General features: G+C 44.7%; 8 protein-coding genes across 18 annotated transcripts; 5 read left to right on the forward strand and 3 right to left on the reverse strand.

The window, feature by feature from the left end:
• The first annotated feature begins 712 nt into the window (after positions 1–712).
• dpy19l1l (dpy-19-like 1, like (H. sapiens)) lies at positions 713–21,294 on the forward strand. Its single transcript, XM_070967014.1, has 22 exons — positions 713–1,103; positions 1,546–1,570; positions 1,668–1,755; positions 2,979–3,116; positions 3,686–3,806; positions 6,189–6,282; positions 6,385–6,442; positions 7,894–7,985; positions 8,422–8,521; positions 10,209–10,286; positions 11,984–12,070; positions 12,330–12,389; positions 12,633–12,713; positions 12,803–12,904; positions 13,238–13,309; positions 15,058–15,125; positions 15,359–15,383; positions 16,235–16,354; positions 16,514–16,688; positions 17,363–17,462; positions 17,578–17,703; positions 17,890–21,294. The coding sequence occupies exons 1-22, from the start codon at positions 881–883 to the stop codon at positions 18,059–18,061; spliced, it is 2,205 nt and encodes a 734-aa protein (XP_070823115.1). The 5' UTR covers positions 713–880; the 3' UTR covers positions 18,062–21,294.
• A 1,005-nt stretch (positions 21,295–22,299) lies between these two features.
• Positions 22,300–29,707, reverse strand: LOC139334208 (uncharacterized). The gene is given in 10 exon segments (XM_070966967.1): positions 22,300–22,608; positions 23,070–23,343; positions 23,533–23,604; positions 23,607–23,653; positions 23,759–24,052; positions 27,572–27,712; positions 27,863–28,142; positions 28,271–28,422; positions 29,144–29,438; positions 29,650–29,707. Coding segments are annotated over 10 exon segments (1,764 nt in total). The 3' UTR covers positions 22,300–22,457.
• Positions 29,708–32,469: 2,762 nt separating this feature from the next.
• Positions 32,470–51,729, forward strand: smarcc1a (SWI/SNF related BAF chromatin remodeling complex subunit C1a). 2 transcript variants are annotated; one of them, XM_070966272.1, is made up of 28 exons: positions 32,470–32,725; positions 34,102–34,221; positions 34,323–34,408; positions 34,575–34,656; positions 34,851–34,943; positions 35,061–35,130; positions 35,321–35,390; positions 35,491–35,566; positions 35,970–36,095; positions 37,009–37,127; positions 37,845–37,975; positions 39,293–39,346; positions 39,462–39,499; positions 40,422–40,543; positions 40,877–40,948; positions 41,100–41,213; positions 41,355–41,508; positions 41,668–41,778; positions 41,923–41,982; positions 42,335–42,593; positions 43,143–43,304; positions 44,598–44,653; positions 45,352–45,508; positions 45,820–45,998; positions 46,334–46,468; positions 48,567–48,909; positions 49,057–49,182; positions 50,274–51,729. In XM_070966272.1, exons 1-28 carry the CDS (start codon positions 32,540–32,542, stop codon positions 50,363–50,365), a joined length of 3,393 nt encoding a protein of 1,130 aa, XP_070822373.1. In that variant the 5' UTR covers positions 32,470–32,539; the 3' UTR covers positions 50,366–51,729. The 2 variants fall into 2 exon arrangements, with proteins under 2 accessions (XP_070822373.1, XP_070822374.1); XM_070966273.1 differs by having other exon boundaries at positions 37,033–37,127.
• A 16,378-nt stretch (positions 51,730–68,107) lies between these two features.
• On the forward strand, positions 68,108–121,417 carry cspg5a (chondroitin sulfate proteoglycan 5a). 8 transcript variants are annotated; one of them, XM_070965780.1, is made up of 7 exons: positions 69,039–69,590; positions 87,628–88,612; positions 104,303–104,491; positions 111,322–111,397; positions 115,318–115,374; positions 118,223–118,324; positions 120,392–121,417. In XM_070965780.1, exons 1-6 carry the CDS (start codon positions 69,494–69,496, stop codon positions 118,307–118,309), a joined length of 1,491 nt encoding a protein of 496 aa, XP_070821881.1. In that variant the 5' UTR covers positions 69,039–69,493; the 3' UTR covers positions 118,310–118,324; positions 120,392–121,417. The 8 variants fall into 8 exon arrangements, with proteins under 8 accessions (XP_070821875.1, XP_070821874.1, XP_070821878.1 ...); XM_070965779.1 differs by having other exon boundaries at positions 111,319–111,397; positions 120,392–121,179; XM_070965774.1 differs by lacking the exon at positions 118,223–118,324 and having other exon boundaries at positions 68,108–69,590; positions 111,319–111,397.
• Positions 121,418–131,688: 10,271 nt separating this feature from the next.
• Positions 131,689–134,648, forward strand: elp6 (elongator acetyltransferase complex subunit 6). The gene is made up of 7 exons (XM_070966506.1): positions 131,689–131,972; positions 132,187–132,265; positions 132,355–132,425; positions 132,797–132,921; positions 133,196–133,412; positions 133,609–133,770; positions 134,028–134,648. Exons 1-7 carry the CDS (start codon positions 131,919–131,921, stop codon positions 134,151–134,153), a joined length of 834 nt encoding a protein of 277 aa, XP_070822607.1. The 5' UTR covers positions 131,689–131,918; the 3' UTR covers positions 134,154–134,648.
• A 104-nt stretch (positions 134,649–134,752) lies between these two features.
• Positions 134,753–166,906, forward strand: scap (SREBF chaperone). 2 transcript variants are annotated; one of them, XM_070965542.1, is made up of 23 exons: positions 134,753–134,911; positions 139,857–140,057; positions 143,204–143,324; positions 143,781–143,938; positions 144,746–144,966; positions 146,221–146,326; positions 146,704–146,876; positions 147,804–147,930; positions 150,566–150,678; positions 150,869–150,963; positions 151,613–151,711; positions 152,315–152,527; positions 153,826–154,211; positions 154,380–154,529; positions 158,392–158,593; positions 158,726–158,841; positions 158,999–159,545; positions 159,854–159,939; positions 160,058–160,140; positions 160,738–160,904; positions 161,257–161,337; positions 164,868–165,074; positions 165,549–166,906. In XM_070965542.1, exons 2-23 carry the CDS (start codon positions 139,936–139,938, stop codon positions 165,792–165,794), a joined length of 3,819 nt encoding a protein of 1,272 aa, XP_070821643.1. In that variant the 5' UTR covers positions 134,753–134,911; positions 139,857–139,935; the 3' UTR covers positions 165,795–166,906. The 2 variants fall into 2 exon arrangements, with proteins under 2 accessions (XP_070821643.1, XP_070821641.1); XM_070965540.1 differs by lacking the exon at positions 134,753–134,911 and adding an exon at positions 137,823–138,238 and having other exon boundaries at positions 139,854–140,057.
• Positions 166,907–169,368: 2,462 nt separating this feature from the next.
• ptpn23a (protein tyrosine phosphatase, non-receptor type 23, a) lies at positions 169,369–186,431 on the reverse strand. 2 transcript variants are annotated; one of them, XM_070965538.1, is made up of 25 exons: positions 186,232–186,431; positions 184,246–184,320; positions 183,091–183,218; positions 182,398–182,474; positions 181,388–181,437; positions 181,181–181,312; positions 181,021–181,101; positions 180,805–180,936; positions 180,646–180,693; positions 180,148–180,204; positions 179,986–180,044; positions 179,808–179,887; positions 179,163–179,277; positions 179,002–179,067; positions 178,507–178,652; positions 177,539–177,856; positions 177,069–177,223; positions 176,630–176,961; positions 173,692–176,236; positions 173,044–173,228; positions 172,821–172,925; positions 172,372–172,510; positions 171,736–171,849; positions 170,776–170,802; positions 169,369–170,674 (listed from the first exon to the last, which is right to left on the reverse strand). In XM_070965538.1, the coding sequence occupies exons 1-25, from the start codon at positions 186,313–186,315 to the stop codon at positions 170,081–170,083; spliced, it is 5,844 nt and encodes a 1,947-aa protein (XP_070821639.1). In that variant the 5' UTR covers positions 186,316–186,431; the 3' UTR covers positions 169,369–170,080. The 2 variants fall into 2 exon arrangements, with proteins under 2 accessions (XP_070821639.1, XP_070821640.1); XM_070965539.1 differs by lacking the exon at positions 170,776–170,802.
• A 16,266-nt stretch (positions 186,432–202,697) lies between these two features.
• Positions 202,698–210,421, reverse strand: LOC139334389 (cortexin-3). Its single transcript, XM_070967232.1, has 2 exons — positions 209,757–210,421; positions 202,698–204,725 (listed from the first exon to the last, which is right to left on the reverse strand). The coding sequence occupies exon 2, from the start codon at positions 204,646–204,648 to the stop codon at positions 204,397–204,399; it is 252 nt and encodes an 83-aa protein (XP_070823333.1). The 5' UTR covers positions 204,649–204,725; positions 209,757–210,421; the 3' UTR covers positions 202,698–204,396.
• Between the last annotated feature and the right edge of the window lie 33,156 nt (positions 210,422–243,577).

Below are 243,577 nucleotides of genomic sequence, written 5' to 3' on the forward strand. Positions count from 1 at the left end.
TGTGAGGACTTTTATTGATCATCTAAGCCCTCATTTGTTTATTTATTAATCAAGTTTCTAACTCATAGAAAATGTTGACTCAGCACCAAAAATAAGGTCTTTTTTCATTTCATTTGGATTTATTTTAATTTAACTGTGTGTTTACTATTTTTTAACAGAAAAACCTTCGATAGTGTCACTCTGCTTTCCACCTCAGGGAGACAGGGTTGACTCGTATGTTGTATTTCTATATCTCTAGATTTTCTACACAAGTATGTGGAGTGGATATGTATAGTTTTGTGCTGCATTGCTGGAAGTTTTACCATGTGCGCCTGTAATCGCTCTATGCAAAAATGGCAAAAAACAAACAAACAAAAAAACAAAACAAAACAAACCCTACTGAAATATATTGCAACGTCTGTTACATATACTGCATACAGTACATGCTGCACAATCCAGAAATATTTAAATCAATAAAAAAAATAGGAATAAAAGAGATTCAGAAATACAATAAAAAAAATAAAAATGAAAATTAACTATATATCTGTACATTATATACAACAGAATTAGAATACTATTGTCATAGAAATAGTACTGCCATAGTGCAGTGCACGTGAGTCAGTACTATGTTAAATAATGCAATACTCTGTGGTACCGGCTGTCTGTTGTCGCCATGGTTACCACCAGAAGCTCTTTGCAGTGGCGCCACACGTCCAGCAGGGGGCGAGGTCTCATCAGATTTCAAAGAGCGTGGAGCGAGAAAGCAGCGAAAGCATCACTCAGGTAGTAAAGGGGCAGATCCGAGAAGCAGATACGAAGCAACCGTGGGGCTGCCTAGCTCACACACCCTCGTCTTCTTCGACGGCGACTCGCTGCCGACGGTCGCCTCTTCCTGGACACAATGGTGGCTAAAAACAGAAAACAGACCGCGAAGAGTCCAGCGACCCAGACTGACCGCGACAAGAGCCCGCTTGTTTCGCCCCCTGGCAAAAGTAACGCCAGGCGACCAGGCAGGGAAGGCAAAGCTTTCAACAGCTCCCATCCAAACGGGCTCTCCGGCATCAGACACAAGCTCGGGCTAACTCCCGCTGCCGCCGTGAAGCTGGGAATTACTCTTCTCCTCGGTAAGTTATGAGCGTTAGCCTGCTAGCTTCCTCTAGCTAACGGCTGCTAACACCGTGTATTCTAACCTAGCAGCATTAGCGGGTCCGCTAAATTAAGTTATCTCCGCCACTGATCAGTTGGCTAACGTTAGCTCACCTAAACGCTAGCTCACCAGCGTTAGCTACCTATTGTTGCTGTCCATTAAAATCGCGTTAAAGTAGTCTGTGTTCTCCTCTGCTTATGTGGCACGTCAGTTCTACACGTGTTAACAGGTTTTCTGGCAAAGTTGAAGCTAACCACCCGTGATTTCTCCTCAAAATGCACCTCAGTAGCCACCCATGCCATTGATCCGAGTCTTCTCCCTGTAGTTTATCTGGTGTTTGTAGCTTCTTTCTGGGCGTCATTGCAGTTTGTCAGTAGCATTTTGAACAGCAGTTAAAGTGAATTCTCTTCTGTCCACAGCTGCTCTGTCTGGGTATCTCCACTGGTAAGTTGCTCTGTCAGCATGTTAGTACTCATCCATTACAGCTGTGTTTACTGCTGGAAGCAGCTCTCGCCTCACATATTTCTCCTCCTGTGATCAGGCATCATCTCTCACAGCTGTTTGAGAATGACAGACACTTTTCACACTTGTCCAACCTGGAGAAGGAAATGGCTTTTCGGACAGAGATGGTAAATACTTCATTGTTTGTATGAGGGATGCTGTAATAACACTGTGATGAAGCTGATGCTGCTCTCGCCTGTCAGCCAGTGCTGATTCATGTTTGAGCTTTAGTGCAAACAGGTGAAGCTGAAGGTTAAATCTTATAAAACAAAAGAACTGACAGTGTCTCTTAATTGAGAAGTTGGAACCAGGAAATGTTGGGCATTTTTCCTCAATAAGTGGCTTAAATGATTAATTAATTATAAAAAAAAAACTGCATATAGATTGCAGATAGGAAAAATATATATACTGAACACAAATGCCTTTCATCTTACAGACCAAATGATTAATCCTCGTCATACAGATAATAACAGTCAGATGAATAATGTTTCTAACAAATGTTAGTGGCAGCCTTTGTCACCATAAAGCTGCTTCTGTTCATCAAAAATGCTTCACGCTCTTCACAAACTGAAGAGTCTGTGTGAGCGACACTGCGGTTTGGATCCTGGTATTTTGTTATTATGCAAATAAGGTCATGACACTGCAGTAGAATAATGACTTTGACATTTCCAAAAACTGTGCGTCAGTGTTTGATAACTGAACGAAAGTGCAAGGCAGAGGTGAGCAAAGGTGAACTCTGACCGGCACGGCATTCGGTCAAAGCTGCACTTTCACAACAAGAAATGCAGGCTTCAGTTTGTTTGGCTTCAGGGGAAGTCAGTGTTTGTATGGCAGAAGTATAACGTAACCTTGGCTTAGCCTGTAACAATGATTCGAACAAAATGCAGAATACTTATCTGATTTCTGCGGCGTCTGTTGTCCATCTCTGCCTCTGCAGCAGGAACTGTACAGACGAGAACTCAGCAAAGGTGTGCGTCATTTAACGGAGCGTATGTTTCCCCATCTCCATCTCTAAAAGTTGATGATATTTAACATGCAGCGCCGGCTTCGTGCCCCTTTGAGAGATGACGCTGAAGGTGACACTTTAATCTTAGGCAGACAGACAGTATTTTTTCCTCCCTCGCCCCTGCTGCGTGCTGCCAAATGGGCTGCGAGCTGTTGCCATCTGCCGGGCCCGTGCAGCTCGTATGTGTTTCACCGGCTTGAGTTCGACGTTGTCGAGTTAAATTTGGTGTCTGTCTGCTGCCTCTTTCTCTCTGGATCATCTGTTCTTTGTCTCTCTTTCTGCTTCTCTTCTGTCTCATTTCAAGGTTTTCTGTCATTAAGTGCATGCATCTTCTTTTGGTTCCAGGGTTTGTACTATTCCTACTACAAGACCATTATTGAGGCTCCCTCTTTCCTGGACGGCCTCCACATGATCATGAATGATCGGCTGACAGAGCACCCGCTGGTTATTAACACCCTGAAGAGATTCAACCTCTATCCAGAGGTAATGTTGTGAAAATATTCCACCATAAAAGCTCAAATTTCACAGCGCACAGTCTTGAAGAACCTCTGTTATCTCTGGCAAACATGAGCAGCAGCTTTAATCATGATGAAGTTTTTCAGCTTTGCAGGAATAAATGAAATGATAGTGAGCAGTGATAGTCGTATAAGGCCCGAAGCTCGACCTGGAGCAGCCCAAACATCTGCACGCACTGTGTTTTGGGCTTTTCGCTCCTCATTGAATTTGTGGAATTTAAAGAAGAGTCATGCTGGCAGGAAATATCATGGAATTTGCATTGCGTTGCATTATGATTTAACTCACTCATTAGCTGTTGTTCATTCTCTGTAGCTGGTTCAGTTGTATTCAGGGCCACACTGTTCAAACAAAACTCCAGGAAGGATCAACATTTCTGCTCAGGGAAGCAGTCCAACACTTCTGGAGAAGTAATGGAATTCTACAGGACCACAGTGAGACCCCTGCGTGTCTCCACACCTCAGAGAAAGCAGGACACAAAGGCCTTTCAGACACAGAATAGGCTTTTCACTGATTATCTCTGTTGTTCTGCCCCCCAGGTGGTCCTGGCCAGCTGGTACCGGGTGTACACAGGCGTTATGGGGTACTTTGGGGTTCCCACGAAGATGTGCTGGTCCATTAACAGAGGAGAGGGGCTCACTCCCGTGGACAGCTGTGAAGGTACCGACTGTCGCCTTGGAGCTCCAGTGTGATCTGCAAACACACACACAGACACACACGAGCAGCAGCTTGAATGACGACTGCATTACACACGCATAGTTTCACTGTAGTGACCTGGAGCTACGCTAACGTTTAAGATACTCACACCAGCTCACGCTGAATTCGCTGGATGACTAATTTCTTCACAGACTTTGATGATTTCCTTCCCTCGTGAACAGCTGTCAAGCAGCCTCATGAGGAGTTCAGAGAAAATACAGAAATTCAACAGAAGGAAATCCGTCTCGGTCCCCGTTTTTTTAACGTCAGCTGAAAATAATGATGAAAAATGACTGACAAATCAGTGTTTTTACCTCCAATCCTCAGGTGTGACTCTTACATGCACAGATTAAAAGCAGTAAAACATAAAGGTTAATCTTTTCAATTAGGATCATAATGAAGGATCATTTAATTTTCTGATGAATCCGTCAGTACATTTGTTTATTAGTAAAGGAATCATTCAGTCATGTGAAAATCATGACAAAAATAAAAGTTCCCTTACGACCAACAGTACAAAACTCACAGAAAATGTTAATTCACAAACAAGCAGCCAGTTAGCTTAGCTTAACTTAGCATAGCCCAGCTAAGAACAAGAGCATTTTGTTCACACCCCAGAAGCTGAACTGAGGTCATGTCTGTGTTTTTGCTTGAAAAAATGCCTGGCAAAGAATTACGAAATGATTGAATGAATTGATTTTCTGTCGGTCAGCTCATCACTTAATCAGCACTATTATCAATAAAAGAAAAAAGAGGTGCAAGCATCTGAAAGCTGTGACAGTCAGGATCTAAACAGCAGCGTGTTCAGCACAGTGAGGGAAACGTGATCGTTATCATGGCGCCCAGAGGGAAAGAAAAATGCCTTTAAGTTCTTACACACAAACAAATATCTGATATTTGTTTGCAGGAACGTTTCCTAGACAGGAAAATCTGCTGACAGTGAACAAGCGAGAACCGTCGTCAGCTTTCCTTTGTGGGGCTGTAATCTGCGTGTTCCTGTCAGTCTCATTAGCGAAGCGATGCACCCCGGGGTCGATGCACGCCGGCTGCTTTCACAGTGTTTACATAAACCTGACGCAAGCTGCCTTGCGTAAACAGCTACCAGAGAGTGGGAACATTTCCTGTAACTGTCAGCGATTAGCAGCGTGTCAGCAGCATTATATTTTTCGGGAGATGCAGAATGGCACAGAGGAGAGCAGGGAGCTTATATTCCATGCTGGCACTGATCTGCTGTTGGAACAAGCTCCTTTTTCTGTTTGTCCTGTGATTTATTGTCACGTCGCTGCGATGAAAGCTGCTGATTTAGTCAGGTGAAACAGTCCGTTCGTGTCTGCCGCCTGCATCTCTGCGCGCTCAGTGTCAAAATTAAACTTTAATTAGGTCAGCACATTAGCTGGTGTCTCCAGATGTTCCTCAGAGCTCAAAGAGGCTCATGTTCTCACACTAATTCAGCTCAGATCTGACATTTCTGTAGATCTTCTCTTGCAAACAGACATTTTGCCCTCTTTACTGTCCAGCCCTGCAGAAACATCCTGTAGTCTGATCCAACCTGATGTCACAGACTCTCTGATGGATGCCATGTTACTCATAAGAACACACAAAATGCATTTGTTGTGCTTATGTGCACCTTTGTACTTGGATGTCAAACAACACATAAGAACTGCGTCTGCAGTGGTGTTTTTCAGATAACACGAAATCACAAATGTTGTAACGTAAAAACAGGTCACAGGAAGCCTGCAGCAAGGGATTAGCTTGTGTAGCATCGTCATCGGAGCGCCGTGAATTTATCACCTGGCCAGGAGCCCTGCAGAGATGCCACCTGTACCTGTGCGAGTGTACAGTTTGGGCTTGTGCATGCCACTTCTAGACTAAGACGCTGTTCATAGAAGTCTTATGGATGTAAACTTAGAATATTTATGGATTTTAGTTTGGCCCAATCTGAAGGCTCCTTTCATTATTGATGATATGTATTGTGTAGTCTTTTAAATATCAGAATTTAGAGAAATGTGGCTGTGTCACACTTGAACCTGGGATGATTGCGTGGACAGTGTCTCACATTTGCAGTCAGGTCAGGTCAGACGAGTCGACATGCTAATCTTTGCTTTGCAGTGTCAGTGGGCGTCCCAAACGCCACATGACAGGCCGTTTAGCGTGTCACAGTCGGGCTTGAATCGTGTATTCTGAACCAGGCATAATCGACCGATCAGTGGTTGTAGCAGCGCTCATCTCTGTTTGAAACCCTGACCACTGAAACAGCTCACTGTCTGTCTGTCTGTCTGTCTGTCTGTCTGTCTGTCTGTCTGTCTGTCTGTCTGTCTGTCTGTCCATCCGGTGTGCTGTGGACGTCAGGGATGGGCGACCCGGCGTATTTCTACGTGACCTTTGTGTTCCTGCTGAACGGTGCGATGATGAGCCTGTTCTTCATTTACGGCGCCTACCTGAGGTGAGTCCCCTCCCGTGCTGTCGTCCTCAGAGACGAGTCCTCTGTCAAATGATGACCTTTCTGAATCTGTCCTTTGCTCTCTGCCTCTCTCACCTCGCGTAGCGGCAGTCGACTGGGCGGTGTTGTGACCGCCACGTGTTTCTTCTTCAACCACGGCGAGGTGAGTGTGTAGCTATCAGTTTCAGCGAGTCGGGGAAGTTGAACGCACGTACTATAATTCTGTGCGAGCCTCTCCGGGTGTAAGCTTCTGAAATGTGTAAAACTCCAAATGAAAAGCTCTCAGAAAAGCAGAGGACGGTCAATAGGGACTCATTTCAGCCCTCAAAGGAGCTTAGAGTTGGTTTTGGCTGGCTCTCAGAGCTTAGCGCCTCCACCCACCTCCGTCTCTCCAGTTTCCTTGAGAACAAATAGAAAGTCTCTATTTTCCAGATCAATACGGCAATATTTCAATCACTCTCTCTCACACACATGCGCACGCGCACACACACACACACACAGTGTTTCTCAGTACTTTCAAACACCCTGTTCTCCAGTTTCCCCTGAGTGCACTGATTTTGCCTTCCTCTTTTCTGTCTCTCTGTGCCTCCTCGCCGGTGACAGCTGTGACAGAGGCACAACATCTTCAAGTTGTCCGTCCATCTGTCCGTCTGTCTGTCCCATTCTCCTGAACGCGATATTTCAGGGACACCTCGAGGGCGTTACTTCAGATTTGGACCAAATTTTCACTCGGATGCAGAGATGAACTGATCACACGTTTTTAGCCATAACTCAAGAATTCATACGCTAATTAGAACAAGATTTCAAACGTCTCATTGGATAAAAAGATGAAGATTTTTTTATTCAAAAAGTCAACTTCAGATTGGGATTGTGACCGTGTTACTCATTTGGTCGGATGCTGAATTGATGACGCTCATCTCGGGTGTCCAGTGATAACTTCCTTTTCACCAAAGAACACACTTAAAGTTACATGAGTTCCCTTCAATGTCGTCACTGCATACATTATATGAGGCTGGACGTGGATGTAAACTGCTGCTTGGGTGGTTGGCGGAGGCGTACAACCACAAAGCGCTAACTCTGGTTGGAGTGAGCAGCGGGTCGATAGCATTGTTCTGAGGTGACAAACACATGTGAGATTGTAGTGTGTTAGTGTTGGCAGCCAGGGAACCGAAACTCAGGACGTCCCGATGTTTTTGACCCTGATCTCCAACACCGATATATAAAGCAACTGACACAACTTACAGCTGGCAGTTGGTTGTTACTAACAGCTTATCTCTAAGAAGTCGTTTGTTTGTTTTGTCATAAATAAAACCACCAGTGTTAAAAAAAAAACACTAGTTACAGCGAGGCTAATTCTGAGCTCATGAACAGCTGCTGCTGCCGGCTCTGCTGAGCGCGGAGGCTCCCTCTGCTGCAGCGTACAGCATGAATGAAGTCTTCCCATTAGACATTTGCCAGATGTCTGCGGTGTATCAGCACAGCATGTCAAATGTCTGCAATCATAAGCACGAGCAGCGTTTCATTGATATGTTTAAATACAGGCTTTAATGACTGTTTCACAGGATCAAAACGCTGTTTGTGACGTGTTTCCTGCGTGTGTGTGTGTGTTGTCAGAGCACACGTGTGATGTGGACTCCACCCCTGAGGGAGAGCTTTGCCTACCCCTTCTTAGTCCTGCAGATGCTCCTTCTCACCTACATCCTACGGTAAGCTGAGCATCCGCCCATCACAGTGGTCCACATCATCCCGCTACGTCTCATCACCCCGTCAGCAGATTCTCCATATTCCAACAGAGAAACACAGAAATAATGTAGAACTCATTTTCTTGCTTTAATGCACCCGTCATACAGACTAGTAATCTTGTCACTGCCCATCCAGTAGTGGACGCCACCTTGTGTTGTGAGAGCAGCCAGTAAACGGAGACTTTAAAAGCAGCCAGTAAACGGAGACTTTAAAAAAAAGCTTTAAAAAAATGAGCTCCCTGTCGTATTTCTGAGGCCGGCTCGCTGCATCTTTGTGTGCTTGTGTATGTGTCTTCTCAGCCGTCTTAATGCATCTTCTCTTATCTCCTCTACACTCACACTTTCCCACCGCTCTGTTTCTCCCCCCCCGCCTCCTCCTCCGTCTCCTCTCTCTCCCCAGGACACGGAACCCGAGCAGGACGGCCATGGTCGCCCTGGGGGTCTCCAATTTGTGCTTCATGCTCCCTTGGCAGTTCGCCCAGTTTGTGCTGCTCACTCAGGTAAACAGAGAGAGAGAGAGCGTGGGATGGAAGGAGAAGGGCAGAGAGATTAGGGAGCAAATAGAGACCTGAAGGGAGCGGGATTCTGGCGTGGAAGGTGCAAAGAGAGCAAGACTGAACGCAGGGAAAGAGATACTCAAATAACATAACATGCATCCTGTGAAACTATGCATAGAGAAACCCAGCAATGGCTGAGAGCGTCAGCAGGATGGATCCTTTCACAGGTGCAAGTTAAAGAGTGAACGCTGGCAGACCAGAGAGCCGGAGTTTGAACCGGGACTAAAGAACAAACAGGTCACAGGTTTAATTTTTTAGCCCACGCTGCCGGCGCCTCCCTCAGGACGCTGTTGCTCTCTGTACAAGGATTGTTCCTTTGTTTTGTATTTGTAAGCTGCCTCAGCCTCTGCATGTGTGACCTAACGTGAGGCTAAACACTGCATATCTGCTCACTCCTCAGTCTGGAGCCATCTGTCTGAAGTCTTAAAAGTTTCTGCAATCAGAGAATTGACTTTATTACAGCTGATTATATGCTGGTTTTAATCTCTATAGTATTACAATTCCTTATAAATACTACATGTAGTACAGGTACGTAGCTGTGGAGCCTGGAGTGTGCAACCAGAATAACTTTAGAAAAGTTATCACAGTTATATCAAATTTGCATTTAAATTATGTATTTAAAGACTCAAAGTAGAGAAAAAGATTAAAAAAGCATCTAAAAAGTTGGAAATTAATAAGTTCATTTCCATGTGTTGTCTTGTGTGATGAGACTGCTTTTTTACGCACCTGTAAGTTAAAGCAATCACAGAAAGAAAACTGTGAACGTTAAAGCAGGAAACTCTGATGACATTTGTGAACTGATAGAGAAGCAAATGAAATAAGAAAAAGCCTTTAATTATTAATTCATCATTTAGGCTGAAGATGGAACGAGAGCAATTAATTGGCAAATTAAATGTTTTTGTTATTACCTGACTTTCGTAACGCGTCATTTAAATGCAAATGTGCCTCATCAGGTTACACTGTAATGGCTTTTTTAACGATTTCTTCTGGGGCAGTTTAAGTCAGACGGAGAGACGACAACAACGAACGATGAGGACAGAGAGGCAGACATGTCTTAACGTCTGCGGCATGGCGCTGTCACATACTGGCCCTTTAAATCCACTAATGTATTAATTGATCACAATCAAACAGGGCAAAGGTGTGTAGTTGCTCCAGTGGTTCCCTCCAGTCTCCATTCACACATGTTAATCTATGCAGCTTTTACATTATTTTGGATGTATTTCAATGTATTTTGTTCCATACCTCCATATATTTAATAAATAAAAACACAGCACTGTCTGTATTTTATCTCTTTGGATCAGTATTTTAAGCAGATTTGGAACTTGAAAGCCACAAAGATTTAAATTTCCCTCAGCTGTCGGATGATAAGAAACAGCTGTTGGACGTTAAAGTCCAACTTCTCTGAGACGTGCTTCATATTTTGCAGCCACAGCTGCTTTCAGGTCCCTTTAAGAAGTCGAGGTGTGCTCATATTTGGATTTTCAAATTGTTGGCGTGGACGTGAAACTGGCTGCAACGTCTGTGCCTGAACTCCAGATGTTCAAGCTTTACAGCTGTTGCTTCTGTGTTATTTAGAAATGTAGTTTCCTGGAGTAAATTAATAAGGTCGCTGGTTTTTGTTCTTTTCCAGGTGGCTTCTCTGTTTGCCTCCTACATCCTGGGATACCTCGGCGCCGCCAAGATGCAGTCCATCCTGGTCACTCACATGGTACAGTGGGAATCCTACATCAGTCCGTCAGAGCGTTGAAAGTGTTTCTGTCTCCTCGCTTCACTTGTGTCTCGGCCACTGCGTCGTGTGTTGTGAAAGTGAAGTCACTCCGGCTTCTGTCCTCTGAGCTGTAATGTGCTCCGCCTCGGCTCTCTTTATCTCGCTCGGCTCCTCAGGCCTTCATGAGCCGTGAGGACGACGCCAGCGCAGACGGGATGACTTTTTTTTCTTTAGCATTAAGGATGCGACTGAGAGTGCCTTTTTAGCATGAAAGAGGGAGAATATGTGGGAAACTTAGTTCATCCTGCCAAGGACGAAAGTACATCAGTGCTTATGTGAGAGTTGCTGAAGATGTTTGTGTTATTCCGGCCGTTCGTCCCTTTCCTTCACAGTCCCTCCCCCCTAATCCCCTCGGCGTGCCCGGGACTGTGCGCTCCACAGATAAGGAGGAGGCCCTTTGTGGTGAGATGGTGGAGATTTGTGTCAGAGAAGGCCTATGGCTCTGCATAATTTAGAGAGCTTGGCGACGATGACTTTGGCTTTGTGCGAGAGGAGAGATCCAGAAACACGAGCAGGCGTGCGTGTCCTCCGTGACCTGCAGCGCTGCTCACGAGCCTGAGCAGCGGCAATGCTCATCATCAATTCAACTGTCCGTCATTCCTGCGATGAGTCTTCATGTGTTGAAATACAGTGAAGACTGGACATTAGAGTCAGGTCAGATCTCCAAAATAATCAATTAAGCAGCGAGTCGTCTCATTGAACACTGAATATTTGGTTGTGTCCAGAGTCCTCTGTCATAGTAAACTGGATGTCTTTTGGTTTTTTAAAGACAAGTGATATGAACAGGAGCTTTAAGTGGAATCATTGATCATGCAAATAGTTTATTCATCAGGATTATTCACTGTTTGTTCTGTTGGCTAATGGACCGATTGGATTGTTTCATACTCTTTGCCAGTTTTAGCTTCAACTCTTAATCCATCACTTCTAAGCATTTAATCTCTTTGTTCATTATGTGCAAACCTGTTTATCTGGCACGTTGAGGTGTTTTAACTATCGATTTGTTGCCTGCAGTGAAATATTTTAACGCTCTTGTCATTACTCTCAGCCAGCTGTCTGCACGCCTCTGCTGATTGTTTTAATGCGTGAAACTTCTGCATTTTCAAATTGGTCGAGCTCCTTTACAATCTTTTCACGTCCCCCCCGCTGAAGGAGCGACTGCCCCGCTGTCTGCATAATGCAGAGTGGTGCATTCTTTCACTTTTCACTGTGGGATTAAGCGTCAAGAGTCCATTGAATAGGATTATATTGTGCCAGCGGCAGTGTATTTAGAGTTTATTGCATTAATTTAAATCTCTGGAGAGCTTTCAACAACGCTGTCACACAGAAGGACTTACTGACATTTAATACAGTCTATCCCAGACCACCCTCCTGCTGCACAGACGCAGAGATGATGCTTTCTGCAGGCAGCAGTGAATACGAGGCCGCTGGAAACCCTCAGACACTGGCTTTCCCTCTGAGCTCGCATGTTTGGCATCATCGCTAATTACACTGACGGGTCGTGCACATCAAGCTGCTGGAAAAGAGCGGTTAATGTAGCTGGATGGGTGGATGGATGTAGCTGCTGAGTCCACAGCTGCGTGAATGGTGTGAGATTGTGATGAATGACACCTCCTCGCCTTCCTGTTCCCTCCGCACAGAACACTCTCTTCGTCTGCTTCATCCTGATGTTTGGCAACTCCATGCTGCTCACGTCCTTCTACGCCTCCTCGCTCGTCTCCATCTGGGTGAGTTACAGTCCACTACAGTACGCTGAGAGCGCCCTCATTGAATGCTCTGAGATTTATTGAGTCGGTGGAGATAAGTTCAGCTTGATCAATGCGTCCAGCTGGTCTGAAATAACAAACACGCTAGTCGGAGTAAACGTTGCTGCAGAGGCAAACGCACTGAGATGATGTATGCGTTTGTGTGTTAGCATCTCAGGTGGAAATGGATTGTTTGGTTGGTTTGTGGGTTTGAACTCTGCTCTGATTGTTTCTCTACCAGGCAATCATTGCGTTGAGGGATCGATTCGCTCAAGTCTTCAAACCAGGCATCGTCACATGGGTAAATACAATCCACTTCTCCTTCTCCATGAGTCAGTTTGCCTGTAACCAGCCGTCACTCAGAAGAACAGTGAAGCTAAAGCTAGAAGAGCTAAGATAAAGGGTTTGTTTGGCCAGTATGAGCAACAACAACAACAACCCCATCGCCTCCAGGCTTTGATTACAGGTTCCTCTCTCAGTTGTGTGTGTGTGTACTTGTGTGTACTTGTCAGCCTGCCAGTGTGCGTCTCTTCTGTCTCCTCAGGTCATGCAGTGTTTGGCTTGGGTCGGCTCCACAGTTCTGCTCAAGTTCATGCTGTCCACAGTCCTCTGTGCCTCAGATGACGTGAGATACTCAAACTGTGCCTTCAGAAATTCATGAAGCTGCTAGTTTTCAGTTTGAGTTATGGTTACAGAAATTATCGTCTGTTCTAGGCTCACATCAGTGCGCTGATCAAGTCCAAGTTCACGAGCTACAAAGACTTCCACACTCTGATGTACACGTGTGCTGCTGAATTTGACTTCATTGAGTTGGAGGTTAGTTCTGTGTTGATCTGGCTCTCCAATCACAGTTTGCATTTATCATCCTCATGGGTTTGTGTGCAGAGTTTCACTGGTAAAAAACAAGTTTCAGGCGGTTTTGAATCAAAGTGGTCAGGGTTTAGGGAACCAGGTCTGTGCTCTGACTCTCACAGGAAGTGGAAAGCTGATGGCAGAACCTGGCGCCTCTTTCTGAGTCGCGACCTCAGCCTGTTTGTTTGCACACCATGATGTGCATCCAGCAGAGTGGACATTAGTACATGTCGATAGCTCTGTCCGTCTCATGTCTCACCTCACCTCCCTCCGTCCCTGTGTCTCCCTCTCCCTCAGACTCCTGTTCGTTACCTCAAAACGCTGCTGCTGCCCATCAACGTGCTGGTTGTCGCTCTCATCGCTGGGAGGGTGAGTCTTCTGTACCTCACTGTACCGACACTTTGGCTTGTTTTCAAAGCAGCAGAACAAACCTGACCAAAAAAAAAACACGTTAGCTCCACCGAGCCTGGCTGCAGAGCACGAAGAGGACATTAAAGAGAGTGAAGATCTGCATCAGTAGCTTCATTAGCTCGAGTATGTGTCTGAAGGCCTGCCGTGTCTGGTTCTGTTGCTAAGCTGTGATTGTACACTTGGACTGTGGCACGCTGTCAGCAAAAAGTAGATCAACACAGCAGCTAAGTTTCATTCAGACTTTTGTCAGACATTCTAGAAATATTTCAAGAAACTGCAAATAATCAACTCATGGTCCACTTCCTGGCCTCTTGGAGGGCTTCCAACCCCCCCTCCATTGTGCCACGCTGAGCTATCATCACTGCAAACTGCAAACACCCGAGTCAGTAACATCCAGTAATTAATGTACATGCACGGATTCATCAAGCATTTCATCTCTGCTCATTCTTTTTAAATCCAGTGTTCCTGCACAGCTGCAGATAAACATGAGGCTACACTAACACCAGTACTATTAGTAGAATTAGATTCCAGTCCTGGCTGCTTTGGATTGTGTCCAACTCATGTGATCCAATTTCCAATAACTCCAGAGCGTTGTAGAGTCCAAAAGTCAAAATTTATCTTAGCATTCTTCTCGTCTAGTCAAATAGCTCCAGTCCATTTTGTTGCCTTTCAAAAGCAAGATTTTCACTGCAGAAAAAATCTGTTTGCAGTCCTCGCTGCACATGAAGGGAGGCGGCCTGGCATCAGTCTACCTGCACCATAAATTACATTTATATCACCACCACAATACAAGATCACTTTCAGCAAAGTAAATTGCGCAAGTCATTACAAAGAAAAAGTTCACATCACGTATCTGCAGTCGCTCCTTCAGCACATCCTCACTTTATTACGACCTGTTTGTTGATTGTTGAGCATGACCGTAGAAAGTGCAGCGACAGGTATGCAAATGTCTTTATGCTGATGAAACTGAAGGGTTATATTCCGTAAAGAAAGTGGATTTGGGACGAGGGATTGTCATAACGTCATAAAATATGGCGACACACATTCGAAAACCTCAATAAAAGTAAACATCTGTAGTAAATAGGATGCAATGAAAGCCTGAGAGGGGAAAATGCTGCTCAGTATTCTGTGTTTGAGCGTCTAATAACAGGAAGTGTTGGGATGTGAGTGTCAGGCTGGCAGCGTGAAGCCTCCCATCTCAGCTTCAGAACAATACAACGGCAGCCAGACATGAAGTTCAAATCACTTTAGAGCCTTGAGACGCAGCTCACAGCAGCAGGAAGACAAAGCTGGGACTCTGTCTGTCCCTCTGTCTGTCTGTCCCTGAGTAGAACTGCTTGAATGCAGGAGACTTTTTTCAGGTCGTGCTCTCTCAGTTTCAGAGTCGCGGTTGTCTCATTCGCTCTGCACGGGGAGCCTTTTTTACATGTGTGTGTTTAATCTTTGCGAAAGGAACAACGGGCAGATAAATTCCTGATTCCTGAAATATTTTAGGGGGGAAACATCAGAGAAAATAACTATTTAAGGAACTGCTCTTTACATAGTCTAATCTCATTATGCCTTGCCCACGCTAAGCTAAGAATACATAAGTCGATTTGACAAAGCCTGCTGCGCAGTACAAGCTGAGCGAGCCGTTAGGAAGATCTTCTCATGCACTGCACTGTGACGTCTGAAGGAAAACCCTCAACACCATTTGTCCTTTTCAGACCATCCAGGATGTAGTCCGGTTCCTGAGAGACGGAGGGAAGACGGACGATGTTGATGAGGCTGCAGGGTGAGCGTCCTCAGGCCTCCTCACTGTCCCTGAATTCACCTGTTCACTCAGTCCTTTACAACAGATTTAAAAAAGAAAATAGCGATTATATTGCACTAATACAATATCATAATAAACTGTAAAAAATACACTGATGAGTTATTAACCTACTTTCCTTATTTCAAGCATTTGGACATTCGTCTGTCCCCAGCAGACAGCTGAGTTTATATATTTCTGTCTGTTCTGTGTTGCAGGTCTGAAGTAGTCGGAAAAGGAGAGGTGAGAAAAAATACTTTTCACATGCTTTGTGTGTAATGTCGTGCACAGACATTATGAAGATATGATATAACCTAAATGTCAACTCAAAGGCTTTTTACAGCGGCGTTCCATTTTTCCAGACCCGTTTTATTTGATTAGATTCCTCCAGTGCAGCAGTGTCTGCTCGGTTACCGTGTCCCCGAGTGGTTTTCATCCCTTCTCTCATTACTGAGAAATGAAAGGCAGCTTCGCTTCTGCTCTGAAACCACGCTGCGCCTCCTTTTGTCAGCTTTGTCCGAGCTGCTTCATGTTATTTTCTGTAATATCCTTCCCGGGGCAGGGAAGCGTTCAGATGTCCGTCCACCAGCCGCACAGTGGACATTCCCAGATAACTGCTTTAATGTTTCTGTGCGGCTCAGTGAGACACACAGCAGAGACCCAGGGGGGCTGTCGGTCCTCACGTGGAAAGCCGCCTTTAAAAAGATCAAAGCACCGTCGTCAGCACACAGATGTCATTATGCACATGTCTGTCCAGAAAGTCTGGCTTTTCCTCAGAGTCCAGATCAGCTGGAACTGGACTTTGTGCCATCACAAGTTCTCCAAGCCAAAGGTGTCGCCCTCAAATCGTCAGACCAACAATCCAAAACCCAAAGATATTTAATGTATAAGCACAGAAGATGAGCAGAGTTACCTTGTGGAGTTTTTCGACAGCCAGCAGGTAAAATTCTGCAGCATGAATCCACACAAAGCCGTTTGAACTTCTCTAAAATGTGAACGCGGTCGAGCTCAAACAGGTTTTGGTTACAGAGTTTTATGTTGGTCCATGTTGGTGGAAGATGATCTTTCACGTCCTCTGCACCCGTCCTCTGCAGCTGGTGTACCACAGCCTGCAGCTGGTGGCGTTTGCCGTCCTCGCTGTCCTCATCATGCGTCTGAAGCTCTTCCTGACGCCCCACATGTGCATCATGGCCTCGCTCATCTGCTCCAGACAGGTCTGCCTCATTCACAGAAACGCCATATCCATATCCTCACTGTTTCACGTGTTCCTTCTAAGTTCCTTCTAAGCTTTTGTTTCTGTATGGAGCATTACCAAAGAGACGTTTAAGCACGCCTCGTGTCCTCCAGTAAGGCTGTCTCTGTCTCGCCGTCAGTTGTTCGGCTGGATTGGGGAGAAGGTCAAACACCAGATCGTGGTGTTTGCAGTCTTGGCCGTCATGGCCGTACAGGGAGTGGCCAACCTGCAGGCCCAGTGGGCGATCATTGGAGAGTTCAGCAACCTGCCGCAGGAGGAGCTGCTGGACTGGATCCAGGACAACACGCGGCCTGGTGAGTGAGGACACCTGCGTCCATGGCTGCAGTCAAAATGACTTGATTACTGTCTTTGTCCTCATTGAGCTGGATGTCCTTTTTTTCCCTATAAAAGTCCACTGAGTGCAGTTTTTCCACAGGAGTCAAGTCTTTGTATGTGCACACATACTTGGTCAATAAAGCCAGCAGAGGTATTCAAGGTTACAGGTTGATGCTGAACAGTAGCAGCACCAGGAGAGCTTCTGGTCACTCTTTATGTGCCATGATGGTTCTTCCAAGCTCAGACACGTCCTCTCAGTATATGGACACTTCCAACAGGCTGAACAAAAATAATATTTCCTTCCAAAGGTCGAGGAGCTAAAGGTCAGCATGCAACATGTGGGTGACATTTGGGTTATCGCTGTGCCCAGTAAGCAATTTTTTGGTGAATTTGAAGGTCAAAAGGTGTCCAGACATCGAGGATTAAACCAGGGTGAAATGCTAACGGCCGTTTTGTTGTCAGCATTGTTGAATTTTCACTCAGTTTTAAGTTTATTTCATGTGAACAACAAGCTTAAACTAATGCAGACTCATACAACCTGCAGCGAATGAAACGGTGCTGATTTAACTGTATGTAGTTTGTGCTGTTGAATTTTATTGTGATACTGATGTTAAAGTATTGATGCGTTTTTTTGTGTGTGTGACTGATGCAGATTCTGTGTTTGCCGGGGCGATGCCCACCATGGCCAGCGTGAAGCTTTCCACAGGGCGGCCCATCGTCAACCACCCCCACTACGAAGACGCTGGTCTGAGGTCAGTGGAAGTCACGTCTGTGCTCAGATCAGAAAGAGTTTGTTCTCCAAGCATCCATGTTTGGCAGTACGTCCACTGCGTGCCTCCTCACGCTGCTGCTCTGTGTTCCTCGCAGGGAGAGAACCAAGCTGGTGTACTCCATGTACAGCCGCATGTCCGGAGACACGGTGAAGAGGAACCTGATGAAGCTGGGAGTGGACTTCTTCGTCCTGGAGGACTCTTGGTGCACCAGGCGAACCAGGTACCTCAACACCATGAGCGCAGGTTGATTTGGGGTGTTTAGCTGGTGCTTTGACCCAGAGACAATCACGAAAAGGCTGACTAGGTGATTTTAATTTGGTTTAACTGTTTGATAAACAGCTTCTGTTTCTGATCAACCTCGTTTTCCTCTCTCTTCGTCTTTTCTCCTCCCGCCCTCCTCCCTCAGGCCCGGCTGCAGCATGCCAGAGATCTGGGACATTGAGGATCCCCAAAACGTCGGTAAAACTCCCCTCTGCACCCACATGTCCAGAAACTCACGACCCCACTTCACCACCGTCTTTTCCAATGACATTTACAAAGTTCTCAAAGTCCCCAAAGCTGCCAAAGATCTCAGATAACATCGTGGGATGCGCTGGTCCAGCACGACACGCGTCCCCTGCCGCTGTTCTTTCCTCGCTTTGGTCGGTCGCTGCCGTTGCTGCTTTTCACTTTTTAATCCCTCAAACCCCCCACAGCTCCTCAGATTCTGTTCTGTTAAGTAGAATCCTGATTTGAAGGAACACGTCAGTTGTGTTTTTACCGTGCAGAATGACTTTTCTTTGACTTGCGCTGAAGAAGTACACTTTGTCTGGCGGGACCAATCGATGATGTCCACATACTGTGAAGCAATACTCTTTGCAAACTCGACAAAAGCTGACATCCTCTGTTGTTATGCACAGTGTTGATCTCTGGAAAGATTTTTCAGTAGGACACTATTTTTATAATTTATTTATGTGAGCGTTTTTATGCAAACTCCAAGGTGTTACGACATTTTCTTTAGAAGCAAACAGTGTTTGAAGAATCAGGGGGAACGTTCGGTTCTTCTGTTGGGAAGCTTTTCAGATCTTTATAATACATATCGTTTAGCTTTGTGTGCAGGTGGAATTTACTCAAAGAGGATTTTAGCAAAGTTTCACAGTGTAGAAAATCTCTTTATTTGGTTAGAAACTGGTGGAAAGAAGTTTTTACGGTGAACAAACGAGTAACTGTGCCCTGTAACAACATTTTTGTAAATACCGTGCAGTTGTTTTGTAAGATACAGATGTACAGCCTTTAAAAGGTACTTTTTCTTTCTCCACTGATTGTTTATTGCCAAAGTAAGTGTTGTTATTAAAGCTGCATATGTGGAGTACTGTAGCACATGAAAGGTGTGTTTTTAGTGGGCGGGAGCCATCAGTTTGTGACTTCTGTAACAGCCAATCCCAACTCTTTGTCGCTGATTTCATTTAGATCTTCTTGGGGCCTCGTTAGTGACTGTTGGCGTTTTAGGTGATTTTTCGCTTCTTCGTTAACTTGCCGAGAGTTAGGTGAGGAGATTGAAAGCAGTCTGGTGTCTGTACAGGAAATATGAAGCTGCGGTCAGGGAGCTCGCCTGGCTCGGTTAAAAAAGAAGAATCTGTTTCGAACAGGACAGTTTAGCTCTTTGCGTTCACAGCTTGTACTGTCAACAAGTGTCCTTTGCACCCACTGTACGTTCAGTCAGCGGTGGCACCGTCGCTGTATGTCGTGTTGATGGTTTCACCTCATAAATCAGACTCAGCAGACTGTTTCAGTGGCGGCCATTTCTTTTATCAGCCCACTTTCCTTTGTCCCTGAAGCTCGGTGCCATCTTTCACAGCGAGGACGGGAGCTGCTGAGCTTTTCAGCTCACGCACTCTGAGTCCACTCACAGCAGGTTCGTCTCAGCGTCCTCGATGGAATAGTTCAACATTTTGTAAAAGTAAAAAATATTCGCTTTTCTGCCCAGAATCAGATGAGAAGACCTCTAAACCAGCTGTGGCCACATGGGACTGTTTCCTGGCTGAGCTCACGAGTTTCCACTGGTCAGAAAGTAGAATACTTTTAGAGTATTAGTTCAAGAAAAGCATCACTGCAAGTGCACTTTTATTGTCTGTCCTTAATTTAAAGCATGTTTGACACATGCTTTTAATGTGAATCTGCTTATTCCACAGTACTTAAAGTAGTATTTCAAAGAACCATTAAAGTGTACTTTATTGTAAGTGTATTATAACTTGTACTTCAGTGTACTATATTACAAATACTTCTAATAGTAGCAAAGTGTGCTTATGAAAAGTATACTTATTTTAAGATACGACTTTGCAGTCAGCAAGTATTACAAAAAGCAAAGACAGCAAAATCTGGCACAGAAGGGTCAAGATAAAAGAGAGCACAGGATATAGAATAGAAAAACACTCACTGTTCATTATGTACAGATTATAAGAATATTAAATGCCATAAAAATACTGCTGCCCATAAAAGTAATATTGCCAATATCCTTATGAGAAAAATATGTTGTATTGCACTTGAGAAATAGTGTCGCATAACAAGGACATTGAATTTCACGAGTCTGTGTTTATGCACAATGTTTACAATTCAGAAAAATAATGTTGCCAATATGAATAAAAAAATCATGTTTTGCACAGCTGAGAAAAAATATACAGCTTGAAAAATGGCACCAGATGAAATGGATAATGTCAGCGTGTATTATTGTTGATAAGAGTCGTGCAAAAGAAAAGTAGGTTTATGATGTGTAGACACTTAATTAAAGTCTACTTTAATGTCACTTCATTTTAAACATAATTACGGTACTGCAGGTGTGTTTTGAATACTCATGAATCCTGATTTTCACTGGTGTGCTTCAGTTTATCAAACGTTGTGCCAATTTAGCATATTTACACTTCAAGTATACTCAAGTATTTCTCAAGTGGTACTCAAAAACTACTTGAGTACTCTTAAGTATACATTATGGTGAAAAAAACAGCAAAATGTACTTCAAAAACATTCTTCAAAAAGTAGAATTTAAGTATAATACTGTTTCACCTGAAACTCTAGTTCCTGACCAAGAAACAGTCCAGCTCATGAGCTCCTGTGAAAACCACAGTTTCTTCTTTTTTTACTCGTTTTTATGGATTAAATCGATGAGAAATAATCTGTCAACAACACGTTCACCTTTGTAGAGAGCCGGGCTCTCCGGTCCAAACTAACCGGCCCGCTCGCTTCACATTTAATAGACAGTGTTATTGATCTTCTCATCCAAAGAAAGTGAGTGTTTCCCAACATGTTGAACTGTTCCTTTGAGACAAGCGATGCCGCCGACATGCTCCCTCTTCCTCCCTCAGCAGCGTGAATTTAAGCCACGGCCGCTCAGACATTTGGCCGCTGGTGTTTGTTTTTCTGTCGCATGTTTACTCCTCCAACATGACCACGCATCGTTCGCTCAGCTTTATGCATTTTACCTGTGTGGAATCATTCTGGTGCAGTTCACCTTGGTGCAGGTGATTCACTGATAAGCAATCATACTTTGACAGTTGAGATGAAATGAGCCGGAGCCAATCAGACTGCACGCCTTTAATCTGCGACGTGCTCGTCTGACCTCGGAGAGCTGTGTATTCATGTCGTATTCAGACAAAGACTGACGTTTGTGATCGTGGAGTCAAGTGCCCGTTTTTAAGCAGTGGGGCCGATGTCACACTTCTTGAAACACTTCGACGTAAATAGTTTCTTCCTGTCGCAGCGTTTGGTGTGTTTGAGATGTCTTTTATAATATTTGTCTATTTTGTCTGTATTTTAAAAAATAAAGTATTTGCCATCAACACCGCTGCTTTTTGTGTCCTAAATGTTTGTTTGAAACAGAAAAGTCAGGCAGATATTTAGCTCATTATTTTGAATGTTTTGCTTCTTTTCTCCTGCTGCCATCACACGGGCGCACGTCAACTTAGTTCATTTCCTGAGCGACGTGTTTCCACACATCTTTTTCAAGCCGCTCGTTGGCGTTCTTTCACACTGAAAGGGGAAGCCAGGCAGTCGCACTTTCCACATTCGAACGCTGCTGAGTTTGAGCTAACAGCTCAGCTGCTAACAGCTGTGCTTCTCTTTAGCGGGTTTTATTTGCAGGTTCACAATGAATGACAGCCTGCGGGGAAGCTAGTTTTTGAGTCTTTCTGTGTTTAGAATTGGATCAACCCAAAGAAAAAAAACTTCAAACCAAGCTGATGCAACATCACAAATGCCCATCTGAACAAACTGGCCAACATGTTAGCAGCTGCCTTTTTGTGTGTTAAGCAGACAAATGCTGGGTGGATGTGGACTCCTACTTCTTTATTCTTCCAGCAATATTTAGCATTGACATTCAGATCTCTGATCTGAGTCAGATGCAAAAGTGTTGAAACTAAATATAGTGCAATACACTCTTGAAATTCAGCAAACATAACTTAGGTATGGTTAAAAAGACCAGCCAGCACAGTTCATACTGGTCAACCAGCAGTAAAGATGCTAGCAGGTTAGCTGACTAGAAGCGGTGCTAGCACAGGTGTTAAAAAGATTTCGTGTAAGCTGAACTGAACTAAACAAGACATATTCATCATTCAGTTGTGGAAGATTAAGTTCAACATGTAAAAAAAAAAGTTTTGATCCAGACCAATGACGATGAAATGAAAAGGACAATAAGCTTTTTCTTGTTTTGTTTTAATTGTCTTTCTCTGTAGATGACAGACAGTTTTATCCTGCAAAAAGTTTAGAACTTTAAAAGACAACAACAACATTAGAAATTAAAATATGCACAAACAATTGTTTTTGCTAAAAATCCCATCAAACAATCACTGTCATGCTTGGAGAAGATAATTTCATGATTTTCAAGATTTTGGACACGTCTTATTGTTTCTTCTGGCGATACTGAAGCTAAAGCTGTGATTCCAGTTATTGTGAATATATTCAAAAGCAGAATGTTATCGTCGTCCATTGTGAGCGTCGTTAGACCTAATCCAGGCACGAGCCGTAGATCTCCACCTCGCACAGCGTCAGGAACTCTTCGTTTCCTGGGATGACAATGTTAACGTAGCGACCATCCATCCCATAACACTGGAACTCAGCAGTCGCACCTGCTTGGTTACCTGTGATCACAGCGCACCTGCACAGGAAGCAGACATCACTTTATTCACTCTAAAAACAAATACAGGGGGTTTACTAGAGGCTTTTTGGGGGACTGATTGAGACTGCCTGCTGCAGCTGGAAACACTGCTATGAGAGCCGGGAGACTCAACCAGATAACTAAAGTCGTGACCGACGTGAAAAAGCAGTGTAGTGTTAACAGTCACTTTAAACATAGTATTTCATCCATTTTTAGTGTAATAAGACCAAGAGTACAACCATGCTAGCAGCTCTGTGAGGCTACACTTAGACGTGTTACTTTGAGCTAAATGCTAATGCATGCTACAACCCTGGCCTTCGTCATGCTTTGTTTAACATGTTAACCTGCTGCTAGCGTGGCAAAATATCTAGATAACCGCAGCTATAAAGGATGTTGATCAGATGTATCTGAAGATGTAAATGAGGAAACCAGCAGCTTTAAATCAACAGTCGGTCAGCTACCTGGTGTTGTTGTTGCGGTCAAGGGAATCTCCAATTCGGATCTCAGCTTCATTGAGGCGTTCCGGGTCAGTGTCCGTGTTGGTCACCTTAACAGAAAACACTTTATGGGTTTTGCGCAGATCCAACCGCCACCAGGGGCCGATTTCATTGCTCGTGTGACTGCAGGAGCCGTCTTCCCATTTGCTGCCACGATTCCCATCGATGGCATTGTATGCGAAGCCGTGCTCAAATAATGACGACTGTGTGGCTTTTCCTTGGAGGGCCAGATTCTCTCCTGCAAGACATCACAATCACAACAGTTAGCATTGAGAGCTGGACCTCTTAGCGCTTTTCATTAAATAAAATCATGACAAATTCATGCTTTATTAAACACACGACATGTATGACCTCTGATGATTTTGTTTTTGGTGTATAGATCAGATGAGAATCAATGCATACTCTTCACATTTATATAAATTCTCACCAGTTGGGGCAGGGTACCCATAGACCTCCACTTCACAGAGCGTAAGGATCCTTAATGAACCAGGCAGAACCTGTTCTGAGTGATCGAATTGTCCGAACCGATTTCAGGAATTGTATCAACCCTAACAGAAAGAGATTGAGAGAACACGGCGCATTGATCACGTCATACTCGCAGTCCTGAAGGGCTCGGTGGTATCTTCTATCTCATCTTCCTCATATTCACTCACATTGGGTTTTTCAAACCTTCGTTTTCTAAAGAGTTGCCGATGTGGATCTGCAGCCCGTTGATCCTGTGTTGACAGCAGTCCCCTCTGTTGACAATGGTGATGGAGGTGACGATGTAGGACTCCAGCAGGTCCACTCTCCACCAGGGGTTGCTCATTTCAGTGGTGTGGCTGCATGATCCAGAACTGAAGGTTGAATCTCCGTTTCCATCAATAGCATTGTAGGCAGCTCCAAATGTGTGAAAATAACGGGCCAACTGGGTCGCTTTTCCTCGCAAGGCCACATTTTCTGTGAATGAGACAGTTGATGTAGTGGGAGATCGTTTATCAATTGTTTAGTTTGTACCAGTATTTCGAGTCAAAATTGTTCTGTGGTCCTGAGGGGGGAAAAAAGCGCAAGCAAATAAACCACAAAGTGCAGAAAACTATCACAGAAATGATTCAGGAAAAAATAAAGTTTCCAGGGGCGACTAAAAACTGATGGGCTCATATGTGACATAGGCCACATGTATGAACACAGAACACTCTATGCACATGCTTTAGACAAGAGGTAGAACAAACATGTGCAATCACATCTGTATTTGGTTGTTTGTCTGTATGTGGTTGTTTGTATTTGGTTATGTGTGTCTGGTTGTGTTTGCTGCAGTCCTCTCAGCGCCTCTGTCTGATTAAACCATAAAACTAAACTTTTTACTCAGCACAGCGCAGTTGTTCCAGACAAGTTTTGCAGAAAGAGGAAGTTGATCTGCTTGGACAGTTTAATACAGCAGCAGCAAAACACAACACATGCAGCTCGTAGTGTGAGCAGTGAATTTAAGCCACGGCCGCTCAGACATTTGGCCGCTGGTGTTTGTTTTTCTGTCGCATGTTTACTCCTCCAACATGACCACGCATCGTTCGCTCAGCTTTATGCATTTTACCTGTGTGGAATCATTCTGGTGCAGTTCACCTTGGTGCAGGTGATTCACTGATAAGCAATCATACTTTGACAGTTGAGATGAAATGAGCCGGAGCCAATCAGACTGCACGCCTTTAATCTGCGACGTGCTCGTCTGACCTCGGAGAGCTGTGTATTCATGTCGTATTCAGACAAAGACTGACGTTTGTGATCGTGGAGTCAAGTGCCCGTTTTTAAGCAGTGGGGCCGATGTCACACTTCTTGAAACACTTCGACGTAAATAGTTTCTTCCTGTCGCAGCGTTTGGTGTGTTTGAGATGTCTTTTATAATATTTGTCTATTTTGTCTGTATTTTGGTTATGTGTGTCTGGTTGTGTTTGCTGCAGTCCTCTCAGCGCCTCTGTCTGATTAAACCATAAAACTAAACTTTTTACTCAGCACAGCGCAGTTGTTCCAGACAAGTTTTGCAGAAAGATCAGATCAGAAAGTTGATCTGCTTGGACAGTTTAATACAGCAGCAGCAAAACACAACACATGCAGCTCGTAGTGTGAGCAGTGAAATGTTCTTTTTGTGCAGAACACAAAAAAACAAACTACGTAACTACTGGACAACCTTCAGACAGCAGACCTGCTGCACTTCAACAAAGTGGAGAGCAGCGAGTGGCTGAAGATTTTGCGTTTCATTAACTGTTAAACTCATAACTTAGTATAATACAAAGTATAGAAATACTTTGGTTTTTTTTGCAGCATCCTGATGCTCATCACTCAAGATGCAACTGCACAAAGTCAAACAGACGAGTATCATATGTTTAAGGTGTTTTCTGTTGCAGTAGCCAAAATGTGATGTACATGTACATGAAAAAAAGCAGAAAGCAGTGTTGCAGTAGTTGGTTTAAAGTGCAGGCGTGTGTCCTTTATTCCATGGAAAATCATGAAAACTACACTTACTGTTAATGCTGAAAATGCTTAGTCGCAGATTTTTACTCTCTGTTTCTCTGTCAGCTTCACTTCAGTGTTTCGACATGTCTGAGGCTCTGTTACTTCTCTGTTTTGCCCTCTGAAAACACACAAACTCATCCAGTTCTCTACAATTCACTTGTATCTCTAACTGTGAATATGAAGATGTTCAGTCTTATTCTGGTTGTGGACTCACAGGATTCTTGTTGTGCAGACGGTCACAAAGTTTAAGTGATTTCCATGTATCTGTCATTATGGGACAGTGTCAGAGACCTCAGTGCTGTTCCAGAGTATAATGTTAAAATCTGCTGTAGGTGCAGCTGTCACTTAAGAACCGAGCGGTACAATAAATATATCAGCTTACGAACTGACATGATTGCCAGTTTTCTGCTGGCATTCCTCTCTGGCTTTATTTACGGTTTGCTCTAATATTTGATCACCACCATCATGATTCGCATCACCTCTGGCTGGGGTTTTAGGTTTTCACAGTCTGGCTGTGTCGATCTGGTTTCATTATACGAAGTCCTGGCCCGTCTTCTATGACAGCTGGACTTTCACAAACGTAACTGCTTTAGAACCAGCCTCTGAAGGCGGCCCTCAGACATTTCGGTAAGTACGCTTTTATTGCTTAATCTGTACCAAAACGCAACAGCAAAAACACCAATTTGTAGATTTACGGGGAGTTTTAAAACCACAAGTGGACAATTATCCATTTCTGCTTGTGGACTATTTCAACAAACAAAATACAACATTTATTTGAGAGCTCTAGAGGTGTAGTCAGGCTAGCTGTTACCCCCTGCTTCCAGTGTTTCTGCTAAGCTAAGCTAATCACCTCCTGGCATTAGCTCCATAACTAAACCACAGATAAGAGAGTGGTATCGAAGTTAGCATTTAACTTTCCGCAAAGGAAAAGAGCAAATATGTTGCTCAGAAATGTCAAACTTTTAATGATTAGCAAGAAGTGACAGTTGGAAGCACTGTTGCTATGGAAACCTGAGTTTAATATATACTGAGCGGTGGTTAAATTGTTGGCCAGAACTGTATTTAAGGGTGTCTTTTGCATAGTTTTAACAAGACGTGTCTTCATAAGTTGACTTGATGCAGAGGTTTATGTGATGGGGACAACCATGAGTTTGATCTTAAACAGTAAACTTCAGTCAGACGTGTTGATTCACCGGCAGCAGAGTCCGCTGACGAGGTGATCCAGTTTACAAACTGCTCCAAAAGAGTTTTGTAAGTTCAGATTTATTTCAGCAAAGATGATACTAGAAAACGTTAACTCAGCAAAAAAAAAAAAAAAAAGAGAGAACCAGACAAATACCAAAGTATAAACAAGTTTATATAAAACCACATGTATGTATGTGTGTGAAGTGTCTCATGAGCGTCTCCTGGATGATTTATCTTCACAGCCGTCAGTCCTGAGCCTTTTTATTACAAGATAATTTGACACATCACAGTAAGAAAAGCAGTTCTGTGTCTCTGTTCATGTGATCAGCCAAGTGCAGCAGTGAAAGTGAAAATGTTCCATCTTTAAATGATATGTGATGACGATGTTTGCCTCCCTGTCTACGATGACCCTGCATTCAGGCGTAGTCGTTAATATGAAATCTTTTGTCTCTACAATCATCTGAACATCCAGCAGCGAAGGAAACAGATTTTCTTCTCGCAACAAAACAGAAACTAAACAAACCAAATCTGAAAGGAGAGAGAATATTTGCTTTCATCAGGTGGACACAAAACGACTCCAAATGTCAGCTCTTTTTGGAGTTCTTCTGCCCCCTTGTGGTAGAAAATATATTAATGCAGCTTTAAACTATGTGCACGTGTGCAGTCCAGGAAGTCATCGTTACAATAGCACTCAGAACAAAGTATGTACAAAAAAAGTGGTTCATAAGAGCTGCACCACGTAGGACCGGCCCTTCAGACGAGCCTGTGCAGAATCCAGTCAGGCCTAATCCAGCCTGGAGCCGTAAACCTCCACCTCACACAGGAGCAGGTGCTCGGTCTTTCCAGGACTGACTATGTTAACGTAGCGACCGTCCATGCCATTACACTGCAAGTCTCCGGTTAAGCCTCCTGTGAGGCCTGAGATCACAGCACACCTGGCGAAGAAGAAATAACGTTGTTTAGTCACCCAGTGGTCAGTTGAATAAATTGAATCTCGGCTAAATTATGCCACACAGACCCAAAGACAGATATACATTACACAAATCTTTATTTATACCGTAGTAGTGTTTTAATGAGTAACCCACGTGGGATTGTTGTTTCCATTGTTTTCAAGAGAGTCTCCGATTCGGATCTCAGCTCCATCAAGTCGTGAGTAAGCCTCTCTGTAGCTGGTTACATTAACAGAAAACACTCTATGGGTCTTGCCCAGGTCCAGCCTCCACCAGGGGTTGAAGTCGTTGCCTGTGTGAGTACAAGAACCCTGGTTCCAGTCGCTGGCACGATTCCCATCGATGGCATTATAGGCAACACCTGTAGAATGCAGCGACGACTGTGTGGCTTTCCCTTGCATTGCCAGATTCTCTCCTGCGTAAAGAACACATTTCCAGACATCAGCTCATGTGATTGCAGCTGTGTAGAAAACAAGTTCTAGAAAAGCACATCTTGTCTGGTTTCAGTGGCACATTTAATTATATGTAAGTGGAAATTCTCACCAGTTGGGGCGCGGTACCCATAGACCTCCACTTCGCAGAGTGTAAGGTAAGATAGACCAGATAGAGCCACAATCACGTAACGTCCCTCCACAAGTCGGGTTAAAGTTATTTTTAAAGACCCGCCTGCTGGGATGTGATGAATTACACCCACCCTAGAAGAGGAAGAGAGGAAACAGTGTAAGGTTTAGAACTGCAGTACTTAAAAGGTAATGTAATGTGAAGAAATAAGAAATAATACCAACAGCTGGCCAGTCTGCTGACAAGCTAACATATGTCACAGTCAATCACAGGTTTTTAAATTATGATTTTGAAGCTTTGTTTGATCACATACAAAGACCATCTGCATCACTGGTGTCCAGTTCCACTGTCAGGAAATCAAAGGGCACATGCCAATCAGATATAATTGATACTCAGTGGCCATATAAACATGAAAACCAGGTTTGACTCTTTGGATTCTTCAAACTGTGAAAACATGAGGAGGGATTTTAAATGAGGAACATCCTCTCCACCCCAATGTCTTTCAATGGACTTTTGAATACGGCATTAGCAACAAACTTATGAATATGTATTATAAATGAGCACATGCTCAGTGAAAACTACCCCCCCACCACCAAAAAAGGAAAAAAAAAAAAAAGTTCTGAAATTGCTGATATGTTGCTGTTACCTGGAGGTTGACCCCATCGCCTGATATAAGGATCACCTTATAGTGGTCATAAAAAACTAATATAACCTGGCAGAAAAAGAGTAGAGCCACTGCTTAAAAGAGCAAATGCTACATGTTCAATGAGTGTAACCAGAGTTTAGTCCGTCATCTACAAGCTAATCGACCCTAAGATGAGAAGCATCAGGAACTGAGTCCTTCCGTTCACTTACACTCGGTTTGCAAGACCGTTGTCTTGTAAAGAGTTGCCGATGTGAATGTTTGCCCCGTTGATCCTCTCTGGATAGCCGTCTCCTCTGTTGGTGACGATGACGGAGGTTATGATGTAGTAGTCCAGCAGGTCCACTCTCCACCAGGGGTTGGCCTGTTCGGCCGTGTGGGAGCACGATCCAAGGCGGTAGTTAGATTCACGGTTTCCATCGATAGCATTGCCGGCAGCCCCAAAAGCAGCTCTCTCTCCAGGGTAGTGGCTTGATTGAGTTGCTTTGCCACGCAAGGCCACATTTTCTATTGATGAGACATGAAATACACATTCAAATAAAATGTCATTTTGTGTGAGCTACTAAACCTGCAGCAACTGATTCATTTCCATGCCATGAGAATACACTACATTCGTGAATTATTTTCTTGAATTTTTCTCCCATGGACTTTACCACCCAGTGGTTTGACGCTTGCCAGTAACGTGGAGGAATCACAGACGTAGCCAGATCGAACTTACGTAAGGTATAAGCCGAGCACGTCCCCAGAAGCAAAAGCAGGACTGCACTGTGTTTCATGGCTCTAGTTGAGACAGAAAACAGAAGAAGAAATGAATGTTGGCGACATGAATACAATGTGAAATTTATCAACAACAACCTACGTTCCAGAAGTTACAGTAGATGTACAGAGTGCAAATAAAAGCTACCTGTGTGTAGCCTCGTCAGTTCACGGTGAACACACCAACTGAAATAACATCCACACACCTTCACTTGCAAAACGAACTCAGAAGAAGACGAGGAGTTGATGCTGTGTTGATGAAGATGACCTGATTTGGACCACACACGGATATTTATGTCTTCTTCTTATCACAGCACGTGCTTTTGATTCCTGATGATTCACCACACATGACTTTGTCTTTTTCCTTGGATGTAGATAAGGCTCATTTCAGCTTGATAGTTCCTGAGAAGTCATGGGCGTGTGGTCATTTAAAGATAAAGACATGCAGCCATAAAAACAGGGCACAGGACAAAAAAACAGAAAGCAGCTTTTGTCCCTTTGCCTGATATTGAATTAGCCATTAACTGTAAAACAGACAATATTTAACGAGCAGGAGATAGGAAAGCTAAGAGGAACGAAGCAGCATCGAGCCAGGGAGGACATGCAAACTGCCGGCAGTTAGTGCAAAACAATGCTGACCAGACAGTCAGCTGAAATATGACAACATGAAATCATCTTAAATTAGAGACAACAGAGAGGTAAAACCAGACACAAACTGGTAAAACACAAACAAAAACCAATCAAATGGAGCAGACAAGGCCAGCGTGCAGTGACTGATGGCTGGTTGCAAATGAGATTGAGATTATATGCAAAATACAGAGTCACTATATGTCCTGTATTTAAAGGAAGGACGTTATGAAAATGGAAATGCAAATGGAATGCAAATAAGTCTGAGCAGCTTCAGGTGTCACATCTGAAATTATTTAGGTTCAATTTTGTTTTGGCAACAACTTACTTAACTTTTGACAGTCGAATCTAAGATGACATCTGAAACATATGGAAACATATCACTGAGGCATCCCCATCTCTGAAACCTAAACTTCTTGGTTTGACTCAAGACATAAATTGTCTGTTGTTCCTCTTTGATGACGGTGGAGATGGAGATGGCGCTGTCCACTTCAGAGACGAGCAGCTGGTGTAAACCTGCTCCACCTCCTGGCCTTGGATGGACAGAGGTGCAGACTGTCTCCTGCCAGGAGGAGTCTGCTTTCAGCTGACAGACGAGAGAGCTGCACAGATGTTCAATCTGTTCTCATCTGGACGAGCAGACAGCACGAGAAACAGACACCACCAAAGAAAGCAGCGTGATCACAGACAGACGCATGCAGTAGATGTAACATGCTTTTATTCTGGCACGTTCAGTAAATCAGAGGAGATCTCTCCTTTCACTTTGCATTGTAACATTGCTTTAATCAACATTGCAACAATGTAAACATGCACTTTTATTATGTCTTTTCCTTTTCTAGGTTACATTTTGTTACTTAGTTAGGAGTCCACATAAACAGACATAGAACAGTAAAATTAGAGAATATTAATATCGCCGATATGCTGCCAGACGGATCATATAAGGCACAATGTCCGGGTTTGTTTAGGCAATGTGTGCACTCATTCTCAGGAATCTCATATCAGCGCTGAGAAGGAAACCAGACGATAAAACCACACGAGTGTTGAACAGCGTGGTTTTATTACTTTGTCTTGTGTGTTATCGAGTGTTCCTGTACTGAGAAGCGTTTACTCCATTAGAAGTTTGTTTGTTTATCCCCAGCTTGCTTTTCTACTTTTTGGTTTGTTTCCTAGTTTTGTGTGTTTTCCTACCCACTTGCCACGGCGTGGTTGAGTGCTTGTTCAAGGGATGTTTTTTGTGTTTTTGTTTGTTGTTATTTAAACTATTGTATAGGTTTTTTTGTTGTTGTTGTTGTTGTTGTTATTAATAACAACAACAACAAAATAAAAAAAAACACAGTTAAATAAACAGTTTTTGTTTTTGTTCCGTGCCTTGTTTCTGCCCCTTGGGTCCCATTCAGAAAAAGAAAACTCTAAATCTAACAATGAGGACAAAGAGATAATATGTCCATGATCAAAATAAAACTAGAGACACACTGAAGATGTGTTTGATTTATGTACGTATCGATGAAGACCAACATGGATGAATATAATCATATGAAAACTGACTGACCTTGACGTATTGGCTGAATTAAAGATGAGTGGGAGTGTATGCATTAGGCGTGTTTTACTGGAATATGATATATAACTCATGAACTGAATGTCATTATAATGAGCTTATTTACAGTTAATCCCTCTACAATATAAAGCGCTGAAACACTGAAATATGAATGCAGTTAATACTGTGTACAGGTGGACTGGGTGATCAGCATTGGTATACAGGCACTGTGCTCCGTGTTGAACTCGCATCAACTGAAGACAAAAAGATTAATTTGCAAATATTATGGCAGTGAAAACTTGTGTAAACAGACAAGGCTAATAAGATTAGAGAGAGAAATAAAAAAGGATGGTAAAGAAATGTAAGCAAACAAACTACAAAACAGTATCCTAAAAAACAAATTAAACAAATGACTCAAGACTAAATAAATAAAAGGGAAAGGGTCCTTATGAGGGATAAGGAGAGAATTTACATGTTTTCTCTCATCACTCTTGTAAAGGACAAAAAAAATGTAACGTGAAAGTAGAAAAGGACAACCTCATTACTTGCCTATATTTCCCATAATTCCTTGGAGCTAGAGACTCGCGAGACTTAAATTTGAATACCTTTGCGGCTGCGCAATATCATTCGAAAACTTGCACGGTGAGCGACGCCGTGGAGGAGAAAGACAACGCAGCGAACAAAACACACAATGGCGACGGCGGCGACAACGGCAGGCGGAACGGGCTCAGGCGGACCGGCCACCGGCCCGGTTGGCGGCGGGACCGTAGTGGGACGAAAGAAGGATGGCGGTCCGTCCACGAAATTCTGGGAAAGTTCAGAGACCATATCACAGTTGGAGACGGTGCGGCTGTGGATCGGAAAGCACTACAAGAAGGTAAGCTAGCTGCTGGTTCTCCATTGATTTCTATGGTGGCCCGCGTCCAGCGTCCACAATGGAGCCCTGCTATCTAGCTAGCTGCTGTTGCACAAAACTAGATATTGCTAAGGTTTAGGCTGTTTATACCGACGTTTACTTTCCTTTGTGACTTATATGTGATTCGCAGTTAGTACATGTTCGTCTCAACATGCCACAAAACACACAAGCTGCAGTTTCGCTTGAACGAAGCTGCTTATCAGTTAGCTAGCTAACCGTTAGCGAGCTAACTGTTCATTCAATGTTAGCAGTAACACGCTCGGGGGAAAAAACGTTACCAAACGAGCAACAGATGGGCGTTACTGTTATTGTAGCTGTGAAACTCGCATTTACAATTTATTATAAAAGCGAAACGAATGTTACTTTGTCGTCTTATCACGTTTTCAGGCCGAGGCGCTAACCAAATGTTGGTCACGGGATACCGTGCGACCAGACAACTTAGAATATCAGCCAAATAGAGCCCATCTTGACTTTCATTCCCGCTCAAATTAAATTCTAGTCGGGGAACAATCATCAGATCGCATTTTGCAGGCGCAGTCGTATTTGGTGCTGAAGAGTAAGCCTTGTTGAGTTTTGTCAACACAGCAGCATACCAGCCCGTGCAGGCTCCACTCGCCCACTAACTTAGCCAAACAAAGAATGGTCCCCCTGTCTCTTCCTGCTCCCAGTCAAACCCACTGACTCGCTTTAGTCGATCATGTTGAAGAAATCAGGCAAAGATCACATTACACCAATCTCGATGAGGAGTCGTGGATGCAGTTTTGGAGACTGGGTTACTTTTTAAAACGTCTGGAATTTAACATTTAAACTCTGCTTTTGAATAAAATGTAAACCCAGATGTTTGTTTACAGTTTGCCACTGTACCCAAAACATCTAAGTTACGTGTGTTTTTAAGGCTCCAAGTGGGTCTCCTTGACATTGTTCTTGTTATAAATAGACCTTGCGTGAGCTTTTTCCCCTTTTGAGTTTAGCTTGTCCTATTTTTCCACTTGCCAGGCTTTGTATCCTAGCAGTATTGAAACTCTATGCCAGAGCAGGAGTAAAATCTGTGACGAGGCCAGAAAGATAATTTATATACAACATTTTGTGAATGGGAAGGACGGTGACAGCAACCTTGCTGAAATGTCCTTGAGCAAGTGTCTCCTGCAAGGTCCTGGTGTTATTGATGCTGACCTTTGACCTCCTCTGTGGAGGGCAGCAGGTGAAAACAGACGTTTCACTGCCAACAGAATTGTGACTCTGTGTAGTGTGGGACACTTTGTGCAGCCCAAGATGTTTGTGTATGTCAGTGTCACTGGTGTGTGTTAATGTTTCCCTTAATCTCTGTCCGGTCCCAGCATGTCCAGAACGACTCCCCCTCCAGCAAATCCTTGGCGGGTCTGGTGGTCCAGCTGCTGCAGTTCCAGGAAGACGCATTTGGACGCAGGGTCAACAATCCTGCTCTTACCAAGCTACCTGTAAGCACAACACACACATTTTGTATTTCAGTGAAAACCACATACTGAAATGTGAAAAGCTCTGAAAAGTCATATTCTCATTGTTACTCCTCTACATGCAGGCCAAGTGTTTCCTGGATTTCAAGGCAGGAGGTGCTCTCTGTCACATCCTCGGATCGGTCTACAAGTTCAAGAGTGAGCAGGGCTGGTGAGTTGACTCGTTTGAACATCCATAGAAGAGCTCACGTTGTCCTGACATGTAAACCAGTTGGTTGGCAATATTTGTTTCCTCTAAAACAATAACCTTTACTGTGCTCGAAGGCTGCACCCACATCTCATTACATGTGTCGCTGTTCTTTGTCAAATATTCCCAGGCGCAGATTTGACTTGCAGAATCCTTCCCGAATGGACAGGAACGTGGAAATGTTCTTAAATGTGGAGAAGAACTTGGTCCAGGTATGACCCATACAGTCTATGCACAAGCCACTTCTTGATGAGGAGCTCAGTGTCCTACTGATGTTTTTTGTGACTTCGATGCAGTTTTACCGAACCAAGCTGCACGGGTAGATCAAGCAGTCATTGTCTTTTATGTTAATTTTTGGGATGAAAACAGTGTTTCTGATTCTAGCTTAACGTTTCTGTACCTCTAGAATAACTGCTTGACTCGACCCACTGTGTACCTGTCGCCGGACATCGAGCAGAAACAAGCCAGTAAGCTCAAGGACATCATCAAAAGGCACCAGGTGAGCCCAAACCTACCATGTTGAACTATCAAAGTATGTGTCAGTGAAGTAGCGAATGGTTGTTTCTGATGCCAGCCTCTGTTGTATTTGTCGTTTATTTTCCTTTTTATTCTCCAGGGCTCCATTACTGATGACAAGTCGAAGGCTACCCACCACATTTACCCTTCTCCATCCCAACAAGAAGAAGGTGTGGTAGAACTGTCTGTATCTATCAAGAGTCAATTGTTCACAGTATTTTTTGCATATCCTATGACAAATGACATGAAATTGTGAGAAAATATTCAGTCAGTTATTTTCTGATAGCCAACATGTTCTTGTTTATGTAGCACTCAGCGTTTTATACACAGTTTATTGGTTATGGTTTGTGTGTGTTACAGATGAGTGGCTTCGTCCTGTCATGAGGAAAGACAAGCAGGTGCTGGTGCACTGGGGCCTCTTCCCAGACAGGTGAGCAGAGAGGAGGCTCACAAACACACCGTTTGGGTTCCTGTTTTAGAAAACAGCAACGTACTTATCACTGACCCATGGGCGTTTTTCATTCTGTTAGTTATGATACCTGGGTGTCAGCCAGCGAGGTGGATGGGGATGTGGAGGACCCACCCAGCGCTGACCGACCATGGAAGGTGAGCAATGAGGAGTCGAAGCAGAGAAGGAACTTTCAGCAAGTTCAGCATCTTTACACCGAAATGGAGCCGGGTGTTTGAGACAGAAAGCAGCTCTGAACAAATGTTCAGGTGACTCTGTGGTTGTAGTTCACGATGCCTTGAAAAGTACAGTTCATGTCTGTTGAAAGGTAAATAGTTAAAAAAAACCAGCTTAACTCTTGTTGCTATTGTCACAAAACCCCGTCTCATTTTCTGGTTTTAACATGCAACAGTGAGTCCGTTCTGTTGGGAATTGATGAAGGAAAATGAGGGCAGCGGTGTAAAAAGGGTGATTAGATTCTCGTAGCACAATCAGCACGCTGACACTCGATCTTGGTGAACTACTTGGCTCAACCTCTGCCTCCTTCCCTCTCCCCCTCAGGTCCACGCCAAGTGGGTTTTAGACACTGACGCCTTCAATGAGTGGATGAATGAAGAAGACTACGAGGTGGACGAGAACAAGAAGCCAGTCAACTTCCGCCAGAGGATCTTCCCCAAGGAGGAGGAGGTAGATATTTGTGCTGTGTGTGTTTATCAGTCCCAAATATTATTTCCAGAGTGTGACAGCTGCTGCTGTTGTAAAACTGTTCCAAAACAAATGCTGGTTTGTGTATAAGTGTGTTTTTGCTGCCAGTGTGTGTTCTGTTGCATGTGGCTATGGCTTGTGGATCGTGGCTCGTCGTCTGTGTTGCGCCTCTGTCTGTTTGTTGCGCATCCTTTCCAAATCTTTCCTCACTCTTTGTCTCCTTCTGATGTATTTCAGGGTTTCTGTCCAGGTTTGGAAAATGATTTCGAATCATTTTCAGAATTTAAAAATCGGAAAAAAGTTGATAAACTTGAGTAGGTTTACTAGGGAAGGTTTCAGTGACGGGGAAGACATTGAAGACTATTACACTGTATCTCTTTCTGTTATGTAGTCACTGTCACCTCATGGGAGTACCCTCACAGTTTCTGCTAGCGTTAAGCTGAGAGGCCATGCAAATGTCTCAGAGCCCCCTCTTAGTTTAAGACCAGCTGAACGGGCAGCTAATCAGAAACCTGTGTGATTCAGAGGTGTTGTTTAACTTGCATTTGATTCAACCAAAAACGAAAAGATGTGAACAAAAGATGTTAAAACATAACAAAAGTTAAGTCCTGATTCGTCTGCGTGAGATAATTTAAAGCAGATGAGTTTTTCACCGCAGTGCACAAATCAAGAAGTGAAGGTTTGGGTGAAAGAGAAGCTATTTTGAGCAAGGACAGCATACAGGAACCCTGGTCGTCTCCTCCACCACCACAGCATCCTCCCTCCCCCTCCCTGTCGTCGTTCTCCCACCGCTTCCCCTCCTTGTGTGTGCAACCGTTCCATCCTCTCATTCTGCTGCTCTTTCTCTCATCCTCCATCCCTCGCTCCCTGCGCTGCACGGGGTTTGTCTGATCAGTCTTCCCGTACACCTGATCGCAAGGAGCGCAAGGCCAACTCCGCCGGGAAGAAGAGGAGGCGCTCGCCCTCGCCGCCCAGCACTCCTGCCGAATCCCGCAAGAAGGGAGGGAAGAAGGGGTAAGAGAGATGATTTTTAACATTTCCTGTTATAGCCAGAGGTAGAGCAAAGAATTGAAGTTGGAAAAATGCTGCAGCCTAAGCTTTGAATGATGCTGCGGCTGTCATTTTAGATTTTTCTTATAGTCAACAAATCCCACAAAAAGACACAAAAATCTGTCATTTGCCTTCTCAACATCCTCTCCTGTCTGTGGCACTCAGACCCAAGCCCATTGGTTCCTCCTGAAAATGTATGAAAAAGATTGTGATCATTTTCAGCAAAGGCTCAGAAGTTTCCTAAAACAGCCGAACACTGTCGTCATGAGCAGATGTTGCTCAAACTGGTGTGATTAGTGCATTTATTTGGGACTATTTTAAGCAGCGGATTATTACACATTTGGTACTGTAGTGAATATTTACAGCAGCAGGAAGGCGTTAGTGGGAGTGACTCACACTAAACTGCAGCTGCAATGTTCATGGTAATGAAGGAACGTGTTACCAAATGCATCAGTTGTTCACTGATGCATTTTAGTAGTTTTTGGTTTTAATTGTTGGATTTTATGACAAGAAGAAAAAGGCTAATGCTTTCTGGTGTGTGCACAGCTAAAGAAGACATCAGAGGCTCTCTGAAACACCTTTACACGTGATCTTAAGATATGTTCTGGATTGCTAAATGAGATTTGTGTCGAGGGTTTTCAACGGCTTCTCACTGACGTATGACTCCCTCTTTGATGTCAGGAACCCGGGGCCTCACTGGAAGCGACGGGGCCACCGAGGCGAAGAGGAGGACACGGAGGAGGACATGACCAAGGACATGGACGACTCCTCGGCCGGCGCCAGCATGGAGGAGGGCAGCATGTCCAAGAATGGTATGAGCTGAGGGCGGGGCTACGCTGGACGCTCCCTTTGATCGAACGCGTATTCAGTCGGATGGCTGGGCTGAGGCAGCAGATTGTGTTGGCAGTCACAGTGATGATGTGCAGGACATGGCTAAGGAAGGAACGATTGCTCATAGCTTTTTATTATTGATCTTCTCAAAGCATCGATAAGACAACAGAGAAACGCAGTGAATGATTTAGTGATCAAAACTGTCGATTATCTGTTTTCCGTCAGTCAACCATTAGGCTGTTTCAGCACTGCTCGGTGGAAGCTGGCAGAAGTATTTTCTAAGTTTAGATAAGAGTCTGTGTGAGCCTGGAGGAAGACTTGATGTCCAGCAGCTTGTCATTAGCTGTAGCTGCTGAAAACATGGGCGTAGCTGCTGGATGGGAACACTGATCATTGCAGACGTGGTGCTCCAGAGGAAGGAAAGAGGTTGTGTGCTCTGAAATGTGCGATGTGCAAGCTCCTAAGAACTGAAAGTGATTTATTATGATTGAAATTTTGGGATTTTGGGACAACCTCATCTTTTCTTTACCACCTGTAAGCTTTGTAGCTGGGCAGTCTGTGTCATAATTGTAAGATTATCTTTACTGTTGTAAGCTTTTTGTGTTTCTGTTTTGGCAGAGAAGCTTCTTTAGTGCGCTAACATGCTTTTCAATCAACACCATCAACTAATTTGATTACAGATTTAAGTCATATCAGCAGATACGTAACAACACGTTAGAGAGAATCCAATCAATCTGATGATGTCTGAGATAACGTCTGAAATCCGTCGTGGGGTTTCTGTGATTCTCTGGGCGGTTATCGTACGCCGGGGCGCAATGATGACGAGAAGATCCACTGGGCTCGAGAGAAATCCTCCACAGACGCACAGAACACGTCCCAGTCAGAACAGAAGGAAAACAACCTGAGGACGTCTTTTCTTACCGATCAGAGGCGAATGGAGCGAGATCTGTATTCTCCTTAAAAATTCCCTTTAAAACCAAACACACAATCCTTACTAAAAATGCTCTTTTTAGACCAAGTCCCATCTGAGATGTCCCACTTTAACAAAAATCCCTCAACACACACACACACACACACACACACACACACACACACACACACACACACACACACACACACACACACACACACACACACACATCTTCAGACTATTTTAGTGTCCTCTTTTGCGAACCAGCGTGCCGGTTAATGCCTACAAGCCTGCAGCTGAATTAAACGCTTTTTTAATTTTTAAAAATTCTTTTTCCACCTTTTTAGCAGCTCACTTTTTCCTCTTTCCTTTTTTCTTCCACGCACAGCAAAGAAAGACAGCGAAAATACTCCGGTGAAAGGAGGGAATGTGGCCGACTTGGGTCCGTATCTTCTACTGAATTGACCTGTTTAGACGTGAATGAATGACATCAGAAGAATAATCAGTTTGCGGCCGTGTGGTGCATCTCAACTGAAGTCTGTTTGTATGTTTTCCAGATGACATGGAGGACGACTCTGTGCTGTCTGGTGGAAAGGTAAGATGATTCCCCTGAACCAAACTCTGCAGGTGTGTGTATGTGGGGGGGGGTCATGCGTGCAGGGCTGCAGCTGCAAACCGTTATCGTCATTATAAATAAAGTTTTACTGAGATGAATAATAATTTTGGCTGAAAAATAAGTATTAAATGGCCAGCAGATTTTATCAGAGCTCAAAGTCATTGTTGACTGATGGTCTAAGACACACCCCCCGTGCACGCCATGCCCCCCCCTCTGTAGGAATTCAGTTAGATGAACCATAAAAGTTCATCAATTAATCATTTTTTATTACTTTCTTGTAAAAAATATATTCTTGAACAAAGAAATGCAGCATTATAAGACAAGAGTAGACTTTTTCTGGACAAAAGTTGAATCTTGTCTTTTCAGCTTTTGGTGTCTTTGCTCTCTGCTCTTTGTCTTGTCTGATGGAGGTCAAATATTGTCCCTTTCAGTCAAATAACTCTTCATCGACTGTACAAACAATCTGCTTTTGTCCTTGGTTGAGTCTGTTCATTATTTGGGATTTGGAGTTGGACGTGCAGATAGTAACCTCTCTCAGTGTTTTTATTGGTTGGAAAAGATTTATTATTCACAGAAATTGCTGCCAATTTATTTTTTGTCGGTGGGTTAATTAACCAAACCTCCTCCTTCACTCTCACTGGTCTGCTCTCAGAAACTCTTTAATTTTCCTCTTCGCCCCGGGCCCTGCATAATAAAATGAAAATTCTTTTCCCACTGTGAAATATTACAGCACGATCGCTGTTTGCCCTTCCAGGCGAAAAGATTTTTGATGTCGAGAAACTTTTGAGAGATTGGACTTCTAAAGTTTTTTATTGGCATCAGCCGGTGCGTCCTCACGCTACTCAGACAGAACCCGTCTTCATCACGCCGCCCCGTCTGACTCTTTGTCTTCCTTGTGCAGGATGACGAGGAACAGAGCAAAGCTGAAATCAACCGACTGATAGATGCCAGCGAGGACAACGTGACTGAACAGACTCACCACATCATCATCCCCAGCTACAGCGCCTGGTTTGACTACAACTGGTACGGGCTGGAGGAGGAGGAGGGTTAACACTGTGCGCTCTAAAGCTGCACATCCATTTCATTTGAAGCGTGCCAAGATTTTGAGGACGTTATATTAGCTGGAATCTTTTTGCTTAAATCCCCAAATTGATCTTACTTAACAGTTAAAGATGCACTGAGATTAAAAGCCTGTGGGTCACTCTTATAAATACTTAGACTTGTAGGTTTGAGGGGATCGAACCTTTTGAACAGCAGTTGAACGGGTTGCAATACAGCAGATAACGAGCCGCAGTCGATTTTATTCACCATTTAAAATCACAGAAACTTCAAAGATTTTTTTCCCTTTCCTGCTAGCATCCATGAGATTGAGAGAAGAGCCCTGCCCGAGTTCTTCAACGGAAAGAACAAGTCCAAAACTCCCGAAATGTGAGTTTATACACGCATAAGCACGGAGTTACATTCAAGCACCAGACGAGTTTCATCTGTGGAATTCTCGTTTGATGTGTTGCTGCAGATCCAAAGTGATATATTTCCTGTCGCACTGATCTCTTTGTGGTTCTTCTCGGCTGCTCTACAGATACCTGGCCTACCGCAACTTCATGATCGACACCTATCGGCTGAACCCTCAGGAGTACCTCACCTCCACCTCGTGTCGCAGGAACCTTACCGGGGATGTCTGTGCCATCATGAGGTGAGCCGACTCCCACAAGTGTATGCCGCTGTGTGTGTGTGTGGGGGGGGGGGTAATTCTAGTTCACAAATTAATTGAAATTAAATGCTGAACAGGTAAGAAAATAAAAACATTTAAAATTTAATCGCTGTCTCTCTCCAGGGTTCATGCGTTCTTGGAGCAGTGGGGTTTGGTGAACTACCAGGTCGACGCTGATAGTCGGCCATTGCCCATGGGCCCCCCGCCCACACCCCACTTCACTGTCCTGGCTGACACGCCATCTGGCCTCATGCCACTCAACCACCGACCCCCACCGGTAAGGCCCACTAAAATGTACTAGACAGAGCGAGCGATGGGAGTGTGTGAAACGCACGAAGGGGAACGAGGAAGACGAGTGAAAATCACAGCTGCACTGTGTCGTAGCATCTTGTCTTCTGCAGAACGTGTGATCATGTGTTGTGTTTCGTCCCTCTAGATACCCCCTCCCCAGCAAATGCACAGTATGGTAGACAAAGGCAAAGACAAGGCCATCGACCTGCAGAACTTTGGCCTTCGCACCGACTTCTACAACAGGAAGAACCCCAAGGTCAGCACACGACTCGCCGAACATCCTGTGATGTGTTTTCCATTTAAAGAAAGATAAATAGAATTCTATGGGAGGCAAAAACGGTCGACCTTTCCGACTGTCTGTCTGATCTGCATTCATGTGGTTGGTTTTGGTTTCTTTCAGGCTAAAGCTGTCACCTCCACCAGGGAATGGACCGAGCAGGAGACTCTGCTGCTGCTGGAGGTGAGTCTCACAGGACACCAGAGAGGAAGAGTGCTGTTAAAAAACTCTTCTGTTCTTCCTGTTTATGTCTCTCTCCGTCTTCCCCACTTCCTCTCCTCACCTCTTTTGTCAGCCCCTCTTCGTGCCCTTCTTGCTTTATAAATCTTTACTCTCTTTCTCTCCTGCCCGTCTCATTTTTAGTCCTCCTCCACTCTCCCTGCAGACTGTCATCTTGTGCCTTACAGCCCTTTAATCTGTACTTCTGTCCTCCTCCTCCTCCTCCTCCTCAGTTTCTTTTATGGCCCTGCGTACCTCTATGAATATTGCGCACAAGATATTATGAATATATATTCATTCTCCTCACCTCTTCCAGGCTCTGGAGATGTTCAAAGATGACTGGAACAAAGTGTCTGAGCACATCGGTTCACGCACCCAGGACGAGTGTATCCTGCACTTCCTGCGGCTGCCCATTGAGGACCCATACCTGGAGAGCACTGAGGCCTCCCTGGGCCCCCTGGCCTACCAGCCCATCCCCTTCAGCCAGTCAGGAAACCCTGTCATGAGCACAGTCGCCTTCCTGGCCTCTGTGGTCGACCCCAGAGTGGCATCTGCTGCCGCCAAAGCAGCCCTAGGTGAGAAGTGACGGGCGGAAGATAAAACTGCAGCATCGCTTCTTTGAAATCTGTTTGAGTTTTGTGATTTTGGATCACATCGGCTGAAGTTTTAATATGATAAAAACATATTTATAATAAACTTCAGGGCTATAGTTCTCTGCATTTGTAGCAATGCCAGAGAATCCACAACAGCATCCCTTCACGTCCTGCACTGATAGATAGTGAATGTATTTTTAGAAATACTTTGATGGTGTTCACAATCATGACTTTTCCTGAATTCTTTGTGAAGCAAAACTAGCCAACTGTACGCTGCAGCTTGACACCCACATAACAGATGCACACACAATAAACAGGAGAAGAATTTAAAAAGACAAAACAGTTAACCATTTAATGGAAAACTATCAGTGGTTAGATGTGTAGTTGGTAATGAATAAATGAGTAAATGACGTGTAAATATCTGAAAACGAAAGAATCAAAGCCAGATTGACTGTTTCAGTTATGAACCCATGTCAGCATTGCCTGTTAATGTACTTCAGTTAATACAATAAACGTCCTCTCTGTCTGCAGAGGAGTTCTCTCGTGTTCGTGAGGAGGTGCCGGCTGAGTTGGTGGAGGCTCACGTGAAAAAGGTGCAGGAGGCCGCCCGCAGCACAGGGAAGGTGGACCCCGCCTTTGGCCTGGAGAGCAGCGGTATCGCTGGCACCGCCCCCGAGGAACCCGAAAAGACCGGTGAGTAGAGCGTGACGAGGGGCAGAAACAGGAGCTGAGGTCGCCGTGAAGGTCTCCTGGCCAGGCAGGGGACATCAGTAACACTATAGAAGGGCTAAAGTGTGGAAAACTAGAAGCAGGGAAAGAAATGTTGCTGTGAGTGTTGCATGTTGTCATTGAAGCGATCAACACTGCGTCCTGTGCAGCCACTGGGGGGCAGCAGACAGCAGCAGTATAACTGCAGGCTTTCAGGCAGGGAGAGGCGTGTTTGATGTAGATGACTGTGGGTGTCTACGAGAGGATATGTTGAGGCTAATGGAGGACTGGACAGCGTCTCTTTGTCCTTTAATCACATCCTTGTTGTTTTTCCTCCTTATTTGAATAAAATAATGGTCTTTATTCATGTAAATATCAGGCAGAGATGATCAGTTTTTGTATATTAAGAAGATACACATGTCAGTTTTTACCAGCAGGGGGTGAGCGGTACAGAAATATTAGTGTGTGTGTGTGTGTGTGTGTGTATGTGTGTGTGCATACTGCCGTGGTAACCAGTGGATTAAAACAACAGTGGCAGATGGGGCAGGGGAGTGGGAGGAGGGGGAGTAGAAAACTGGGTCATCACACTCTATCATATGTTCATCTCTTTCTCTCTATTTTGCTCTTTGCTTTCTGGAAACATTTCTCTGCCTTTCACTTTTGCACACCACTTCCTCTCCCACACACACACACACACACACACACACACACACACATGCACACACACTTTCCCACATATTACCAGTCATTTGTTATACCTGAATTAATGCCCTCTAGAGCCACAGTTGCAGTCAATAAACTTAAATGCATGCAGCGCCTCGCCCAGCCCGAAGCGCTCGACCACACACCCCACAATCAATATTCAAACCCTTAACACACGCTCAAGTGCACCCGTGACACGGTTTAACACCCAGGTGCACACACGTATTCACCCGCTCACATGTGCGTTTGGTCATTTGTTAGCCTGCTCATTTAAAATGCTTTTGGCTTTAATTTCCTGTCCTCTAACGTTATTTGTTGAAGGTGTTTACCTCGGAGAATCCAGTTTATGTCAGACGGGATGAACCTCATTCTGTTTGTTGTGTCACAAGCGTCGAGCATATTGGATCAGTTGTGTCATTTCTGCGTCCAGTTATGCGTGAACACGGTCTCCCCCTGCTTTGTGATCTTGGTTTTTGGCAGCATAAACAATTTATTAAAGGGAATGAACAGCCGCAGTGAAAAATCAGTCTCAGCCAGTGACACGATTCTAACGTCTCTGCCATGCGTCTCTTTCAGAAACCACAGAGGCCGAGAAGATGGACACGGACGCAGACTCCCAGCAGGCCGATAAGGTAAGACCGCCTGTTGAACGCGTCTTCTCCTGCGTGTCGAGTGGTGGATTAATACACTGGTGTTTCAGGCAGCGGGATCAAAATAAACTTCAGTGGAAGATCACACGATCACTCATCACGTGAAACACCAGAAAGTGACCTGTGTGTCCAGGCGTCCCTTTAATATTCACTGTGTCTGAATCCTGTTTTCTTCTCTCCCGCTTGGTGTTTAAAGTTCATTTTTCCACTCATCTATATCTGACGTCTCTCGGCTTGGAAAGGCCCATCGGCTGAATGCGATCATGTTCACATTGTCCTCGCTTTGCTGTGGATCGTATAGGTTGATGGCTTCCTCATTAGCGTCCATTAACCAGTGTAGGACACTTTGTCCAAATCGGTACCCATTATTCCATTAGTCCTGAGCGTCAGCGTTTACCAGCTAATACAAATAGACTTTGAGTAGTCACACCTTAAAATGTTGGTTGATCTGTTACAAGCAGCTAATTTACCTGTTGTGCTTGTTTACTTGTTGCACTTCAATGTTGTAATCTGTCATATTTCTGCCATTTTGTCTCCATTTATGTAACGTTGTTCTTTCTTAGTTGTGTTTTACAATGAATGCAACCCAGAGTCAGGCTTGTACTGCTGGCCTTCGAGTTGCTTCCTGCGGCACTGACACGGGCCACTTATCGTTGTGTGTCTGCGTCCTCACCCTTCAGGCGGAGTTGAAGGACGAGGCGGAGAAGCCCAGCGAGTCTGCAGAGAAGAGCGGCGATAAGACCGAGGCCACCGAGAAGGTGAAGAAGGAGGGAGCGGAGCCGTCGGAGCGCGAGGAGGAGAACGAAGAGGGAGGGGAGGCCAAATCGACTCCAGCAGGTCAACACTGAGATTCATGATAAAAAACAAAGAAATGTCCAACACACTTCTCCTTTGAAGCTCCAAGCTAGAGCTTTTCTTCAGCAGTTGGCTCCTAATTGTGGCTGCAACTAATTATTATTTTCATTATTCATTATCAGTGAATCTGCTCTTAATCTTAATTGATAAATCAACCATTCTGTCAAATTTCCTAAAGCCCTTTTTAGGAGACAGTATGCAGAAACATTTTCTTTATTTTTCAACAAACCTTGATGCTGAGTTTTCATCAAAGCCTCCACAGTTGTTAAAAGTCTGTCTCCCGTCCCCATCAGACAAAGACAAGGAGGAAGCCATGGAGACGTCGTCCTCGGAGCAGGAGAAGGATAAGGAGGAGAAAACGGTTACAGAGGAGGGAGAGGACAAGAGGAAGAAGCTGGAGCTTGACATTGAAGAGGGGAACATTGCCACAGCAGCCGCCGCTGCCCTGGCATCCGCTGCCACCAAGGCCAAGGTGAGACTGCAGGGGTGCTGAATCAGCAGAAACACACTTTAACAAGTCTGAAAACTCACACAGCTCTAAGTCACGTTTGATCCTGTTAAGTTTTACTAGAAACTTGTGTATTAAAGCCTCAGTCGACAGAAAGTAGAAGACACAAAGATCTTGCCTGGAAATCTCTCATTCTCCTGACATTAAAGTTATAGCTCACTTTAAGTGTATCGCACAGCTGAACACACGTGGAATACTGATTGTTGTGAAATCTGAAAAGAGCTGCATCAATTGAGTACATTCAGACATGATGTAACCGTTCATGCTTGTCCGCCTCCCCTCTGTCTTCATCCTCTCAGCATTTGGCGGCGGTGGAGGAGAGGAAGATCAAGTCGCTGGTGGCTCTGCTGGTGGAGACCCAGATGAAGAAGCTGGAGATCAAGCTGAGGCACTTCGAGGAGCTCGAGACCATCATGGACCGAGAGAAAGAGGCCGTAAGTCCAAAATAAGCCGACGTCCTTTAGAGATTAAAAGTAGATGTTACGGGCCAGCAGGGACCCAGTACAGCTGCATTAGCTCCAACATGAACACTTCACTTACCTCCAGGCACTCAGTGAGGACGCTCAGCTGGGTTATTAATAATGAAGGACATCTGGCAAGTTGAGGTCACACCCACTCACTAAAGTGTAAATGTGAAAAAAGATCTGTATACTGAAGTATACACTGTGTATTTGTTGGAGTTTGGTGGCATTTTATTGAATCTGAATCCTTTCAGATCCTTTACATCACGTTTAGCTTCCAGCATGTGCAAATACATCTTTTTCTAAAGTGTTTGGGTGTCGGTTTAGTTAATGTTGGCCTTCATCTGCAACTTGGAAAAGAGATGAGCGGCATTAGATGTGAAATGCTAATTGAATATGTATGCAGCACATTAGATTAACAGGTGTAGGCTTCTTACTGTGACATCTTTTCTTCTTACGCTACTCGCTCTGAATACCAGAGGTCACGATGCACAGATACAAGCTGATGGGGTGAAGTTATTGATATGATATGCATGAAAGAAGACCCAGGAGGGTCTCCAGAAATGGAGTGACGCAGTCAGACACTTAACAGTCAGTGGATTAACTGGAATTGCTGTCAAGGTTCAAGTTGCTGTCATTTTTTCAGTGCTGTGAGCACCACAAATGAATTAATTCAGCTCTCATGTTTTATGGTACTCAAAAGTGGTGGGTCGTTTATAAGGTTGAAGGTCTGATCATCACCACAACAGCATGGGTACCGTTTTTTTAGTTGTACAAATAACAAGATGTTGTGAAAAAACTAAGAATTGTTAATTAACAGGTATTAGTGGATTGAATTTCAATAAAATTCAGGTTTTGTTAACATCCAAAACTAACTCTGCGCCCTCGCCCAAGTCCTCCTCCTGTGGTTTCTAAATTGAAATAAGTAGCCAGTAAATATTTGCAGTTCATTGGCCAAAGCTGGCCAATGCACAAGTTGCTTCCCATTTGGTCCAAATCCTCCACAGAGACTGAAGAGGAGACGGAGTTACTTCTTTGTGAGGGGCTGAATCGCAAATAAAACATTTTCCAGAGCAAAGCGACTGTCAGGCAAGTGAAACTGTTACCTGCCTACAGGCCAAATGAAAAGCCCTCAGCTCTGTGCGTGTGTGTGTCCTGCCGCTGGACAATCCCCGGAGACGCCAGCGAGAGCGTAAAACTGTGCTCTGGCGGCGGAGCGTCGGGAGCGTAGCCCAGTTTCACAGCTGTAAATAGTGCATGAAAAGGACTCTGGTTTACATAAGCCCTCTAAAGACTGGAGGGAAATCAAACCTCTGCTGCTGCCATCGGCTGTAAAACACTGAGCGTCTTAAAAAACACAAACAAAAACAAGAGTCCACACAGTCCAGCGAGGAGACACAGGACAGTTTTACACTGAGGCTTCACAGGCCTGAGCTGTCTCCTCTGCAGTGGACACGTGCGAGTGTAAAGATCTGTTTCTGGTGTCAGTTCAGTTACTAAAAGACATATTTTTCTACTTAGTCCTAGTTGAATGTAGCCGTGCAGACATTCTGCTTTTATATGTCCACTTTCAGAGCGACGTAGCCCAATTACAGAACAGTGAACACCGTTAACAGCAAGCTCTGTGGTTTGTCCACAGCGACTGAGGCCCTAAAAGTTTTTTTTAAATGTCTTTTTCCAAAGCTGTGAGCACCACTAATTAAAATTAATTCAGCTCCATAGTGTTTTGGTGTTTCGTAGGCGTATCAGATACTTAGAACATAAAACCAAAACTGTCTGTGCTGATAAATATTTGGGTCAGCCGACCCTTTTAGTATTGACAAAGAAAGTAAAGTGAGCACAGAGGAAGGCAAACCTCTGAAACCTTCTGCCTTCTCTCAGGCTTTTAAAGGGTGAAGTAATGGTGATAGTCAAATTAAAGGACCCTCAGTGACCCTCTCATGAACTCTGAGGGGTCCCCACATCCACTGTTCTCCAACACCACGCGCTCAGCCACCAGCCCTCATTGGGTAGCTGTCTGTCATTCTCGGATCTCTTCGTTTACTCATCTTTCACTCGTCTCTCTGTGCAGTTGGAGCTTCAGCGGCAGCAGCTGCTCACCGAGCGTCAGGCGTTCCACATGGAGCAGCTCAAATACGCCGAGATGAAGGCGAGGCAGCAGATGGAGCAGCAGGCCGCCGCCGCCGCCGCTGCAGCAGCCGCCGCTGCCGCCCAGGCTCAAGGACAGGGGCAGGCTCCTGGATCTGGACCGCACTCCGGACCCCCTCCACCGGGCATGCACCCTGGAGGGCCCCAGCCACACCACGGAGCACCCGTGCCCCACCACGGAGGGCCCCCACCCGGTGGCGCCATGCACCCCGGCTACCCCCCGATGGGTCACCACCCCATGGCTCCTCACCACCCAGGACAGACAGGTGAGACACAGGAGGCGCACGGAGGACGAAATAGAAACCCCATCCACCACATCTTCAACAGACTGAACTCCTCCCAGCATCGAGCTGCCTCACCCCGTCCTCGCCACTAAATCTCCGTATGTCCCTGCTCTCCTTCCCGCTCCACAGGACCGATGGTACCAGGCCAGCCGATGCCTGGACGTATGATGCCCGGTCCGCCCTCTGCTGGCCCCCCTCCTGGCGGCATGCCTCCCATGATGCCCCCACGCCACCCTGGAGCTCCCAATGGCATGTGTGAGTAAAAATGTCCTTCTGCCACACATTTCCATAATGTGTGTGTGTGTACATCAGCTTTACAGGCTGTATTTTTGCTGTTGTGTACACCGTTTAATTCACCCAAACCAGGATGCTTTAAAATGTGGTGATGTTTTTAGAGTCCAGTATTTGTACCACAAACAACTTGCGGGGAGGTTTCTGGGAATCCATATTTACTCTGAGCCAACAGCTGGCGGCTGGCATTTACTCAGAACGTCAGCTGCAGCTAAAAGTTTGGGTCATCACTGCTCATTAGCATCACATCACACACCGAGGCTGGAGATTGGATTGATTTCTCAGACAGCAGCGGGATAAAGGCTCAGGAAAAACTTCAGTCCCCACCCTCAAAGATCCCTTTTGACAGACGTGTTCGTGCTTCCATCTGTACTGTACTTGCGATTTGCTCACACACGCTTTGAAGTTGCACTTCAGGCTTCAATTAAACCCCAAAAACTCATCTCTGTTTATCACCATTACATATTTTGAATTGTTTTTTCCATGAAAACATCCCTTCATGCCTCACATTGGCTGAGATATCACTCCACACCTTTCCTTCATGCAGTATATACGCTCCACCCCTCCACCGCTCACCTACACCTTCCACATCTTCACGAGCTGACAGACTGTTTTGAGTAACGTTTGCATTATAAAACGTCCTGTCAGCATTCGACATGAATCATCATTTAACTCGACAGACTGACGTACGCCAACGTTATAAACTCACCGATGCGTTGGCTCGTACTCGCCGTGTTCCCAAGTTAGCGTCGGGCTTCAGCTTAAGTTTAGTAGCACAATGCTCTGAAAAACGCCACATTTCTCCTTTGCAGCTTTGCACATGAAGACAGAACAATTCACTGAGCATTACAGACATGTGTATAGATACATATTTTACATATTACGTACATATTTTGCGTAGCAGAAAGGTTTTGTGTTTGCATGCTGAGATTTACCCAGCAGACCTTTGGGTGGGTCCAGACTCCAGACCTCCAGGTTGGAAAGCACCATCAGACCAGCATGGAGTCTGAAACTCTTCTTTCTTGCTCTAAAACCAGCATCTTTCCTCTTCCCAGACCCCGGCCCACCACCTGCACAGCCTGAAGCAGTACCTCCAGTTCCTGTGGGTCCTCCAGTGCCCCCGAGTGCTCGAGCGGCCGACAACTAAGACCTACACACACACAAAAACACACAAAAGCACACACACACGCAACTAACTCTATCTCTGAACCTCAGCCCCCTTTTTGATGGCCTTTGCTACTGGCTCGGTATTTTCCCCCCAGCACTCAAAACTATTGGAAAGTTTATCACAGGACACACACACGCACACACACTCAGGGTTCAGTGGCAAGGGTAACCCAATTTCACACATGCGCGCGCACACACACGCACACGCATCCAGACTTCCTCTCAGGGCACAGCGGCGAGGGTCGTGTAGTAATAAACACTGTTTTCTGCTCTGTTGGGCCAGACGGAGGCTGGAGAGAATGAGACTGTACAGAAAATGAACTGAGGAGACAGAACGTATGAAAAGCTTCACCTGTCTCACCTTTTTTGCTCTTTCCGATGCTGTTTTAAACGACACTGTAACCCCCCCGTCTATATCCTATAACACACACACATGCACACACACTTCTTGTCCGGTGCCTCTTTGTCCAAGCCAAACACTAGGGGGAGCTAGTGAGACCAGAGTGCCGGTCAGACACGCAGGGGTGTTTGTGTGTGTGTGTGTGTGTGCGCTGAGTAACCTGAGCTGTCACACACACACACACACACACACACACACACACACACGAGACAAGCAGATTATTCAGATGACGATATGGATAACACACACGCCCTCGCTCTTGTCTTGTCGAGTATCTACCTCTCGCTCCTCTTTAAATGATACACTGTAGTTGTGTGTGTGCGTGCGTGCGTGTGTGAAAACGTGCGTGTATTTGAACAGAGGGCGGTCCGATGGCTCGCTCGTCTGCCTCCTCTGACCACAGTTTGTTTACCTGATTGTCGCGTTTCCATTTGAGACTCTCGCATTAATGACTGAAGTTCGGAGAATTAAGACACAAACTGGAGAAACAAAACACAAATGTGTTTTTCCTCACATCTTAATGATTGAAGACGACCGACCAAAACCATCCAGCTTTGTCTTGTTTTTTGACTTAAACTGACTTTTTCTAAACTGAATTTAAAGAATAAGAGCAGATTTATGATATTATTGTCAACAAATCCCATGAAAACAGCTCAAACTAACAATGTGTGAGTCCATCTCTGATTGCTGTCTGACTGACCTGCTCTGGTTCTCTGCCCCGAGCCCATTGGCTCCCACTGAAACCATTGATCTCCAGTAACAAATATTCAGTTTCACACAGACTTAGAGATTTCCCAAACAGCTGATCACTGCAGTTTACATCAGATGTCACTCAAACAGGAGCAAAATGCATGTTTTGGGAACTATTTTTAGCAGCGGATTAATACACACTCGCACTCTCCCGAGTATTTCAGGCAGAGTGTGTGTCAGTGGGACAGAGCCAACGTGAAGAGCAGTGTGTGTCACACTGCGTGAGTGGATGTCAACAGTCACTGATGTGTTTTAACAAGGTTTTTTTCATGCTAAGGAAAATATAAGACATCACCACACTTGTATCGTTAATGCAAAAGTGTCAGATCTGATTACATGAGAGGAATAAAAATGGACACACACACACGAACACACACACCATCCGCTTCTGACCCACACCAACCACAACACTGAAACACACACACAGAAATGTAAGCTAAGCTGAGGCTCACACTGGAGGCTGCGTGCACACGATGACCCCGCCACAAAGCACTGGACAGCCACACACACACACACTCACACACACACACTCTCCTGCTGACCTTCACATAGCCTTTAAAGAGGGAGAGACGCCGTGATGCCGCTGGACTGAAACATCAGGACGTGAATGATGCTCTTTCTCAGCGCGGTGGGCTTCTAGATGTTTTTAGGTGCTGATACTGTAGCGGATAACCCCCCCACCCCCGACTGACTCTCACCTGCTCACGGTTTCCTAACGCTTAGTGCTGCCTACCTCGCTAACCCCACCTCTCTCACACACACACACACACACACACACACACACTGACGCTTTTTTCGCCACTAGCCACGGGAAAACTAAGCAATATCCTCATTCCTGTGTATCAACCTGTTTGTGGTCAGTACACTGAAAAATACTGCAGAAGCAATGTTTTCTCAGTTCAGTCACAAATCCTGTGTCCTGTGATGTTGCAGTAAATTTGAAGGTGCGCAACCAAGGAGGCAAATATCGAACGCTTATTCACAGAAACGATCAGCAATCCATTAGACTGAGAGTTAATCGGGAGCTGTTTTGATAGATCATTTTCGTCATTTTTCAGGCAGAAATGACAAAATATTCTCTGCTTCCAGCTTCTCAGATGTGAACGTTAGCTGGTTTTCTTTGTCTTAAGCGATAGTAAACTTGTTTTGGACTGTTGGACGGACAAAACGAGACATTTGAAGGTGTTGACGTGCGCTTCAGGAGTTCGTCTGAGGCAGTTTTCTCCATCCTCTGATGATTTAGTGACTGAAATATTTGTCTAGTTGAAAAATAATCTGCCCTGTTTAATGTCACTGCTGTGGTGCGTCAGAAAATACTGAGAAGTGCTCGTCCGATGTCTTCAGAGTGCTTGTTCGGTCCGGTCAGCAGCGATGGAGCATTGAAAACTGGAAGCAGCAGATCTTTCGTTATCTCGATTTTCTGTTGACGAATGGGCTGAAAGTTCATTCTTATCCCCCAAAAAGCAGTTGGCTAAACAGTCTCACTACAACCACCATCAGCAGCTGTTCTGGAGCGGTTGTAGTTCACAGATTTCCAATTTTTTCGGACTCTTTCGTGACTTTTCATCCATTTTTGTGTCCAACTTGAGACTAAAAGTTGGAAACAGTCTCACCAAACCTCCGTCAGCAGGTATTCTGGGTTGGAAATGAACCCTGAAGCCAACATGGAGCAGAAATGCTGAATGTTCAGACAAAGACAGATTGAACAGCTTCAGTTTGAGAGACAGCTGCTGAGGAATACCCTGCGATTCGGTCAAAAGCTCCAGAGCGGCTGCTTCAGCACCGTGACCATTGTTTCGCCAACGCAAATCTAACTGAAACCTTTTAAGTTACATCACGCATAATTTCCCATCAACATGTTCCATCAATGAGCTCATTCGCAACGAATTTTAGAGCATGTTGTCTTAAATTAAAGGCGAATTTAAAAGACCGAGACCCTCCTCACTCCCTCCCTCCACTCATTCCCCGGACACTGAACCGTCTGCAGTCGACTCACAGGTTAGAAAAGTTCTCGTTCGCGTCGTTTTTAAATGTGAAGTCTTAACTCAAACGACTCTTCTCCCCCTTCGCTAGCACTGTTAGTATCTCTGCTACCTCTTCCTCGTTCATCTGCTAGCTACCTCTTCTAGAAATCTTCCTCTCGCTACCTGCTACCTCTACGCGCACCCCTTCGCTACCTCTCGTTCCCGTTTCCTTTCTTTGATCTTTTCGGTTTCCTGCCCACGTGACTGCTGCATCACTGACTGTTGCCCTCTTCTCCCAGACTGCCGGGAGGAGCGGACTCGAACTCACGCACGGTCGTTCGCTCTCGCTCTCGCTCATCGCGCCCTCTTTTCCCATCAGCATCTTTCCAGGCTCGTTCTGTAATATCACTTAAATATGACAGGAATCCCCTCACATATATTATCTTTAATTGCTAATTTTTGTGTTAATGGTAATGTATTTTTAAGAAGTTTTGTGTAGATGGAAGTTATCTTTGTTCTTTGGAGGTTTGTAGCATTTGTTTTCTTTCTTTTTTTTTTTTTATTTTGTATGGGGTCTGTTGGTACTTGGACCTAGACACTGTCAAATAAACTGTGTTTTGTATGAGGCTGACGTCCTGATCGTTCTTTCCAAGTTCATCTTGATCTTTCAAAAGCTTTCAGCCAAATGAGGAGTCGACCAAGCAGAAGCCAGACCGGTCGAATAAGTCATTTTAAAACAAACACAGCGCTTCTACACTGCAGAAAGCTAAAGTTCACGACGTCAGCTCCACTAACCGCTGCTGTTTGATCATCAGCTGGGCGAAACACCTGCCGCCTGCACGCAGTTTAACCAGGTGTCCTGCCGGCTGCTCGCACAGGGCAGCCTTGATCCTGAAACCAGTGCTTCATCGTCCTTCTCTGAGCGGTGAAGCGAAACTGTGGCCACAGCCAACACGTAAAGGTTTGCATATTAAGTCAAATAAGAAGTGGTTTATTGTAATTCTGGTAGCTGCAAAGCACTACATAGTAATCTTCATTTAAAAGGTACATTTTGCTAATAATACTAATACTTTTACTGTAGTAGGATTTTGGATGGAAGTGTTTTTGCATTGTTCTGGTACTAAAGATATGTGTACGTCCACCGCTGGTCCTCAACATTAGAGCAGGGTTACATAAGACATTTTACATGAGGAGCAAAAATAGAAAGAAAGAAAGTTCATTTAATAAACATTTAAACATCACATTTGATAAATAACCCCATCTGTTCACAGCCATCTCAAAAAACTGAAGATGTGCGTTGCAGTAATTCTTTGTAATACGTCTGTTTTCAGGCGAGCTGCATCTTCAGGAACACAAACTGGATTACGTGTGTTTCCCTCTTTGTGTTGGGATTAGAGATGTCGCTACAAAACATCTGCACATAATGTGTCGCAGCTTATCGAGCCGTTGTGACGCGGACGCGGCCTTCTGTCATCCCTCTTGAGTCTTTTGTTTTACGGAGATAAAGCGATTTTCCACCTGAGCGTTCCTTTCTGGTCACACTGGGTTTGGAATGCGTCCAATAAATTCTATCATCTCACATCGAGCGGAGCAACGACTGCTGTGACCAGCGAGACGGACGCAGCCAGTGTAGTTCAGAAATGTAATAAATAAACCACAAAATCTTTGAAAATGAAAACTTTTAGACAAATAAGATTTGAGAATTGGTTGAAAATGGCAAAAAAAAAAAGTCACTGAATATCTCATTATTAACTGTTTCTAAATCTAAATATATATATTTAGTATGACTGAATACTACAGTAAAAATGTTGTAGAGGTACAGTTTAATGCTATGCAGTGACTGGACTGCGCATACAAATTTCATTTTAGGCCATTGGATTATTTTCTGTATATCTGCATCCAATTTGTGACAAAAAGCCCTAAAACACGGCTTTTTCCTGGCCTGGGGGGCACGAGAGGAGCTGTCCTTGGTGTGGGTGCTCAGTGTGTGAAGTGGAAATGATGTCGCTGTTGAAAACCTAATCCCAGTCAGACAGAGCTGTAATCTGGCAGTGGGGGGGGTTTCAATGTCCAGCAGATTGACCACAAGGATGTTATCGAGAGGGATGAGGGGCGATTACTCCCTCTGTGGGATGGGAAGAGGGGGATGAGAAAGGAGCGAGGCGAGAGGCCATGATCATCAGACACTGTGGGATCGATGACGGTGCATCGTTGCACATTAAAAGTGAGACGATCAGTCAAGCAGGTCCACCTCAACCAACTACAACAATGAAGTCCTGCTTCTATTCTGATGCATGATCACAGTAGATATAATAAATATATCTAATATGATAATCTGTCGCACTTCTCTGCTTTTGTTTTCAGCACTTTTTGTCCAGTTTTCTGAGGTAACATTTTCAGTGCAGGACTCCTACACGTCAGAGTATTTTCACAGCAGTATTTTATTATATCTTTACACATCCTTTATTTTGATAGCTCTTGCTAAACGGTACCAGATCTTTCAGACTGGGTCCAGAAACTTTGCATCCATGAAGAATTCTAGTGTTGCTGCTCCTCAACAAACAGCAACATCAAGCCAGAGTTTCTTCTGCCTGAACAATCCTAAAAAAACAGACTAGTTTTCATCCTCTGCTGGTTTCACTTTTAGTGCCTAACACATAAACCCCCCGACGGCGATGTGCAGGATCCTGCTGCTTTATTAAACCTCCATCAACAGCCCCTCATAATTTCTTGTGTTCATAAATTCCTGATCTCGTGATTCTGTATTCAGTCATATTTATGAGCAGAATCTGACAATTTTACTGTCTTTCAGTGCAACATGCTTCTGTGTAGCAAAGCTCAGTGCTGAGCTTTAATAATGCTTCACTGCTGACACCTACTTTCTATTTTTCCATGATTATTACCTTACATCACAGTTAGCATCGTCATTATCATTATCAGCATCACTCAGATGTTAGATTTCAGAAAATAAATCGATGATGAGCGTCACGGCTGAGACTGTGCCGTCAGCCGTCAGGGGCAGGTTGTGCTTTTAGACAGCAGGGTAGTTTTTGGTCCTTGTCGCTCACTGTACCTTTGAAGGAGTCAGACAAAGGACAATGAAGAAACAATAGCTCAGGGAAGGAGGGAGAGGACAGGAGAGGAAGGATGGAAGAAGGAGGCAGAGGAGGACAAAGAGGAAGGCAGAGCAGGAGGGAAGGGAGATGTCTTTGCACCACACAAGCCAACATCTGGCCTACTTTAGCTCTCTCTATTTTTCATGACACACACTTACTATTCATAAGCATATTAACGCTAGAACGATTGCAAACCCACAAACAGCTATGCAGTATTGACTGATTGTAACCTGACACACACACACACACACACACACACACACACACACACAGAGTTGTGTTTCCATCATTTTTGGGGACATTACACAGAGATGTACCCTCACCCTAATCCAAATCTTCACTCTAAAATTTAATGATTTACATTACAGGGACTCACATTTTGTCCCCGCAGTGTGACGGCATAAACAGATTTTTGTCCCCACAACATGAGCAATACATGACCACACACACACACACACACACACACACACACACACACACACACACACACACACACACACACACACACACACACACACTAAAACAACACTGATGACCTCACAAGCCTGCAGAATGAAATGTCAACTCTGAAAACATGCATGACCACACATGACCTGGAAAATAGAAAATGACAATATTTGCCATATTGAGTGTCTACAAAACAAAAATGTCTGCAAAGCCGCCGGCACATAAATCAAATATCAACACTGACGCAGTCGATTCAGCCGCTTAAAAAGGAGTTTGAACTTTAACAAACTACTGGAAATATGTAACATATTAATGAGGATTATCAATGCTGGAATAACGGATGAATGTTGCTAAATTGGAGAAATGTGCAGGTTTTCCCATTGTTGTTGTTGTTGTTGTTCTTCTTCTTCTAAAACATCCTCAAGCAGCTCCATGGCCGCCATATTCACATGTCATGTGCCACGAGCCACATGGGCTTTGTTTATAGTGACCATTTTCTGTTTGAAGCATTTAAATACAGCATCTGAAGCTATGAAATACACACTGAATGAGTTGAGCCCAGCTGTGTCCCCCACCCCCCCACCCCCAGTGTTTGTGCTAAGCTAATCACAGCACGTCACAGAACTCATCGTGTTCAACAAATTCTCCCAAAATGCACAAAGCCAGACAGGAAGCATCAGCTTGAATGAGCCACACCGCTAACTTTTCTGCACATGTGAGCAGCCTGATGTAGATCGTCTTCAGGTACATACGAAGGAACATCAGGTGTACATTAAACCAGCCAATCAGCTCCTGGATGTTGAGCCTGTTAGCGGCTTCATTTTACTGCCCCTTCACATGAGATTGGGCCACAGAGCGGAAACTGCTGGTGTGATGTCATTGCTATAATTCCTCGAGACAAAACCTTGGCATCACTGGCTGACTCAGAGTACCAGAAAGAGCAGAAACATTAAATAAGTTCATTTTTCTGTCCTGATGTCAGGTTTGGAAACAGCTGGCAGACTGCAAACTTGGATCCGAGCTGTTTCCTCCCGACACAATTCTTGATAAATTGTCTATCCGGTGTTGCAGGTGGTTGGATTTACAGTGGCGGCCCGCGGCATCGCATGCAGGAAGGCCAGACAGAAAGCTGGGCGCCGCGGGCTCGTGAACCGTAGGGATTTAAGACACACGCAGGCACCGAACAGCATGTGAAACCTAAACACACACGCACGTCATCAGCTGATGTGTTTGGACTTTCGGTGTTTACACTTAAGTTTTTTAGCAGCTGAACATTTGCAGACTGACAGTGAGAGCAACAACTAGTGGAGCAAAAAATAATCTGTTCACACAGTATCCTCAAAAATAAGCAGCGTCCATAACAGGACATATTTACTCTATATTTCTGTTAACGTTCTCCTTTTCACTGCTGTCCTGTGTTATGAGCCTCTGTGTCATCAGTATCCTCGTTTTTATGCTAGAAAAGTTGGGATGCTGTGGAAAGCATAAATAGAAACAGAATGTAATGATTCACAACGCATTGACAGTCCGTATTTAATTGAAAGTAGCACAAAGACAACATGTCCATTGAGACCAAGAAATTAGTTTTTTGAAAATTGTATCTGCTTAAAGCTGCAGTAGATAACACAAAACCACACAAAACAACCAATCAGAGCCAGAGGAGCGTCTGAGGGAGTGTCTGACATCTGTCAATCACTGCTCACACACGCTGCGAACCGCCCCCTCCCTCCGCTCAGTCAAACAGCTCTGTGAGCGGCGTCAGGAGGCTAGTGAAAGCTATGGCGGAGCAACAGCCAATCACAAAGCAGAAACTGCCCATAGCGCCGCCGCCAACAACAGCATATACGGCTAAGACAACAAATAACCATGAAGCTAATATGGTGATCGTTACAGTAACACCCCGCAGCGCGTACGCTATGTTAGCGACCGATGCTAACGGCGCAGGGTGGAGGGGCTTGGAGGCGGGGCATGAGTGCAGCGGAGAGGGAGGGGGAGTGACGTGGACTTGTGTTGGTTCAAGTTTTCAGGTTGAGTCTGCTCTCTTCTCCATCTCACCTGCAGCAGCTTTAACAGCAACACGTTGCTAAAAAGTTGGGTCAGTGGCAACAAAAGGCTGGAAAAGTTGTGAAATGCTGAGAGAAAACAGCTGGTGAAACATCACACAGGTAATCAGGTGAACTGGCAACAGGTGAGTCACATGATCGGGTATAAAAAGAGCATCAGAGAGGCTAAAGTGACACTTTTCCCACCTTGTCATTAACCTCATGTTCTGCTTTCAGAGACCTCATAACATCTGTCCGGATGAGAAATAGCCTCTTAGCTAACTGGTGCATTTCCAACAATGTTTATTGCGCGCACTGTCCCAGTTAAATGGTGATTCATAAGTGTTTGAAGTCTTAATTCACCGCTCACATACAGAGTGACCTGCTGAGTGTACGATCCATCGAGTCGTGAGTGACTGAAGTGAGAGGACGCAGCATGAGTTTGGCATATGCTCGTCTCAGCCTGTAGCTCTACGCTGTCACATCGGACTCGTCTGACTTAGCAGCCTCGAGTGTTCGTCGGCTCGGCTGTTCTTTGAGCTGAACGCTAACGTTTGGCGCACATTTGAATGCTGGATGTAAACATGCTCTCAGCGACCTGTTCTCCTCTGTTTCAGACATTTCTCTGCTGGGTCTTCACTCGTGCATGTCTGCTTCTCAGTCTGGATCTTGGACCAGTAAAAACCTCTAAATGGTGGCTCTATGTAAGCAGTCAGGAGCTAACCAAACATGAGCGTAAAGTCATCCTTCTGATTGAATTTACCAACGTTTCCGTCCCATGAGCAGCTAGCGCGGCGAACGAGAAGGAGGATTTACGGTGAAATCTGAGGTGAGAGTGTCAGAGACGGTGGAATCACGGAGGGAGGACGAAGATTTGACAGATGAAATATGGAGGAAGAGACTGAGAGACGCGCAGAATGGTTGACTTGTAAAGCTTAAAGCTCATCAGCAGTGGCAGATTCAGTGCAGCCGTGGGAGGCCGGAGGGTGCGGCTATGTTAATTATGAAACATTGTGTGTGCATTCACTTAAACACACGCGCACACACACAAACACACACACACACACACACACACACACACACACACACACACACACACACACACACACACACACACATTATTGCCTTAAAGCTGCAGTAGGTAAGATGGAGAAGAGAGCAGACTCAGCCTGAAAACTTGAACCAACACCAGTTCATGTCACTCCCCGTTAGCCACGTTAGCCTTAGCATCAGAAACAAGTCTGCCCTCTGCCCAGCCGCTACATCACTAACATACCGTACGCGCTGCCGAGTGTTACTGTAACAACCACCATATTAGCTTCATGGTGATTTGTTGTCTTAGTCGTATATGCTGTCATTGGCGGCGGCGCTATTGGCAGTTTCCGCTTCGTGATTGGTTGTTTTCACTAGCCTCAGCCGGCAGCATGAGCGGAGGGAGGGGGCGGTTCGCAGCGTGTGTGAGCAGTGATTGACAGATGTCAGACACTCCCTCAGGCGCTCCTCTGGCTCTGATTGGTTGTTTTGTGTCGGGCGCCGTGGATTCTTGCAAATGGCAGTCGGAGCAGTAGGTGGGACCAATGGAGCAGGTTTCATGTTGTTTCATGTCCTGCTGTCTGGGCGTAGGAACAGTTTTAGCAAATATGACCAAAAATGACTTTTATACAACTTACGTACTGCAGCTTTAACTGAAAGGTTGAGATCACCTGAGTCCTTTATTTAAATCAGAGACTTTTGATTTTCATATCAGAGCTCTGAAACTGGTTTCTGTTGCTTTAAAGACATTTTGTGAGTGTTCGATTATGAATCATTTCCATTTGATTTATTATTTACAACATGTAAGTGATGAAATTGAACCGATGGGTTGTGTTTTAATCCGCTCTGTTCGTCCAGCTTGTTTTGAGTTTGTTTACGTGAACAGTAATAATGAGATCCATGACGATTACGGTGATGTTTCATGACATGCGTGAAGTCTTCCTCTAATGGACTAATTTTACCTCCAGACTTCATCTTATTCTTTGCTTGACTGAGCAAATACTGACATGAGAGCAAATTTCCGGAGACGCGCGTCAATCACGCCGCTGTCAGCTTCTTTCATATCATTTTCATATGAGAGGAGGAGACAGTCCAAGCTCAAAGAAGATGAAATCCATACCTAAATATAGCGACATCTGACGTCAGCGGCGCTGCAGACTGCTAAGTGACAGACTGTCATGTACGCAAAAGGTCACTGTTTGAGCCCGCGTGTCAAGTTAAAATGCCCTTGTGTGAAACACTCAACACTTTCTTCTCCACTCGCTGTCACATATCCTCAGTAGGAGCATCAGCGAAATGCAAAGCGGTCAGTTTTTCTGGCCTCGTTGGCAGGCGGGCGGTCAGGCTTCAGGTTTTTTCTGCTCTGGAAACGGGTTCAGGGCAGCAGCGGCAGCTCGGGGACTCAGACTCAGGACTGGACAGCTGTTTGTTTGAACTCCTGGTTGATTGACAGGTCATCAAACCAAGCACGATGAGTGACCCTCTGACATTATTGACTTAAATATAAGTAATATAAAAAAGAATGATGATTAAGTCAGCGACAGGGACCAAAAACATCATGCTGTTGATATGTGGAGTAAACTGTTTCGTATTGATTTATTTTCTGCTCTGAGATTAGATTTAATGATCGCAGCGATGGTGGTTGTAATGATAATGATGACGATAATGGGGACAAAGATGGCAGTGATTATGCTGATTACCACAGAGACAAACGCTCACCGCGGTCAGACAGAAAACTACATGAACATCGACGCTTTATCTGCTGTCATTCAGCAGTAGATCATCGGCTTCATTGATTTCTGTAAATATCTGCTTATTGTGAATCTGATGCAGCGACACGTTTCACAGACTGAAAGATGTGGAACGCTCCACAAACACCTGTTTGGATTGTTCCACAGGTAAACAGGCTCACTGGGAACAGGTGAGAGCATCATGATTGGGTCTGAAAGGGGCGTCCTGGAAAGGCTCAGTCGCTCACAGCGAGGATGGAGCGAGGTTCACCGCTTTGTGAACACATGAATGGATGAAGGAGAAGAACACATGAGCTCAGAGACACTTCAGGAAACTGTTTTCAGTAAAAAGTTTGTCTGGAAATGTTTGATTCTGTTTTTATTTCTGTTTTACGTCCACGTCTCCCGTCTCGAGCCCATCATGGAGTGTAACCTCAGTACACCTCATGGATGCCTTTGCACCCTGTTTTGACTGAAAAACCAACCAAACAAAATACTTTTGCTCGTCATTTGGTCTTATACCTTCAGACCTGTGATATTTCTTTGTTAAACTGTCAGGATTTATGGACGATCCTTAGTTGGCTGCAGACCCTGCACGGCTTCGGAGTTCAGCGCTGTGTTTGAAGAGTCGCTCTGATGCTTCAGTCGGCCAGAGGGTCGGTGGCATTGATGATCATGTAATTGCGTAACTGGCGTGTGAAGAGGAAATGCTGCATTTGTTCTTGCCACCAATCCCTCCATTTCACAGTGAAATATCACGTGGTTGATAAATGCTTGATCTGGATGATTGATGCATGTTTTACGTTGCATTATTGCTCTCTTGTGGCAGGTGCCGCCAGTTTCATGGACGTTTTCTTGACGTTTTCAAGCCTTTCTGCAGTAAAATGTCTCCTTTGACAGATATCTGATTCTATCTGACGTAATTAAATCATTAATACTGATGCATCGCCGTGTAAGCAGCACGTTGCTGCTGCAGCTGTTCGAGGTGGAGGCAGTTTTAACTTCTTCTTCAGGAATCTGTATTTATTTAAAACGCTCTGTATAACTGAAGAGTTTGGTATCATTTTCTAGGATTTTGGCGCCTTAAGTGACCTTTTCACATTTTCGCATCAAAAATAACGATTAATGCAGGTTTTAAGTCAGCTGAATACACACATTGCTCAGCTGCAAGAGGCAGATTTTGAATCCAAGCCTTTGAGAAAAATAGACTTGATTAGACTTGAACAAATATTAACAGAGTGCACAGTGTGGATGTGTTCTGGCCTGTTGGGAGTGCTGGTAGCGATGCTGAACACTGGGTGAAAGCTGCTCTCTTTAATGCCAGCATGACAGAACTCATCAGAGTGCACCTTTGACTGACGGTACAGTATTAGACATCAACAAATATTAACCTGCTCAAAGTTGAGTCTTATTTTGAACTGCAAATTTGAGAAGAAGCCATGTAGAACATGTCTGGTCAGAGCCATGGAGAAAGAAGCCTGTGTGTCTTTGCATTAGGAAAACATGGAATATTGTTTGTGTTCAGCAGGTTTTTTAAAGGGGTAATATGTTGGGGAGACCGAAGTGGGAGGGGTTGATTATGTTGCGGGAGGACAAACAGTTCATTTCTGCTCTGGTTAGCAAATACAGCAGGCTGCAGCCACCGAGCCCAAGAATAGCGAGTAAAAAAGAGAAGACACGAGGCGGCAGGGAGAACGGAGGGACAGCGGAGGCATGACAGAGGAGGAAGAGGGAGGAATGGACGTATGAGAGTGAAGAGGACTAAGTCAAGCTGGTGTGCTTTTCCTCCCACGATGAGTCAAAACGTCTGCTGTGAAAAAGGTTTTTTCTTTACCGCAGTGATGGAGAACCTTTCTCACATCAAGGCCTATTTCCAGTTTTATAACATCCTTCGAGGGTCAAAGTAAATTATTCAAAAGTAGGACACACAGCTCACTAACCTGTGCCATGGCTGGAGCTGCTCCTCTTTGTCAAGGTGTCTGATGTCAGATGGTAGTGATGATGATGATGATGATGATGATGATGATGATGCTCGCAGCTGGTTTTCCAGGTTTGGGTCAGTCAGTCTTGAGCTGAACTGAGTTTTGAAAAGAGCTGCTTTCAGCAGCAGCTCAATGATTTCATGTTGTAGGTCGTCAATCAGCAGGTTCCACATTCAACAGCGAACACGTTCAATTTCTTTTGTTGACTGTTGACGTCCAGGAACCTCTGAGCAGCATGTTCAGATGCCACCGCAGGAACACACTCAGTGTTTCCTCTTTCCAGTTTCCACAGCTTTAATGTCACTTCACGTGGTTTCACTCTGAGAGGTTCTTTCTAATGTCCACCATGAAGGCCAAATCACACTTTGCAGCTCTGCAGCAGCAACAAAAGCACTCCTTCCCAAAATCTCGATCAGCACGACACCTGCCTGCAGTGGGTTAGGGTTAGGTTTGGGTTTGGGTTGCACCGTCTCTGTCAGAATGCGGTCTGTCAAAGCATCCGAACTTCACTGAAGAATGTTAACTTAATCCAACACATCATCCAGCTGAGCAGGTTTGCCGCTCAGTGACTCCTGATTGGCCTTCTTCGTCACTGCCAGCTTGTCCCCACAAACTAACTTGGACACTCTGGGCTTTTAACAAAAACAATCATTCACCCATTTCTCTTGCAAAACACGACACTCTACCTTTGTTTTGTTTACAGTTGTCACAATGCACCGCGTGATAGCCACCACGACGTGCTGCGTTCAGGGACCACTCAGAGGAACATTGATTTTGTCTCCCAGTTCTTACATTGGAGCAGCACTGGAAACAAGGGTCTAGTATGCAGAGAAGGAATGACTTCAGGAAAAAATAACTCAACAACCTGAACCTCTTCTCGAACAGTAAACCAGGGCATCTCATGTCCATATGTGCAGCGAATGAAATGAGCTCTGAGGCCAAATTCTGCTCTCGTTACCATACATTTGTCACAGAGTAAATTAATTAGACCAGATTAAATTTAGTCTGCATGTATAGAGATATAGGTCATAAAATGACCCCAGGTCTGCTCACACACACTTACAGACTGGCTGCATTGTGTGTGTTTCACTTGTTAGGACTGAAGGATGAAACGACATTGAATTCACACTAGTGAGCAGCCTGATTGACGCCTGGGTCACTCTGCTCTGATGATATAAGAGGTGTCATCTGCATCTATCTCATGCAGCTGCTAACAGAAACTGGTAAACTATGTTTTTGCTGCTCTTGTGTTGCCGTTCACACCTATTCTTTGTTTTGATGCACAAATGAGGCGAGCTAGAAAGCGCTAATAACCTCCAACAGCTTTAAAACAAAAGTAAGGAACTAATCTGTAAAATTACTTGAATATCAGCATAATAGACCAGAATCATCCACAGTCACATTTTTCAATTTTCCCCTATTTTATCTCAAAGGAAATTTGGGAAAGCGTTCATTGCTCTGACTTTTTATTCCTTTTGGACTTCCCATGAAAAATGATGAAATTTTATTTGTAGTGGAACAAAAAATCTCAGAGATTTTAATGTTTTTGGTGTTGACTGTGACAGGACCAGCTGCAGGCAGATGTGGGTTTTTCACTGTTTGTTCAACTTTATTGGAAATGATTTTAATATGCTGCTTGAAGTTTGACAAAAAGGAGAGGAGAGAGGACGCAGGAGTGGGTGATAGAGGATGCAATAACTGGCAGGTGGCGTATCATACTTCTTCCCTGTAGGATGCAGATGCAGCGAGGGAGGAGTTTATGTTTTTAGAGGTGAACAAGAGGGATTAAATGCCCTTAATCCATGTGTTGATGGGCACTGTCCCCCTTTTAATATCGCTAAAGCGGTTGGCCTCGACTGTCACAACAACAGCACGTGACACTCAGTCGGACATGATAGCTGTGAGGGAATTAACCCCAAAATACTGGAAAATGGCGCGATGCCGGACAGAGTTAGGCTGAGGTCCCGGTGTGTGTTAGTGTGTACAGTGAACATCAAGGCTGTCCTGTTGTAACAGAGGACCTCAGCATCGCTTCACTTCCTGTTTCCTGTCATCAGCTGTGTCACTGTGCATCTGATGCCAGCGAGCAGACTTTTGTTCATTTAGGCCACATTCACATTCATTGTTTAACGTAAGCAAAATACAAGATTTTAACAAATAAAATAAAATAAAAAGCCAAATGGTTCCAGTTTCTCAAATGTGGGAAGTTACTGATCTACATCACTGCACATTGAATATGTTTGGGTTTTTTACTTTTGGTCAAACAAAAGTAATTTGATGCAGATATTTTATGAACTAAATGATAAAGCCCCTGTGGATCAATGGATTCGTATACAATCACTGAAGCTGGATTTGATTGTTATTGCCAAACAGTTGATTTTTTTAAGGATGAACTGTAATAAGTTTAATGATCCCCTGACAGATGCCTGCAAAACTAATGACATTCCCATCACAAGGACCGCTTCAGGACATCATTCCTGCCATGAGCCATCACACTGTACAATAGCAACTTAAACAGTTAACCTCACAAACCCCAATATTTAAAATATTATCTGCACTACTGCAATATTGCACATACAGTCCATGGTTTACACTTATTTATCATCCAAAACTGCACAAATATTTTGCTGTTTTTTGCTTGTAAATACTGTATATATTTAGTTATATTGTATTTTTATTATATTATTATAATATTATATAATATGTATGATACATTATAATACATATTATATAATGATATATTTAGTGTTAGTTATGTTTTTATTTTTTATTCCTGCTTACATTTTTTGCTACATTCTATATTTGCCTGTATGTTAATGCCAATACAGCAAAATAATTTCCCAAATTGGAATCAATAAAGAAGCAGTCTTCAAATTAGCAAATGTTAGCATGTTAGCACGCTAAAGTTAGATGGTGAACATGGTCAACGTTTCACCTGCTAACATCACTGTCACTGTGAAGCATGCTAGCATGCTAATGTTAGCATTTAGCTCAGTGCCGCTAACGTGGCCTTAGCCTCTTGTTCAGTGTTCATAAGCACTGATAGTGAGAGTAAAAGCAGCCCTGATGATTCACCTGAGACGGCTGCCGGATGACAGCTCAGGTGAGTCGGTGTAAGCGTCGACACCGAGGAAATGAAGAAAAGATAGAGGAAAAGGCAAATATCTGACTTTATTAGATTTGGAGGATGCCTTATTTCAAACATGGGAGATAGAAGCAAAGTGTGGCTGAAGTTGAAGCTCATAACAGATGGGACGCCTGTTGTTATTGTCCTCCTGCCCCACGCTGCCGTCCGCTCATATCGGGATCACACAGCGGATTAGAAATCAGATGAAAGCAGAAACATGCAGGAAGGTCAGCGATGTGATCTCACTGGTCAGAATGAGTAAACTGACGGTCGCGTGGAGGCAGAAAAGGAGAAATTACGGGTGCTTCGAGATGTTTTTTGGCAGTGTTTTGTTGTTGTTGTTCATAAGAACGGGCCCATACTTTACATCATTTAGATGGAAGCCACCAAAACGTCCTCTCGACCTACTTTTCACAATCCACCGAACACATTTTCTATTCCACTAAACATTTTGGATTTTTTTTTTTTCAAAATCTGGCATTTCCCCTGCTTTTGCATACACACATATACACGTAAACAATCCACACACACACACACACACACACAAAACATCTCCTGTTGCCCAGCCCCTCTCTCTCTTTATGCTTTTTTGTGTGGAAGAATGCCCACGACCCCCACCACCATCATTACCCCCGGGGCCCTTGGGCATTCATCACCCTGTGCATCCCCCCATTTACCCCTCCAGCCCCCCCACCTTTCACCCAGACACCCCCATGCCTGCCCTCCTCCTCCTCCTCTTCCTCACCCCTTTTGTTTGCCTCTCTGTGTCACACCATTAAACAAAGCTGGTTGTTTTGACGGCATCAAACACGACACTTCTTTTACATAATCTCAAACTGCTTCATCCTCTCCAACACACACACACACACACACACACACACACACACACACACACACACACACACACACACACACACAGCAATGAGGGGAAGTTAAGCTCCTTCAAAATAGACCGATTTCCATTGGGGAGGAAAAAAAGTGTCCAGAGCAGATTGTGTACTCCCATTGAGATCCAACACTCTCTGATGAATAGCAAATAACTGAAAGCTTTGGGAAACAGAGGGAGGGAGGGGGGAGGTGGAAAAGATGGGAAAAAGTTTCGTGTAGGAGGAGGGGAACAAAGTGGGTGAATGTGAGAGGAAGAGGAAAAAGAGGGAGGAAGGAGGGAAGGAGAAGGAAGAAGAGGAACAGTGTGGGGAAAGGAAAGGATGGCAGAGGGGAGGACAGGAAGAGAGGGGCAGGTAGAGGAGGTTTAAAAGGTTTATCAAGATAAAGGATAGAGAAAGAGAAGAGGATGAGAAATGTGTCTGGAAAAGATGGAGGTGGTAAAAAAGTCAAATGATGTGGAAGAGGATGAAGGACAAAGGGGAAAAGAGAGAGGAGAAGGGAAACTCTCAGGTGTAGGAGAGAGGGCAAAAGTTTTCTGGAAGAAAAGAAAGGGGAAAGGAGGTTTACAAAAAGTCTTGGAAGAAGAAGAAGAAAGCAAAAAAGAAGAGGAGGAGAACCTCTGGAAAAGAGGGAGTAGAAGAGAGGAAACGTTTTGGGGAAAGGAAGGATTGAAGATGGGAAAGACAGAAGGAAAGAAGGAGGAAAAGGAATGGAAACATCTTGGAAAAGGTGCAGGAGAGAGGACAAGATGTTTTGTTTGGGGGGAAAAAGACAAAAACATTTTAAAAAATTATTATAAGTGAAGCAGAAGAAGAGAGAAGGACAAAGGTAGAGAAGTTTGGGTGTTTACAATGAAGCTGGAGAAAAATGTTTAGGGAGGAAAAGAGGAGGAAAAGAAGTGAAAGGTCTTTGGAAGAAGCTTAAAAACAAATAAAGACTTGGCACATGAGGAAACTTAGGAGGAAGAGGAGGAGAAATGTGTGAAAAAGAGGAAGGAAGACAAAAAATATGAAGGAAGAGGAAAGAAGTGGACTCTGTGATGGACGAACGAATGGGAAAAGTTTTAGGAAAGGGAAGGATGGAGCGAGGAGGAGGAGGAGGAGGAGGGATGCGTCTTGGGAAAGGGGGGGGGGGATCAACAACCCTTTCCCCCCTCCCCAGATGATGAGAAGGCTGCCGAGCGCGCTGCACTCCGCCGTGTGTGTTTGCTCCCCCTCAACCACAAAGTGCCGAAAGCACCGATCCGTTCCGAGCCAAACGAAGCCAAGCCGAGCCACGGCGTGCGTCTGCGCCCCCAAACGCACCCCCCGCCTCCACCACCACCACCACCACCACCACCCCACCCTCGCCGTCTCCGACCGCCGTTCTGTGGCAATGGAGCCATAACCAGCCTCAGTGTGCTTAACTGAGCCGAGCGTGTGAAACAGCGGCGGATACGAGGAGGCAGCTGAGACCAAGCGGCTATGGAGGAGAAGCGCAGGGAGGCTGGAGTCTAGACTGCACGCAACGCAACGCACCCGCTTGTCCGGATTACTTTTTGCCACATTTTTGAACTCTATCATCACTATTAGCACAGGGATTTTGTGTTTTTTCTCGTCTGATCATCTGAGGCTATCGTTGCGCGGCGAGGATGCAGGGGAAGGAGGCGAGCTTCTGCACGGGATGCTGGAGACTAACGCTGCTGTCGTGCGTCCTGGCTCTGCACTTGATCCCGCTGTCTGTCCACGGTAAGAAACGGCCCTTCACTGTGCGCTTCAATCATGCAAAACCTCCACATTTGCATCTGTCGCTGAATTTTCTTGCCGCTGCAGCGCGTCCTCTCTGTGGATTCTGGGTACCGAAACCCGCTCCCACAGGGCGGCCAGAAAGGAGGTCAGTGAGGCTCGGATTGTAGGTTAGGAAGCGCCTCACACTCAGCTGCCATGGAGAGACTGTTGGTTAGTAAAATGTGGTGATATTATTCTGATTTCTATCTTGGTCTTGACACTTTGCAGCCACTGCAAACTGGAAATAAATTGTCTTTTGGAGAATCTGTTGACAAAAAATGAGAGTCAGACACATTTTTTATGGACACTGGAGCAAAAAACACCTTCATGCCAAAATGTAGGAATATTAGAAGAATTTTCACATTTATAGGAATTTTATAGGAGACACTTATGGCATGATTAGGTCATTATTGAGCACCATGTCCCTGTAGGAACACTTTCGAGATGTCACAGGAGACAAAAATGGTATAAACCGAAATGAGGTCACATTAAAGACACTAGTAGACGATGTAAGTCCTTATGAATATTATACAGACACGAGAGGAGGCGAAAATTGGGTCAGCATGAACCGATTTGACACCACAGACACACTGAAGGAAATATTGTTGGAAGTGAAATATCATAGAGATATTTTACAAACAATAAGGTCACTCACATCTGCAGACATTGTAAGTAATCAAACAGCATGAAGGGTTAAAAACCCCCTTTAACTCCCTCCAGTTCAGACAGTGAAGGAGCAAATATAAGACCTCACAGTGGCATCTTAGGAAGCAATCAGAGCAAAACCAGGTCACTAAATCATCAACTGGAGTATTTCAGGCGAACTATAAGCCGCTGTTGTAATATTATAGGAGAAATTGCAGAGATGTGTGACAGTGACAGCGTCCAGCCGATGCAGTAAACCGGATCCCTGGAGGCGCGCTGGCACTACGGCGACACAAAGGCGAGGATTGGGGCCGGGGGACCTGATGAATAATTCATGAAGGGATCTGGACGGACATTCTGATACACAGAGAGGAGGAGAAGAAGAAAAAACACCGAGCAAACAGTGAAAATAAGAAGCACCGAGGCTTCCATGCTCTGCCTCTTTGTCTGAGATTGATTGCGCGCGGCGGGCTCCGCTACTGTCAGATTAATAATGCAGGAGCGTGCACGAGATGAAGTCAGTCTGGCGTTATAATCCAATATAATCTGGCCGATTCTTGTCATCACACTGGCTGAAATGCATGGAGTGTGAGTGCAAGGTGAAGTCCAAAAAAATCATGTTGTTCTTGTGTGTTTTGTTTGGAGCGCAGAGGATCCGTCTGGAGGCTCTCCAAAGGAAAAAAGCTCGCATCGGGGAGCATCCAAGAGCCATGTTCCCTGTCAGCTGTGCCTCTGAGCCAAATGTGTAAAGATTTAGCACACTGACCAATTTATCCCCCTCAGTCCTCAGCCTTCAATTTTCCCCTCAAATGTAATGGATGTAAAGGTTTTTTCTTACTTCTGGCCTTATAGGAAACATATGAGAGCATCGAGCAGGCTTTTTAAAGCTCATCCAGGCGACGTAATGCACATAATATAAGACCAGTGTGTGGGTTGTTTAAAGACTTTAAGCAATAGTTTGCCAATTTGGGAAATACCCTCATTTCCTCTCTTACCAAGCCTTTGATGAGATACAAATCTCATGTCTTTGTGTTTCATATGAAGCTGCAGCCAGTAGGCGGTTAACTTAGCTTAGCATAAAGACTGGAGTCAGAGGGAAACAGCTAGCTGCAAGTGAATATTGCATCAAACCTGTAAACCTGAACAGTGATGAAAGTGACACTACCAAGGGTGAAAAATGAGCGTTTGGTTGTGGGCCGTGTAGTTGACCCTAAACTCAACTCTCCATGCAGTCTTGTCTAATTAAGTGCCCTTGAGCCAGGCACTTCACTCCCCGCTGCTCTGGAGCCGAAGCACCAGCTGGCACCTCGGCGAGAGGGACGATGATGAAAAAGAAATTTTCCCTCTCGCACTGCAAGAAATCCCCATCTCATCCAATCATTTTTAACTGCTGGACGTACAGCAACATCTCCCACAGCAGGAAGATGAAGTCAACCCGTTTCCAACACCAATCAGCTCGTTCGAAATGAGTCTGTGTGTCGAAGACAGAATAATACGTCTTGCAGCAAGAAAACAAGTCAGTCTGCTGAAGTTCGCTTTTAGGACTCAAAGATAAACCTGATGTCAGCCCTGTGAGGCTGCACAACGTTTACCATGTTCACCTAGATTAGCATGTTAGCATGCTAAGAACAGCTGAGGCTGATGGGAACGTTTTGCAGGTATTTGGTCATAAAGCGTCAGACAGATTTAAAATTGGACTCAGTGATGAAAAGTTAAGGGATCAACGAAGTATTTAGGATTCATCCTCTGAGGATCATGAGCGTCTGGACCAAAGCGATGGACTGACTGCCTTCAGATCCACGAGGCCAGCGTGGCCAGTGTGGAGGTTTGTGCAGTGTTTGGGATCAGTATGGCGTGATAAAATGATGAAATACCATGTGATCATCTTAAAGTCATCTGTTTGGCTCCCCGTCAGCAGCAGTTTTGTCACCCTTCATCAGTGCTGCAGCGGTGACTTTGTGTCCGCTCAGACTCAGGTGGATACTTAACTAAAAGAGGTTGGCAGATCTGGTGCAGACGCCTTAAAACAACCTTGGGCTAACTCTCCTCCTCCTCCATCTCCTCCATCCCCTTCACTCAGACACACACACGCACACACACATGCACACATTTTCTCGCTTCACTGGTGGAGTGTGGAGGCGGCAGCTTGCCCCACATCTGTGAGTGATGCTCAGACGACCAAGGCCAACTGCCCTGAACTGACAGCAGACGACCAGAATACCGTCAGTCATTTCCTGTCGGCTTTTCCTCCGGTGGCCATTTGAACCCCCCCCCCCCCGTGTGTTTAATGGAGATGATACGCCGCTGTCCCCTCCGTCCTCCCCTCCCCCCAGTCGTCTGGTAGATCGGTGATTGACGGAGTAATGCTTTCTCCTTTCTGCACTGAAACTCACGGACGTACAGCCTCGCCTGTGCTTCTCCTCTCCTTTCATCTTCCTCCTCCTCCTCCTCCTTCTCCTCTCCTCTCTTTTTTTCTCTCTGGCCTGCTGACACATATCTGTGAGCTGGCAGATCATCTTTGATGTGCAGTGGGTTAATCTTGGAGCCAAATCCTCCCTCTATGACTCCACTAACCCAATCCAGCCTTTTTTTTTTTAATCGCAGTTTGAGGAAAGACAAACCCCCCCCCCCCCCCCCCGAAAATGAATAATCATCAAATTTCCGCCGTCTACTGCTCTGGTTATCGGTGAACAATGGCTGTCCTCTGCATCTCCTGTGTCGCCATGGAAACCACACACATCCACCGACACCGGCTGGCAGAACAGCGCGTTCACGCCGCTGCCATGATGTGTCCGCGCTTTGAATTTCACCAAGCCGTAAAATGTTGCTTGGATTTTGGCACATGCATGCAAGTCTGGTGGCTCCACGCCTACTGACCAGTGTGTGTGTGTGTGTGTGTGTGTGTGTGTGTGTGTGTGTGCGTGTGCGTGTCCACGGGCAAAATGGGTGTAGTCCATCATTAGCAGCTCTAATCTGGAGATGATATCATTATTTGCACTGGTGTATTCATTATTTCTGCCTAATGACTTCATGCAGCGCATACTGTGTTTGATTTTCAGCTGATGTACACATTTTCCTGTTGACTGTGCAAACATCCGCGTTTCGACTCTAATTTGAATGCCAGGAGGAGGATGAACCATTTCTAGAAAAAAGAAATCTGTTCAAAGGTGCGCGTCACCTCGCTGAGCATCCACAGTTTGCCTGCAGTCGTGCTCCCGCTCGGCGTTGTGGCCTGTGCATGTCGGCTGCTTGATGTTTTGGATTTGTCTGAGACTGAGTGATGGACATCCAGGGCAGCCAAGGTTGATGTCTGATGATTGATCAAAGCGCCGCCTCGCGCTGTGGGCCGAGTAATGGAAAGTAATCAGCAGTAACGTGCAGTCAGAGTGAGGGCAGGAGGAAGGACCGCGGTGACGTCCATCTGTCAGTCAGCAGTTTGAGTCTGATGACAGATCACGCACTTTCACACCAGGCGTTTTGACTTGTCATCGCACAGGCGTTACTAACAGGGATGACTGCTCTACCAAAGTGAATCAGCTAAATGGAACTCGGCCATCATTAATTCAATATTTACACACTTTTCCTGCTTTACCTCGTGAGGCAGCTGGACTTGCAGGATCATGACATCACATGAGATCTCGTCAGCAGAGAATCCAAGTGGCCAATCAGCATCTTGTGAGGAACTACTGGCAGCTACAGGTGGGCGTGGTTTAGGCGTGACAAAAATGAGCGAGGTGAAAGCAACATGGCGGCTCCTGAAGAGTTTAGCGTAGATGCTGCTTTAGCATCAGTTCTGTCAGAACTGATGAGTATTTCTTCACTGGGAAGAGCAAAGGATGGAAGTGATTGGCTGAAGTTAGCTCGTCATAGACAGATGGTTCATTCAATCACCTGCCAAGTGCTTCTGAAAGCCGCTGCCCTTTTCCAAAAAGTTTCCAAGGACGGCTTTGCAGATGGTTCTGTGTAACAAACCATCTGGTGCGTCAGGTTATTTCCCTCTGCGGCATGTCGAAATGTCAGTTTTTTGACGTCCATATTGGATGATTCTGGGGCAATTGTGGGAAGCCAGGAGGAGGAGGAGGAGGAGGAGGAGGAGGAGGAGGAGGAGGAGGGCTTTGTAGGACGTCCAGACAGGATACACACATTTGCATCCCTTTAATACAGTCGTCATGTGCGACACTGTCTCAAGCAAGAATGATTAAAAGATTAACGTGACATGTTTGTTTATTGTTGTCGGGTGATAAATATAAATAAAAAAACCCCATAAAATAAATTCATTCATTGATAATAATGATCCTGACACTTAAATTAACACACTTCCTGTCAGCGTTCATGAATAATGCAGATTGGCTTTGTGGCTGTAAATATAGCAGTGTGATTTTTGTAATGATCAGCCTGTTTTATGGGGACAGTTAGTCATTGATGATTAACCCTGAAATGATTAGGAAATGATCAATTACTCACTTTATAGAAGACAAATGAAAGAACATCTCCACAATCAGTGTATTTAACTGATTAATCACGTAAATCTATCAAACATTTACTACTTTCATCTCTTTGACTGTGAGGATTTCCTGCTTCTCTTTCATGTCATCATAAACTTTGTTTTTTGGACCATTAGTCAGACAAAACAAGCAGTTTGTCATTATTTTTCACTACTGATGGATTAAAGAACTAATTAAAGAAGAATGGATAATGAAAGCCATCTTTGCTTGCAGCCCTAATCATAGTTGCAGGTGTTTTGGATTAAACCACTGAAGCTGGATTACTACATGAAAGATGGGACGTCTTTTGTCCCCGGGGAACAGAGAGAGGACAGAAACTTCTCTCACAGCGCTAAATTGAGATCGGTGGCGGCTATTATGTTCCTCATCCCAGATAAATCTGTTTGTTGGGAAACTAAATGATCCTAATCTCGTTTGTAATATCCTCCCACCTGGATCTGCCTGCAGGCCAGCATTAGCGTACGTAGGTGGCCGCAGGCTCGACCCCACCAGCTGCTGGCTTCGCTCTGTGTTACTGTGCGTTTGTGTGCGCTGTGCACAAATGTGTGTGTGTGCGTTTTAGCCTCCTCTGAGGTGCAAATGTCCTCGTGCCACCGAATTACCACATTTAGTAAAGGCGTTATGTGTAACAGGGGAAATTCTGCATGAAGTTTACAGCAAGCATAACGGCAAGAAATGAGCGGGCAGGTAGACGTGAGCGTGATCATCATCATCATCACATCAGATCAGACGTTGTCCTTCATATCAAACTCCAGTCTCCAGTCACCTCCGAGATCCACCGAACCACATCATGGCCGTGTGGCAGATCTTCTCTCAGTGGTTTAAAACAGGGCCTACAAGTGACTGAGAGGCCACTCGAGTTTCCTCTCTCCACTTTAGACTCACAGGAAGATGATTTCATGGTGCTGCAGCAGCAGAAAACGACATATTGTGACGTCTGCTTTCTTGTCTTTCATTGTTTCAGACTGGTTACTGTTACCCATAATGCTGTTTCTGAGGCTTTTCATCCTGGACATCAGTAAACTTTGCTGATCTTTGTCAGCTTTAGCATAGAAATCTTTGGATAGATGCACCTGCCGCCACGACAAACGTCCCACAGAAAGTCGTTATCTGCCTGCTGAGACTCCCGTCAGCACAGCGTCCTGCAGGTGTCCTGCAGGTGTCCCTTGGTGCCGGTGTTCCTCCTCCATGTCGTCGTCCTTGTCAGCGTCCAGGTGTTTTTTTTGCTGCAGCGGGCTCACAGGTGTGACAGTTGTTTGGGCCGCCGTTGTCGCCGTCCTTGGCATTGGTGGTGTTTTTTTTACAGCAGGTGGAGAAGGTCGTCGCACAAGCCGAGAAAGTTTCAGTCTGACAGTGACGGGCTGTTTCTGTCCTTCCTGCTCAAAGACGAAACAATTAGCGTACAGTAGGTGGGCTTTTTTATGTATGGTTGCACTGCTGAGTTGGCGTTGTTCTCAAACTCTGGCCGCCCTTGAACAGTGATTTACATATGTGTGTGTTCATGTAGGCGTTATGGTGGACGGAACAAGGGTGCATCTTTTTGTATGTGCGTGTTTTGCACCCGTCTGTGTGTTACGGTGCGGCTGCTTTCTGCCGGCGGTTGGTGTGTGTAGGTGCTGCGCTGTCTGTGTGTCAGTGTGTCCTTGGTTAAGCGAGTCATTGAGTTCATGCTCGTGCACAAGCTCGTGCACGGCCCTCGTTCCTCCCCGGCCCTCCTCTGCTGCACGCTGTCATATTAGCATTCAGTGCGCCTATCACACCCGGATGGGACACACACACACACACACACACACACACACACACACACACACACACACACACACACACACACACGCACACACACACACACACACACACACACGCACCTGTCATGGCAACAAGACTGAGCAGAAAAGCAGATATTTAGACTTATTTGGTTTGTGTGATGAGTTACACAAAATATGAAAAAGAAGCTAAAATCATCTGTCAGTTAATCAATTCGTCAATGCAGAGAAAATTAAACCTTTTTTGAGGCAAAATGTCAAAAGATTCTTACGTTCAAGCTTCTCAGATGTGAATACTGACTTATAAGCCTCGATGATAAACAGTATTGAGTGCTTGTGATTAGCAGCTTCATCAATAATGGTGATAATCATTACTTGCAGCCCTAAAGACGAGAAAGACTTAACAAACACGACTCACATCACAGGCCAGCAGCAGTGCAGCGATACATGCACAGATTCTGATAAGCTTTAGCCAGAAATGTGCAAAAATGTGGAAATGCTGTGTTTTGTGTGTTTTAGACTCTGCATTGTTTATTTTGCTTCCTTTTCTGTGTTTGCTTCAGCTTTCTGCAGCACGTCTCCGGATTTGTTTTGGATTTTCATAATTATGCTTTAAATTGCCATAGTTTCTGCAGACGCTGCACGTTTCTCCTAATGGAAATATTTTGGGCTTTTGCAACAATTTTCACCTTGTGGGCCACCGTACGTACGACGTCTGAACCCCCCCCCCCCCACACACACACACCTGTTCGACAGTTATCCAGTTATTTCTTTCCAAAACCGACAATCGAGCATCTGCACAGACTCTACGCAGCGGTTGGTCAGGCGCGTGAAGGAGGAAACTTAAATTTTTTTTTTAACTATTTCTGGTTCTTATAAATGAGAACAGTCAAGTGCAACAGTGTGAGGGTCTCCAGTGACGGTGCCACCATATTTAAACAAACGCTGTATCTCTGTCCTCTCTATGACGGACAGTTCCTCACCGCGTCTTTAAGTGTGGACGTTCAGTCCGACGTGGTCAGACGACCTGTTTGATGATGGAGGTTGTTTGGTTAAAACAAACCAAACCGTCACCAAAGCGGTCAGAAGATCAGAAAACATTTTGATCTTTGTAGCAGTGAGTTTGTAACGCTGCATCATTGAGATAACACGTCATCAGTTTTCATCTAATTTGGATATAATAAAAGAATTAAAACACCTGGCAGGTGACTTAAGAGACGCAAGAGATTTTTACCCAAAAAGATTTTATAAAAGGAGGAAATTTCACGTCCCCGCTCGTCCTAAATCTGGCATCTGATTGATATGTATAGATGTATTATTGATTTCTTTTTCCTTTTCTTTCGGATAGTTACCCACTGATGTTCACAATAAACGCTGATTATTTTAAAAGTGAAAACTGAAAACAGGGAGCCCAGCGTTTACTGTACACCTACAGTTTCCATGTAATTTTCATGAGATCTTTGCTCCGACTAACCACTTAAAAATCAGAGTGCAAGAGGGTAGATGAGAAGATTGTGTGTGTGTGTGTGTGTGTGTGTGTGTAAGTGGGAAACACACACACCGGCTTACATGCTTACATACTTGCATTTTAACTGAGTGTCCGCTCAAAATCAGGTCACAAGGGAGGAAAAAACAGGCGGTGTAAGTGTAGATGCATGGATGCTCGCATACCATATGCATGCACTTTACATGTACGCACACACACACACACACACACACACACACACACACACACACACACACACACACACACACACACACACACACGCAGTATCACCTCATAAATCCACAGTTCTTCAAAGATAAACACATTATTAGTAGGCGTGCGTATTCCCGCGTGCACGACTGTGTGTTTAATGTGTGCGCATGCAGATCTCGCCAGGTCGGCAGCGCCGCATTAACTCTGGTGAGGCTGAGGCTGTTTCCATGGCAACAGAGCCTTCCTCCATCCCACCACCTGTGGAGTCAGAAATGACAGGATTTATGAGATGGAGGGAGAAAAAGGACAGAAGGAAGGGAAAGAAAGGACTGCAGAGACGAGCGGAGGAGAGAGGGACGGAACGAAGGAATTTATGAGACGAGAAGGAGGTGAAGAGGAGGGAGAAGGAGAACGGATGAGTGAGAGAAGGAGGAGTGAGGAAGAGTGAGAGCAGCTGGTGTAAATTCGATGCAGAGAGTTTCAATCAGAGCCGAATGCAGACCTGTGCGTTTCCTCTTTATATCGATATTAATGAGCAGCGATGAGTAAAGATAAAAACCTCATGTTTAATTCATGAGTGAGGGAGTGTGGGAACGAGAGGAGACAGCAGGAGTGTGTGTGCCTGTGTGCCTGTGTGCGTGTGCGTGTGTGTGTGTGTGTGCATGTGCGTGGTTCTCTCGAGGTTTAGGTATTTGAAGCTAAAATCAATGACGGTGAGTTAAACAGGCTCGCGCTCTGCTTCATCTCCGTTCGCTCGGCCTCGTCAGCGCTTCCTGTGCTCATTTTCAGAAACATTAGTTCAATTATCTCCCCCGTGTGTTTAACGTCCGCACGCCACGCGATGGCGATTCTTTATCTGGACAGATTTGACCTCTGAAATGTTTTTCCGCTTCCTGATCAGCTGCCACAAACGGCCCAATTTACAGAAGAAAGAGAAGACAAATCACTGCCTGATGTGGGCGTGATTGGCAGCTCGTCCGTCTTAGAGACGCCGCGGTCTGACGCGGGAAAGCAGCGAGGAGGTTTCAGACGCCGTTCGACGTTCTGATGAGCCGTTCGTTTGAAGCATATCGACGTCTTCACAGCTCAGACTGACTGAATGTGTCAGACGGCCCAGAATGCACCGCGAACTGCTTCTGTCAGCTCCGGTGTGTGTGTGTGTGTGTGTGTGTGTGTGTGTGTGTGTGTGTGTGTGACGGGGCATTAGAGTGATTCCTCTTCTTCTTCCTCTCGATTTCCTCTTCAGTCATGTTGCCTTTTAAATATGTTTGGATAAGACGTCAACACACTTAAATCTGTCACTTAAATTAAAGCGACGCTGAAGAACATGTTGGAAAAAGCCAGTAGGTGGACCTTGAGTTGAGATCTACTGTAAAATAGAGTGAAAAGCTCTTAACAAATGAATATTCTTCTTCTCCTAATTATGCTAATTAGGACGATCAGATTGGTGGAAGACTGCTTTAATGCTCGGTATATGAAGACTGAGACATTAAGCAGGACGAGCTCCACGCCCAATGTGACCAAGTCAGATGTGTTTTTTGGAGAGCTGGTGATTTATTTCTACTGACACTGCAGCACATGAGCCGTGTTGTAATGGGATTTTACATATTATGGAATTAGTGACGTGAAAATGTATTTGGGGAGATTTCATCATGAACTCCATATTGGTCCTACAGGAGCCTGTAAGCCTTTGTGTCTTCGCCGTCCAGTGTCCAACCTTTCCCCTTCTCTCTTCAGTCTGGGTCAGCAAACTGGCTGGCGGGCTGTATCTGTCACAACCAATCAGGTTCCTCTTTACAATCTGTCACAGCCAATCAGGGCGCCCCAGGTCTGTGGGTGGTTTGGTGGCTTCCCCTCTCCAAACTGATCTGGGTTAAACAAAAGGCGAGGCCTGAGGGTCGGCAGCTCGCCAGCGCAGGCGACCAGCACTTGGCCTTGAGGCGCCATCACCCCCAAACAGTCCGACACACACGCACGCACACACACACACACACACACACACACACACACACACATAGACTCACACTGATTTTCTGGAGAATCACCCAAACCCTAAACTCTGAACTAAAATCAACCTTTTCCCACCGGGGACATGTTTTGTCCTCAATTGGACAAAACATCATAAATTAACTGGTCCCCGAAAGTAGGCTGTGTCAAAACACACACACACACACACACACACACACACACACACACACACACACACACACACACACACACACACACACACACACACACACACACACACACACACACACACACACAGACAAGCCAAAATCTTCTCATTATGACCATTCACACCCTTCACTAGAGGAGTTGGAAGCTACCCCAATTACCAGTGGGTTGTTTTGGCAACGAGACAGCGCACACACACACACACACACACACACACACACACACAAATATAAACAAATTTGCAGACTGGCAGTGTGAGGAATCTCCTTATGTAACGCTGTTTGATCATCTTCTGTAAAGGGAAACAAACAAAGACTCTTATATTCCGTTGGTTTCGTCTCGTTGGGGCTTCAGCTGGTCTGTCCTGGACCCAGAATGAGTCTGAAACCCTGAACCGGCTCGTCCTGACTCGACCCGACCCCGACTCTGCCCGCTGAGGATGCCAGGCCGGCGGCTCTAACGGGGCAAAAGACGCTGGTCATTGTTGGTTTGACTGAGCTTGCACTCTGGATGAACTAATTGCTGAGTCATGCTCTAAAATGACCTGTTTTACCGACTCATTGAGTCTTTTATTGAGTAACAGATTTTCTTTAAAATTGTCAAAGAAGCTTTAAAGCTGCAACAATTACTTGATTACTAAAGTAGTCAATTGGTGGAAATAATCAGCTATTTTAAAATGTAATTGTTTTAATCATCTTTCATGCAATGCTGTCAAACGCTCTGCAGGTCCAGCCTCTTAAATGTGATGATTTGCTGTTTTTCTCTGCTTTACATGATTGTATTTGGTCTTTGAGTTGGGGTTTTTTTTGTTGGGCAACGCAAGACATTTGATGACATCACCCAGTCAAACATCAGCAGCACTTCAGAAGCGAGGTTCAATATTAAAAACGCTGCTGAAAAAAATGCTGTGTTAGCGGCGGAAATCTCTGTCCACAACACTTTCATGAATTAGAGTGTGATGACTAAGCTTCATAAGACCCGGGACCTGGACTTTATTTCAAAAAGTGCTTAAATGAGATGGAAAGCTGCAGTTTTTTTGTTGTTCATTTATTTAAATTGATCTGAATCCTAAAGAAAAAACTAATTTTCCAGTCGAGTAAAAACTTGAGCTGAAATGATCGCAGCGCTCGCGGCTCGCTGGGTCTCTGGTGGACTCATTAGTTACTCTCATGTGCAGCATTAAAACTTTATGGACTATTTGGAAATCATGGTCTCATTGTATTTACATACTGATTCATTTCTTAAGAGATAGATGTGAAGAACGTGGCTGACTTTTAATCAAATCTTTGTGGCACCTTCTGTTAAAGTAATAATCGACAGACTCTCGTTACTTGCAGCTGCTGGAAACTAAAGCTGCTGTGTATCGATGTGATGCCAAATTGACTTCCTGAAGCTTCCTCAGAGCCTCCACGCTGCTCCTAAACCAGCTGTCCGTCAAAAGGTTCCTCCTCGTTAATCCAATTAGGCTAACGAGGCGGTGAAAGGGAGACAACTCCACGTAATTGGTGCTCTGTCCGGAGATGCACGGGGAGGAGTCTGGCAGACTGACACCGCTGTGGTCTTTTACAGCAAGACTGCCTTAATTCTGTCTGTGTGTGGATGTGTGTGCCTGCACGTGTGTGTTAAAAGTGTGTTTTACTGTTGTTTTACAAAACTTACGGCCTCTTTAGCTCATAACGTGCAGACTTTACTTTTTGCTCCTGGTTACAGCCATGCTAGCAGCTCTGTGAGGCTGCACTTAGGCACAGCAGGGAGCTAAATGCTAATAAGCTCACAGTGACAATGCTGACACGGTGATGTTTAGCAGGTAGCAGCATTCGCTAACATTTTCTAATTAGCACTGAAACAAAATCCAGCTGTGGCTGGTTTGAATGTCCATGGATTTACAGAAGTAATTAAGGAGAAACCTTCATGTCACCGCGACCATTGGTTCACTAAAACCACAAATGTCAGCCTCGTGGTAAGTGTTCACATTTCAGTCTCCACCAAAGTGGCGCAACAACCAACTGACATTTCCATCCACAGAGCTAAAAATCAGGCTGGAGAGCTTTGCTGTTCAACCCATGTCAGCTAATTAGTGTTCTATGTAACGATGGTGCCCTATTACAAATTACAAAAATATGTGTTTATTCAAAAAGGGTTTGGAAGATGTCAAGTTTAAATGTCTTTCAGCAGAAGTCCAACATCAGAATTTCCCTTCTTGTAATGGGAGTGTTGCTGGTGGACGTCCAGTCTAAAGGTTGCTTGATTGACAGGTGACTCACTCCCAGCTGTGCTTGTTTCCTGCTTGTTCCGCCCAGACTCCACCGATGCTGATCCAAAAGCCTCAGCCTCCAAAAAAATGTCAGAAATGAAGTAACGGTAAAGTCTTCATAACATGCTGTCACCAAGCTGACGAGGTCCTTGACTGCAAACAGCCTGTATGGAAGTGCAGGATACAAGGCCTGAAGCCTTGTAAGAGTGTGTTTTCAGCAGATCTGAAGGTCAAAGTTCAGTTTTGCAGTTTGTTTGAAGAATATAGAAGTTCTGGATTATTGCATAGGTGGAGATTACAAACCACTCGATTCAGCTTGCACGTGTAAACATCCTGCTCTGCTTCGTCAAACCTGCTGTGGCAGATGGAGCGCAGCATCCGACGGAGTGCTGTCCTCCATCTGTGACTCAGGTTTAAAATACTGCACACCTGTAATCAAAGACACAGGAAATAACTAACTGTTTAATCGTTTAGAGGCTCGGAGAGCTAGCATGGAGGGCAGCATGCGTGGCACTGCATTGGAGGAGCGTTGTATCGCGTTTTCTTGCACATTCAGCCACTACAGAGGGCAGTTTTTCACATTTTGAGGAGCATGCTGTAGCCTTTTGTTCCTGCCAGGGGGATCAAAGTGTAATATAACACAGATGAAGCGGTGTGAGGTTTGAGGCCAGCGATAGTGGACAGTCCAGAGTAGATTGAAGATCTCTGGAGAGGCTTTCCTCTCAGCTACAGACAGACTGGCAGAGTGGGAGTAAAAGTCCAAGAGTCCTTCATAGACCATGAAAGCATCTCTCTGTCACCTCGTCTCTCTGCATCCCTCGCTTCACATCCGTCTCTCTGGCTTCGTCTCTTTCTTCTCTCACGGCGCCTCTTCTCCCGGTCCCTCGTCGCCGTCGCTCCTCGTCACTTCCTGTCAGTCTCCCCAGTTGCGCGGCAGCCATTGCTGTGTGTTTTCCCGTTTGTACGGTTTGTGTTCATCAGGCTTGCTGAAGCAGCAGCAGGAGGAGTTCGTGGTGTTGAAGGCTGGCTGGTTTCCCCCGGAGGTGCGCTCATCCAGACAAACTGTCACTTAATGAGTGGACTGCTGTCAGGAGTGTGTGTGCGTGTGTGTGTTTGACAGACAGGTGAGAGATAAACCAAACAAATATGAGTATGATTGTTTCTTATACGGCGTGTCCTCAAGAGAGAGGTGGACATTTACAGCCTTCAATTCAAATTTCATGGTGAGTATCAAGCATTTAGTGTGTAAATGCTTTTGTGCAGCAATAGTAAAGCCTGTTTTGTGTGTGTGTGTGCGCGTGTGTGTCCTGCACTGCTCAGTTGATGTGTTAAACAGCAGTGGATTGTGGGACTGCTGGAAGGATTAGCCCTCCGACGACCCCGGCTTCAAAGACGCAGCTCGCTGCTGCTGCGCCAGAAAACAAAACCTTCAATGAAGTGAAGCCTTCAACCTGTCAAACGGCTCGTGGCTGAAGTGACAGCCTCGCGCCTAACGATGGCAGCGTCACATGCACGCACTCGTGTGTTTGGGTTTGTTTTAGAGCGTCTATTGATCGGTGTTTATTCAGGACGGATCTTCTTGCAGGCAGGCTCTTTATCAGTGCTGTCCTGCTTTACATTCATGTGTTACTTTTATTCAACCAAATGAGCCTCTTTACCGGCAAGAGCAGCAGCCAGTGGTAGAAAAAGCCTTGCTCAAGGGTACTTTGAGAGTGCAAGCTGAGGGAATAACATGCAGGCTTTCCTATCCCAGATTCAACCACCCTGCAGCGGCGGCAGCAGGAGAAATATTTCATTATATACAATGTGTTATCGCACTGAAGAGCAGAGCTAATTTCTCTAAAATGGAAAATAGATGCAGATGGGATCTATGTGCCTTTCAGTTTGAGGATTGCTCAGGCTTTATGGCGTCTACTGCTGCTAAATCTTGAGTTTCTGGCATCATTTTGTGGTGATGAACATCAGGTTTTCATGCATGTTCCTCAGAATCAAAGGTCGAGGGCTCGTTTGCTCAGCCTATTATCAGCAATGACAGAAATCCTAATAACTCCAGCATCGTCGGGGTTGAACCATGAGCTGCAGAGTCCCAGCTTTGAGTCTGACCGCGGATATTTGTTATTTCCCGTCTCTTATTCCCTTAATTTCCTGCCATCTCTCCACTTTCTATCTAATAAAGGCTTAAAATACCAAATAACTATCCATCAAAGAAGAAGCAAAAAGGCCAATTTCTCCTCTCAGTATTGCTCTCAGCGGACCAGAATGCCGTTAAATCACATGATATATTGCGTTTGAAGTTACTCATCTGGAAAATCTCTTACGCCGTCGCTCTTAACTCATCGCTACTGTTCTGTCCAGCGAAATGTACAACAACTACAGCGCAAACTCCTGGTGGGTTAATTAGCTCCCTGTTTTTCCAATAAATGTCTTGATTTAACTGAAAAACACGCCAACGTGTGTGGAATAGTTTAATTAAGTTTAATTATCTCAGCCGAAGATTTTTGTGATGCCAGAAATGTGACATGTAGCAGCTTTCAACATTTCTTCTTCTTCTTCTTCTTCTTCTTCTTCTTCTTCTTCTCTTCTTCTTCTGTTAAGCCCGTTAAGACACTGTATACACTGACAGTGTACGATGAAGGCTCAGGTATTTGATCTGCTTTCAGGGTTGTTCTGCTGCAGTTTTGAAGCGATGAAGATGTTAGCTTGTGGCTCGTTACTGTCTGAGGGTGTGTGCCTTTTATGTCTGCTTGTTCCCAATTCAGGCATCACGTCATGCGAGCCGTAAAACTTTGGTGGAGGTCATAATAAATAATAAACTAGTGGCTGCGTAAGTGGAGCCTCGCTGAGTGTTTGGGAGAAATTTAGAGATTGAACTCCCAGAGGGTCAGAGCTTATCTTCAGTCAGCAAAGATCCTGACAGATATCCTCACATATGCCATTTGGCATTTGCTCGTTTACAAAGCTCCTTACACAATGACAACTACACGCATTTCTTCACTGCGGGGGATGGGGGTGGGGATTGAACCCCGTACCTCAAAGACATGAATGTGGGTATAGTGTGATGTGAAGACTTTTCATAAGTGGGGATGACATTGATGAAACCGCGAATGAAAACAGGAAACAGAAGCCCAAACATGTCACCCAACGCACTTAGCATTGCCATTAGCATCTTCAATGTGGCTATTATCTGGACTTCTGTTAGCATGATACTCAGACTGAGCTGCATTTTACTCTTCACCTCATGTTTGCTCATGTTTCTGATCATCCCTCCCTTCAACATCCCAGCTGCTAGTTCTGTTAGTTCTGTATAGCTGCGTCCATCTCATCCAAGCTTGTCTGTGTTTTTGTGCTAATTTGCTAGAAAGATTACGTCCCCTTACTTCGGGTGAACTTGTGCAGCAAGCAGGCGAAACACCATGTGGACCAGCAGCATCGTGAATGTTAATAAACATGTTTTCAGTCAGCAACACTTCTGCTGGCCCGTGAAAAGGTTTCAAAGTTCACCACAGCACCACCACTACCTGCTGGTTGATCATCAGCACCTTCACAAGCGGCATTCAGACATGACCGCCAGGTGTGCGGCTATCGAACGCAACACCAGACCTCCAGCTGTTTCTGTAGAGCTATCAAACGTTCAGGAGTCTGTTCAGTCTGTTAATGCAAACTGTTGATGATAATAAAAAGATAAATCTTAACAAATAATTTTCTTACAGCAGATAAAAGAGGTAGAGTACGGTTCATTTCATCTCTCCATCACAAACGCTCCATCACTCAGGATGAACAGCCTCTTCTGTGTTAGTCCAACTGTCGAGACGCTCTCCTGTCTGGGTCTCCTCAAGATCATCACTTCCCCCCCTGCAGGGCATCCCCAAAGTCTCCCAAATCCCTCCCTCTATGCCTGTAATCCATAATCCCAGTTCCTCGCTGTTCAAGTACATTAGTGAATTATTGCTTTAATCCAAAGGGGAGCGGTCGTAAAGCAGCTTTTTGCATGACTCAACGAGCCGCCCTCGGATGAAGTAATCGACCAGAGGATAAGTATACAGCCAATCACGTCTTGTTTTAATTTGTTTCACCCGTCGGCTTCGATGCCAGACTCCTTGAGCCCCCTCTGTCCATCGCATAATGCAATAAGACCTCATCTTGTGAGGTCATTGTGTGGCAGTGGACCACTGCTGCGTGAGGCTGGAAAACGTCTTTGGGAACAGTGAAGTGAAGCAGTTGGTGATTGTTTGTATTTATAGTTCAGATACAATAACAGCAGATGTTGCATCCAACAGCCCAGCGCGTTTTCATGCAGCTACTCTCAGCTGATATTCCTGGAAATTACGTTCTGAGCTCCTGCGATCTGATTTTTTGGGATAGATTTCTGTCAGTTTGCACCACTGAGGTCGATTTAAACGTCTTTACTTGTGGAACTGACAGCAAACGTTGCAGAAATGCATGGTGACGTTTTCGACTCTCTGCCCTCAGCTGCTTTATTTTCAAGCCCTCAGTGTTGAATTTTTCACAGTAATGGGCGCTGCATTTTCTGATGTCATGCTGGTTTGTGTTGGATCAGCTTTTTTCTCTACTGTCGGCTGCACAGAGGTGCACTGTTCGAAGTTTAAGATTATCACCAACTATCTGGGCCACAGGTGTCTTGATTTGTCTGAAAGCGATCAGCTACGGTGCCCCACGGAGGACATACAGGAGCTTCATCCACTGCAAATACACAAAACACGTCTCAGTTTTTTTATTTTTGGAATTTTCATGTATTTTATGAAGGTTCAAGCGCATTTCTGCTTTTGAACTGTAGACTTCTGCCTAACGAGCCCTGCGCTCCAGTAGCGATCAATACACACTGTGCTCTGGTTTTTGAGCGAAACCATTTTCACCTCATTAAATTTCCAGAAGTTCTCTCACAGCTTTGTTTTTTCACTTGTCATCTGAGAGGAAAACGTTTCTTTGTGTGTTTCAGGAAACGTCGTCGGGACCAATGCGACTGAGCCGGACAGCGCGGCCAACATGACCTCCCTGCCTAACGAGGAGGAGGGGCCCGTCAAGGTCAACGAGATCAGCTTCTCGGCAAGTCCCGCCACGATCAGCACTGTGACCCTGAGGGCGGGCCGGATCCCGCGTGCCGGTGAGGAAGAGGAGCAGAGCAGCGGCATGTTCGGCGAGACGGTGGTTCCTGCGGTGGAGGAAGTGGGCGTGGCAGCCCCGCCTCAGCTCAGCCCTGATTCGGCTGAGACGGAGCACCTGCTGCCTGGCAACCCACGCGGGCCTGAAGTCATGGAGGGCGAAGAGGAGGAGGATGATGAGGAAGAGCGTCTGCCACACACCGAACCGCCTTGGATTCACACCAAGGACACAGCTGTGTTTGATCTGGATCACCTTTTCACCACCACCGCTCCGCCCTCTGTTCCCGCCACCAACCCTTCTAACCCCGACATCCTCCATGTGGACTTCTTCGACCCTTCCTCTCGTGGGCGCAGCCTTGACCTGGCCCCTCCCTCTCCTTCATCACTGGCTCATGAGCTGCAGGGCGGTGACCCGACCTCCTGGGCCATGCCAGACAACTATGACTACCTCACACCCTACGAGGATGGCGTGTCCCCCACTGCTGACGAGTACACCTACAGCACCACGACCGATGCCTACGAGAGCGATGAAGACCTCCGGATCACCGCCGGATCTCCAGCTCGCTCCAGGCCCCGGGTCCCAGGGTCTGGCTCCTTCATCCCTGGAGCGGCTATTCCTGGCGCCGGAGGTCTGGTACCAAACGTCCCTGTGGCGGCCCCTCCAGCGGCCTCGCCAGTGGACGGCTCAGATGGGATGGGTGGATGCCGTGTGGGCTACCAGATGGTGAACGGAAGTTGCCGCTCGCCCTGTGACATGCTGCCTAACTACTGCTTCAACGGGGGACAGTGCTACCTGCTGGAGGGCATGGGAGTGTTCTGCAGGTATGATGCAACATCAACACAAAGATGTTCACTCACAATCTACACACTGCATTCACAAAGCAAACCACAGGCCACAACAATGCATGCAGTTGCAATCAATACAACAACTTCTAATATAGCATGACTATTGTGCAGATTCACCAAAATGTAAGGGCCAAATTCAGGTCGTATTCATCCCACATGGAAATTTGATTTGTTATACGCTATCAATACAATCAGCAACATGATGTTTCTATTACTGGAACACACATTCTCCTCTATGCATTTTCATGCAGATATATCTGGTGTTTATTAAAATCTGTGGGTATATGGGCGTCCTGGAAATATCAATATATGTTGGGACTTTGCCTGAAGACTGTAAACGAAAGGAATAAAAGCACAACAAAACCAGCCCAGGGTTCGAAGGGTTCATCAAGAAAAAGAAAAAAATCAGCCTAAACAATCAAAAGTGTTGCAGCTGCTTCGAGCCTCTTCAGGGTTATTCCTTTGCATGCGTAATCAGCGTTAAATACATTCTGCAGCATCCACAATGAGCCAGCAGACACCAGCATGTAAGATAAAATGTTCTGTCATTTGATGTATGAGGCTCCATGAAACTCTGGATTTAGTGTTCTGCTCCGCTGGTCGGGAACATGTGGAAAAGCTCAGTGCGGAATAGAAACCGGTGCATTAGTGTTATTTTTAACAAGAGAATTTTACGAGGAAACGTCCCCTCTTCTGCCAGACTGCATGCTCACATTCAGTTTTGCTTTGTGAAATTTGGTTTCCCTTTGTCACGCAAACTCTGCACGAACACACATTATAGGATGAGCAAATGCAAGACAACACACACAAAGTGAAATGCACGTTGTTTGTACAAACACTGAACTGTCTATTGATATGATTTTGATATTTTGCCCCCTCCCCTGCGTATTGATGAACACTCTCATTACTGTATGACCTGCTTTCCAGGCATTAGCCACAAACTGCACTAATGACTCCCCTCAATACTCGATCCAATAGGGTTGCTGCGGTGCTGAATCTAGGTGGGGGTTAAAAGTCAAACGGATTAAAAGAATCGTTTATGAAAATATGCTGTAAGCCACAGAGTAGTTCCAGCTCGATGCGAGTCCTCTGCGAGTGCATCTGAAAGTCAACAGTGCATCTGCGGATCAAAACGTCCTCATCTATCATGAGAACAGCTACATCACATCAGGCTTCAGGATTAGAGCTGCTGCAGATGGAGGAAGGCTGACGTGTGCTTTGTCCGGTAGCTTTCCTGAATTCTAATACTGTATTACTGCAGAACTGATGTGGAACTGGAATATGAAGGGATCAATACTAAATCTGCATTTACAATCTGCAGTAAGAATCACCGGTCAGCCGCTGATGAAAACCCATTTACCTTTCTGTTCCCCTTGAGACATTTCCCCTCCCTGATCCTCCATGTCTACTCCCTCTTTTACGCTCTTAAAGTGATCAAATCTACTCTAATACTGTTAGCACACACACCAGCATTAGTCAAGCACAATAGCTCCAGGATTCATTATTTTTCTCTGTACTATGCTGTTGGCATACTTGCAAGCTAGCTAACAAGCTGTCAGTTAGCAAACTTGTTAGCCCAGTTGCTATCAGGACAAAAGGTTTAAAGGTTTACAGCCCCATTTCCCATGTTTCCTAAAGCATTGGAAGCCCGTATTTAATTGAAAACAGCACAAAGATTGACAATTTTTTTTAGATTATATCCTCCTTTAAGCCCTGTTTACACATACGCGTGAGACCAATGAGTGCTCGGAGGTCAGCAATTTTACAACAACTGCAGCAATATGTTTCAAAACCATTGGGTTATGGCACATTTCCATTACACACTTCCAGCTCTACTCGACTCGGTTCTACTCTACTTGGTTTGGTTGAGTTTCCATTACAATTGAGTACTTCATAGTACCTCCTCAACGTAGGCGGGGTTGTCATACCACGGCTGCACGAAACTGCCATGACATCAATTTGTGCGCGATGCAAACAGAGCCGACAAACAATGGAGGACATCGAGGCGATGTTGTATTTGCTGCTCGGTTTGTGGCTTTTTGTCACACACAAACCCAGAAAAGTCTGGACCTCGTCGACGGACCACGGTGATATTTTACGAGCAGCCATTTCCCTCGAGTGAGAATAAAGAATAAAGTCAGCGGTTGCTGTTGCCCAGCATTACAATGGAGGGGGCGGGATTGTTTTTCCGGTGTTGGATGTCGCAGACCAGTGACGACACTCTCTTGACGTCACACATATAGCATCGCTTCTACTCGCTTGGAACCTCGCCAGAGCAGGTACTAAAAATAGTATCGGGTACCAGGTACTATCCCTAATGGAAACACAAAACAACCAGGCAGAGTAGAGTCGAGTCGAGCCACGCTAGTGGAAATGTGGCATTTGTGGTAACAAAAGGCTGGAAAAGTTGTGAAATGCTGAAAGACAACACCTGGTGGAACATCTCACAGGTAATCAGGTTAACTGGCAACAGGTGAGTCACATGACTGGGTATAAAAAGAGCATCAGAGGGGCTGAGTCAGTCTGAAGTGAAGATGAGGAGGGTTTCACGCTCTGTGACACACTGCACTGGCAAACAGTGCAACAATTTAAGAATAATGTTTCTCAATGTGAAACTGAAGTATTTGGGGATTTCTTTGTCTTACAGAAAATAATGTCATTAAAACTTTCAGAGAGGGACAAGCAAGAAAACCAACACTGGCTGGCTGATCTTCAGGCCTCAGACGCTCTGCGTTGAAACCAGCTCCTCAGTTTTGCACCAACTCAGTGCTGTCAGACAGCTTGGTGTTAGTCAAATATGCAAATTCATGTGTCAAGTTTCCCAGAATTGAAGCTGAGACAAAAACGAGTGCACAGGTCGCAGCGATTCCACCGACACTCATTAGATTAAAATGCTGCTGAAGGCCTTTACAAACTGCTGCAGGTGATAGATGACGTCTGGAGTTTGAGTCCTGTTGATAATTGGCTAACTGTAGATGGTGCAACATCACTTTGAGAGATGCTAGTATATACCTGAAACATCAGCTGTAAACATCAGGTTTAGGTGTCCGTCCCTGAGAAGAAAAGAAGCCGAAAATAATTCTTTCTTCAGCCGCCATTTTGTTCTGATAGTCAACATCCACACTGGAAGAAATCCATCACACAGGCGTAAAGATCAATTTATACACCCACTGCCTTGGTTGAGAGAAAATGGCTGCAGAAAAAGCGCGCTTTAACAGCAGTTTTATCAGAGGAAATCACCTGGAATAGAGTGAACACCACAGGCTGGTGAGATGTGTCAGATCTGAGGCTGATTTTTCTGTCCGTGTTTGTGCTTTCAGTCGCATAAATGTCGGCTTCGCATTTCAGTGTGTCTGACATTTCACATACGATTCCTCACAATCATGCAACAAATCAACCAACCAATCAGTGAGGAGAGACTTCCAATTAGATAGCAGCTGCAAAGATTAGCATGCAAATGTATGCACAGTGGCAATCAGCCTCCTGACTGGAGCTGATGTGTCACCCACACATGAATAGCCGACACAGCTCAGCCTCAACTCAAACAAAGACACGCTGAATCTCTCAGAAAACATCCGGATTTATTCGTTCTGAAAGCACAAGATCCCCAACATCCCCATCTGTCACGACCCCGAGACGTCCCCCATCCGAAGGTTATATGGAGCATGAACCTAGCTGACCTTTGGCGTCAAACGCTGGCAGTCGCATCCCATCATTTTTCTTTATATCCACCATTTGAAATAAGAGATGTCTACAGAAACAGCATTAAAAGAGTTTAAGCTTCAGGCACTGCATGTGGCGTAATTTAACAAATAAGATCATTCCAGAGAAAATGATGATTTGAGTCACAAAAAGAGGAAGAAGCTGCTCCACCAGCTTCAGTGGAGCAAACAACAGATTCGTATCCAGATTCATTGAAGTGTCTCAAGACCAAAAATAATGTTTTTTATCACCCGCCCGCATCAGTTAAAGCCCTGATCACACCTGACAGCGGAACAGCAAATTATCTTCTAGAAATGTGTGGTGCCAGAAGCTTCGTAGTGTCACCTCGCAGTACTAGCTGTTGAAGTTCTGTAGCCGGTGAGCTAAATGCTAACATGAGAGGAAGGTTTGCACTTGGTCATTGGTGCTAATTCATGTGTCAGAGTTCACCAACACTGAGCTTGACGCAAAAGATTCAGCAGATTTATTTTGCCCCACTGTGAGCAGATTCAGCTGAAATTGCGATTCTGCTGAAATTAATTTATTTAGCTGCAAAATTTGACCATTTTAGATGTTGAGGAGAAGACAGAAACCCCCGATAGAGCCACACCCCTTTCAGAGCTTTACGTAACATATAGGAGATATTAAGAACAGAAACACGTCTGAAAGAGGAAAATAAGCTAAAAAAGTCAATTACAGTTCAGTGCAAGATGAAAAAAATAGTCCCAGCAGAAGATATTTTTATAGATCCCACATGTCTTTCATTTACTCCCTTCAAATCACATTACTCATATTCCCTGATTTGCACCCATATTCACTGTTTGTACAAACTTGCTCAGCGGCACCGCTTCCAACTGTGATGTTTACCTGAAAGATTCGACATAATTAGAGAAAGTGTAATTGAGAAAATGATTGTTTTAGATGTTTGAGATGGCTGAGCAGATAAAAATCGTCTCTGTTCTGCATCCAGTCAACAGATGACTGAAATGACTGAAACGGAGCGACACTCGCGCAGCGCCATGGAAAAACTCTTGCTAAGCGGACAACATGATCCAGATATTTAGGGCAGATTTTGGGCCTCAGTCAGCAGATCGTAGCAGTGATGAACCTCCTGAGAGTGAGTCAGACGAGGGCTGGAGAGACTGAGAGGCGTTTGACTGCTGGGCAGGAGTGCAATATGGGTCAATGGAGCACTGGCACAGCTGAGGACCAATATGCTCCTCTGTATGTGTGTGTGTTTGTTTATGCATGCATGTGTGTCTGATTACACATGCGACTGAGCTTGTGTGTACATGTGAAGCTGAGGTCGTGTGCGTGTTGGTGCGTGCAGCTGAACTGGAGCTGCTTCATCCATCAGACCAATTCAATTAGAGTGGGATGAATGTTTGGACCTTTAGCCCTCTGCAGTAAAACACATGACCCTTCAAAGTGCTGTTTACTGACCTCAGACCAGCCTGTCGTATCTCTTTCCTGCAGGCTGGAAAACGCGCCTGCGGCTCCGGGAAGCTCACCTTCCTCACTGATTACCTGTTTCAGCTGCTGGAGAGCTTAATGATGAACGAATGATCCAAACCTGCTGTGGTGCTTAAACTGTGCTTGAGTGGGTGTTTTTTTTTTTTTTTTTTTTTTTTTAATAAATGGCAAACATGAAGAACAGTATTTGAACTTTTGATTGATTAAACTCAGTATAATAATTATATTTATATGACAAATTGAAGGACTGACAAAAACAGTGAGTTTACTAGAACAAATACGGACAAACCCTCTGCTCAGAAAGCACGTTTTACAAATCTGGTTTAAAAAGTCACCTGCATAAGGTGTTTAAAGGAGCGCTGCACTGAGATCAGTTTATTAGTCGTGGGGGAGAAACCCGGTGAAACAGTTGTCCCGTATCTTCTGTGGCTCTGCAGGAACTGAAGGACAGCCTTCTAACTTCCTGCCTTCAACACGTGCAAACTCTCCAGAGAAGCAGCGGTTTTATCACATGCTGTGTCTCATGTCCCTCATCACATGTCACATGGCACAAAGCTTCATGACGCCTCACTTCAAGCCAGATTTATGCCTGATGCACCGGGACGAATGGGAGTCCCACTGCAGACGTCTGCATGACTTATGGTTCAGATTTCAGCTCATTCATGGCGCACACGGAGGTATCACACATGATCCGGACGTGTCCTGCTTAATTATACTCTCCACATGAGCTGCTTATATTAGCTGGTGATACAGAGTGACTTTGGGCTATGCACCATCTCATAGAACTGGAGTTACATTCAGGTACCTTAATGGCTTTGTCTCACTGCTGGAGACAGGCGCAGTCTCCAGTGCAGCATTCATTCATTCATAGAGAGCTGTGAACGCAGCTGACGTCTTTGTTTTGTGCACGTTGCTTAAAAGGAGACGATAGCTGCATCTTTCATCTGCTTCCTTAAAGTTGTCCTCACTCTCAGCAATCTTTTGTTGCATCAGAGGCTTGTAGCAAGGCCCCCCCGACGTGCAGTGATGTGAGCTCCACAGCTCCTCTGTAAGCCTTTGATACACCACTATAAATCGAACAATCAAGAGTTACAGTGTCTCTGATAATTGAGCTTTGAGGTTTGTGCTTGTTGCATCATGGGAAATGTATGACCCATACAATGGAGTGAAAGTCAGGAAGGAGGACCGTTCTAACCTTCACAAAGCCCTTCAGCTGTGGGATCAATGTCCAAATGTTCAGTTTTTGCTCAAGTTGGTAATGAGGGGGAGCACAGATTAGCGCCGCAAACAGATGAAAATGCATCCGATCAAGCTGAAAATGTCTCAATATGAGCAAAAAAGAGAGCGAAAATCAAACCATGTGTAGCAGAGAAGGAGAAAATACTGGAGTGTGAGCTGTCTCAGTGAGCCTGGTGCTGGTTTAGCTGCAGCAAATGTCTCAAATTGTCACTTCCAGAGTCTGCAAAAACACTCAAATTCACTCGATCAAAGCGAGAGAAAAACACACCTTTTGTGTCGTGAGATTTTAACTCTGATCTACACAAACTCCCCGAGATGCCATCGTTGTTCTGAAGCTATCTGCGGCATCTCCAGCACCGGCTCCCCTGTCCCTCTGACTTATGGGGTCTGACAGCGTCAGCATCGTAAATCGCCTCCTCCGCTGGAGCTGCAGGACCGAGGACCATATTGGGAGAAACAGATGAGAGGACAGAGGGAGGGAAGGACGGAGGGTGTGTGTCGGGGGAAACAAAAGCGAGGGTGTTTATATTCTGAGTGTTTGTGCTGGAAAATTGAAAGAGAAAGAGAGGCAGGGGAATGAAAAGGAGTGAAAGAGTGATGGAGTGGAAAAGAGAGCGAGAAGCTATCAACAGGAAATGAGAGACAGAGAAGAAGTGAGAGGTGGACACAGAGAAGGAGAGGAGAAGCTGGGAGAGAGAATGAGTCAGAACCTTAAAACGCTTGCCAGTATGGAAACGAGTCGGGCGAGCCAGGTCGAATTTACTCTGTGTGTGTGTGTGTGTGTGTGTGTGTGTGTGTGTGTGTGTGTGTGTGTGTGTCCAGCTTGATGTAATTAAGTGAAGTTTTGAGCACCAACAGCAATTCGTATCCATTTCAGATCTCATGACTATATTATGGCAACACATTCACACACAAATAACAATATGCAGACACACACGCACGCACGCACGCACACGCACGCACACACACACACACACACACACACACAGGATTATGGATGTGTTAGGGATCACTTCCAAGTCAAAGAGCGTTGGGTTGTGGAATCAGGCCAAAGGTCAAACACACAGGATATTTATGACTGCAAAGAAGGTTGAGACAAAAGACACACACACACACACACACACACACACACACACACACACACACACACACACACACACACACACACACACACACACACACGCACACAGACTGTTTTTGCCAAAGGCAGTCTGGCCTGACGTTTTCAATTGTTGACACACACTTACACACACACAAATGTGTTTTGGCAGTGGTCGTGTTGCTGCTAGGTGACTGTGTTTTGACTGTTAGGGTCACTGCACATATATATAGTGCACACACACACACACACACACACACACACACACACACACACACACACACACACACTAGAATCATTAGGTTTTTATTGATCTCTAAGTGGGCGGGGCTTACAGACTCTATTGAACCAGTTCAGCTCTCTCTGTCTCAGTCCTTGTCTCTTTATCAGCCTCAAATTCCTCTAAATGTCTTATGCTCTTATTGTGAAAGAGTTGTATAGAGGAAGTCGTCTGCACCAGCGTTATAAAAGTGCACATGGAGTGGAGTTATGGTGTTTTTCCCCTGAGCTGGAACAAAAAGTACACTCACAGAATAGAACCAGACGCTGGAAGCCTTTATTAGATCACAATTTACAATTACATTATAATAATCTGCCTTTTGGATTCTTGTGACACAGCTAATATGATGTCCTCGTCAATTTTAGACCCGGCTTTCTCTGTTCTCTTAAAGCTCAGCTCCGCCAACGTACTTTCCAATTAGTCAGCGGTGCAGTTTTCTTGTTTTTCATATATACATACAGACATAAATAAATAGAGCCAGCTCGGTTTGCTTCGCAGCACTGAATGTTGAACTCTCTGTGACCGACTGTGCGAGCCAATCCTCCAATCGTGGTGATGCCATTGAAATTAATTGATTCCAGGCCTAAATTTCACTGTTATAAACGCTGCTGTGACCGGGACTGATTTATCCACCAAACTTCAATCGACTCGCCGAGCTTCATCGTAATCTGTTTTGATCTGTGCAAACCTCGTTGGTGGAGGTAATTACTAATGTCCTCTTTCTGCTTTTTCATAATTTAGCGCATCGCGATGAATCCATGCGTCAGGCGTCCGGAGGGCATCTTCTCAGCTTATGTGCTGTATTCCTGGCAGATGGCTGGAGTAACTGTGCGCGAGGGCCACATGTGCATACAGTAATTGGTTTGCAGTTGATGGTATTGTGAGTGCTCTCCAGGGACGCAGGGGTTTATTTAAATACGTTGGTCACAGTCGTATCCAGAGCTCCGTGCTGAGTGAGTCATTTGCAGCGTTAACCAGCCTCTCTTTATGTATGATAGCACAGAGTTTAGCACTCAGCAGCAAAAAAGCTCTGCAGAAAACCTAAAAGTGACAAGTAAACAGAAATTTGCTAAATGAGACGTTTGCTCACCTGAAATGGTTTTGGATTGTGGGCTTTCACTGGACTGAGACTGTTTTCATGAATCTTCACGCGGCCTCACACTCAGGTCTGAGCTGCATTGAAATACTTGTTACGCTTCTCTTTCCTCATGCCTTCCCATTTGGCCCAAACCCTGGAAAACGAGCGTCACCGGACAAAACGTCTGAAAGTATCTAAACATTATTACCAGGCTTTGAGTCAGCCGGACCTTCCCGATGCTAAATGAAGAGCACCGCTTACGTCGCCGTGTTGTCAAATCCCTTTTCAGTTTTCAAATTGAGGGATTTACCATTACTGGCTGATTGAATGGACCAGTTTTGTGCCCACTGTGGTTTCTAATAAGGTTATAATGGTTCCATCTGCATAATGGAAGCTGATGATGCGGTGATATTTTGTTTAAGCTGGTTTGTTTTGAATGTGGTGCAGAGGACCGGGTGCCTCAGGGAAATCTGGGAAGATGGCTGATGAAGGACAAAGCATCTGACCTAAAATAATACAATCATTTGTGTGTTTTCAGATGGAGGCGGCCTGGATTGTACTTGGATCTGTATCTTTTTGTGTATTGGTTTGTCTAATCTGCTGAATTGCCAAATCTTTCAGACATGAACATGTTGCAGCGCAGACCAACAGTCTTCATAACTCTTCATCGTGTGTCACATGCTCTCAGTCAGCAGACGTTAACAGTGACAGCGAGATACGGGATTCTGCTCAAAGCTTAAAAATTAATAGAGACGATGAAAAGCTGAACTAGACAATGTTCATCTCCTAAAATAAATTCAACTGGCCGCATAATTAAATCTGTTCAATCGTCATAAATCCTGCTGACAGGAAATCCACATATGGGTGAAAACTTGCCTTTAACAGTAGGAACCAGAGCTTCAACTTTCCAGTGATGGATGAAGGGCTGAAGGGGGAGACATGCCACATGACACCATTTAAGGGTTTTTAAATTTAAGTCAATTAAAGTTCAGTGTAGTTTTTACAATGCGATGTTCACCGCAGTGGGCCGCTGTCTTCAGCTCATGCAAACATACACTAAAAGCTGCACAAAAACATGCAACATGTAGAACAAATGTGGCAACAAAACTCCACTTTAGTATAAAACAAAGGACTGGAACAAAGCATGAAATATTAATACATAAAATGAAGTACCATGCAGGAAGATCTGTGGCTGCTGGCTTCACTTAGAATAAAGGATTTTTTAGAAAAACTCTTAAATGGTAGAAGAGATCCTACATTTTCAATACAGTCAAATAAGATGCTGCAGGAGCTTAACACCAGTTATTATCTAAAACCAACTGAATGCGAACCACAACTTCTAAACCAGTGGTTTCCATTCAATCAGAGCTGCTCCCCGATGGGTTGCATTTGTTTATGAGTCATGAGCAGTTCAGCCGCAGAGCGAAGATTGATCCGGCGTTTCTCAGCAAAGTGAATGAAAAAGCATCTTTCATACAGCGGACTCTCTCCTCACCTTTCAATCACCCCTTCAGATTTACATGTGTTTGAATTAACCGCAGTAAATCCAGTCTGGAGCATCGACTACGAAACACGAATGCACAGTGTGCTGAGCTGTAACGTGGAGGGCGAGACGGAGCCAGAAATTTTTATCAGCTCTTCTTGTTGAAACAAGAAATTCCTTCATTAAATTTCAAATGAAGTCATGAGATGAGATGAAACTCAGCCTCTCCTCCTCCTCTCTGTGAGCGCTTTAAAATCAAATACTCTTTTTAATCCTGCCCTCAACCTGACCAGCGGTTGTCCTTCCCCTCCCAAAGCCCTCAGCATATAATGAGAAAGTTCGCTCAAATGAGGTTTTGTTTCAGAGCCAGACTCAAAGCTGATGTTTTAAAGTCTGGACTGTTTCCAGAGGCGCTGAGTCTTACCCCCTCCTGTCCTCTGCTGGCCTTTCTTCATCACATCCACCTCTTTCTGGGTGCTTCCTTCTCGCTCTCTGCAGTTATTGCATAAGAAAATATGCTTTGCTTCAAGGAAGAAAGGTTTAAAAATAGTGCTGTTTTAATGGAAATATGGGATTTATGCTAAATTATTCAGTAAACACCCTGTTGTGCCCTCTCCTGTCAGATCCAGCTCTTTCAGGTCCGGCCGTCTGTTTGCTTGTTCTTCCTCTAACCTTCCAAAGACCTTGTTGAAATGCGTTTCTGCCTTCTGCTTGTTGTTGTTTCACGCTGCGAAAGACAATTTGCTTTCCCTTTCCACGTTTTTCCCTTTGCCACTCAGAGGGATATCTCTAAAAACCCTCAGAAAATAACAAAGCCAAGTAAAGTTTGGACGTTTTTTTCTTCCTTCGAGAAGCCGGTCGTCTCTGCAGCCCTTCAGTTTCTTCACTTTGTAGTTTCAAACGTGACATTTTGTCCTTCCTTTTGGCAGCTACTGTAGGTCTGTGCTTAGATTTCACATAACAAACTTGTTATCAAAGGTTTTGCTTGCGTGTGGAAGAAAACCTTCAGGCTTATTCTGTGAACCCTGAAGCTGACTGTTGTGCAGCCGCCCTGCCTTTGTGTACTTTTACCTTCTTATATGTACACTTGACTAAAAAATAGCTCCAAAAAAGCCAGGTCGAGTATTTCTGACTGTTATGTTGACGTGTAATGCCCGGAGTTGGCTGACCTGGTGACGTTAGTAAGGATGCTGCCTCCTCCTGTTCTCAGGAATTTGGATTGAAACTTAAATCTGTAATAACTGATTTCTTTGGTCACTCTGGTGTAGCAGAGGTAACGTATGAACACGATATCATCATACACGTCCAGCAGTCAGTCTTTTAGCTCTGTTTCTGGTCCCACCAGCTCCAGAGGGAAATATCAGACTCGGCTTTTATGCTGAAAACTGCTGTGACGCTATGAGAGCCGTGAGAATGAACCAAACAGACGAACGATGAGCTGAAAGTCACTTTAAAACTGTGTAAATCAAGGAATTCAGGCGATAAATCTCTGTGAGCTCATCACTACGAGCCACACCTTTCACATTGTGAGACATATTATGAAGAACGTTGATTATGGACACATTAAGGAGCAAACTTTACATTAACCAGCATCACACCAGAAGGCTGCAGCGATAAAACCCCTGATCGAATTAAAATGTTTTATTCTTTGTTGTTACCTACTACCGCCTGTCAGCCTTCAGCAAACTAAACCAACTGTCGTTTTTGAATTGGCCTTTCACCAACCCCTCGTCTCCTCCCTCCTCACCCTCCATTACTCCTCATCAAACCCAACAGGGGGTCTTATTAGAGGGCCACGGCCCCATCTGCACCATTGTCACCCTCTGAGAGTTAAATTAAAGACCTTCTCTCTCTCTCTCTCTCTCTCTCTCTCTCTCTCTCTCTCTCTCTCTCTCTCTCTCTCTCTCTCTCAGTGAGCCTAATCAGGTAAATATTGAGACGATTTGTTCGTTCTTTGTTACGTGGCCTGATCCTAATTCTGCTGTATCTCTGCTGGGCTGTGACAATGCTTTAAGCGAGCCGTGGTGATGGAGATAATGATGGGCCGGGGAGGAAAAGGCTGTGGGACACAATGGGAAGGCCTACGGGCCGCGTGGGAGGTTTTACAGGGGAAGGCAGGGGGAACGAGGGAGGCTGCTCGACACGTCTCATCCAGCGGCATTGCTGCTGTTAATGCCGAAAAGAGATTTGACAGTAGAAGTTTTTGCCCCTGATGAGGAGTCATTTCCACTTTGATTGCAGTTCTGTGCAGCTGCCCTGGACGTGAGACTTGTGGAGAAGGAAATCCAATCCGAAAGATTGTCTTCGAAACTCGGCCAAGAGCTGTTTCCTGTGGTGTCAGCTTCTTAGACGATGTTCCAAAGAATTTTAATGGATAAGGCCTGTGTCATTCTCTACATACCGAAGCTAATGTGTTAGCACTGTAGCTTTGAGCAAAGGTAACTCAGACAGGAGGAGATGCTGCATGCGTTTGGAGCTGGTTTCAGCTGCGGATTATTGTGCGTTTGGCGCCCTACAGCCCAACAGCATGACCATCTCTTGAAACTTGAACATTTCAGTCACAAATCCCGCTCATAAAATTTAAAACACGACGTCAAGTGGCTGCTGAAGTTCTGCGCCATCTTTGACTCAGCTGTACTTTAATTAGCAAACTATAGCTAATCGCTCAGCTATGCTAAGTTAAGATGGTAAACATCACCTGCTTCACATCATGAGTACATATTAGCATTGTCATTTTAAGTCTTTTGTCATGACGTTTAGCATTTAGCTCATAGCACCGCTGTAATGCAGAGAGCTGTGGTGTAGCGCTGCTAGCGTGGCTGTAGGCTCTTAGTGTTTGTAACAGGTTTTAGGGAACAATGGAGCTCAATGGCTCAGAGGAATAAGATAAATCAGGCTTTGGATACACAGGCAACACTCAGTTCAACCGTTTTCTCATTTCTTTACAATTATAACTGAGCCAGAACGTTCACCTTGGACTGCTGTGTTTTCCTCCGAATGTCAAAGAAAGAGGAAAAAAAAGCAGTTGCACGAACTGAGAGCCGGGACATGATTCAGCTGGAGGCGCTCGGCAAAGTGCAGGAGGGAGGCGGAGGGAGGGGAGGCGAGAGGGACGGGAGGGAGGTAAAGAGCCAGTGAACAAGAAAAGAGATTTTCAAGAAGAAGAAGCAGCGGGAGAGGAGGAGGAGGAGGAGGGGGGAGGGAAATGGAGAGGAAGAAAGAAAAGAAATGGGAACTGGCCACTAAAGCAGGACCGTGTCCCCGTGGACGGCTGAGCGAGGTTGCGTGCGTGTGATGGAATGACATGTCAGCGCCGCATCTGCTCTGTTTGCCGCTCAGCTGGGTTGCCATGACGATCAGCACATCCTCGCTTGCTCGCCCGCCTCCCTCCCTCGCGCATCCCTCTCTCTCTCTCTCTCTCTCTATTTGCATCCCTCCCCCGCCCTCCCTCCACCTCACTTACATAAACCTCTTCTTTGTACGAAGGCAGAATCGCTCGAAGGTTGAGTGCATCGAAGTCTCCTTGAAAATGTGATATGAGGCCTCGTCTCTCTTCTTCTCTGTCTTTCTCACTTGTGCCCACACTCAAAATGTCTCCTGGCTCGTCGCCAGTGTTTCCCCTCAGCTGGTGAAATGAAAGCGTGAAGGATTCAGGAAGGATAGGGGAAGCCGGCCGGTGAAAGGAGCCTGCTTAGCATGTAGCGAGCGTAGCCGGAGCGGCCATACGCCCCGACACCTCCGTTCATATCCATTCACTTTATGAGCCCTCATCTGTGTGTGTTTGTATTATTGTGGGGACCGTAGTGTGTTTAACACTGTGGGGACAAAATACAAGTCCTCGTAATGAAAATCATTAAATTTTAGAGTGAAGACTCAGCTTAAGGTTAGAGAAAAGTTAAATCTCCAGGAAATTAAGGTAAATCAATGTAGTTTCCTCTGAGGCGATGGACACGTGTCTGCGTGACAAAGGAAAGAAAAGAAAATGCTGTTAATTGCTTCGCTATCCGTTAATTAAAGCTGCTCTTTCTCCAGCTTCCACCATGCACTTAACCTCTGGGGTCATTGTGTGTGTTTTCAGTGAGTATCAGGACACCTGGACGCTCAAAACCTGCTGAAACAACATCTCTGATATGCATGAAAAATGCATGAGTAAGAAAATGAGCGCTGCTTCCTTCACGCTTGAAACCCTCCTTTGGCAGTTTTGTGTTTTCACTTTGCGTGTGTGTGTGTGTGCCTGTGTGTGTGTGTGTTTCAGGGCCTTTGACAGCCCTGTGGTCAAGAACAGCAAAAAGAAAAACAGAACAAGACTTTCTTTACAAACAACAAGCCCATAAATGGTAACCTGACACCGACTGAGTGAGTACGAATATTCAGAACAATCTTGTAAAACACTGGCGAACTGGAGGACTTGCATTGATTGAACTGCTCAGCGTCCATCGTTATCAGCTCGTCCAGAAGGAGACGGGCCGTAATGTTGACTTCTGGTCAGACATTGTTCTACTCGTGACAGTGAACAGTGTCCGTCAGCAGAGTTATGTTCTCGTTAAGTAGTGAAATAGATTTTACACGCCAAACAGTCTGTAGACAAAGCCATCTGCCTCTGTGGTTTATGTCCCCGGGCGGACGCCGTACTCTGCCAAGCAGCCGCGGAGGGACTCAGATGGCGACTGTGTGTGTTTTTGTGTGTGTGTCCACACATGTGCCCGTAGCGTACATCCACTCATGGGTGCCCATATGCATTGTGTTTGATCTCATAAAGATGGATGTCTTTTACTTTGACACGGCGTGTTTGTGTGACAGCGAGTGTGTTCATAGACGGAAAACGCCCCGGGCTCTGTTTTTCTTTTTCACTGTCTATTTTCAGACACACAAAGTGATGACATTATCCATTTAGAATAAAGCGTCGTCAAAAACCTGCCGGCGATTCTTCCGTCCCGCTCGCACGCCTGCGGTCCATTACTTCACAATAACACTAAAGATTTATGCAACGTGCAACGGGAAAACCAGTTATTAGAGCTAAATATGAAGAGCTTGCTCACACTGAGGCAGTTAAATATAATCAGGAACAGAGAGGAAACCCTGAACGTCCAGAAAACAGACGAGAAGCGAGCGTGGCTGCTCAGTGATACTTAAAAGCCGGATATGTCGGTCTTGCCTGGCTTTGAACAAACCAACGAACCTCTTCCTCTTTTCTTTCTCTTCCTGTATTTTTATTTCACACCTCTCATCTTTTCATCCCCTCTCTGCCACACCTCCCATTTCTTCCGCCCTGCTGACACCTCCTGACTCTCCTCCGTTCCCTCTCTTTGCAGATGTAACGTCCAGGATTACATCTGGCACAAGGGCGCTCGCTGCGAGTCGGTGGTGACCGAGTTCCAGGTGATGTGTCTGGCCGTGGGCGCCTCGGCTCTGGTGGTCCTGCTGCTCTTCATGATCGTCGTCTGCTTCGCCAAGAAGCTCCACGTGCTCAAGACGGAGAACAAGAAGCTGCGAAAGCGCAGGTGAGGCTCCAGCAAGAGTCTGAGCTCGTCGATGATTGGCTTAAAAACTGGAGCATCTTCCATTTTTTATTGACAGAGTAGGTCACCTTTCCCCGGCCTGGAAGCATGATTCACTCCGGTTCCCAAAGAAAAAGCGTGGAAATATATAGCTGTTTAGTCTCTTTGGCGCTGTACCTCAGGCTAATTCCCCTGGGATGTATTTTCAGTAATGTTAAGAAAAAAGGAAGATGTAAGACCTCTGCACGTTTCTGATGAAGAAAAACACAAGTGAGACAGTCAGGATCTCCTTTTAGTCGATGTGACGCATCCTGCAGGCTCCACACTCGTCTTTGAATCAGCGGATTCATTTGTCAAAGTTTAAAAGATCAATCAGACAAAGCTCAAATGTAAAGTCTTTAGTGCTTTGCTCAAAGGCAGATTTATTATCGGTTACCCAGCAGACACTGCACCTCGGCTGCGGTACATTACTCCCATCAGTGTCAAAGATCGATCAGGAGGAACTCTGCGGCTGGCACCGCCTCGAGGCCACGCTGCTGCCGCTTAGTGTGAAGTTTAGAGAAGAGGCCGAGTGGTCGATGAGGGGGGAGGAAGTTTGGTAGAAATGAAGTCTAAAGGCAGACGAAGCGACAGCTCTAAACACCCACTGAGATTCAGTCAGTGCTCAGCGGCGTCTGGAGATCCTGCATGTGTTACAGACGGATAACAGTCATTAAAGTAGAAAAACGAGCACGCATGTTGGTGTTCATCACATCCGAATGTCAACAGGAATAAATGCTTGAATTCCAACAAGTCGTCATACCTGAAGTCAACCAAAGGTAAAACGCGCACCAGCACAACTTTTTTCTTCCAGTATCGTCCACTGAATCTTCAGGATTTAAAAACTAAAAGACAAATTCATAGATGAGTCAGAAAGAGTTCAAACTAATTTGGTAGCACAGAAATCGATGTTTGTTTCTGACCTTTTCAGATTGATCTTGAGACCCCTCGGGGTTCCCCACCCCCCAGGTTGATCACCACTGTTCTGCAGCATCTCTGCATAATAGATCACTTTCGGCTGAGAAAGCAGTTATACTCGTTCTTGAAGATGAATTTATAACTGGCTCTTAATTGAGTATTTAAAGTGTGTTCAGATGAGTGAAAATGAGGCTGAGGGATGACTCGATGACACAGCTGATGTCAGTGACGGGAAGAAGCTGGAATACTTTTAGTAAATGTCAGGACCTGACAGCAGAGTCGCTCGGGAGGTTTAAATGTAACAGAAGAAGAAAGGCAGGCGGAGTAAACGGCAGCTCGCGTCCGTCACAGGAGCAGAGAAGACGAGCTTGTGGAGGCTTTTGTGCCTTGAACACAGGAATTGTTTTTCACAACAATAACTTCTTGTCACGGTTACATTTTCTGCAAAGAGTGGCTCAAAACGAGACTGACTCAGGCGGCAGAGCTTCAGTGCCACGCTGAGGACGCAAGACAGGAGTTCAGCTTTTCAGCAACCACACAGCCACAGCGACAGAGAAAGCAGTTTTAAAAAGCCTTTGAATTAGATTTCTCTCCATGTTTTTGTCCTTATTCCTTCCTCTCATTTTTCACTGGTCTACGCAGATGACCACTGCTGCGGCAGCGACCTGTTTTCCTTCTGATCAGTGAAGTTCATTTAGTGTTAACTTCATTGAAACACTGAACACGTGAACCAGAGTCTCACAGCAGAAGCACGAGGTCGTAAAGGTGACGCCGCAATTTCAGTCCTCCCACATGTGAGTTGGTGGCAGCAGAGAGGACACGAAGGTAACAAACAGATAGAGGAGGAGGAGGAGACTAGGGAACGAGAGGAAGAGGAGGATGAGGAGGGTCTGTGAGACAGAGGAGGATGGGGATGGGGGGATGGGCGACAAAGAAAAAGAGACAAGGACAGTTTGAGGGAAGAGGAGGAGGGGAGAGGCGAGAGAATAGGAAGTGGTTTGAAGCAAACAAGTGAGGAAGACAATGGAGGAATGCAGGAGGACGGAGGGAGGGGCGGCGTGGAGAGCTGATGGCGAGCAGCCGGCAGAAAACCAGATGACAGAACAGATGAAGGAGGCGGCGGGAAGAGACGCCCGCGGACAGGAAGACGGGTTCTGTCAGGACCAGGAGGGGGTCATCTGTACAGCAGAGGGAGGCAGAGAAGGGGAGACACGAGAGGAATGGATTAAGATGAAGGCCAGCCTTTATGCAGCTCCTCATCCTCATAAAAACACCATATTAAAGCTGACAAACAGTGGCCACTTTATTAGGTACACCTGCACAATCTATTGCAAGAGCGCTGCCGGGACTTTTACCTTACCAGAAATGTGTAAATTCAATTACGCGTTTGTGATTGAGGTCAAAGTTAAAGGTGTTCTTTTAATTGTTTGTCTTCCCCGTTTACCTTCATGAGGGTGCAGAATATTAGAAACACCTCTGAATATGAAGCCGGACAGCCACACCATCACTAACGTTGACATTGAGGCTAAAACAGAAGTGAACTGACTCCTCTGTGACATCATCATCATCATCATCATCATCATCTGCTGAAAGTCAGCACAAACGTCCAGTTTCAGTGTGTTCAGAAGGAGGCACATCATGACTGAGTCCGTGCCTGCAGAGCTTCACGTTTTATTTTGATATCACTGCTGACACGTTTTGGCCATGGATGCACACACACGCCCATGTATACAACTATTCATCACTGGGCTTTACAGATGATCTGCAAAAAGGCTGAAGTCAGTTCATGCTCATGATAAAATATTCTGACACCATCAGAATGACCAATGAGGAACCCTGAAAACCCAAATGTTTGTGTGAATATGTGGAGAGAAAAAGAGCATCAGAGGGAGAGGACTGGCTATGGAGTGAAGAGGAGTGACAGACAGATTGAAGGCCTGGATTGAATATAAAAAGGAGTGGGGGGGTGGGGGGGCTGGTGGTTCGGCGTTGCCTCGCCAGTGCCGGTGTTTTAGCAGCTATCTCCCTAGCAACAGAGCTGTCGTGGATGAGCAGCAGCCTGGTGATGGAGCGCCACGGATGCAAATGCAAAGCGAAGGACCAAATCCTCAACGCCAGATCCCACGCTACAGAGTCTATTTTTATCCCGCTGACGGGGAAGGTTATCATACTAGTCATGGTGGAGGAGATTATGGATGATGAAGATGATGGTGAGGAGGAAAAGTGGTGCAGTCTGTAGCAGCCTTAATGCTAGCTAGCAGAAATAAAAAAAAGGAGAAAAGGGTGATGTCATTGGTTCTCTGGATCCAGCTGAAAGTAGGGCAGTCTGAACAGGAGGGGGGAGGGAGGGAGGGAGGGAGGGAGGGAGGAACGGGGGGAGGTGGGGTTGACCTACATACAGCTGTGCGACCTGAGGGGTGTGTGTGTGTGTGTGTGTGTGTGTGTGTGTGTGTGTGTGTGTGTGTGTGTGTGTGTGTGTGTGTGTGTGCAGCAGGGTTCAGCATGAAAGAGACAACACAGCCTCATCAAGTGGTCGGCCAAAAGAAATCGAAGAGGAGGAGGAGGAGGAGGAGGAGGAGGAGGAGGAGGAGGAGGAGGGTGGCAGATAAGAGGAGTAAAAAGAGGGCAGGATGAAACGGAGAGGAGGGGGAGTGAAGGAGGAACTGTTGCAGGAGAGGAGGAGAGGAAAGAGAAAGTGAAAGAGAAAGAGGAACAAGAGAGGGCGTTTACACAGAAAAAAGCTCAGTGTGAGACATTCAGAGGAGTGTGTGTGTGCATGTGTGCGTGTGTGTGTGTGTGTCCGTGCGTGCATGTGTGTGTGTGTGCACTGCTGACAAGGCTCATGAATACACGAAACTCCCACACTCCCCCATCTGCTGTGGGTAATTGCAGTCGCAGTGTTTCTCTGCCGCAGTCGAGATCAGACCCGACACCCCGGTCAAAGATGGAGACAGAAGACAAAAGAGAGCGAAGACGAGACGGACAGTGACGAGACGGACGAAGACAAGATGGATGAAGTGCATCGTTTTAGCCTTTTCAGAATCTGTCATTCACCCATTAAATTGAGATCAGGCGACTTTTTTTGTCACGGTTACAACAATAACCACGCGCTTAAAGGTCTAACATGCAGGATTTTGATGTATAGATTTCAGAGGTAATCCCTGTTAATCGTCAGGTGTGTGGCAGCGTGTTTATCTGCAGAGACTCTTTATTTTGCTGGGGTCGGGACGTTTCTGGGCGTCAGGTGCCAGGTGCAGCAACAGTTGAGCCTGGTTGAAGTTTTCGCGGCAGCTTCCTGCGTCGGCACCGTTCAGTGGAAGGAAGAGGGCTCAGGCTGGTCTGAGCTGATTTCCACTTCCGCAGTAAACCATAAATGAGTGTCCGAAAAAGAAAAGCTTGACGTGTCTGAGACAGAAACGTCTTTGTGACTGTTAAAAAGAAAAATAAATAAATAGAAATATGAGGCAGCACCTTGTAGATGTAGCTTAGCACAAAGCTAACAGGTAGCCTGGCTCTTCCCAAACAAAACACACCCACCAGCACCTCTAAATCTCATTAATTAGCACATTGTATGCCATTGCACAGAGGTTGTGTTTGGGACTATTTCTTAGCAGCCAGTATTTTGTGTCCCCGGAAAGACAGCAGAGTGAGAGGTCCAAAGCTGGTTTCTGCTGTTGATGGGAGAACAGATTTCTCCGTCTGCCTCTCTGTCGTCTTTTATTGTCCCGTCACGATGTTCATGAAACATAAATGTGGAAGCTCGCATGAGGATCAGAGAGATGGAGCAGGAAGTAGATCACAGCCTCTTTAACTATACATACGACGGGGGAGTGAGGAGACGAGATGGAAGAGCACAGCGAGACGTTTGAGGGCGGCTGATGCTTTTGGTGTCTTAAAATCTTCTGAGTGAAGGTTTATATGAGTGCGAGCCAAATGACAGCTGTGTCATATATGAGAAAATCTGTGGCATCTTGTCAAAGTTTCCGTTTCTCTCAGTCCCCGAGACAAACATCTCCTCCCTTTGAGAAGCCCGAGACGAAGACGAAGAAGAAAGCCGGAATTCAAAGAGTTCAGTCGAACTCAGTCAAGAGGGAACTCCCGAAGTTTCCTGCTTCCCCGACGAGATGAAAAGAAAGTCTGTGTTCATCTGCGTCTGTTTTAAAGTGGTACACCAAGTTTTCACGAGTCCGTCCGGCTGATCAGAGTCGACGGTGAAGGATAGAAATCTGATCTGAGCAGAGCATCTCGGGAATAAGAAAATCTTCTCAGTATCAAACCTGAAGGTTGAACAGTTTACAGAAAAAGTATCACCACATTTCACTGAGCTGTAAACCTTTGCATCAGTATTAGATGCTTTGAGTGGAGTTTGCATGCACGTTATCATGATGCTAAATTAAAGAAATAGTTTATTTGGCTGGTGCATCTGCTCCTGGACAGATGACAGTTAAAACATACAGCATCAAACAAATATTTAATACTAAAGCACGCATAGCAATGCATCACTTACAGGAAGTTTATATAAAAAAAACAAGGGAAGGCGTGCACCATAAAAACAGAGAGAGGTAGATTTTTTAGCTAAATGCTTATTTTGTGCTAGGTTTTGTCTTTTAATGCTGAGCTGAAAATGACTGAAGAGTGTTTGCAGATGCACAATAATTTTTTCCTGCAGTGAAAGCCATCGTGGTCTTTGAAAAACAGGCTCTATCAGTGTTTCATGGACCTTCGTTTGAACGGGAACGATGCACAAACAGCACAACCTTATAGAAAAGTGCTTTTTTCCGCCGGCAGTCTCTGGGCAAATAATAATAAACTGAACGCTGTCAAATGCTTTCTGATTGAACGGTTGTTAACATGCTGCTCTCATTGCTCACAAACAGCAGGTTTGTGCAGTGTTACAGGGTTTATTGTCAGAACTACATCAGGTGAACAGAGCTGTAATTCGCCAAATGGCGTTTTTGCATCTAGACAGATGTTTCTTAGTCTATGTTAGACTTTTGTAAGGTCTCATTTTCTTTGTTTTGAGGGAGAATTAGCGCCGTACACTCTCTCCACACAGAGATTAGAGAGAAAAGCATGTGGTTAGTTTGTTTACAACAATCTATAATGAACATAAAGAGGATTATTTACATAAACGTCATCGCTCATCTAAATTGTCGCCGCTGGTTAGTCCCAGAAAAACATCAGCGGGTCAGATGTGAGTCAAAGTTTAGCGGTTCGCCTGAATCAGATTTCATTTGCTTCTCAGTTTGTTGCATCACAGATAAAATGTTTGTGTGTGTTTTTTTCTGTTTGCCTTTGACAAACAGAAGACGTGAACCTGCTGTCGAACTAATGCTGCTTTCTTGCTTTTTTTCTCCCCCCTCCTTTTACTCCTCTGACAACCCCTTCTGTCTGTCTTCTCTTAAAAAAAACTTAATGTCTTTCCTAAATTTGTCCCTTTTCTTGCCCCTTTTGTTCCATTCCTTTGTTCTTTCACCGTCTCTCCATTCGTCTCCTCATTTCTCTCCTCTCTGGATTTGCTCAAATGTCTTTTCGCCTTCTTTCACCCTGTGGATCGTCGTCTGCACCTCCATCTCATCCTCCTTCTTCCTCCTCCTCCTCCTGGACTCTTTTCTGATCCTCAAACTGCCTTTTCCTCTTATCTTTAAAAAACTCCTTTTCATCATCTGAACCCCCAAACCCCCCTTTTCACTCTCTTCACCCCTTTACTTTCCGTCTTTACATTTTCTCCTCCCACCTCCATCCACCACTTTCTCCAAATCCTTCTCTCCTTTTCTTTCCTCTCGGACCATATTTATTTTCCTCCACCTTTCACTCATCTTCCATTCCACCTCCCCTCCCCCCCTCCTCCCTCTCCACCTCCCGACACCCAGCAGTAAGTACCGGCCTACATCGGAGCAGCACAATGATAATTTCTCGCTGTCCACCATCGCTGAGGGCTCCCACCCAAATGTAAGGAAACTGTGCGACACCCCTCCTAACGTCCCTCATGCCCGTGCATTGGCTTACTATGATAACATTATCTGTCAGGTAACGTGGTTCTCGCCTCTCTCTCTCTCACCCCTTTTTCTGCATCTCCCCTGCAAACCCTGCCCGGGCCCCTTGACCTCCCCCGCCTCCCCCCTAATGCATGGGCATGAGTATTCTCCGAGGTGTGCAACACTGAGGAGGGAGATGGGCGGGGTAGAAGTGCGAGGAAGGATGGCGGGCGTTTTCTCTTGTGGCGAGGGAAGAACGAACGGAAGGGGACGAGAAAGAAAAGTGCAGGATTCAAACAGAAAGTTTTCATGTTCTACACAGACAGCAGATTGAAGGTTATTAAGAACTTTTCAATCCATAGATCTTTATATATTTTCATGTATCAATAAAAGAAAACATATATACATATACATATATATGTCATATGGTAGCCATTGGTTTCCATTCATTTCCTTCAGACCTTTCAGACTTTTGAAGGTTGCTTCAGCTGTTACTAACCATTATTTTCCATGTTAACGAATCTGTTCATTTTATTTTAGCACAAAATGCCCATTATGATCCAAACAAAAGATATCGAGTTTACAGTGATTTAAATAAAGCAAATCCTCACATGTGAGGAGCTGGAACGAGTTAATATTTGACCCATTTTGATCAATTATTCGACTAAAGTCTGCATGAATTCTTGTCGAATCTCCCTTCCTGCTCTGACGTAGTGCAGCGCAGACTTATCGATTCAGTCTGTTAAAGGGCTGATAGTTGATTTTCAGACAGGAATGAATGGGAACGGCTACCTGGAATCATACAGAATACATCTGAACGTGGTCGGCAGAAATGTTTTATATAAACACTTGATAGGCTGGTCTGGTCCTGACGTGCACACATACCACACGCACACAAAGAGCTGGATGCGCACATGAACACTTATCAGTGGTTGAGGGTAATGAACCTGCTGCTTTTAAATGGAGAAGAGCACAGGTGTATCTACCTGTGGAGAGACGAGGGATAAAAAGAAATAAAGGTAAAAATCGTTCAACCTTTCGCGCTCCACCTGACAAAAAGCTGGAGGGTGAGTATGAACTCGAAGCGACGAGTCTGCTACAGCAGCCGAGCCCCTGCAGTGTGTTGCATGGCAACACGAAGGCTGTCAGGTCTCATAGGTTCATCCTGTTTATTGATTTAATTCCCCTGGTTTATTGCTTATTGATCCTATTTTAAAGGTGACGGCAACTCACCCACACGCACCCACAGACATTCAAGAGATGATGAAAAGTAACTTCTAGGACTGTGGATCTGCTGTAGAGACGTTTTTTTTTAAATCATTTTAAGATCAGGATGCTATAACTAGTTATTTTAGGACCATCACACAACATCACGCTGGTTGATTTTATCCCCTCTGACACTATGGTCTGTCCTCGCAGTGTAGCTAACTAGCAAGCCACCCTGACTTTAAGAGAAAACTCCCACAATCCTTCACTGCGGCCACTGCCCACCCCGTCGCTTTCAAACCTGCTCTCTCTCTGATCACCTCTTGCATCGATATGTCATGGCTTTCCTGCGCTGTCGCTAACATGCGCCACCCGGTGGCCATGTCAGCCGCTGCAGCTCTGCTTCGCTATCTGTTTACAGATCTTTAACAAAATGTCTGCTTGTTTATCCTGAATGTGGGTGGGGCTGCGGGAGGGACTGTTACGATGGTTTATCATGGTTTTCTTGGGGGGAGGAAGGGGAAGGATTGACAGCACAAACAGGTAAGCTAACGGTGTGGGACATTCGGGTGACATGTTCGGGGTTATCAGGATAAACATCTGAGATGCAACGCCTCACGGCTGCCTGCGGGTGGCGGCAGAGAGCCGACAGGTGCCTCACTAACTGAAGCATGGGTAGCTAGTCGCAGCAATGCTATCGTTGTAGCAGCATGGGTAGTTCTAGTGCTACAACGGAGGTAGAATTTGTTTTGTTCTTTTGTTTTAAGGATGTGGTACCACCCTCTAACAACTCCATCAGTAGTTCAGCTGTAAAGCTACAGCAAATAGACATTTCTATGTAATTCACGTTTCTTTCTTGCTAGCTCAACAGTTATAGAAATCTCATTCCTTTAGAAACAAGTGTCTCCTTTTTAACCACAACCAAAAACCATTTCCACTGCCCCCACGGACCAGAAGTCCAAGGAGTAATAAAAAATATCCATCATCACCTCCTAATAACATCTCTAAAATTTCCTAACTCAACACCACCCATCACAGACCCCAAAAGCCCCTCTCATCCACTGGACTGAATAGTATTTGTAAATGCTGTAACTGGTTTGTTTTAGCGCACTTAAAGGTACCCTGTGAAGTATTTGCCACTGCACAGGTGGGCACATGTCTGCATTCAGTTTCATGCTGTTCCGCTGATTGACAGTTGGTGGCAGTAATGTGCCAAGACATGAAGCAATGTGTCAGAAAAGGCAGGGAAGAAGACGAGCTAGCTGCAAGCTAGCAAACATGGATGTAAACAATGAAGGTTTCAAAAATCTTAATTTAAATCTGCTTGCAAATGTTTTATAAAGGAAATGTACTCAACATGTTGGTTACGAATCAAGGATGATGTGGACGTAACTTTGTTTACACAAAAACTGCACAGGGTACCTTTAAATAAGAACAAGGTTGGGTTTCAATTCTGGATCTGGTTTCAGGTTTACAAAATCCACAAGTTCACTTAAATGTGAGGCTAAAAAGTCAAGTCTTTTAGCTCCTCTTACTCTTTTGTATTTAACAAACGTAATAAGCAAAACTTTTGTATAGCTGGATTCTCATTTTTAGGCCACTGAGATAGACAAAGCTCCTCTTGTCAAACAATTGAACTCATTGCTACACGTCAATTTCATTCATCTGAATATCGCAGTTTTGCTAATATTTCAGTCCTTATAGAGCTCATTCTGGACATCTGGAGCAAGAAACCTGTGAGAAATTGTGTGGAAAAGTGAGTTTATTGATACGAAGTGTTTCTTCTAAGCCAGCAAAAGTTGATTAAAGATCAACGGAATCTTTGAGTTTTTGATATTTATAACTTTAGCTATGTACAAATGTTGAGAGCTAAACCCAGATAGCTTGTGGGTTTGAAAGGATTTGCTGAGCGGATTGGATTCTAGATTCAGATTCAATACAACAGTATTGAACCCCAACCCTAGTGATAAACTGGCAGCCTTTCTTTGCATATCCTCATGGTCCAGATGTGGTTCGCTCTGCCCTCCTGTTCATCCATTTACCCAAAAACAAACAGAACAGATCTCCAAATACTATTCAGCCCAGGTTTATTTTCTAACACATGTTCCAGCTTCATGGGAAACTCACTTGGACATATACAATAGGCTTCCCCAATCCAAAAACCATACCAACTCACCAGTTTTCCCCCAAATACACCCACTAATGAAGCGAATAACCCCAGTTCCCTTCCAAACTAATATCCCAATCTCACAATGGTGGAGAAGCTCACCAGGAATATCCAAACCTGCATTTACTGTGGTAACACGGAACAATGGCCAGACAGCAGCCGAGAGTCTGTTTGAACAGTCGGTTTCTACCTCAGAGATACTGTAGCCGGCTGGGAATATCAGCTGTCGTCTGAAAGGAAGTCTAGGTACTCCGACTATTGGTCTCTGTCTCCAACGCTCAGTCTCCCTCTGTCTATTTTATCTGTCTGATTCTATCTTTTCCTGTCTGCCTCCTCTTTCTCTCTCCATCTTTCTCGCTACTTCATCTCTTTATCGTCTCTGATCTCCCACTCACCTTCTCTCTTTCTGTCCTCTTCGATCAGTCTCTCCGTCTCTCTGTCCGTCTCTACCTGTCTTTCTCTGAGGATGCCTTGTATGGTTTTGAGGAGTATAACCCTTTGCCCCATCCCCCTCCCCTCAGAAAACCATGAGCAGATACACCTGGGAGTGTAAGACCAAAGAGGAGTCCGACTGTGAGGTAAGACCAAATCCCGAATGTCAGATAGTCCCGCCCCCCTCTCTCACCTTCCCAAACAGCTCTCTCATTGTTACTGTGGCCCTGTCAATCACCCTTTCTCAGCTCTCAGTGGACCGAGTCTTACCCCCTCACCAAATAAAGAAGAAATATCATAAAGCCATGACGAGAGACAGATCCATGTACTTAATGTCCCCATTAGAACTGAATAGACTAATTTAACTCATTATTTTTAATCACATCAAATCAGGTTTACCAACACGTTTTAGCTGATATTTAGTAAATATATTAAAAATCTTCCTACATACATCACATTAAAAGATATGGTCAGATTCTTTAAAGTCTGTCTTAAAGGCGAACTGTAAAAGTCTGCGTACAGGTCTTGGACCTGGAATTGATTTGTGTAGTTTTGTTCAATGAGCTGCTTGATAAAAGCATGAAAACTGTGTGAAATTGCCCCCCAACATCTTAAACTGCAGAGCCTGGAAATAAAATCCAAACCCAGTCGTAAACATACGTAAAAACTGCATCGGTCCTGCAGCAGCAAACTGTTGACCTTGTGGGGACCTTGTCACATGTCGAGACAGATGACGTGCTACCTTACCTACACACACACACACACACACACACACACACACACACACACTGAGGTAATGACTGACACAAGAAAACCGCAGCAGCCAACATGTCCTCATACCAAGACGGCAGAACAGCTCGTCTGCCAGTCACAGTGTATGTGATCATTGAAGAGCACCAGCAACAGGTGCGCATAGAACTGGAGTTACATCCAGTAACCCTTATGTAACATTAGGAAACGGTCGTAGTTATTTTAAAACTACTTTATTGCATTAGGTAAAGATGGTGGTTTGTCTTAAAATAGGTACTTATTAAGTTACATACGTAAGTTAACTTATGTTATGTATTACGTGTTATGTGTTACACAAGTTAACACTGACTGGTTTCACATGGGACATTAGCAGCAGCCTCCTGGGTGAAAGTCCACTGTTTGTCCACCTCCTCCACGTGGACCTGATTCTACGCCACCTGACGTCTTCCTTTGCTCCCCTCATAATTACTACAGCTACCCAAGGTCACCACCTAACAATGAACATGAATATGGTCATAATAAGCGTCTTGCACAGACGACCTGTTTGCACAGTTTGTGGAGAGAAAATTGAATTTACAGAGAAACTGAATCATACACAAACACAGAAATAGACAGTCATGTAAAAAAACCACATGCACACAGACATTTTGCGTACAGCCAGCGCACGCGTGCACACACACGCACACACGGCAGTCATTTCTGCACAATAACACAAAAAGCACTTATGTTTCCCTGCAGTAATAGAAGGCTTTGGGCTTCATTCACTGTGGCAAATTGAACTCTCTTGTCCTCAATCTTCCCTCCACAGTAATTCAGCAGAGTTCAGCCACACTGTTTCCTCTGCAGAAAACGGTGACTGGAATTGTTTTGTAGTCTGTCAATACTAAACAAATCCAACACAGAAAATGAATTGACCAGGCCGCAGCTTCTCAGACAATTTCATTTTCATCGACTGGGGTCAGTTCAGTTGCGATGAGAGCTGATTCAAAGTCTAAATGCTGCCGACGGGGGGTAATATTGTGCATTTCAAAATGAGTAAATTGTGCCTGTAATTGGAACACGTTAATCATCACAAACATTAGAGCAACCAGGTTCTGTGATGTGAGCGGTACTATGTCATATTTCTCTTTGAACTGGTTTTGTTTGTAGGCAGTTAGCCTGTTAGCAGCACTGCGGCTACTGCTGCAGATTTCCCAAGTTATTTAAAGGACGTCACTCTCTTTGCACCAGAAGAAACTCAACCTTCAAGAGTATTCAGAGGAGAGACAGCAAAGTTTCTATGAAAATGTGAGATGAATTTTAAACTTTTAAGACAAGTGAGACCCAGACTTTGCATCATTTCAATGATAGAACTCATATAAATCAACTATTCTTCAAACACGTCACGTCCAGTTGTTAATTGATGGAGTGATTCATAACGATGCGTCCCTGTGTAAACTGCACGTCTCGCTTCAAGTCATGAGGCTGTGCCAATCAAACAGCCACGAGTCCTCTTAAAAATGGTCAGTCGTCTTCCATTTCCTCTGCACACCACACAAACACAGACATGCATATGGAGTGGACACAAACACACCAGGCGTAAGAGTCTCCAGTACGCTCAGCCAGCTGTGAGGCTAATTGCATGTATTCAAACATTAGCATGCTAACATGCTTGCAAATGAAATATTTAGCCTATTAGCTTTAAAGACAAAGTACAGCTGAGATTGTTAGGAGTGCCATTAGTTTAACAGATATTTCACCATGAATCAAAATATTAGATAAAGCTGAATTTTCACCTGATGGTGAATTAGCCGCACTGCTAATGTGGCTCGAAAAACAACAAAAAAACAAATTTCAACAACATGGTTGTCTCATTTTTTACAAAGTAAAACGTACGCCCTCACAGTTACTTGAAGGATGCTTTAATCACATAAAAAATCTACATACTGCGACTTTAAGTAGATTAATATGTTTGAAGGGTTTTTCCAAAAGCTTCTTCTGCGTCTCTGCACTCTAAAATAGCTCCTGTAGCTCCTCCAACCACACCTAAAACCCACCCGCACCAGCCCACTAAAACACAAAAAGGACATTAGGAACTGTCCACGTGCCTCCATCATCATCATCATCAGAACCCTGTTTATCTCTGTTCCCACTCCCCCCAAAATGACACCCACTCTAAAGTGACTCTGTGCCTCCCACCCGCTGCCCGCCCCCCCCTCCACCCATGCACAACAATGAAATCCAACAAACAAAAACATTTTCCAGTTTCACGCTGACGGGAGGACAGAGGGCCCCTATCCTGTAACCATGGAAGTGACGTATCCACACGTCCTGCCTGAAGTTACTATCTAGGCCAACAGCCAGCGGGTAAATGCTCTCACTGCTCTTCCTTTCTAAAAGTGCCATTGAATCCAAATGCAAACATTCAATTAGGGTGTGTTTGTTAATGGCACAGGCCTCCGGGTCTGGAATTTGATGTGTGTGTGTGTGTGTGTGTGTGAATGTGTCTATCTCACCATACTCTACTTGTGTGTTTGTCTGCAAGAGTGTGTATGCGCCTGTCTGTGTGTGTGTGTGTGGCGAAGAGGCGCAGACGGACGCCCCAGGATGCCTGAGCGCAGCAGGGTCGATGATGCCATGCAATATTAATGGGGATAAGAGGCTGGAAAAACAGAGCTAAAACGGACTCCGCAATCAATTTGTCCCCCCTGACCTTAATTAAATTCAGATGAATTGAATTGAGGCTTTTTAAAACACGCTGTTGTTTTACCCCCTCCAGCGACTGCTTGGGCATGTATGACGGTGGTACCCACAGATGAAAGGCCAGGGTGGAGAGTTTGTCTTTTTGTTTCGGGGCCAGTGAGTGGAAGGAGGAGGTGAAGCAGGAGGAGACGAGGCGTCGTGCATGAGCGATCACTGAACATGGGGGCGTACTGTAAGGCTCTTGCATGTGGATGTGCATGTTCTTCCCGGGCTGCCTGAAAGGGGGGGTGGGGGTGTCGCTCATGCATCTCACCTCGCCGTCTCCTCGACCAAACGCAACATGCCAGCCGAGCATGACGATGATCAGACAGTGGAGCCTCTAAACCTCTGAAACGGCTGCTCCCGAAGCTGTTTTTGCTTGAAGTAACAAAACAATTTGATTTTGCCAAATATTTTTTGGTATTTTGCTGCATTTCGGCAGCCTCTAAAGCATCATACCAGTGCTTCCTTTCACAGGTTATAGCTTTTTTACTACTAATCAAACATACTTGACATCACCAACAGTGCTGCTGTGGTCCAGAAAGTTTACTGTATTTCAGGAATCCATTGGTTTCCATTCATATCTGCACAAACTGAAAATCTATCAGCTCACTCAGGAAGTGTACTTGAGTTGTGTAACCCATCACAGCAAAGTCTACGTACATTTTTGCCATTTTTTACAAGAAAAAGAATCAGGCGTCCCTGATATCATTAACAATGGCTCTGTTCTCTCTTCAAGTGTCCCCGTAAGCCGTGTCAGCGTGAGCCAACGTGAACAAAACAAGGACCCTGAAACTGAAGCAGCTAAATGGAATTCAGACATTATTCATTTCGTTAGTGAGACCTGTGCTTTTCTCACATCTTCTGGGAAAAGGGCCTTTATCTTTGCTGTGATGGATTACACAAGTCAAACAAGTTTCAAGAGTCTGCTGTACAGAAATGAATGGAAGTCAATGGCTACCTGGAGTAACAGGAGTAATAGAACCAGAAAATGTTCAGAGAAGGTCCGACAAAATGTAAAGATTTGTAGTTCGGGAGCTGAAACACACTGGTGTGGTTCTTTAAAGCATTAAGATGGAACATGAAAAAATGCTGGAGTGCATGAAAAATCCAAAGTTCTGGGATTCTTCAAAAACATTTTGAGCCGCAGTTCATTTCATTCAACCCAGACAAGAACTTCGATGTTGGGCGATTCTGCAAGATTAGATTACGTTCAATGACAAGGATTTTTTTAGCTGGTGTTTTTTATAAACTTACTTCCTAAAATATGTGCACATCCCAACTTTGGTAGAAGAGTAATCAGTGGTTAAGGTTCAGTTTGAGTGAAGGTCAGAGAAACGTGCTAACTTTGTTGTTCTGCATGGAAGTCAGACTCCGCACCTCCAATCGCATCATGTCTGGTACAGACTACTTCCTGAAATGGTGCTGGATGTTGGCATTGGACGTAAATTGTGCAGAATTGTCCAATATGGACGTACTTCTGTGGGACGAAAGGCTGCGTTTCTTCTAAAATCAACATAGTTTTTGAGGAAGTCCAGTTCTGATGGGTTGAATTTGCCAGAAAGGCTTTGAAAGAATTCAGAAAGGTTTTCATAGCAGGCTCAAAGTTGAAACAAAGTGAACTTGGATCTTGTTGTGGTTCTAACTGTACGTTCTGCCCCCACCCCTCCACCTCCACCCCTCCCTGGGTAGGATGATCCTAATTCCCAGAACAAGCTGGAGGACCCGGTGAAGGCCCCCACCAAGGAGGACGACTCCCTCAACATCCACAACTCTCTGACCCCCAAACACGAGAACCACAAGGTCCTGGGCGAGGAGAACTCCTCGGAGGTAAACTCACTGCAGAACAACATGATGTGAAAACAAAACAGAAACAAAACCACCCAGCAACCTGACAACATGACACCCAAAACGACAAGGTGCGCCGGCAACGGGAGGCCCCAAATCCCTCCCCGTCCCCCCTCCGTCCGCTGCCGAGCGCGCCTAACCGGTCAACCAACCAACCAACCAACCAACCAGCCTGCCAACGTACCAGCCAACCCAGTCTGCAACCGTCTCCGACACGGCAACACTGCCACCGAGCGGCCCGGGCCGCTGCAAAAAAACGTACACCGCCACCGCCACTGCCCCAGCTGAGAGTAACCCTCCACCCAGCCTCACCCTGCCGCCGCCTTGCAACCCCCCCTCCCCTTACGTCCACTCACGCCCTGTTTCGCAGCCCCGCCCCCCTTGTTGCTGTCACTCGACTTCCCTTATCTCTCTTACCTGCACACACACAAACACACACACATAAGAAGCATACACATACAGTGAAAAGATGAAAACATGAACACGGTTATATGTATACACACACGCACACACACACACACGCACACACCTTCCCCTGCCTGCATTGGTGTATTTTGTAAAAAGAAAGAAATCATACAGAAGTTTAAAACGTACGTAAAACGTCATTGTAAAAAAAAAAAATTAAGATAAAGCTACTGAGAGGTTTCGATGTTTGTCTGACTAATCCAGTGAGTATGTATAAATATTGGAAAAAAATTGCTTGGATTGATTTAAAAAGAAGCAACACAATGTGTCTTGGTTTTCATTGATGTGATTTCTAATCCTTTGATGTACTTGTTTTTTTGTTTTTTTTGTACTTTTTTGGGACTTGGAACAGAGAATAAACAAACAAGATTCAGACAGTTGTTGAAATAAACCTTTTTAACATGATCTCTGGTGGATCCTGTGTTTTCCTCAGCGTCGTCTCCCCTCTTTTCCCCGTTAACTCCAACACTCTGCATGGCTTTGAACGCAGCTTGTTAGATCCTTGTCATCAGTGCGCTTCCCTGCTTACACACACGCACACACACACAGGTTTGGACATGGTGAAGTAAACATTAACAAATCTCACTTTTAGCTTACTTTTATCTGAGCTTGACGTTCATTCATGACCTTGACTACCGCACAAGATCCACTTGTTCGGCTTCTCGCAGCTTTTGGCCACAGCCTTTATCGGTGGATGGAGTTGGCTCAGTTGTCATGGAGATGCTCAGTTATCACATGACCGAGATGCCAATCTAAGTTTATATGATAACAGCTAAACCATATCAACCTCATCGCAGTCACCTCAATCTGCGGATGAAGTGCAAGAGATCATCTAACTTGACCCATCGTCCAAAGGATCGCAGTTTATCCATTATGTCAAGATGCAAACCAATCTCATCTTTGGTGAGTTACGAGGGTAGATTACCAGCTCATGCCTTGAGACCCCTGAACTCCAGGCTCGCTGTGTAGCGGCTACGCTGGTTTAATGTAAAAGCTAGCTGAGGAATGTGCATCATTAAAGCATCATCAGCTGACATGATGAGGGACGATCCTGCTTCATTTGCTGAACAGGAGGGCCTCTCTTGGAGAAGGTCCCTGAGTCGTTATTTCTGCCAAGAGGTGGCAAATTCCTTATCAAAATAACTGAAGTGGCAGGTAGTGTTTTAGCACTGAATAACTGGGAGGTTCAGAACCACTAAAGCTCCTACAGATATAAACATACAGACTTGAAATGTAAGCTTCTTCACCGCCTTTACAAGCAGGAGGTTTAAACCAGAGCCGTGTACGAAGTGTAAAGTCAGGAGGTCGATGATGTGAGATTCAGCGTCTCCAGAGTGGACAGCTGCTCTCCTGCTCGAAAATGTCTCCACAGCATAAAGCATGAGTCCAACACCACGTACCAGTCTGCTGCTTCTGCATGCTTCCTGCCTCCAGAGACGCCTCCCTGCTTCCAGCTGGACGCACTTACACACACATGCAAATGAAGAACACCTACCGATGCACGTCCAACATATGAGCAGTGAAAAATAAACATCTCCTGCAGACAGAAACGGTATTAACAGCACACACACACACACACACACGCACTCGTAATGCGTAAAGTGGCGAAAAAATACAGAATGAGTTTTCTGATCATATTACAGCTTTTTTAAACTGAATAAACTGACGTGATTCATTAAATTCAGTCTAAATTTACAGACGTCGAATTGTCAAGTGGACGTGTAGAGAAAGTGTCTGTCCACCTGAGACTTTAAAATCAGACTTTATACTCCCACTTCACCACATTTCAGTGGCTAATATTGTACTTTTCACTGCCCTTCATTTATCAGACAGCTCTCGTTATTTTGCCGATTCAGATTATTAATACAAAATCTAATCAAATGATAAATTTTGTTGTATGACTGTAGACTGATCTACACAGCAGAATATAAAAGAATTAGCTCCACCTCAGAACTGACAGTGTAGAAATGAACTCCTCGTATTCATCCTTACATGCCAACACACACACACACACACACACACACACACGCACACACACGCACACTCCTCCCACACATGTTTCAGCGCTGCTCTATAAAACGTTGTGTGTTATTCAGGATGCTGAACTGGCACAATAGAGCGCACACACAAACACACATGCGCACACACATGCACATTTACATTCATACACACAAAAAGCATCTGTCAGCTTCCCATGCTCACTGCCACTCGCTTTCTGCGACACACACACACACACACACACACACACACACACACACACACACACACACATTCATATTTCTTTACTTGTGAGGACACTGACTGACATCATGCGTCTTACCCGAACTGAAACCAGAGATGTTTTTAAGTCTTCTGGGTCGAGTCCAGGTCAAGTCTCAGGTCTGAAGTCGAGTCAGATCTCAAGTCACTGGAGACAAACCTTCAATCGAGTCTCAAGTCATTTAACACAAGTCTCAAGTTGAGTCTCATGTCAGTAGACTATTCAAGTCAAGTTTCAAGTCATGTGACTGAAAACCAAGTCAAGCCTTGAGTCATTTAACTTGTCTCGAGTGAGGTCTGAAGTAATTCTAGATTATTTCAAGTCAAGTTTCAAGTCATTCTAGACGACTTGAAGTCTCAAGTCACTCTTGATGAGTCCCAGGTTCTACAAGATGTGTCTCAAGTTGATTGTCAAGTCATTCAAGACATATTCAAGTCACATTTCGAGCCGTTTGACATGTCTCAAGTTATTCGAGTCCAGTCCAAGTCAGGTCTGAGGTGATTTGAGACAAGTCTAAGACAAGTCTCACACAACTCGAGTCTCAAGCCAAGTGCCAAGAGTCTAAGTGCAAAACAGAAGTCTTCATAAGTAAACTGCAATTCAAGTCCAAGTCTTTCAGGTCTGTGAGGTCCAATGAAATGATGCATCCTCCTTAAAAGATGCCTTAGTTTTGTTCTTTTTCATATTTTAACCTACATATAAAAAACCTACGTATAAAACTCAAACTGGTTCCCACCAGGAAAGTACAACAGCAACACACACACACACACACACACACACACACACACACACACACACGATGTGATAAACACACTGAAAGGGTCTCAGATGAGGCCGCCGTGCTGCCGGCCCTTTGTCGGGTTTCTGCTTTGGACCGCTGAGAAAACGAAGGGTTAAACAGCGTTTCAGCGGGGGACCCTTCCCAGGGTGGAGGGGTGCTGATGGGTGGAGGAAGGGGGAAGGTCTGGGTGCACTTCTCTTTCTTCAAATAAATAAAGGGGGGGGGGCTCATAAGGTTAAAGAAAAGACTTTTTAAAAATTCAGAATAGGAAACAGCAGTAGGTGAGCAACAAAAACAGCAACAACTGTGATTATCACCCTCATTTATTCCTGTCAGCCTGTGTCACACACACACACACACACACACACACACACACACACACACACACACACACACACACACACACACACACACACACATGTAGAAGTTGGCACATGCAGTCACATGTGACTGCACATGCTCAAACACACTGACACACACGCAGAATAAAGGAGGGTCCTCTGAATTGAAACGAGCGACGCGGGGGTACCAGCGGACGCCATGGCAGCAAGTGTGTGTTACATCCACAGCGAGGAGTGCAGTGGGGTGGGGGAGGTGCCGTCATCTCTCTGAGAGTAACACTGTGACACAGTGAAGCTTTTTGTGTTCATTCAGAAGAAAAAAAGCAACTTTCACCATTTCACAGCCGCTGAAAGTTCTTATGAATACATGACGATCAGCCGGAAAGCGAAGCTGCTAAAAGATGATCTACAAGATCTTTTATTTATTTATTTATTTTTTACAAATCACTCACTGAGCGCCAAATGTTTCTCCTGGGAAGAAGCTACCACGCACCAAAGTCTGGAGCAGCACATGGGGAACGATAAAGCTCCATTTCCTCCACACCAACTGTCTAAAAGTCCATGTGGCATTGTGCGAGCTCATGCACACACTTCACTTCCACAGTGAATCACTCACTCAAAGATGACACCTGAGTGTAGCGCACCTGCATGCTCTGTAAATGAAATGTTGTGTTGTATGGGATGTTTAATGCTTTCCAGGAAAACGAGGTCAAGGTCAGAGCTGTAAAATATTCCATCAAACGTCCTCCTGAGGGTGTGAGAGATGACAAGAGGAGCTTAGAGTTTAAAGGAACTCATTTTAAGCAACGACGTGGACGCCTGCTTCATCACACCTGACCCCTCAGCGTGAAGCAGCAGCCTGTTGATCCCTATGTATCACAGCAGGAGGGGGACGCATTAACCCCTGTGAGTGTGTGTCCTCCGTGTCCGGTGACCTTTACGAACACTTCCACCACATCCTCTCCTCTGCCGTCTCTCTTTCACTCGTCTGCTGCTGGCGGCGATTTCACGCATCTTCAGACAGAGAGGGCGTCGTTGCCATGCAGTCTGAGCAGACGAGACCCAAACCCAGTGACCTCCGGGTTCCTCCGGCTTCACGCCCGTTCGGACGGACGAGGCAGATTAAGCGACTCTTATGCAGATTTACAGTCATCTAGTAATAAACTGAAGCATATCAGAGCATTAAAACTGCTCTGGACTCCACATTAGGTTACACGTTAAACCCTGCGATCCCTTCAGGCGACCCTAATCCTCTCCTACACAGCTGTCCAGCTGTCACTTACAGTTTCAGTCTCAGGAGACACACACACACACACACACACACACACACACACACACACACACACACACACACACACACACACACACACACACACACACACACACACACACACACACACACACACACGTTGACTTAGGTCACTTTGGGGAGCGTTGCATAGACTTACATTCATTTCCTGGAAACTTACCTGCCTAACCCTCACCTAACCGAACCAGAACAGACACAAAAATCAGCTTTATCTCTACTGGGGACACAGCTTTTGTTCCCAATTGGACAATCTGTCCCAAGTTAACAGGTCTGCAGTAACACACACACATGCACACACACAGAGGACTGTCCTCATCGTGACTCGAGTCAGATTTCAGTTTCTAGTCTTCATATCAGCAAAGGATGTAAATGTGAACAATACTGAAGACTTTTCATTGTATTTATGGGACAAGCTGTCAATGATGATGTCAAACTTTTAAAAAGACATCAAATTATGATCTTTAAGTGCAGAACTTTCACTTAAGTTAAGGTAGAAATATCCATTAAAAAAAACCTTTGCAAGCAAAATTCCTGAATTTTACTGGAATCAATATTTTTATATTAACAATGGATCATGTGACTGTTTGTCAGTAGTCACCAACCAACCAAACATAACCTGACTGTGCACTTCCCCTCACTTCAATCCAGCTTCAGGACAGCTGATGAACACAGTTAAAGAGCCTCAGGAGTTGGTGGAGACCAAAACTGAGCTGAAAGGAGACTGAATATTATTTGTCAGGCGGCCCGACATGAGACTCCAAATGAATGCTAACGCCTTTGTATCTGTTTGAAGCAGAAACTCTTTGCAAACAGTTTGATCATGTCAATTTAAAGGTGATAAATACAGTTATAGCAGCTTTATATTAAAGTATAACAGCATCAGCAGCAAAATGTTCTGTATATGTTATTGGTTTATTGTTACTGATGTGGTAACATGTACGAACCAATTTAATGTTGTTGAGCTAATTTAAGTGTTTTATGAGTGTCAGCGTCGTCTGTATTTTTGACCTTTGGTCGCGTGTTGAATGTGTCAACTCAGACACCAGAAAAGTTAAAAATATTTGGTATTTCACAGCAAGAAATGTGATGTTTTTACTTCTTTCCTGTCCCATTTAACTTGTCATCAGATTTATATTGTGTTCTCTTAGTGGGGTCATGAGAACCATTTTTTATTAAATCTATAACATTAGCATCATTTAGTTGATTATCTTTTGTATATATTAAGCTGAGGAGGTGAAGTAACTGTAAATGTCAGACAATTGTAGTGTGGTAGTAGAAGTAGAAAGTAGCATAAAATGGTAATACAAAAACCTCAAAATTATACGTGGATATACTGACTTATTTTCATTTTATCCAAAATCACGCAGCCACGCACTTGTTACTGCTGGTCTTCAAGGAGGGAAAACGCTCTCTGGGGCTACGATGCGTGTGGATGGTGTTATGGGTATAAAAGAGGCTTCAGGAAAGAACTGGTAACAGAGAACATGGCGAAGGCGTGTCAAGGTTTTCTCTTTTTTCTCTCTCTGCTCTTCCAAGTCAAACCTGCAGGGACTTGGGATTCATCAGAAGCCTGTGATTGGCTGACGATGTGGTGGAATGATGGTGTTAGGATCCTGAAGGGGCTGTTGTGATTGGCTGTGCAGATACACACACATAGTAGCGCGTGATGGAGGCACACAAAGTCACACATGCATGTGTACAAAAGCACACATATGACAATGTTGACATTAACATAAAATGTGCACGCATGCACTTCTAGACACACACGCACACACAGCGCATAGTGACACACACACGGAAAACTGCAGTGAATTTAGAATTACATGCATGCACGCATGCAAGCACACAGTGTGTCTTACAAAGCCGCCTGAAAGGAGGGATTGAAACCAAAAGGGAAGAGGAGCGAGGCGCGGGGGGGGTGAAGACTAAATGAATCGTTCTGGCACCGTCTAGTTTACTAATGAGGCTCAGAGGAATGCTGCTGATCAGAACAGGACCCTTTGGCTTCTTTCTGATGGAAATGTAGCAATACATTAGCAGTCTGAAGCAGAGTAGCCCCCCCAGCCCCCCGCCGCCTCTCTCCGTCCTGCACTACATGTGAACGAGTGACTGCTTTGGCAGCAGGGAAGTTTGATGGCAGCGACTTCAGAGGCCCGAGAGTGATGTGACCCAGCTACTCTCTTCAGACAGACTGATGATGATGATGATGATGATGATGATGTGTCACTAAATAAAGTCCTGTTTTGTTGTTGCTGTGGTGGTCAGTGATCTATTGTTGTCTTTGTTTGAGCTTCACCTTTAGCTGCGATGAAGTTTCTTCACTGTTCATCCTCAAAATTAGCACCTGTCAGTCAAAGAGCGTGGGCGGGGATGTTTTTCTCAGACCTATAGTTGATGAAGTTTGAGTTACTGTAGGTGGTATTTTTTAAGGTGGTATCTCAACCTTGTTGACTGCTAAGTGCTGTTCTTATGCTGCGTTTAGCCATGCTAGCGCTGTGGTTCTGTGAAGGCCAGTGTCTGTCTATTCTAACGATCCTCTCGCTTGTCCTCCATCGCCATCCACCTGTACGTTTAAATTTTCACCCATCAGTAAAATATCTCAACATATACGAGATGGATTGGATCAAAATACGGTGCACACATTAATGTTTCCCTCCGGATGGACTGTAATGGCTTTGGTGATCCCTTTACTTCTCCACTAGCACCATCATCAGGTCAAAGCTTCCAGTTGTCCACAAAATGGATGTAAACCATCAGCATGTTAGCGCTGTTTCTGTCTGTCATGGGTGTTCATGTGTCAGGATGTTTTTTGTTAATTAATTGTGCTCCTGTATTGTAAGGTGACCATCGACTTGGAGCTCCACCTCTCCAAGAGGACTAAGTTCAAGGGTTCCAAGGGTCCTTTTGCCCATTACGACATCTACCTCTGCAGGATGCCCAAAACCAAACCCCAAATCCCCAACGGGCCCACTTCAAAGACTGCTAACGGCCCCAGCAGAGCTAAGGACCGAGTCCTGCGATGGGAGGACGACACGTACCCTCCGTCTCCCCCCTGTTCCATCTGCAGCCCCATCAGTACTCACTCGCTGCCAGTCTCCATGATCGACGAGCCTCAGTGGACCAGATCGTGGACTCTGAACCCCTACACCCCCTGATGGACCGTTCCTCATATCTTTTTATCCTTGCTGTAATCTTGAAAATTGTTCTGTGAATGTATGTGCTGCATTTTGTTGGTGTTTAACCAGAAACTCTTTTTCAGGGAAACTAAAATTCACAATAATTTCTATGGGGTTTGCTTCCATAGTTTGACATGTACTGTATGTCGGGTTGAAACAGGAAGTTGGAGCATAATGTGGAGCTGTTTCAAGGGTCTGTCTTGGACCAGGACAGCACTGGACCAGTGGCAGCTGTCAAAAAGCCTGCTTTCCCAAAAATTGTTAAATGTCAGCAACTGGAAAGGATTATATGTTCGATGATTATGAAGTGTTTCAAATTAGGAAATACAAAGTAAAACTGTGACAAATTAAAAATTAAAGAGCAGGCAACAAGAATAACAATATGATTACAAACTGATCAAAAAGCAAGATATAATGAGCAATAAGAATAAAAATATGTATTAAACTAAAACTAAGAAAAAGCTGTATGTGTGTATGTCAATAAGATGTTATTTTCACTTATTTGTGACAGTATCAGACATGAATACTGTTGTACTTTACTAAACTGTGACTGCACTGAACCTCAGTGTCTTGCTTAGGAACACTTCAGGGACTGTAGGAATGTGTAACCATGTGTTTCTGTGCCAGCAATTATACCAGAACAAGCAGGCAGTTCGCCAAAAACCAGTCAATGACAGCTCATCGGATTGTTCTATATTACTCTACTCACATGACACAGTGTCTGTACTCTGATCCTGGTACAGTCAGCTCATTCATGTCTGACTCAGCAGAGTAAAATAATACTGATGTCTGTGTACAAGTACACAATGTTAGGTGATGCTTTGATGATCCCTGCTAGACCGTTGTGGGTTTTTTTTCCATGCAGACAGACAAAGCTGCAGAAAACAAAACTACCTTGATGACCTGACTTGTGGCTGATTATCTGCTTGGTCTTTAGACAGAGGAGGCTAAGATGTCTTTTACAGCACATCCATTGAAACGATGTCACTTTACAGAAGGAATATGTGAGAATTTTGGTTTCAAATTAATTAAAATTATTAACACAATGTGACACTTTGATGCTATGTTCAAGCATCTGTGAATTGTCATGTGTTCTTGTCTCGAATGTGAGTTTGCAGACTCAAGAAGAGTCAGGACCTGGCTATAACACTGTACTGTAGCACAGAAACAGTGAGGATGGAAAGGTTTCATCAGGTGTAATTTGTCCAACATGCAGGAGCAGCTCGGGGATGGTATTGCTCTGTCTGTTTAGGAGGGCTGTGTTATTAGTAAGACCATAAGAAACACGCTTAAAGATTAAAAAAGCAGATTCACTGCATTTACAGTCCTGATGTGAGCGGCTGATAGTGAGCTACACACTGCCATCTGCTGAGCAAAAAAATGATCAGCTGTTAATTTTCCATCTCCCATTTTACTTCAAAGTGTTTTTACTCGGCTGGTCTGCATGAACCAGGAGTATAAGATGGATGACTTACATGAACCTGCCTGAGTTTGATCACACTGAAGAGAGGTTTTCTGCTTCTGTATTCGATGCAGAGCCACACGCCTGTTGTTGCCACTGAGCATCAAGAATAGACGATAAAATATTTATATGACAACAGGTGCTCTTATGTCTATATTTGAGGCGGCAGAGCTTATAATTTGTTTAACCCTGCAATAACATATGATCAACACTGAAGGTTTCAATTGACGGACTGAATAAGTATCAGGTAAGAAACCTCAGGTTTGAGCTTATTGAGAATTTCCTGATAAATGCTTCTTCATAAATAGCATCTTCTACTACAGAATGACTGGATGCTGATCTCACTTGGAAAATAACCTCTCATATTTCTGACAGAGAGACAAACTGCAAATATTCTTCTCTGAAATTTCAAAATGTTTATCTTAATATTCTGTCATGCTGATGTCTTCTTAAAGAGTTGTGCTGCAGACACATGCAAACCTCAATTCAGCTGATTAAGTGCAACCATCCTCTCTTTGGTGTTTTAACATGTATCCTGACATAAGGTGAGAATTCCTGCTTCATAACCTCTGCATAGAATTAATCTATTCCTATGAAAATGATGACATTATTATTGTCTTTTTCAGGGTCAGCGTGGAAGAGACTCCTGCAGTGGATGCAAACAGACAGATTAGAGAGTAATAATAGAAATAACAGGAAAATATTAACCAATGCACTTAGACAGTCTCAGTTTTTCTTAATTAAGTATTACAGAAACATTTTTACAGCAATGTTAATTCTCACTTGAGTCATGTTTGGATGCTAAAGTGCATTAATTAAAAAAAAAAAAAAAAAAAAAATCTAATTTAAAGTGCAACAATAAACAGACTTTGAAAGATGATCCTTTTCTTATATTCATCTAACTGCTGCTGAATTTATTCCTGCATGAAACTTGTGTTTCTAATGATACTAATAACAATGCTTATATCACTACTACTACTATTACTACAACTGCTACTATTACTCATTAACACGCCATCACCAGCAGGAGGCGGTGTCTTCAACAAACACCTCGAAGAAGTCGCCATGTGTTATCAAAGATCGTCTATCGAATGCACATACATAGCTGTCACAGTGGAGACCAAGCTGTCTTAGACCTGAGGCGGTTTGTTTCTAAAGAGAAACTCCGTGATAATCTACAATTCAGTCTTCAATCTTTGTTTTGAGTTGTAAAGTTGCATAAAAGTAGTACTAATTATTCTGGAACGTGAGATTTTCATGCAGCAGTAAGCCGCTACAAAGGGCTTCTTCGTGGTCCAAATGACGTTTTTAAGGTGCAGAGTGAGACCTCTTCATTTGTTTTCACTCATCTTTGGTAACACGCTACTTGATTTTAGCACAGCAGCTAGCGGAGAGCAAAGCTGTCAAACTATGATTTCAAGTAAAATCTCTGACGTTACTTTTTAACCTGTGAATTTACAAGACAAATTTTGAGATCTATTCCCGCTAACAACTCCTATTTTATCACGATATTTTAGCTCGCATACAAACTGTTAAACTGATATTATTTGCAGTTAGATTAGCTAGCACGGTTAGCTATGTTTACAGAGCTCAACAGCATCTTGAACACCTCTCCTGACAGCTTCACACAGGTGAGGGGCTAACATTTTCTTTTTATTTGTCTAGCATGGTGATATGAACTATAACTTCACACACTGCTGTATTACGATGTAACACACTGTCTTACGTGCTAACGTGTGAGTTCCTCTTGTATCCGCAGCGGCATGTAGCAGCAATGCAACGTTAGCCGCAAATAATCCGGCATTCACACTTCTTTATCGTCAAATTTGCATCTTCAACCTACAGGGAGAATTTATCCTGGTCTCAGACAGACGGAGTGATGCCTCCTTCCTCATTCACCACTTCCTCTCTTTGTACTTACGAGGTGAGTTATTACCTGTTGCCAAACTGAGAGAAACAGTTAATTCAGGTGTGATGTAGTGTATTTAGCTGAACTCTCTTTTTCTGTTTCAGCTCGCTGCAAAGTGTGCTTCCTGGGTCTGGTACAGTCCTTCAATCATTACAGTGCAGTCAGCCAGAGACTGGTGAGTCTCCTCTGATGCCCCTGTGCTGTATTCTCATTTAACATCCTCACCTGAAGTTATTTGAGGCCTCGTGACGGGAAAAGCTAACATTTTATGTTGCAGGCAGTGTAATATTTTACTCCTTCAGCTGAATCATATGTGTTAGGCATCATGTCTTTCTCCTTTAAAACACACTTCCAATCCTGTTTCTTTTCATTTTTGTCACCACTTCTGTATTGATAAGTCATTGCAGTTCACAGGAATTGGAAAAAATCAGAAATCGAACACCAGATGAGCATTAAAAAGTCGACAAATAATGTGTGTTACGGCCAGTCAAATGCTGATGTGATGACACTGAACCTGTGTGTATCTGTGTGCGTCTTTGTCGTCAGGGTGTAAGCTTAGCGCAAGCAAAGGAAAAAGGGCAGCTGGTTTACTTGGAGGGACTGAAGGAGTCACTGTCTGTTTTGATTCCTCGAGAAAGCAACACAGGAAGTCAAGCCATGGACTTCCTCAGGTGCAAACAAGTCACCTGTCACATCTCTTTGAAACCACCACGAAGACAAACTTTGCTATAATCAAATTACTTGAGTGTATCCATCTGGATTATCAATCCAACAGTATTACATTTTTGAACTATTCTCAAATTTTGTCTCCAACATATCAATATGTAACACAATATGAAGGTTTCTTCACTTTGTACTTATGTAAGAATCCTATAAAAACGACACACATTTGCCAGTCTAACTTCGTTGCTTCTCTCATTTCTCCCTCGTGTCGTCTCTCCTCAGGGATCCTTCTGTCGGTCTGAGGAGTCTGTATGAGTTTGTCCGGTCCAGTATGTGCAGTACTGGTGGCGGTGGAGAGCAGGCAGATGGTGCAGAGGAGTGGGGACCCCCGGTGTTGCTGGTGGATGACCTCAGTGTGCTGCTGAGTCTGGGGGTGAGCGTCGGAGCTGTGTTGGACTTCAGTCACTACTGCAGAGCCGCCGTCTGCTCGCAGCTACAGGTTAGATTCTCACTGTCGAAGCACGATTGTATCGCTTTCTCTGGGCTGTGTTAAATAAAAGCTGCAGCTCACTTGGTCAAAATGTCCCCGCCATCTTGAATTAGCTTTCATTTGAGTTTTGTTTTAGTAAAGATGATTGGATGAAGTGAACAGATCTAATAAAAACTAATCGCCATGACTTTGACTGTGACTGCAGGGCAATGTGGTGATGCTGGCACGCTGTGATGGGGAAGAAGAGGAGGACGATGGAGATGATGAAGGCTCAGAGAGACTTCTGAAGGGCCTGACCCACCAGTGTAGCCTCACTCTTCACGTACAGGGTCTCCCTACTGGCTTCTGCAGGGACATACACGGGCAGGTGTGTACAGTATTTCTGATTCTGATTCAACATATTTTCTTCTACATACAAAATATTCAAAGTGCAGTTATCAAATTGGTCACCAGTTAATTTGTTTTTGATCATTTCACTGATTAATCAGACAATTATGTCAACTGTCTTTTTGTTTCTCTCTCATGAAAAACACGATTCTTTCCACCAAAATGGGCTCTGGCCTTGGTGATTGGTACTCGATGATGTGTTGCTGGTCTGGTCTGTCAAGTGTTTTTTGTTTTCAGGTGGAAGTGTGTTGGAGGAGGAGACAAGGTGATGGACAGTACACACAGAAGAAACTCTTTCAGTACAAGGTCCACGATAAAGGAGCCTCCTTCTTTGCTCCTGGGACATCCAGTGCTGTTCTTTAGTTATGCGGTTCAACCTCCTGGTTTGCCTTTTTCTGTCTCTTAAATGTGACAACTGACTATTCGCGCTACACAAATGTTGGTTGTTTGGCTGCCAAAGTGGTTGGTGAACCCAACGAATGTACCATCCATGGCCAGGCAGTACATTTGGATGCTCGATGGTGTGAAGGACTCAGTCTGGACCCCAGGCTGTCTGGAGGAAGGACGTCAGCTGATAGACCTCTGAAGCATGGCTCACTTTGCAAACAAAAGACCAGTTCAGTCTGATTATGAGGCTGTTGAAGATGTGACAACAGATAGGTTGTCAATATTCGGTCAGTAGGTGAATCAGTTTTTGTGTGTTTACAGCAGGTGATGTATAATTGCATCCATTTACATTTGTGATGGTTAATGAAAATGAATGCCTGATAGTTAAACTGCTCTACTGCACTGCTCACAGGTACTGTAGGTGTTTGGAGCTGTCGCTGAATGTTTAAATAAAATGGAATAAAACCGTGGAAAACGTTGTCGTTGTCTGCGCCCACTAGAGGTCGCCCTGTCCCTGCGCTCCATCCGCAGGGTGAGAGGTCGAAGTGGAGAGGTCTCTCCGGGATTTGACAACCAGTTTGGAAACACTGCTGCATGTCGGCGTCACGTACGGGGCATACAAGTTCACCTTTAGCTCATTTCCAAATTAAAGGAATAACGCGGAGGTTGCTCGCCAGTTTACCCAGGAGGACCACAGCAGCAGACATATTTGGGAATCTGTGAAGTTTGTTCAGGCAAGTGTGGGAACAGTTAAGCTATAAGTCGTTAGCAACGCTGTGAAAGTTAGCTCCGTGGCGGAAGAAAGCATGGGAGCTCATGAATTGTGTAATGACTTAATGTTAGCCGCTGAGCGTTGTTATGGCCACAGCAGCGTGGGTGCCGTTGCTGGGCTCACACGTATCAGTTTTATTTCTCTAAATCTCATGTGAGCCCCGGACATCGCAAACCATATTGTACATCTTAACATCGTCACCGTGCTAAGCAAGCTAACTTTAGCATTAATTTGGTTATTTGGCAGCGTTGTTGGCTACTAACTATTCTTACACAATGACAGCCCTGCTAATGTGAAGTTGGCAACGCCACCCCTTCGTGGCATGTGTGATCCATTTTTTGTTTACCACAAGCTTTTCTAGGTAATTGGTCAAATACATATTGATCAGGTTCACTGGGTTCATTGAGGAGGTAGCTAGGCGCCTGCTAGCTATGCATGTTAGCCTTTAGCTTGGTGCCATCACAAGTTGTCTACAGGTACACAAAAGGTACAACCTTTGAGATTAACGCTACACCTGGATGGGTATATGTAGCTGTGACCGTGTACATAAGACATGACTCTGAATTGCGTAAATTTGGTCTCTACACTTTTGAAAATGTGGTTATGGAGTGCGGTTAATGCGAGAGATCAACTCAGTCACGCACTCAGGTAACGTTAGCAAGACAGTTACTGGGTTTGTCGTTAACTTCTACTATCCACAAATTTTGTTTCGGTCAATTAACTGAAACCCAAATGAAACTTGAGTGTTAGTATTCAATTCCGACTATTACCACAAAGTTTTAAATTAGTGTTATATACTGAAAATTATATACACCCCGCGAGACAGTGGTAGCTAACGTTAGCTAGCTGTTGTTACTAGCGTCACTGTATATGAGCTAGCTTGTCAGTTGACACCTTGACGGCAGGTTGCTGAACAGGGACTCGTACGTTTTCCCAGGGAGGACAAACCGATGCTTATTTGTGTTTTACCATGGGGAATTTGACAGGCAACGTAATATATAAGGTCGTTATTTGCATGGACCAGATCAGTGGTTTCTGGTTCTATAGCTTCTCATGTCAAAGTATAGCATTGTTTATGGAGGCCATGACTGTTGACAAATGCTGTGTGGTAAATGTGACAAGGGCAGCTAAATGTGTACAGAAAGTCTGCTGAAGAGGACATCTGTCACGGCCTACTCAAACTCTTGTCTTGACATTTTGTCAAATTCTACCCTGATAAATCTGAAACCACACTTTATTTATTTGAGGACCACCCTGGAGCCTTTTTGACACACTTGGGCATCCGTGGTCCTGGCTGTGGCAGCCATGGTGCTAGCTTCTTCCTGGCAGGTGATGTTGCCACAGGGTTGCATCAGCCCCATCATTCGTGCATGTGTTTGGTGTGAGCTATTTCAACATTTTGGCTATTTTAACCTGATCTCTAGTGTTAATATGCTGTTAAAGGTATGTGCATGTTAACTGGCTGGTGCAGATAATAAAAATATTCAAATTAAACTCTATTAACATTTTCTTCTCCCTCCTCTGAAGAGCTTGTCAGAGACAAAGAAATCCTTGTGCTGAAATGGATTGCCTAATTCACATCATTCATTATTACTATATGGTTAATGATTGACAGGCAGTTTCCTCTTTTGTCAACAGCTGTGGATGTAAAAGGCTGCGTTGCAGTAATCTGCTCATCCACATTGCTTGTCTCTACATTTACAACAGGACTAATGGGAGTCACTGATCAGAGCGGCGTGCTTCCACATTATGCAACTATGGGATTAAATGTTGATGCAGTTATGCTATGGAAAATGGACACAGCCTGAAGCTCTCTGCTGTTTTTGTGGATATTGGTGTGGTTTTGGACTTTGAGTCGTTTGCTTAATACTTTCAGTAAATGAATTGCTTGATACTGAAAGTTGCTCGTGATGCCACTGGAATATCTAAGCCCAGGAGATGCCTTCAAGATGGGCATTTTAGGGAGTGTTGAAAAGAGGTGAGCTGGTATTTTTTGCTTTTTTTTTTTTTCAAAATCTCCCACTCCAGTGAAGGGTTTCTTAGTTTGGAAATAGCTTTGATACAGGTCCTGCATAAGCTCAGCGCACCATTTTGCTCATAGTTGCAGTCTCACAGCTTTATAAATCTACCTTAATCCGCAGGCCTCCTAATTAAGCTGCAATGATCTCCCTAACTGAATTTGTGCTTATAATGTGAAACACTGCGTCTGTCTGTCTGTAGCTGTGTTTTTATTTGCATCTAAGTGTGCTGGCTCCTCACGTGGGAGTCGTATAGACTGCTCTTTGTTAGACTATTAGTTGCCAGGCACATATGCGCAAAAGCTCAGGGTTTTTTAGCTGAGACGTTTTCCGTGCTGGTGTCATGAAGAATTATTTGTGGTATGTTCGGTTTTAGCAGAAATGTTATTTTTATTCCCTCATCTGTAGTAGCTGGTGTATCCTAGCAAACACAATCCGGCCAGACTGAATAGGATTTCTAAACAATTGCTGGTTGGCTGCCAAAGCGGCTGAGGAGAACACAAACTCACCGGCCTGAAACAACAGTGTACCTGCACTCGGCCGGTTGCTGGTGTTAATTTTCCGCTCTGGTTGTGAAGTTTTGCTTCACCCTCAAACTTCTTTGCTTTTTTGTCATGCTTTTGAGATGTGAATGACTTGGCGTGCTGCAGAATACAGGATAGACCGCCTGCCTACACGCTCCAAACAGAGGAGGGAAGCAGTGGGGGGTGGCCATAGGCCCTGAGCCCTGCTCGTTGAGTTTCCGATCGGCTCAATCCCGGATTAGTTCACTGACGGAGATGCTGCTGAGCCTTTGCCAAATCAGGTCTTGCTGCTACACCCACGTAACACCACAACAGGCAGCGGACTGGGCAGACAGCTGAGAGATGGAGGCATTCATTCAAAGTTTTCCCTTACAAGACAGTGAGCAGGACCAGAACCTGGCTGAGAGTCGACTTTCCGACAGAAACAGAGAGCAGAAAGGCTTTACTTCAAAGCCCTTTTTGACCTCTGCAGAGCCCATTGTGCGAGCTTGTGAGGACGTTGCTGTTTTTACTGTATAGGGTATTTATAACAGCAGATCAAGAGACTCCTGAGGTGAATTCCTCCCAGGGAATGTTTCCGTTGCTCCCGGGAGGACGAGCCAAGCAATCGCACACTCTGCCTGAGTCAAGAGGGGAGCACTATGTTAACCACAAGGCACCGCTTAAGCTTAAAAAACCCAGCGCTGCTGCGTTCAGAGGACATAAGCAAACACGAGTCAGAGAGCTAACCTGGTCTCCCATTAGCAGGTATGGTTTTAGAACAGTAGAAGACTTGTATGACAGTGTCGTAACGGCCGATGTGACAGAGCTATGTTGTTGTGTTATGGCGTGGGGAACAAATAATCTGATGAGAAGCTTAGGCATGAGAGGTGTTCAGGTGGTAACGGTCAGTAGAACGAGGCACTGCATAAATCCAGCTTCAGCGTGTACTGTGGCAGCCAGTTGAACACTGGATAAAAGCGGTGTGTAACGACAAACAGCGATGGGCAGCGCTGAACGCCTCTGCTGAGCAAACAGAGAGACAGACGCTGAGATTGGGCAGAGAAGTCAACAGCAGATTGGGTTGATATGGGAAACTGAGGGATCCCGTTTTGTTTGAGGTCAGGTGAACTGCCCGTTAGGCAAAGAGTTCATGTTTTTCTTTTGATTGTTAATCTGAAATCAGAGTTCAGCCTGCTGGCAGCCATGATACTGTGCAGTGTGTAGCATTGGGTATGCCTGATCAACAATGCAATATTAGCAATTTCAGTGGAACTTATAATGTAAAATATAACCAAAAGTTTTTGTTTGACACACACATCTCGTGGTGATGCATCGTGGTGTCTCAGTTCATGGCAGTAAACATACGCTTTGGGGCTGAAACCAACAATGACCTTCATTATCTTAATCTGATGACTACATTCTTGGTTAATAAATTAATCATGGAACAGAAATTGTGAAAAATCACAATTTCCCAGAGCCTAAGGTGACATCTTGAAATTGCTTTTTATGATCAACAGCCCAAAACTCAAAGTCCTAATAAAATAACTATGTTCAGTGTGGTTTCAGGGCTTCGCAGTGTAAAATGAAAGTACTTAAGTCGTGCTGTTTCTTGAGTTCATAGCAGTGTATTAACAAAAGACTCTTAACAGGGAACCTGGTGGTTGTTCTTTATCTGTGTGTGATCGATGCAACATGTATGTGTCCCGCCGCTCAGCCAGAGTTGTGTATTTCCTACTGGTGGGAATGTGTCCGCACCTTTTCCGTCGGTGAATGAACTGTGTGTTTGAGTTCTGCCTCGCATGTGACTCCTGTATGAGCCGGACTAAAGGAAAAACACTTTGTGCCTGTCGTCAGCGCAGCACATGGAGAATTTAACTAATTACGTGTTCAGGACAGAGCTTCTCTGTAACAGCTGGACTTTGTCTGTGTGTGTGTACACGGGATTTTCCTGATGAGATTTAAGGAGATATTGACAAAAATGACCCTTAGGCTGCAGTTGTTTTCCCCCACATATGTGTTTATTATTCTCAGCCCTAACTGTGATGTAAATATAATAATAATGATATAGATGAACAGTCATGGGATGTCAACATGGCCTATAATTATTCACCAGCTGCTGGTTTCTGCACAGCTCACTGCGTGTAAGTGTCACACTACATTTTCAGAATTGACAGGAGTTTTGATAATTGCTGTATTTGTCATTTATCAAGCAGGAGTGCGAAACATTTGCTGGTTGATGGTTTTAGTATAGCAACTCATTTTTCCACCAACTGTCAGGTGAATGTGTGAGGGTCAACACAGCATGAACTACAGTGAAAGATCAACCAGCGCCTGTGACGAGTTCTTAAATGACCTGCTAAAGTATCGTCTCTGGCTCCAGCAGGTCCCTGGATGCCCCGCGGTGCTCCATCCTCGGCCGCGCAGTGCTTCCCAATGGCCGGGAGTTGACCCCGCCCACCAGGATGACGCTGCGCGAGCAGCTGAGAGAGAAGATCTCGGCGGCCTTCTACCGCCACGGGCTGCTGTGTGCCTCCTACCCAGTACCCATCATCCTCTTCACCTCCGCCAGCATCCTCACCTGCTGGTAGGTGTTTTCCATCTTGGTTTGGTGTTTGTGTTTCTCGGCTCAGACGCTGGATGAACTTCTGTTTGTTTGACTGGAAGGAATTTGGAGCGTTAGTAGAAAATATAATGCACACACACTCAAAATGTGAACAGGGAAATCTGACTTGACTGTTCAGTTATTGCTCTGCCAATAAATCAGCAGATGCACCACTTGTGGTGGAGCTTTCGAGCTGTCAGGATGCGATAAGGTGACATGGAAGCAGTGTATTTCTCTCTGTTGTGGAGAAACTGTGAGTGTTTGGGACGTATTAAAACACCTGGATCAGCAGCAGAGCAGAGGATCCTTATGACACGAGCTTCCCTTCTTTCTGTCACTTGTCATGTATACAAATGAGTGTAACTCCATGAGTGCCTTCCACGAGAGACCAGCTGAAAATGGTGGTCGGTTTGTCACTCAGGATCTTGTGATTTACTCAGTACTCACACGGAGAACAATCGTATGTCAGACAACCCTGATTATAAGATGTTTAAGTAAAACATGAAACCCAAGCGTAACATAAATTCAACATTTGTTTTGTTGGTCGTCCGTCACACGCTCATTCTCTCCCTTCTGGTTTTTGGAAGTGTTTTTCTCTGACAGCTCTCTGTTCGAGCTCATCGTGTTTGGCTGCTTCCTGCAGTTATTTTCTGCGATAACGTCGTCAGGAGAAGCTTAGGGCTTGTTTTTGCTCATCGGGAATTAATTTCCTCCAGTGAGAGACGTGCCGTGAGCTGTATGCCTGCTCGCAATCCATAGATACGTAAGGATAGGGGAATAAAAAAATCAATCAGGCCACCAGATTAGTTAAGGATTAATCTATTACTTGTACCATTCCTTCTTGTTGAGTGTTTACATTTGGAACAGCTTTAAGTACCTTTCTGACGTGGTTGAACAACACGCTTGAACCAGCAAGTGTTTGATACTCATGAGATTCTGTGTTTGTGATGGACGGACAGGGGGCTGGTGTTGGGATGGATGCATGGCTCCACACCTCTGAGAAGAGGCAGGCTCCGTTAAAGCGCGATAGTGAAGCATCTCGTCATCCATTTGACAGAGTTCAGCTCGTCTGAACCGGCCATCTGCACACACATGAGAGCCCCCCGCCAACGCCACGACACAAACATTCGCTTAACGCATAGCTGCTCTTGCTAAATCTCCGGTCAAACGAGGGGACATAGGTCAGAGAGTTGGCCTGGCTTCATCAGCAAAGGCATTGTGAAACAGCCTCAGCAATCTGAAACGCACACACTCGCACCTGCTGCACGCTGTCCTCGCAGCACCTTCCAGCAGGGGTGCCGAGCAAATGGACGACTGACCGCCACCCGGGGTGAAGCGAGAGAAAAGAGCTGGAGGACGGGGATGTTAAAGGCAGGACTTAGAGCAGAGGGCTGTGAGAAAATGGCCCTGTGAGAATGGGAGGCCTGTCCCTCCATCTGCCTGTCAGGAGGGGGGCTGGCTCCACACAAAAGAGGCCTTTGTGGAGGTACAGTGACCTCGGAGAGGAGGGTGAGAGGGGGAGGAAAACAGAGAGTGGAGCGAGGTTACCATCCAACTGACAAGCAGATTTCTAAAAGGAAAGTATATATTTGTACAAAGCAACAGCACAAAATGACGCTGTCCACGTAGAAGCTGATAAGGTTATTGATCAATCAATACCCGTGACTCAGGAGGTACTTTATCACCTGCTCCTCGGCTTCAGGATCATTTTCCTGACACTCACCCTCAGTTTGGAGGCTCCTGGGATCACAAACTGGTAAAGCCCATAATGCCACCATGCAGTCGCACACATGCAGTGTACTCAGGACAGGTGTAGATGTCCCTCCAGAGTAACTCACCGCCTCGTTGCAGACTATTTAAAGCCCTTTTCTTCTGTGTGCTAGCATGCTACTGTCAGCCCATTGTACTTGGTGATCTTCATTAATCCTCAGAGATTTGACATCTCTCAGGTGAGTCAGGTTTATCAGTGAAGTGGATCAGGAACTACGCTGCAGACCAGAGTCTTTGCCAACGGTGTGGCAGCTCTTTTATCTCCAGTGTGAGTCAAACCTGCTCTGAATAGACCTGTGTTATACGCTCGTCTTGGTGTTAGATGTAGACAACGAACTCTCTCCTTTCCTCTGGCTTTGACTTGTCCTGGTCTTGAGGACAGCCCTGTGGTTGGCTTCTCTCAAGGATCCCTCTCCCGCCTGTTGTATAAGCTGATGATGACATCATGCTTGAATAATGTCAGCGTGACACCTTCGGCTTAGTGATGCTTGACTGCTACGAGTTTTCTGTCCCGCGATTGTAGTTTTAGAAGGACTGGTTTTTGTTAATCCTGAGATGTGGGTTTACAGTAAGCAGAGAGGAAGGACACAGGCAGGAGGACACTGTTTTTGTGTCGTGTTGTCAGTCCATCTCTCCTGCCTCTGAAAGCTCAGACTGTTAGCTATGTGTCACGGTTGCCCAATACTAAATGAACTTGCTGCCCCTGCACGCCCACACACACACACACACACACACACACACACACACACACACACACACACACACACACACACACACACACACACATACACAGACAGAAGAAGTAAGTGCTTTAGTGCTCAAAGGGAACTTGTTTCGTAAGGACCCACCCATTTCCAGGAGAAAGAGGGAGCGGGTCTCTCCAGGTAGCTCTTCATCTGGGAAGAAAGCTCGAGGCCCTGGTTTTATGTTCCCTAAAGTGAACACACACACACACACACGTAATAAAGTCATAAAACCTTGATACAGAGGCTTTAACATGACACGTCATCAAGCATTCATTTCTACCTGTCCACTTCTGCCTTTGGATTCATGTGTTACTCATTTATTGTTTGTCAATATCTATGGAAACAAACTGGAAAAGCACCATATAAATGCAGTCTACCGACTTGAATTACTTAGAAAATACGTGATATTTGTGATTTATGATGATCAATTGCAGCCATAATTTCTAACATTATCCAGGTGGAATATCAGTTGAATGGGATTTCCTTGAAACGCTGTTCAAAGCATTCAAACAGATCAAATCAGCTCTCTTTGAGGGGTTCAGTCATTCTCACTCTTGTGTTTCATATCTATTATGTACCCTGTGGCCCCCCCCTCCTCCCTCCCTCTCCCAGCTATCCGTTATTGAGGCTTCCCCTGCCTGGGACGGGTCCTGTGGAGTTCACCACAGGGGTGCGAGACTACAGCGTCCCTTCCCATGTGCCCCAGGGAGACCTCGGAGAACGGCCCGACTGGGTAGGAGGAGAGAAAGCACACGTGTTTCTATACATCCCACCATGTTTAGTGCACGACAGCCACTTTTTCTAATTCCTTTAACCTCATTCATTCATCAGGTTTGAATCCTAATTCCCATCCTAATATGCCTGTGAATATTGTCATTCATCCAGGTCATTGTAAGCTTCAGGGCATTTAATCATTCGCAACTGGACTTTGGACAGACAGGACAGCTCTAGTCTGACTAGAGCTGTCCTATCTAGTCTGGTGCGCATGAACTGATGAAGCCTGCTCGGATGAGAGGCGAAACGTCTTCCAAGACAAACTGACAAAGTCCAGTTGCGAATGATTAAATGCCCTGAAGCTCCCATCCTAACAGTAGTTATGATCTGAAAGATGAATCCTGCCCGCTAATGTGGCTTCACTGCATGTTTGTGTGTCCCTGTGTGTGTGTGTGTGTGTGTGTGTGTGCTATAGTACCGCGGCCCTCCGGTTGCCTACATCCAGCAGGTGTTGGTGAAGGCGGCGGTGTCTCCGTGGGACAGCAGCCTGGTGCCAGTGGACGTCTTTCGGTCGCCGCTGGGTCAAGCCTTTAGCCTGCTGGATGAGATCCGCAACCACGTCCACTCTGACAGGTGAACACACACACCCACACACACACGCGCAGTGCTAAATGGCAAACCAGATGCTCGTTCTTTTCAGTAAACCGGCTTTGCCTAAATACACCTTTAGAGAAAACACGAAAATCTTCAGTTTCAGTGGTACTTTTAACAGTTTTTGTTGAACTTGGGTAAGGCTTCATTCTCTGGTCCCTTTGTGTTTTCCAGTCCCAGATATAACCATCTGCAAGCACCTATGAGCAAAAAAACAAACACTCTCCTTCAGTGTGTTCAGACTTCTATTGCTCAATGACTGCAGCTCTTGCAGTGACTCTGCGTTTTAGGCTTATTTTTACTGGAGCGGTGAAGGTAAACACGGCCGCCTTTCGTGGTACACGTCACCCAAGACGTTAAGTGAAGACATGAACCGACATGAAACTGCTTTGCCTTAGGCTTGAGAGAAAGGAAGAAAAACGTGTGTGAAAAAGCTGTGGACTGGAAACAACGCGAACTGAGCCATCGATCCGTTGTAAACTTCAAGGTCGGACACGTGCTGTGTTCTGGCCCTCTGTTTGTTGGACAGCTGCACTGTGCCGAGCACTGATACCGTTCAAAGGACAGTCTCGTGTTTTGCTTCCAAGTTGTACAGTGCAGATGATGTAAATGAAGTCTGTTCAAATGCAGGACTGTTTCCCATGAGTGAAACTACAGCTTCCAATGTCTTATTAATGTTCAGTTATGCTGTTAAATGAATCGGTAATTGACAGATCAGGGTCACTTGAGGTGTCTTTGGTATCTGTGAGCTTATTTAACATCAACTCCTCCTCCTCTGTCCTCTGTCAGCTCTGGGCTTCGTAGTCTGGAGACGCTGTGTCTCCAGGTGACAGACCTGTTTCCAGGGTTGCGGCGGATGCAGTCGGTGCTGCCGGAGCACGGCTGCCTGCTCCTTTCTCCCGGCAACTACTGGCAGAACCAGCGGGAGCTGTTCGACTCGGACCCCGATCTCCTCAAGACCATCCAGAAACATGAACCCAAGGGCCTGCACACGTCGGCCACGCTGCGAGGTAGGCGTGAGGAGGACTCGGAGGGAGTGGCGGAGAAGCTAGTAGACGTTCAGTCGGCTTTAGATCATTCGGTGGAGCTGAAACCAGATTTCTTTGACTCACCCAGACCCTCCTGGTGTCGTTTCAGCATGATGAAATTATAAGTTGACGTGTGGTTGTGGCCTGTCAGCTGCTCCTGTGTGCAGTGTTTCTAATGGCCTCATGCCTCTACCCCTAAAGTGGACTGATTGAATGGAAAATATGTCAGTTCAGTCGTTCGCTGGTTCTTCAGACTTTTCATCACAGCATTGCAGCCTACATGATTTCAGCATCAGCTTTTTATGAATGCTGCTTAAGAGCTGATAGTATAGTAATTGCTTTCATTGCTCTTTGACTGCTTCACCATTTGTTCATTTCTAGAAAAGCCTTTGATTTCTGAAGCTTTTAGTTTTTTTTGTGCTGCAAGAGTGCTGTGCTCTTCGTGGTTTCTGCTCTTCCTGTTTTGTCCCGCTATGATTCACCAAATCAAATCTGACAGTAAAATGCATTTCGCAGTCTGATGCAGGCTGCCAGTCTCCTTGTTGATGGCGTGTCTGAATGTATGCCGAGCATCTTTGACACAGAAATTTCCATCTTATATGATTCGTAGTAATTATAACAGTGTTACCATATCAAGGTGATGGCTGGTGTGGTTGTTTAAAAGGCCACATGAAGGTGCAAAATACAGGAGCAGAGTTTATTCAGAGGCTTTGAGAGTCTGACCGCCTTGTTGCAACAAGCCTGCCATCATTCAGCAGGAGTAATTGCAGGGAGGTGGCGAGCGGGGGATTAGTGGTATCAGAAAACTAAGCAGCTTTCATATTGACCGGGAACAAGCAGTTTCATTCCTTGGGAACTTATTGAGCGCTCTGCTAAACTTTACCCATTGACACAGTGAACCAAATCACCCTCCCTGACTGGTCCAAGCCTGCTCAGCGTTCTGCCTCACCTTCCAGCTCCAGTGATTTACAGGTGGGAAGCTTATTCTGGAGCTGGAGTCAAGGACAGCCCGGCTGCCAGACACAGTCAGACTGATAGTCCTGCTGGCAGTGAGCTCATGTCAGACTGACATGGGGGGGGGGGGGGGGGGCACACTGTAATGGCAGACAGATTTCAGTGTGTACCTCAGGAGGTGAATACTTGGACGTTGGAGTGTGAATGTCTTCCTGTTTATCAGTCGCTACAGCTGGACGTGATCATGATTGACACTGATGTGCTCTGCTATGTGTGTTTTAGACCTGCTGTTTGGCGTCCCTGGGAAGTACACGGGGGTCAGTCACTACAACAGGAAGAGGGTGGTGACGTACACGATCACTGTAGTGCTGTCCAGCTACGATGCAGGGTGAGTGGAAAATAAAATGATTTAAAATCACATTGTTTCTTCTTTGAAGAGTACGTTTAGTTTATCTTTCATATCGTTCTTTTCATGCTATGGCATCAAATAAACAGCTATAATGCAAATTCTACAGCCGCTGGTTCAGATTAGTTTTTTTAGATTGACCCAAAAGTTTAAGTTAAGTTTTGGATGCCTTGACTGAGCTTCTGTTGAGACAGAACCGCTAACTGCCTGACAGGAAGAAGTGTTTACTGGTCCAATAAACTCTTTAGATGGAGGATACCCACCATCCGCTTCCTTACAGCACTTTTGTACCATGAATCAGGTCGTGGGATGTGTCTTTTGCGCCGCTGCTGCTGATCTTAACCTCTGTGTGTATTCAGGTTCCTGGGCAGCCTGCGGGCCCGTCTGAAGCAGCTCCACCCGTCAGCCAACTGCAGCCTGAGGGATGACCACATGGTCCACGTCCACTTCAAAGAGGAGATCGGCATTGCCGAGCTCATCCCCCTCGTCACCACCTACATCATCCTTTTCGCCTACATCTACTTCTCCACACGTCAGTGCGACTCCCCGCCTGTCTGCTCTGCCCCGTCCGTCCACCGCAGCTTTTCCCTCTGGCTTGCTTTGTTTTTGCCTTGTTTGCACACCTAGCACGCTTAATCTTTGAAATGTGCCAAAGATCCAGACAGTTGTCTGTTTTCTGCTTTGTGTGCGCACGTGTGTTTGTGTGCCAGCGCTGCTCCTGTCTGGTGCAGGGATAATCAACAGCACACACACCGCTGTGAGAGCGCTGCCGGCCAACCCAGCGCCAGTACAAACATTAGTTCACAAAACACACACACACACACACACACACACACTCACACGGTACACAAAACTCAATATTCACACTCAAGCTGATTACTTACAGATTTGGCACCTTGTTAGACTTCTTTTCTTTTCTTTTCTTTTCTTTTCTTTTCTTTTCTTTTCTTTTCTTTTCTTTTCTTGTGATCATAACTGTTGTTAAGATTAGATAGATTTTAAATTTTTCAAGATTACTCATTTTTTTCTCTTTTCGCCGGCACAGCTATAAAATGTGCCTCCTTTATATCTTTACAATGCAAGTTTTCAGACTTAATGTTTGAATGGAAACCTTCAGTTTTTAAGGCTAAAGAAGAAAACGTTTAAATTTTTCTTGATTAATCAGAAACATTTACTCAAGCTCAGTGTTTTAAAGGTTATTACATTTTTAAGATACTAATACTGAAATAATTTTTCCTCAGTCCTAAATTCCTCTTTGAGTTTCTTGCTCCACTGTTGGCTAAATCAAATCTCTTTTGAAATTTCAGATTTCATGAACTGGCATGTTTTGGCAACGCTCGGCTGTGCTCTTTTATGAAACTGTTGGCACACAGAACAAAATGCTGAGTCTGTTAATGTAACAGCTGTGTGGTCAGCTGTCGTGTCCCGTCCTCAAAGAAGCGTCCTTTCCTCCCTGCAGGTAAGATCGACATGGTGAAGTCGAAGTGGGGTCTGGCGCTGGCTGCTGTGGTGACCGTCCTCAGCTCTCTGCTCATGTCTGTGGGACTGTGCACCCTGTTTGGACTGACGCCCACGCTCAATGGAGGGTAGGGATGCCCGCTGTGTCCTACATATGTCTGTTTGGGACGATTACCAAAGAGGTTTTGTCTCCACCCTTGTTTGTGACTTCGCCTGTCTGTCAGCAGTATACCTCAGAAACGTTTGAACAATAGGAGCAGCTGATCCACTGACTTTCCCCTGAAGCGCCAGTGAAAGGTTTAGACATCCATTGAATGGATTACCATGAAACTTTTCATTTTAGCGCCATTATCAGGTCAAAATTTCATTTTGTCTCATAATTTGGTTGATGGCAAAATACCTGCAAAGCTAATGACACTCCCATCTGCCTCAGTTCTTTGTTTTTAGTGCTAATTAGCAAATGCTAGCATGCTAAGCTACTTAATTTAAACAAAGAACATGATAAACATAGTACCCACTAAACATCAGCATGCTAGCATTGTCATTGTTAGCGTGCCGGTGTTAGCATTTAGCTCAAAGCACAGTGTCACGGAGCTGCTGGCGTGGCTGTAGACTCTCAGTCTTGAATCAGGAACATGTCATCATGTCTTTTACTTTACAACTTCTACAACTTTACAACACATCCTTTGAATTGAGCTTCTGTGTCACAGCTGGAACAGTTTCTGAAGCTATCACGCCGTCGTCATCATGCTCAGCTATTGACATACAAGTGTATCCTGTAAATATTTACTGCCCCAATAGGCTGTTCCAGTTTTGTCATCATATCTTATCTTAGTCATGCAAAGACAAGGACGGGTCCACCAACACACATTTTTGCACATACTCTCAAACACATACCGGTTTACTGACTGCCCGCTTCCTCTGCATGGACTTCACATGGATTTGTGTTAATATTTACAGCAGGTTGGCAGAAAGTCAGTGCGCTATTGTGCAGGGACGGGGCGTGGATGTGGGTGGGACTTCACGAGGGGGCAGAGGTATAGCGATATTGACATTCAATGCTTGTCCAATCATTTGAGGATTGTTAGAAAGCAGACATTGTGGCGTGATAACGCTGCTGTCCAACCACTGATCAAGATCCTCAAAAGTCTGCTATGGGCTGTACTTTCTGTGCGTTTGCACAAATGCACATCAAGGTCAACATAGCAAGATATGCATGCGAGCTGCACCACATCCTACTTACTCATGGCTCACTGAGGTAACGTGCAGAGCTGTTGGCTCCTCTGTGACCCAGTTATACACTTACTTCTACAGTACAAGCTTATCTATACTCTCAACTAGTGTTGTTTTTGGCGGCCTGTTTTAATTTTAGTCTTAGTCTAATCTTTGTGTCAAGCTGTCAGTGTAGTTTTTATTAGTTTTAGTCACATTCATACTCTTTTTAGTCAAGTTTCAGTCGACTAAAAGTCTGAGCATTTTAGTCTTATTTTAGTCAGAATTATCCCTGACTGTTTTCATCTAGTTTTAGTCAATGAAAACTGTATTTTAGTCTCTTTTTAATGATGCAGTCAATATCATATAATACATATAAGTAACTCGTAGTATAGACGAAACCAACATGTTCTTTTAGTCAAACCCATTTCACAATTCAAACAAGGCTGTCTTATTATTATATTGTTACCTTACAGACTCAAGAATACATCCATTCCAGACACGAAGACACTCTGATTTGAATTCACAACATATTTATTTTACCAAGCAAAGCCGGCTGGCCGGCCATCGGTCCCGTTCTCTGTCAGCTGTCTGTCGTTAACGCTGACCTACCGCAGCTGCATCTTCTAAATAACGCCGCAAGTGGGAACTAATGCCGTGACGTCACCTGCGACTGCGACTTGATGCAGCCCCTGAAGTGAGACACAGGAAACAGAAATACTGCAAAATAATAAGAACAGCACCACTAGAAGAGACGAAATAACATTATAACATTTCGTCTCGTTTTAGTCAACGAAAATGAAGAGACGTTTTAGCAGAGCTTTTATTTTTTAAACCACATTTAGTCTCGTTTTTATAGTTATCGTCACCTGACCTGCATTTACGTTGCCTCTCGTTTTCGTCATGTGACAAAGGTTTGTTGAAGACGATATTTAATCAGAACGAACACTACTCTCAAGCTAATCTCTCTGTATCTGTCAGCAGAGGAAATTCCCTGCAGACACCTTCCAAATATTGATAGATAACGTGGAGCGTAGACGTCATCTTAACTATCATTTCTTCTTTGATCCAGCCATCACTGTGACTAATGGTCCTCTCTCACCCAACCGGTCGAGGCAGATGGCCGCCCACCCAGAGTCTGGTTCTGCTCGAGGTTTCTGCCTGTTAAAAGGAAGTTTTTCCTCGCCACTGTCGCCAAGTGCTTGCTCATGGGGGAATTGTTGGTTTCTTTGTAGATAAAAGAGCTTGGTCTGTACCAGCTCTATATGGAAAGTGTCCTGAGACAACTTCTGTTGTGATTTGGCGCTATACAAATAAAATTGAATTGAATTGAATTAATGGATAACCTGATGGTTCACCTGTAAATCATCATCTTGATGGCCGCTCAGATCATCTTTCACAAACAGCCGAGCTGATGGTGAAATCATTGGCTCTTCTTAAAAAAGTGACAGAAGTCACTGCCAGATTCTTCAAAGTGTGTAGAAGTGACGTCCTAAAGTGTCAAGGGGAAATATATTCCTGTGCTCATAGATTTGTTGTCTGTGTCTGCAGGGAGATCTTTCCTTATCTGGTGGTGGTGATCGGCCTGGAGAACGTTTTGGTCCTCACCAAGTCCGTGGTGTCCACCCCCGTCGACCTCGAGGTCAAACTCCGCATCGCTCAAGGTAAGAGTGGGGAGGGTGTGTCTGATGTGTGAAACCAGATGCAGATTCATCTGTGCATTTACTCGAGTCACCAAAAAAAAAAAAAAATCAAAGGATAATTAACCGATTTCCTTTACAGAGTCATACTGCATGAACTGGCCCATTCACTATCTGTTGTTTGCGTCTTAAACGTTGATCTCTTCCTCTGCAGGCCTTAGTAATGAGAGCTGGTCTATCATGAAGAACATGGCCACTGAGCTCTGCATCATCCTCATTGGATATTTCACCCTGGTGCCAGCTATCCAGGTAACAGAAACACCTTATCTTACCTTATCTTAACAGAAGTAATCATTACATATGTGGCATATACTGAAAAATATGTTAACGCGGTATCAAAACAAGAGAAGCTACGAGAATACGAACACACAGCAGATACACCCTCATCTTCACACTCAGCATTGTTGCAACACGACGTACTGAATCCAAAAACTGTTAGAGCTGTCTGAGGACATTTCTCACTCTAATTTACCGTCTGCTGTTAACAGCAAGCTACTGTGATGCAGCAATGTGTCGAGCTAGCGTGCCACAGATAGTGCCTGTTCGTTACACAGGGACGTGCTAACGTGCTTTGCCACACAAGCGTGTACAGGGATGTGCGTTAAGTGTTTCCACACATTTTTTTTTTTGCACTGGTGCTATAGAGGTTCAATGTTTTGGCCATGAAATTGTAGCATGAGTGTACGATTTCTGTTACCGTCTCCACAAGAAACAGGAATGTGACTGGTAAAGGATATTAATGTTGCATTCGGGGGAGCCACCCAAACCTTCACAGTTTTCATTGTAAAACACTGTTTTAGCACCGTTTCAGTGCTGCTGTTGCAGTAGTTTCGTTCGATTGTTGCACTCTGCAGGCTGACACTGGTCTGACGTGTCTCCTGCTTTCTGTATGTTTTAGGAGTTCTGCCTGTTTGCTGTCGTGGGGCTGGTGTCTGACTTCTTCCTGCAGATGTTCTTCTTCACCACAGTGCTATCTATTGACATCCGACGCATGGAGGTGAGAGCTCTCACACGTGAAAACACTCAAACAAAGAAGCCTGCCTGGATTTATTCTTGACAGACATAGCATGCACTGTATGCAAAAACATGAAGGTAACATGGAAACTGTGGCCAGCACACACAACCTGTTCCTCATCAGCAGATGTAGGTGATACAGGAGGTCAGCTAGCAGTCACACACATACACCCACATACATACACCACATAGTTTCCAGATTACTGTTTTCCCACATGTGCACTTCTTATTTAAAACCTCTTACTCTTTCACTACCTGTCACATGCACACTGAAACCTTTCAATGGTGTTTAGCTCAGTGCTCTGCTAAATGAGCATTAGCGCCATAATCCATACATTTACACACACAAAAAAAATTAGATTAAAGTATCCTTAAACCCCTAATCCTCAGAAGAATATGTGCTATATGTAAGATATGTCATTAATATGGCTACAACAAACAATTTTTCCAGTTAAAAACGTCCCAGAGTTGTTTCTTTATGTCTTCAAGTTATTTTTTTCTAACTAACAGTCCAAAACTCAAAGGTATTCTGTCTACAAAAACACGGGATAATAGCAAATGTGTAAACCACCTCAATCCTCCACAGTTGGCTGACTTGAATCGCCGCCTGCCGGCCGAAGCGGGACTGCCACCGCCCAAACCTGGCCCGCTGCGGCCCCGCGAGGTCCCCCCTCCTCCACGACCCTCCCCACACACAATCACCCTGCAGACGCCGGCCTTCAGAAACCTGAGGCTTCCCAAGAGGCTGCGTGTGGTGTACTTCCTGGCCCGCACGCGCCTGGCTCAGCGCATCATCATGGTGAGAGGAGGATTCTCTGTTAATCTGCTGCTTGAAACTCGTCTGTTATCGTTGTCTTCTTGCCATGTTTCTGTGCTCGGAGTCATTTCCTTATTAGTTGCTTTCTTTTGTGTGAATGTCACAAAGACTGACAGGAAAGTTTTCTGTCAAATATTTTCAGCTCACTGGCACACCAGTGTGGCCGCTCCCTTTTAAATGTGTGCCAGTACGTTCAAGTGGATAAAGTAGCTTCGCAGTTGAAGCCACATTAACAGGGCGTGGTAGCTTAAGATGATTGGAAAAAATCTGAATCTGATAAAACTAGGACAACGATGTGTCCGCATTAATGTTTTTTTAGGTTCCTCTCTGTCCAGACCAAAGTGTGGATGTCTTTTGGTGAAAGTGTAATTTTCCTGCTCCAGCTCTATCTACTATTGTGTGGTAAGCGGTTAGCTCCTGAGCTAATGCATATACCCGTGTATGCTTCCTCAACATGTAAACACACATTACTACAGACAGGGCTGCTTCTTGTACAAGTTTCCAGTGCTGTCTCTGTTCCAGAGATTATTGAGAGTGAAGATATCTGAATAAAGGCTCAATAATCGTCTTCTTCTTAATGAAATGCATCCAGCAAAGCCATCGCCACCGCCGCCACCCAGTCAGTGAATAGAGGAACGATAGCACGTAGTATTTGAAGTGGTTTCCTGTGTGAGGCGCCAGTTGTCACTATATTATTTATCCCTGGTGGGGACAGACGTCATGTACGGCATTTATCTCAGGCTGCAGCAGCTGTCAACAGGTGACATGTGACACTGAAGCATAAATTAAATACATATTGCTGCACAGGTTGTAATAACTTATGAACCGATAAATGATCCCTTTGCACCACGTAAGAATCCAGGAGAAACAGACGCATTTCTGCTGTTAAGACTTCACTAAATGTAGGTCGCACAGACCCTGCAGCTGTGCAGAGTGGAATGTATAATCTGAGCTTTAATGTTGATGGAGTTTCTCTGCTGGTTGTTATTGCACACTGTGAGAATGTATGTGAGGGACTGGTTTGTTGTCACAGTTGGTAAAAGAGCCGTTAGTTTTTATGACAGATCTGTGTGACAAGGAGGAAACGTGCCTGATGATTGAACAGTGTGATGTGAATATGACATATGGATGTAAACATTAATGTAAGGAGTGTGGTTTTAAGGGCAGGTGCTGTCAGTGGAGACGGGATCAGATGAGTGAAAGCTAAAATCTCATCAGAAGTGTCAGATGATCAAAGCCTCAGCTGACCGATCGCTGTCGCTCATCTGCTCCCTCTCCAGGCTGGCACAGTCATCTGGATCGGCATCCTCGTCTACACCGACCCGGCGGGAATACGTACCTACCTGGCCGCGCAGGTGTCTGAGCAAAGCCCTCTGGGAGACCCCGGAGGAGGTGGTCTGCCCCCTCACCTGGGAGTAGCCCCGGTCTTTCGTGGAGGAGATCCCACCAGCACCCTCAGCATCCACCGAGCGCCAGATCCAACACCCTTACCTGAGAACCAATCACAGGGCCACCACGGTTCAGCCAGGGCAGAGCCCCTCCCCCAGGCTCCGCCCTCCGTGCCCCAGATCACCTGGGGGGCGGAGGATGAGGAGGGCTGGAGGAGGCTGTCCTTCAGGCACTGGCCATCACTCTTCAGCTACTACAACATCACTTTGGCAAAGAGGTGAGAGAGGAGGAGAGATGCTCAGCGTTGAGTCACAGAAGAAGACAATTCTGAAATTTGTTCTGAGCTAAAAGTCCTAAAAGTTTTAGGTTAGAACTGCAGGAACTCATCTGCTGATCATAGAAACTCTGGCAGCGTCCTCCTTTATTACTGTCCGTCTTGTTTCAGGTACATCAGCATCCTGCCCGTCATTCCCATCACTGTTCACCTGAGCCCCCAGGAGGCCATTGAGACGCGTCACCCTCAGGACACCAGACACCCGCCTCCACCCATTCCCAAAGTCTCTGCAGACCTGCAGACGGACCTCACGCTCTATAAGTTAGTACTGAGACACACATACACACACACACGTCTTTACACCAAGGCAAAACCTCTGATCAGCCTTAATTAGAAAAGATGTAGTGGAGAAGTGTCATCACTGATCAGCTGTGTGTGGATGTGTGTTTCCCGTAACACAGTCGTTGGTGTCTTTGGCTCTTGGACTCTTTTCTGCATGTTAATAGGATGAGAAAGTGAACAATGTTCTTCTAAAATGTAGATTCGACTAAGATATTGCGTAGTACAAGTATTTGTTGTCATTGCATTATTGTTGTGAGCTACATAAACCCTCATTGTGTTTGTGTTGATTGCACTGAAACTATAAAACCATTAACCCATTTCAGGTTTTATTGTTTTATGACATTATATCATGTTGTAATCTGGCTTTTTTTGCCCTGAACAAACTATTTAGAGATCATCTCAATAACCTGGTCTAATTGGTACTTTTTTTTTAACAGCAGTGCCTTTTTTTCCAGTGTTAGGACATCTGCACCTTTTGAAACATAAAACCGCTCACACAGACCAGCGTGAGCAGCAGTGAAAGGTCCTTGGCCTTGGCTGTTTCCACCAGGGTGTCATTGAACTGATTGCACAGTGAACATTGAAACCTTTGAGTGTCCTCCGCAGCCATCTTCATCTCGAGGCAGAGCAGTAAAGTAGAACAGATCACAAGGTGATCGGGGTCAAGGTCATGTCGAGCTCTCGCTCTCGTATGTAACTCAGATTTAAGGCTGACTGTGCAGGGAATGACGACACATTGGAGTTTTTGGGTTGCATGACGTGTCACTGGACTGATTGAAGGGGGGGGGGGGGTCTCTTCCTGACTGGATCCAACTGGCCAACTGGCTTTAAAGATACCTGAGATCTGTGGACAGTGCAGAGGAAGATGGCTTATCCCGTATAGTCTCAGAACAATTAAATCTGCTAGTTGGTTAAATGCATTTCTTTGTTCTGCAGGTGACATTTTAAATTTTCAAGGCGCATCGATTCTCTTCAATCTCTCCTCTTAGTCATGTGAGTTTTTTAAACATCTAGCTGGCAAAAGAAGTTATGTCTCACTTTACTTGTGGTCGTCTCAGTGTGTTGAGGGCTGAGATGTGTCAGCCTGCCTTTGCTTATCTTTCCATCGCTGCTTTGACAGTTGTTTTGTGTGACTGCTGTGCATCTGGAAGAACTGGCGTGCTGGAAAGAGTGTTGCATTAATGTGATAACTGGCAACCGAGAGCTGGTGTCGCTTTCTTGGCTGTGGCAGAGCCACACGCTCAACCGGATTTTCAATACGCTGATTCAGATGCTCGCTCTTTGTTGATGTTACATGAAAATGTAGTTTCTGCAAATGTCACCTTGCTTTTCATGTGATGAAACGTTATGAAAATCTTGCAGCCACCCATCCTCAAAGCACCCCACGGTGCCACTGCATCCACTGCAGTTGAGGACATTTTTCACAAAGTGGCTAAAGAAGCATGAGAAGCCCTGACAGCTCCTGGAAATCCAGGGCTCATCTTTGTAATGTTATGGGTGAATGTGTTTGGGAAGCCTATGAACTGGGTGTCTTCATGCACTTTCACTGCATTAGAGACGTTTTGTCAGGTTTGTATCTTCAGAGTCTGGAGTGTAGTTTTCCCTGCGCTGTGTTGTGTAAGGCACCGTGTGGTCACCTTGAGCGCCGGGTGGAAGGTCGAGTCCTGCGTTTCATCTTTGGACAGCAGATACGAAGGCTATCAGCTGAAGTTAGGTCAGGGTCGTGACCTTCACAGCCAGGAAGCTCAGGCCGAGTTTACGGCTTGTTTAGATGGCCCTGAGACAGAGAGAAGGCCAGTGTGATAAAGGTGAAAATGCTGTCACAACCGCATTCAGAGCAAGTTGCAATACAGGCAGATTATTTTTTTAATCACTAGAAAGAATCGTAGCATTCAACGAAAACAAAAAGAGAGTCGTTCAGGCAGTTTCATATGCTCTATTTCAAATAGTCCATACAATCAAATCCACTCAGCACTGCGTCACTGCTGCCTGTGTCAGAGCACACTTGTCACCTCCCCACCCTCCTCCTCCTCCTCCTCCTCCTCCTCCTCCCACATCAGCATTTAGATTTGTCTGAATTTCCAGTGTTTCTCTCAGCATGGTTCATGTTCATTCAAAGGCTCTGCCAGGTGGTTCACCAGATCAGAATCTGATCTCAGGTCAGCAGCGAGAGAGGTTTCATACCCCAAACCTGAAAACAGTCTTAACTTGCAGCCGTGATTCTTTCAAATCGCACGTTTTCCGTCTTCCTTCCTGCCGTCTTTACGCTGCAGCCTGTTTGTGTTTACGTTGGAAGGCTGGAGGACTGCGTTTCCATGCAGCCACACATCCACCTATTCAGAAACGCTCCGCATAAACTTGTCAAAGGCTACAAAAACACTTATTTAAGGCTTCAGGCAGCAGAGGCCTTTCTGGTTTGGTGACATTTTGTAATTTCTGTCATTAGTACAGAAACAGGATGTTCTGCAAAAATCCTCTTCTGTAAATATCAGGTTAGCTTTTAGCCCCTCAGGCTCTGGAGGGCCACGCTGAGATCAGATCAGCTCTCCACATCGTTCCACTGTCACCTTCACTGTCTGACTCTGTACGTGCTGAGCCGCCATGTGCAGCTTCACCGGTTAGCACTCGTCCGCCGCCGCCCCCGAGGTCAGACTCAAGTCTCTCTGGAGTGAGATACAAACTGATCGAACGCCCCTCGATGTTCACTTCGCGTGGGTTTTTCCAGAATGTCGACCCGGTTTGTTCAGAGGCCCAAATTAAACATTTGCATTGCGAAGAAAGAACGCACCTTCGGCTTCTTGTGGCCGACTTTCCTTCGTGCTCTGAAATCCAACGAAACAATTAGTGACTCATTCACTGGTTTCTCCATCAGATAGCAGAAGGTGAATTATGTCAGAGTACAGGTCAAATTTGCTCTTATTTCTGAGTCTGTTAGCTTAAATTCACAAACACCGGTTCATTTGTAATTGGACGGTGTGACGGCCCAAAGAACACAAACACAAAATAATGCTGAAATATGTTTTTTTAATTCCAGCATGTTGCTCATTAAAAGTCCAAACACCCATAAGCCGTCACAGCATCCACGCTTAGTGTCTGGCTGGGGACCTTTGGTGCATTTTTATCTCGTTATCTCTCCTTCCCCTCATTTCCTGTGTGCTCTCAGCTGTCTTCTGTCTAATAAAAGCAGAAAAGCTCCGCAAATACAAGTCCATCTTACGGCTTTTGTGTGATGACACACCATTCCTCACACTTCTAAGTTCACTGTGTACTTTGTGGTTAAAGGTGAGTTTTAGTTGTTCAGGACTGGTATTTCAGGTCGGTCGGTCACACTCCTCTGCCAGCTCTCCTCGTCACAGTTATACCACATTCCACATCGGGCAGACGAGCAGGCAGATACGCTGTGTCGGCCTTTGCCTGGTGGATAATTCAGCTCACTGCAGGTTTTGGCTTTGCAAGGCTCAACCTGCGAGGGAGCCGCTGCAGAATCCTTAAACTCAGAGCTCTCAGTTGTCATGTTGTATTAATTAGGAGTCTGTCTCTTTGCTTTTTAGGCACATATACAGATTAAATATCTTAAAACTGTTGATATATATGAAGTTGCAAACCTGAAAGTACCCAAAAGTTGGTAAAATGAGAGAAAGCCAGTGTGAATTTGCAGGAATCTGCACTGAACATCTGTGGGACAAAAGTCTAAGGTTTGAAATGTTTTTACACAGATTAAATGAACAAATTTAAAGATGTGGCCACTGGAGGGCAGTGCAGTCCTCTGAGTGAATTTCTAGAATTGTAGTGATGCTGCAGAAAAAGTGTTAAGAAGAAAAACTATTGTTCATCCACGCAGGGTGGCAGCTCTGGGCCTGGCTGCAGGCGTCCTGCTGGTTCTGCTGCTCTTCTGTCTCTACCGGGTTCTCTGCCCGCGGAACTACGGCCAGAACGGCATGGCTCATGGGCGCCGGCGCCGAGGGGACCTGCCCTGCGACGATTACGGCTACTCGCCACCCGTCAGTGAGATCTCACCTCTGCTGCTGAGGGGCCACAGTATGGTGAGAACAGACCGACAAAGAAGACGCATAACTTAGTCAGAATGGTTTGCGCGCAGCAGATTATCACCAAGTGACATTAAGAGGAGACGTCGGCTGATCATTTGGTTCCTGCTCTGTCTTTCTGTCTTGCAGGACATCGAGTGTTTGGCAAGTGACGGGATGTTGCTGGCTAGCTGTTGCCTGGCAGGACAGATTCGGGTTTGGGACGCCCAGACGGGTGACTGTCTGACCGTCATCCCGAACTATGGGTGAGAACGAGTGTTTGGTGCTTTGAAGAAATGTGTGACCTGCTGATGTTTCACAGCTGAAACTCTCAGTGCTCTCTGATGATGATGACACTGTTTTTAAATGAGTTAACATCCACCAGTAATATCCCAGACTGATGCGTCTCTGTTTCCTCCTCAGGCTCAGACGGAGCAGCAGCAGCGGCTGCTGGGAGCAGCGGGACGGCTGGGACGGCGTGAGCGGAGCCGGCGAGTCGGAGGGTTTAGGCTCTGAAGCTCGCGGCGCCTCCGTTGGTGCTGACGGCCTGTCGGAGGAGGAGGGCTACCCGCTGAGACGCCGCGCCACTCCCGTCCGGCCAACTCTGTTCACCGACCAGCCCGATCTCACCCCCCTCATCGACACCAACTTCACCTCCCAGCCCCCCTCCCACCTCTCCACCCCACCCAGCGGAGGCTTTGACTTCGGAGGTCTTGTGGAGCGCGCCTACATGGAGCACGAGCCCCCCTCGCCCTCCACCTACCCCTCTCCTTCCTCAGCCTCCTCCTCGCCGCCGACAGGAGCTCAGCTCCAGAGGAGGCCCAGCTTAGGGGACGCTGCCGCATTCTTAACGCAAGAGCGAGCGTCCACGGCAGGGACGCAGGTGACGGCAGACTGGGAAAGCTCCGTCTGGGCCATGGAGCTGAGAGGAAATCTGATAGCTGCTGGGAGGAGTAGCGGGAAACTGGAGGTGGGTGAAATCATGAAGTTGGAGGAGATGCTGCCTGTGTTCACATGGCTTAAAGCAAAAACAGGAACATGCTGTTTGGTCATGATGATGACCAAATGTTTTTCTGTTTCGTGGAAAGACTTTTGCTGTTAGTCATTTCTAAATTAAAGCAAAAGGAAGTGAAAAATACTGTGGAAGCCAGCAGAGGCTCAGTGTCTGGAGCCGGGAAAGGGTTTTTGGCTAACTGTCATTCTGTGTGAAACACCTACAAAAATAAACACCACGCTGCATGTGTGATTTGCTGAAGATGAACTCATGTTTGGTTTCAGCTGTGGGACGCAGTGGAGGGATCGTTACGCTGCAGTAATGAAGACGGAGTCTCTGGGATCACAGCTCTCGCCTTCCTCAACAACAGGTTAAAAACACACTGCTGCACGCTGAAAGTTGCATCTCAGCAAATCTAAAACCAAACATGGTGCTGATGGTAAATAAGACGAGCTTGACTTCACCTGTTTTGTCCTCGTCCTCCTCAGAATCGTAGCGGCTCGGCTGAACGGGTCTCTGGATTTCTTCACTGTTGAGATAAACAAACCTCTGTGTCTGCTGCAGTACAGAGGTGAGGCTCAACAACACAACTCTCATGTCTTTTTCACTGTTTAACTCAGCTAACCTTAATTAGCTCCATGTGAAGCAAACGAAAAACAACAATATTCAATCGGGATTTTTTTCTTCTTTCTGTAATTGTATTCTCCTGTTGCGGCTTCACCAGTGTGACGATTTGCTGCTTCTCTCCATTTCACATCACTGTGAATTGAATCTAATTGTCCCTTGGACCGTTTGTCTGACGTTTTATCGACCAAACGATTAATAATCTGCAGATTTATTGAAAATTATCAATTAGTAGTCTCCCTCAGACACTGAAACATAACTGACAGTGTATGTTTCACACATCACAAAATATAAACTGGAGCTGCAACCGTTAACTGATCAGTTGATCCACAGAAATTTGATTGCATCTATTTTTATTATCAATGAGCATTTTTTTCAGTTGAACATCGGCTGTTTAACTTAATGTAGCTATAAACTGAATGTTTTTAGGTTTTGGACTGTTGGGTTGTAGGCAGTTGCAGAGGGATAATTAATAGTTTTCTGATATTAAATAGACCCAAACAATTAATCGAGTAGCATTTATGTCCTCCTCGTCCTCCTGCAGGCGCTCCTGGCCGAAGCAGCATGCCACCCTCTCCCTGTTACAGCAGCGAGGACGTGATCAGCTGCCAGCTCACGCGCTCGGTGCAGTGTGCTCACCAGAAGCCCATCACGGTGCTGCGAGCGGCCGCCGGGAGGGTCGTCACCGGCAGCCAGGACCACACAGTCCGGGTAACAGCCGAATGCTAGCGTGTCAGACTAACCCTGAGATCTTCAATCATCGCATTTAGAAACACAGCAAATACTAAGAGATGTGAAGAGTCAGAGCTCCAACGCTTTGACAAAATGTTTTTGAACTCACCAAAAAAGAAGGAAGGCAGCATATTTCTGACCAAGTGACTCAAGAGCACACAATGCAAAGTACTTTTAATTACTCACTGGTGTTAAAATGCCAAAGTGAGAACATCTAAAAAAACAATTTCTCCCGAAATGACGCACAAAATCACAGATGAATAAGATGAAGCTAGACAAACGTCGTATTAGTGTTACTGTTCAGTCCTAATAAACTCTCCCTCTGCTGTAGATTTACCGTCTGGAGGACTCGTGTTGCCTCTTCACCCTGCAGGGTCACTCTGGAGGGATCACAGCCATCTACATAGACCAGGTCGGTAATCCAGCTTCAAAAATATACACCAAGCAACAAGACTTGTAACTTTATGCACTGCACTTTATGAGACAGCAGTATAAAGCACAGCATCAGTCCGTCTGCTTGGTGTATGTACAAGATGTGGTGGGCAGTAGACTTGTATGTTCCCGTCAGTGTCGTCTGCTGTGATGATGGAGTCTGTTTTCTTAGCTATTGGTCAAATCAGGGGATTTCAGACTTTTTCAGCTTGAGACCCAGAGGAGAAATTCGTAAGTCATGAATATCTACATGTAACTACTACTACTAAACAAAAAACATGAATTTAAAATGTATATAATGATATTTCTGTATATATAAAAAAATTATAGAGGATATTATCATTACAAATCACCACTCTCACTGTCACCACATTAATCATTACACATCTATCCAGCATTGAAACTGACTCATAGAGAGAGAGACACACACACACACACACACACACACGACTGACTCCTCCACCTTTAAAACCATGTTCGATAAAACGGAATGAAAATGACATAGGATTGTAGACTTCTTGGATCTGAAATAAAAAAATTTGTAAAAAAAAAAAAAAAAAAAAAAAAAGGAAAAAAACGACATAGGATGGTATGACTTTGTGAACCTGAAATAAGGAATTTGTTAAAAAAAAAAAAAATCGGAAAAAAGCCACATAAGATTTTATGACTTGTTGAACCTGAAATAAGAAATTTGTTTAAAAAAAAAAAAAAAACGGGAAAAAAGACATAAGATTGCATGACTTCTTGAATCTGAAAATCTGAATTAAAAAAAAAGAAAAAGGAAAAAAGCAACATAGGATTGTATGACTTCTTGAACCTGAAATAAGAAATTTGTTTAAAAAAAAGGAAAAAAGCAACATAGGATTGTATGACTTGTTGAACCTGAAATTAGAAATTTGTTTAAAAAAAAAAAGAACAAAAAATCGGAAAAAAGACGTATGACTTCTTGAACCTGACATAAAAAATTTGTAAAAAAAAAAATTTGTAAAAAAAAAAAATAAAATAAAATAAAAAGGAAAAAACTACATAGGATTGTATGACTTCTTGAATCAGAAATAAAAAATTTTAAAAAAAAAAGGAAAAGACATAGGATTGTATGATTTCTTGAATCTGAAAATCTCAAATAAAAAAATTCTATAAAAAAAGAAAAAAGGGGAAAAAACAACATAGGATTGTATGACTTGAATTTGAAATAAAAAATTTGTAAAAAAAAAAAAAAAGAAAGAAAAGAAAAGAAAAAAACGACATAGGATTATACAATCCTATTGTAGAACTTGTTGAACCTGAAATTAGAAATTTGTTAAAAAAAAAAGAGAGAACAAAAAATCGAAAAAAAAAAAACGATATAGGATTGTATGACTTGTTGAACCTGAAATTAGAAATTTGTTTAAAAAAAAAAGTACAAAAAAATCTGAAAAAAAACGACATAGGATTGTATGACTTCTTGAACCTGAAATAAGAAATTTGTAAAAAAAAAAAAAAAAAGAAGAAGAAGAAATAAAAATGGAAAAACGACATAGGATAGTATGACTTCTTGAACCTGAAGTAAAAAATTTGTATAAAAAAAAAGAAAAAAACAATAAGGATTGTATGACTTGTTGAACCTGAAATTAGAAATTTGTTTAAAAAAGAGAACAAAAAATCGTAAAAAAAAACAACATAGGATTGTATGACTTGAACCTGAAGTAAAAATTTGTTAAAAAAAAATAAATAAATAAAAAAGGGAAAAAATTATATAGGATTGTATGACTTGTTGAACCTGAAATCAGAAATTTGCTTAAAAAAAAGTTCAAAAAATCTGAAAAAAAAAACAGCATAGGATTGTATGACTACTTGAGCCTGAAATAAGAAATTTGTAAAAAAAAAAAAAAAAAAAAAAGAAATAAAAATGGAAAAACGACATAGGATTGTATGACTTCTTGAACCCGAAGTAAAAAATTTGTAAAAAAAAAAAAAAAAAAAAAAAAATCTGAAAAAACGACGTAGGATTGTATGACTTTTTGAACCTGAAGTAAAAAATTTGTAAAAGAAAAAAAAAAAAAAAAAAAAAATCTGAAAAAACGACATAGGATTGTATGACTTCTTGAACCTGAAGTAAAAAAAAAAAAAAAAAAAATTCTGAAAAAACAACATAGGATTGTATGACTTTTTGAACCTGAAGTAAAAAATTTGTAAAAAAAAAAAAAAAAAAAAAAATCTGAAAAAGCGACAGGATTGTATGACTTCTTGAACCTGAAGTAAAAAATTTGTTAAAAAAAAAAAAAAATCTGAAAAAACGACATAGGATTGTATGACTTCTTGAACCTGACATAAAAAATTTGTAAAAAAAAAAAAAAAAAAAAAAAATTAAATTAAATAAAAAGGAAAAAACTACATCGGATTGTATGGCTTCTTGAATCTGAAAATCTCAAATAAAAAAATTCTACAAAAAAAGAAAAAAGGGGAAAAAAACAACATAGGATTGTACGACTTCTTGAATTTGAAATAAAAAATTTGTATAAAAAAAAAAAGAAAAAAACGATAAGGATTGTATGAAATTTGTTTAAAAAAAAAAAAAAAAAAACAACCACATAGGATTGTATGACTTCTTGAACCTGAAGTACAAAATTTGTTAAAAAAAAATAAATAAATAAATAAAAAAGGGAAAAAATTATATAGGATTGTATGACTTGTTGAACCTGAAATCAGAAATTTGCTTAAAAAAAAGTTCAAAAAATCTGAAAAAAAAACAGCATAGGATTGCATGACTACTTGAACCTGAAATAAGAAATTTGTAAAAAAAAAAAAAAAAAAGAAATAAAAATTGAAAAACGACATAGGATTGTATGACTTCTTGAACCTGAAGTAAAAAATTTGTAAAAAAATAAAAATGAAAAATCTGAAAAAACGACAGGATTATATGACTTCCTGAATCCCAAATAAAAAATTTGTTAAAAAAAACAAAACAAAACAACAACATAGGATTGTATGACATGTTGAATCTGAAATAAGACATTTTAACAAAATAAAGAAATAAAGAAACAGAGAAAAACAACATAGGATTCATGACTTGTTGAACCTGAAATTAGAAATTTGTTAACAAAAAAAAAAATATGGACAAAACGACATAGGATTGTATGACTTTAATCTGAATAAGAATTAAGTGTTAAAAAAACGTCTCTTAAAAGTCTCTGAGCAGTGGAACAGAAAAGCAGCACTTGTTACTGGCAGTAACTCCAGTTCTGCAAGGTCATGCGTAGCCCTCTCTTCTTATATTTTGAATAGGAAAGGGATTCACATGTAGCTCTGTGATGTGTGTCACTCTCCTAAAGTTTGGGACGAACGGGGTTATTATACGCTACAGGGCGGAACTGAATCAATTTTAATATTGATGATTGTATCGTCATCGTGGATTTTGCAAACTTCGCACTTAAATTAAAAAGAATTAAACTCACATGAGACAATCGCTGTCAGAGTCAGAGCCTTCCTGTGAACATGTCTTTGCGTGACTCCTCATCTCCGCCCCCTCAGACGATGGTTCTGGCGAGCGGCGGGCAGGACGGCGCCATCTGCCTGTGGGACGTCCTGACAGGGAGCCGCGTCAGCCATGTTTACGGTCACCGAGGCGACGTCACCTCGCTGGTCTGCACCACCTCTTGTGTCATCAGCTCGGGACTGGATGACCTCATCTGCATCTGGGACCGCAGCACCGGGATCAAGCTCTACTCCATACAGCAGGTACTGATGTGGCTGATGATCACCAGCGAGCATCCGGCCATTTATGTTTTATGGAACAAAATATTCCGGTCCGTTTTTCCCAATTAGGCCTTATTTCAAGTTAGGACATATAGGGTAAGCCATTACTATTCAGAGGGAGAAACACGCTGTTAAACATTATGAAAGACTTGGATATCAACCGGTTTTTGGATACGTGCAAATATGACACCGCCGACCTTTTCAGGAGGGAGACTGTGTTTGCTAACCAGAGACGACGCGGCTGCAGCTGCACAAAAAGTGGAATATTTTGTGCATGTAAACGTAGTCAGAGTGTTTAACATGAAACAGTGTGATGTTACTGAAATGACTGAAATGAAATGTTTTTTTTAATTGTAAATTGAGTATGTTTGACTTCATACTGTTCGATGGTGAGAACATCTGTGTGTTTACCTTTATCAGAGTTTTTACCTGTGACTCCTCCTCTCTCCTCTCCAGGAGGTGGGCTGCGGGGCCAGTCTGGGAGTGATCTCCGAGTCTCTTCTGGTGACGGGGGGCCAGGGCTGCGTCTCCTTCTGGGACCTGAACTTCGGCGACCTGCTGCAGACGGTCTACCTGGGCCAGAGCAGCGACGGGCAGGGCGTCCGGCAGCTGCTGGTGCTCGACAACGCCGCCATCGTCTGCGACTTCGGCAGCGAGCTCAGCCTGGTGTACGTGCCGTCGGTGCTGGAGAAACTCGACTGAGGAGAGACGGACGGACGGTCGCAGCAGGCGATGCCGGTGGAAGCACTCAGAACATCTCATCTTCTTTTTTTTGGCTTTCTTTTGTTGTTTCTGACGCCCGAAGGAGACGCGACCATTAGACTGGTTTCCACGTGCTCTTTTTTTCTTTTTTTTTTTTAGATGTTTAAGTACAAGCACGGATGTGTTGAGGAAAAAAAGGCTGAGGACTGATTGTGCAACCTGCTGCGTTTTCTGGGAGGAGGGCGACGACCCTCGACACCCAAGCGTTGACATTTACGGGCGTCATGAGGTTCAGGAGGAGCCGGACGCTTCTCGCTTAAAGAGGATCCAGCAGTCACCAGTTAGTGCTTTCTGTGTGTGCGTTTGTTTTGTGGCTCTGCCCTCTATGCTGCTGACATGGGTGGGGCTTCACTGTGACCCCACCCGCCCAGAGAGGAAGATGAAACTGTCTCCTTATTTTAATATTCCTGCTGCCTCGTTAACGCGACGGCGAAGTGCAGCCACAGCGAGCTCGACGGGTCGACGGCCTGTTGGGATGTGTGTGTGAGTGTGTGTGTCTGTGTGAGAGAATGAATGAATGAATCTTGGCCCTTTTTATGGCGAAACACTGCTGAGAACAAAACTTGGTTGTGTGTGAAATGTGTGTGTGAACTGATGATTACTGTGTAAAGGAAACCTCCAGAGGGGGCTGTTTTTATATGTATAAATCTATTATTTATTAGCGATACATTTTTGAATAACACGTTGTTTATGAATGGCTAATCCCGGCTATTAAATAAGAATATAACAGCGTGGACGTAATAACGTAAATGTCCGGTGGTAATTGTTCGTTCGGCGGGGTGTGACGATTATTTGTGATACTGAACTGGAAACACTGAAGTGTTTGTTGGGATGGAGTTTGGGGCTGTTGGAGAAAATGCTCCTCTTTTTATTCCAGCCTCGGCCTCTGATTCTGGGGTTACTGATGCTGTGCGAGCCCCCCCCCCGGCCCCTTGGCCCCTGTGTGCTACACCCTCATCAGGCTACCTCCATTTTCCAAACTGCTTGAATTTTGGATGAGAATACTGATGTGATATTTTTCTATAAATTGTGCCCTTTAGAGATTTTTTTTTTTTCAAAGAATCACTGTTTACTGTAACCTAAACTTCATTTTGGCCGCCAACAATGAGAAAACTGTTCAGCATCAGATCTCACCGAGCACCTCGCTGTCGTCGCCATGTTGCTCATTCAGACTTCAGCGCAGTTGGTCTTAAACTCTGTCGCCTCTTTCTGCAGCCAGTCAGTGAAAATGTGAAGAAGGGTTAGGGGTTAGGGGTTAGGGGTTAGGGTTAACCCAGCAGCACGTCTCATCTAGACTCCAAACCACCTGAAGGCTGCAGGTCTCTGTTTAACACTCGGCTCTGATTCCTGCCACGTAATCATACACACACACACACGCTCAAACACTTAAAGCTTTGTGGGTTTTTAGGATCTGCACACTGTTTCTGGGCTCTCACAATCATTTTTATTGGCTATTACTGTTTTGATTCGTCACACATCTTCATCAGGCACAAAACATTCCCACGAGCTTCACATGAAACGCAAACAATGCCAGTAAGCAACAGGCTGCGATTGGTCGATGTGTGTGTCATGTGATGCGTGTGGGGATGTTTTGTGCCTGACAAAGATCTGTTTGATTGACATGTTGGACAGGAACAGCGTGCTGATTCTTCTGCTCCTCCTTCTGCTTAAAAACTCTGATATAAATGAATCAGCTGGTTTAAAAGTGTAGAAGAATGCAGTAGGTTTTTTAAGGTGAAATTCTGCTTTCTTGGCCCTTTTCTGTTAAAACATAGCTTGAATCTGGACTCGCCGTTTACAGCTGACAGTTACATGAAGTTGTTTTAACAACCGACACAATAATTGAGCAAAATTTGCTCAGCGAGTTTTCAAATCTTTACTACTGACTCGTTCCACTGTAAGAGTTTAGCAGCTTCTCACAGTTCTTTGTAAATATGACCTTTAAAATCAGACGTATGATGAATTAAGCATGAAATAGAAGAGATTAACTCCACCAGTCAGAACCTAAAATCTGTTTAACTCTTTGATAATTTGCCTACTCACCGTGACCTAACAGACCTTGTCAGTTTTGGGACATTTGACCTTGTTTGCTCCCCCTGCTGGTCAGTGCCTGAACTTCACCTCTTTCCTCTGCTGAAAGAATGTCGTCCTCCGGGTTTAAGACGCGTCTCTGAGCGACGCCCACAACAAACAGAATGTATTTCCTCCTGATCATCCGGCGTCGACTGTAGCTGCGTCTGCTGAATGTCGTCCCAGAAGGTGTGACGAACAAATCCGTTAGGAGTCCTTCACAGCGTCGCACGGCAACACTAATTTACTGCACTGCTAACCCTCTCTGATGCACATGCTCACACACATTTGGCACTTTTGTGAACAGCAGCTTACGTACAGTACAGGACAGGACATGTGGACTCAGCCGGTCTGGTTTCATTGGGAAGCAGCGAAAGTCGTTCCCTTTCTGCACAAAATAAGCAGCTGGAAATGGTTTTTTTACCTTCAGTCAAAATGTTTGAACTGTACCTTTAAGAGACACCTGTCGCACCTGCATCCCATTGAAACCACACCTGTGACCTCCTCATTGTAACCTATTTATTAGCTTTGTGTTTCCTGTTGTCAACCATAGTGGAAAAGCTTTTAGAGATGGGAAAATGTGTAGCTAGTTTTTAGCTTTTGTTCTTCAACTTTTTTTAAACTTCTCTAGCAATGTGAATTTGATCTAAAGCAAAAGTTGGACATTTGGGGAAGTTTCTGGTGGAGAGTTAAAGAGATAGCACCCAGTTTAATATTAAGCTAACAGTTTACAGCTTGCAGTCAGTCTTTGTGCTAAGCTAAGCTAGGCTAAGCTAACCTGCTGCCGTATTTAACTGACAGACGTGAGCGTGTTGATCTCCTCTAACTCTCGTCAGAAAGCGGGTTAAAGTGTTTCCTAAGATGTCGAACTGTTCCTTGAAGGAGGGAGGGAGGGGTGGTGTGGCGGTGTCACCTGAATCTTGGCTTCTCTGGAATGTTTCGGTTCATCACACACGGACTTGGCCTTGAAACAATCTCCATCCGACAGTACGCTGCTTGTTGTTGCTGCTCAGCTTCAAACACTCATTCATCCGGCAGTCAGGCACCATATCAACAGTCTGCGGCCGCATACTTTCATCCTTTGAGTCGTCAAAGCAGAAACGGGAACGTTTCCTGCGGCTGCATCCTCACAATAACTGCAGGGCTCTGATATTTAAGGCTCTGCGGTCCACGTGTGACCCCCCCGCCGGCTGAGCAAACAAATAGAAATCAGATTGTGTGTCGCTCGTTGTTTGGACAGCTGTGAGGAAAATCAGAGCTGTGGGAGAAATGAATCAAACGGTGAAGTCCACAGACCTCCTGTCCCCCAGAGCCTCCTCCCCTCGATGGCTGGCTACAAGCTACGCAGGCTGTAGTAGTGGAGGTCACTTATTTACTATTTTGTAACACAAAAAAAATGCAAGACTTTTTACTAATTTTCAAATAAAGAAGCTTTGATACCACAACAGTTCTACTGGATTTATTTCATGTTTTTACAATGATGAGCGATTAGTGATGTTTGTCTTCCAGAAGGACTTTTGGAATAGGCTAATTTTATTTAAGATATTTACAGTGTTACAGCTGAAGAAAAATAATCGACTTGTTAAGACGTGCTGATTCGTGTTACCTTGACAGCTGAGCTATATGCACTGATTGAGTCCAGAGGATTTGTCCTTCACGTAGCTCCGCCCAGTCCACTGAGACGACCTCAGACCAGCACAGACAGGGGCGGCCGAACACCAGAACGTCTCGATCGCTTGTGAAGGGTGGGGGGGGGGGGGGGGGGGGGGGCATGAAGGTGGAGTGCATGCTGGGATTTTTTTTTTTTTTTGGGGCCCAGATCTGGTGCTGTAAGTGCAGAACATCCATCCATCACAGACATAGAAAGAAAACCAGCAAAGAGCAACAGAAGGAATAAAAGGACTACAGACGAGTGCATAGTGATCTGGTCCCACCAGGGATGGAAAGAGAAGGAAGTGTTTCAGGTATCGCACCCCTACACCCGTGGACACACACAGAACTTCAAACTGAACCCCTACCGTCCGCCACCAGGCACGTCTTGGTAATCAACACTCCTAAAACGTCGCACACTCAGGATTCAGTGTTTTCTTTCTTAAGAGCAGGATTAGAACGAGCTGCAGGCCTTCGCTGACACCAGGCAGGTCTGTGGACGCGTCTCAGTGCTTGTTGAGGCTCCAGAGGGGGTCCAGGCTACTGAGCGGGTCGTCACCTTCCTCCCCTCGAGTCCCGTGCAGACCCTGACCCTCTGCCGGCTGCAAGAAGCTCTGCTTGGTCACCCGCTGCTTCCCCTTACCCCCTCCCTCCATGGAGAAGGCCTCTGGCGTCAGCGCGGCCAGCAGCTCGAGGGAGGAAGGAGCCGGAGCGGATGAAGCGGGAGGCGGGCTGATGCTGGGCGCCACCTCAAGGACTGGCTGGTGGTTGGCTGCCGGTGGCGTGCAGGGGGAGACGGCATCCAGGCCATTGGGTGGTGGTGGAGAGTGGGTAGAGGAGGTGAGGGGTGGGCTGAAGGAGGAGGGAGGCTGGGGATCCGCAGGGGGGCAGGGGTACTGCAACGCCTGGACGTCGGCCAGCGAGTCGAGGTCGGGCAGGAAGGAGCCGACCTGCTCCTCCAGGCCGAAGGCGGCCTCCATGGCTGGGTCTGTGGCGCTGGGCGGGCGGATGCTGAGCTTGGCGATGGTGGCTTGGATGGAGCTGATGGGCATGTCCCCGCCGAGGACAATATCCTGCTGGGACTCCTGTCTGGAGTAAGGCTGTGGAGGGGAAAAGAGGGAAACGTTCAGGAAAAACAGGAACAAGTGCCTCGAGGCTACTGCTGCTGCTGCGACAGCCCTACTGAAAGTGAACCGAGTACCTCGTCTGACCAGAACTCCACGAATTCCTTCGGAGCGAACAGGAGTGCAAACAAAATGTGAGCAAACATTAAACAATGTAAAAACTCGAGTGAAGGGGATGAAAGAGACGGGAGCTGGCACGAGACGAGATTCAAAGACTAAAGAACAGCAGGTCTGCGCCTCCCTGACGACACTTTGACATGGAAATGATCATTTTCAGGAGCTTCTAACTTTGCTTTTTTAAACCATGCAGATGGTTTTAACTGGTTTTTAACAGGATTAAAAATGACGTTTAACAGTCACATTTCTGCGGAAAGTGAAACCGTTTCTCAGAAAATGTCAAAGCACAAAACAATCAACACTTTCATGGGACTGTTTCCTCAGTGGAGGGACGTCTGCAGAGACGCTGCTGTTGAATTTTTTAAATCATTCATGTTTTTCCTGCTTCGACAAGTCAAAATGTCCAATGAGAGACAAGCCTATGAGCTCACAGATACTACAATACAAACCAGAAAAAAGCAGAAAATACAGTTTTTACATTAAAGAATCTGGCACCAGACAATGTTTTCTGGATTGCTGTAAATGGACAAGAAATAATGTCTTGGCTTTTAGACTGTTGGTGGGACAAAATGTGCCAATATGCCCCCATGGACTAAACAATGACTCAAATAAAGGAAAATATTCTGATGATGAATCAATCATGAAAGTAACTATCAGTCGCAGCCCTTAAAATCACTTAAACACACTGAAAACCAGGAAAACAATGGACCGGGTTCATGGTAAAAACTGTATTTTCATATAAAATCGATTTAACTGATTGATATGTTCAGGCTGCTAATAAGAACAAACCGTCTTCTATTGGCTTTTTCATTGATCTACAACATGTTAGAATCTAGAGTCGCTGCTGCATCCTAAAAGCCCAAAGCCAGCTGAACCGTGTCACCGTCAGTGAGTCTGAACAGAGTGTAGGACTGTCAAACCTTCGTGGCTGCAGAGCTGGCGTTCTTGCTGCAGGTGGCGGTAGTGATGCCGTGCCGCTGAAGGACCTGCTCAGCGTGCTTCAACACGGCCTCATAGCAGAACTTCAGGTGGAGCTGCGGACGCACAAAACAGAATATTAAACACAAAGCTTCTACTGTCTGCGAGGCGGAGTGACGTCACTGTCACAGCAGATCCTGGTTCAGTTCATATTCTACTTTATTTGTAATTTTGTGACTTCACCACACCTGCAGTCAGTTTTTAAAGCATCGCTGTGACAGTGCGCCTATCCTCAGCACAACAGACGCCGCAGTCACCTTATTAATGCTTATCCAGGACATCAAAATTGCTATTCTTATCATGTGGGAATCAGTGCAGTCAGGAAGTCTTCACAAGAAAAACCTTGTAAGCATACTGAAGTGCTTAATTGGAAATTTAAAAGCAGCACTGAGTGAGCACTTCATCCAGAGATCCTCAGAGCGCTTGATGTCACTATGAAATACATTTGGCTAACGACGTCCTCTAAGTGTAATCGACTTCCTGCCGCTGCCACTTCCTGTGCAGCCGTGCCTACTGCAGCTTTCTACTCACGATCTGAACCAAAGATCAACAGAACGTCAGATTTCTGTGCGTCTGACCTTCTCCTGCAGCATGTTCTTCCTCTGCTGTCTCATCTTCTTCACCAGCAGCGGGAGGTCTGGGATCCCGTTTCCCGCCTCCAGCTCCTGCAGTGCCGCATACAGCAGACAGAAGGCGCCGGTGCGTCCCACACCCGAGCTGAGACGGACGAGAGAAAATGACCATGAGACAAAGACCTGGATCCACTGACGGACTGAAGACTTCTGTCTCATCAGAATCACGAATGAAGCAGGAAAACATCACAGGACCAATGCATGAACATACAAGAGGCCTTCAGGGGCTCCACTGATCGTTAAAAGTGGTGGATTTTCACAGAGATGGAGCCCAAACGGCAGCTGGTCACCTGCCAAACAGCTGACAGAATAAACTAACCAGCCACACTGGAGTTTGGCGTCATCTTGAATATAAACTGTGACTGATTTCAACACACTATGACACACACGCTCACCTGCAGTGCACCACGACAGGTGTGTGTAAGGGCCTCTGGTGGAGGTAGTGTCCATGAACCTCCTGGATGAACCGCAGCAGGCTGCTCTTGCTGTCAGGAAGACCCCTGGAGAGAAATGTGAAGAAACGATGACTGAAACATCTTAAATGGGATCACCTGATTAAATTAAGGTTAGAACAGAAACTAGTTTCCATATTAAAAAAAAAAAAAAAAGAGTACTCACAGCTCCGGCCAGGAGGTGAACTGGAGGTGGACGACGGTGCGCTTCAGGCTTTGGTCGCGGTACTGAAGGCTGATCATGCGCTCCACATGTGTGGGTGTTGTCTTCTGCGTGGTGAGGCTGAGAGTGATCGGTCCCTGAGAGAGCTGCTGGCCGCGCTCCGCTGGGAAGTAGCGCACAACCTTTCCCTGAGAGAGGGTGAGAAGACAGCGTTAGAAACACAGGAGGCAACAACAGAAGAGTACGTTTACAGCCTGTTTACAGCCTGAATCAGCAGGAGAGAAACTTTGATTTAAACACAGTACTTATCCTGTCCAAGACAAATTAAAAGCCTCATTTCTATAAAGACTAGTGTTGATCAACGGCAGCCTGCACACAACAAAATGCATCGTGAATGCTAATTATTCATTACAGTTTATATTTGCCTCACTAAAGCTGGAAATACAATACGCTGATCATGTGATATGATTAAAAGTACCAGAACAGTGACTGAATGACAGAGATTGAGATGAGACTAATCTCATAAGTGAAAGAAAAAAAAAACCCACCAAACTGTTGACATTCCTTAAACATGAATAAAATCTAATTAAATCCATTTAAAATCTCTGCAGCTGCACATTTTTTTATCACAGAGAAAGCTAAACTCTGTACCTTTTCCAGCTCCTGCTCTGAAACCAGCATGACTATCAGTGACACCTTCTGCTCATACACCATCAGCCAGAAGTCCGCCGCTGTGCCGGTGAGCGGAGCCTGAGTGGCAATAAGGCGTGGGCAGTATGGCGACAAGTCTTCCACGTAGCTGGCGTTGATGTAGTCATCTTTGCCGGATTGCAGCACCACGCGGTTGAGGTCATAGGGCATGACATCCTGGTGACGGTTCTTCATGGTGTAGCAGCGGGCGATGGCGATAGAGAGTTGGCGGGCGTCCTTCTCCTGCTGGTCCTGCAGCTCTTTCCAGCGGGCGTCCAGCACCGACAGGCCACCCTCACTCTCTGACGGGTGCTCCAGGGAATCCACCTGGGCTCTATAACGTTCCAGTTCACCATAAAGACGAGCGACGCGCTCTGGGGCTTGATATGGGTCACCCTGGATCAGGAGAACTCCCTGGGAGCTCTTCTTTCGACGCTCACCGTCCTGTGGGTCGGCTTTGGTGGGCTGGAGGACATTGGTGGCGGCCTTGGTGCCTCCTGGTTGGCTCTCGGGGCTCGAAGAGAGGAGGTCATCTGTGCTGGAGTTCTGGCGCTCAAACAGTGATGAGGAGGGAGAGACGGTGGAGGGAGAAGGAAGAGTGGGTGGAGCTGTGCCTCCAGGGGTGGGGGCTGGTGTGGGTCTCTGCTGGGAGTTCAGACCCAAAGAGGTAGGAGCTGGAGAGGGAGATGGGGAGGGGGAAGGCGAAGGGGAAGGAGGGACAGTGTTGGGTGGTTGAGCCACTGAAGGACCTCCAGGAGAGGGCTGGATCATGTGCTGAGCTGGGGGAACGTGTGGACCATGTGGGCCCATGGCAGTGGGTTGCTGTGGGGCACTTGGAGGTACATTAGCTCCTGGAGCTGAAGGGTACATAGTGGGGGGCTGAGGATGGCTCATTGGAAGTGGAGCCTGAGGTTGTTGGGGAGCTGCAGGCTGTGGTGCCAGGGGCTGCTGAGGCATCATTGGAGCTCCTCCAGGGTAACACACTCCACCAGAATGAGGGGGCTGAGCTTGGGGTTGGCTGGGCATCCGCATGGGCTGCTGGGGCATGTTTGGTATCGGAGGCTGCCCAGGGTGGGGGTGATGTTGTGGGGGTAGTGCACTGGGGGGCATAGGGCCCCTTGGCAGGTGGACCTGAGGACCAGGGACCATATGAGGCTGTGAGGCAGGAGGCATCTGTGGGCACAGGGTCGGGTGAATGGGCTGACTCGTGGGGGGCATGTAGTTCTGAGAGACAGGAGGCATTGGCTGACTTGTCGGGGGCATTTGTGCTCTGGGGCCACCTGGCATCTGCATGTGTGGGTGGGGTGGGATCTGCTGCGAATTAGGGGGCATTGCGATCTGTTGCTGTGGCAACATGTGTTGGTGGGGGAGTCCAGGGGGCATCTGTTGGTTGGGATGCGGCAGGTAGGGTTGAGATGCAGGAGGTGCTGCCTGAGAGGTTGGGGGTATTTGTGGATGTACAGTTTGCGGGGGCATCTGGCCCTGAGGTGGCCTTGGCATGGAGCCTGGCATCATCTGAGGGTGCTGCTGGGGTACATAGCCCTGTTGAGTCTGGTAGCCTTGGGGTATCTGAGGCTGGGGCTGATAACCATTTTGTTGATGTGGCTGTAGCTGACCAGGGAATGCCTGCTGGTACTGCGGAGGAACGCCAGGCTGAGGGGGCATATATCCATGTGGATAGGCTTGCTGGGTCTGCAGAGGGCCAGGAACAGCTCTTGGTCCAGGCTGGTATCCCTGAGGCAGTGGTTGCCCAATGGGCTGAGGGTACTGCTGCGGCTGCTTCTGCTGCTGTGGTCGGGGTGCCGGAGTTTGGCCTGGGCCATGAATGGGCATTCTTGGTTGGGGCATAAAGTTGGGGTAGGCTCCCATCTGTGGGGGCAGAGTGTAGCCAGCTGAAGCTGCAGGTGGGACAGGGTGGTGTGGTGTAGGGGCATAGCTGGGGATAGGTGCCTGGATGCTATCCACAGTGGTGGTTGAGGGCCGGACTGGTGCAGGAGCTACAGGCCCCGGTTGTGGGGCTTGAGGAGGGGGTGGCCGATAACCTGACACAGGTCCCTGGGTTGGCAATTGTGGAGGCATCTGTGGAGTCATCTGAGGGAGGGGTCCCCGTGGCAGAGGTCCCTGTGCTCCTAGAGCCCCAGAAGTAGGAAACTGAGCTATGCGTGCCAGGAGCTCTGGAGGCGGCAGGTTGGCAGGGAAGCGAGGAAGACCAGCAGCTGGAGCACCAGGCCAAGGCAGGGAGCTGCTGCCACCCAGGTTAGCAGAAGGTGGGATGAAGGCTTCGGGACCCGGCAGGCGGGCTGCAGTGGTGGGGAAGGAAGGAATGTCAGGGGGGAGGCTACGGAGCTCCTCAGGCAGATCACCCCCGAGGGCCAAGATGGCTGCACTAAGCTGGGCCAACTCCGGGTCCTCCAGGCTCGAGCAGGCAGAGTCGACATCCGGAGCCTTCGGCTTCAATGAGGGCTTCGCTGCTGTCGGCCGCGCTGGGGGCTTCTTCTGGGTCTCTCTGAGAAGGAGACAAACGACAGAGAGCATGAGTACAACATGAAAATCAGGGAGATATATATAAAGTTGTCACCACTGGCAGAAGGAAGTCAGAGGAAAAAAGTGTCTCTTTGGCCACATTTTTCATTAAACTGCTTTGTCTATCCGAAATGTCTTGACTTTGTGACAAAGCCGATATCGGAGCAACAATTTCTAAAGAAACCACAGTTCTAGCCAGAGATCACAGTTGCAGGAGAAGGTCCACATTTAGTGGATAAAAAGCCAAATCTTAGAGCCTCACTGTCAAAGCAATCCACTGGGACTCAAAATACTCATTTCTCATCTGCCAGATTTGAAACGGCTCAAAAGTCTCGCTCCTGTTATTAAAACATGATTGTTTCAGTGTCAGCCTTACTTTTCCAGGATGGGCTTCCTCTCATCGGCTCTAGCCTGACAAAGAGTCTTCGCTCTCTCTAGCAGACGTGATGCTTTGGCCTCCAGGTCATCGTAGAACTCCTTCCCCTCCTGTGACTTCTTTATCAGGTCTTCATAGGCCTCGTACGAGCCCACCAGTCCCTGGACGGTGCTGTTCCACTGCTGCTCAGTCTGGCCCAGGCTCTTACGAACTGAGGCGTACTGGACGTTGGCCTCGGTCAGGGCCTTCAGGATGTTCTCCTGAGCAGCCAGGTTCTGGTCAATGTACACCTTCACCTGCTCATACTTCTTCAGCTGCTCCTCAAATATACGCTGGAAGGACACAGGACAGCTTTAAAAATGCTAACGCTAACTCAACCACAGTTAGAGAGATTCTGGACTAAACTTCAGCCACAAGGGAAACGTGGGCAGACACATACCTTCATGTCTGCCCTCTCTGTGGTGACGAGGGTGGAGGTGATGTCGTCCTGTTGGATTAGGTCACGGAGCTGTTTCTCCAAAGAGCTTCTTTGTTCCCTCATTTCCTGCACCTTACCGAGGATCCGCTTCATGCACTGCAGCCCTGCTACTTCCTCTGCATAAATATACGCACACAGAGGGTCACATTCACAATTCATACAACGTTATAAGATAGAATTCATTGCGACTGACACTGCTGTTTATTTACAAGGCCATTTAAATGATGCTTGCTTGTCTTCCTTTAACAATGTCTGCTTGTTTTACAATATTTACTCAAATGCTTGTTATGATTGTATTTTTCTAACTGAAGTATCTTCTAACCCTGGTTTGGAAAAAGCCATATAAACAAAATTTGACTTATATTAAAATCTATACATTCATAAGATGAACCACATGGTGTTCCCAGCCCAGCACAGTGTCATTCACTCACCCTCGCTGAGCTGGGGCCGGGGCAGGGCCTCTTTCAGACTTTCCAGTGGCCCCCCCAGCAGGCGCAGGTTGCTGATGTGCAGGTTCATGGCCCGGTGGAGCTCCGTGTTGGTGAAACTGGCCTTCTCATGGGCCTCCATGTACTTCTCCAGGTCCCTGCGGATCTCAGCCAGAGCCTGGGCCTGTGCCGCCGGGTGCGCCTCGCCTGTAGCGGGGCCGCCAACCTCCTGGAGGGCTCGCTCGCCGGCCTCGTCTACCTCTAGCACGTCTCTGATCTCCTTCAGTGAAGACTCCACATCAGTGAAGACACCCGACAGCCCTACAGAAGTCAGGATGGAGGCATGCATTATGTAGACTGAAGCACACAGCAAGGCGCCCTTTGTGCAAACAAACAGACAGCACTGGTGCAGAGATGAGGGCACTCGCTAACAGTTAAAAGGCTGCAAGAGAAGTTAGTTTGTGTCGTAAACTATGTTGGAAATCGGCTTTAGTTTTGTGACCTGAAATTTCGTTTGTATTTTAAGCGCCCACTTAGAAAGAAACAGCAGAATAAGCTTTGCCTCCATCATCAGGATTATTCTTCTAAATGACGTATTCTGAGAAGTTCTATCCTTAAATGTCAAAACTTCACAGAAACCATGAATGAGTACGCTGATGATTAATGTAACAATGTCACAATAGACGTAAAGTTAAAGTAAGTCTCAAAACGATCCGTGTTTTTCCTAAAATTACCTGTGTATTCATTTCTTTTAGCCAATTAAGATAAGACTTTATTAATTAGGGACATTTACATCATGAATCCCAATTTTTTTTGTTCAGTCAAAATCAGGATGTGACTTTATTGACAGTGATAAAAAAAGGAGTTTGTTTGTTCTCTATCTGTCCGCGGCCTTCTCAGATCAAAACACAGTCACTACACAAGCTGTCTGCTGTGTGTGTGTGTGTGTGTGCGCGTGTGTGCCCACTGACCCTGCATGGACTGGATGAGGTTCTTGACTGTGTCTGGTCGGACGCTGAGGGCAGCACACTTCTCCATCAGGACCGGAGGGATGTGGCTGTACATGTCCAGGTTGTCCACTGACTCTGGCTCCAAACCCAGAGAGTCCATGAACTGCCTGCAGGAAGAGACGAGAGCAGAAAGCTCTTAAAATCATTTTAAACATATCGGATCCTTTCAGTATAGTAGTATTATAGTAGTATATTTATGAACCCATAACCAGCACATCAGAAGCACTACGAGTACCTTACAGACCCAAATCGGGGAAACATTTATACAAATATTACTACAACTCAATTCACTGCAGAGTAACATATAAAGAGCACAGATTTCAGTGTGGTGTGAAACAGAAAACCTCCTCATACACACACACACACACACACACACACACACACACACACACACACACACACACACACACACACACACACACACACACACACACACACACACACTCATATACTCACTCTAGTGTTTCATTCTTGCTCTCAATCTTGACCATGACGTCCCTCAGCAGCTTGGCCTTCTCCTCACTGGAGAAACAAACATTTCCACAGACGTTAATACTAACTAATCGCACTCTTTCTGCCCGTCTAACATGAACTCAGCGCCCACTGAAGGTGTCTACCTGTACAGTGAGGAGGCTTCATGGGCGGCCATTGGCACCAACTTGGCGAACAGGTCTGGTCCAGTGACACTGGGGTCTGTGGGGTTGACTGGGAGAGCTTTCACCAACGGGGCACCTGGAACGGCACAGAGCAGCTGGTTTTACTGGCACAGTAACACAGAAGAGATCAGCACAGAAAGTGAGATCAAACTCAAAATACACAGCGGCAGCCTCTGTGGTTTGTTCTTTAACAGTCAGCAGTCAGTTTGTGCTTCACAGATTTTTATCTGAGGCTGATGTTTCAGCTTGTACAGTGTGAATATGTGCTGGTTCCCTGGTCATCTGCTGTATTTAATAGTATTTTAAAAGTGATTAGCTCCCTAATTTGAGCTTTGATTGGCAGTTCTGTGTATCAACTGCAGCTTCAAAGACATGAAGGTGGCTGCAAATAGAGACGGCAAAACAAAACACTTTAGTCACACAACACGCAGGACATGTTAAAGTCCAACAGGATGTCATCATAAACACCAGCTGCTCATACTGTATCTCTCTGCATATATATTCACCAAAATACATCTATATGCAAATGAAGCTTTGCATGCACACAGTGATAAAGGCACAGCGTGACTGCAGGAAACCGAACACGCTGAAGCTTCTTCCCGTTACCTTTGACTGAGGCCAGAGTCTCCAGAGAGGGAACGGTCTCGTGATAGATGAAGTCATTGTCCTTTTTGGCTGAATTAAACCTGCAGATGAAGAACATTTCAACATGCATTTGTACCTGTACAAAAGTAAGACAACAGTGAAAAAATACCAAAACTGTCACACAAGACTTAATGCTCACTTTCCCCCGATAACGTCCATGGTGAACCTCAAGGCCTCCTGCACGCTGTCAGGTTGACCCTGTTTGCACCAAGACAAGAAGAAGAGTTTAGCTTTGTAAAGCAATGAGACACACACACACACACACACACACACACACACACACACACACTCTTGTGTCTACCTTGGCCAGCTTGATGGCTTCACTGAGTTTGTCCAAGGAGCTCTGCAGGTACGCCAGCTGTTGGAAATAAACATTTAAGTGAGCAACAGACAAAAAAGCAGCGTGTTGGAAATCTATGACCACAACAGTAAAATTAAAGAAGTTAGTGAGACCCAAAATAACTGATTTTACTGCAGCTTTTCCAAAAACTGAAGGCACTCCCATCAGCCTCAGCTCATACTAGCATTAGCATTTAGCTGATAGACTCTGAATTTAATTACTGTTTTACAGAAAATTGCCATAAAACTGAGACAATTGTGAAAAATTGGAGAAAAAAAATTCAAGATGTTACAAATACTGCAGGGAACGGTTGAATTTGAGTTAATTCTTCAAAAAGTCCAAGACAGACTGTTAATGTCTGTTTGGAACAATGCAGCGACCGACAGTAAGAACCAATCAGATCACAGCAGCCTGCCAGCAGATGGAGAAACTAATCCTACGTGTGACTTTTGGCCCTACCCGCTCTCCGTACTTCTGCTGCTCCTCGGCCTGTTTGCCCATATGAAGCTGTTAAGAGAAAAAAAACTGTGACACAGTCTGAGGAATCAAATGCAAACACACAGACACGTTCGTACATCGCCACACACACGGCCACTCTCACACACTCATTAGACTCACATGTGCAATAGCAGCGAAGTAGTAGATCTTCATCTGAACCAGTTTCTTCCAGTCTTTCTGAATCTTTCCCAGCATAGACGCCGTCTCTGAGTTCTCCAGAGCCCTGCAGGCCTCTTTGTAGTAATCCACCACCTGCAGCACCATAGCCAGGTATGAACCTCTAACATTTTAATTATTGATCGATAAAGAATTCATAGTTAATGTGAAGGAGCCGACCTGAGCGCTGATGCGAGCAACAAGAAAACTCTTTCTGTTGTCCAACATGGACTTCTCCAGAAGACACTCCTGAGCCTGGCCCTGGGAGGAAGACGCATGCTGATGAGACGACTCTCTATGCCTGTTTGTGTATGTGTGTATTTCCACGTGTGCAGCCTACCAGCATCAGGTTGATGTTGAGGTTAAGGATCTGGTGGCTCATGTCGACGCTGAAGTTGTGGCTGAAATGGTCTCTCAGGTAGGAGAAAGCCCCCGCCGAGCACTGGAAGTGTGTACACGACACCTTCATCCCCTGGACGCAGAGCAGAGAGTCAGCGGGACTGACTGTGTGTGTGTGTGTGTGTGTGTGTGTGTGTGTGAGTCTTACCTCCTCAGATACCCTGTTATCCATGGCTCCCAGCATGGAGTGCAGGGCCCCTGCAGAGAACACACAGACAGGTTCAGAGGTCAAACTCCAGCAAAGCTTCGTATAAAATATAAAGAACAACCTCATCGTCATCAAGTGCTGCTGGAGCTTCGACCTCTTCAGACTTCATGCACCTTGAAATTGGGTGAAGTGCCAGAAATCCCTACTCTGCTTCCCACATTCAGGAAGTGCCGGCTAACTTGGCGCACAGGTGGACTGTGATCTGTGATGCAGGAAGTCTCAGTGCGCTTTGGCTGTTTGATACAGCTCAGTTCAGAGAAACAGGAAGCCGGCTGAGGACTGTTAAAAAATAAAAGTTCTGATGCAGCCGTGCAGATAGAGCTGAAACAGTGAACGGCGGCTAATTGATTTGTTGTTTAACATTTGCATGTCCAGCTTCTCAAATATCAGCATTTAATGCTTTTCATTGTCTTACATTACAGGAAATTGAATATCTTTGTGTATTAGACTGTTGAAAACATTAAGGGAATTTTCTTGGGCACCTTTCATCACCGTCTGAGGTTTTACTCAACAAATAATTAATCCAGCAATTGAGAAAATAATCAGCAGATTAATCAATAATGAAAAGAATCCTGAAGACGTTGGTTTCAGCTAACTGGATTTCAATTACAGGAGTGTTTCATTTGAAAAGGAGACAATTAACTAGAGGAAATGTGACATCTACACTACAGGAAATGTTGCCATGTAAATAAAAGACAAAACATTTTAGTTAATAGTTATTTTTAAGATTGTTTGACCACAAAAATACTTGAGGTTTCTGAAATGTTGGGTAGATGACAAAATAAATCAACACTCTTCTCTAAGACAGAAAATCAGAGTTTCAGTCTGAATCACTTTATCATTCGGTGCTTTTCTACTCTGAAAAGATCAATTTGATCAGTCAGTCCGGCTGCTTGCTGTTTTTACAAAGGGTCTAGTTTAAAAGAATTGCTCTCCATGACTGAACTCACCAAGATTGTAGAGGATGCAGGCTTGCTCATAGCTGATGTCATCGTGGGTGACTGTTTTTCCAGAGAAGATTTCAGTCCTGCACAAAAACAACGATAAAAAAGGTCCATTAGAGAGAAAACAGCAGAAGTACAGCAGAGCTGAACGTGTCCTCGTGTGTGTTTAACAGTGAACAGTATAATTCATGATCAGATATCCCTTTGACAAATGATAGAGCTACAACATGAGACGTACTGTTTAAACGATGTCATACAAATCATCATGCTCAAATCACAAACATTTCAAATCAAACAAATGAACTTCATAACGAGGTTATAATCATCTGATGAAATAATAATATAATAATCACCTCACTCTGTGCAAGAGGAGAGGAAACAAACATAATCTAACGTGCTTCTCCAAAACCAGACATAAAAGACTCCTCTGACACAGTCTTAACAGTAGTGATCATTAGATATTTCTCTGGATTCAACTGTTTTAATTTGAATGTTTCCTTTATTTTGTCCACTGCTGTACATCAAGATTCAGGGCAGTGAGCTGACATTTTTCTCCAGAGCAAACTGCAGCGAGTCGAACACTAAAATTAGCTTCAGACCTCGAGCGTTCAGGCCAAAAAAATCATTCAGATTCAAGGGGGGTGGGTGTGTCTCGATACTCTGTGCCGCCTCCATGTATTTCTGCATGCGTGTCGTTACCATGAGATGGGCACGGCGGCCTCCTGGCTCGTTCCCATGGGTATTCGGCTCTGGAGGTAATGCAGCTGGCCGAAGTACTTCCTCAGTGTGCTGCATCCCTCGAAATCCCTCGTCACATTTACCGCACTCTGTGGAAGAGACACAAATGGTGTGTTTCTTTTCTGTTTAATCAGCTGTTCTTCAACGCTGCAGCCACAGAATCACCAGTGACACACTGCAGACACACTGCGACCTGACTCAGCGATACGTCACATCATGCTTCTGTTAGCGCTCCGAGTTTCAGCCTCTAACGTTTAAAACCATCTTTTTCTTGATGTTTCCAAACAGCTGATTTCTAGGCGTCATTCGGACTTGAATCCTGACTGGTCTCAGATCAGGGCCGGATGTGCAACCTGGCTCACAACACCACAGCTGAGTGCAAAACACAGCGCATTCAGTTTCAGTTCACTCGTCTGCCATTAGAATTTCCCCAAGGAAAGAAAAGCATTAAAAAAAACCACACACACACAATCACATCCTGATCGCCGATGAGCTCAGCTCGTCAGTTTTCAGTCGGTTCTGTGGATGAGCAGCACTGGATGCAGGTTTCCTTCCACCCTCACTGGATGGGGTTGGAGTTACAGGTATGACTGAGGGAGGTCTTATTTATTGAATTTATTAATAACTGTGTGTGCTGGTGCCGATGGTCCAATCAAATCCTCCAGAAGGCTCTAAATGTCTATCTATATCTATATATCTATCTAAATTTAGGCTTCAACATGATCTCACCTACCAGTCTAAGTAAACTCAAGCATTAGAGAGACAGAAGTTTCTATGTCTTTGTCCTTTTGACACTCACACCATCCATGCCGTACACTACAAAGCCCAAAATTATGGTACGTTTGACACATCTTACTCTTGAGTCTGTTTCATGTTTGCATATGATTCAGGACAACCTTCTTATATAATATTGGGTTTTGTGATGCTTTTATTCTTATGTATTTACGCAGCCTCAGACACTTATGGCACCACTGTCATATTCCTGATTTAATGCCTTCAATTCTTCCAAAGCCGCTGTGTGTTGCGCTCTATCCTTGACTTAACTATCCCAAAAAAGTACTAACAGAAAAGAATAGGAACAGAAAATCGTGCTGTGTCTGGAGGGGTTTCACTCACCTGCCGCAGTGTCTCCAGTTTCTTCAGCTGTTCGTTGTAGTTGTCCGGATTCTCTCCATAATTCTTCAAAATGAACTAGAGGAGAAGAGGCAGAAAGAACAGGTCGATAAACACGGCACATTTTTTAATAAGGTTTTAAAAATTGGGGGTTTTTTTGTTTTGTTTTTAATGTTTTGGCTTAAAAACAGATTCACAGTCAACATTATCAGACACGCAGGATAACTGTTTGAAAATACAGGATCTTAACATTCAACATTCAACGCAGGCTACAAATCTGTAGACTAATCTTTCGCCCTGAGCATGAGCCAAGAGTTTAAACTCCCATCATGCTTTGCCAGGACTCTCTCAGTCCCCATGAGCCATTGTAAGAGGCAGCAAGCTACTTAATGTCAGGTCAGGTCACTGCTCTGCAGACATACTCATTCTTTTTCTAGAGCTTTTGTTTCTTGATATAATAAAATCAGGAAGGTCACAGGACTTCTGGACAGACGCACAGTGACACAGCAAAGCCGGACAGGCCCTGTCCTGACTTCCACAAGCCACTTATGTCTTATTCTGTCCATCGTTCTGCGTAATCAGATGAAATTTTAGCAAATTTAGAGGTGTTTTAAATGATAATCTGAAGAATACGCAACATTAAACTCTCACATATTATATTCTGACTTATCCCAAAATGAGCTCCAGCATTGAAACTCAGATAAGGTCGCAGCAAACATGATGGCAAAACATTTTTTGAGCGCCATACGTTTTATAAGGTAAACTTCTGTGAATCTCAGACATCGTTCAGCGACATTTCTGACTGAAGGTGTTGATGTAGGAAGTCCATTGCAAAACATCTCACAGGAGTTTTATCGGAAACCCACGAGGGCAAAGGTCTGGGTTTTTTTATCTGCATCAGGAAGGTTGTGGAAAACGGGTCACCAGATAAAGATGATATGGAGCAAAACGCAAGAAGCATTTCAATTATCTGCAATTTCTGTCCTAAAAGATCAAACCTATGAGCTTTTCAGTGTTGTATCCTCATTTACACCAAATATCACACTTCCATCTGCCCTCACACACATCAAGTCCAGTCATCATAATATGAAAACAAAGCTTTTCTGTGACAAAAGGTGGAACAAGAAGCATCATGTCAGAGCTCAGACTTCTTCTGCACATTAACGTCTCCTCCAAAGACAGATGTGAAATCAGTGAATGAAGAGTCACAACATCTAAAACAACTACCTCATCCCACATAAACACCTCTTGCTTCTTTCCTCTCCTCTGTTCACTTTCTCATCTACCTTGAATACAATATTTCTGGTGTTATTTTTGATATTACCATGTTGAATTTCACATGATTGAGCTCATTTTTAGTTGTATGTGTACTTGCTAAACGCCAGCTTTTACTGATTTAGGTCAGAAAGGATAGAGGCACCACTTAGTTACTGCTAACTTTGTACTTTTTCCTGTGGCTGTGACTCTGCGGTGATATGGAAATAAAATTTACAGTATCGATGCTTGACGACTAGAAAGGCTGGTGTTGATAAAGGGATCCTGCTTGGGATCCTACAATGAGAGCACTGTTTATGATTTAAATGTCTGCAGTCCAACCGGGCCTTGAGGAGCCAGACTCGTAATTCTAGCAGCGTGTTCCTCTGCCTACACAGCGTCCAGTTGTTTGGTTTATGTCTCAGCAGTTAGCCACTTACACGAGAGCTAATTATGAACTTCGACGTGAGCCGCTAGCTTACTATTAGCTAGCATGAGGCTAACGTTAGCAAACAAAAGGCGGTGGTCAGGGGGATTTGCCAGAACTAGACCTAAGCTAGCTGGCCAGCTACCCGTTCTGGAAAATTCTCCTATCCTCGACAGGCAGTGACGGTTAACTGTTAGTTGGAGCTGTGGCTAACGTTAGCTTCTTGATTGAGTTATCCTGTCGTCCATAATCCTTGTTTGGTTGACTTTCGACCTCAGCCCTGTTGCTCCATTCCCCACCCAGCTCACCTGCCTGACGGACGGGGTGAACTGGAACTCCCCAGCCTCTTTCAGATCCAGCCAGATCATCGGCATCCGGGGGACCGCCTCCATCGCGGCCGTCTCTACGGGGAACTGCCAACCGTTACGATGTCAGAACCACGTCTACAGTTTTGAGGACGTTAACGGTTTTCCCAAAGATAGCTTTCCTCCAAACAACTGTGTCATGTATCCATTTACACTTCAACCGGAAGCTGGGCGTGCACGTGACGTAAACTCCCAATACGTGCCGCGTGGGTTTGTGGGAAATGTAGTTACCGATGCAGTTTGACTTCTTAGCCTTTGCCCTGTTTGTTATGAACCTGCATGGTTGGAGTGAGCCATGCTGAACCTTCTGGAAAGCAGTTCACTTCGATTTTTACTCGCTAAATAATAAACTTTACCCACATTGTTTAAACAGGCACGTACAACTTTAATCAAATTCAATTCAAATAAAATTTAATCAAATTTTAGTCAAATTTACGTTATTTTACGACAAATTCAGTTGTTTCAGGTATTCTCACGTCAAACTGGTGTGATTTGAAAAAAGATTATTTTGATTTATTGATATTTATTTTTTCACAGTGTCACAAATTTGCTTCTGTATCACAGTTTCAATACAAAATCCTCCATAGCCCATAGGATGTAGCCTGTTATTAGCCTATTAGGTCATGATTTTAGTTCATTTGGTGATACTTTTTTTCAGTTTTGGCAGTATGCATTATAACCAACAGCAACATGAAAAAATTACATGATTTTTGAAGTAGTGAACTGACATGATTGCAATTATAAGGCCATTTTTCTGTTCACCAGACTGGACTGTGTGTTGACTCATTAATAACTAATGTCACCCGTTTGCAGATCCCTCCTGGTGCTCTTGGACTGTCCTTCACATGCACTCATTCTTGAGTGTTTGTGGACTAAACAATAATAAATAAACTGTTTGTGTGTCTGTATTTTTTTCATCCTTTATTTAAATATGAAATGCTATAGACTCCACGTCAGTCATTGTGAGTATATATTATGATTTTAAATGGTTCAATTGTTTTTTATTAATGGCTTTTATTTACAGTCAAAAAATTCTAGATTTTCATATCATCAAGGAGCTGGCTGAGTCCACCACACCCGCCTGCACAAATCAATGGTTGATTGATTTTCAGGAAGAACAAAAACATTTCTCCAGTCTGTTTTAAAATGCTTGAATGACCTATTAAAGTTCATTAAGTTCAGTTTGTGCGGTTGCTACTCCACATGTAATTTCTTATTATTTTCATTGCCGACGACCACTGTAATTACACACACATCACAATAACAGCAGAAACATGGTTGCAGTAGTGGAATGTAAATCAATTTAGTCAGTTACTGTAAATACAATTTCAGTAATAATAATAATTAACTCATTTAGCAGCTGTAGTCACTTTGCCAGCGATGATATAAAAGTCAGCGCATTGCTGCAGAACCTCCACCTCGAACAGCTGCAGCATAAAGTGCTGCTTCACATGAATGCATCTCTAATAATAATCCAGTGATGTAATATGTAGATAATATTTTAACACTGACAGGAACCAATTTTGTGCGTAATTTTGTGCTGTTTGGCTTTTAATACTTTAAGTACATTTTACTCCAAATACTTAGGTACTCGCTACTTTAACTGAAGGAATTAAATACTTCTACTACCACTGGATGACTGTCAGCCCAAGTTTGTTTTATTTAGTTATAAAGTAATAAAACAGTAAACCAAGGCTGCAGCCAGGGAGTATTCTCATTATTGATTAACCTGTTGATTATTCTGTGTTCTGAGTTAATTAATTAATCGTTTAGTGAAGAAATAGAGAATGGTTGACATTTTTGCTTGATAAATGACTGAATTTATGAATCCATTATCAAAATCATTGACTAATTTTCTGTTTTTAAACCAGAATGAATATACTGTGTATTATGGGCATTATAATTTCCACATAAGACACTTCAGCTCAAACGTTTCTCCTGGTCTGTTATGTCCCGTCGTTGCGCTTCTCCTACCTGCCAGCAGATGTCACTGTTATCTCTCGGGCGGCAGCTGGTGGAGGCGGCGCGAGCAGGAAAGGATGATGATGTCAAGGCTCTGAAGGCGAATGAGGCTCTGTTGACCACAGACTGGGTGAGGCTGATATGGGTTAATTATGGAATAATCTTCAAGATAATCCACAATAAGATGAGTGTGAACGCTCATCTGCTGCCAATAAACAGACTGTTGGCGCTCATCGTCATGTTGGACTTTGTCACCATGCAGTGTGACTGTAACGCTGAGCCTCATATCCAGCTCAAAAGACAAGAGAAGTAAAAGAAATATTGAGCATAAACAGCTCTCACATACTCTTAGATGTCTTTGTGCCTGCCTGTAGACGTATATCTTTCGTACATTATCACTGTTGAAAGAAGAAAAACTGACTAAATTGCGTGCAGGCCAACAAGGTTTCCAATGGGCAATGAAAGTGTTCAGTTACAGTGACTCAGGTGTGCAACATTTGACAAATTAGCACATGAAATAAATTAATCTGCCATTTATTTTCTTGATTAATTGATTACTTAGTTTACAAAATGTCAGAAAAAAGTCCAAAACTTTCATATATTCAGTTCATGGTTGCACAAGACAAACAAACAATGGGAGAAAATCCTCAAAACTGAGATGAAAAATTGCTTAACAATTGATCGATTATCAAAATAGTTTCCCATTATTTTTTGTCGATCAACTAATCCTTTAATGAACTTATTGTTTCTGGAGGAATACTAGTGGATCACACTGTTTGTTTTGATAAAAGTCCATTTCACTGTTGTGTTTTTCCGACAAGTACAGAAAAGTTTTATGTTCACTTAATCACGTAATCAGTTATTGTGTCTATGTACTTATTATAATCATGACAAACTATTATCTTAACTAAATTTGATATTTTTTAAATCATACAAGCTTACATAAAAATTCCACAGGCGCTCCCTCTGACTCTTATTAACATTTCTATATATAACATTCATGTATAATTTAACACTCCCGGGCACTGTGTACACCACTAATGCGGTTTTATCTAATTCCCTCTTCCTCCTGTATCCACCTGTATCTACTGTACAGAGCGGATGACAGATTGAAGGGTGTCATTCATTTGTCATTTGGTGGATTCACGCCACGTTCACATGATGCCTGCAGTTTAAAACACGGGGAGAAATGAGAGCTTTCACCTAATTTTTTAGAACAACAACATCATTTATGTGCATGAATTCAAAATGAACCCGACAACACGAAGCAGATTTGTCACTCTTTTCCACAGTAAGGCTGACTGTGAATGTGACAGATGATCACTGAGATTTCCATTAACTTGGAGTGTCAGCAGTGGTGGATTAGCTGTCCTGTGTGAGGGGGTGTATGATGTGGGGGGGACTCTAAAGCCCTCGGCTAACTCCTACACCAGTTGTAATTACACTGAAAAGAAATGTGAGGAGTTTTTCTCAGTTGGCAGTTTGTGTTTACGGTAAATCTGACGTGTCCTCAGCACGGCGTCGGCGCAGACGCAGAGATGTGGATGAAGAGGCGTTTTATTCACCTTTTAGCCAATTCAGTCATTTCTCAAAGTGATCTAAGCAGATGCAGAATGTTTGGCTCTGGAGGAGCTTTGCCAAGTCTGAAACAATTATTTAGACGACATCAGCTGAGTTTTGCTGTTTAGCAGGCAGGAGGGGTCTGTCGAAAGAAGCCATTGAGTTGCATTATGGGAAGTGATCTTGACCCATGCAAAGGACTAAATGTCAGCAGCTCTGTCTGTCTTCTGCATTTCTTTGAACCGTTTGTTTTAATCAGTCTCTCAAGAGTCCCCCAACAACAACAATCACCTAAAGTAACACCACAATATTTCAGAGTATTTCTGCACTAACAGTATTCGTGACGATGTGGTAAAATACGGAGAAGAACTTGCTAAAGATTGATTAATGCTTTGCTGAGCCAGTGTGGTTTATCTGCTGGGTTCAGGCTCTTCAGACTCTCCTCGTACGCAGCTCGATGCTTCTGCTCGAGCTGCTGAAAAAATTGTATTGACCCCTTTTGCTGTTACGCTTCTTACACATTACGCTGGTTTGTTGTTCATCTGATCTCTCTTTCAGTCCTCCTTGGTATCCACTCCTCACACAGCAGAAGCCTAAAAGTCAGAGAAATGAGTGTGGACGTCAGAGATTTGAGCTTCTGACCTGAGGATGATTGAGATTTACTTTATCCTTCGTCGATGATCACCATCGATTTCCCTCAAACACTGAACGTGAGCTGAACTCAGCAGGACCCTGATGTGACGGTTTGCAGCTGTGTGAATGCAAACACTGGCACTTTGTGTTAAATGAAGTTTCCCTCGATAAAGATAATGAAAAATCATCTCACACATCTCATCGCCTCCAGCTGCTCCTCCTCTTCTTCCTCCAGCTTGGCTCGTCGCCGCTGCATCTCGCCGCCCAGTGGGTCAGTCCATCACAGCGGACCTGTGAGGAGACACATCTGCTGTGCGTCCGTCTGTTTCAGTGCTGTTATAGTGTGGCTGTCACATTATGATCATATTGTGTTTTGGTTTTACACCTTCAGTGTGGTATTAAAAAAACAAACATACTCAGACTCATAAAAACAGATCATCGCTGTTTTACAAGTGTGAAGCCTTTTCAGATGAAAAACAGATGATATGAATAAAATTATCATGGTTGTGTTTTAACAAACTGCAAAAATGTTTTAATTATCCTTATATATGATACATAAGAAGGGCCTGGAGGGGGCTTAGTACATGGACACTGGAACATTACAAGCACATATGGGATTGTTTAACATGTCATCTCACCAAAATTTAAAAACCTGACTGCAGCACAACCCAAAGGCCTGGTTTATTTCAGTTTATGCCAAAGGTGCTGGACAGGACTGAAGTCAGGGCTTTTGGTTAGGTGGCACGGTGGCACAGGGGTAACACTGTTGCCTCACAGCTAGAAGGTCCGGGTTTCGATTCCCACCTGGGGCTCTGGGGGAGTGTCTTCCACCATGGCTTCGGTGGCTGCTGCTCAAGAAAAGGGGCCTTTCTGTGTGGAGTTTGCATGTTCTCCCCGTGTTCACCTGGGGTGTCCTCCTTAAAAAACCCCACTAAAAACATGCAAGAAGATCACCACCTGACCAATGGTGACAATAAGGGAACCGGGTCCCCGGGCGCCGGTCAGCTGGCAGCCCACCGTTCCTGATCTGCCGTGGAGAAAGGATGGACCAAGGATGGGTCAAAAAGCGAAGAATTTCACATAAGCATGATGTGTGCCGTTTCCCCTCCACACTCTGCATGTTGTTTTGTTTGTGACTAATAAAGGACGTCTTCTTCTCCTTCTTCTTCTTCTTTTTCTTCTTCTTCTTCTTCCATACTGGGATAACCACGTCTACATGGACCTGACTTTGTCTTATTAAAACAGCAATGGGCTAAAGACAAACGGAGGTGCATTATGATCTAAAATATGATCGTGTGTTGTAGCATTCAGAACGCTCCAGATTGGAAGTAAGGGGTCAAGAGTCAGTGTCCACATACTTTTGGCCATGCAGCATATGATGTGAGATTGTGCCACTTACACATTTCCTAAATGAAATATACAAATTACCAGAGTGTGAATCTGGTTTCTGTTTTGGAGATTCAAAAACATTTGGTTTTCAGCATCGTTAGGTTTACAGGTTGTGTACGCTCTGCCTTACCTTCAGTTGTGTCCTCCCTTGTCTCCCTCTCTTTTGTGTCTTTTCTTGCCACCGGGTGGCGCTGTGCACTTGTGCAGAGCAGCGCCAAAGACGTGCTGATGATGACAGCGCTGCACTGGGCGGCTCAGCGCGTCCACAGGGAGGTGGCCGAGCGCCTGCTGAGGTACGGAGCAGACGTCCACCGCCTCAGCAAGTTCAACGAGACGCCCGTCGACATCACACTGAGCTGATGATGCCGCTACAGGTGGATGGACGGAGGGCGGGGACGGGGGGAGACAGAAACATCCTGGGAGACAGAGGCAGACACTCAGACAGAGTTGAGAGAAAAACAAGAGGGGGCGAAGACACTGGATCAGAGTCAGACAGACAGGTGAAAGATAGAGAAAGGATGGATGTAAAGGGGGACGAGACAACGGGAGGGGACACGATGAAGATGGTGGAGAGGGAGAGGAAGAAAGAGAGGAATAAATACAGAGGGACAGACAACAGAGGGAAAGGAAGGGTGAGGCATGCAGGAGGAGGACAGACAGCAGAGACAAGTTGAGTCAGGTCATCTGTCTCTGCTCGCGTCTCAAACAGCAAACACTTTGGTGCAAGGTTATAAGACAAGACAACTGAACAGGGGACACTGGACAAAAGACAGGAAATGACCGAGCACATTTCAGCCAATGCAGGTAAAAATGAAGACGGAGAGGAGAAACGGCGGGAGAGATGGACAGATAGATGCAGGCGGGGAAGACAAGGAGACATAGATGGATGAATGAGGGGCTCGTGAGAGAGGCAGGCAGGGAGGGAGAAAGATGGGCAGAGATTAGGGGGGAGAGCGAAACAGAGAGGAGGGGGGAGATGTAGAGGACAGGGGGAGATTAACCAAGAGACAGACAGAGGAGGAGAAAAGTAAAAAGAGAATAAGAAGACAAAGCGTGAGACTGCAGGCGCGACGTGTTTGCACAGCGCCGCTGTGATTTCAGAAACACGTTTGATGTTTCCTGAGTGCGACTCTCACCGGCGTTGCCATGGTTTCCGTGGCCATGCAGCCTCTCTGTCAGGCAGCCATGTTGCAAACAGTTCTCACCAGAACGGCCGTGTTTAGACACCATTTCACACAAGATTGGATTAGACCTCGTCTTTGAAAGCCAGCGGAATCCACGCTGATGATTAGAACAAGAGAGCTGTGCTGAAGGATTATGTTGAAATTAGCAGACACAGTGCGAATCTGACTATAAAAGGCCCACTTGCTCTCCCACTAAGGCCTTATGTAACTGAGGTGTGTGTGGGCCTTCAGGTGGTGCGTAGGAGGTTCTGGTTAGCGTTCGATACCTCCTCTCCTTGGTCATGACTCCTCGGCTGGCCGGGATACTGATAGCAGGGCCTCGAGCGGCTGGTTGACCCATGCGGGGCGATGCATGCAGAAGTGCACCGACACGAGTTTATGAGGCATAAACACCCACCTGAGCCACGAGCGTGAAACGGCTGAATCACCATAAATGCATCATGATACGTGTCCATACGCGTTAGCAAGCTTGCTGCTGTGCTGATGAAGTAAGGCCGAGACAACAATCAAACAGGTGTGCCGCAAAAATGTTGGTATCCCCCCATGAAATAAAGACATTTGTCCCTCTGCGGCCGTCATATCTTATCCCCCATTAACATCATGCATCATTACTTTTGGTTGGAAAATGGGCCAGTTTTAAAAGCAGGATGTCACACCATCAATGAACGATGTCTCACTTTCAGCTGCAGTCTCACCTGCAGCTCTGGGGCAAAAACTGTTTTGCTCTTTCTAATACAATGAAAGTCAAAGTGTCAATTACTGAAGACTGATGCTATCTGCTTTGTACGAGGGATGTCAAGACGCAGTGAGCGTTATCTGCTGTGCAAACCTTTGATCTCAGTTTCAGATGGGGGAAAATGGAAACAACTGTTGGGGTCCTACTTTATACATCAAAGCCTTTTCATTTACTGAACTGGATTACACATTAATCTTAAATGTAATAAGAGAGCAGAACTTGCTTTATGTCACTTCAAACGATGATCAGAAATCCAGATTCAGATTTCAGTTTTCACACCGAGAAGCGATCCAGTGCAGTTTGGAGCAGCTACAATCAACAATCAACAGTCACCAGACGGCTCCCTCAACCTGATGCAGCGTTTCGGCGTCTTTCAGCTCATTGTTTCGGTGCAGCCTACCTGCTCTGATTCTCTCACTGCCTTCATAGCTTTGTGTTCAGGCAGCTGTGTGTGCACAGGACGGCGTGCAGAACCAGGAAAACATCAACCCGGAGTCCCTCTGCATCACCACCACCAGGACCACTGCGGGTCGGCCACACACATGCATCCATCAGCTGTGTTTCAGTACAGGGCTGAAGTGACAGAATTGATAATAATAAACAGCAGATGCATCTGTGCAGGTGGGAAAAAAGAAACCTCAGGTGTGTTACTGTGTTATCTCCAGAGACATACAACCATATCTGACAACAAACAAGAGTCCCCTGGAGAGGGCGCAATGGTCTAGAACTGAAACAAAACGGCAGACGGTCAAGATAAACCAAAGAGTTCATCCATCCATGTTTCTCTGAGTAGCCACAGTGTTCATGGAAATGTCAGCGTGTAAAACTTAATCCTTTTTCCCTCTTTGCGGTTGTGTAATGCTTCATTTCTGTACAGCAGCTGGTGTTGGAGAACTCCTTTGTGTCGGCTGTTATCTAACAATACAAGGCAACTAGTGTCTTCAGGCAAGTCAGAGGAAATCAGAGGGTGGTGGGACCAATCAGCATGTGGTGGGCGACAATGGGCAGAGGGTCATTACCACAGTGACGAAGAACAGGGCTACCTGCAGCCGGCAGCCCTGCAGCTCATCGCCGCCCTGCAGGGGCCAGCAGAGTGGGCAGTCAGCGCTGTCCAATACGGATCAGGACCTTACTGAGAATAGAGAGCCACTGACGTCATAATTACACAGTTTTTTTTTAAAAAGCAGCAACAATAAAGCTGAAACAAACATTAGCAAACAGCCTGTTAGACTATGACAATTCTGCAAACTTTACAAACAATGTGGTGATTACAAGCAAACGGAGGCAACGAAATGACATCAGGAGTCTCACAGCGACATTTAACACAGTTTACAGGCATCGTGAATCAAACAGGACTCATGCAAAACCTTAGAGCAAATCCTGAATACATATTACTGTGAGCGGCAACAGGCTGCTTATTAAATGGAGAATAACAAAACAGATGCATGAAAACGTCTTACAGTAATAATGTCATATGAAAAGAAGCAACATAAAACCAGTTATTGTAAGAACACAACTGTAAAGAGGGCCAGTGTGTTTCCATGTCAAAGACAGAAATATAACCACGTTAGTATGGAACTGATGTGTGTAAAGATGTAGTTGTACACGGGAGTCTGAGGCAGGAGCAGTCAGGAGCTGCTGAGTGACAGTTCACCGGTAATAAAGCGGCACTCTGGTGGTGTACCTGCAGAGCCGGCTGAGTCCTCTTCCATCATTCAGACTCTTCTGTTTTGCCGTTGCAGCATTGGTTTTGCCAGCCAGGCCACAGAGGAGAAGAGGTGGTGATCGAGGAGCCTCAGCAGCCCACACGCAAGAGGAAGACAGACCCTGCAGCCAATCACATCAGTCTAAAAGACAAGGCGAGCCGAGCGCGTTTATATCGACTGTTTAGACCTTTTCTGTGCCGGGGTCTTATGACTTATTTACAGGGTTACATTACAGCAGTCTGCTTTCTTTGATTAACTCAATATTACATCTCAAAGAAACCGCTTGTAATTGATTCAGTGATTCAGTGCGCACTGAAGTATCTCACACACAAACAGGTTTATTACATTACAGTTAATTTAAACCTGATTATCATTTGCAATGCGTTCATGCACCATAATTACCTGTTTCCAACTTGTACTTACAGTTCAACATCATGTGAAACTGACATTGTTCTAATTCTTTTTATATTGTAAAAATTGTATTGAAAATAACAAAGCACAAAAACAAACGTGGATGCGTCACATCAACCAAACTTCGTCATTCAAACTAGTGAAACCCAAATTGAATTATGCCGCATTTAACTGTCATTAATACAATGTCTTGAGTTGTCGGATGGTGTGAATGCTTATAAATCATAAATACTAAGTCTGCACAGGGTCTTTTATTTTGAAAACTGACCAGATTCTTGATGCCTTTCCCATGTCTGATTTCCTGCTCTGTGCAGCTTGACGCAGCTTCCTTCAAAAATAGACCAGGTGCAAAGCCCACGACAGCTCCTGCAGGAGGAGCCGGAGGCCAAGCAGCGTCGCCTCAAACTGGAGCCACCACAAACAACAGCATCAACAACACCACCACTGCAATGAAGATTACCTAAAACAACAGCAGTGCAGTGAGGCAGGAGGAGGAGGAGGAGATGGTAGAGGAGCTGCTGGAAGAGGAAGCTACAACAAAAAAGGTGGAGGAAGGGCAGAGGAGAGAGACAGAGGAGGAGGAGGAGGAGGAGGTCATCTGTGAACGTCCAGAAGATGCAGTTCTTGTGACTGAGGGCGACCAATCACAATATTCTTCTGCAGTTCACTGTTTTTAAAGCCAAATTCACACATTTTAAGAGCAGAAGAGGACAACGAAACATGCCTTCCAGAATTTTACGTCTGACATATTTGAATTGATGATGATAGACTCGGCGTAACTGCAGCCGTGTTGTTGGTCCTCAGGCTCCTGGAGCAGATGCACAGCCTGACAGTTATATTCATGATCCTCACTCGTATCGACTTAAAGCTGCATGAACTGATTTTTTTGGCCACTTTGGTGCAGCAGATGTCTACAGTAAGCTGTCAGAGCTGTAAACAGCCTGGAAAAAACAAAAACAAGTCAGTCAAATCTATGTGGGTAGGATTAAGACTGAGGACGTCATCTTCCTGTTTCATGTGCCATAAAAATAGAGAGAAAATCGCCCATGAAGATGGAAACAGGCGTGGATCAGACAGCTGCACATGTTGCTGCAAGCTGATTTACTGTATAGATAAAACAGCTGTTAACGCGACGAAGGTTACCGCTCCCTGCAATCACAGCAGATGTGACAGACGCTGCACAGCATCAGTGACTGATTAAGACAAGCAAAGAAGAAAGGAAGAACGGAAATCAGCTGAAATGAGTCAATGAAAGCGCTGGCTTGTGGAGCTTTAACAGGTCAAATGCAAACTCAAAGTTTTAGGTCACTGAATTTAAATTCGTGTCATGTTGCTGCAGTACGGTTCCTGAACCTCCCACTGAAACATTACAACTAGCGGTTAGCCTCACTAGCTTTCGTTCCTTCAACTGTCCTCACTTAGCGTTAGTTATAGCAGCTAAGTTCCTCTTAAATTTATTCATTACTTTGCATTGTTCTCTCGAGTATTTCATATTTGCATCATTCTCTCTGACAGGATCTGCGACGAGGGCTCTCAGACTGTGATGTGTCGCTGCGCCGCAGTCGAGCTGCACCGTGCGGACAAAGATAATCACGAAGCAATCACAGTAAGAGCACTTCATGTTCTCTTATCCAGGGTGACCTACAGCGAGCAGATAGCAGCTCAACGTTGGACTCAAGCACTCTTCAACAGAACGCATGGCAGTTGACGGATGCACCTTATCTTTCCTGGGAATCAAACTTGTGACCTTTATGTTTTTAGAGAAGTCTCTTGAAGCATCCATCCATTTCTTTTTACTGTGTAATATTATGTTTAACATGAATAACAACAAGACAGAACAGTTTTTGTTTTTTTGTTTTTTGAAGGGAAAAACAAAAGGGGAAAATGACAAAATGTCTTTTGGGAGGTGAGCACCAAAATCATGACTGTATGGGAACGTACAGGGTGTGTTTAAGCCTTAAACATGGCAGTATTAGGGCCATTTTTAGATTTGTGGACAGAAGCAAATATTTCTCCGCTAAAGAAAAAGTCTCCAGTCAATAATAACATGACTTTAAGGTCAAACGTGGGGCAAAACTTACAGAGAAATCAGGAAGTGCCAAGGAGACTAAAGTGAGAGATGCTTCCTAAAGAGATACTGTTAGTCTCTTAATGGGGCACGCCACTGGTTTTACACATCCAGAGCCACAGGGGGAGTCTGGGAAATAATACCAAATTCACAGTCATGGCATCAGGATGCTCTCAGCTTGGATTTTATGGCTTTTCAAAGTGGGGGCACGGGGTCGTACGGGGGCTAAAGGCACTCAGTTCAGTGCATCCTGTTGTATTTCATGTCGTATTCAGGATGGTTAGTTTGTCACATTGTCAGATTTTGGTCTTAAAATATGACCCCCCAGCTCTAAATCTGTGTCTCACGGTAAGATTTAGGACCACCATTTTTAATTAACAGCCAAAGATTTCACCACGTTCCTCTTGTGATTGTCATGTGGAAACTGTGAAAGGGCCTTAAAAGTCAGGATACTTTTGTTATTTTGGTCATTCTTAATGTGTCGTGAGAGTCCCTCAACTTTGTGGAAACCGCTGCAGAACTTTAATAAGAACGACTCATTTTCTGGAAAAGGCACAAATTATTTGTCTCAGAGGCAATAAAGGCGCCCAAAAAAGGACGAAGTATTTCTTATGTAATTCCTGTGCAAAACAACCCCAAAGCTTTAATGCTTGTTATGATGTTTTAGGGTCCAAGAGAAAAATACACAACACAAAAAATGAAGATATTTAAGGTGAATAGATTTAAATCTGAATATCTTTAACAGAAACATCTTTTACATTTCAATAAAAATGTGTTGTTGTTTTTTTTATTTCCAGTCGGCATTTTTCTTTATGTATATAAACATCCCAACCCTTATTATTTGCATGCAAAATTATGCAGTCATTTATGTAAATTGTCCACATTTTTTTGTGCTGCAGCCAGTGGAAGCATTTATCCTCCAGCTGCGCTGCTGAAGCTCTCCAGTGGTCACCAGTAATGACTGTCATTATACTGGGTGGCTCCCAGTGGCCAACTGTCGGACACCGCGGTGAAAAATATCGTTGCACTCGGCTCTCTGCTTCAAAACCCTTGAAATGTGTGCACAAAATGACTCAGTGGGAGGGAGTGCTGGTGTTTGATGTGATGCGTGTTCTCGAACAGCTGCCTTCCCACTTTGAGGACTAAAGCAGATTGTGGCTGACATGAATCTGACAGACCAGCTCCAGACTTTCAGTAAGACGTAGGAGAAGGGATCACATCGCCCCTGTTTTATCCTCCTCGGGCAGCCTGCCTGTAATTTTCAGAGCAGATCTCAAATTCAGCCTTAAAAGCATTTCATGGTCGGGGTCGTTGCTGTGTTATAGAGCTTTGAAGGTTGTGTGAACGCTCACGTAGCCTGAGATCACCTGGCAGGGGCCCTCAGGCTGTCCCGCGGAGACCAGGAGCGACAGAGCCTCATCTGTCAGGGCCCCGAGGCTCAGCACTGCCTGCCTGAGGAGAGCGGCTACTAGCATCCACGCCACCTTCAGAATCACCTCCTAAATTGCACCATGCTTGTTTTTCCCCCCTCCCTCTTCTGTTTTAACACAATCCAACGCAGTGGACTTAAAACACTTTCACGGCGAGACCTACGCTGTTTGAGACTGTCAGCAGGATGGTGATTTCTATTTTTAGCCATGCTGCCGGCTTGGCTCTGGGGATGGCAGCGTCGGTCTGTCCGTGTCATGACGTTTTATTTAGACATTCATGGTCCCCAGAGGACGAATCCTACTGACTGGTGATCTCCTGCCTTTTCCTCTAGCACCACCATGTGATTGACATTTGTGGTTTTGAATGAAATAGTGACTGAACGAGCCGTTTGGATGCACTGAACTGTGGTTACTTCTCATATACTGCCTTCACTGCAGCACTGAAGATAGATTTTGACTATGGCGTAGATCTACAACTTACAACCAAAGAAGGCTGGTACTCTGTTTAAAAGACTTCAGAAAATTGTCTGCTGTCTGAAGTAAGACTAATTTGCCCTGACTTCTGGGTAATTTTGGACTTTTTCAGGCTACAAAACATGGCTGATTGAGCCACCACAACTTTTAGACTTCAGATGAATCAGTTTTTATTGTTGTAAAACTGTCTAACTTAAATTAGACTAAATGAAGAGCAAAATTAAGAGTCTTAATTAATTAATATCTTTACTTTCAGACTCAGATGTTCTTTGTGTTCAGTACTAATTAGCAAATGTTAGCATGCCGAACTCGGACGGTGAACGTGGTGAACACTACACTAAATCTCCTCAGCATGTTAGCATTGACTTGTGAGCATGATGCTAGCATGTCAATGCTAACATGCTATGCTGAAGTACAGCGCAGGAGAGCCGCTGGCATGGCTGTAAACTCTGTGTCGTTAATCTGTTTTTGGCTATTTTGATTATACACTACAACTCTCGTCACTGCCAACTCACCTGTTGCTTCTTAGCACCAGGAAGATGTAAAAAACAGGAGGTTCAGACAAGAACACGATCCCTCAACGGCTTCCCACCAAAAAAACGACCCCCCCCGACACCGACTGGATTTTTGGAAGTTCTTATCTCAACTCAGGTGATTTCTGATGCTGTTGCATTGGTTTGACTTATATTATAACATGTTCCTGCCATTTTATATAGCCTCAAAACTCAGCATGAAGTTTCTCTGCTACACAGTAAGCCGGTGTTACTGTGCTGTTATGGTATCATCCTGCAGTATGCTGTGCGTCTCGCTTCTGTTCTCTTTGCCATGTTTCATTCTATTTAGCTGCAGCTAATGATTATTTACACAATTGGTTAATCTCTCAATTATTGTTTCGATCAATTTTTCAGCCAATTAGCTGTTTAGTCTATAAAAAGTCAGAGGAGACTGAGAATTGTCCGACACGACTCGGCAGAGCCCAGGGGGATGTCTTCATAATTTGCTCGTTTTTTTCCAACCAGCCATCTACAACACATAAATATTTAATTTGCAGCGATATGAAGTCAGAGAAAAGCAACCAATCATCACGTTTAAAAAGCTGGAAGCAGCTAATATTTAGCATTTTTCTTCATGACTGATCATCAAAGTTATTGTTGATTCATTTCCCGTCAATCAGCTATTTGTTCCAGCACTAATTCCAGCAGCCTTTTATGAAGCGTCGCGCTGCAGATTTGAGCACAAAGCAATGCAACATTTCTCTGAAAGCTGCAGACCTGAAGCATTCTTGAATAATGCCGGCGATCATCTCCTCTTCGGCGCCAATGTTCCCAGAGTCGCACACTATTCGTCAGTGAAATAGTTGACAGACTATTGTGAACGTCACCAGCTCTCAGGAATAAGAGGAATCGCTGCAAAATCAATTACATAATATCAGTGGCTGCTCTCTTATCCTCTTGCACAGCTATTCACATTCACAGGGGAACAGTCCCTTCCAACCTGTTCAGAGACCATTAAATTAACTGGAGGCTGAATAGTGAAATGGGGCTTTTGGAGAGGGAATAAATTCAGCATCAGGCGTTTGAGCGTGCACAGCGGAGAATGAAAATAATTCAATTATCAGTGGCTTTCTTTAATATGAGGCATGTTGCATAAAGCATGACTGGGTATTGATCCATAATGGTTAATGTTCCCTGCTGCCGCTCCCACTTGCTGTGTGAGGGCGTGTTTAGATTGGATTATAATCTTTGTTTGGCACGAGCTAATGAGATTTCAGAAACAGAAAATGAAGGCTTTGGTTGCAAAATGATTTGTTTCTATTTTGGTTATCGCTCAGGATGATCGCCGTTTGAAAGCCCCTGGGTGACACTCACAGAAAAACAACAGTATTTTTGGATCAGCGAAGGTTTTCTGAGGACTGACAACTTCTGAGGTGTTCGCTTTCATGTCAGGATCAGTCTCGAATGAAAGGCGTCTAATCGCTCCTCTGATGTGTTTCCTACATCCCAGAAATGTTCACTACTCGCAGCTTCTTGTCAAACGAACTGGCCTCCTCCTCGTGCCAGCTCGCAGGTTTCTGCATGAACCAATGATGCACGTTTAGCTCCGCTTTCATATTACAGCCGTTATCAGCTGAGCCGAGCCGACATCCACGCCACTGTTTTGACTTTTGGAAATAAGCAAACAGTGAGAAGGTTTCAGTAAAGACGTAGGTTGCCTCTTACATAATAATCCAAAAAGCGCAGACTGCACATTTCTCCTCTGTGGGATCAGCTCGCATTTAAAATTCTGATCCGCTTCAGCTCCCAGCCCTCCCTAAAAAAAGAAAAAAACAACAAAAAAAAACCTGTGGATGTGTGATATCAGCAGAATTATTAAGTAACACACGACAGATGCACACACGCTCAAATTCGCAGGTCGATCTGGCTTCAGCGTGCGAGACGAGGCAGCTTTTTCAGGGAGGTGTGCGGCAGATAATTGCATATCAACATATTCAGTGTTGTTGTCAGAGGGAAGATTGTTATTCTGCATGGTGTTCTGGAGGGTCTCGGCTCAAAGAGCAGTCTGGGCCTGGAGCCTGGAGACTACTGTGTCTGCGTGTGTGTGTGTGTGTGTAGCCAGACAAAGTGTCTGGGTTCACAGAAAACCAATCGAGACACCTGCCGGCTACCACTGCCAGCCGCTGATAAAAGGGGGAAAAGAAAGTGTTGGGCCTCTGGCACATATGGCTGCCTTGAAAAGGGCAGGGCGGCTCGGACGAACGGTTTTCTCATCCATTTTTTCTGTTTGTTTGTTTGTTTGTTTGTTTGTCCTTAACACCTGCCACCTGAGCCTAATGAAATAAAACACATTAAAAGGCAGTTGTGCACTCTGATCATTTTTATTAGAAAAAGGACGGCGGCTCCAGGCGAAAAACGGATCGAAACAAAAGGCTCCAGTACAGACAGGAAATGGCTGCTTGAGCAACTGACCCACAGCTACAACATCAGGATTAAAGCACTTCACCATTTATCATGCACGGAGAGGTTACTCTGCGAGAAATACATGCGGAAAAAAAAAACAAAAGCACATCACCTCAGCACAACGTCGCAACATCTGCGATAGGTCGGAAAAGGCCACGGCAGATCACAAGAACATCACACGTCATCGAAAGGGTCAGAGTTCACTTCCTGTCCCAGCAGGAACAAGAGCAGGGAAAGTTTTTTTTTCTTTTTAGCGGGTTGTATGACATCTCCGTGAAGTGCAAAGACACAGTCGCATCAGTGACTGGCTGATCTCCAGCGTCTCCGCTACCTACGATACTGTAAACAATCTACACTATAAGGCGCACAGTTGAAAAATTGCCCGACGAAAGAGCCACGACGTCAGTTCGTAAAGGGTTTGATGTGAAAACGCGTCTTCACCATCAACTCTCTGCAGACCTGGCATACCAACTGTCAATATACCAACTGCAGGCAGTAAAATGCTGTTTAAGTTTCTTAAATGGGCACTACACAAAAAACTACATTTAAAGACAAAAATATGAACCCATTTTCTTCCTTTTCCTAAAACATCGATCTAAACTTCTTCTGTTTTTTCTTTTTTTTTCAGAGGAGGCACACGGTACAGCACAGTAAACTTTTTTTCTTCAATACCTCTTTTGGTTGTTGACATCTAAAGACGTGGACACGGCAGGCCCCCCCAGGACTGAGAGGACAAATAGTTTTTTATCGCACACACAGAACAGTTATAGTTACTCGCTGCTGGCATCTGTCTGTCCAAACCTTTCCAGAACATTAAAGGGAGAACTTTTCCACCACAGTTTCCTCGTTGTGATGACTGTAATCTTAAAGCCAGTCGTACCTTACTGTCCAGAAGGATCGCCACACAATATCTTACAAAAACATAAGGCATTAAATTCCCCGCCGCCTGAATCACATCAGTCATACAAAGTCTCTTATGTCCGTCCACAAATTAAGACAAAATACGCTAAAAACGAAAGACCTCAACAACCTCCACTATTTATTCTGCAAATTCTTTTTTTTCACGACGGTTTTAAACACTGATTGTCTACATTATTAATAAAAATCTAAGGACGTAAACATGAAAAGATGTAAACACTGTTTTCATCCAACCGGCTTGGACCTCAAAAGATATTCGACCCTGTGTGAGATGTGAGAAAATACTAAGTCTTCCACACGTGAGATGGAGGAGGAACGAGGTAGTCCACAAGAGAACTGATGGCAGGGGAAGGGAGTTATGGGTGACCGTGACTGGCTCTGGTGCATCACTTGGATTTATGGTCACGGTAGTTTGTGGTTTGATCAGTAATCTTCATAGTTGTCTTCTGATGGTTGAGAATCTTCTGATTTGGCAGGGAGAAGCTGTTGAACTCAGGTTCCTTCAAAATTCTTTCCAGTCTGAACTTTCAGAGGATTTTCTGAAAGCTGTCGTCTTCCTGCTGAATCAGCAGTCATTTGTTCTCAGGGCCAAAGTGCTCTTTAAGCATCAAATCGGTCTTTTGTTTGAATTTTTCTTTTTTTTTTTTTTTGTTTTCCGATGTGTGCACCCGCGGGACTCCTCAGACGATGCGGTAATCGAACGTGTCCTTCTCGGTGTGGTCTGTCCAGTTGGACGAGGGCATGCTGCGGTAGGGGTCCAGCAGGATGCGGAAACAGCGGACGATGAGCAGGGCCAGGAAGATGAAGAGCAGCAGCACGAAGACGAACGCCGCCTTCTGCTCCAGCGTCAGGTAGGAAGGCACGTGATGGCCACCGCCCGACGAGGACAGCGTGCTGCTGAAGAGGCCCTCGGCCATCCTGGGCACATCCATGCTTGATCGTCTCGGCTCCAGCTCTTTGTCGGTTGCTTAAAGATTTCGGAGGGGAAGATGGGCTCAGCGGATAAGACCTGCGAGAGAATCCAAACAGACGGATTATACTGGAGAGCGTGTCCTCTGCGGTTTGACAGATGAAACAGCGAACTGATTTATCAACTCAGTGTCATTGTATGAACAGAAAAAGCATCAACTCTTTAAACAGGAACAAAACAGGATGTGTCTCAGACCAACAAAGTGGCTCTCAGATTAGCTTATTTTTGGAACTGCAGGCGAAAAGCCCGTTCTGTGAGTAAAGAAGGCTCAGGGGACTCCTTTGGCCTCGAATTTCTGCAGCTCAGGGGGTTTGAATTGGCACTTCGGAGTTCCAGTCATACAGCATTTATTGGAGGCAACGCCGCTCTGATGGTAGATATGTCACTGGCACCATTAAACCACAGCCTGCTAGTCTGAAATATCCCACCCAGCCTCCAATAAACTTGATTCATATGCAACCAATCTGCAGCTGCACATTAAATTCAGTGGCGCTGTTTAGTTTTAAACATTGTCATATATGAGAAGAAATGAATTCCTCCTCTCACCAAACCATAATCCAGTCTCACCCTGCAGTAAAAACTAGACCCGGAGTCATGTCTCCCCGAGAATATTTCCTTCCAGAGGTGGTTTGATCTGAGGCTGTTTCTCCTGCAGCACAGACGCTCCTGAATGATCATAGAAATATCATGGGCAGATTACAGGAACACTACAGGCAGCAGCGTCTCTATGATCCTCTCACCGTGCCGCGACCACGTTCTGCTTCTTGTCGCTTTGATGGTGAAGGTGACTCTGCTCTGTGGAGTGTATAAGCTGCAGTGTGGTATAGAGCTGAGTATTTATAGCATATAGTTTGGAAAATATTGTAGATCCGAGATGAAACTGACAGAAGGGCGGGACTGAGAGAAAAAGGCGTAATTAGAAATCCGTCTGCTGCTTCAGCGCCATAAATTCATCGACGCACAGTCAGACTGCTGATGTTTCAGAGTCGTGATCGGAGCCATAGATTCTAACACAGGAGACTTCAACCAAACAAGCCCTCTGCTCCTGCACTCTGTCTGCTGCCAGGGGATGCAGAGGGAGGACGGCACCCCCCCCCACTTCACTCCTCGTCCACTGGTCGCAGGGCCTAGATCTGTAAGAGCCGAGGTCTGTCAGCTGAAATGAATGTGGGAATACTCATCACTTAGCTTTAATATCACCTGATGTGATGACTTCCTGCTTTATTGTCTCGTTCTGAGGCTGTGTCCTGCAGCGGGGCCAAAAATCTAGCTCGTGCAGATTTCCATGTCATTGAATTAATGTGTTTAAAGCCTAGTGATATTCCATATTTGCCTTATTATCAATCAGTCACATCAAAAGACCAAAACCAACGTTAAATTTCTGCTGCATTCGAGTTCTGTCTGTGCATCCAAAGCCTGATATTGTACATCTCACTGGAGCCGCACTGTTGCACCGGATGACATGTCTCTTCACGAATATGAGCTCGAATGCTTGTTTATTTAAAGTCAACCCCACATGCACCGTCCTGCTGCCAGAAACACTCACTACAGCGCCAAATGATTATGAATCCACAACAAAAATACTCCCTGAAACATTTGAGTAACATTTACTTAAACCAGCTGTTTTAGGAAACTACTGAGCCTTTTAAAGGGATTTGTTAACAAAAAGAAAATACACAGTAATGTCAGTGATGCACCAAAGCCCAGAAAGTCTGAGAAACGGAGGGTTAACAAGGCCCAGAGGCTCTTTTTTTGTTGCCTTGGAGGCTCCTGGCAGGTTAATCCCGCCTGACACAGCCTTGCTGTTTGTTGGTCACAATGAGAAAAAGGCATAAAAACTTGGGTTCGGCACATCAGAGACTCCAGCAGGACAGAGCCTAACGGTCAGGTCAGGCTCGGTTTCAGCAGCATTGGACACGTTGTCTCATGAAGACAAAAACATTACGTGACTTTCTTTCTCCAAACCGCGCTAAAAATGCTGAAGTCTGAACAGGAGGAGCAGCTTTCTGTGCGGATCATTTGTTCTGGCAAAAAGAGGCACAATACGTTGAGTTTGGAGAAGCCTGCTGGCTTTTCTGTTCTATAAACAGAGTTTGAGGCAAACTCATCAATCCGAACACAGCCGGCAGGACGGCTCGTCACTTTCTGTCTCTCACAGAGTGATTGCTACAAACCAGTTTAGTCATTTTTCAGTCACTACAGACAAAACTGTTTATTTAAGCCTCACATATGTGCGATTGCTCAGACAGCTAAGGCTGTTTTTCATGCTTCTAGGGATTTTTTTCCGCAGCTTTGGACAGAAAATCTGTTCGTTCACAAACTTTACAGCTGAATTCAAAACAAAATCAACCAGAGCAGGCACGAGCAGTCAGATGCAGTTATCGAAATGAAGGTTTCTTTTTCGCTTGTGATCACTTAAAACGCAGTAACATCTACTGCTGCGTGTCCAGTTCAGCCAAAGGAGGACGCGCTTGTTTCCTGGTTTCATTTGAATAATTGTATTATAATATTCGAACTAATTAGCAAACATTAGAGAAAAATACACAAAGAAATATGTTTTTTTCCTGCTTTTCTAAACAGTTCACTTTCTCACGACCCCTCACTTTCAGTTTTTGGGAACCAGTTATCTAAAAGTTGAGGTAAACATACCCAAAAGTCCTCTTCATTTGCCCACTGTGTTGACTAAATGGGAACGCACATAATTAAGTACATTGGCTTGAAGTTTTATCTCCAGGCGGGAGCCTTTTCTGACCGCTCTGATTGGCTGATTTCTTGGGTTGCCTGCAGCCATGTCAGCAGATCTTGTTTTCAGACTTTTGTGGGCAAGCAAAATTTCCTAACCAAAAAGGAAATATCAAGAAAAAAAGCCAGGTAATTGGTTCCACTTGTCACTTTCAGATCAATTAGATCATTACCAGATTATCAGTTGCCTCTAGGAAGCGCTTACGTAACCCAAACTCTGATCCTTTTCAAGTTGTGTCCTTCGGTTACGCTTCTGTAAGCGTGAAGAGCCGTCACAGAGGCTGACAATCACTTGGGAGGGGCGGTGGATGTTATGAGACGCTTGAAGTGACAAGATGGGCAGGAGAGCTGTCTCCCTCTGCTTTAAAAAAAGCCTAAAAGCCCTCTGTAGGCAACTCTCAGGAGAGACAGAGGAGCAGCCTGAGCCCTGCCTCGCTGATCGGCAGCCTGTAATCCATCACACTTAAAACTCAAAAATGATATTTCACAGCAGCGATTCATTGCCCTCGCTGTGAAAAATGATAAGGAATGGGCTGTTTTTCTTCGTCCGCTGCTTTTCCAGAAGCGGTTACTGTCAAGTCGTAATCTTGTCCTCCAAGGACACGGTGAGGTTAGCGAGTATTAGCACCTTGGACCAGAAAGCACTCTGCTGTTTGTTAGCAGGTTATGTAATGCACTTGAAAAGACTCCCAACATTTACATCAGCAGCAGCTCTATGACTAAGTGCTCCAGCTTTCCTGGACAGTTTTACACAAAGAATCATTCAACCTTCCCTTGACAACTTTAGGAGGGATGCGCTTCCCATTTCAAAATGAGATCTGCACCGTTTGAAGAGGGTCACATTATCTCTCTGCTGTGCTCATCAGCGGCCACGTTTCAGCCGAAAACGATCACTTCTGGCCTGAAATAGCCTCCAGATGACAGAAACGCTGATACATGACGGCTGATATTAGAAAGTGACCAGCGTGATGTAAGTGCACAAGTTATTTTGGTCCAGCTGTAAAGACATCAGTGACGGCTGCTGTGGCGAGGAGATGAAGCAAAGTCAGGAGAATTGACGAGGAAGAAAGTGTGACAAGGACACGGAGCCAAATTTAGAAATGAAGCCAATTATGCTGAAAAGTTGATCGAACCTGCTGGGCTGAGTGTGTGCGTGTGCGTGCGTGTGTGTGTGTGTGTGTGTGTGTGTGTGTGTGTGTGTGTGTGTGTGTGTGTGTGTGTGTGAGACTATGACTATGGAGAATTCAAGTGCATGAGAGGAGGTGAAATGAAATGATTTAGGGGCATTTTTAGACTTTATTTTGCAGCATGTTGTCAATGATTTCACAATATAAAATGTCCTGTGTCATTAGACGTTGAGCGGCCACCAAGGAGCTGTTACCAGCACAGAAAAACAACACGTTTAACCATAAAAACAAATGTACATTTCGACATGTATTTGTTTCTGTCTTTATTTTCCTTCTATTCAGTGTGTGATTAAGTCTAAAGAGAAAGCCACATTGTGTTTCACTACACACACTGTTTGTGTATATGACCAACACACCTTTCAGTCCTTATAACAGCAGCACACGTTTCATTATGAAATTCAAAGAAACTGAGCAAGAATTTGAAAATTGGCATTAGAATATATAAAAATAACTATATAAAAATCATATATAAGCTAATATTTCTTTTGTAATTGAAATTCTAACATTTTACCTCTTATTTTCTATAATCTTATTTAAAGAGTTACAGGTTTTTATGTGAAGAAATGCGAGCAAAAGAGGAAAAGGAGGTGAATTTTAGAAAAAAACAAACATGACGCCATTCGAGTTTACTACACATGGAAATACGCATTTAATAAATGAGTAAATGCAAAAGAGAGCTGATAAGAACACGGATCCTCATACTGATATAGTTGAATTTATTTGGCCTGATGCTCTCAGATGCATGTAATCCAGCTGTGATCAAAGGTAGACACACCCGCAGCCTCAACGCAGGAACAACAATTCAGAGCGAAATGTGGAGCCGCCATTAACATGAACGTATAAAACCTGCATCCAAACTACATCTGCAGCTCATCTGCTCCGCCTGTACACCGCCAGCTTTGCATCGGAACGAGTCTGTATAGGAGCACAGCTGGAGTCCTCGCCGCACACGTGGATGCATCAAAACGCTTTCCCTCTCCGGTGCGTCTCGCGGCGCGGTGCGGCGCGGCGCGGCGCGCACCTTGACTGCACAGAACCAAACGATTAAATGAACATACTGGGGGGGAGAAAAGGGTGCAGGTGAATCCGGCGGTGAGCGTATCGGCTGCAGGTGAAAGTGGCCGAGTGTGTAAACACTAACCTGTTGTTATCAGGGGAGCTCGGGGATCTCCGTCAGCGGCGGCTCTCCATTCCGACGATCCGACGATTCTGTTTTCAGACTCTTCACCGAAACAGTGACAACGACCTGACGCGTCCTTGCAGCTCGCGGGGCTCCTCACCTCTTGACAGAAAAACCCTCGCAGTGGTGTTTTTTCTGTCTTTGCTGACTGAGCCGGGCAGACCTCACCCTCTGCTGCTCCTTTCTTTTTTTTTCCTCTTGTCGTCCTGACGCGCCGCTCATCCCCGCAGACTCACGCGCAGAGATGTAGTGGTACCCCGTCGCTACTGGCAACCTGTTGCCATAGCAATCCTCCAGGTAGGCTGTATATTGCAAGCGGATGAGGGAAAGGTGTGGCCCTGGTATGATGTTTGCAAATCACAAATATATCATGAGAGGAAGGTAAAAATGTAAAGAGAAGTGCGCGTTAAAGGGATATCCTCACATCAGTGGAGGTCAAAGGCGGAGTTTAAAGTGACCTTTATGGTATCCTAATGGACCTTAAAAATTATTCTGGAGATGCTTTGTCATGATTAGCGGCATATTCTGCAAAAACAGGCTCTGTAATAACCAACAACGTCCAGGACAGACGTGCACACCCAGAGGGAGATCAGCAGGCTGCAGACTTTGCCACAGACGGACAGGACGGTCAGGCCGGATGTGGGCAGACTTTAGGGTGAAGGTGTGATGGGCATATCAAGCAGAAAACACTCATCTTGTGTCCTTTTTGGTGACAAGCTGCAGAGTCTTTGCTGTCTCGCCCTGACAGATGCAAATCCCCCTCAGAGCTCCGCGAGGACGTGACAGTCCACGGAGGGGTCAGGGAGTGACTGTGCAGAGCAGCTGGGGGGAACTCTGAGGTTACATAATGCCCTGAGCCAACTGTCAGTCCAAATGTTGTGCAGCGTCTCCACCTGGTGGAGGCTAGCGGGGACTGCAGCTGCTGAAACTGACACTTTGGCTGCATTTTAATCTGTAATGAGATGTCTTTAATAGGTCAGAGGAATAAATCACAGTGAACAGCGTCCAAAGCTCTGCTGCAGTAGAGGAGAATGTCTTTTTAAAGGATCACATTTCTTTAAATAAGGCTGAATTCAATATATCTCTTTAATCTGTGCACACAGCTCTTTAAAGGTCACCAGTGTGTGATTTAGGGGGGTGTATTTGCAGAAATGGAATATCAACTCTATAATTATGTTTTCATTGGTGTAATAATCTGAAAATAAGAATTGTGTTTTTGTTAGCTTCCAATGAGCCTTTTAAAGAGCCTTTTAAATCTAGACTAGAAGGAGCGGGTCCTCTTCAGGGGAGTCTGCAGTATTGCACCACTATCTTCTACAGTAGCCCAGAATGGACAAAAAACAGTGACTCTAGAGAGGACCTTTCAGGAGCTTCAAGGCCACCATAGGTTCTCCAGGATGCGTGGAAAGGGAGCCATTCAGCTAGCTGCAATCTGCACACTCACCACTGGATGGCACTAAATCCTAAACACTGGACCTTTAATGTAAATTCAGAGTGCCTTCATGCAGCTTCATTGAGTTCAGGAGGAGTTGACAGTTTAGAAAACACACTTTTTTTTGTTTGATGAGACTGATACCACTCACATCTGTACAGTTCTCTAAAGTTCTACATCTCTAAAGCTCACTAATTAACACGTTAAATCTTAATAATAATAATAATACATTTTATTTGAAAGCCAAGTCAGGACACCCAAGGTCGCTGTACAGAAAATATACAAACAATGATATAAAATACAAGATAAAAAACAAGATACAATAAATAGGGGGGGGGGGACCATGTGAAGCAGTTTATAGAGAGTAAGCAAGTCTGAATAGATGAGTTTTGAGTTTGGATTTGAAGATGGACAGGGTGGCAGAGTTACGGAGGTCAGGTGGCAGAGAAAATCTTGTTTTTTCCTCCATGCAAAAACTGAAATGTGTTGTAATATAATCTCTGTCGTGTTACGGGGGTTATGTGCTGGAGTATTTCTAGCTGGGAGCAGTGACTTCCTGGAGTTTTGCCCCTGTGAGATTAACAAACTTCAGAGCTGCTGGTAGGCCAAGTTTGCTCCATGTGCATGGAGTTGTTTCCAGGTTACCTTGGATTAGCCACATTAGCTAACCACCTGCTGGCTATTGCTTCTTATTAGCGGTATTGATCTTCTCATCCAACTATTGGCAGGAAAACAAATCGGCACATTTTGCAAATGTCGAGAGCAGAGTCCACTGAGGATCAAATACACCCACAGTACATGTTTTACTGCTTAAACGTCATTATTTCATGTATCAGATTGATCTATAAAGTGTTTTAAAGGGAGTTTGTTACAAAAAACACTAAGGGATCAATTTGGGTCTCAGCTTTGGGGTCTGGAGTCCATTTCTGGTGTTTGAAATGCAGTCAGGGTCATGGGGATGTTAACATACTCGCATAATAAGATAAACTAGATGCAGCATGCACGAATTACCACACGTATATTTCATATGACAACGTGACATCTGTTCAACAGCTGCATTAATGAGAAGTTCAGACCCTGTAATGAGGTCTGAGATGTTTAAGAAATCCTGTTTTAGCTGATCATTTGCTTTTCAGTTGAGCATGTGAGTTACTTTATCATGACGCTCTAATAACTGAAGCCTGATTAGTGTAATTTTGTCAACGATGAGTGACTTCGCAGAACATTAAGTTTGGATTTCACCAGTCGCACTGATTAAAACTGTGTTTCACACACTCAGTGTGAAAATGCACATGTATAACACACTGTACACAGCATAGTTATGAAAGGCTGAGTGGAGGAGTTGCTGATTGGACAGCTGGGACAGCGGAGGTAGCCGATTGGTTCTCGCTGCTGCTGTGTCAGTCTCTCAGCCCTCAGTTCACGCTTCAGAAGACAAAGATCAGAGAAAAATATGAGCCGACTTTTGCAGAGTTTCGGCGTTTCTAGCAGGTTGCTGGAGCAGATCTACGCATCAGCGGCATTAAACAACTGAAGTCGATGAGCATTGAACCAAAGTGCTGTGCGATATGTGAGAATGTGTTCGTCTCTCAGCTGCACTACACATGAGTCTGACAAATGAACAGAGGATGAAACACGTGATCGTCTCCCTCTGAATGCATTTAAACTGGATCTGCTGAATCTGGTTACTGTTGCTGCAAGAGCTCATTTCACTCACTGTGTCTGTTCATCACCGAGCTGAAAGACAGACTGCGACCCAGACAATGACCTTTCTTTAGACCGAGAACGACCAAAACACACCAGCATTAAATCCCTGAGTGCAGCGAATGATCATGACACTCAGCAGAAGTCACTGTTGGCAGGACTGTGTCAGTGTTTCAGGTGCAGGTTTGATGCATTCGGCCTCAGACACACGCGGCTATTTGCTTCAGATTTACGAGCAGGCGTACATGTGGCACAGATGAGGCTGTGGCGGAGAAGAGAAACGTGGATCGACCTTTAATCGACACACAAGGACACCATTCGAACCCAGATGGCAGAACAATGACCTAAAAAAAGAATAGAAATATATTAAAACCTGATTCTTAGAGGGAATTATTAACATAGTGAAGCTTGTTGAATGACTCGTATTGCATGAACAACATGATTCATATTACTGGCTGTGTGTGTTTTCATTTGGCTGTGTGTGTGTGTGTGTGTGTGTGTGTGTGTGTGTGTGTGTGTGTGTGTGCGTGTGTGTGTCCACTGCCACCCTCCCAGCCCACCTTTGTTTTCCTGTCATGCTTCCGTTGGATAACTGCTTTTCCTCCATGTCAGACCTTTCCGGCTGTAAGAATCATGCTGAACACCTCTTGGAACCAGAGAGCTTGTTGTGATGAGTGCAGATTTGAGCCCACTTGAGGGGTTTTGGCTTAGATCTGAGAAATTCGTCTTACATATGCAAAATTCACTGAATACACTGCGTCACTGCAATCTGCACCGACTGAACTTCCCAACTGAAAACTTCCAAAAAATCCTTGGTTGGGCAGTTCAGAACTTTCAGTAAATATACAATTGAACCATCCTGATGAGTCAGTGGTTTTTGTTTTCTCATTTTCCATCATGCATGATACTGAGGCGCGATGCAGGTGCAGCTCATCTCGGAGCTCCTGCAGGGCAAACATTTCCTCTGCTCTCTGCTGTCAGCTCTCCATAAAGAGAAATCTTGCAGAGGAGCTGCTGCCTGACCTTGTAAGCCTCGATACCTCCTTGGGCAAGGAACCAATTTCCTTTGTCTGGCTGCTAAATGTTTGGATGCAACTACACAGAGAAACTAGAGGAAGTGCATGAGAGGGAAGTGAGTACTGATCATCTACCAAACCCAGCAGGGGGTGCATGACTGCTCCCAGGTCACATAAACTAACATGTAACCTTAAGAAACCTTCTTTTTAAACAAACATCTCAGTTTTAAGCTGGGTGTTTATCTCTACCACTGCAGGGTTAGCACACTGACGCTCCTCGCACTGGTTCACTCTAAGAATCAGAACATTACTGCTCTCATATTGGCTGCAGACGCCGTATCTGCCCAACATCTGCGTGTAACTGCCAGGCCAATACTGGCACCAACAACCTGATAACGCCACTGTAGCCTTAATACACACACCCATCACACACATTGTCATCTTAACAGCCTTGGAGGGGGGGGGGACCAAGAACGTTGCCAAAACTCGCAGCCAACACATGCTGCATGATGAGATGCCAGCGACTTGGCAGCTGTCAGCTGAAACCTGCTCATCACCACTCGATACCTCTCAGCAGCTCAGTTATCCTTTTATTTTGGAAATCCTACCTGGCTTGTGTCAAGAAAGCTGTGAATCAAGAGGACAAATCCATTAAGTACACAAGCACTGATCGACCCCGGCTGGGATGCCTGATGTTGACCCAAAACACCTGATGACAGGTCTAACTGCCTCAGAACATGTAGAAAACTGGAACTACCACCTCGCAGCTGCCTGCCTCTGGCAGCCAGCCGGGTTGCAGCTCACGCTGTCTTCACGTAGAGACTATTTTTCCAGAGGACGACAGAGGACTGATGGAGAGCTTCATCACATGGTGCAACATGCACAACCAATCAGCTTGTGGTGGACTTCAAAGATGGTGGTCACAATATGCTCTTCTGTTCCTGAGTCATGGTGTTGAATAATGGCCAGAATAGTGTTTCTGCAGAACATAACCTTTGACCTTTTGGGTAGAAAATGTGATCACTTCATCATTTTATCATCTGAGACATTTGCGTGAAATTTTGTCGTAATTAGCGCATGAATTCTGGAGTTATGGCCAAACTGTGTTTTGACCTTCGACCACCAGAATCTGATCTTTTCATCCTTGAGTCCAAGTGAACGTTTGTGCCAAATCTGAAGAAATTCCCTCAGGCGTGTCCTGAGATATCGCTGCAATGAGACTGGGACAGACGGATGGACGGACAAGCCGAACAATGCCTCCGGCCACGGCTGTCACTGGTGTGGAGGCAGGATGAAATATATATACAGCATGTCCTCGCTGCTTCATGCTCAGCATTTTGTTTTGCTGGTTTCAAAGTGAATTTTGTGATTTTTCTTTTTTTCTTTTTCATTTTTAGGGTCTGCAGGAAAATGTTGATTCTTATCTGTTTTTCTTCTCATGCACGGTATCACAAACAAACAATTTTCATGCATGAAAGTGCTCATCGCCTCCCCGGCTTTATCTAAATCCAGGTAACAGTAGAATAATAATCAATGAGGATTAAATCAGGCCAAACAAACCCAGCTAACCACACTGAGACCGCTGTCAGCTTCTGTTACAGTTCTGGTTGCTGCTACAGGTAACTGGACCTGGAAACATAATCAGTGTGTCCAAGACTGGTGGAAAACTGGCCTCTGTGTGAAAACACTGGGACTGACTGAGGGCAGCTGGAGAAGCAGGACGGTGTTTGTGAGGTTTCAGAACGGACACACTGGGAATCTGAGGAGGAAACTGTCCCTAAAGGACGCCCCCTCCAGGGACACAATGTGACAGAGTAGACAGGGTGGTGACCACAGGCTGACAACTGAGGGACACATGGTGGGACGGAGAGCTAACAGGCGGACTTGGGTGGAGAAACAGAAGAAACAAACTGGAGCTGGAGCTCAATGGAAAGATGAACAGAAACAGGAGCAGGTTAAAGAGACCGGAGCTGCATCTGAAACAGGTTTGCACTGAGGGACAGAATATGTGCTTCTCAGGTAGCAGCAGATAGAAAACCAGGTTCAGACTGAGCCTCATACAGAGACAAACTCAAGCTCAGACGGACAGGCAGGCAGCAACAGGGACACTCCGCTTGAAGGGACCTGGACTGCTGGGAAACAGGGAACTAATGGATTAGAGGGACAGGAGGAGGATGCTCAAATTGACAGACATGAGGAAGGTCAGCTGACTGACAGACGGAGGCCAGGCGGGCTGGCAGAGCGGCAGCCTCTGAGCATTTTAAAAGAGAAACTGCTGCAGAGAAACAAATAAGCTGGTAGACAGAAAAGAGTCCCGACCAGGGACGGCTGGCTAATGAGGGGCCGGGGTGAACAACCAACAGGGAAGCAGAGGACTTGACTGACTGGAGAAGTCCGGGGGTGGCCGCCAGCAGAGGATCTGAAGTGCTACGCAGCAGAAAATGTGCCCCCGGACGCTCAGGGAAGAGGCTGGGACCCGGGCGGGGGGGGAGCTGATTTGATGTGAACCCTGGAAGATGACAGGCAGAGAGTCCAGAAACAGAGCCTGCTGATGCTGAGAGCAGAGCTCCAGCTGATCTCAAACACATAAAAACATAAAGACAAACATGCTGTGTTTCCCTCTAAACCTCCACCAGCGGGGCTGTGCACGATGAAGTGTTTGGATACCCGCCTCACAACTTATATCACTTCCTCTTGACTATGTTTATCAAAGAGCATTAAAAACGAACCTCCTCCCCTTCAGTACAGCACATAATCATCTCTGTAGATTTATTCTTGAATGCTACTCATCACTGTTTAATGGATATTTAAATTAAGTATAAGAAGACACATTCACCGCCTGCAGCTCATCTTAAAATGTGTGTGTTTCAATTATCCTCATTACTTAAGGCAGCATCTGGCCTCTCTGTGGCCATCTAGTGGTTGTGTTCACAGCCACATTGTGTCTGTTATTGATTGTTGTTTTGTATGTCAGGACCCCCCAGACCATGTGACCCTTGCAGTTTTGGCCTCAGTGCCAGATAGACTTTGTGATATCTTACTTTGGGTAATAGAAATTGCAATATTTTTCTTCTTTGGACAAAATAAAATAAGGACTTGAATTTGGAGCTTTTTGATATAAGAACAAGTGAACATCACAAATTCGATCAGAAATTCAGCACCACTTTCAGTACTTGACTCTTTTTGATCTGCTATGCTGCGGACATGTTCCAGTCTGCAGTAAAAGTACTGTGTTTCAACATACAGCCTTCCCTTCAGAGGTACAACACAGGAACTGGTGTCTACTTGAAGATGCATTTAAGATTTAGTTTTATTTCACTTTTCAGCTCAGAAGAAGGGCACAGTGTTCATCTTCCAGCCAATATTGAACTGCTGTCCTCCTCTATTGTGCATTTCTCAGAATAAAAAAGTCAAAAATATCCTTGAAAAGGCCAAAATAAAACATTATGAGCATCTGATTTCATGTAGCACCGACCTGAGATTGAGTAAAGAAGTTATCTTAATCCTTTTATGAACATAATGTTGAATCATTTCAGGGTCAGCGAGTGCCTGTAGCATCAGTGCAGATGGAGAAACTCTGACTGAGAGTGACTCCTCGGTCTGACTGTGTTTAAGCTCAAAGAAAAATATGACTGGCACATTTAATCCCTGTTAATACAGTTTGGAGTGAGGGAAGAAGTTGTTTGCTTTGCTGCTTAAATGCATACAGCTTGTAGTATGGGGCTTTAATGTGCTAAAAATGCATGAAAATATTCCTTTACTCTGCAAATCTCCCTTTATTCCTCTGACAGAGGCCTTTCATGTTGCCAGTTTGGCTCACAGAGTTCTTACGTAAAGAAAAAACAAGCATTTTGTCTTTCATGAAAACACACAAGCGCTGACGAGGGTTTTCCAACAGTCTACAAGCTGAAGTGAAAGAAATATCACAAATGTGAGAAGTAATCCTGAGACAGTAACTACGAACAAATGATAAGATGAATAACTGAAGGCAGACGTGTGCAGATGTTAAGCCTCTGCAGGGATAACCCGTTTATGTCACGTATATCCAGAGAGGAAAAATCATTTGACCACTTAGCCTCATGCAACAAAGTTACGTAACCGGGCATTTGCATTTGAAGAGGTATGTCCAACACTCGCAGGCAGTTCAGTCCAGACTCGACTGGAGTGCCTCGACTCGGGGGATTGCTCGGGAGTTGCGTTTGTGGACTGATGAGACACTTTCTTGGAGCCTGTGCTTTTGCCCTATCCCCACGACAGGCGCCTTTCATGTTGCCTGCTCGGCTTACAGAGTTCTCAAATTAAATTTCTAATGAGACCGCTGTGTGTGAGAAAACATGACAACCATACACTTTACAAACTTTTGCAGCGCTGAAGTTCTGGGAGACTCTCCTGCAAGCGAACTCACGTCCAAGTCAGCCATCAAGGCTACTAAAAGCACAGCTCAGGGCGTTATTGATTTCCTCGCTCCTCTCAAGGCTTTTCCTCTGATGGGCTACTTTGCTTGACATCTCTTCTCCCACAGCGCCTCGTCTTCATCGCTACAGTATGAACTCAGTGGCACATCTCCCCTCCAGCTTTAATTAATAGCTTTGTGCTTCCTTCAGCTCATCTATTCCCTCAAACTAATTGCTGGCAGAAGCATCTCTACTAATCCAATTTGGAGCCCTGAATAATCTCCAGGAGCGTCTCGGGCATTATTGAGTATTTGTGAGAACCTGCAGGTCTGATGGCTACAGTGTGTGTACATCATTTATCTGATCTTAGAGAAGAAGATCCTCTTTTTTGGGGGGCTCCTATCCTCGTTGCCGGCTGCAGCCTTACTGTGTGCCATGCTGACCGAATGGACCTCTGCATATGAGGGCTTGGCGCCTCTGGACCGCGTATGTTACTGACAGCGTCCTGCTCAGAGCGAAGTGTTTTTGGACAATTTGAAGATATATTCTAAAGTGGAAACAGACATGTTTTCAGCTTCCCCCCCATCATTTCCATGTGGTATTATTGTTGGCTTTCTGTTTTCTTTAGGGCCTAACTACCAGCAGCAGCAGCAGCAGCAGCAGCAGCAGCAGCAGAAGAAGAAGAAGAACAGGACACACACTGCATTGGTTTCCAAATTTCTGTGAAGAAATGATTAAGGCAACTTTGGAAATAAGAGAGAAGAAAGACGCATTTTCACTGAGGAGGTGAAGACAAACTGCCATAATGTTAAATGGAGTGATTGAGTATTGCTTTGTGCAAACATGGAGCTACAGCAGAGGTTGGCGTCAGAGTAGAGGAAAACAGTAGGAGACAAAACATGAGTTCATTCATTCATTTAGCCTCTGATGGAGGCATGAAAGCAGACAGAAATTCTTCAGTCTGCGTCGAGAAAAACAAACTGGGTTAGAGTGAGTTATTTTATGTCTTAACAGAAAAAGAAGCTGCACAAGAGAGATGATTATAACATCTTTTCTGTCGGTTGATTTTCATATGATCGAGCAGATCGATGCTGAATTTGCACCGTAAAGCGAGCCTTTATCTTCCTGGGAGATCGAAGCCGCTGGCAGGGTGAACTGCATCGTGAAGGCGAGGCTCAGAGAGACCCATCCTAAACGCTGATGGTGCCATTATTCTACAGCCACGACACTGTGCAATCAATGCTCCCTTCACGGTGATAAGTTACATTTTAAAAACTTTGTCAATTTCCAGTTCAACATAACAACAAAATTCTGATTGTAAAGTATAATTATTGTGAAATTCAGTAACAGCAGTTTGATCCACAGTAAAAGTCATGCAACATACTGAAGCATCTGTAGCTCCATGTTGAGAAAAGAAGGTAAATATTGCATTTTTTTTTTGCATTTGGCTGTGGGACACGTTAATGTTGTGGTATCTTCTGCTTCTTTTAGTGTAGACGAAACATTATTGCCATGCTGCCATTTGCTGTTAGATGCCTGCACTCTATCAGTTAGCTTAAAATAGAATATATTCCATAATCAAAGAGTACATTAATTGTACATTTAACATTCACAGTCAAACTTCAACGCTGTGATCAAGCATTAAACTCAAACAGCTTATCAATTACATTTATTTCTCTTCATTTCAAACTGTGGTTTTTGGTTTATCTGAAATAAACTTGGTCAAAATTAGTTTTTTATGATTAATTGACTTCAATCGACTGAACATGTCATGTATGTCAGATACGTGTGTTACTGTTGATGCTATCTGTACATTAAAAAAAAATCTTGTGAATGACTGGGCAGCTTCAGTCAGGCTTCAGGAAATCAAAGCAAGTTTAATGCGAGTCAAATCAAACACCATTTCCTGATTTTAAAGCACAGCTTTCCTAATAGTGTCGATCAACTACTGTGTTAAAGCAGGTCCTTAAGGCTGATGTCACAGGAAAGGCTGAAAATGAGGATTTATGTGTTGATGGAGTTCATTAGACTTCCTGCACCGGCAGCCAGTGGCCACTGGGTGTCAGTATGTAGCTATGAATCTGCTTCAGCACCTCCAACCAACCTCTCTGAACTGAGCCCAACAGTGTGTTTGAGGAATTAATGGCTGCGGTTAAACGTTGTTTGGCTGGGAGTCGAGGGGCAGTCAATACAAACTGATGGTACACAATGCTGGCCCTGACGAGCCGGCCAACTGGACAAGTGTTTAATTTACTAAAGTGACTGTCTGGAAGAGTTATGGGCCCTTCACCTACAGGACACTGCAGAAAATCAGCTACAGTACAAACTGCCGTCCACGTCGCCACGTGCACACGCACATACAGCCTTTGTGCTTTTGGGATATGACATCATTTCTGATCTCCACCCCTCTGAGACGGAATCGCACAGCACCGTTTAGCTCATGAAATGGCTCAGTGCTTTTGTCTTCATCTACTTGTTTACTGTGCAAATGGAGGAGATCAGAAGCCCTTTCAAAGACTGCAATCGGTCCAGGACCACTTGGAGGCTAATTAGCTGAATTAACTAACCCTCTGATTGCCACAACAAGGATTTGTTGTGTCTGATCATTTGAATTAATGAGGCAAATCGATGAGAAACCTGAACCGATGGAACTGGAGTGAAAAGGGACGATTGTCTCGCAGCAGAGTGATGAATGCACCTCATTTCTCTTCAGTTTTTACTGTCAGCTGGATGGCTCAGCTTGATTTGGCGGCGGGGGTTTGTCAGGATCAAACAGTCTCTTTGTTGCCGATAAATTTACAGGAACTTTCACCACCAACTTTGGTGTCCAAACAGAGTGAGTCAGAATGACATTTTGCAGTCTGTCAATCAGGCTGAGAGCTTGGACCTGCACTGATAATAAAAGTGCATCTTTTTCAAAATTCAAAAAAGCCTTCACAAGAGACAATTTAGCCTTTTAGTGTGTGTGCAGGTTTGGATTGCAGTGAACACAAATGGCCTCTGTCAGCCGACCTTGTTATGGCAAACATCAGTCAAATCTTTAATAATGATCTTAATAATCTTTAACAATGCTGTGGCATGCCGAGCGATTATCATATGCATTTATGACTCAACAGAAACAGCACTCCTCAGGGTCTCAAATGATCTGTTAATGCAGGGTGGTGCCGGAGAATGTTCTGCGGTGGTATTATTAGATCTCAGTGCTGCTTCTCTTACTGTGGATCACTGTGCTTTGAATGAGGCTCAGGCAGAGGGTGGGTATCTCTGGATCAGCCTTGGATTGGTTGTCCTCGTACCTATCAGACAGAGCCTTTCAGATAATTATGCAAACTCAACCTCTGTCTTGAGGTGTTCCCCAAGGTTCTATCCTAGGCCCACTACTGTTTGCATCCCACTTGCTTCCTCCTGGGTGACCATTGTTATGCAGACGATACTCAATTATACATTTTGTTTGAGGCTCAGGATGTTTTTCCGCCCCAGATGGCGCTGTCCCAAAGGTGATGGAAAGTCTTTATGCCCCTACAACGATCCTCTGTAATCTTGTTATTTCTATGCCCCAGGCTTTGAGTCCTGACTTTGAGTAAATTCTTTGCTTCACTCCTGTTTCTTCCAGCTGAGAAATGTTGCTAAACTCAGGTCTGTCTTGATTACTGTAACTCCACCCTTGGTAAGACATCCCTAAACCGCTTACAAGTGATTAAAAATGCTGCTGCCAAGCTTCTAACCAAGTCCTTCAGGAGGTCTCATGTAACACCAAACCTGGTGTCTTTACACCGGCTTCCCATAAAGTTCAGAATCCAGATCAAGATTCTTCTAATGCTGTTTGGAGCCCTGCATGGTCAGGCATCTGCCAACACTTAAGAGCTACTGCAGCCATATAAAAGCAGCAGGAATCTGAGGTCTTCTGATCAGCGTTTGTCAGCTGTTCTTCACTCCAGGCTCAAAACAAAAGGAGATGCTTTTGAAGCTGAAGCTCAGACACTTTTGAACTCTCCCTCATTGGACTCATGATCTGTGGACACTGCTGACACATTTAAAAAGCAGCTAAAGACCCATTATTTCCTTCTTGCTTTTGCTAAATGGGTTTTGTGTATTTTTTTTCTCTCTGCCTCTTGATTTTAGCTGGTTGTCTGTTTTTAATGTCTGTTGCTCTTTTCTTTTGTGAAGCACTTTGTGCACTCTGTTCTTGAAAGGTGCTATATAAATAAAGTTATCATCATTATTATATCCGCAGCTTCCTCACAGCAGGAGATAACCACACTGTCCTTAGGAGGTCCACTCCTACATCCCTGGTCTTCATGCTCATTGAACAGCTCAGCCTCCTTGTTTTTTGATCCACTCTCAATTACAACATAAATGGAGTTTTATTGTGTTATCACTGATTTCCTGCTGTTGCATCTCATAAAAGCTTCCAGGACCAGTGGATGGCCTTCACTGTGAAGCTGCTACAAGTATGTAGTCTACAATTGGGACAAGTTCCTGGACAGTTCACTGTGCTGCTCCTGTGCATCTATCAAAATTCCTCTGTGCTGTTATCTGCAGGTATTCCAAATTGAAGTTAGTACATTTGAAGAAAATGCTCTAAACAAACTAGAGCTGTAGCTATATGAGCTAATGTAGGGCTAACATGGTAGGCTATGCTAACGAGTAAGCTTGGCAATAAGCTGCAACATTGTTCACATTGTTACCATGTTAACATTAAAGGGTAAAGATGATATACCAGCCGTGACTTTGCTTTGGTCAGCATAACTCATTATTAAAATGAACAGGAGCGTTGTAGTGCCCCTTTTTGAAGCCCATTTTGCAAGAGTGCAGCGTGAATGCTTGCCATGTTGAACCTGGACAATTTGTTTGCATTGATCCAGGACCATCATCACCATGGTTATCCTCAATAGACTGAAATCAGATGGATAGATTTGTAGCAATTAACTGATCATGTTTTTAAACAGAGGACAAGCAAAAAACAGCCAACACAGACAGAAGATGAAATGCTGCAGGAAACAGATGTTGAGTGAACCTCAAACCCCTTTTGCTAAACCTGCTTTCTTTAACCTGTCCCACCCTAATGTAGATTAAAAGCAGCATTAAAAAATAAATGAAAACTCTCATGTTAAAGTCAGCCATTGCCCCGACCTCCTCCCTTCATTCCCTTATGTTTGTTTCATGCATTCATTTCAGGAGGGTTAGTCTCCTTGTCGCTCCACAGATCTGATGTTTTTGTCTCTTCAGCTTGAGTGACGCTTAAGCCTCCTGCTTCATGCATGTCGTCATTTATTCTGTTGCACTTTCCTGCATTCTGCTTTCATGGCTAAACCAGCTTTCCCACCTTCCATTATTCAGTGCATGAAAACACATTTTGGGAGCTTCGATTCAACTCTATGGTAATTAAAGGTGCGTTGATTGATTTTGGCAACTTCAGTCACAGAAAAATCGCTATGCTAGCAGAAACAAAGCGACCATACATCACTGACAGTAAAGTTAGTACAGCAAACATATCAGCAAACAATTTCCTGCTCGCAAAACTGGCACATTAGCAACATTAGCGCTTATTAGGAGTTGTGTTCTGGCCTTCAGAATGTAAGAAAGGAATATTCCTTCCCTTTAGCTCCGGTTTGGTCTCCACCACCTATTTAGCTTCTACATGCTACACGTTAGCTAGTCGCTAACTGCAGGGGTGGGGCTTGTGGACAGCCAAGCCAGGCAGTTACTTGGAGCTCCCGGCCACTAGGCCATTTATTTATAACAATGATTATTGATAGGCCTGGGTTTTCAGGGACCTCTGTTGGTCCCTGGACCTCACTTTGAGAACCTCTAATCTATTTTTTCAGTATTCATCTCAAATGTCCCAGAAATTGTGCATTTACGTGTGCAAAAACCAAATTTTTGCGGCGTGCACGGGTGGGGTGGGGGCCCCAGGGATTTCTTGCTTGGAGCTGCAAGAGACCCTAGCAACACCACTGGCTAACTGTGTCCACAGTTTGGCGCTGTGGGGTTTTCTTCTCAAACTCTTCCACGCGTACGACTCAAGGAACCAAGAAAAGCTCTGAATTTTCACAAACAGACGAAGCTCACACAGAAACAAAGCACAAAGAGGCCGACTGTGCTGCACAAGAACTGAGAAGAATTATCACATATTCATTAAGCGCACAGTTCTCACCTCCCCCCCGTGTGATGGCAACATGACTCATATGATGCATGTCTGTTGATTCATCGAACAAGAAAACAAATGGGTAGCAAAGAGGGAAATCAATGAGGTGAGTCCTCCAGATCAATCCTGTGGCTGCGCTGCTGGCTTCCATTTTCATTTCATGCACACACACACACACACACACACACACACACACACACACACACACACACACACACACACACACACACACACACACACACACACACACACGCACACATGCACACACACACACACCAAACTCATTTATGGTGACAAAGACTAAACATGTTACTGCCTTCACTGAGAAATCTACATTCCTCAAAATTGTCATCTCTTCAATCTCACCCCGACAGTAATGATCCTGAGACACCGCCATTTTGAGACATGCAATTTAAAGAAAAAATGAGTTGGAGGAGAAGAAGAAATGTCTCAGAGTGAGGAGGAGAGTGAGGGGAGGAAAGGGAGAGGGAGCGGGGTTTAGTCTGAATCATTAGTTCGATGGGAGCACCGCTGTTCCAGGACTAATTGAGTATCAGCGTGAGCCACCGGCGGGTCAGCCTCAAAGCTGCTGTCGTCAGCAGGAGCGTGTGGGCGGCTGCGAGAAGTGAAGTTAGCGAAAATGGAGCCGCACAGGAATCCCTGAAGTTTAACAAGACGTAGATTTGAAGGCTTCAGTGCACAAGCAGGTGGAAGCAAAGACAGAAGCAAAGACAGAAGAAGAAAGAAAGTTCAACGTCTGCATCTGACTTCCAAAAATTAATGACTGAGAGAAGTTTGGGAAAGTTCAGCTTCTCCCATCAGAGCAACAGCTTTCACCATCCAGAGATACGTTCCTGTAAAACAGGGTCAAAGTGCAGGACTTTGACACCGGGGTTTGCATGTGGTTCGGTTTAGGATTTGACCACAAAAGTACCGAAAATTAATGAGCCATCATGGCGGAATATTAAGTAGTAAATGTCTCCTGCAGGGTCTGTGGGTGCCTAAAAACAGCCACAAGGAACATTAATCAAACAAATATTTCATTATAATAGCAGATTTAGCAGGAAAAACTAATAAAACATGTTGTCAGTTAAAGTTTAGCAGACACGTTTCTAACTTGGCAGAGACGCCAATTCAAAAGTTTCCGATTATGATGATTAAAAAACATAATTCAGGTCGCATTTATGGCAAAAAAAATGCTATAAGAAATGAATAATGTATGAGTGTAATTCTAAGAGGCAGTGTCGTCTAAATCAAAGCCTCCTTCTTTAGCAGTAAATGTAGAAATTCAGGTCTTCCTCTATGAGGCACAATGAAGTCGAACTGCAACACTTCCTCATACCTGTTCACTCCTGCAGCACAGAAGAGCTTTAAAATCAGCATAGCTTCAAGATTAGTCACCAATTCAGGATCTGTCACAAACTGCCCTTTTATTATGATTGACAGTGAAGCTGACCTTTGACCTTTTGCGTAAAAAATGTCATCACTCTATCATTTTAGCCTCTGAGACTTTTGTGTGGAATTTTGTCCAAATGACTGCATGAATTCTTGAATTATGGCCACAAATGTGTTGCGTGTGGTCACAGTGACCTTTGACCTTTGGTCACCGAAGTCTGATGAGTTCATCCTTGAGCCCAAAATCCCTCCTGGCGCTCCTGAGATATTACATCTATGAGGACGGATGCGTAACCCAAAAACATCCACGGCCGTCGCTCGCATCGCTAAACATGCACAAGTTCTTGAGATCATCGGTCTGCCTTTGTTCGGTGCACAGACAATTCAGCATGAGTTGAAGGGTTTACTTTATGTTTCTTAAGTGCAATGACACATCCACAACAAGCTGAAAAGAGGCTGTTACCTGTTGCAGGTGATTACTGTGATCTGCGGGTTAATCTCTGGCACGACTGCAACAAGCACCAAAGACTCAGAGTTTGTTATCAGGATCCAATTATGAATTTTTTCACTTTCTTCTTGCCGTCTTCACTCTCTAAAGTCGACGGCGTGTCAAGGTTTTTATTCCTCTCTCAGGGATGCACAAGACATATTTCGCGCTGACATGCGAGTCACATAAACAATTAACTTATGACCCGCGGAGTAATAAGCCCTGCTACCACAACGCAGGAGCGGCAGAATACTGAAAGAGACAATTTTCTTTTTCCTGCAAGGAAGGCAGCGGAAACTGGCCTCTAATCTTCACTCAGTGATTAGAAAAACAGTTGAAGAGGGAAACGATGAGCTTATGGGAGCAGCTATAACCTCAATATAGTCACAAAATATGAGTGTGATCGTGAGGGAAAAAATATCAGACTTAATTTAAGGTTGTGACAGTAATATTTCATGAGTTGAACTGTGAGAGCCGCATGATTTGTTGGATTAGTAGTCAGGATAAGGACCGGACAGCCGGAGAGATCGCCAAGGTAACGACATACAAGCATCTGATTGGTGTTTTGATTTCTTTAAGCTTGCCGCTTATCGCAGAGACTCATCAGCGCTGTATCATCACCTTCAGGTTTGGTGTCTTCGGCTATGAAGCTGGTGGCGGACAACACTGTTCTCAGCGCAGCAGCGAATGAAAATCCAATGACACACAATCAGCATCTCATCGATTGTCAGTCAGAAATCCATCCAAAGTCACTTTGGATGAGGTGCAACCTTCAGCGCTGTGTCTGCTGAGCAAGCTGTGTCAAAATAACTTCATTACTTTCTACATGCATTGCTGTACCGGGCTGAGGCTGTGATCAGGAATGATTTCCACCGTGTTCCTGTACGTACGGGCCAAGCTGAATATAAATGCAGTGTTTGAAACTTTAGCTGAGCATGATGGACTCGTTTGCACTCTTTGCCTTTTACTTTCCTGCTTTTCAGCAGTTGAGAAATGTGCTTCTTGGCCCTAAAGGAGGAATTTCACCTCATCTTGGCTCCATGTTTTCCTCCAGTTCATTTTTGTTACGCTCAGCTTTCCAAGCATGAGGAACTGCTGGATATCAGACACCAACATCTGTCTCCTTATACCCATAAACCCTTGAATTCTGGGTCGTTTTCTGTATTTGTTCGGGATTATCTTCTCACTCTTTGACTGCTTCAACAAGCCACACAGCAGTTATCTCGTTAGCCTGCAGATACTGTACTTACATTCTGACTTTCTCTGTGTGGCTCTTTGGTGTCATCTGGGTACAAATGGCAAAATTAAAGGAATAAACACTCCAGAGTTCAAATAAACTACCAGCAGGTTTATATGAGGTCGTCTGAAAAGTGACAGATGACATTTAAAGCGCCATTAATCAAAATTTCTGTAACGGTTGATCAGATGAGTCCGTTTCCTGCAAGGTAAATAGAAGCTGCTCGTGGTAACGACTCCACGGAGAATTATGATCAAACCTGCAGTTCAATGGAACCTTTAAGCCTCTTTTAGGTTGTTTTGGTTTTACAGAAAGTGGGGCATTCATTTCCCAAGACAGCTGTCCAAAAACAACTCGCTCTAACCACGTCGCCACAAGAAGAAAAACAGATGCAGCCCAAGGGGGAAATCAAAGCCTGAAAGGGCAAACTCAGGGCAGCAACACTTCAACTGCAGACCACAACCAACAAACTCCCAGAACAGAGAAAGAAATGCTCTCACAGACAGTAACGCAAAAAAGAAACGCAACAATGGACCAAATGTGCACCAGGACCCAATCACCTGATCAGCGTGTAAACACAAAAAAATCCAACAAATTAAGCAACTTCATCAGCGATCAAACTGGCAAAAATGTCAAAAAAATTAAAGGTACTCACTCAGGATAAGAGCCTGGACTAGACGAGCCCCCGGTTTGTCATGACCTGGCTCTTCAACAATTAAACCAAGTGATTTATTTAACAAAAGTAACCAAAATGAAAGCAAAGCAATGTGATGTGAGCGTCAGTGTGGTGTGCATGGATGCTCAGTGTGACTGCTGTAGGATGCATAACATGAGCAAAGAGAATATATGAAGGACATGATTACAGTAGCACAAGCAGCAAACAAAAAGGCATAAATAAAGTAGTTTGCATGTTTAAATATTGAATAATGAACAAAAAACAAGACAAAAAAACTGGCATTTAACCCAAAAACATGTGGCTGTGAATGCACCAAGAACAGGATCTTACCTTTTCCTGAGTCAGGTCACCTCTGCTGGGTGGACGACCTTTTGTTGAGGAGCAGTTTCCAGAGTTTGAGGAGGACATTTTCCTTATTGTCTAGTTTATACTGGTGAATTGCATTTCCACTGGAGGCACGTGGGGCTCGACTCGACTGCAGAATGAGTTTGGTTATCAGCGCGCAGAGCGACAGGATTATCTATGACGGAGTTCACAGGTGACTTAAATACAGCGAGACAAGGCTCTGATGTCATTGTTTGACCATAAATCTTTGATGTGTATTCAAATATGAAAGACCAGAAGGAGTGGAGCTTGAGGCGGAGCCACAGCTGATGGGTTAGTGTATCTGTATGATGTCTTATCACACAGCATGGAGCCTTGGTTTTGTGTTGTAGAGCCTATTTTGACTGTATAAGTTGATGTTTAACATGTATGAAACTGCTGCATATCTTAATAAGAGTTTCCCTCCGTGTATCGGCAGTGATTTCAGATACCTGGCCTGAAAGGTTGAATGTAGAAAAAGGATTGACCCCTTAGGATCATGTTGAACAAGGTAGTTTCATCATGTGGAGTCAAAGTATGATTTTTTTATTTGGAGGTACGATGCCTGTTTACCCTCAATATAAAAGTCTCCAATTGTGGCTGTTTTTATCTTTGCAGACGGAATAGATGAAGCGATCTAAACCTGGAGGGAAAGCATGGTTTCTGCAGATAGGCCTGTCCGTGAGGACTCTGGGCGAGTTCAGAAAAGATTGAATTTGCCTCCATGTTCTTAAAGAGTTTAAAATGACAGGGCTGGTCATGTATGATGCAATTTTAACCTTGACGGGATTGTTCAAAAGCGCAGGAGGAGATGTACCCCCGCAGGCCGCCTGCTCGATCTGAAGCCAAGAAGTTGTAGTTATTAGAGCGGGGCTGCTGGTCTGCGCCAGAGGGTTAAAACTCTCAAGTTCGCAGCCCGGTAATGGTGCTGAAATTGAGGGAGGCCAAAACCACCTTTTACCTTACCCTTACATAGATATTCTTTTTGATTTTCTGTCCTCCTCATTGTTCCAAATAAACGATGAGACGCTGGAAGCAGTATAATGGTATATAGACCAGCAGGCATTGAAGCATAAGCATTTTTAAAGTGTTAATAGACCAACTACAGAGACCGATGATGCATTCAAGGATTCTGCATTATTGCACATTTTTGAGTCTTACTTTCAAAACTGGATTCTTAAAGATTGGTCTATTGTCATGTGTCTGCACAGGATTATAATCTGGGTTTACTCTAATCTGACTGGCAAACACTTGGAGCACTAGCAGCGAGCAGCCTAGCTGAACACCTCTACGTAAACCGAAAGGTTGCCATATCTCACATATATCTCACATATCCACACACTCCTCTTTGAGATACATTTAAAAGGATGCCGTAGATTAGAGTAGATCCGGCAGCCAGGTACAAACTGTGATCGGTCAGGGTCTGTTCATTTGTGAAGTCCACTTTGGTGCAGGAAGGGCCCATTAAGAGGTCCTTTTTCAATAAAATGCCAATAGCCTATTAGCCTAACATCTGTAGTAGTAGTAGTGGGGCAATATTAGACAGATATGATTCAATGCTAAACCCACTGGAGGTTTGATATTTGGGAAATGAATAATAGCAGTCTTGATCTCTTCTAGTTATCCCAGCATCCAGTGTAGGAGGCCTAGATTTTGAAACTCACTGATGGTTTCTGGGTCAACATTACATTTCGACTGATATCACTCTTGGTGGGATTTAGAAAAGCATTTATTAGCCTCCCCTGAGGACGCTGCTAACTTGCTATTCTTGTTTGTAATTTTGTGAATGGGCAGGAGGCTTATGCATGCCTTAGCTGACTCGCTAACAGACTGTGTGGCTTCTCTCCAAACTCAAACTATTTTTGCTGTGTTCTGTGGAGCACAGAGCCAAGATGTTCAGTCAGGATGGTATAGTGCTCATATTTCAGTTTGGGAATTGCTTCCAAAGTTGCACCAGAGGGATTTGCTTTACATGAATTTGTTTTAAAATCCAGATTTATTTCTTTAAGACGATAGGACCCTTTTTTTTTAATTATTTTTATTAGGCAAGAATGATATTAAATCACCTCTTCTGGCTGCCTTCAGTGATTTCCATAGGATTCAATCATTGACCTCACCAGAGATGAAGTGAGAAATGTGTTTGTTCAGGTAATTTTTACATTTCATATGTCTTAAGGTCTGTTGGCCTAACTTTAGCATCGTGGATCATGGGGCGTGGTCTGACAGTTGAATGGGGTCGTACACTATTATGACTAATGCAGCTAGAAAGTTATGGCCTTCAAAAAAATCTTTTGGAAAAAGGAATTATAACAAATCTATCTTATTACTTTGCCTGCAGATATAATCTCATCCAGCATGTGAACCTCTGCCTGTTCTGAATCTATGCTTGCACAGCATGTGTATTTACCCATGTAAATAGGGTTAGGGTTAGGGTCATGCGTGTCGTTTTGTTTCCTCTGACTCTTAGAGCTCTGGGCGGTGGCTTCAAAGGCAGATCGAACCACACAAACTGCCATCACCGGAGTGAAAGCTGTTTACAGGACGGAGAAACGCCCTGAGCGCTCCTCGTTGTTGCAGCAGCGTCAGTGTCTCCTCATCAAATGTTGCTCCTTCACCTCTTGGAGGGAGAAAGAGAGGATCCATCTGCATGAAGGGTCCACGATGTCAAAGAGGAGAAGCCAGACTTTGTGTTTGTCAAAAGGGGCAAACATCAGAGGAAAGGCTTAGATTCCACACAAAGAAAGAGTGTACGTAGAACTGCTTTAGTTCTATCATTCACCTCTGCAGCAGCAGTGCTTCTGAACACTTCTGACCTCAGACAGTCCCCTTCTCTGCTTTAATAAGGACACGGTTGGTCTGGCAGGACAGATTTGTGCAGACCGAGCTGCTGGATGATGGTTATCACTGTGGACTGGGAGGGAGCGCCCAGAACCGGTTGTGCTGGGAGATTTCCAACTGGCTCCAACAGGACAGCGATCGAGTCCAGGCCTGCAGAGGGGAGGCGGCGTCGGTGAGGTGAGATGAGGCGGTGGAGGGGGGGAACTGGGGCGAGATGTCCTGGTGAGGACAGGTGCAGGGTGAACAGGTTATGGCAGGCTGAGAGTGTGAGCACAGATGAGCCTGGGTGTGAAATCAGAGTCCTCATGAAACAGACAAGCACAGGTGGGTCCTTGTCTCCGGGTGAAAGTGTCTGAACTGCTGAGTTGAGACCTCTGCTGCGCTCTGGACTGAACCAGTAACACACACACATTCACGCCGCTGTAGCTCAGGGGGGGGGTGTGTCGGGCATCGGGCCATGAGCGCCAGGCGTGCCGGGCATGCCAACCATACCAACCATACCGCATAACTGCTGACTGACCACAGCTCTTCATTACGGTGAAGGGCAGAGCCACAAAACAGCCATCGGCTGCGACACCTTCACGTTTTCACTCCCAGTCGTCTGCTGAAACACTGCACCTCCATGAGGAGCACCAAGCTGATTATAAAGCGTCGCTTCAACCAGATCACACAGAAAAAAGGGAACATTTTGGACGCTTACTTCTCAGATTGTGTTTTAGGAAACATGAGCCAGCGCAGCCGGTTTTCACTCCTCATAAGACAGTTTAATATTTTAAATCTATTGATTGTTTTCCTTTGTTGTTTCCACTAGATTCCTTTCTCTATTTATTTTGACAGCTGGATTATTTTGGTGTTATTCTGCTCCACTGTTATTTTTTATTTCTATTATTTTATCTTTTATCTTTAATGCAGTTTTGGTGACGGGTTGGGGATCAGGGATGTTTTGGTGTGTGTGCATGTGCTTCATTTGGGTCTGATTTATATTATTTACATGTGGAAGATGCATTTTGACCTTTCCATAAATAGTGAAAAAGGAGTTTTTTTAATCTTATCACTTATGCTGTGCAGATATGCTAATAGAGCAGTTGTGGGAATATGTGCCGAGGTTTAGAGATGCAGCAGAATCTGAGAAGATGTCACATTCATTTCTTTTGTAGCCTCTGTTTTAAGCTGATAAGACTGTTATATTTATAAATAAACTAGTGGAAAACAGAGTGAGATAATTCCTCTTGTCACACCGAGGTTCATAAGACAGTGTCACTCGAGCGGAGAAAATTGATGAAATTTGAAACACACGATTGAAGTGGAAGCTGGAAAAATGAAAATAATAATCTCGTCCGATTTGCAAGTTTTTTCAAAGGACGACAAAGACTTTAACACCCGCTTTACGTTGTGATCTGCTTTTGTGCATCTGAACTGAAGTTATGTTCCACGATGTGACTGAGACACATAAAGACATGAGAAGCAGGAAGCAGCATAAGGCCGATATGATATGGATCTGGATATGTTTGCTGCCCTGGCTTCACAATGGTGGAACAACCTCCCTGCTGACATGAAGCCAGCAGGAACTCGTCTGCTCAGACTGCACCTCAGCCGGAGAGAACAAAACACAAACCGCCTCCTTTATCTCTCATTGTTTCTCGATGCAGCACCTCCAGCAGTTCAGCTCACCTGTTAAAGTTGCTGCACTTGCATAATTTTCTCATTTCTCTGTATCCATATGTCTGAATGTAAGTCACTTTGGATTAAAGCATCAGCTGAATAAACTTAATGTAAAACACACAGAGGACGGCAGAGGCCGGATGCACAGTCATCAGGTTTGCAGGCATTTGTCTCATAAAACAACGTATTGGTCAAATGAAAAGTTGGTGGTACTACAGGAAGAGCTAACGGTCAAAGCGTCCAATAGTTGTTGAGATATTTCAGTGTGGCCCGTTGGCATGGCTTTCTATTAAAATCCCCCTTTTCTTATCCTGTTTAAATATGTTTGATTCTGCATTTGAGGCATGTGCATACATTTATCCAATCAAATGCTATCTAGCATGCCAAGCTAGATAACAAGCTAAATCTCATTTGATAGTTAGCTTGTGGGTCGCAGTCGTACCTAGTAGCGATTGTGGTTGGAGGTTTATGTTTCCAAAGAATGAAGCTGAGGTGTAATTTATCAGTTTCTTTCTCATTCTCTACATCCTGATCTAACAGAGCTGGTGATGAAGGCGAACAGTCCTCTACAGCGCCGTATTCACGCCCGCCATTCAGTCAAAATCTGAAGGATTTGATTTAAATTCTCCTCTAAACTTTAACCTGCCAACATATTCCAGAAATACAGAACATAACACACAAAATACACAGGCAGGGAGCACAAAACACATCATCACAGGGAGGAAAAGCTGATAAAGATCAACTTAAGTTTTGCTACAACAGAAGGTTTCAATCCCAAAGCAGACAAAGAGGATCAGGAGCCTGCAGAGCCAAACGCAGCAAACATGGCTCCTCACTGAGCCGGCCTCAATGTCCTCTGCAAAGGGTGCTGGAGAAGAGGCCGTAAAGCAAACGTCTGTGAACTGGCCGTGGCTGACCGCTGAGCAGAGGTAAGACGGAGGGGATGGAGATGTAGGTCAGCGGAGAATCAATGCTGAGCTCCATGACTCAGTAAAACAAGTGACAGAGGCTCGATCAGCTCCCTCCCAGACTCCTGCCTCGCTGCAGCCAGAAGCTTCTTTAACCGTTTATCTGCTCCGGCTGGGTCTGCTCCATTCGATCAGTTAGGAAGGATTTCATAAGAAGGACTGAGCCCCTGTGATGTTCCTGGCAGCCCAGACATCATATAACAACTGTAATTTCTGCTCTCATTCGCCTCAGCATAAAAGGCTCTTTCATGGAAATGCTTATGAAAAGGCAGCAGAGGCGTATCAGATTGAAAAATGTAATAGTTTTCACTGAAGCCATTTTCGGGAAAAAGGAGTGGGTATTTGGTTTGGTGCAGGGGGGATGGCAGTGGACAGACGTCTTGTCGGTGTGTGTGTGTGTGTGTGCGGCAGCTCCGTGTGCTTCTCCACCAGTGTTTATGGGGCATTTAAAAGCCTCCAAATGTGCTGCGGTTTGCGGCCTACAAGTCCTCCCCAAAGCCTCCGGGCGAGCTGCCAGCGTGGGCTTACAGTTAAAATAAACAGCACAGACACAGCAGAGCGAGAGTTATGAGCCTTTTTGCAGGAGAGAGTTAGTTGCTGGCTCTATTCTTGGCTTGTAAAATCACTCTCCTTCCTCCACTATTTTATTTTTATCTGACTGATAACGAGCATGAGGGCAGTCGAACCGGTTTTCTTTGGTTGAATTTCTATGCAAATATTAGGACCTCCTCCTGAATGTGTTTCAGGGCTTGCAAATCCTCACTTAGCCTCCACTTACTGAGTTGAATGAGCAAAATTAAAAGGGATCAAACTGCGTCCCTTCAATTTACGGTCTGTGTTTGCACAAGCTTTAATGAGGGCTTTGAAATCGGAAGATCTCGGAGAGCGATTCGTGTTGTTCACATCTCGTTGCAATCCCCCACGGTTCAAATTCCACTTAGTAATTACATCATTAATCTGTACATTGGATACATAAGACTGTTACAGATGTCAGAGTAATGCTGGGATCACATATCAGCCGAATAACGGCCAGATCTAAAATTCCTGAGCAGCCCGTCGTGCTGTTTTCTGCCTCCTTTACACAACATGTTGTGTAAAACCTCAAACTGTCCAGAGTTCAACACTTAGGCTGATTTTAGTCAACGTGTGAGATCTGACCAATCATAGCTTGCCGTCTTCCGTGCAAAGCCGATCGGTAACGTCCCACAGACCTTTCGGTTCCACCTGACGGCACCAACAACAAATGCATATGAAGTGACAGCTTTGTGAATGACATTGAACCTGGACTGTCACTCACCAGTGAAGGCAGGTCTAGTGAGTGTGTGTGGGAGGGTAAAGCGAGGCAATTACATCTCTGCAGAATTAAAGTAACGGTGCGCATCAGCTGCCGTGTCCAATGCAAACCAGTCGGTGTCGTCAAAGCTCGCTGCGTCGTTCTTAAATAACATATTCACCTAATCTGGCACAGGAGCCATCTTGAAAGACATTAATGTTGTTTAATTTGATGCCAGCAGGACTGTGCACACTGAATTTACCCAGAAGCAGCGATACAGAGCGGTCTTTGGTCAGATTTCTATGGCTGGGCTGGTGCATCAGATGGCACGGTGTGTCTCATCAGTTCACATTACCCTGAGATTCAAACCTGTAAGAGATATTTTTGCAAACCAGTTTGAAGCTGCAGTTTTGTGCTGTTTGAGTTTGTATGACCGACCCTTCAAATAGTCTTTCTCTGAATAGTTCAAACGGTTTTCAGTTTGGCTCAGTAGAAAAAAAAAGTGTTTGTGAGAAAACTTCATTTAATTAAAAGGTTATTTATTGGATGAATTTGAAGGCGAAGCCATCACAATGCTCGACCCTGACGTTCAGACAGCCACAGCTTCTCTAATTGAAAGAAGCAAACCTGCTGAACGGACACTTCTCACTTCAAACACTGGAGACTGGCCTGATTGGACAGATTTCAGTATCATGACAGCACCGAGTCATGATGCAAACGCTGGACAGTATGCAGTAAGAGGTAGTTTGGGGCAGGGGCTGAATATTAAACAGAACGCTTTGAAGGATCGCTGTTAAATATTCTACAGATTTTTTTATTAGTATTTTTTAGCCATTAAAAGACCAAAACCAGCAACAAATGCATCTACTAACAAGGACTGTGTGCGACTCAAAACTATGAAACACACATCAGTGAGCCACACTGTCGCACTGGCTGACATGTTCCTTCATTACCATGAACACACACGCTGAAGTTTATTTGGACTCCATCAAACATCAGCGTCCGACTGCTGGAAACACTCAACCAGGGCACTGAATGGATCTCAAACCGCCGCTGACAACAGTCCTCAAACAGTGCAGTATTTACTGCTGTTTGAGCACCAATGCTAAAAAACTACAGCACTCAGCTGTTTTCTGCAATTATCGAGTTTGAAGCTTGAGGCTAAGCGCCGCAGACGGGGCAGGAAACTGGAAAGTAATGAGAGAAAGATTATCACATTGTGGGTTTTGGTCTTTTCATCGGATTTGTAAGAAAAAATATAGAATAGCAGCAGTTTTATCCACTGAAACTCAAATGTGACAGTCAGAGAAGAGGTGACAGATTTATCAAGTCCACGTGAGCATCGACAGTTTTTGGTTAATCGTCCCTCCTGTTCATTAAGAAATCCTTCATGCTCCTCAAGCAAAGACAAGAAGCTGCAGATGTCAGTCCGAACAAGGTGACATACTCCTGCTTTTGGTGCAGAGAGGAAGTTCAACAAGACCAGAGGTGGAGCTCTCCTCCAACTGTAATGCATCAGCCAATAGAAAGAGCAAAGTTAAGCTAGAAAAGAAGTATTTCATCATCACACAGGAAGCCGGGGTGAAAAGCCGGCGGTCATAAAGAGCAGCGAGGTGCGATAATCAATGAAAGTGGAGATAAAGGTGCACTTTTTCCTCACGGTTTCTTTTGAAAGGCATTCAGATTGTTGCACCTGGTTTTAAAAATGTGCAACAAATGAATAAAAGAAAGAGCGTCTCTCCTCCACACAGCTGGCCAATCACAGCTTGAGGTCGGGACAAAATAAAACAAACCTCCCAACGAAAAACTGGAAAACATGAGCACAAAGTCAAGCTGAGGTGAAACCTAATGGCAATTCAGTCTGATCATCGGGCTATTTATATTCATCGGGTGGCCGAAGACACGACTGCAGATGAATGGTAACGCTCCATCGTCGGTCCCACGTGTAAATAATTGGAACACAGCCGCCATCCCAACCTCATAAGGTGATAATATATCAGAGTTGTGTTTACAGCTTTTCGCGCTGCCTCGGAGTCAATTGTTCAATGCAGAAAAATGGTCCCCGTGTGTCCCTGTAGTGTGTTAGATTATTTATTATTGCTGATATATTCATGTCTAGTGTCTTTTTGTTGTATTCAGTCAAGGCGAGCTAATTTAATCTGTTTTTAATATGCTTTGGTAGTTTAGTGCAAATTATCTATCTGTCAGGAGTAGAGGTACAGAGTGGTATGAAAGCAGAGTACTTCTACTTAAAGTAAATATACTTAGTTACATCTGACCGCTGATAATAATCACATGACATCAGGACATTCGGCCGTGCTAAAAAAAAACACCCATTTTCCAGGCAAACTGCAGACATCTGAGCAGCTCCTCTTCTCAGACGTGGACACACACACTTCACACACGACGCTTCAAAGCCTCAAAAAGTTAATTAGAAAAAGGACTTCTGAAAAGTTCTGGCCGGCTCCTTCACCCTGCTTTCACAATGCATCCTGGCAGGGAAAGATCCAGCTGCCGACTTTTAACTGAAAGCCTCCTTTACTGTCAACCTCAGCAAGGTGTTCCCGTCACAAAACGAGATGAAAGTCGCGCCGGGTGTTTAGCAAACTCAAATTAACGCCGCTTTAACGAGGCACTTTCTCAGATCCTTTCAATCGAGTCTTGGGGGCGAGCAGAAATGCAGCCTTTGCATTTGATCCTGAGCAGGCACAGAGCAGCGAGGTAGACTTGGGTCCCTCAGTTAAAAGATGGAATTGCCCTCTGATGCGAGATGACATGTTGGATGATTGTGAAAAAGCTGACAGTCATCAGAAACACACACACAGGAATCATGGCTGCAGCTCGTGGACGGTTTGCCCTGAAATTCTGCACAAACAGCAAAAGGTTCTCCACTAATCCAGCACTTCAGTTCATGGTAGGACACATCAATGTGGAATTAGCGCCTTGCAGTTGAAAAAAGCCAAAAACGTCAACCTTCATTTACCTCCCTGTCGGTCCAGACTCATTTAACACATGTGGTGAAGACTTTAATAAAAGGTATTAAGTGCATTTTTTGGTGAAATGGAAACTCCAGTGAATAATGTCCAGTTACAAACATAGTGTCTTCACTAAGAGACTATTTTTCCAGAGGACTGATCGAGAGCTTCATCATCACATGAAGCTCAATATCATCTCAACCAATCAGCTCATGGTGGACTACAAGGTTTCAAACATGGACGCTGCTGCAGAGGAGCTACAAACTGTAAAACGTCGACGCTGTTTAACCGGACAGCACAAGACGATCTGAACAATCAGCACAGTTTGAAGGAGGACGACAAAGATCAGTTAGCAATTTAGCATCTGAGTAAATGTGAAACAGAGTCACAATCTGCTCACTCCTCACTCACATGACGCAGTACATTAAACATCACATAGGAGCCATGTTGACAATTTACACGAGGAAGCAAACAAATATGCTTAAATTGGAAAAAAGTCTGTTGTTCAAGGTGACTGGATCCCTTTAATGAATATATTTGACCATGTGCAGTATTTTTTAAATCTCACAGAAACTCTGCAGCCTCATTGGTCATTAGTATCCACTGTGATTGGTTTTTAGCAAATAATTTGTTAGCTAGGTAGCATGCTAACATAGCATTCTACCATCAGCAACATATACTTGAACCACATTATGACGTTAGCACGCTACTGCGCTAATTATGAGCATTAACAATTAAAATATAAATAAATTCTGCAGTCTCACTGGTCATTGTTCATATTACACTCATTAGTAGCCACTGTGATTGGTTTTTAGCAATGGCGTGTCCTCCACCATGCCTTCGGTGCCTGCTGCTCGAGTTCTGTGAGGAGTTTGCATGTTCTCCCCGTGTTCACCTGGGGTATCCTCCATAAATAACCCCCACTAAAAACATGCAAGAAGATCACAACCTGACCAATGGTGGCAAAAAGGAGCTGGGTCCCCGGGCGCCGCTGTCAGCTGGCAGCCGTTCCTGGATTTAGCAGGACGGGATAAAGGCGTGGCGTGTGCAGTCCCCCCCAACTCTGCATGTTGTGACTAATAAAGGGATGTCTTTCTTTCTATTGTTAGCTAGGTAGCATGCTAACATAGCATTCTACCATTAGCAATATACTTGAACAACACAATAACATGTTAGCATGCTACTGCGCTAATTATGAGTGTTAATGGCTACAATATAAATAAATTCTGCAGTCTCATTGGTCATTGTTCATATTATACTCATGAGGAGCCACTGTGATTGTTTTTTAGCAAATAATTTGTTAGCTAGGTAGCATTAGCTTTGATATGCCTGTAAGAATTGTGGCTAACATTTGTTGGCATTTCTGTTTTGTCAGCCCCCCTCAGGCCAAGCATTACATTGCTGTCCATTTTCTCCCATTTGTCATGAAAACACAGGAACCAGCTGCTGTAAATGATCAAATAAAGACTTTAAATACAGTCTGAGAACGTGGACACGGTCGCTCTGGGTTCAGCACGGCTGCCATGTTGCGATAGGGACTGCAAGGTTTTTACTTTGAAGCCGGTGACAGTGATGAACGAGGGAACATGAAGAGGGGCCTTGGAAAAACGCTGAGGGAGGGCGGGAGCGCGACTTCGAGCGAGGGACAAGGAACGCCACACGCGTCCTGAAAACCAGGACCTGTGTTTTCCAAACATCTGCCTGTTTTACACAAGAGAGTTTTAGAAAATGAAACCAACTCCATGGCAACTTGTCAGCGCCGGTGATTATTTCACTGACAGGTCTCGATAGTGAAATATGGTAAGAGCTTCTCCCCGGCCCTTTGCAGCCTTTTCCGGCAGAGACATAATGAACTGTGATGCCAGCTGTCAGCGCGCTGCTGCCAGGCTGCAGATGAGGGGAACACAAAGTGATTTTGAGGTGCATACTGTGATTCCACTGTAGATAGTTTTTTGTTTGTTTTTTTTTTTGGAAAGCCAGAGGGTTGTGGGGAAGGTGCAGGAGGTCACGCTAGAATGGCTGACAACACAAAAACCCATTTAAAGGGGTACAAAAAAAATCCATGGAGTCATCAGTCAGACAGATTAAGGGAGGTAGGGGACCATGTGCTGTAATTGGAAAATGTTTTTTCTCTGTCAGTCACACCATGATGTTTTCTTAGCCCGATTCCCTTTTTTGGACATCTAAAGTGCAGACGAGGTCAAAGCTTATAATTGGATTAGTGATCAAAATATTTTGCAGGACAATGTCTCCGGGGGGAATCTGACCACATTAATTTTCACGACATAAAACAAAACCGAGGAACAAAGAGGTGGAAATGGCAGCTTTACTTGCAAAACGTGCAGCTTTGAATGAGGGATTTGGACTCAGCTGGACGGACACCGATGATGAAGGAAAAGACAAAAATCACGAAGAAAAATTAAAACCTTTGTCATTGTCATGGGTAATTTTCACATCACAACCTTTGACTATAACAATAAAATGACATATGCATTACTTCTTGACCCTTTCTTTTCAAATACAAATATCCATTGCTTTACTTGCTGGAAAATGTATTTTTATTGATTATGAATTCATGGTGTGGCAGCAGGCGCTCATAAAAACAAACAACAAAATGTTCATCTCTATTTGAGCACATTTAAGATTAGAATTAATATTTCAGCTGCAACATTTTATTCTACTACTGTTCGTTAAAACATGACCAAAAAAAAAAAAATCATCAGAATTTGTGTGAATTTTTTGTTTTGCTGCAACTTCAGCAGTCTGTTGGCTAAGACAGCTGTTAGCTAGTGATTAGCATTGCTCGACCACCAGCTAACTGTGTAGCAATGAGATTGTGAGGAAACTAAAACCATAACTTGACTCCCACCATCATGAACAAACAAACAAAAACATAACTGACTTTTCAAAATCGTTAAGGAACGGTTTAAGTTGCTAGCAGCGTTTCTCACTCTGATAAAAACAAGAAGAAGAAGTGGCAGCGTTAGCGGATGAATGGCTCTTAACTGGGAAACCCTAAAGTAAAATGTGCATACATTTGATTTCATTGAACTTTACCTCGATGAAGCTCAGCAGCCGTAAAGAATCAGTCTGCAGTGAGAAACTCAATAAACAGAATATGATGAACAAAGCTTCTTTAATTAAGTGGAAAGACCCCTGACGCTATCATGTCCCGTTGAACCTGAACACACCGTTCCAAGTGTAACGCTGAAGGCCGATCGACGTGAACACACCGGTGAAAGGACATTTCCTTGAGAAGCGCTTATTGACGAGTGTGAAATAATGACTTCAGCGGAGGCTTATTTCAATCAGCACTCGTTCATCGTCGGCCATGTGAGTGGAAACATGTAAACGGGCCCGAGAGAAGCCCGACCTCTGGGACCGCCGGCCATCGACTGGCATTTTGTAGGAATCCAATAATTATGCTGCGGCTAATCGCCGTCCATTATCCAGCCTGCAACAAACACCTCCGTCTCCCAGTCACCTCCTCTCCTCGTGACACACAGCCAAGCAACACACACACAAACAGACATGATTATCTAATAGACTGCGGGGAGGATAATTGCATAAGCTAATCGATAGCACCTCATTAGGAGAACTGTTTCGACTGAAAGGTCAACCTCACCACCCATCACAGTCCTCTCGCTGCATATATTAAGAGGAAAACATCATTTTACTTGAATGCCAAAATAGGTTTATGTCCTTAGCGGTAATGCATTTACAGGAGGGAGCAAACTGAGGGACATTACAGTAAAGTTCTGCTCACTCATGTCCTTGAAGCGGCAGTAAAGCTGCTCTGATGGCTTCCTTTGTTGCTGCTGCAAGCCCTCTCCATCTGCGCCCGACAAACACTGCTTTCAGTCTGGAGGAACCTGTGCAGAGTTCAGCTTTAAACACAACACAAGGATGACTGAAAACATGTGCTTTTACAGCAGCGTTTCAATGCCAGTCTGGTTATTTCCCCCTACGAGCCTCTCTCAGTTGAGTCGGTTGATCCAGAAATTGTAGGTAAATGTTTCCTCTCATTTAACTGGAGCCACGCAGACACTTTTGCATCGATTCGCTCGGCTTTTCAAACGTTTGTTTGTGATGCTCACAGAATCAAAAGATGACATTGAAGAGATTTAACAGCAACATTACGTCCCGATTCCTCTGGATAATACACTGAACAAGCTGCCGACATCCAAACTACTCTCAAATAAAGAAACGCTCCAACACTTTCAACAACAACCTGCCAAAATAAAGCTCTTATTCCCACTTATTTTAAGTGAGATCTCTTTTTGTAATTTGGGTGAACTGACCCTTTAAAGTCGTCTAGTACCAGGCCAAAGCGTGTCATAGAGCTGTTGTCAGTGTCATGTTTTGAGACGCCTGCACTGCTCGGCTGTCAAGTTAGCAATAATAAATATGCAACATCCTTTGCACTTTCAAAATAAAGCTCGCTGAGAAACATTTGAGTTTGGTTTGAACTCCCAAACTTCTTGGAGAATTTAGAAAAACATCAGGGTTTGGGTTAAAATAAGTAGGTTAGTTACGTATACGGATGTGACGTTACGTACGTGATGCTGCCTTTTGGATTCACGCTGGACACACAGCGTGGTGTCCTGGGTCAAAGTCCTGCGTTTGACCCGTCCATCCATCCCAACTTCCTGTACGTTCATCCTTTGCTGCCGTCATTATCGCCCCCTGCTGGTCCTGCACCTTCACATCGAGTACACGTAAGGCAAAACGTGGCGCGGACACGCTGTCCTCTGGAGGATCAGCAGGTCCTTTAACACGCTTTGGCGTAATGCTGACCTGGACTGTTGTCACATACACAGTATTTACATCAGCAGACAGAAACCCTGAAAAATGTCTCTCAACATGAGCCCGAACATCCCGGCTGCTGCTCTCCGTAGGGGAGCGTTCACACCGTGATTGTTTATTGTCTCTTATGTAACAGCCTGCAGGGAGTCTATTAGTCAACCCGACTCCGCAGCTCGATTCAGATGTACTCCTGAACTTGGTTTGCTCAGACCACTACTCACTCTGCGGTGGTGTCAAATAATGATGCAAACATTTGAAATATGGATCTTCCATCGAACCGCCTTTGGGTTCATCTGACGCTCTCTGAAGGCCGGACGAACCTGTAAGAGCTCTTTTAACTCGGGTCCGTGTTATCCAGATAAATCCCTCCTTCTGACGATGCTCACGGAGCCCAAAACCTCAAAGCAC

The sequence above is a fragment of the Chaetodon trifascialis genome, chromosome 7, assembly GCF_039877785.1.
Source record: "Chaetodon trifascialis isolate fChaTrf1 chromosome 7, fChaTrf1.hap1, whole genome shotgun sequence".
Lineage (NCBI taxonomy): Eukaryota > Metazoa > Chordata > Actinopteri > Chaetodontiformes > Chaetodontidae > Chaetodon > Chaetodon trifascialis.

What these genes read in the sequence shown, in the direction of transcription:
- cspg5a (XM_070965772.1), top strand. Translation starts at nt 69,494, where the DNA reads ATGCAGGGGAAGGAGGCGAGCTTCTGCACGGGATGCTGGAGACTAACG. An exon ending in GGCATGGGAGTGTTCTGCAG is followed by an intron (nt 88,613 to 104,302) that starts GTATGATGCAAC and finishes CTCTCTTTGCAG; the next exon opens with ATGTAACGTCCAGGATTACA. An exon ending in AAGAAGCTGCGAAAGCGCAG is followed by an intron (nt 104,492 to 111,318) that starts GTGAGGCTCCAG and finishes CCCGACACCCAG; the next exon opens with CAGTAAGTACCGGCCTACAT.
- ptpn23a (XM_070965538.1), bottom strand. Translation starts at nt 186,315, where the DNA reads ATGGAGGCGGTCCCCCGGATGCCGATGATCTGGCTGGATCTGAAAGAG. An exon ending in AGCAGAAGTACGGAGAGCGG is followed by an intron (nt 180,205 to 180,645) that starts GTAGGGCCAAAA and finishes TATTTCCAACAG; the next exon opens with CTGGCGTACCTGCAGAGCTC. An exon ending in TTCACCTCCTGGCCGGAGCT is followed by an intron (nt 172,926 to 173,043) that starts GTGAGTACTCTT and finishes ATTTCTCTCCAG; the next exon opens with GGGTCTTCCTGACAGCAAGA.
- elp6 (XM_070966506.1), top strand. Translation starts at nt 131,919, where the DNA reads ATGTTTACAGAGCTCAACAGCATCTTGAACACCTCTCCTGACAGCTTC. An exon ending in CTCCTGACAGCTTCACACAG is followed by an intron (nt 131,973 to 132,186) that starts GTGAGGGGCTAA and finishes TTCAACCTACAG; the next exon opens with GGAGAATTTATCCTGGTCTC. An exon ending in GTGCAGTCAGCCAGAGACTG is followed by an intron (nt 132,426 to 132,796) that starts GTGAGTCTCCTC and finishes CTTTGTCGTCAG; the next exon opens with GGTGTAAGCTTAGCGCAAGC.
- LOC139334389 (XM_070967232.1), bottom strand. Translation starts at nt 204,648, where the DNA reads ATGGATGTGCCCAGGATGGCCGAGGGCCTCTTCAGCAGCACGCTGTCC.
- dpy19l1l (XM_070967014.1), top strand. Translation starts at nt 881, where the DNA reads ATGGTGGCTAAAAACAGAAAACAGACCGCGAAGAGTCCAGCGACCCAG. An exon ending in TCGCTCTCATCGCTGGGAGG is followed by an intron (nt 13,310 to 15,057) that starts GTGAGTCTTCTG and finishes TGTCCTTTTCAG; the next exon opens with ACCATCCAGGATGTAGTCCG. An exon ending in TGGTGCACCAGGCGAACCAG is followed by an intron (nt 17,704 to 17,889) that starts GTACCTCAACAC and finishes CTCCTCCCTCAG; the next exon opens with GCCCGGCTGCAGCATGCCAG.
- smarcc1a (XM_070966272.1), top strand. Translation starts at nt 32,540, where the DNA reads ATGGCGACGGCGGCGACAACGGCAGGCGGAACGGGCTCAGGCGGACCG. An exon ending in TCTTCCCCAAGGAGGAGGAG is followed by an intron (nt 36,096 to 37,008) that starts GTAGATATTTGT and finishes TTGTCTGATCAG; the next exon opens with TCTTCCCGTACACCTGATCG. An exon ending in TGGAGCTCCCAATGGCATGT is followed by an intron (nt 49,183 to 50,273) that starts GTGAGTAAAAAT and finishes TCCTCTTCCCAG; the next exon opens with ACCCCGGCCCACCACCTGCA.
- scap (XM_070965540.1), top strand. Translation starts at nt 138,063, where the DNA reads ATGTTTCCGTTGCTCCCGGGAGGACGAGCCAAGCAATCGCACACTCTG. An exon ending in TCGGAGAACGGCCCGACTGG is followed by an intron (nt 143,325 to 143,780) that starts GTAGGAGGAGAG and finishes TGTGTGCTATAG; the next exon opens with TACCGCGGCCCTCCGGTTGC. An exon ending in TGCTGAGGGGCCACAGTATG is followed by an intron (nt 158,594 to 158,725) that starts GTGAGAACAGAC and finishes TCTGTCTTGCAG; the next exon opens with GACATCGAGTGTTTGGCAAG.